The sequence below is a fragment of the Rhinolophus hipposideros genome (genome assembly GCF_964194185.1).
Source record: "Rhinolophus hipposideros genome assembly, chromosome: 2".
NCBI classification, from domain to species: Eukaryota; Metazoa; Chordata; class Mammalia; order Chiroptera; family Rhinolophidae; genus Rhinolophus; species Rhinolophus hipposideros.
This window is the reverse complement of record NC_138048.1, coordinates 94,445,154-94,708,229: the sequence shown is the minus strand read 5'-3', so window position 1 is coordinate 94,708,229 and position 263,076 is coordinate 94,445,154. Positions and strand designations below refer to the sequence as shown.

General features: G+C 37.1%; 1 protein-coding gene and 1 pseudogene across 7 annotated transcripts; both read left to right on the top strand.

The window, feature by feature from the left end:
* Positions 1-20,402: 20,402 nt before the first annotated feature.
* Positions 20,403-178,008, top strand: MRPL39 (mitochondrial ribosomal protein L39). Of its 6 annotated transcripts, none has more exons than XR_013994919.1 (10): positions 20,403-20,708; positions 21,444-21,650; positions 23,360-23,499; positions 25,496-25,595; positions 26,539-26,606; positions 28,666-28,778; positions 31,249-31,314; positions 32,225-32,378; positions 101,319-101,447; positions 177,724-178,008. XR_013994919.1 is itself a non-coding variant. In XM_081073114.1 (10 exons), the coding sequence occupies exons 1-10, from the start codon at positions 20,456-20,458 to the stop codon at positions 39,299-39,301; spliced, it is 1,197 nt and encodes a 398-aa protein (XP_080929240.1). In that variant the 5' UTR covers positions 20,403-20,455; the 3' UTR covers positions 39,302-39,357. The 6 variants fall into 6 exon arrangements, 4 of the variants coding, with proteins under 4 accessions (XP_080929240.1, XP_080929239.1, XP_080929242.1 ...); XR_013994920.1 differs by lacking the exons at positions 101,319-101,447; positions 177,724-178,008 and adding exons at positions 33,359-36,626; positions 39,254-39,357; XM_081073114.1 differs by lacking the exons at positions 101,319-101,447; positions 177,724-178,008 and adding exons at positions 36,579-36,626; positions 39,254-39,357.
* On the top strand, positions 129,219-135,275 carry LOC308506348 (large ribosomal subunit protein uL30-like; annotated as a pseudogene). Its single transcript has 2 exons — positions 129,219-129,260; positions 134,680-135,275. The product of its transcript is annotated as a large ribosomal subunit protein uL30-like (transcript).
* Positions 178,009-263,076: the final 85,068 nt, after the last annotated feature.

Here is a 263,076-nt window from a genome sequence, read left to right as displayed (position 1 = left end):
GATTAGGAGAGAGGGAGGGATGGACAGGCGGAACACAGAGGACTTTCAGGGCAGTGAAACCATTCTGTATGGTACTAACAATGACAGATAGATGTCATTATACATGTGTCCAAACCCACAGAATGTATCACACCAAGAGTGAACTCTAAGGTACCATATGGGCTCTGGGTGATGACGTGTCAAAGTAGGTTCAAAGAAACCTTTCTTTGACGTGTCAAAGAAAGTCTAATAACAACACTGAAACAAACAAAGCAGAAGACCTAGGGGGAAAACACAAGAGAGAGAAGTCAAAAAAGTATGACAGTCACCAGGAGAGAATCGGGAATCAAAAGGGGAGTGGAATGCTGAAAAGAGGATTTGAGAATTGTCTTCTGCGTTTAGTAGTGGTTAGGGCACTGGCCACTTGGACGATAGAGAAAGCAAGTCTCTGATCAACTTGCAGAGAAAACTTACAGACTTGTGTTCTGTACTTACCAAAGTATAAAACAAATGCATTTGATAAAAATAAATAATGAAATGATTAGAAACAGCAAGAGCAGATGGTGAAAGAATAACAGTAGTTATTGCTGCTTCATGATGAGTGGTTGGGAGTTGGTTTCACTGTTATTCTGCTTGTAAGAATCCCTACCTCAGGGAATAGGGGACAAGTTGTAGGGAGGAAATACCATGGGAAACCATCAAAACTCTGTTCTAGTTTTCCATCCATGATCATACTGTCCCTCCCCCACCCACTGTATGTCATAATCACGTTCACTGACACTGTAAGCAGTCTTGTCAGGTGAAAATAAATGGGAACTTGGTGTTTTAGGACCTCTTACCATTTTTCATTCTTTCCACCCACTCTAATTCTGAATTCTACGTAATGTTGAGGAGGTGTTGAGGCTCATTGCCTCAAACAAGCAACGCGGAGGAGGGCTGGGTTTAAATTGAATGACTTCTCACAACATCTCAGTTTTGGTATTTCTGTGTTGAATGGGTTATTTTTCCTCATGGGTGTGGAGAAGGTGCTGGAAATTGTGCCCACACTGCAATTTAAAGAAAAGAGAGGGGCACAAGTCTCTATTTTCAACACCATACAATTCTCGAGTGCCTCTCCTATAAATTTTAAACTCCTATGGGGAGAATGTAAGGTTTTTAAAGGGATCTTCCTTACATATTTACCCCTCATCATTATTTTCTCAGATTATTTTCTGGAATACTCCTCATTTGAACATTCCATTCTTATGTGCCCACAAGCACACTCATGCCTGTGCTCCAACCACAGCTCTTTCCAGCCAAATACACATATTCAGAGAAGCCCACGGTGTCTCCAGCATGTACATAGCCTTCATCACTCTCCCAAAGTGACATCTTTCTTCAGGTACATTATAACAAAACTGTGCTCCAAGAAGAAGAAGAGAAAAGTAGCCTCACCTGGTTCTAATTACTACAAGCAGGAACATTCCATCTTCCATGTTCTCTGCTCCTAAATTAAATAACATCACTAAAGTGATTCTATCTACCCATTAGGTGAAGTTCACCAGCAATCAATAAATTACTTATTATTGCTTGCTTTCTTTTTTTTTTAAAGCACATTTACCATCAACTTAATAGTTGGTCTCTTTGTTGAATGATAATTAGAAATTTCACAGGGAATTAGGTAATATGAAAATGATTTTTAAATGGAATTTACTTAGGGGAGGAGCTAGAATTGAACAAACACTTACCAGGGGCAAACAAAGGACGGACAGGAATTAGTTAGTCTACAAGCATGGAGTCCTAACAACTAAAAGATGGGGAGAACTTACAGATAATTTCTAACTCCAACCCTCCTTACATAGCCCTCATCCATCATTTCAGAGTTAAGGATGATAAGTCCCAAAATGGTGAAATGACTTACTCAAGACCACACAGCAAGAAAAGAGCCAGGCCTGGCACGAACCCGTTATGTCTTTCCTGTACAGTCCCCAAATCAGTATAGATCTCATCGTTTCCCAACCCCACCTAATTTTTCTCCAGTATTTTCCCTCCCTCCTTCTCTTCCACCCTTTCTATCTTCCATTATCCACTAGAACTAAGCAGCTACTATAGGCCAGCCACTGTGCTAATGGTTGGGGACACAATTATGTGCAACAACAGACAATGTCTCATCTCATGGAGATGTAGGTGGGGGAGATAGACATCAGTTAGGCAAAGCAAGCATGTTCACCAAGGGAGCTTTTCATAAGGGGCTTGCCTAGTTGGGAGGTCAGGGAAGGCTTCTCTGAGGGAGCAACACTTCAACTGGAATCTGAAGGAAGCAGGAGAAGACAGGTGGAAATAACAGTCTATGGAAAGGGAACATCATGTGTAGGACCCTGTGACAAGTACTAGAGAATGAGAATCGGCAGGTGGGGCTGCAGTACAAAGGTGGAGAGGGAGAATGATGGTGACCCTGGAGTGCCACTGCTTAAAACCTTCAGTGGCTTCCAGCAGCTTTTAGAATAAAAGCTGAATATACAGTTGGTGCCCCCTTATTCTCAGTTTTGCTTTCCACGGTTTCAGTTACCCTTGGTCAACTGTGGTTTAAAAATATTAAATGGAAAATTCCAGAAATAAACAATTTGTAAGTTTTGAATTGCATGCTGTTCTTAGTAGTGTGATGAAATCTCTCGCTGTCCCACTCCATCCCACCCAGGATGTGAGTCATCCCTTTGTCTAGTGTATCCAAACTGTGTGCCTTACCCACCCATTAGTCACTTAATAACCATCTGGGTTATCGGATCAACCATCTCAGCATTGCAGTGCTTGTGTTAAGGAACCCTTATTTTACTGATTAATGGCCCAGAGTACAAGGGTAGTGATGCTGGCAATTCAGATATACTAAAGAGAAGCTACAAAGTGCTTCCTTTAAATAAAAGGTGTGTATGTAAAGGAAAAAAAAAATATATATATACACACACTATATGTATATATACACACTATGTATATATACACACTATATATATATCTATATCTATCTATATCTATATATATATATATCTATACACACACACACACACACACACACACACTATACATATATGGTATGGTACTATCTGAGGTATCAGGCATCCATTGGGGCCTTGGAATGTATCCCCTATGGACAAGGGGGGAGTATTGTACAACAGGGTTTTATTCCTTTTTTCATCATGCTCCCACAGGATCTTTGCATATACCATTCCCTCTTTGTACTAGAATCTTCTTTCTTTTTTTTCTTTAGTACTATCTAGCATTTATTGAGTATTTGCTATACTGGATATTAGGTACTATGCTAAGCGTTTTTCACATTATCTAATTTAGTCCTCCTAACAATCATATTAAGTAAGGAAATCTTTTATTTCCATTTTATAGGTGAAGTCATTGGGACAGAGGGGTTGAGCGACATGCCCAGAATCTCAAGAGCTTGTGGGTGGTAGAGTGAGGTTTGGAATGGCACCTGGGTGACTCCAGACTTAATGTTCTTAACTGTTACATGCACTGTGCTCCTTCACCCCCTTCTCTTACAGTCAAAGCTGACTCACCCTTCTGTCTCTGTTCAACTGTCATTTCCTTAGACAATGTCCTTGCCCTTCCCAACTGGATCAAATCTTACTATTACCAGCTCTCATCACCTCCTTCCTCTCTGGTATCATAGCTGGGATTTCACACTCAATTAATCACAATCAGTCACTAGCAGTAGATTGTGGACTCCATGAAGGCAGGGTCCATCTAATTTTTGGCTCATTTTTATATTCTCTTTGCCTAACAAAGTGTTTATACATTAGTAAATGCTCAATAAATATTTGGCTACTGGATAAATGTATAGATCTGTATATCTTTGGCAAGAGTGTGATTGTTCTGTAAGTTTTTCTAATCTAATGTCTTAGTTTAGGATTCTATAGCTAAGTACCGTAGACTGGGTGATGTATAAACAACAAAGATTTATTTCTTAGAGTTCCGGAGATTAGAAGTTGAAGATCAGGGTGCCATCATGGTTGAGTTCCAGTGAGATCCCTCTTCCGGTGGCAGAGAGCTGACTTCTCATTGTAGCCTTACACGACAGAGAGAGAGCTAGCTAGCTCTCTAGCCTATTCTCATAAGGACACTAATCCCATTGATGAGGGCCTCACCCTCATGACCTAATCACCTTCCAAAAGCCCCACCTCCAAATACCATCACATTGGGATTAAGATTTAACATGTGAATTTTGAGGGAACACAAACATTCAGTCCATAATACCCAACAAAGCCTTTTTTAAAATCCGTAGTACTTTTAAGCTTCACTATCTATATAGGAATCTCATTGCAAAGCTCTATTTTCATTTTATCCTTTGCTTCTCCACATGAAAGAGCTGAGAGTTGGAGTGAGGTCCAATAGATTGCCCCAGGACACCCAGCTTGTCAATAGCAGGACAAGACTTGAGTCCAGGTCTGTTTATATCTAAAGCCTTTACAACAATGCCATGTTATTGCCACTGTTTCAACCATCTTTCCAAGTCAATCAATCAACTGCAACACCAGACCTGATGGCATCATTGTGTTTACTGTAGGGATATAATAACTTATTTAACACCTGAATATTTTATTTACTTTTAGGTTGTTTTGATTTTTTAACATTATAAAGAAAGTTGGGCTAAAGAAACCATCAACAAAACAAAAAAGCAATCAACAACATGGGAGAAGATATTTGTAAACAACACCTCCCATACGGGGCTAATATCCAAAATATATAAAGAACTCACACAACTCAACAACAACAACAAAAACCCTCAAACAATTCAATTAACAAATGGGCAGAGGACCTGAATAGACACTTTTCCAAGGAGGACATACAGATGGCCAACAGATATATGAAAAGATGCTCAACATCACTAATTATAAGGGAAATACAAATCAAAACCACAATGAGATATCACCTCACACCTGTTAAAATGGCTGTTATAAAGACAAGAAATAACAAGTGTTGGAGAGGACGCATAGACAAGGGAACCCTCATACAATGTTGGTAGGAATGTAAATTGGTGCAGCCGCTATGGAAAACAGTATGGAGGTTCCTCAAAGAATTAAGAATAAAATTACCATATGATCCAACAATCTCTCTTCTGGGTATCTACCCTCAAAATTTGAAAACACTTATTCATAAAGATATATACCCATATGTTCATTGCAGCAATATTCAAGGTGGCTGAGACATGAAAACAACCTAAGAGTACTTCGATGGGTGACTGGGTAAGGAATATGTGGTACATACATACAATGTAATACTTTAAAAATATGAAATATGGCCATTTTTGACAACATGGTTAGAGCTTGAGAGTATTATGCTAAGTGAAATAAGTCAGATGGAACAGGAGAACCATATGACTTCACTCATATGTGGGATATAAAACAGAAAGCAACAAATGGACAAATAAAATAGACAATAAAAACCAAACTCATAGATACAAAAGAATGGTGGTTACCAGAGGGGAAAGGGGATGGGGGGAAAATGAAGAGAGTAGAGGGAGTCAAATATATGGTGACGGAAGGAAACTAGACTGAGTGGTGAGCACCCAGTAGAGTATAACAGATGTTATATTAAAAGTTGTACACGTGAAATTTATATGTTATTAACCAATGTTATCCCAGAAAATTTAAACAAAAGAAAGCTGTGATACACATCCTGTATATTTGTACCCTTGTCTTGTTTTTACCTCAGAGTAATTGATGAGTAAAAATGTAAGGCAGTTTTTGACTCATATGGCCACATTTGCAATAGGAAATCTGAGTCTTAGTAATGGATTCTGTTACCTGCCTATTTACCAAGAGAGCAAGTATTTCTGCCATTGTGCCAACAACAAAAAACATAACTTAAAAAATATTTTTTGCATTTTGGTTAATTTGTCTTGGAGTACAGAAAGAAAGATTGACTCCCCTGTAGCCCTTTTTATTTGGGCCTAATCCTCAAGGCATTCTTTTGAAGTACAGAATTTAACGTGTACTCCAACTTAAGGCAGATAAATAGGAAAACATGTAACAAAACCAGGCTACTTTTAATTTGTTTTGTGTTTACTATGGATTCTGAACACATTTGTCTTCAGTGTATCTGCATAAACCTTCATTTTTGTTTTTGTTTTTTGCCAGTCATATTCTTAATGCTGATGAAATTCTTCAGCTGGAATGATTTCTTATCAGTATCTCAACTGTATTCTTTTATCTTTAAGATCTTTGGGAAGGGGTTAGAGAACATAAATAAACTGGATTTACCTTGCTACAGCAAAAATTTGATGGGATGGACAAGGAACAGAATGATGCGTTTCACTCCCAAATATTTAGGTAGGAATTCTACTTGGATCTGTGTTCTTGGATCTGTCCCCTTTAAACCAGGTGGATATTTTTAGACTTTCTAGAATGTTCTTTTTGGCCCTGATGAAAAGTAGCTGACTGGAAGAACAGTAGAAGATTAACATTTAGTTTCACAAGTGATAATGCAGTGACAACATTCTGTCCAGCACACAAGCCAAGATTTATGTTTCTCTGGAGAAGTTAAGAAAGGGCATATTTTCTCATATTAGACTTTAAAATCCTCTCACCATTTGTTTCACTGAATTTTAAGGCTTGCCTAGTGCATTACAGATGTGAGGACTCCTAGCAATGGGAAGAGTTTTCAAAAATATTTTTTGTATTGTGTGGAAGTGTAATATTATAAAGAAGGCCAGGCTGTGGTTCTCTGAAGTGCAGGGATCCTCACAGGCACAGAAGTTCAAATGCTTGTCTGCTGGCTTGGAGCCAGTAATCACAATGGCGGGAATGGTGGAGACTGAAATGCCTGGTGAGGTAGATTCTGTTTAATAGGCAGGATACGAGGCCAGAGCGCATGGCAGAAATGGCCATCCTTAATCATTCCTTCCTGGAATAGGAACTAAACATCCTGGAGTACTGAAAAATCAAAAGTGGGGATATATTGGTCATTCCACAAACACCACTTTTTTTTTTTGCCTAGAGATACTCTTAGATATGCTACTTAATACCTCTGGAAATTCAGTTCCTCATATAATAGAAAATGGGACTGAATATGTGATTTTAAAGGCATTTTCAATCATAAAACTAGGCTACTCTTATGTTTGAGTCTTCAAATTCAGAAACAAAAAATAAACAAGTCTTCTAATAACAATAGCGTATTGCATATTGCAACAATAGCATATTGCCAAGTTGTCAATATAATAAGTAACCTGTACTCAACTCCTACAGATTTTTTTCTCTTCTTGCCCCCAGCTATTTAAAACACACACACACACACACACACACTTTCTATCTCTTACAAATTGTTTAAGGTTTACTTAATTTTACCCTAGTAAGTTAAGCATGTTAGAATAGAAAGGGATTTAGGGAGCTAAAAGCAAAGAGCTGGCTTGATTGTGACATTTGAATTGGAGTTTATAAGACCAACTATTTCTTTTCTCATCTCTTCTGATCTTTCTTTTATCATCACTTTTTTCTACACTCCCTTTCCTTCTTTCTGCATTCAAAAGATTCAGTATGTTGACTGAGATTCTTAATTAAGAAAAAGCTACTGGTAGTTAGCCAAATCTTTCCACAGCATTTTTCAATGAGGCATGCTTTGGCTTTTGGCCTAACTTGACCTCCGTCTTCATCAATAGTTTAGCCTTAAAGAGAACTCTGTTCTCTTTAGAACCCCTCTGGAAACACCAAAAAATGAAGTCTCGGCTGGTACCAGGACCAAGTCTAACAGGTCCAAGTTTTTTTCCTCGTCTCCTGTTAGTAGGGCAAAAAGTGATGGGAATAATAATGGAAATTTTGTGGTACTGGAAATCTTTCCAGTTTTAACCTCAAAAGTTTTAGTTAAGTATAACTCATCTTTTATGCAAGAAAATGTCATTTGAAAAAAAGATACACAGAAAAATTAAGGGTGAAATATAATATCTGAATTTATATTCAAATACTTCAGAAAAATACTTAAGAGAAGAAGCGAAATGTAGCAAATTATTAACCCAGGTGGTGGATAAATAGCATATGGTATACCATTTTTCTTCTTTTCAGTACGGCTGAAATATTTCAAACCTTTCACACACATTTCAAAATTTCATATATGGAACAAAAAAGTTAATAAAAAATTAATCTCTTCATAGATAAAGAACCAAAGTGAGTTAAATTAATTTTGTATCCTCTCCCCCAAGCTAACTTGCTAGCTCTTCAAAATAGTAAAATAGACAAAAATCTCTTGGCTATATTACTGGCTCCAAAATAAATGATCACTATCAAAACAAGTTTAATTTTACAGAGGGCTTGACTAAGATTTGGAAGGTCAATTCACTAGGGGAGAAAAACAGAAACTTCTCTTCATTGTTTTTATGTTGCTCTCTCCAACTAATTCTAACACCGCTGCTTCTGTGGAGAAACAGAACAAAGAAAAGAAGGCAAAGGGGAGGTAAGGCAGCGGGACGCGACTTCGTGGGGATTTCACTTGCTTAGGAGAAGTAAATAAAATTAAACTTTCTCAAAAAACAAACAAACAAAACACACCCAGTTTTAAGTTTAAAAAACAATTTTAATGACTTTTAAGAAAGAAAGGGTGTGTTAGTCAGGACTTGAGAGTAAGCGGTGGGGGGACTTAAAAATTGTTTTGGGTGCCCACACTTATTTTTTCCATTCACACGTTATCCTAATGCTTCCCAATTAAGGAGAGGACTGTACACTGTACTGTAAAACGGTGCCTCTCAAACTCTAACAGGCATCAGATTCAACAAGGATCTTGTTAAAATGCAGGTGCTCATCCAGTGGGTCTCAGTTGGGGCTGAGCACCTGCATTTCTAACAAGCTCCCAGATGGCGGTGGTGCTGCTGATCAAAAGACCACAATAAAGAACAAGGCGATATTCCAATGTGATTGAATAGCTGCATCTTTTCCTGCTACTGAAAATAACAAGCTGCAGAATGAGTGGCATGTGAGGAAGATTGCTCATCCTACATTTTCTTACCATGGAAAAATCTGAATATTCTAGGTCATGAATTCTCAGTGGACACAATATTGCCCCTGGACAGGGCAGGAAGTGGGTAGGGGAATTAATTGTTGATGGCGAAAAAAGCTTAAACAGATCTACAGTATATCAATGGTATTAAAATGTCACGGGGGCCATTAGAAAAATGCCTAAAAAAGCTATCTGGGGAAGGTATAATGAGAAAATGTTTGAGAACCACTGCTCTAAACTGCTATAAAATCTTGTAAAACTGGGGCAAGTAAAAACCAGCCAGCCAACCTGCTTATAAATTAAATACTCAGTTATCAACATTTGGGATTTCTGTTGCGTTTCACTACCTATATTCCCAAATTCTCATTGACAAAAATGATGGAAAGTTTTATTTAAGTAAGATCACACTGGATTGAATTTTCTAGTTTTTCCAAGCATCTGAATATTGCAGATTGCAAAGAAAAGGGATGAGAATAAAATGCACAGTGATTATCAGAGATGATTTATACCAGCAGGAAAATTAGCCTAAGTTGAACACAAAACATTGAAATTATAAATACGTGAACAGTTTAAAACTGAGATTGCAAACACGCTTTTTTTTCAGTGTTTCAAATGCGCATTGCCCTCCAAATGCATTTCCTTATACTCCTAATCTATTTTACATGTAATTATTTTTCTAAGAATGGGGTAATATGAGCCCCTGTTGTTGTTACACACTTGATGCAGAATGTTTTAAAATCAAACAACACATAATTCCATTTCATTATGACGATGTACAAATTACTTCCGATGCCCAAAAGGCTGGGATGCCAATTGATGTATAGGGAAGAGGCCTAGTGCCTTCTGCTAAGTTAGGGAGCCCAGCAAAAGCATTGCTGCCATTGCCACATGAAGTAGAGTCAGAAATTGTCCAGATCTGGATTTGAGCTAGTCCCAGGAGGTTCCGAGGATGAAGAGGCCATGGCCAGTAACAATAGCTGACCTTACATAGTGCCTTCTATGGATTAACTGCTTTCATCATCCTTGCAGGCTACAAGGCAGGTATTATAATTATTCCAGTTTTTCATGTGATTAATTGCAAGCAGGAGGTGCAAATAAACTTTAATAAAAGTCAAGGACTAGAAATTGGAGAGGAAGAATTTGAATGTAGGCAGCTTGGCCCTGGAAACTGCGCTCTTACATGCTAGTTTGGGGTGGCTTTGACCCGGCAGGACTTACCTTGCGTCTTCCTCCCGGGCATGTCAAGGCTGATGGATGGTAAGAGACAGTCAAGTGTCCGACCAAGGGATGAGGAATCAGGCATCCTCGTGAAAGGCCAGCCAGACCGGTCAGGAATCTTTAAAAACAGTTTTATTAATATAATTCATATGCCACTCGATTCAGCCATTTAAAGTATCCATTCAATGGTGTTTAATATATTTACAGGGACGTGCAACTATCACACCTAGTTTTAGAACATTTTTGTCCCTCCTAAGAGAAACCCAGTACTTTATTTCTTTTATTGATAATATTCAATTGTATGGATAAACCACATTTTGTCTTCCATCCATCAGTTTATGAACAATTTGGTTTGTTTCCACTTTGGGGGTATAATGAATAATGCTGCTGTGAATATTCATGTACAATTTTTTCATGTGGATGTATTTTTTTTCAGTTCACTTGCTATATATCCTGGAGTCGAAATGCTAGGTTACGTGACAATTCTATGTTCAGCATTTTGAGGCACTGCCAGCCTGTTTCCCAAAGCAGCTATACCACTTCACATTCCCACCAGAATTGTGTGAAGGTTCCAGTATCTCCACATCCTCACCAGCACTTGTTAATGTCTGCCTTTTTAACTATAGCCATCCTGATAGGATTGAAGTAATATCTCATTGGCTTGGATGTGCATTTACCTGATGGTTAATGATGCTGAGCATTTTCCCATTGCATTTAATGCTTGTTGGTCATTGTTATATCTTCTTTGGAGAAATGGCTATTCAAATTCTTTGCCTGTTTTAAAATTGGATCATTTGTTTGGTTTTCTTTTATTATTGAGTTGTGTATTTTATGTATTATGGATACAAGTCCTTTGTTAGATACAATAATTGCAAGTTTTTTCTCGTTCTGTGGGTGTCTTTTCACTTTCTTGATGATTTGCAGCACAAAGTTGGTTTTTATTTTGATGTAGTCCAATTTATCTATTTTTTCTTTTGTGACTTGTGGTTTTGGTGTCTTATCTAAGAAACTACTGCCTAACTCAAAGTCAAAAAAAATGTACTCCTATGTTTTCTTCTGAGAGTTTTAGAGTTTTAGCTCTTACATTTAGGTGTATAATCCATTTTGAGTTAATTTTTATATATATTGTGAGGCAGAAATATAACTCTTGTGTATGTAGTCTGGTATGGGAATTATATCTCAGTAAACAACTCCATTCTTTATGTGGCTATCCAGGTGTCCCAGCACTATTTATTGGAAAAAAAAATTCTTTCACCATTGTGTCTTGGTACAGGTATCAAAAATCAATTGACCATAAACGTAAGGGTTTATTCCTGGACTCTCAATTTATTCCATTATTCTATATGTCTATCCTCATGGCAGTGCCTTATTATCTTGATTATTGTAGCTTTGTAGTAAGCTTTGAAATAAGGAAGGATGAGTCTTCCAGTTTCATTCTTCTTTTTCTAGATTGTTTATTCCTTGTAATTCTGTATGAATTTTAGAATAAGCTTGTCAATTTCTTGAAAAGCCAGCTGAGATTTTGATAGGAATGATATTGCATCTGTGAATCAATTTGGGGAGTACTGCGTCTTAACAATATTAATTAAGCCTTTTGATCCATGAACCTGGGATATCTTTCCATTTATTTAGATCTTTAATTTCTTTCAATGATGTTGTGTAGTTTTCAGTGTACAAGTCTTATACTTCTTTTGCTAAATTTATATCTAAGTGATTTATTATTTTTGATGCTATTATAAATGGAATTGTTTTCTTAATTTTATTTTCAGAATTTTCATTGCTACACTATAGAAATACAATTGATTTTTGTATATTGATCTTGTATCCTGAAATCTTTCTGTACTCTTTTATTCTAATGCTTTTTAAAGTGGATTCTTTAGGATTTCCAGATAGAAGATCATGTCATCTGCAAATAGAAATAGTTTTACTTCTTCCTTTTCAATCTACATGCGTTTATTTCTTTTTCTTGCCTAATTGCCCTGGATATAACCTCCAGTAAAATGTTAAATAGAAGTGGAAAGACTGGACACTCTTTTCTTGTTCCTGGTTTAAGGGAAAGTATTCAGTCTTTCACCATCATGTATAATGTTAGTTGTGGACTTTCATAAATGTCCTTTATCAGGTTAGGAATTTCCTAGTCCTAGTTTGTTGAGGTTTTTGGTTTTGTTTGCTTTTGTTTTTAAATCAATAAACATTATTGCATCTATTGAGATTGTCATGTGTTTTTTTTTTCTTTTTCCTTTTCATAGTGTATTACATTGATTGATATTCCTATGTTAAACTACCTTGCATTCCTGGGATAAATTCCATTTGGTCATAGTATATAATCTGTTATATATTGCAGATTCAGTTTGCAAGTATTTGTTGAGGATTTTCTCTACCAATATTCTTGTGATGTCTTTGTCTGGCTTTAGTATCAAGGTAATTCTGGCCTCATAAGAGTTGGAAAGTATGCCTGCCTCTCCTATCTTTCAGAAGAGTTTGTAAAGAACCAGTATTAATTCCCCTTCAACTGTCTGGCAGACTTCACCAGTAAAGTCATCTGGGTCTGGTCTTTTATTTGTGGGAAGTTTTAAATTATTAATTTGATCTCTTTACTTGTTATAGGCTTATTCTATTTGTTGCTGTTTCTTTCAAAGTCAGTTTTGATGGTTTGTTTCTTTCTGGAAATTTGCTCATTTCATCTAAGTTATCTAATTTGTTGGCATACAGTTGTTCATAGTTTTCCTTATAATCCTTTTAATTTCTATAACATTGGTAGTAATGTGCCCTCTTTCATTCCTGATTTTAGTAATTTGTGTTTTCTCTTTTTTGGGGGTGGTGGGAGTCAATGTAGCTAAAGGTTTGTCAATTTTGTTTATATTTTCAAGGAACCAACTTTGGGTTTCATTGAATTTTTTCTTTGTTTTTTCTTTTTGTTTTTTGTTTTTTTGTTTTGTTTTGTTTTCAATGTCATTGATCTCTGCTCCAATCTTTATTATTTCCTCCCTTCTGCTAGCTTTGGGTTTATTTTGCTCTTATCTAGTTCCTGAAGGTGAAAAGTTAGCTATTGATTTGAAATATTTTTTACTGTAGGCATTTACAGTTATAAATTTAGGAAGGAATGGGGGTTATTTGGGGGCTGAAGATTTAATAGTCTGATAGAAACCTACTGGTAAGATTGGATTATAAGTTTACTTGAATGCCTTTACTTAGCCTCTGATTCTATGACAGGGCAACATCCAACCTGCACAAGTTAAATTCATAAACTCCAGAAGAGCTTTTGTTTTAATAGTGACAATTATGAAAAGAGTTCATATAATTTTTAATTCTGAAGGATGATTTGTTTGATGACAATTGTGAAACATTCTCAAACCTGTCATGTCTAGTAATTCTGCAGTCTGAGAAATTGTTACTGGCATTTGCAAGCGTGGCAGAAATTTAATAAACTGTCGCCAAACCATTTGCTTGTTTGAATGCCAAGGTTTCCTTCCCCACATCACATGCAGTGTCCTGCTGCCAACAGTTATCAAAATACTCCCACAGTTGTCACAGAGAGAATTGTTCAGAGAGTTACTATTTCTTTGTTCTTGTTGTCCCTATATTTCACTGCCTTGTCACTTCTATGTAGGAGCTTTTTTTGAATAACTTGAATAATGTCAGTGTGGAGCAGGTATTAAATAATGGATTGAAAAATAAGACTATCTGAGATATAGCTATAAAGAGATATAGATATAGAATGCAGTAAGATTGGAAAGAATGACTTTCATGTTTTACTCTCTCTGTATTCCTAATGTCTGAATTTTTATAGGAAAACTATGTTGTTTGTGAAATGTAAAACAAACAAAAAAAGTGTAAAAACAAGAGAGAAAGAATCTAAAGGAAAACATTATGAAAAGTCTAGTTAGATCAACTCATTCTAATTGAATGTATGTGATTGTGTGGTACAAGTATTTATAATAGGATTTAGAGATAAAATCCAGCACTTTGAACCAAAGATTGGTAAGAAACTATTGTCTCTGAGTTTGTGTTTTCTGTGATGATGCCAACCGGTAAATTCCAGGACAGGTAAAAAAATTCTTACATATGAAACAGAAAAGTTATTTCTTGGGAAGAAGGTTCATCAATTTTATTTATCTTTTTTTTTAAGGTGGAAGACTAGAGGTTGTGACCTTGAACCTCAGTCACCAATTCAAAGATGCATGAAAGTGTAGCCTTTTAGCACTATAATATTTGCAACCATCTTCTCGAATGAGCATGCACATGCTTTGTCATGTATGTTAATGACTTTGATGGGTACACATATAACCTTGACTGAGCAATTCTACTACTAGGAACCTCTTGTGAAGAAATACTTACACCACTGCACAGATCAAAGAAAGTATGGTTAATTAATTATGGTCTAATTTGCCCAAGATTATAGACCTAAGAAGTACAGATGTGGGATCTAGGATAGGCTTTACTCCCTTTCTATACTGCATTTTGTGAGTTTGTGGGTGTAGGTGGCTTCTGGGTGATCAGGATTCAGCCTGTATGTTCTCCCCAGAGTAGGTTAAGATTGGATGGTGGGGAGAGCAGGGAGGACAGGCAAGTGTCATAGCCAAGAGTCAAGGAATAAGACAGGGGAAGTCAGGTGTTTAAAACAACAATAAAAAGTGGGGAAAAGAAGTTATTTACAATTAAGGAAGAGGGATTCTGGAGGAAAGTACTTGTTTCACCAAAAGGGCATTACCTTAGCCAACTCTCACCCATCCCCCAGAACCATGAACTCCAACTCTAGAAGACCCGAAGTGAGCTTGTATGTAGTCTAATAAGCTTTCTTGTTGTGAAATGGATGGGGAGGGGGCTGAAGGAGGAGCTTCACTTCTGAAGAATATATCTCCCCCTTCTCATCAAGGAACACCCATGTTAACATGTGTTTGAGGGATTAGTACATCTTTGAAACCCTAAGCAAATGGGCAGAGAATTCTTGCAGTGCTCACAAAACTATGAAATGAAGGATTTAGTGTGACGGCTGCAGCGTGGGATGATTCAGAGCATTTTAGGGAGTGAGTGCCAATTTCAGGAGTCCTGGCATTTTCCACATTCCCTGTTGTTTCTAGTTATCCCAGAGGCTACACTAGTATTCTGTATGACCTTGAGCCAAATACTAGCCTTTCTGTAACTTATCTTCTCTGTGCAGTAAACGAGGGGGTGGAATACATGAGTTTCACTATATCTGCAACTTGTGATTCAATTTTTTCAAGACTTACAGAATTAGTCTTATTTTAAATAAACATTGTTTGGCATTTATTAACAAGGGTGAGAAACATAAAAATTGACTTTATTAACACAATTTACACACACACTATTTTTTTTTTTTTTTTGTAAAATGAAACAGAAAATATTAACCGGAAGAAACTCTATACCTTGGTGATCTGTACCTTGGTCCTCTTTACTATTGAGGAAGAAATGATAAGATTTTCTTGTGGCATAAAAAGGAAAAAAGGGATTGTTTAAGGAAGAGTGGTAGTAGAAGTGGCCTATAAGTGCATCTTTATACTTGACTGTGTTTCATTTCACCAGAAACTTACACACACACACACACACACACACACACACACACACACACACACACACACACCACTGCCACCTCAGCCCATCAAGGAGCTGGTAAGGAATGATGTTGGAGTGAAGGTACCATTTAGCCACATATCGCACAGAAATAAAAAGAAAAGCCATGGGTTGCACCTGCTTTTTTCTCTCATGTCTCAGGATTAGCATGTCCTTCCTGTCAGGCCAGGTGGATGTGGAAAATGTGGAGTCCTGGTATAATTGATAAAAGTGTGTGTGTTGACCGAAAGCCCCAGTTGCAGAGGTCTGAAATCCATCACTATGTTTTCCCCCAGGCTGCTCTCAACTGAAGACTGAGAGTGGGGAGACGCTAAAGCAGGCCTGCTCCTAGGACACTGGGACACCTCTGATGATGAACTTTGGCTCAAGGGCACTCCCTTCCCCTTAAGAAACCTTCTTTGGGCTGCATAGGCACTCAAGAATGCCTCCATTGCATCTTCCTTTCCTCTCCACTTCACCTGGGGTCAGCCTTCCCTGGCTCCTTCTCTGTTATCCACAGGTATTTCCCCTAATAAAATCCTTACACATTTAACTCTATCTATTATTTGGGTTAGCTGAAAGAGACATCAAGAACGCTCACAGATACACAAGAAATTAATAACAGTAGTATCCAGTATGAGGTTTTGGTAAGAACTTGTGAATGAGGAAAAGAGCTGGGAGGGAGACTTTTCACTGGGTACCTTATAATACATTTTTGATTTTCCAAGCAAATATATGGATAATCATTTGAAAACATAAAATCAAATATTTGGATAAAAACACATGAATGTGAGGAAAAAGAAAATGTCTGGTTTGGAGATTGAGCTGAGTTTGAGTCCTAGCTCATCTTTGTGATCTTGGGACAACTACTGAGTGCAATTGGATTTTTTCTATCTAAATGGATATTCTTATAAAAAACTTTTTTTCAATTACAGCTGAAATTCAATATTATGTTAGTTTCAGGTTAGACATGTCTATAACTTACAAAGTGATCCCCGATAAGTCTAGTACCCAGCTGGTACCATACATAGTTATCATCTTAGTTATCATATTATTGACTGTACTTTACATCTCTATGGCTATTTTGTAATTCTTAATCCATACTTAATCATTTCACCTTTGTCACCCATCTCCCAACACCCCTCTCATCTGCAACCATCAGTTTGTTCTCTGTATCTATGAGTTTGTCTCTGTTTCGTTTGTTCATTTGTTTTGTTTTTTAGATTCCACACATACATGGGATCATATGGTATTTGTCTGCCTCAGTCTGACTTACTTCACTTAGTATAATACCCTCTAGGTCCATCCATGTTATCGTAAATGGTAAGATTTCATTCTTTTCCTATGGCCGATTGTATTCTTTATTTCCATGACTTACTTTCCTCCCTAAAGTAGAATTCTATAACCTCAGTCACTGGTCCCCTGCAGAAAGCTTACACCTGCCCAATGCCAATAGGCTTGGCTGTGGGACTTGCTGGCGACAGGGGACAGTGGGGTCAAGTGGTAGGTGAGTCTGGGCAGAAGCTTTAAAGAGCCAATGCACAGAGTATTCCTTGTTCTTCCTTTCTTCTGCCACAGAAGCACAAGTCCCAAGGAGGGGCTGCTTCCACAACTTGGATTCTGGAACAAAATTGGGAACTGCAGCTGGCCTGTAGCTGCCGCCATGTTATAACATGCAGTGTGAGCTACGCAAACTTTTGTGGTTGAAAACTACTGTGGTTATTCCATTAACTTTTTATTTTGAAAAATTTCTGACTAAAGTTGAAAGAGTAGTACAAACAACACCTCACTTAGCTTCACCAATTGTTAACATTTTGCTACATTTGCTTAATTTCTCTTACTCTGTCTCTCCACACAGAGCCCCTGGTTTTGCTGAGCCATTTGAGAGTTAGTTATAGGCATAATGATACTGGACCCCTAAATATTTCAACATTATATACTAAGAATAAGGACTTTCTCCAAATGACCACAACACTACCATGTCTGATAAATATAACACTGATACAGTATTATTTAGTATACTGCTCATGTTCAAATTTCTGTCACAATACTATCCTTTGTAAATTTTTTTTCCTTTCTGACCCAAGATCCAAGCCAGGGTCATACATAGCTATCAGTTGGTCTCTTTAGTCTCCTGTAATTTAGAACAGTTCCCTGACCTTTTTTGGGTCCATCTTTCATGAAAGTGATATGTTTGAAGAATTCAGACCAATTGTTTTGTAGAATGTATAATTTTCTGGATATATCTGACGTCTCTTCCTCATAATTCTTTAGACTCAGGTTAGACATTTATAGTATGAGTACTACATAGGTGATGTTGTTTATATCACAACCAGGAGACACAAATAACGTCAGATTGTGCCATTTTGAGTGATGATGTTGGACAACTTTGTTAAGGCGGTATCCATCAGATTTCTTCTTTGCAATTTCCTTTATCCCTTTGAGTTTCCTCAGGAATCTGTGGGGTGATAGATACTGGAGATTTTGATTTCCAACAAACTTTCAGTGTTGGTTTTAGCATCCATACATGAGCCCTTCCTTAATTGGTTATTGCATGAGTAGTTGCAGAATGGTGATTGTCCCCATTCTATTATTCCTACTGTGTATTGTCTGTCATTCCATTATAAAGAAAACTTCCTCTCCACACTCCACTCCCATTTATGTTGAGTACCACCATGGACTTAATGGATTTTTAACACGTATGTTATAACCTTTCATCATTATTCTTTTTGTTATTTCAATTGTCCTAAATCTGTACAATTGGAAGCTACTTTTAAGATGGCTCCTGTGTGCTTTTAATATGTGTCTGTCTTTGAGTATTTTCTTGCTTTCTGGCACAATAAAATATTCTAGGCTCATCTTAGATATTTACTTCCATAGACCTGATTCTTTTTATTTGAGAAAGAGATTTAAGAGAGTGAGATCAAGATTTCGGGAGAAGGTCGATAAGGAAGGAGTCAAGAAAGGAGATTTAGAGTAAGGAAATATTTGGGGAACTCCTGGTAAAGTTTTACCTTGGGTAGGTCTCTGAAGCCCTCCAAATCTGAATTTCCTCTCCTGGAGAATGGAGATTATTATACCTATTGTGTGAGTAGGTTGTGAGGGTTAATAAATATGATTGATTGGATACATTCAGCATGAATAGCATATGTTCAATGTTTGTTAGACATTATCATTATTAATGTCCTTTCAAGTTCATTTTTGTGACTTCCAATTACTGCTCCTAATGTGATTTATGATTAAACTTGCTTAAATTTATGTTCTGAGGCATTGTTTAAATACCGCTCAAAATGTTCTGATGGCAACTAGATGGGGATAGACCCCATTTAACCGTTTAACCCCTAAAAGACCGTTGAAACAGCTTTCAAGGAAATAACTATGCAAATTTAAGAAGGAAGCAAGAGATACACACCATACATACATATCACACGTCTATGTGTATGTACGTATATTTCCTGGTTTGAAATAGGATCTTAAATGAGAAAGGGGTCTAGTAAAATTTAGAGTAGGTATAAATCCAAGCTTGACCATTTACATTTCTCATTTTAAAAGTGAAGATAATGACACTTTCCCTGTCCAGGTGTTATGAACATAAAATTCAGGACAAGGAGGCAGATCTATCTAGGCACAGGGTCTTTTTAACTCCAGTTTTAAAATTAAAATACAACACTGTTTAGGCTGACGGTGTACAGCATCATGACTTGAGGTACATGCTGCAAAATGATTACTACAATAAGTTTATTGGCTGACATCCATCTCCTCATAGTTATAAAATTCTTCCTTGTGATGACGTTTAGGATTTACTCTCTTAGCACCTTTCAAATATACCATACAGCATTATTCATTATAGTCATCATGTTATACGTTACGTCTCTCGTATTTACCTTATAACTGGAAGTTTGTACCTTAGGACCACCTTCACCCAAGTCTCCCTTGGGGGAGTCTTCGCCTAGCATTTGTCCCTTAGCTAGTACTGCCTCCTGGTGGTGATGTATTCCCATTGAAAGTCAAAGAGCAGAGGCGGAAAAGGCCATGGGCTGAAATTGTCAACTTACTTGTCTTAAGTCACAGCATGAAACAACTTTGAATAAAAGCAGTTCCACCCTTCACCTATGGAATGCTCACTTCAACAGCAGTCACATCCTGGTATGACAAAGGAATCAGACACCGCTCTGCAACTTTTTGCAAGGGCATTCATTAGCTCATCCATCCATCCATCCATCCATCCATCCATCCATCCATCCATCCATCCATCCATCCATCCATCCATCCAATAAACCTCTAGTGAGCGTGTCACGGACTCTTCCCGGGAACTTTGGATATGTCAGTGAGCACGAGAGCTAAATAAATGGAGGACCCCGGCGCAGACCCGCTCCAGCCGACCTAAAAACTCATCCTTGCAAAACTGGGAGTTAAGCCGCGAGCTAGAAGATGTTTTGGGCGCGGCCAGGCGGGCTAACCACAAAAACGAGAGTAAATAGAAGCGGTCTTTCCCCAATTTTTCTCCCGGTAAGTATTCTTTGCGGGAAGCAAGGGATTCTTCGCCTACCCGGCTGGGTTCCAACGCGCGGACGGCGGAGGGTGGTGACCTGTGTCAGACACTGAAGGTCCCAAGGAGACGCTTGTTCCCTGCAGAGTGCTGGGTGGTGGAGAACCTGCCGCCCCGGGGTCCAGCACTTCTCGGTCACCTCTGCGCGCCTGGAACGTGCCCCGCCTCCAGATGCCAGACTTCCACAGGCTAATCCTCGGCGAGGCGCGAACGCGCCCCCTACTGGCGGCGCACAGCCCGCGCTCCGGATCCGGAACGGAACTGTCCTGCGGAACCCAGGATTCGTGCTCCGAGTTTCCGGGGGGCAGGAGGACCAAACAGGAGCTGAGCGCGGCGGTTCCTACGGCCGCGACCGAGGCCATGGCCGTGGGGGTCTGGGGGCTGCGGCTGTGGCGGGCCGCCCCCGGTGGCGGGGCTGGCTGGAGTGAGTGTCAGCGGCCGTGGGGACGGGGAGCGAGGCTTAGAGGATGGCGTCTGCCCAGACTGGGCGGGAAGCGGGTGCTGGGAAGTCCTGTGGGGCTGAGGACGGAGGGTGCAGATGTCGGGGGTGGGGGGTCGGGGACGGTAGGCGCGGGGCCGCTGCAGGAGCTCGGGGCGCCTTTGGGAAGGGGCCCTGTTCGGTGCATTTATGTCCTTCTTTTCCCTTTGGGATGCTCGTGCTGGCCTTACCGAACCTTCTGCCTTCGCGTTCGTGAAAGAAGGGCAGCCTTTCTCACCCGAACTGGTGATGATCTTGGCGAGGGCTCCCCAGGCTGCGGAGCTTTGCTGTCGTCCCCAAGATCGTGTCCCAGTGACAGCGTGGCCCACCGTCCCAAGGACTCCACTTCCTGGTTGCCTTTGGCCCCTTATTGTCGAGCACAGCGTGGAACACGACACGGGAGATTAGTGGGAAAGGCCGCCCCGGGGGCGAAAGCGCAGAGCTCCAGTCGCGGCGTGCACCTGGGCCGGCGGCGGTCGTCCTCCGTGGGCGTTTTAATGAGTAATATTTGGAAGCGGCTTAGCTGTACCCCTGAAGGCATTTGGACGAATGGCGTTTAAAATTCCGTTGCTTCCTGTCCTTTCCTTGTTGTAGGAGGGCGGTGATGCGGGAAGAGAACACTATTGGGATCAGCACTGTCAGTCTCTTATTTGCAGCGCTCTGATTGTCGTTTTTGCACAGGATTGACAGCGACATCGCCAGCTTCGCAGCTGTCACCCACCGAACTGAGAGACATGCAGAATGACCTCTTTGACAAAGAGAAAAACAGGCAGTCATCGCTAACCCCCCGGACTGAGAAGATTGAAGTCAAACACGTTGGGAAAACTGACCCTGGCACTGTGTTTGTGATGAATAAAAACGTTTCAACTCCTTATAGTTGTGCCATGCGTAAGTAAGGAATCAGGACACAGTTCTGACTCTTACACCTAAGCTGGGTGGGAGAACCGGTGCAGAGGAGACAAGATGCTGTGCTTGCTCGCTCTGTGTCCCGGAAGTTCCCCTTTTTCTGGCATCTTACTGTCTGTTCGCCGCCGCTTTAGCTGGTGAGGATACTATGGGTGTCGCAAGGTTGGTACTGTAATGCACAGATTGTGTTGGTATTTGATTGAATCTGGCTAAATTTAGGGTTCTGTCATTGTTTCTGGTAAAGAAGGCAGACCTGAAAGCATTGTCACTAGTAGCTTGTCCCTTTTAGACAGCACTCCGGTATAATGGGAGCACCCACCATGAGGGTCTCATTGTAGGATTTTGGGGTAAATGGACCACCTGGTCTCAGGTGACCAGCTGTTTTGGCCTTTTCCTTTCTGGTTTTTATAGCCTAACTTAAATCCGTTTATCTGCTTACCACTTGTCTCTTGGTGTGTTGTGTTTTTGTTTACGTTTACGTGTATATGGTAAATGTGGAAGTGGAAATGTGTATGGGGTGAACGACTGGAGTAAAAATGTTTGTTGTATTCATATCTTAAGGGAGATACTGTGTGTGGTGTGTGACTTGGTATAGAAATGAAGATGACAGGCCTCTATAATTTTATTGTTTATTTTTGATCAAAATGCGTGTATAGTGACTTTGATAAAACTGGTAATATTTAAATTATAAAGCACCTTTTCCTCCGAACAGATATACACCCATGTGCTCACTCATATAGATGACTGGTTGCCTTGTCCAAACTTTTGGAAAACTCAGTAATGATTCCATTTAAGTAACAACTTTAGTTATCAGCTTAAGTTGGCCTACAAAGTGTATATTCTCAATATTCATTTACTCTGGTATTTGAATTAGTATTTGATAATCGTTTGCTTTTTTAAATTTTTTGGCATACATTGACCCTCTGCTATATGATAGGTGTTAGGATTACAGAGGAGGATAAGAGAAAGCTCAGGCCCTTAATGAGTTATTCACATCACATGGAGAGATGGAGGAAGTCTATGAGTTACCAGCCCTGAGACTTGCTTGTTATTCAGTAAACTTACTGAGTACCTGGTATATTTCAGGCCTGGTGCTAGACTCTGGATGTACTGATGAGTCAGCAAGAATAGCTATGACCCTCCCTTTATAGAACTGATGTAGTGTCTGATAATTTAGCCCCTGTAGTTTGACTACTTTTGTGAGTAGCTGTGTACTCGAAAACCATCTAATTAGGGAAGTAAGAAATAGTTTGGGAATAAAACCCAAAACCCACCTAGAATAGATTTACTGTGGAAGTATAGTTATATATTTTCCCTTTTCCTCTAAGTTGTGTGTGCATATATCCAAATGTACCCATGATGCTGCTCTCTGAAATGTGAAGTGTAGCTCTTGGAAATAGTTTTATTAATTAATAATCGACAAATGAATTTCAAACTAGATTTAGCCTTAATGAGTTTTGTAAATGGTTTGGGTAATTTTGTTAATAATCACAATGCATTGGATGTGTTAGGTATTGTTTTTTTATTGGTTACAGAGGTAATATATAATACCTTTTCTCAAAAAAAAAAAAAAGACAACTTGCAGAATCTTGCCCTTCTATTGTTTTATTTCTTAATGTAGCACATAAGCATGGAGCTTTTCACTTTGAGTTTTGTTAGATTTTGACCTTCAATCCATTTTAAATTCCTAGATTTAAGTGAGTGGTACTGCAGGAAGTCCATTCTGGCTCTTGTGGACGGACAGCCGTGGGACATGTATAAGCCTTTGACCAAGTCCTGTGAAATTAAATTCCTTACTTTCAAAGATCGTGATCCAGGAGAAGTTAATAAGGTATTTGTCTCCACATTCTCCCCCTGGCCCCAGTTTTTTTTCCTTCTTCTCCTTTTTATTAAAATCTGTTTTCTGTGGAGTATGAAATGTGCAAATATAGCCATGATCAAATGTACTGCATTAGATTGTGTTTTCCTTGCGACATTAGGCATTTTCATAGTTCAGAAAATACCAGTGGCTCCAAGTATTTTGGTTGAGAAAACAACATGGCATTACTTTTACATTTATATCTTCGTTTAACTGACACTTATCGATCACCTCCGATATTGCGGGTGATTTCATTCTCACTGTTACTACTGCTGCTGGAATTCAGGCTTTGACCATCGTCTGGATTATTTCAAGAATTTTTAAATTCTCTGCTCTTCGCCCTTTTTAAATACTAAAGTCTTCCTCAATAGTCCTGTAAGAGTTTTATTAAGTGACAACCTTCTCCCTAAAGAACTTGCCTAGAGGACATCTGTTCATGGAATTTTCTATGCCTGTGTGATCTGACCCCAGCCTGCCTTTGCGCTTACCTCCTGCTGCGTCTTTCCACTTCCTCTTTGCTCCGGCCACACTAGAGGACGTGGTCACTAATGGTTTAGCCTGTGTTATCCTACTTGCTTTTGTTGATGCTCTTCCTTCAACTCTGAGCGTTTTCTTTCCTCTCTTAAAATCCTGTTTCTCTTTGATAGTTCAATTAAAATGCCATCTGCTCTGTGGAAGGTTCTTAGTTTCTTCTTGTCAGAATTATCCCTTTTTTCTCTAGGGCCTTACAATACTTGGCTAGTGTCTCAAGATGTAATATTTTAATTTAAATTCTAGACAATATGAAATTTAAATTTAATTTTTAATATTTTAAATTTAATTTGGTTCTGCAAATACATGGATCATGTCCCTTATTGGACCCAGTCCTTATACTACATATAGTAGATATTTAGTAATATTTGTTGAAATGTGGCACTTAAACAAGAAAATGGTAGACATAGTAATAGTAATATTATTGAGTACTTATTATGTATCAGGCACTGTCTTAGGTGATTTATAGGTATTAACTCATTTGTCACAAAAATCCCATAAAATAGGTGCTGTTATTCCCATTTTCCAGATAAATAAACTGATGTTCAGTAGCTTGACTGAGGTTACCAGTTTAGGAATTGGTGGAGCCTGGATATGAACCTAGGCGTTGAAGTTCAACAGACATTAAAAACATTTACGTAGGATATGTGAAGAAGTGCATTTTGCTACTTGCCTTCAAGGCCTGGGTTTGTACTTATTTTTAGTGTATGTTATATGGTTGTATAGAATACATTCTGGAGCAATCTGCCACACACAACCAGGTGAGCTCACTCTTGTAGTTCTCAGATGTGGAGAAGAGCGTATGAAAGTCAAGTGCCCAGTTATAGTAATGCCAGTATGGGGCATAAGATGGGCAGGTTTGTGCAGGACTCGTGTTTCTATTTATAACTCTGATAAGGTCATTGCATGGATATCTATATCATGCATGACTATGGATCAAAATGTGCTAGTAAAACAAAAGCCTGGTTATTAGTGAGATTGCTTTGCTGTATATATGATTAACTTGTGTGATGTATGTGATGTTACGTATAGGAGTCATGACTGATTCTTGGAAGTGGAGTTTTCCCTCCATACTTATATATGGTATAAACAGATATATATTAATATACTTATTTTACTTTAGTACAAGTTTGTTAACAAGTTAACTTTATCCTGGGTTAAATAAAAATAAAGTTACTACCAGAGAGTGAAACTATCTGTTGGTTGTTACCTTGCACAGAAACATTGTTAACAATACAAAGTTGGTGCTTCATTCTTTCATGGGTTTTACTTGGTATAGATAATGTCATGCATGGCCTGATGGTAACTGTTGCTACCTGGTGATGATGGACAGATATTTGAAAAGTACTTCCTAAATCAAAAGTCAATGTAAATTTAAATGTTGAATAATCTTTGTTGAATCTTAGTGTGTATGTTTGTGTCTATTTTATTAATCTAGGCTTATTGGCGTTCATGTGCCATGATGATGGGCTGTGTGATAGAGAGGGCATTCAAAGATGAATATATGGTCAGTTTGGTCAGAGCTCCAGAAATTCCTGGTAATGTACACATATAAATATAAATAATATTTGTAATTTTTGAATGTTTTTGGACCTGTTCTTCATGTTATGTAGAGTTAATTTCTAGTTTTATCTAATATAAATTACCATCATACGTATATTCTGTTTATTATGGGTAACAAAGTTCATCCTATTTAACTATTGGAGGTCAATAATGAGTGTAACAGAATTAGAAGAGACTGTTTCTCTTGAGTGTGAAGTTCATGTAATTGCATTGTCTCAGTGTTTATTTCTTACCACTTTAAGCATTTATTTTGAAATCAAATATGTGGAGGGTGAGGAAATGGGAGTATGAATAGACTTCTGAAGAAAGATATGCTTACGTAGTACCATGTTACCAGAAATGATCATGACATCAGAGGGGCACCATTTTGGGTAGATGGAAGAGTTTATAATTTTTATAATTTTGTTAAAACTAGGATTTTGTAATACTATGTGTAGTAGGATCACATTTGAATTTAAAAAAATGTAGAAAATATATACAACCAAATATATTTGAAAAGCCCAATGAATGATTCTAAGGAGAAAAAAACAATAAAAAGATATGTAGGGGATGCTAAAAGAGAAATTCAACATTTTATGTACATTTAGTCATTTATCTCCTTATTAAATATCTTGTTCTTTGGAGATTTTTATATCTAGTAATTATTTGAAATCTCTATGATAATATTTCTGAAGAAAACTTGAACATTTCAAAAATACTGGTATTTTTGGATTAATAATAGATGAGTTAATTTTTTGGTTAGGGGAAAGTTGGCAGAGCTCTGGCAAGTAGCTGGGATAATAGTAACAGTATTATAATTTATAGAGTTGGGGGAGATTGCTAACCCTACATGTATGGTCTAAATATTCAGTTGTTGCAAATTGGTAACTTTCTACCCTAACAGATTTGACTTGCTTTTTATTTTGTTTGGATTTACAGTAATTGCTGGAGCCTTCTGCTATGATGTAGTTTTGGATAAGAGACTTGATGAGTGGATGCCAACAAAAGTAAGTATACTCTTTGGAGTATTCATTTTAGAGACTACTTTTCTATATTAGAATGATTTCTATGTTAGTATTGTTGAATGGTACTGCATGTTAAGGTTATTTAAATGAATGAATCAATATACCTTCCTCTGTTCTATCTGTTTGTCTATCTTTGTTGCTTTTTCAGTGTATTTAAGGCAGAACTCTCATATGAATGAAGGTACGCACAACAGCGTGGTCAGTTGTATGGGAGCTTTATGTCCTGTCTGACTTTTCCTTGAAATGCTTTCTTCCTTATGTTCCTTAAGATAGGAGTTTTCAAGATGCTTAGAATATAAAATACAGAAGCTTAATTACTTGGTTGATGTGGTGGAGGTGGGCCTGGAGCCTTAAACTTGGATCCCCAGAGCACAGTTTGGAAATTTGTCCTAAACTCATTCGCCTGTTGCATATTGTGAGATCCCTTGTGTGCAAGGGCACAGTGAGAGCAGGTGTGAATTAAAGACTCAGAGTTGGACAAAGCTAACCCAATTAGCAACAGACTAAATAGCAACTCACTAGACACCCCGTAGTGGGTTGCCCTCGTAATGAGGGTGCTCCTTGTTGGTCTGGGCCTTGGGCAGCAACAGGGCCCACCTAACAAGGGCCGTCTAGATCAGGTGCTCTGCATGTGGGGTGCTGATGACTTACTTGCACAGGTCAAGCGCGAGACTGAGTTATGACTGGGGAGAACATGTCAATGGCCGATTCTTAACTGGGCAAAATTTTGTGACCTACCAATTGGAAGTCTAGAGATCAGAAAATGGGAGATGGTATAGCGTACCATTTTATCAGTTCCACTGTGTATTTCTTTTCCCACATTTTAATATCTCTGGAAACAAATATGTCTTACTCTAGTTGGCATCTTATTATTGTAATTGATAGTGTTTTTTCCTTAGTGGTACATCTTAGATTTAGTGAAAAACTATAGTTTCTAAAAGTAAGAGTTTTGGAGTCAGGGTTAAATTCTGGCTTTGGAAGTTATTTCTTTTATAAACCTACCCGTATTACGTAATATCAACAGGGAGAGAGGAGTGAAGCAGGGAGGAAGAAAGAAAGGGAGAGGAAAGAGGTGAAGAGAGAGACGGGGAGGAAGGCCAAGGAAGGAATTCGAACTGTTTTTTCATAATCTCTGGATTTTTGTCAGTGTAACTTCTGCCTTTCCAAGTTTGCCCCCAAATTTTCTTTATTGGAGGAATTAAGTAAAAACTCATGAGATCAAGATTCAACTCTCATTATCTGTAAAACATGCTGTCTCCTTTTCCTTTTTTTAAAGATTAAATTAAAAAAGAAAAAAGAAAAGAAATGCACTAGCTACCTGCAAGTTCCATGGGGTTGGGTGCATGGCTTAGAGATAGTAGGGGAGAGTTATATTCAGAGAGCTGTATTAACCATGAATGTGGATTTGTTGTACAGTAAATTATCCCTTCAAGAGTGGAGAAGAATCATTTCATGCTAAAAGAAGTCTAACAGGAAGTTTATGCAGAGAATTTTATTACACAAATTATTTGCATTATCGTGATCTCTGTATCAGAATGAAAATTCAATTATAGTTCTTATTAAAAATCTCAAATATTGGTAATATGTATTACTAATAAATTATTTTAGTTGTATAAAATTCACATTTTCATTAAACAGAAATTTATCATATTGGAAATATGCCATATTTTGTACAGGGCCAATGATGACATTCTGAATCATATAAACAATAACTTTTTCCCCATGCCTTTATATGGTTGTATGATTTGAATGAAATGTTTATTAAAATTTCTTTGTAGGATTATCTTTAATAATTACTAATACAAGCTGATAATTACAAGTAAATTGCAAGTTTTATGAAGTTGAGAAAAATTTCTAGCCCTACATTTTATGGTCCAAATATTTAATTGTTACAAACTCATAACTTTCTTTCCTAACATATTTGATTTACTTTTTGTTTTAGTTAGATTTAGAATATTAAGTATACAATTAATTTTGTCTGCTTTATGTAGAAATGCTTTTAAGTAAATTGTTACAAAAGGTTAATTCTTTCATTTTTAAGGAGAACCTACGTTCCTTCACAAAAGATGCTTGTGCTTTAATTTATAAAGATCTTCCATTTGAAACTCTGGAAGTTGATGCAAAAGTGGCATTAGAAATATTTCAACACAACAAGTAAGTGCTGACTTCCTTTACAATAGGAGTAAACCTCCCAAAGTTATATGCAATGAAGAAAATTCAGCCGGAAAATTCTTAAGAATTTTTATATTTGATATTTGTAGGACACTTTTATTTTTAGCTCTAAGATCTCTTTTTCTGCACCAGTTTATTTACTTTTGTTCATCTCATTGTTTATTTCACTGAGAAAAGGCCCCTTTCCCACTTTGTTTTACTTCTTTGTTCCTTTGGCCAGTTCTTCTCTTTTCATCAGCATAGCAGTGTGTTTCCCTTTTTCCTTCCATTGTGAAGTGATAACATATGTCACATAATTATTATTTAGTCCATTTGGCAGCCTTTCCATTCCATGCTTCCACTCTTTAAATGAAAGGGTAAGATAGAAAATGCCAGCCATTGGGAGGGAGCCAACAATTGAAGTAGAACATTTCCACAGCCAGCTCTTAGTCTTCTGCACAGGAATTATCCATTTGATGGATTTTCTTTATCAACATTTTAAATCCTACCTGGCTTCTCAGTTCCCTTTCTCACTTAGAAAACTTCCAGTTCACCCTCTTCTACTAGTTGTAAGAACACAAACTATTTTTTTTAAAGGCATTCAAAGGAATCATTCAGCACTGCCTGCATTTTTTTTTTTTAATTTTTTGTTGGGAAATATTGGGGAACAGTGTGTTTTTCCAGGGTCCATCAGTGTCAAGTCGTCCTTCAATCTAGGTGTGGAGGGCGCAGCTCAGCTCCAAGTCCAGTCACCCTTTTCAATCAGGGGCGCAGCTCACCATCCCATGCAGGAATTGAACTGGCAACCTTGTTAAGAGCTTGCCGCTCCAACCAACTGAGCCATCTGGCCTTCCCTCCGGCGGCTCAGTGGCAGCTCGTTGTCTTCAATCTAGTCGTGGAGGGCTCAGCACACTGGCCCATGTGGGAATCAAACCGGCAACCCTGTTCAGAGCTCGCATTCTAACCTACTGAGCCATCCGGCTGCCCCCGAACTAAATTTTTAATATTAATGTAATTGAAATTAGAACTAATTAGAAAGGGAGTCTGCATTGCAAAAAAACAACACAGGTACTAGATTCTGAAGCCAAAATATGCACCTGCATATTGTTAAAGGTCACAGATCAGAATTTCTGTACGTATTTAGTAATTGAGGCACACATTCTCATGGCGATACTTTTTTTTTTTTTAAGGAGGGCGCAGCTCACAGTGGCCATGTGGGGATTGAACTGGCAACCTTGGTGTTATGAGCTCTAACCAACTGAGTTAATCGGCCACCTTGGGGATATTTTATAATAGATATATTCTTAGATTAGTTTGTGAAAGTCTCCATGCCACGCCACGCCACGCCACGCCACGCCACGCCACGCCACATTGTATATTATAGTACATTATACCCAGTCTTAAAGTAATACGGAGTCTTATAGTAATGTTTGCTCCAAAAGATGCATTAGAGCTGATTGTCCGGCTAGGTCTTATATTTGGGGAAATAACGGTATCTTTGTCTCTGTCTCTGTCTCTGTCTCTGTCTCTCTCTTTCTCCCTCTCTCTCTCTCTCTCTCTCTCTCTGTCACACACACACACACACACACAATGTTTAGCATTCTGGGGTGAATAGACAAGGCTCTTGACAGTAAGTGGTAAAGTCATGATTTGAACCTGGGCTATAAGGTTCCATATCTGCTATTAGCTATGATGACAAAATGGGTAGATTTGAGACATTTAGGCAGAACCATCTTGACTTGGTAATGACATGGGGTGTGGTGAGAGAAGGACTCAAGGAAATCTCCCAAATTTTGGACACGTGGTGGTTGGCAGCGGCATTTACTAAGCTAGGAAAATAATAACTGAGCTATCTTTTTCTTAAGCTAGGAAATAAGAACAAGTTTGGTGGGTAAAGGGGATAATAGTTTGTTCAGTTTTGAGAATTTGGGAGTTTAAGGTGGTTGGGGAACACCCTAGTGATCTTGGATATACAGTTTAGGGTTCAGAAGAGATATGTGGGTTAGAAGCAGAGATGGAGAAGATCTAAATGCGTAACTGATAATTAAAGCTGTGCAGTCAAGGAGCTAGAGGAGCAAGGAAGCTTTGAGAATGAAAAGAGGGTCTAGGACAGAGCCCTGAAAAGGCGGAGAAAAAGAGTGGCCAGAGAGTTAAAATAAGAAGCATTTTGAGAAGTGGAGTTGAGCAGTGGTGTTCAGAAAATGAGGACCCAAAAGTGTCCATTAGGTTGGCACCAAGGTGGGTCCTGTGGCTTTGGTGACAACAGTTTGGTGGAGTCATGAGGCTGTGTGGCCAGAGTGAAGGAGGTGGGATGTGTACCGGGGATGAGGAGAGGAGGCTTCAGGTGGAAGCCATTCTTTCAAAGACTGTGGCTGAAGAGGAAAAAAAGGGAGGAGTCTTACAACACCTTTTTGTATATTTATAATTGAATTTTTTTTTTTTTTTTTTTTTTTTTTTTTTTGCTGCTCTTTAGGTATAAAATAGATTTCATAGAAGAGAAGGCATCTCAGAACCCTGAGAGAATTGTCACATTACACAGGTAAGTAAAAATAAAAAATTGGCTGCTAGGCTGATTTATAGTAAAGTTTAGATTTATTGTTACCTGAATGTAATGTACAGCTGAAAAAGATGAATTTGTATCTTGTTATTTTTATTATCTTATTATGTATTGCTTTGTTCATTGGTTTGAATATGGTGGTAACTGGAAGTTTTAAATTGTCTTCGGGAACAGTTGTGGTTTCTGTTCCTCATTGTTATTTTTATTTCTGCATTTCAAGAGTTGAAAACCATTGTTTAAAACTGTAATTTTTTAGAGATAATTTTGAAATGGAGCAAAATATTATTATGAATTGCACATGAGTGTTCATATGTATACAGAAATGTGAATTCTGACTAATTAGTTACTACTTATATTTACATGTAAGTAAAGTTAAACCAGAATGTGCTTTCTGACACAAGGATGAGAAAGGTATGACAGTGCCTTAACGCAAAATTGACTTCATGGTCTCTAACTATTTACTCAACCTCATGTATTCTTGATTTGGGCTTAACTTTTTTCCCTCCAGAAAGCTGCTCTTTCTGGACACAATCTGTTCTGCATACTGAATTCTAAACTCGGTTGCAATGAGTTCTTGTGAGTTTAGAAGTTATCAGTTTTAGACATTGGATCCGCTCCATAGCATGATGTGTTCAGTGGTCTTAAAAATCTTTCAAGTTATATCATGCTAATTAAGAAAAAGGTTCACTTAAGTTTAATTTTCAAAGTTTTAGCCTCTTTACTTGAGATTGTATGTCAAGAGCTATTAGAGACTGAAATGAGCGACATATTATAGAATGTTCTGGGTTAGGAACAAAGCAGCCAAGAGAATGAATTGATTTCCCCCCCCCCCCGTATGTTGTCAATTGCCAGATTTTGAGGTTTTATTTGTTTATTTTTAAAATCAAATCAGATTTGGTGACTTCATTGATGTGAGTGAGGGCCCTCTTATTCCAAGAACAAGTATTTGTTTCCAGTATGAAGTGTCAGCAGTTCACAATCTTCACGCCACCCAGACAAGTCTTGTACGGAGATTCCAAGGTCTTTCTTTACCTGTTCACTTACGAGTAAGTAAAGCTTCAAGTTTCAGGTCACGCAGTTTGGGAATGGGTGGGATTGTGGTCTTGATTTTTATACCAATTTGAAGGACGTTGTAATTTTCATTAAATAGTGTGACACGAGTATTTTGTTCAAGTCAACTTTGTGATTTAAAAACAGTTTTGCCCAGGATGTGAACAGATAATTCATAAAAGAAACATTAGTTGAAAAAATTAAATCAAATTGAGATAACATTTTTAATTTTTCAAATTAGTGTAGAGGAGGGTGCATTGATAAGCATTGCAGTGAACATTGATAAGGCCTCTGGAATGCCTTTTGGCCTTGCTTTTGGCAGCTCTTCTCCCTAATTTTGATGATCTATTCGTGACCCAAAGTTTCTCATTTTCTATAATGCTCTCATCCTTGCTAATCCTTTTTAAATTAAACTTGATTTGAGATAATTGTAGATTCAAATAATACAGAGAGGTCTAAAGTAACTTTCCCCAGTTTCCCCAATAGTAACATCTTGAAAAACCATAGAATGATGTTACAACCCTATGTGGACATTGATACAGTGAAGATACAGAGCAGGTCCTTCACAAGGATCCCTCATGTTGGCCTTTTATAGCCACACCCGCTCCCCTCTGCGCCGTCCATACTTCCTTACCACGGCAACTACTCATCTGTTCTCCATTTTGATAATTTTGTCATTTCAAGAATGTCATGAATGGGATCATATATAATCTTGTGGGATTGGCTTTCTTCACCCGGCATTATTCTCTGGAGATTCATCCAAGTTGTGTGTATCAGTATACCACTAGTTCATTCCAGTTTTATTGCTGAGTAGTTAGTATTCCTTGGTGTGGATGTACCACACTTTAACCATATGTCCCTTAAAGGATATTTGAATTGTGTCTAGCTTTTGGCTATTATGAATAAAGCTGATGTGAACATTTATATACTGGTTTTTGTGAATGTATTTTTTCATTGCTCTGGAATAAATTCCCAGGAGTGCAATTGCGGGTCAAATGGTAGACACACGCTCCGTTTATTAAGAAACTACCAAACTGAGTTCCAGGGTGGCCGTATTATTTTACACTCCCACCAGCATTGTGTGAGTAACCAGTTTTTCAAATCCTTGCCAGCATTTGATCACTATTTTTCATTTTAGCCATTCTGATGGGTTTGTAGTAATTTCTCATTGTAGTTTTAAATTGCATTTCTGTATTGGCTAATTGTGTTAAACATCTTTTCATGTGTTTATTTGTCATTTGTATATCAGTTTTGGTGAAATGTCTGTTTATGTCTTTTGCCCATGTTCTCATTGGATTGTTTTTGGTTTTTTTTTATTGTTGAGTTTTGAGAGTTTTAAAAAAATATATTCTAGATACCAGTCCTTTGTTAGATACGTAGTTTGCAAATATTTTCTCTCTTTTTGTAGTTTGGTAGTTTGGCCTTTCATCCTCTGAACAGGCTTTTGCATATCAACACTTTGGGTGTCAATTTTAAGAATTCTTTGCCTAGCCCTCGCTCCCAAAGATTTATTCCTGTTTTTTTTTTCTTTATTTTTTATTTTTTATTTTATTGGGGGAATGTTGGGGAACAGTGTGTTTCTCCAGGGCCCATCATTTCCAAGTCGTCCTTCAGTCTAGTTGTGGAGGGCGCAGCTCAGCTCCAAGTCCAGTCCAGTTGCTATTTTCAATCTTAGTTGCAGGGAGTGCAGTCCACTATCCCATGAGGGAATTGAACCGGCAACCTTGTTGTTGAGAGCTCGCACTCTAACCAACTGAGCCATCCAGCTGCCCCTCCACGGCTCAGCAGCAGCTCGTTGTCTTCAATCTAGTTGTGGAGGGCGCAGCACACTGGCCCATGTGGGAATCGAACCCGCAACCTGTTGTCCAGAGCTCACGCTTTAACCAACTGAGCTGTCCGGCTGCCCCCCGTCCTGTTCTTTCTCCTAAAAGTTTTATATTTAAACTTATGGTCCATTTTGAGTTAAATTTTGGCTAGCTTTTGGCTATTTAAATTTTGTATGTGAGATTTAGGTCGAGGTTCATTTTTTTCTTGCCTATGGATGTCAGATTTCTCCAGCACCATCTGTTGAACAGGCTGTCCTTTCTCCATGGAATTGTTTTTGACCCCTTGTTAAAAATCAGTTGGACATATTTATGTGGGTCTATTTCTGGGTTGTCTGTTCTGTTGAATTGATCTGTGTCTGTCCCTCTGCCAGTATCATGGATTTGATAACTGTAGCTATAAATAGGTCTTGAAATGAAGTAGAGTAATTGCTCCCATGTTATTCTTTATAAAAATTGTTTCAACTACTTTAGGTCCTTTGTCTTTCCATTCAATTTTATGGTAATCTTTTCTTTATAGACAGGTCTTACTGGAATTTCAATAGGAATTCGATAGGAATGTTAAACCTGTATATCAATTTGGGGAGAATCGACATCTTTACTATACTGAGTCTTCAGTCTAAGAACACAGTATATCTTTTTATTTATTTAAATTTTCTTTCATCTCTCTACTGTACATTTTGTAATTTTTAGCATACTTGTTCTTTACATGTTTGGTTTTTCTCTGCATACCTGCTTTTTCCCCCTAGCTTTCTCCTTTTTAGAAAATGGCATCATTATTTACCTAGTTGTTTGAAGTAACCCTTGATTCAGTTTCTCTCATAGCCATGCCCCCATCCCTTCCATCAGCAAATTCTTTCAACTCCTGATTCTAAAACCTACCGAGTCCATCCACTGTGTAGCATCTCATCTGCTTCTGCTTCCCTCCGCCACGTCCCTCCTGCTCTTCACTCCCCTTCCCTGTTTTCATTCTCCTCACAGCACATTCTCCACTTAGGAGACAAAATGACCTTTTAATACACAAATCAAATCTTGTAATGCTTCTGCCCCAAACTTTCCAGTGGCTTCTCATAATCAAATTCTAACCCTTACCCTGTCTTGTAAAGTCCTACATTCTCTGGCCCCTGCCTACCTCTCTGACTTCATCTCATACCTCTTTCTCCAGAACCCGCTATATTCTAGCCATGCCATAAGGTTTCTGCACCATCTGTTTCTTCTGTACAAATCAGGCATGGTTTTCCTTTTTTTCTTTTTTCTTTAAGTGTGTTTTTCCAGGACCCATCAGCTCCAAGTCAAGTAGTTGTTTCCATCTAGTTGTGGAGGGTGCAGCTCACAGTGGCCCATGTGGGGATCGAACCGGCAACCTTGTTGTTAAGAGCAGTGTGCTCTAACCAACTGAGCCATCCGGCTGACCCCATGGTTTTCCTTCTAAACATATGTATACCATGCTGCTCTTTTCTCCAGGAGTGTTTGCATGTACATATTTAGTAATTCTACCTTTTGTTATACTTTTTTTTCATTATTTTTTTAATTTATTGGGGTGACAATTGTTAGTAAAGTTACATAGATTTCAGGTGTACAATACTGTATTACATCATCTATAAATCCCATTGTGTGTTCACCACCCAGAGTCAGTTCTCCTTCCATCACCATATATTTGATCCTCCTTACCCTCGTCTCTCACCCCCCACCACCTTTTGTTATATATTTTACCAGCTGATTCAGTGTGAAATAGTCACTGATCGACCCACATCCCTGGGTATTTCCTTTGATAGACTTAATAAAATTGATGTGGTTGTTATGCGCTTTGCACAGTTTTCATTAATTCATTCTGATAATCCTCTGCTACATAAGATTGTTAAGGATTAACAATCCTTATTGGCTCTAAATTTTACTGTTGTCTTCATTAGATTTTACTTGTTCTTTGGGGTAATTTGCTAAATCCTTTTGGTCTGCCATTTCAGTGCGAGGATGTCACAGTTGGTTCTTAATGAACCTCTCCTGTGATTGATTATGATTTGAAGAATGACCTCTAGCATGTTGAAATTGGCTATTTCAGGAAAGAACCATAATCTACAAGAAAGTGGGGCAGGTTTTTGCTCCCATTATGAGGAATGCTTTCTATGATTGTGATGATTAAGGACAGAGGAAGAATAGCACATTCAGTGCCTAAGTCTTTTTTTCTTAAATGCCAAACAAAACAGCTGTTCTATATGGCACCTTTTGTTCCTACTCTAATCCACGTTTATAACCATTTAGCCTCATTAGTATTGCCTAACTTTTTATGTATTTGTTTTATTTGAAGTCTATATACTCAGCCCCTTTTATTTTTAACTCTACTTGTTTAATTCATAGTAAATTTTTTTTTTCAAGGCACATTTTACAATATGGGATAAACTATTGGAAAGGTCTCGAAAAATGGTAAGTGTTTTTGACAGTTAATGAGTACTTTCTACAAAGAAATTTTCATTGAAATTAAGCAACAACAACCAAAAAAAAAAAAAAAAAGGAAAAAAAAAAGAAAGACAAAGAATGAAAAAAAGTAATTGGTTGTCTCAATAGCTAAAGCAGTTTCATGGTTGTTGACTCCAGTAGTATTTTGGCAAGAGAAAAATTGTAACTTAGTAATTCTCTTTTGATTTTATTTGTAAATATTATGTAAATGGTACTGTAGAACTTGAAGAGATATAAGACTATTACAACATAGTAGTAATAGTTCTTAAAGGTTGTAATGGTGTTAATTAGGTCTTATGGTAATTTTTTTACATACTTAATGAACATTTTAAAGCTGCCTTGACTGTTGACATGTTAAATGTGTAAAGTCCTGAAAAGTCAAATTTAAATTCTTATGTTTTTGTAGCTTATTCTGTGTTATTAACATTTAGATTTCATAAGTAGGAATGATCATATTTCTCGACCACCACTATCTCTATTCACGCTTTCATAGGCTAAATGGTACTACTCTTTCACTTAAATTATCTGATAGCTGTCCTGTGTTATCCAGCCATGTGAACCCTTCCTTGTTACCCTAATTTTCCACTCTGATCAAGTTTGCAGGCACACTAATCAGCATGCATCAGACTTCTTCTCAAGTTTAGTTGTTTCTTCATGACAGTTCTTCCATCTGGACTGCATGTCCCCTTCTCCTCCTATTTGCACCCTACTTATCCTCGCCCAAGTCTCTCCATGGAACATTCTCAGAGTAATCTCTTACCAAATATCCGTTTGTACAATTTCTGCTTGATTACATACCTCCTCATACTGCTTTCTGATTGTTTTTGCTAGAAAATTACATTCAATCTGTTAACCCATTTAGGGTTTGTTGTGTATGTGTAACCCCAAATTTTGAATCCAACATTTGGCACACAGGGAGGGGGGTTAACCTAATAAATATTTATTGATTATTTTTTATGATTATGTTTAAACCTAGTCTGTATTAATAAATTTACAAGTAGAACTTATTGTTTAGGTACTACTTAGTCATAATACATAAAGTTTATGTAATTTTCTTTTTTTCATAAGAACAAAGTATATTTGAATGGATGGAATAACTTTGTCTCTTTGGTCACAATGATCATTTTAGATGAAAACTAGAAAAGAAATGAGTGTATAAGGAATGGTTTGGGGAAACTCAAGCAGCGATAATTACTGAATACTTTAAAGCAAGGAAAAATGCAGGAAAGTAGTAGAGACAGTAACCTAGAATATCTAGTAGAAATCAGTGAGTAGCTGTTTTTGAAACATTTATTCTGGTTCAGGTTTCTTCTTCCACTGTCTATTTTGCTTGCCTAAGGGGAGTAAGTAAAACATGGTTCCTTGATTCAACCAATACATTTATTGATAGTTTTGTGCCAGGAACAATAGGTACAAAGAACAAAATCTACTTGCTGTCCTCTAGGAAGTTGATTTAACGGCATACCTAGACATAAGCAAATAGTTTAGGTGTTCGTGTGGGGCTCTGGCATATGGAGGAGTAGGACCTAAACCAAGCTGGGGGGTTAGTTAGGGAAGGTCCCCAGGAATTGGTGTCTCTTAATCTGGTTGTAAAGGATGAATAAAAGTGGGCCAACAGATAATTTACTGGGGAGTGGGTTGGGGGTTCTTTCTCCATGCTTGTGTAGAGGCATGGAGGAGAGAATGGTGAATATGAGATGAATCTGAATGTATAGTCACATGTAGGGTGGGTGATGAGTCCAGAGGTTTGTTATAAATTGAATATTATGGGTTCATCGTCCATGAGATAGAATGTGCATTCCCCTCCTGAAAGTGATTGAGGCTAACTGGAGATTTTAGCAAGGAAATAACCTAGTAGGCAGCCATTCCTGTTTAAAAGCTCATTCTGAGGGCAACGTGGAAAATAGCTGCAGCTTAAGCCAGCATTCTTATTAGGGGGCTAGAAGATGATGGCATTCTGAAATTCAGGCATGGCAGTGAGAATGGCTGTGAGAGTCACTTAAGTTGAACTAGCAGGACTGTTGATTGAATATGCAGGTGAGAGAACTGTGGGTTCTCTAATGCCAGGTGTGGGCAGCTGGGTAGCTCTTACCCGAAATAACTAATGTGCGAGGTGGAGCAGGTTTGGGGGTGATGAGTACAGATTAGCCTTTTTTGTGTGATGTGTCTGAGTGACAGAGAGTACAAGTGTGCACATACAGAGATCTCTTTGTACTAACCCTATAATGTACTGTGTTCAAAATAGAATTATACTTTCCAACAGATTGATTTAAAATATCTTGTTGCACCGCTGCTTGTATTTTTCTCATACTAATGATTTGATTTTATAGATGAAAAATGAAATGACAAACTTGAGAAGCTAGATATATGCCTCAGATTATTTCTTTAATAGAATTGCTATTCTTTATTTGATAGTTTATATAGGGAACTTCGCCTTACGAATTTTCTTCTCTTTCTACTTTCTGTAATAATTACTCTTGAAGGAGAAAAACAGAGGTCATTATAGGAGAACGAATGTGGAATGATTTTGAATGGTGGGTGAAGGGTAAAACTAAATATTTATTAGAAAAGTAAAGCTATTCATGTTTTTACAGGTAACTGAAGATCAAACTAAACCTACAGAGGGAAGTGCATCTACCTAGTAACTTTCTAAACTTTAAACATGTATAGTAAATTAAAATAAAAGTTTTTAATTAATGTTTGTGTGTGCTTATAAAGAGTATCTTTTTCTTCCTATTATTTATACTGGTGTTTACTTTTTCTTTCTCTAAAGGAGAAAACAATTTAGATCGTTCACAATAATAGTTTCACACAGAAGTAACCCTGTCCCCTCCTACTCTCCAGATGTAACACTTTGGCATGTTTTCTCTTTTCAGTCCTTTTCTACATGTATAAACATACATATATATACAAATACAAATGTAATCTTTTAAAACCAAAAATAGGATCATACTAGTTGTTTCTGGTTTTTGCTATTTTAAAGTGGCGCAGTAAACATCCTTGGGCGAAACGGCAAGTGTCTTGTGGATGGATAGATAGATAGATAGATAGATAGATAGATAGATAGATAGATAGATAGATAGATAGATTAACTGAGTATTTACTAAGTTAACTGAGTATTTCCTATATACCGGCCATTGTGCTAAGCCTTTCACATTTAATCCTCACAACAGCCTATTGGGAAGGTGTTTCCAATTGGTAAACGGGGAAACAGCACAGAACTGGCAAGTACAAAAGCTGGAATCTGGATCCTGGTAATTGCACTCACATGCTCTTATGTACTCCTCTGCACTGCTCATGCATAAGTCATTTTGTAGGAATAGATTTCTGGTATGGGAATTACTGACAGATGCTACCTGATTCGAGCCTCTGAAAGGCTTTGCCAAATGACAGTCCCAACAACAGTGCCGAGAGTGTCAGTTTCCTCATGCCTTGGACGAGTCTTGATTATCAGTCTTTTAAAAATATTTTGCCAAAAAATTTCTTCCCATTCAGGTCTGAGCACTTGGCTTTCTGAGCTTTGTGCACACGTTTCACTTGAAGATCTTATGTTTTCACCCCTGGGTGAGATCTCCTTTTTCCTAGAGTCCATATTTTGCTGTTCCTCGATTAACTTTCTCATCTGCTGGAGTCCATACCGTGGTAGATTTCACCCTAAGAAAAAGTGTCCAAGAGCTGAACCCATGCATGTTTGAAGTGGCTTTGTTTTGCAATTTACATTTGATCAACTTTTTGGCTAGATTAGAATTTTCTATCAAGACGTTGAAAGAAGCTCAGTTATCTTCTGGCATCTGATGTTGTTGTTAGTAAGTCTGATACCTGTTTGATTTTGTTACTTTTTATATACCCTCTTCTCTGCCATCCTGACAGTCTGCCTACCTCCCATCCTGCCACACACACTTGTATACACTATGGACATTTTTAGGACTTTGTTATAAAATGCTAACATTTCATTATATGTGTCTAGATCTTTAGTCAGTTATTCTTCTTGATATTCTCAATTTTGACTCTTGAGCTCTAGGAAATTTTCTGTTTTTAAAAATTTTACTCCTTTTCTCTGTTTCTTTAACACTGTGAAGTTGGATTTTGGATCCCCTATATTGGTCCTCTCTGTATTTTTCTCCTCAACGCTCTTGCGTTTGTATTCTAGTCTTTTTAATTGAACCTCCTTTGTCAAGCATATTTTACTTTCTGAAAGCTCTTCTGCTTGTCCTGTTCATGTTTAACAGATACAGTATATCTTTGTGAATTTTCTGAAGATACTTAAATAATGACATTCATTTGTTCATTTTTTTACTGTAGTGACAGATTTTTTGCTTATCTCAGTCTTTCTTGTTTCAGGCAGGTTAGGATGAAGCAGGCTGTTATGATGGGGGTTTTCTAAATGCTAGAACGAAGAGATCTTCAGGTTTGGCAGTCAGTTTCCATACTGACTGCTCTCATTCTCCCCAGACAGTTCTTCCACTTAGATCCCTGAAATATTTTCCCTGGGAGCAAATACCTGGATTTAGGGCCTCCTGTAGTTGGAGTCCTGTAGGGTAGATGTTAAGGAAAATTTGCCTTCATTGATTAATGTGAGCTTTTGTCTGTTTGCTTTTTGTTCCCTCCCATGAGAGACTCCATGTGAGGTGATGGTTAGCTTTTTGGTTTGCTCTTTGTTCCCTCACATGAGAGACTGCATGTGTGGTGATGGTTAGCTTTTGACTGTTTCTTTTTTCCCTCACATGAGAGACCGCATGTGAGGTGATGGTTAAGTTTTGCCTGTTGACTCTTTGTTCTCTCATATAAAAGACTACATGTGATTACCAATGAATACAAATTTTGAGGGTGAATTGTAGGGTAGATGTTGAGGAAAATTTGTCTTCATTGGTTGATGCGAGCTTTTGTGTATTAGCTTTCATCTGTTTCTGCATGTGAGGTGATTTCTGTGCTGTGATCAAGGATTGAGTAAATTCCCTTTTCTGTCTCATTCTCCCGAGCAGGGGAGATAGGGGATGAGGTTGTTTTTCTGTCTCCCTTTGGTCTCATGCTCCCGAGCAGGGGAGACATGAGATGAGGTTGTTTTTCTGTTTGGTCTCATTCTCTGGAGTAGAAGATATGAGATGATGTTTGTTGTTCTGTCTCTGTGTTGTGAGGTGATGGTTAGCTTTTTGGTTTGCTTTTTGTTCCCTCACGAGAGACTGCATGTGAGGTGATGGTTAAATTTTGTCTGTTGACTCTTTGTTCTCTCACATAAGACACTACATGTGATTACCAATGAATACAAATTTTGAGACCGAATTGTAAAGTAGATGTTGAGGAAAATTTGCCTTTATTGGTTATATGAGCTTTTGTCTATTAGCTTTTGTCTGTTCCTGTATGTGGGGTGATTTCTGTGCTATGATCAGGGGTTGAGTAAATGCCCCTTTTAGTCTCATTCTCCCCAGCAGGGAAACATGAGATGAGGTTGCTTTTCTGTCTGTGCTGTGAGGTGATGGTTAGCTTAGGGTTAAAGGAATTCTTGATCAGGGGTTGAGAGAATTCCCTTTTTGTTCTGTCTGTTTTGCCCACATCAACAGATAAAGTGAAGAAGTAGCTAAGTTATATCAGGACGACGTGACAGGCATGTTGCAGGCTTTGGAAGACCTTGGGCTGATGGTCCCAAGCAAAAACAGTAGATATTGCTTGTCCGGATAAACTAGCCCTTCAGCCAGATAAGTAATATATTTTCTTTTTTATTATTGACTGCTGGACCCTCCCGAAACTGGCTATATCTTGAGAGGGGAGGCAGGAACACAAAACTTGGCTCTGGGGTGCATCTAAAGAGATATATAAGACAGACCTCAGGTGGATTGATATTGATTGATTGCTGTTTCAAGAGATTGCTATTCAGAAGATATGCTGTTTCAGCACTGCTTTTCAAGATTGGATTATTTCAGAGGAAGAGGTCGGAACTTGCCTCAATGGACAGTAGAGACTTATTTTGTTGGTGAATTGTCATCATTCTAGCATCTTTGGGAACTTGTATGCAGTTTGCAGCCTGCAGTATCAGAAGACGTCCTAACTCCCAACAACAACGCCAACGGTTCTGTGGGAGACGCCTGAGTTTCTCTCAGCTACAGACCTGGCAAGGTTTTGCTTTATGACTTTTCCAGTGCCGTTTCCCCACCCCGGTTTGGTGAGCTTGTGGCATCTACTCTAATAGTTACTATCCTATAAAGCTCATTACTGCTTTTGGATACTCCTTACTGATGTTATTTGTGTAGTTAGCCAAGTGATTTTTGGTCAATAGTAAACATATGATGGGATCTCTTAAACTTACATGTATGTGTACTCCTTTGACATGCCATTGTTATCAACGTATATAGTTTAGTCTTAACAGCCTTTATTTTCTGTCATTTGCACATTCTAGCCATTGTTATCAACGTATATAGTTTAGTCTTAACAGCCTTTATTTTCTGTCATTTGCACATTCTATTAATTGCCTTTATCATTTGCTATTACATATTGCCAAATAAATTGATTAGATATTGCTAAATAAATCAATTAGCCCCACTCTAGCACGTGTCCCTCCTCCTCCTCCTTTTCCCCGCTCGTCATTACAAGTTTCTTTCTAGCCCCTCTTCTGTCTCCTGTCTCCGCTGACCTCCTCTAGGCCCAGCTGGGCAGGTCGGCTCCTTTCTCTGATGGACTCCACTGTACTCTAGCTGGTGACATCCTCTACTGTCGCATTAGTCACTTCACTTTCCATCTTTTAGAAATAAATCAAAATTTCTTGTCTGCTGCTACTTTTCTATTCCCTTTGTTGTTTGTAGATTTAGACTTTGAATTCTTTTCTTGAAAAGTTATGAAATATTTTGAGCATACCAATAAGTACAGAAAATACTTTAAAGCCCTATTTGAGTGGACATTTTTCATGCTTTTTGGCACCTTGCACTGTTTGAACATCCACTGTTTGGTGACTTCTCACTTTATGAATCTTAATCTCACTAAGTAGAAGACTGGAAGTTCATTTCCTAACTTTCCTTGCAGTTAGGGCTCAGACAGGTGTCAGAGGCTCACCCATTAGACCTACCTGTGTGACATTTGGAAGTGATGCTGTGAAGACAGAGTGGCACATGGGATCCATTTTGTTGAGAGCAGCGGCGACGTGAAGCTTTCAAGGTAGCAGTGGCCGAGGTTGCATGGCGCCCTGCGTGTTGTCAGGCTCTGCTCCACAGCTTTTTCCCCCAGCAGTGGCTCTGGTGTAATGGCGTTTTTTTCAGGCCTGTGTAACCTGATCTCCGAGCCTGAGATTGTGAAGCATTCCTTTAGCTTAAACTTGCTAGAGAAGATCTGGTTGTTTGCAACCAAGAATGTTGACATCTAGCCACTACCCAAATGTAAGCATTGTTAACCTTTTCCCTTCAGATCCTTGTTTGTAAGTAAAGAAAACTCTTACCTATCCATTAGAAGTCTTCCTCATGTCATTTCCTTCCAAGAAGAATCACTGTTCTGTTAGGGCATGTCTTTACACTTCATGATTTACAGTGGATAGTATTTTCTGTGTTTTAAAACTAAATATAATTGATTTCATGATACATGTCCTTTTGCAATTTGCTTTTGTTGCTCAGCATTGTGTTTTCCCATTTAGCATGTTGATACGTGTGGTACACATGCAGAGATGGTTGATACATGTAGACAGTATTCCATTTACTGTATACTGTGTGATTAATCCCACAATTAATTCATTCTTTTCTTGATGACCATCGAGGATGGTCTTGACGTTGTAGTATTCCAGTGAGTACTTCCGGAAACATTTTTATGTATGTTTCTTTGTGTGTATCCATTTGACGTTATCTCTAGGTATGTGCCTAGAAGCAGAACATGCTTGTTCAACTTGACTAAGCATTATTGGTTGTCACACAGTTGTACCAACTTACTCCTTGTCAGTGTGATCGTTCCTGTTCCCCACTCCCGCCATTTACTGTTGGCCACACTTTCAAATATTAGGTCTGTGGATATATGTGATCCGAACTCATTTAATTTAATTTGTTTAATACTGAGTACATAGTGATGATGAGCATCTTTTCATTTGTTTATCATCCAATCAGGTTTCTTCTGTGAGTTACCAGTGTGTTCTATAGCCTTTGCCCAGTTTTTTTTGTTTTTTTGTTTTTTCAGATCTGTGGCCCCTTTATCTGAAAAGAAGTTCTTTATATATTCAGAAAGTTAAACATTTGTCACTATCAATATCTTCTCTGGTTTGGCTTACCGTTTAGCTTTGTGCTGTCTTTAATTTTAACGTAGACAAAATTATTCATCTACTTTTATGATTTATATGTGTGTGTTCAAGACATTTAAGGAAGTCTTCCCTAACTTGAAGCTGTAAGGCATATTTCTGTATTTTGTCTTATTTTAAAGTCTTGCTTTTCATATTTAATTGTATAATTTGTTTGAAGTTTAATTTTGCACACAGAGTGAGTTAGAAGATCTAATTTTGAGTCCTCACTTCCCCACGTGGATAGTTATTCTGTAGCATTTCTCCCTACTCTTTGTGGTTGTGCCATACAATCATATCAGATTTTAAGTGCCTGGGTCTGCTTATTGGTCCATTTGTCTATCTCTGTACCACTGTCATACAGTTTTAATTATTATAGCTTTATGATACGTTTGGATTTCTGATAAGCTGAGTCTCTTTTTCAAAATTGTCGTCGTTATTGTAGGATCAGCTTGTCGACTTCTGTGGGCTGGTCTTAAAATCTGTTTTTCTGATACTGATATTTCTACATGAAGTTTCTTTAGATTAGTGGTAAATATTTCCTTTCAAATTTTATGTCATTATGTTTTAGATTTTCTGTTTAAAAAAGATGTGGGAATCTCCCCCTCCCCCTTAAATCCATTCTCCTACAACAATTATGGATTTGACAATTTCTCTTTTAATTATTTCTCCAAATATTAGATCAAGATTCGCTTATTATATTTGGAGACTATTTTTGTTAGCACTACATATTCTGGTTTGGGATTTTTATAACTTGCTGACAAGTTGTTTTGTTTTTTTTATCATTAAATAAGGATCCTCTGTATACCTAATAATGATTTTTGTCCCCTAATCTGGTTTCCTTGATCTCTTTTTTAAAAAAAATCTGGTTCTATTATTACATTAGACTTCTATTATTACATTAGATTTTAAAAAAACAGGTTTTTAAAATCTGATTCTATAATTACATTAGGCTGGTATATGTTTTTTTTTATCCCTTTACTTTCAACTTTTAAAAAATGTCATGTTTTAAATTTGTCTTTTTTCTTTTTGTATAATAGCATAAAACTGTTATTTTCTGTTTAAATCCAGTCTTGGAATTGCTATCTTTTAAGAGATAAATTTTAATTCATATACACTTTACTGTACCAATGCTTTGCATTCTTTTTTCTCCTTTCTTGCCACATACTGGATTGATTTGATTTTCTTTATTTTTCTCTTACTTTTTCCTTTCTATTTTAGAAGTTACATGTTCTGTTTCGACTCTTTCAGTATAACATTCCATTTATAGGTGTACCATTATTTCATTAATCCCTATTGATGGCTGATTTTTCATTTTTTGCTATTAAAATAATGCTTCACTTAGTAAGCTTTTACTTATATGATTCTACATATGTGCTAGTAGATCTGTAATATAAATTATAGGTGATAATTATAGGTGATCCTTTAGATCAAAGATGTATGTGTATTTTAAGATGATACATACATATAATAAATACAGATAATATCCTTTTAAAGATAAGTTTATTCAATGAGGAGATTTTAGATTTCATACATGGTTAAATTTATTGACAGAAAGGGAAAGTTTTTAGTTTTAGGGGATGCTACTACTGCAGTGTTATTTCTAAGGGATCTAGAAGTTGGGTGTTATTATGGCGATCCTGCCTGTAGAGATAAAAAGGACAGTTTTATATTTATATTTTTAATCATGGATTTTCTTTTTTTTTCTTTTTTTTCTTTTTCATAATATATTTACTATCTTGAAATATTTCTTTTTTTATTTTTATTTTTATTTTTTTTAATCATGGATTTTCTTAAAGTGAATATGGAGACTGCCTTCTTGATGTGCAGAATTGAGGAAAGCCAAATCGATGCTTGAGCCGACTGTAATGAGTCCATACAAGCCAAGTTGAAAAACAGTCCTCAAGTTGGGACATACATGTAAGCCAGTACAGAGAGTCTCTAGGGTCAGAACAGCTGTGTTTCCAAAGTCAGTGGAGACTTGGATACATTTTCTCATTCCATTTAAGCAAGTGTGAGTAAGACCCTGAGCTGAGTGAAATACAGAAAAGTTTAAAATGATAATTCTTTCTTACAGATGCTCATGAGATAGAAGAGAGGACAACATGTACAAAATAACACATGTGGGTTCAGTGTGAAACACTTTTATAGGAAAGCTAGACACTGTATTTTGGGAGAACTGAGAAAAATCACTTCTGGCTTGGACCCTTTTCTGAGTTCATTTCCTGGGTGTGTGGCATGGGCTAGGGGTCAAAAAGTGGTGAGCTGTGAGCATTTGGCAAAGGGTAGGATTTTCCTAAGTGGAGTATAATGATTGGTGAGGCCTTGGCAGCACAGGAACGAGAGGGTGAGATAGAATGGTGGTGGTATTTCATGATTGTTTTATTAGTCAACCCACTGTTTGCGAGGTAAGAACTGGCACCCAATCCCTTCTCATTGACCTTCCCTAACTGTTGCTCTAAGCAGCAGCTGGTGGCTTGGACCTTGATAGTACAAGGTCATTGACTGGTTGCAGCTGGTGGTAGAACACAGGGTAACTAGTTTCAGTGGGGGACTTTCAAGTCGGGGGGATTTTATTGAGATGGTTAGGATATTTTTAGTGGGGAGGGATAAGGGGACCTGAAATGTAATTGCTGCTATCCTCCAAAGAGGTCAATGACAGGGCATCTCGTCACATGTTGCAGAACCTCTCATTACACAGTGGATGATATGGAAACAGACATTCCATCTAGACGTTGAAGGGGTCTGCTGAGCACCATTCCTAGTTGCCACATCAACAGTAGCTCTGGGTATAAACCAGTGTCTCCACTTACATCTGGATCACGTGGGTAACCTGGTAAAGGTAGATCCCTGAGCTCCATTACAGAATCCGAACCATTGTGGGTAGGAGCCTGGGAACCTGCGCCTTGACAAGTTCTCGAAGTGAGAACGACTGCTCTAGCTCTCCAATCATGCGTAGAACTTTGCCGTCTTTGTTTGCTATAATGAACTTTTCTTTACCAAAAACCACGTCTTTGATCCTATTGGTATAAAGTGAAATGTTCACTGTATTTAAACTCATTTCTCTTTTTCCAGTTGGACTTGGAATAATAATGGTGTATGAAGGGAGTAAACATTGGCGTCGGATCAGAATGTGCACAATGGTGGCTTGGTCCTTGGGTGTCACATCCTCTAGTACAGTCATTCACGCACCCAAACAAATTGTGATACAGTACACTAAATGCTAGTGAACTGGGAAATTACAGAGCAAGGAAGGATGGAAGAGAGATGGAAGATAGAGAAGACATCACTGGGGTGATACCTGAGCAACCCACCTCTGAAAAATCCATTTCTTAGGTGGTTAGAATACATGTGTTAGCCAGGTAAAGACTAATACTGGAACACTTAGCTTTGCTAAAACACAACAGTAACAGGAAAGAAAAATCCCCTTTATATGAACATTATTTCCTATTATTACTATGAGAGAATCTGAAGTCCAAATTGGGAAGCTGAACTCCTATGTACAAGTTTGGTTTCACAGTTTTCTGGTCATGATGGGTTGAGAACCATATAATGGGTCAGCTTTTTTTTTTTTTTTTCTTTTTTGAGTGCCTCCCATTTATGGACTTTATTTCCTCAAGCTTTTTTCTCTTCAAGTTCTCCCACTTTATTTGAGGTACTGGTCATTTTCTATTTTTAAAAAAATTCTAATATTCCAATCCCCCTACTTCACTTTTTCTCCTCCTCCTATATTTTTCCTTTTTTTTTTTTTTTTTTTTTTTTAGCTACTGAGTCTGTCTGGCTGCTGACAGTGACTAGGAAAGGCCTGATCTCTAATTCAGCAAGTTTCTGGGGAAGTGGGTCGGATTTGTGACAACCCTCTTGACCTGTGATTCTTTTTGTAAAGAAACCATGTCTTGCATAATTGAGTGCCTCCCTCAATTCAGTTCTGTGTACAAAACTGGGTTCTTTTTACTTTTTCTATCTACCACAGAACCTACTTTTACTTCACTACCCTTAGTTTGTCTGACACACACACACACACGCTCTCACACTCTTCCTTGCTACTTAACCTTTCCTCCCACGCAAACACACACCCAGTGTTACTCATGGGTTTTTGGAATGACTGAGTATAATGGTCAGGAGGACCCCATCTAAGACCAGGAAATCAGGAACTAGAAGCCCAGGAGAGCTGGGCATCAGAGAAGACCCTGTCATTATCTAGGTTCCCTGGGTTGTCATGGGATTATGGACAAGGTGTCCTTGGGGAGATCTGCTATGGTGGCTCATTTGATTTAGGTGACTGAAATAGTTATAATGAACAAAGTTTTAAAGCGAATATTTATTTCAACAATGCATAATAGGTGCTGAGCTCTCTACATGCACTATTTCATTTAAGCCTACCATCCTTATGAACTATATTCATCATTTTACTGATGAGAAATTGAGGCTGAGAGATTAAGTAACTCACCTTTCATGCAGTGTAGTCTAGTCCTCTTCAAATAAGACATTTCACAGCACACTTTTTCTTAAACTGCCTGTTTGATGGTCATAGCTTTTCACTAGAACAGCAGAAAGGCAACACTAGCTTAGTCTATTGCAGACCTAACACTCTGGGACATTGTGGCTTTATGTAGCAAGTGCAGTTCTGAAGAATTGGGACTCAAAACAAGGACTCCTCTAGTAGATCAACAGTGCAGATAAAATGAATAGTCCAAAGAAACACCTACATGTGACACATGTACATGGGGGCTCCATGGGGCCAAATGTTCATTCCTGGGGTTAAGAGGAGAATGTATCTCAGCAGCACACACAACTTGAACAGAAATGGGGGTGAGGCCAAGGGGGTACCCTCAGTGAGGAGACGGTGTCTGTCCTAGGTGTCAAGAATGGCTTCCTCAGGGTTCTCATTTTTTTCCATTTTTTTTTCTTTTTTTTCTTTTGTGTGTAGGTGTGCGCGTACGTGTGTGTAAATAACTTCTGAAATTAGATTATATCTTGCAAAAGAAAAAGGCCATAAGAAAAAAATATTTTAAATAAAGACTCAAGAGATTTATTTGGTTAAAGTGCATAACTGTTGGACAAAATGTTGAGAAGAGTTGCTAATACAAGTATACATTCACTATACTAACAATTACAGTTAGCTATTTATTTGTAAGTGATAGAGTTAATTATGGAGAAAAACTGCAGAGAGATCTAAACCTTATCTAAACCTTAAAGATTCTGTCAATCAAATCGTTACCTTTTTCTCTAACAGTAGGAGGAATAGTTCTTGGATTATTTTTACTATAACATTAATGTACCACTTTACATTTCACAGAATAGTTCTCACTCTTACGTAAGCCTCACACCAGCCTTGTAAAGGATGAGCTCCATTCTGTGGAGGAAGAAACAGGCTTAGAGAGGAAAAGTGGATCCTCTGACTCCATGGCATAACTATGTTGCTAAGCTGTTGAACCTAGGTTTGGGACTTAATTTCAAATATGAAAATTTTCAATTAAATCTTTTATTTTGTAGGAAAAGACAGGAAGTTAGTGCTCAGACATAATTTACCATGCTAATTGTTAAAAATATTTCATTTTTAAAATATAAATTCAGTGTGATAGCCTTTCAATTCCCCCTTAAGATTCAAATAAAAGCACTGATTAAAACAATTTTTTTTCAATGATAGCTGACATACAACATCAAGTTAGTTTCAGGTGTACAACATAGTGATTGGACATTTATATACCTTATGAAGTGATCACCACAGTAAATCTAGTACCCACCTGGCATCATACACAGTTATTATCATATTATTGACTATATTCCCTGTGCTGTACTTTATATCCCTGTGACTGTTTTTGTAGCTTTCAATTTGTATAAAAATTAATTTCAAACTGAAGTTGTCTAAACAGAAAATTGTTACATGGGCGAAATACTAATTTCTAAATCTTTTTAAAAATGTTGCTAGATAGACAATCCATCATATCCCTGGAAGATAGCAGTCGTAATATCTAACGACAGAGATATTCTAGAAATTTGTTTCGGAATGTCTTTAGTCCGTATGTCTTCCAGTGGAATCACTAAAAGTGCTTATACACATTTATAATGAACAAATCATAACTTAGAATTGAAAAATGGCATGAATGCATTTTTCTTTAAAAGTAAAAACAAAGATGTGGGCTTGAAGATTAAAGTAAAAATGTTCGCACTCAGAACACTGATAAGTGTTTTACATGACCCGACTCTGAGAACTTCATTTAAGGTGGGAACATCCCAGGGACCAGCTTATGATTAACACATTAAAAAGTAATAAAGCCTGAAGTCTAAGTTTATCCAGCAGGGTGACTCATGCTTCTTTGTCATCCTCCCACGGCAGCGATTTGTTCCATGCGAATGCTAGTAACAGGCATCATACCCTGTTAATGCTAACATGTAGGAGTCAGTCGGAGGTAAAAACCCCTATCACGATTAGCATTAACAGCATACAGCCTCCAGCATTCGGAGGGCGAGGCATCAAGAATTGAAACCACAGATTTCCCCTTCCTGGTCTGCGCCACCTGCAAGAGAGAGAAATGACTGTATGTAAGCACTTACGGTTACAAAGCTGGATAGACTGTGAATCTGAAAGCAGACGTAGTCTTTAAAGGAAAGAACTCATTAAATCCTAGGAAGTAATTTGTTGAAAAGGGTAGAGAAATTGGCACTTAGATGACATTTTTACCTTTTAGTGTATTTGAAGATTTTTTAAAAATTTGTTTTAGATTCTGTAGTTCTGAATTATTTATGAGTATGTATCATCTTGAAAACAAAAACAAAACCACTCTTCAAAGTCCCCAAATGCTAACATGCAAAGGAGGGGGAGGGTCTTAGTACTGAGTTCTGACACAGGACTCTTTTCTGATTTATATCTCACCTGAGACAATTTAAGTAAAAGGCCAAAATATTCAAAATAGTACTTTATGATTTATGAAAATTAAAACTGAATTAACCTGTTTTACAAAGGTAGATTTTGGGCTAGATTTTCATTGTGTAATAAATAGTTGAGGTTTTACCTTTTTTTTTTTTTAAGGAGATATGATACAGGCAATGAAGGCCTTGCCTATAAATATATCCATCATAAAATGTCCCCACCTGCTATTTAGAGATTCCTGTGGGGAAAGCAGTACCCAGTGGCTTTGGTTCTGATCTACGTAAAGGAAGTATGACTTTAAAGAGTACTGTGTCTCAAAATACTTGTCTTCAGCAAAGAGTGGATTAAAAAAAGAAAAAGATGAATTTGCTGCTTCCTGTTCCAGTATGATTTTACTCTCTCAGATAAAGTGACATCTCCTACAGCTTCTGGTTTCGGTGTTACTCTAGCAGAACCTAGAAATTAGAGTATCATTCAAGCATGTGGTCTCTTTCAGTACAAGAGGGGAATCACCTTCTCTTTTATTTAATCACGAAACCAGCTAGATGTAAAATTGTGATTAAGTTCAAAAGAAATGTATAAAGTTAAAAATTCCCCAGTGAATATATTTTGACAGGGCAGAATATCGTGGTTTGGAAATTTCCAAACCAGGGAAACATATCATTCTTACTGATAGTAATTTTTTTTTTTTAACTTTCTGTTTTCTGAGATGAATTAGTTTAATGATGAAGAGCTTTGAATTAAATGACGTCAAGTCAGGATTTTAGCTCATCTTACTGATTTTCAGCCAATAAAGACTGTAAAAATAAGGACTCCTCCCCCCCCCACAGTACTTTGGATACAATAAATAATAAATATATATTAATATCCTGTTAATTCCTCCCCAAAACCAATATAATTCCACCTTTTCTTAAAGAGATATGTCTGAATTGTATTTAAGGTAAATTGCTTGTATATTATTCTACCCATAAATTTTTCTCCAGTTCTTTAAAGGTGATATCTGAGCACAGGTATTAAAATAAATACATTTAGTATGATAACTGGATTTTTTTCTCTTTTATCTTTTTTCACTATACATAATGAATTGCCCAGTCAGTACTCAGAAAAGTGACAAGTGTTTTTTTGCAATGTGCTATATTATGTTAAAAACTCTTAACAGCTTTTATTTGTTTACTGGTTCAAACTAAAGGTTTGCAGAAATAAAAAGCCTTACACAGGTCACCCCCTTCTCAGTGCTCAAACAAAAACTGTGTTATCTAGAGTGCTCAGGCATGATGAATTCCTAAAAATGAGCCGTGGGTCTAAATATGCTATACAATCTTATATCTCATTTAAAACATAATGATAGATGACAAACATTAATCCCAATAAACAGAATAAAAGAGGAAATAGCCCAGAATAGTTTTTTAAAAAGTATCTTCAATTGACTTTTAGACATTAGGATGACAAGAGACCATTTACCATCAATGTTGAAGATGTACTCAGTTTCGGTGGGGGCTTGCAGGGACTCAAGCTAACCGACAACATAACTGCTGTGTCTCTAAGTGGAAATTCAGTGATCACAGACAACAAAAGCTGGTGTGTTAGCCAAGCCATTGGGCAGATGATGATATCATGAGCTAGTAAGAAATGAAGTGGCTCTTTCTGGAATCAGTTTAGCCACCCAGGTGGTAGAGTGGCGGAAGAATGATATACAATTTAGATGCAGCAGTCAAAAGTGTCAGCTGCTAACCATTGGATAAGAATGTGACAAGCATGAGTTACAATGTATAGCAATAGAAAAGAAATTTATATGGGTTCTACCATATAAATTAGAGTGGGGGTCTTGACGAGGGTAATTCTAAAGACATATTTCAAACCCTCATACTCCAGAATACCTTTAGGCCGAGAATATCCAATATCCATTTTCAACATAAACTTTACTATAGCACAATTCTTTTCAGTAGCTGAGGATAGGTACCAAGTTAAATATAGTACTTGAAAGAATTCACTACTCAGTAATTGAATGTCAAAACCATTCCTTCTCACCTTGAATAAAAATCTACAAAGATGAAGTACTAGATATATACTAAATAAATAATTATGCCAAATACCCTTAATTATATGGCAGATCTTCTCTCTTTGGTCATGAGAATGAAACTGAAGGCAGCACTTTATACATTTCTGAAGGCTGGCTTTTTTTTTTTTTTTGTAGGAGGGACATATGATTTCAATATATCTTTTTATTCTTACCTTATTGATTAGCCAGGAAAGATATTATCAGCTATATATTTATAGCAGAATATGTACCAAGTTTGTCAGTAAGGATCTCTTTTCATATATGAATCATAAGTTACATCCTTCTGCAATTTTATAAATTTCTATATTTTCTTATTTTGCTGGTTATTTTCAGCACCAACCACTTAATATTTGCATACCAAAAGAACTGCATACCATAAAGTTTTTTTGGAAAAAAAGTCATAATAGTTGAATCTCTTAACCAAGCCACCATGAGACACCCCTGATTTTATTCACCTTGAAATGTACAAATATTTGGAAACTATCAATTTGTTGTTACAAAGTGTTCATGCCCATCTACTGAAAGGCATGATCCTATAATATTGCTGTAGCCATACAAATTCTATCTCCAAAGCCATTCTAATTAGTGAAAAGTACTGTAATTATGCTTTTGAAAAGTTATTGTTTAGATAATTTCCTTTAAATATTTCCCATTTTTATTTAATTTTCCTACATACCAGTTAAAAAAAATCATCAAAATGGAATTCAATGTTGATTCCTAATTGGATCTATTCAGTAAAAGCAACTTACAACATAATTGTATAAAAAAAAAATCTATTTCCCACCAGAGCTTAACTCTGATTCCCTATATTCTCAAATTGCTATTTGGTTTAGGTCCTGAAAGTAAGCAGTGAAGATTAATGCAGGTATGTAAAAATTAAGATCTTGAGAAAATTAGGACTTGTCATAGTTAATCTTTGGAATGACAATTTCTTGATTACCTTTTGACCTAGGGTCAAAAGATGAAGGTGACTGCAAACATGTTGCCCAAGAACCTGTCCCTCTGAATTCTACATCTGTCATACTGCTTCCCTTCCTTTCTGCTTAGTCTGAATTTCTTACCATTAGAACCATCTCCTTTGGGTGGGAGAACCAAGGTGCAGGTAAGCTTTCAGGTAAGATGTTCTTGAAACACAAATAAGTTATTTGGAGAAGGAGAAAAGGGTGGGATTGAAGCCCCTCCCATTGACACATCAACTTACACTTGTTTATTAGGTTAGCTAGTCATCTTTGAAAGAGGTCAAGGACGGAGGTGAGAGGACCCAGGGTAAGTTTTAATGGAGATAAAGAGTGCTTTAGAGGAAAGATGAAGATAGACCCCACATAGTTTGAGAGCTCATCCTTTTCACTCCCAGCCTAAAATAGCCACAAATTAAGTATGTAAAACAGTATCACCTAAGTTTTAGTTCAGTCCTCTGTGTTTCAGTCTCGCTACATGCTATAAAACCTTATATAAAGTATTTAATTTCTTTATAAAGGGCTTCAATATTCTTTGACCAAAGAAATATGCAGATGACTGGTTTTTGGAGTGTGTTTATTTCTATAGAATACGATTATTCTGTTATATCTCAGTAACTGATTTTAAGGTTGATTCAACTTCTGTGTTAGAGAATGTGGCAGAGTATTATGTTTCCTCTTGAATTCACATGACCGCCATCATTAAAGAGGCGTTGATGGGATGGCCTGCTACTGAATGAGATGGTAATTAACTGGGGCCATGTCCATCTTCTAAAAAGAAGTAAAGTGGATTATTCTACAGGAATAACCCCTATCCAGACCTCTTGGGGAATGATATGATGATTTTACATTTAAGAAAAATTCCCTGTATAAGCCATTGCTGGGGGAAGAAAATTACAAACTCACTATATTATGATATTTTCTTTCCACAAAAATCTAACAACCCTTTTCTTGGTAGTTCTAATTAAGAATTCTTTAACAAAAATACCTACTATTCCAAAACAAGAGTTCCTTATTGAAAAGATTGGTTTGCCCATGAAATAGTTCTAACACAACATACCTTTCTATATTTTAAAATTCAGAAAATGAGTGTTTTTTAAGATACATACTAGTGATAATATTACCTAAAACTAAGTGTGACATATTTTTGAACTGTCTCAGAAGAAAGCTGATGTGGATATCATAGGATCACTATGCAAACATTATATTGAGTGACTGTTTAATTATGAATGCACAATTAAGTAAGAATATTTACCTTAGAGGATTAGTCTGCTTTTCCCAATTTTAAAACCAGAAAGTTTTTATTCAAACAACTTGTGGGACTTATTTACAAATTAGTAATCTGCCCAATAGTTTTAATATAGTCAATGATTAATAACTTCACTTTTCAGATAAGAATATGGAAAACACAGGTTAGAAATATTTCCCCCCAGAGCCATTCTGTGCAGTAAGCAGGAGAAGGCCGAGAGCCCAGCTTCCCCTCCCAACCAGTGTAACAGAGTGGGGGTCATTACTCAACACCCTGACCTAACACTGGCTCAGATTCGGGTTCAAAACTTTGGGAAATTGTTATCAAAGGTGGATGAAAACAAGGGACAGGAAGGGGAGAGCCCGGGAAGAGATGCAGTCTATTGCTTCAAATCGTGGCCATTCATTCCCAGTTCATATTTACACTGAAGACTTTCCATGTGTCTAACAACTGAAACGTTTTAATATCGTACTTCCATTGGAGGATTTTAATAATAATGTTGTCTTTTTCATTTATAATTTATTTTCAATATTCTTTCTCTCCCTCCCCCTGGGAAAAAGGAAATGTGATAGCAATTATAAACTCTGGAGTGTTTGTCATCCTTTAAGAGTCACCTTTTCTAGGACATCTCTTCTGTGTCCTTGAATTCATAGTATTTATTCTTAATACTGACTTTCCATAAAATGCCTCCTTTGGAACTTAGTATGTGTAACCTGTTTGTTAGTTATATCTACAGGATCCCATATGTCTGGCATCATAGGAAAAAAATCCCCTTTTCTATTTCTACAAGCCACAGTTCATATTATATTTCTACACACCCAAATGACCCTTAGCAAGGAAGAATTTGTGCACTGAGAACTATTTTAGACAAACTGAGCAAGTTCTGGGCACAAAAGGTTTGGTTTTGCTTGTTTAAAAGTTAGTTTTCTTGTGATGCTACCGTGTATAGGGTACCCTGTGTTACAAGGCAAACTTGGTACGGTTGACTTTCCATACCCCCATCTCAGTGTACTCAAGGCTTCCCATACCAAGTGAGGGTTATGTCTGGTCCTCAGGAAGTCCTCTCTAGACGTAACTTCATGCATGCCCTTGGCCACTAGTGTACCTACTTCAGCCTGCCCCTCACCCATGGACCTGCCCACGTTGCCTTATTTCTCTCTCTCTTGTAGACAGCCAGCTCCTGGAGGCTGCGTTCCCTTCAGCTCCCAGTATAAGCCTCCCTCTCTTCCTCCCCCAAGGGGCTTAGTCTTCTCCATCTTCCATCAGAGCACTCGTCACACTGCACTGCAGTGTTTCAGTAAGATTTTACCTCCTCTTCAGATTCTTGGAGAATCAGTGCTAAGTAGAAGCTTATAAATGTGGAAATACATGAATGCGGTTTTCTTGGTATTCCAGATTGATAATGGACTATTTACATTTAGAGGATTCCAGGCATAGATCTTTATAAAGAATTACTGAGAAGTATAATCATTAGAGGATAAACATGGAGAATACTACCAGCAATAATCATCTGAAGTTGTGGGTAAAGATTAGCTTCCATTCCTGTTTTTTAAAACCACATTTGGGTGACCCATCCTTTGTTTTTACTGTGCAGGAGCAGGTCCTTATTTTTAGGAGATGTGTGTCAAAGCATTTAGAGGTGAGACGCCAGGTCTGCATATCTCCATGGACATAGGGAGACAGAGAGATAGGTGGGTAGGGATAGAGAGAAATAAAGCAAGTGTGGCAGATGTCAACAATTACTGAGTCTGAATGAAAGGTCTAGCAGTATTATTGTTGTTTTCAACTTGCCTGGGTTCTATTCTTGAACCCAGCAGTGCTACGAGCTTGTGATATTTGGTGAGTTAATTAACCTCTTTAAGTCTTAGTTGCTTCTCTAAAAATGGGCATAATGATAGAACCTACCCAAAAGGTCACCGGGAAGATGCAGTGACACAGTGAATGGAAAGTACTCAGTTGGGCGCTGGTCTCATACGCCGGGCTTCATGGGTGTCAGCCAGGGCACTGCTGACACCAGTTACGAACATTTGCTGAGTGCCTGCATCTATACATCGATCACGTTTTGCACTTACTGTTTTAAAAGTACAGCTCTAGATACATTTACTACTGTACAACTGAAACATTGTGTAAATTAGAGGTTATCAAAAAGCACATACCAGCCAAATCAAAATCATTTTTTGGTGTCATAATCTCTAAGTCATAAGTAACTGCTAAAAGGTACATCAAAATGTTTCCTTGGAAGTAATTTTCTAAAGTGTTTTATTAGTGTTTCTTTGAGTTAAGAGGAAAACGCTTTCTGAAACTGTTAAGAAACTCTTTAAAACCAAACAACTTTTTACCTTGTAAAGAATTTTTAGAGACCCCTTTGTACACACACACTTTACTTTCCAAGACTGCTTTGGTTCCCACTTTCCAAACTGGTTTCTTGACATACACAAGCTCATAAATGGACCTGGTAACTGCAAACCCTTACACAGGGTACCTACCCTCTGGGCCAGCTCTAGTTTGACTGCTTGACGTACACGCACGTGTTTGTTCCTCCTCTGACGATCTTAGGAATGAGTAGGTATTACCGTCCTCTCCATGTACACCTGGGGGCACCGAGACTCAGATAACAAGTTAAACAGTGGTCTGGAAGAGCGCTGCTGGGTTACGCGCCTGAGCCCCTAGCTGGTGCTGTAGGACGAGCTGCAGGGAGGAGCACAGTCTTGGTGAACCCAGCCAGGAAGCCACACTGTGGGGAAAACGTCCTCACTTACAGGTCAACGGCACAGATGTCCCTGTGTTGGTTCACCTTATCCAAACATAGCGGCATGATGTCATTACATCAGCTGTCTGCTATTCGTTACTAGTCATTTGTCCTTCTGCTACTGCCTTAACCTCATGTGCCCACATGCGGCCACTGTGGTTCAGAATTGGCACAGGTGTTCACCATCTGCCAAAAAACCATGCCACTTGTCCAAAGTTAAACCTCCTTTTCTGGCCAGTGTGTCACTGTGTGTCAAGGTGGGAACTGCACCCTTTGGTTCAAAGAGTTCTTTCATGCTGCTGAGCATCTTGGAGTTGTTAGTGAGGATGCTGAACTGCTCAGACATGTGATGTGTTGACTGAAGGATAAATCTGCTTTTGGGGTGGTTTTGCTCGAGGCCCTGAATATTGTAAGCCCAAAGGCCAGACCGATGGAAAGAGCTTGCTTAAGTGTTACGTGGCAGGTGAGAATTGCACAGCAGTGATCAAATGAAAAGTGTTGCATTTCCTTAAGAGTCTTAGATAAAAGGAATATATGTAAGAAAGATAGAGTCAGTGAAAAGGTGGGATAAAGAGAGGCTTTTAAAATTTTAAGATTTTTCTTTGAGAAAAAGGTGTTTCGGGGTTTTCTTATTCTATCCAGTTTCAGCAAACGTGTGACAGTTTTGAAGCCAATCAGATCAGTGGAAGACAGACATACATTCTCCAGTGAATGATACTGGTTCTTACTAACTCTGACTCTCTTTGAACATAAAGGCTATGAGTTCACACAGCCCAGCTGTGTCTTAGGAAATATATGAAAGTGAAATGAAGTGGCAGTCATACTGGAATCATAGAATTTCATCAGTTTAAGGGACTTTAGAAATGACTCAGTACTTGCCACCCATGTTAGAGATGTGAAAAATGAGGCCCAGGAATTGGCACAGGGTTGGGACTAGAAACCTACCCTCGTTCTCAGGGTGGTGCTCTTCCCACAGCACCAGGCTTCTGCTCTATGGGCTGGAGGCCTCACGTTAAAGCCAGAGAGCTGTTCAAGTCAATAGGTTCAGCTAAGCAGTAGCCAGTGACTCACAAAAATGTAGGCCTGCCAACGAGTCAGGGACAGAGGTGCTCAGTCTAGGTGCTAGGGAAAGTGCCCACACACCGTTCATGCTACTGAGTCCTCTTAGGTTTACCAAAGGGATAATGAAACTCTACCCCCACGAGGGTCATGGCTGAGATTCAAGAAAGCCTGGAGCCCACTGACATGAATGCAAAATTGTGTGTGAGGATGCACTTACAGAAAAAAACAGTTCTGGGAAAAGCATAGATAACCGCCATTAGGTTTGAGGTAGGGGAAAAGGAGTTAAGAACTGTTACTCAAAAATGAAAAATCTCCTTTAAATTGAATGGTAGATCTTAGTCAGGACATAAAATTGCTGATGAAAAAACTTCTCAAAAGTTAAAACCTAGGACTTTTTTGGATGGATTTTTGAGTCACAGAAGACTGATTGGATGAGCTATGAGGAAAGATGAAGGTTATTCATTTTCCATGTGTGCCATTGGAAAGTAAAGAATGGCAAAATTCACAGTACATTCTAATTTAAGTATTTGTTACTGCATTTAAAACAATTTCAAATTACGTAGCCATGTCCTGTTAGTCTCTCCTCTAACTTTTAGGTTCATGAGGGTAGGGCTCACTCACTTCTGTCTTCTCTCCAGCATCTAGAAGTGTCTGGCACAGACAGGTATGATAATGACCTTTCCACAAAGGGAATGTGGCACTTAGGGATTTTTTTTTTAAAGACCAGTAAGTCATACTTCTAAGAACTGATCAGTCAGGTAAAAACAAGTGTAGAAGTTTGTGCACTGTTCTGCCTTGAAACAGTATAGGTCTCAGCCAGTGCTCATGTTTCTCTTTCTTAATGTGTGTGGTTAGGCAGCTCGGTCCTGTGGCCAGGGGGGAGCTGACCTACCGTGTGAGGGAACTTGGTTATTACTGGCCACTAGGGAATAGTCCATGCAGCAGAAGTAATTACTAAATGTGCTTTGGTCCTCTGAAAGAAATCAGGGAGGCAGCAAAATATAATGGAAATGAGTCTGCACTGAGACAAAAGGACCTGGGTTCACACCTCCCCTCCCCCATATCCCACACCCCATATCTGCACCTAAAAGCAGCCTTTACACCAAGGACCTAGTGACCTTACTAGAGAAAACACAAATTTCCTGAGCCACAAGCCCTCATGGGCAAAACGGGGATAACACCACCTCCCCTGCCCATTTCCTATCGTAGGGCTCTCAACTTAGACAGACAATAGGCACGGAATTGCTGTGTCAACTTTTTAGTTTATAATACTGTTTACATAGATAAGTAATTAAATCTTTATACATATTCATTTGTAAAAGATCAGTCCTGTGATTTATTAAAACTTCAGCTGCCCTAGTTCATTTAGGTTGCACGTTATGTTAAAGCCACATAAGAAGCACTACAGGGTAATGAATGGAGATAATAAGGAGTAACTTTGACTTTGAAATAGTTACATCATGTCATGTAAAAAGTATACCTCCACTTGCCCTTACCTATTTGACACAAAATAGAAACTAACTTTGGGCCTCCTTAGATACCCATGGCCTCTTCAAATCACGGGATCCTGGATCTGCTGTGTGATGTTGGAGAAGTAACTTTACCAACCTGGGCCTCAGGTTCCTCGTTTTCAAGGATTGGATTCTCGCTTCTATCTTTGTCAGCTGTCAACTTCAGTAATTCCAGGTTAAATTTTATTCATAATCCCATTATGCCTGCTTTAGATGATAAAAAATTCAAAAGCCCTGGCTCACCCTTGGGAGCTGTAAAACGTGTAGGATAGACAATCGCCAGGGTGGTTTTGTGAGAATAAAGGTAACCAATGTGCTCTGAAAACGCACAGTGGGAGCAAATACATACAGAAGCTCACTGAACTTGTGCTCAGTCCTCACGTCTATTAAACGAAGACACTAATTTTTAACATGTTACGATTCTATAACTTGTATAAAATTAAGGTATATTATCAATTAATGTAAAAAAGAAAATAGGAAAGACACGTGTTTGGAAGCCGGTCCCATTTGATCCACCCTGCCCCTAAGTGTGCTCTGCACGTTTGTCCGGCCGCTCAGTAGCTAAGCTGGGCCAGCGCCAGACCGTGGGCGCCTCCCCTCCTAACGGAGGAAACCGCGGAGCAGCCGAGGCCAGGTCTTTAGCACCCTCCCTTCCCTTCTCTCCTCGTCCCCCCAGGAATACTTCCTGAGCGACCTGACCTTTTGTCCCGGGAGAGGTCCCGCCGACAGCGCCCCTCGGGTCGGGAGGGCTCGCAGGCGCGCGGGCCACGTGCACCGCGGCCCCCGCCCCCGTCCTCCGGCGCCAGGACCGGGCCCCGCGGCGTCCTGGCCGCTGCGAGCCGAGCGGGGCGGGCGGAGGCCCCGGGCACACTGCGTACCTGCCGGGCCGGGCGGCCTCCTTCTCCGCCGGTGCGGGGGTGCCGGGCGCTCGGCCGCCTCTGCTCGTCTCCGGACCGGAGGCGCCCGACGTGGCGGCTCGCCTTGCGCCCCGGCTCGGCTGCGCACAGGAAGCCCGCGCCTGCGAACGTGCGACCCTTTTATAAACCCGCTCGTGACTCATAACCGACCAGGCGCCTTTTCTGTAAAACCCCCCGCCTCACCCCCCTCCTGCCTGTTCTTGGAACCTACAGCTTGAAAAACTTTTTTTCTTTTTAAAGGAAAAGTCGAAAAAGCCCAGTGCCCGGAGGATTGGTGTTTTCCCCCTTTCCTTTTCTCGTGGGTCATTCTCTCTGTTTTTTTTTTCTCTTGACACACGCTGTGTACTTTCCTGTCTCCCCGTTGCAAGGCTTGGAGTCCAACCTTTGTTCTTAATGAAAAGGAAACGCATTTAAATGCGCGTTCAGTCGGGCGGAGGGGAAGTTGCTACTTTTTGCAACTGGGTGTCTGGGTCTTTACACAAACCTTACAGATGAGAAAGAAGAGGGAGCCAAAGAGAATCAAGTGGGAGACTTTTCGTCCCCAACGGAATCAGCTGGAGGCACGCGCGTCCCTAACAGAGGAAGAAACGGTCAAGTGACTCCTCCATGCACTCCCTCCCCTCTTTACCCTTCAAGAGTCAGCGTTTGGTTTAGGATGTGCACGTGGGGTTTGAGTACATTCATGCTTTGCCTGTTACCCACATTTATACTTGGGGATGTTAGGGTATAGGGCTGCAATCTTCGTTAAGTGTGGCCCCACCAACATTCCTTCCCCGCCCCCGTTCCCACTCCTTAGGACATATTTCTGGAGCACATAGAACTTCAGTCATTTTTAATTTGGGTTTCATTGCCTCCCTCTTTACCCTCCCCCATCCTACCAAAAAGAGGGGGGCATTTTTCTGGAGCAGGTCATTTGATACATTGGATAGAAGTGGCTAAAATAGATCTAAAACATGGTAGGTTTGCACTGCAAGCCTAGTTGAGTAACTCATTCTTGAGCCTCAGTTCAATAATCTTTTAGACCTTGAAGAAAAAGAAGAATATAAGGAGGAGGAAGGAGTTGGGGAGGAGGAGGGGACATCAGGACCTAGCCTCATTATCATGTGACTCATGCCTTTTTTGTAGATAAGACAGGGCCACTGCTGGATTCCAGTGCGTCTCCTATAGTTGGAGCTCTATCCTTAAGGCAGAAGATGGTTTAGAATAGTTTGTATTAAGCTGATGTCAGAAAATTAGTTTCTAGAACCCCTAAACGCATGTCAGAGCACATAGTACTTAACTTACAAATGGCCCAGGTGGGTGAAGGAACTTGGGAGTATTTAAAACCCTCTCTTCTGAAAGCTTCTATTTTTGCACTTCCTTATGATTCCAAAAAGAATTGTCATAACGATGACAAAACATTTATAAAGCATTTACCGAGTGCCAGGCCGGGTTCTCAAACTCCTCACAGGTCTGAACTCTTTCAGTCCTCACTATGGATCATATGAGGGAGGGACTCTGAGAGATTAAACTCTTTGCTTTAGGGCACAGTCCCAAGTGGAGCCGAGTGAGATGCAAACCCAGCTCGGCCTGAGGTGTCTGGCTCCACAGAGTACAGGCCTCCTGCCTCCTCCCCCCGGATTGCCTCCAGGAGCTGGGGAAGCGGCAGTCGGCTATGGGGAAAGGAGTCACACCTGCCAACTCTTTCCAAATTTCCTGTTTCTCATGTTAGGCCCTCATTTGGGACACCTAGTGATGGTGGAACAGATAGTTTTTTTTTGGAGTTCAACCAACTTTCATTTTATACTCGTTCTAGCTGTGGGACCTGGGAGTTAATCTCTCTGTGTCTCATTTTCCTCATCTGTAAAATGAGGATAATAATAGCTTCCATTGGGGATTGCTATGGAGTAAAATGTGGCTTTAGCCCCCAATTCCTATGTCGAAGCCCTAATACAGTGGGACTGTATTAGGATGTAGGGCCTGTGAGGAGGAGGTAATAAAGGTTAAATGAAGTCATAAGGGTGGGGCCCTAATATGATTGGGCTGGGGGGTTTATCAGAAAAGGTAGGGACCCCAAAGCTCTTTCTCCACATTTGTACAAAGAGATCATTTGAGTATGCGATGGGATGATGGACAGGCCAAGAAGAGAGTTCTGACCAAAAACCAAATCCTGCTTGACCTTGATCTTGGATTTTCCAACCTCTAGAACTGTGAGAAAACTAGTGTTTGTTGTTTAAGTCACCCATCTATGTCATTTTGTTATGGCAGCCTTAGCAGACCAAGACAGGGATATAATGATTAAATATAATAAGATGATGGATACAGAAGGCCTGCTCCAAATACAACCTTGAGAAAGTAAGGGCCAGTGTTGTCCCATAGATCTTGTTATGGGTTGAATTGTGTCTCCCCAAATTTATATGTTGAAGTCCTAACCCCCAGTGCCTTAGATTGTGACCTTATTTAGGAGTAGGGTCCTTGCAGATGTAATTAGTTATGATGAGGTCTTAGAATGGCCTCCTAATCCAATAGGACTGGTGTCCTTAAAAAAAAAAAAAAGCGCCATGTGTAGAGAAAGACACATAGAGGGGAGGTGATGTGAAGAGACACAGAGAATGATGGCCAACTATAAGCCAAGAGCAGAGGACTGGACCACATCCTTCCCTTAAAACGCTCAGAAAGAACAAACCCAGCCAATTCCCTGATTTTGGACGTCTAGCCTCCAGAACTGCAGACAATAACTGTTGTTTAAGACACACAGTGTGTGCAACTTTGTTATGGCAGCCCTAGCAAACTCATCCAGATGTGTGCCCAGGGCTGATGTCGCTGGGGTCCTTATCTCCCCTCATGACTCCTCGTGTCCACCAGAAGCTGAGCAGGTCAGACCAAGGACCTCCCAAATAAGAGCGGTACTTGTCATATTACTTATAAATAGTGATAAATAGATGGTGGCAGCTGGCACAATTACATACAAATGAAGAAGTCTTGTTAAAAACACTCTGAGTTAATGAAATTCTGCAGACACCACAGTAATCCCAGGGAATGGTTAGGAAGCAGCCTACAATCTCTCTCCTTAAAAAATTAGTCATGGAAAAATAAAAAAAATTCCCAGGGGCTTCGTACTAAACACATTTTGAAGCTCAGCCCTTTGGAAAAATATAAGAAAGAGACGTTTCTCAGAGTGGATAATGCTTTTTAGATGGTGGTTGAAAAAACAGATGGACATTTCAGGATGGACCAGCTTATTTAATGTAGCACTAGGTTTCAGTTTACTCTTTACTCTGTTGGACAGTAAAATGGAGATAATTCATTACTCTGTGAACTGGTGGATGGATGTTCTGTGTCCCTGGGGATGAAGCGGGTTGAATCGGCTTCCTCTAGACCCCCTCTCTGGACCAGTGCTGCAACCATAATTAATGCCTGAGGCTAAAAAATGTTGCCTCAGAGATGTTCAGACTTAATAAATAGTATTTGTTTTTGTTTTTCAATCAAAGGCATCAGAAGTTGTTTTTTTGGTATCCATTTAATTTGTATTCCTTTCACTGTTTATGACATTTTGGAGGCTCAAATCTGAAGCCTGTTTTTCTCACCCACATTTCTTCTGTAAACGGGTTACTTGTTTAAGGGGGGTTCCTGTGACACTCTTTGGTAGTGGGATGCCTTTGCCTTCCAAGGCTAAAGTAGTGGCCTTTTAAAAAAATCTCTTTTCATCAAAGAGATGAAGTTTACAAATTACAGAGAATTAACCTTGCAACTGTATCTTTCCCACTTACCTCCACCTCCAAAGCACAGTGTAATGAAGTCCAAGTTTGAATAGGAGAGTAATTGCAATGAGTTGCAGGCTCTGATTAGCTGTGTCCTAATTGTCTAATTATTTGCATGCACCAATTGTCTCATGAGAATCCTTTGGTCTGCATATATGCTGCCTTCTGTTGATAACTGCTTTCATAACCTTAATGGTTAAACTCTTTGGTAATGAAGATTGTCTTTGCTTTAGGCCCATTTCTTCTTTTTTTTAATGCTTTGGAAAGCCAGGGTGTCATCGTTTGTTGGAAAATTTCATGTGGTGGAATGAATTTAGGACTGAACTGAGATTCTGAAAATATCTTGGTTCATGAACAACATTGTCAGGGAACCGTTCAGCTTCCCTGTCTACCATTGTCACATATAGAGAAAATTCCCTCTCTCCCCCCTCGCTTCACTCAGTATCTGACCTCAGCCTTGCTCTTATCTCTACTGGCCTGGCCCAGTGTTCTTAGCTTCAGTTGGTGAATTGATGAGTCATTCGTAGTAAATCACTCTCCACTGTCTTTTTTCTTTTTTTTTTTTCTTTCCCTGAAATGACCAGGGAGACTATAAGCACTAGCACTGTCACACGTCACTGTCCCATTTCTGCCTGAAGACCAGGGTGTATACACCAGGCACCTGGAACCATCCTGCAAACTCAGTGCTACTCTGATGTCCACTGTCTTAGTCAGCTTGGGCTGCCGTAACACAGCACCATAGCTCGAGGGGTTTAAACAACAGACCTTTCTTTTTCACAGTTCTGAAGGCTGGGAAGTCCAAGATAAAGTGTCAGACAATTTGGTTCCTGGTAAAGCCTCTCTTCTTGGCTCACAGATGGTCGGTCACCTTCCTGCCCTGTCCTCACCTGGCATGCACTGGGAGAAAGATCTCTTACTCTCTCTTATTATAAGGCCACTAATCCTATTCGATTAGGATCCCACTCTTATGATCTCACTTAACCTTAATTATGTCCTAAGGGTCCCATCTCCAAATACAGTCAGTCACCGTGGGGGCTAAGTCTTCAACATATGAATTTTGGGGGGACAGAATTGAGTTCATAGCATTCATTGACTATGGTAATAGCTTTTGGTTTTCTCCTTGTATTTTTTTTTTTTTCTAAATTTTTATTGGGGAACAGTGTGTACTTCCAGGACGTTTTTCCAAGTCAAGTTGTTGTCCTTTTGATCTTAGTTGTGGAAGGTGCCATTCTACTTCAAGTTGTTGTCCTTTCAGTCTTAGTTGTGGAGGGCGCAGCTCAGCTCCAGGTCCAGTTGCCGTTGCTAGTTGCAGGGGGCGCAGCCCACCATCCCTTGCGGGAGTCCAAACCGGCAACCTTGTGGTTGAGAGCCCACTGGCCCATGTGGGAATCGAGCCGGCAGACTTTGGAGTTAGGAGCATGGAGCTCTAACCGCCTGAGCCACCGGGCCGGCCCCTCTCCTTGTATTCTTATACATAAATAAAATAATCCCAGTTTTTTCTTTACAGAGATTTATTGATAAATTAGAAATAATCCCAGTGGCTCTTTTGCACCCTCTTCGGCATCTCCAGGCCCGTTTTAAGAACAGAACTCTAATGTTCATTCTGTTGAGTATAATTTGAGAATGACCTCAGTGCTGGGCTTAGGATGTGGAGAACAGTGAATCCAAGGGAGAAGCATGAAGAATGATAGAAAGCTGGGGAAACCAGGGCAAGTCCTGAGTTGCAAGGTTATCACTGGTAGAGACAAATGAGTAATGGAAATAGTGTAGAAATACCCAAAAGTTGATTTAGTGTTAGTATATGTACTTAACAGGAAGCATACACGATTCAGTATGTTCCAAGCTCAATGATCTCTGAAGCAGCAACAAAATCCTTTCAGGTGATTACCATTACTAGATAAACGACCTTAGTTTTCATCATGCTATAGTCACTGAAGCCTCAAAGGACTGTGTAGCTAAAATGCTCCCTTTTGAACAAGTGACCAGTATCTTTGCTACGTATTAGTGAACAGAGTTTTAGACATGCTGATTTCTACCTTACCTTTTGAACACAACAATTTGTTGGCGTTCCATGTATTTATTCTTCCAAAAAGTTCTTTGCTGATTTCTCCAGCCTCCACAGTCTAAACTTTTCATCCCAACTCTTATGGCACTGATGGTCAGATTTCTCTATTATTAATGTTTATATTTAATACTGTATCACTTGATTTCATTATTTAGCTGCAGTATCAGTGTTTGTTTTCGCCTTGCCAATGAAAATGTAACATCTTCATGTTTTAGTTACTAAATTACTGTTCCTTATGATACTTAGCACAGTACTTATTATTAAACACAAAGTAGTTAATAAGTCCTGAATTAAATTTACTTTCCTAGGAGACAGGGGTCCAACTAAAGGGTAGCAAGTGTACATATTCAAAGGTAACCTGAAGAGGTATACAATGTTAAGTCAACCAACTGAGAGTCTGTGGATGCTAAGAAAGCATTTAGAACACACTATTTGGTATATATTTATATATCTGTATTAATAAAATTGCATTGACTCATGAATGCCCTTACTTGAAGAATAACAGAAATTAATTTTCAAGTTCAAAAGTTCAGCGCTCTTGATTTTTGTGGCCAAATTTATTCCTCTCTAGTCTTGCCCATGTTAATAATTGGTGCCACCATCCACTTTTTTGCTCAAGCACCCGATTTTTTATTTTCTCTTACCCCGCACATTCCTTTGTTAGAAACGCTATAGACTCTCTTCTTTTTGCTGCACTTGCAAAAGGAATTGGTATTTTTATTTCTTTTTCTGAGATTTCATTGTTAGTATATAGGAATACAATGGACTTTTGTACGTTGATTTTGTAGCCGGCAACTTTAATGTATTCGTTGATTGTTTCTAATAGGTTTTGGTGGAGTCTTTAGGGTTTCTCATATATAGCATTATGTCATCTGCAAAGAGTGACAATTTAACTTCTTCATTCCCAATTTGGATGCCTTTTATTTCTTTCTCTTGCCTGATTGCTCTGGCGAGGACTTCCAACACTATGTTGAAAAGCAGAGGTGATAGGGGACAGCCCTGTCGTGTTCCTGAACAAAGAACAAAGGGCTTCAGTTTTTCAGTGTTAATTATGAGATTAGCTGAGGGTTTGTAATATATGGCCTTTATTATGTTAAGGTATTTTCCTTCTATACCTATTTTATTAAGTGTGTTAATCATAAACGGATGTTGTATCTTGTCAAATACTTTTTCTGCATCAATTGATACAATCATATGATTTTTGTCCTTTGTTTTTTTTATGTGATGTATCACATTGATTGATTTGTGGATGTTGAACCATCCTTGTGCCCCTGGGATAAACCCCACTTGGTCGTGATGAATAATCTTTTTAATGCATTGTTGCATTCGATTTGCTAGAATTTTGTTTAGGATTTTTGTACCTAGGAATAAACTTAACCAAGGATGTGAAAGACCTACATGCTGAAAACTATAAGACATTTTTAAAAGAAATTGAAGAAGACACAAAGAAATGGAAAGACATTCCATGCTCATAGATTGGAAGAATCAAAATAGTTAAAATGGCCATAGTACCCAAAGCATTATACAGATTTAATGCAATCCCATAAAAATCCCAATGGCATGTTTGTAAAGAAACAGAACAAAAAAATCATCAGATTTGTTTGGAACCCAAAACATCCTGAATAGCCAAAGTAATCTTAAGAAAAAAGAACAATGCTGGAGGTATCACACTCCCTGACTTTAGCTTGTACTACAGGGAAACAATAATCAAAACAGCAATGGTACTGGCAGAAAGACACGTAGACCAATGGAATAGAATTGAAAACTCAGAAATAAAACCACATAAATATGGACAGATAATTTTTGACAAAGAAGCAAAAAACATACAATGGAGAAAAGACAGCCTCTTTAATAAATGGTGCTGGCAGAATTGGAAAGCCACGTGCAAAAGAATGAAACTAGACTACTATCTGTCATCATGTACCAAAATTAATTCAAAATGGATCAAAAACTTAAGCATAAGACCAGAAACAATAAACTGCATAGAAGAAGACATAGATACTAAACTTATGGACCTTGGGTTCAAAGAGCACTTTATGAATTTGACTCCAAAGGCAAGGGAAGTAAAAGCTAAAATAAATGAATGGGACTATATGAAACTTAAAAGCTTCTGCACAGCAAAAGATACCATCAACAAAATAAAGAGGCAACCAACTGAATGGGAGAAGATTTTTGCAAACCTTGCCTCTGATAAGGGGCTAATATCCAAAATATACAAGGAACTCATGCAACTCAACGACAACAAAAAAAACAAACAACCCAATTGAAAAATGGGCAGAGGACCTGAAAAGACATTTCTCCAAAGAGGACATACAAATGGCAAATAGACATATGAAAACATGCTCAACATCACTAATCATCAGAGAAATGCAAATGAAAACCACAATGAGATATCACCTCACCCCAGTCAGAATGGCTTTCATCAACAAGACAAATAGTAACAAGTGTTGGAGAGGCTGTGGAGAAAAAGGCACTCTCATACACTGTTGGTGGGAATGCAGACTGGTGCAGCCGCTATGGAAGGCAGTGTGGAGGTTCCTCAAGAAATTACGAATAGAATTACCATAAGACCCAGCAATCGCTCTCCTGGGTATCTACCCAAAAAATCTGAAAGCATTTCTCTATAGAGACACGTGTACTCCAATGTTCATTGCAGCTTTGTTTACGGTGGCCAAGACATGGAAACAACCAAAATGTCCTTCCATAGATGAATGGATAAAGAAGTTGTATATATACACAGTGGAATACTATTTGCCAGTAAGAAAAGATGATATAGGAACATTTGTGACAACATGGATGGATCTTGAGAGTATGATGCTAAGTGAAATAAGTCAGACAGAAAAAGCAGAGAACCATATGATTTCACTGATATGTGGTATATAAACCAAAAACAACAAAAGAACAAGACAAACTAATGAGAAACAAAAACTCATAGACACAGACAATAGTTTAGTGGTTACCAGAGGGTCAGGGGGGAGTGGGGGTGGGAGATGAGGGTAAAGGGGATCAAATATATGGTGATGGAAGGAGAACTGACTCTGGGTGGTGAACACACAATGGGATTTGTAGATGATGTAATACAGAATTGTACACCTGAAATCTACGTAACTTCACTAACAAATGTCACCGCAATAAACGTGAATTAAAACAACAAAACAAACCCTATAGACTCCCTGCCTACCGCACTTAGCCTGGCCCCACCCACTTCTGTCCTTCTCTGCTGCTACCACCCTAGTCCAAGACAACATGACAACATCCTTTTTTGCTTAGTTGGTTGTAGTGCTTCTCCTTTCCCTCCTGCAATGCATATAATAAATATAATATAATAGAGCATAGCATAGCATAGCATAGCATAACATAACATAACATAATATAAATAATATAATATAAATAATATATAAGACCAGGTCTTATATTAATTTTTGCTTCAAAAATGCATTAGAGCTGATTGTCCAGCTCGGTCTCATTTTGGGGAAAATATGGTAGCCAGGCTGATCTTTTAAAAATCCAACTCAGACCTTACATTTTTACCCAAAACTCTGCAAAAGTTAGCCATTGCACTCAGAAGAAATTGCAAACTTCCAACCTGGTTTTCAAAGTCCTGTAGCATCTGGGTCCCACCTACCCATTGGACGTCCTCTCCGATGCATTTCCCATTCTTACTGTATTTGAGCTGCAGTGGCCTTATTTTTATTCCTGGAATTCATTGAGCCTGCCTCTATTTTAAGAATATACACTACAGTGACCACGGTTCTCCTTCTGACTTTATGTTCTCTAAAAGTAAGAGGGAAATTTCAGCGAAGATAAGGAAACAAAACCACGGGATGCACACTTTTGCTAACGCTGGTCCTTTAGGGGGAGAAACTCCACGTTACCAGTAGAATGGAACTGCTACCAGGGATTAAGCCAGTCAAGAAATCCACATGATGTCTCTCAGAGGGTAATGCAAACACTTTAGGGTATCTTTACAAATAATTTGGCTTCTTTCTGAGGAACGTTGACCCAAAGGAGGTCAAGGATAAGTAAGAGAGAACTGAGGAATACAGCCTGATAAAGATCTGAGTCTTGTTTGATGGCAAATGCCTTCTGCCTCAAAGCAGAGTGGACAGATGTCCCTGGTGCTGGGTAGGCAGGTCCTAGGGTCCAGCTCACCGCTGTGCCCACTAATGATCCTCCATCTTAAGAATCAGTGCATTTCACACAGAGTTTGTCTGAAACGCCACCAAAACCTTGATGCTCAGAGACGTAAAATGTCTTTTGACTTAAGCGAAACTGGTTTTCATGAAGTGACCATTTCCTCAGAGTTTCATGCCTAAAATGTTCAAGGTTTTGTGTACTTATCTCCGAGGTATTGGCAAGATAATAGATCTAATGCTAACATTCTCTCAATGCAAATTTAAGCGGTGTATTAGGGTTCTCCAGAGGAACAGAACCGACAGGATGTTTATGTATATTTATATACATGTACAGTTTGCACAATTAAGTTCACGAACTTGTTGCAACGGTGTTGCTAACCTTTTTTGATTTCAGAAGGGTCATTCATTATGAATTTGTACCAACTGAACAGTTAACCAAGTTTACTATTTGGAGGTGCTGAAAAGGCTGCATGAAAAATTTAGATGACCTGAAGTTTTCACCCACAATTCATGATGCTTGAATCACAACAATGCACCAGCTCACACAGCACTGTCTGTGAGGGAGTTGTTAGCCAGTAAACAAATAACTGTATTGGAACACCCTCCCTACTCATCTGATCTGGCCCTCAATAACTTCTTTCTTTACCCGAAGATAAAGGAAATATTGAAAGGAAGACGTTTTGATGACATTCAGGATATCGAGGGTAATAGGACGACAGCTCTGATGGCCATTCCAGAAAACGAGTTCCAGAATTGCTTTGAAGGGTGGACTAGGCACTGGTGTCAGGGCGTGGCTTCCCAAAGGGAATACTTCAAAGGTGACCATAGTGATATTCAGCAATGAGTTATGTAACACTTTTCTAGGATGAGTTCACAAACTTAATTGGAAGACCTCATATACCATATAGAGAGGGTGCCAAAAAAACGTACATATTTTAAGAAAGGAAAACTGTATTAAAATTATAATAATACATACCAATAACAAAAGATGAATACAAGTCACATTTGACTTCTGCAATTGCAAGAGGTGCTCAAAGTGGTTACCATCAGCATCCAGACACTTCTGATTACGGAAAACTACTGTTTGAGCAACGTTGACCAAAGTGTCCACTTGTATATATATTTTTGGCACCCCCAGTATATATGAGATATATTTATTTTAAGCAATTGGCTCATGTGATTGCAGAGCTGGCAAGTCCAGAGTTTTCAGGTTGGAGACCCAGGGAAGAGCTGATGTTACGTTTTGAGTGCCAAGGCACAGTGCTGGCAGAATTCCCATTTCCTCCATGGGGTCCGTAAGACCTTCAACTGGTTAGATGAAGCCCTCCTACATTACGCATGGTAATCTGCTTTACTCAACGTCTACTGATTTAAATGCTGATTTAATCCAAAAATATACCTTTGCAAAACATTTAGAATAATCTTCGACCAAAGCATTGGGTCCTGTGGCCTAGACAAGTTGACACATAAAATTAATCATCACAGGTGGTTTGGGTTTAGACCACAGATATTCCTTTTCACCTCCCAATTCAAACACAGGTTCCCAAGGTGGTCATGGGAAATTCCTGTTTGTTTGTGGTCACATGGAGGGTTACAGATGCTGGTAGGGCAGGTCTCTGATGTTCTCCACACCACATACCAACAACAGCCCGCTAGAATGTCTAGAAGGCAATGTCACAAAAAAGTCTAGACGGAGGTAAATCTCGAGCAGGTGGCCATCCAGAGAGGCACTGCTTCCTATAAGCTGTCCATCTCTGTGATGTCACACTATTCTAATGTCTCGAAGGTGATGATGTCACCTTGTGATGACAGTTTAATACCATGTTTCCCTGAAATTAAGACCTAGCTGGACCATCAGCTCTAATGCGTCTTTTGGAGCAAAAATTAATATAAGACCCAACCGGGTATTATAATATAATATAATATAATATAATATAATATAATATAATATAATATAATATAATATAATATAATATAATATAATATAATATAATAATATAATATAATATATACCAGGTCTTATATTAATTTTTGCTCTAAAAGATGCATTAGAGCTGATGGTCCAGCTAGGTCTTATTTTCGGGGAAGCATGGTAGCAAGACCTCTACCCTGACCAGGTACCTGGGAGGCCTCGGGAAGCACTCTGTCCATGGTGGTGCCCCACAGAAGTCTACCCCGTCCCACTCCTACCTGTGGTATCTTGTTGTCGTACTTACAGTTTTTAAAGCAAAAGTTTATTTAAAAGTTATTTCATAGTATACTATTCTGTCTATATATAAAATGTATATAATATATAACATACACACAAATTCTATATTGACAATAAAAGAGAAACTTAAGTATAATAGAAAAGAAAGGACTAATAACTACAAAATGATCTTAATCTGCTCTCCACATGAAGAAATAATTATTCATTGTCTTTTGTATATTCTACTCAGATAGCAAAAGTTTCATTCTGCCTCATCTTATGAATTCTTTCAATTCTTGAGCACCTGTCAACTTTGTGCTTTTATGCTGTTTCTCTTCATTCTCTTGGCTTGTTTTAAGTTAAAGAACAAGGACAGGACTCCTTATTTCAGGAAATACTAAAATTCTTCATGCTTATAATTTATTGTCTGCTCTGTTTATTTTGAAATACCGCATGGTCACTTTTCTTAATGAAATAGCTAAGGCTATATTTATCTTTTGTTAGTAGGACCAGTCTTCTCTAACAAGAATTTTTGATGTTGCCTTCGCCAGATCAGATGCTAAATTCAGAGAAATAACAGTGTCAGGTGTCTTTGACACTCAATTCATCCTTGATGCTTCCCAGATAATTTCTAGGGAGTATTAATGGTTTAATCCCTCACCTCACAAAAGGAGGATGCTATAAATATTGAAACATATTTGGTATGCTCCATATTTTATAATTAGCTCATCAATATTATAAGTGCTAGTCTATAGTTAGAGACAAACATTGAAAATCAGTGACTTATAAAAGGTACATCGAAAGTATACATAAAAATATGTTTCAGTGTATATCTGTTTTTTTTAAGGATGGGTAGAAATATACTGCTACTCCTGTGTAAGAACTGACATAATTACCCAACAGAGTTATATGAAAATTTCATTTCTAGATTAAAATGTCCTTATCCATTAGTGACTTTTGTGGCTTGTACGTTAGGGGTGAAATTGAAAAGTCCGAAAGATTTGTCAATGGGTTTACAAAACATTTTCTAATATGTAATTATGCTTTATCATCATCTGAATCCTTAAAAAAATAATATAGGCCCCCATATTTATGTATTACCCCTACAGACGACTTCTCTCGTTTCCATTCTATATTTTTCTGTATTCAGTTAACTGATCACTTACTCCAATCAGTTAATTCAGGCCGTTCAGTGATGTGGCTCCTACTTTCTTCTTCACGCTGCTAGAAAGCCTCTGCTGTAAGCTACAGGCTAATGATGGAGTCTTCTGAAACAGACATCCAAGAAAGGCCACCTGAGAACCACAGAGGAAAGGGCTGCATCAAGGCTCTGAGTCTCAGACTTTAAAAATATTTCAGTCCATGAGCAAAAGCCTTCCTAATAGTAAGGAGACTGCTAACCCGACATCCACAGAACAAACAGATGACTTCTAGAAGAAGACGACCAACCTCTGATCATTGGAAAAACAACGATTAACGTGAGATAAATGAAATTGATGAGAAAAATCCACCTGTCTACTTTTTAAGTTTCGGCCACTCTTCTTGGTAATCTAAATTTGATAGTCTTAAATCTTAAAGTCCTATGTTGCTTTCTTCTTATTACTTTTCTAACTGTTAAATGAACACTTCTGTATGTATGTATGTGCTGTCTTTACCACCATCCTTGGAAATTATATTTATAAGTTACCATACTTGGGAGATGATATAAAAGTATTCAAAAAGTTCTACTTCCATTGGGTCAATCTGTAGAAGACAGGAGATCCATACGATACACTTTGTTTTGTAAATTTGAGGTTCAGGTCATGCAAATGACTTATGAAAATACATAAAACAAAAATAACTCAAAATAAACAAGCAATACGTAAAAGTTGAAAGCAAATTAAACAAGTGAACTTAATTGTGTATTAAGTTAGGAGCAAATGGAAAAATTATTTCAAGAGACTCTAAACAAAAGAATTGGACTACACGTTCCTTGTAGGATGTGTATATCATATGGAGAAAAGGTGTATATACGTTAGTCTATAAAAAACTTTGGCCTCCAGGGAGGAATAAATTGTGTATAAACACTAATTTACTCTTTGAGGGAGTTAATATCTGGGGACAATGCGTCTACTAGGCAAGTGTCTAAGGATGAACAAGAAAATCCAGAACAAGTTGCATATTCTTTTTTGTTTTTAAAGACTTTATTTTTTAGTACAGTTTTAGGGTCACAGCAAAATTGAGAGGAACATAAAGAAATTTTCCATATACCCCGTTGCCTCTACTCATGCACAGCCTCCCCCATTATTATCCCCCACCAGAGTGGTGCCTTGGTTACAGTCGATGAACCTACACTGACATATCATAGTCACCCCCAAATCCATAGTTTACTTTAGAGTTCACTCTTAGCATTGTACATTCTATCGGTTTAGGAAAATACATAACGACACGTATTTGCCATTATAGTATCATTCAGAGTATTTTCATTGCCCTAAAAATCCTCTGTGCTTTGCCTATTATTTCCTGCCCCCTCTCCCCCACACTCCAACCCCTGGCCACCACTGATCTTTTTACCGTTCCTGTAGTTTCAGCTTTTCCAGAATGTCATATATTTGGTATCATACAGTACATAGCCTTTTCAGCTGGGCTTCTTTCACCTACTGATATACATCTAAGGTTCCTCAATGTCTTTTCATGGCTTGATAGTTCATTTCTTTTAAGCACTGAATAATATTCCATTGTCTGGATGTGCTACTGTTTATCCATTCAACTACTGGAGGACATCTTGGTTGCTTCCAAGTTTTAGAAAGTATGAGTAAAGCTGCTATAAATATCTGTGTGCAGGTTTTTGTGGGTACATAAATTTTCAGCTCTTTTGGATAAATATCAAGAAGCATGATTGCTGACTGGTGAGAGTATATTTAGTTTTATAGGAAGCCACCAAATGGTCTTCACAAGTGGCTGTTCCTTTTTGCATTCTCACCAGCAATGATTAGAGTTCCTGTTGCTCCACATCCTCAGCAGCATTTGGTGGTGTCAGTGTTCTGGATTTTGACCATTCTAATAGGTGTGTAGTGGTATCTCATTGTTGTTTTATAATTTGCATTTCCCTGATGATAAAGCATCTTTTCTTGTGCTTGCTTGCCAATTGTATATCTCCTGTGGTGAGGTGTCTGTTAAGGTCTTTAACCCATTTTTTAATCAGGTTTTTTTTCTTATTGTTGAGCTTTAATAGTTCTCTGTATATTTTAAATATCAGCCTTATATCAGATATGTCTTTTACAAACATTTTATCCCAGTCTGTGGCTTGTCTTCTCATTCTCTTGACATTGTCTTTCACAGTGCAGGAATTTTGAATTTTAATGAAGTTCAGCTTATCATTTCTTTCTTTCATGGATTGTGCCTTTGGGTTGTATCTAAAAAGTCATCACAATACCCAAGGTCATCTAAGTTTTCTTCTATGTTATCTTCTAGGATTTTTATAGTTTTGTATTATATTTAGTGGTCTATGATTCATTTTGGTCTACGATCAAATGGTCTATGATCCATTTTGAGTTAATTTTTGTGCATGTTGCATATTCTTAAATTAAAAAAAAATCTTTTATGCAACAGGCAAATTTAGCTCAAGAAATAGCTACCTGTGTAACTATGAAACTTCTGGGGATAGAAGAAGCCCACTGCCATGAGGATAGTGAAGTCATTTTTGTCTCATCCCAGGGAGAGAAGCTGCAGGTGTACTCTTCTTGCTGCAGTTATTTAGCCATCCAGTGTTACTGCTTCTGTCTCTCTAGGTTGTGTAAATATGGGATCTAGATGGGTTATTCTGTCATTGTTTTTATTTTCTACTTCATTACTGCATGACTATCCTCTGTAACAAAACTCTTGCTTTAATTTGCTGGAGTGTTAAGTGCCTTCATTTGCTCTCTGTGAACCCACTCTGATCACAAGGGTCATTTAAATGTAGAAGGGAGAAGCAGAGAAGTTAATGTCAGAGTAATACAATGTGAGAAAAACAGGACTGGCTGTTATTAGCTTTGGAAAGGGGCCATGAGCCAAGGAATGTGGGCAGCTTCTAGAAGATGGAAAAGGCAAGAAAATAGATTCTCCTGTACAGTCTCCAGAAAGAAGATACCTCTGCTGACCCATTTTAGAATTCTGACTCCCAAAACTGTAAAATAATAAATAAATCTGTGTTGTTTTAAATCATTATGTTTCTGGGAGTGTGTTATAGCAGCGTAGGAACTAATACAGATGGAGTTTCTGAGGTCTAAACTTCACACTTGACCAGGATTGATTGGCTTGAGTGGCTGGATGTAGCCAGTTGTCACAGAGCTTGTGGAGCCCATCTCCTTCCCCCTTGGACAAGTTAACCCTTATCATTAAGTCTTATCTCTCACTAATATTCCTACTTCAAACTTAGATATACACAGTAATACTTAACTTTTATACAAAGGGGTGGACATGGTTGGGACAAATGATAAAAAGCCACAGCTTTGCAAGCTCGACAATGTGGTCCTGATTGGGGTAAATAGTAGATCAACCAGAAGTTTAATGGGGAAACCCTAGAGATGAGAGGTCCATAGAAAGGCTGAGATAATCTCTCCATACATTCTTGGCTGACTATAAAATTATACATACATGGAGGGGACCTGAGAGAGCCTGATGAAAAATGAAAGCCAAGGGACACTTGGCAACTGGCAGTAACTTTGAATACAGGGTGCAAGCAACACAAAAATCAATTGACAGAAGAGGAAGCCCTGTGGGAATGAGGCATTTGAGCTCAACCTCTGCCCAAATTGTTGATTTAGCACTGAGCTATTCACATAAAAGGGAAAACTTTAGGAAAATACTATGAAAAACAAAAATAAGAATTAAAAACTAAGCAGAGACATAAGTGTTTCCAGTTTAAATCCAGATAAGTTACTACAAAATGTTATTAAAACTTCACAACCCTAGGAAAGATAAAACAGAATCAAGAATTGCTTCTGTTTTTTTTACATAAATATTTATGTAAATATTTTACAAAAATGTTTAGATAAATATTAACAATGTTTATCTAAAAAGTTAATTTTTGAAACAAAATTTACTAGATATATAAGAAATAAGAAAATATACGAAGTCTGACAATTAAGTTTGTGAACTCATTCTAGAAAATGTGCTGCATACCTCCTTGCTGACTATCACTATGGTTACCTTTGAAGTATTCCCTTTGGGAAGCCATGCCCTGACACCAGTGCCTAGTCCACCCTTCAAAGCAATTCTGGAACTCGTTTTCTGGAATGGCCATCAGAGCTGTCGTCGTATTATCCTCAATGTCCTGAATGTCATAAAAATGTCTTCCTTTCAATATTTCCTTTATCTTTGGGTAAAGAAAAGTCATTGGATGCCAGATCAGGTGAGTAGGGAGGGTGTTCCTATATAGTTCTTTGTTTACTGGCTAAAAGCTCCCTCATAGACAATGCTGTGTGGTCTGGTGCATTGTCATGATGCAAGAGCCATGAATTGTTGGTGAGAAGTTCAGGTCATCTAACTTCTTCATGCAGCCTTATCAGCACTTCAAAATAGTGAACTTGATTAACTGTCCAATTGGTACAAAGTCATAATGAATAGTCCCTCTGATATCAAAAAGGGTTAGCAACATAGTTTTGACTCTTGATTTGGACTGACGGAACTTTTTTGGTTATGGAGAATTGCCTGACTTCTACTGTGCAGTTTGAAGCTTTGTATTAGTACACCCATTTTTATCACCAGTGATAGCACCGCCCAAAACATTTTCTTGTCTCTCCAAAAGGTCTTGGCAAACTTGCATTCTCCTTTGCTTTTGTTCATCATTGAGTTCCTTCAGGACCATAATTGCACACACCTTTCTCATGCCAAGATTTTCAGTTAAGATTTTCCTGTTTCTCTATCGATGTTTACTTGGTCTGCTATGCTTCTCACAGTCAGCCGATGATTTTCAAGCACAATTCGATGAATTTTTGCAATGTTTTCATCAGTTCTGCTTATTACTAGCCTCCCTGACCTCTCTTCATCAGTCACGTATAATCTCCCCTCTGAAAAATGTTTAATCTATTTGTACGCTGCCATTTTCTTCATGGCATTATCTATAAACGTGATCTAACATGTCCCTGATTTCACTTCCACTCTTGCCAAGTTTAACAAGAAATTTAATATTTGTTTGTTGTTCTAATACAAGCTCAGACGTTCTCACGACGGCACACAAAAACACTCAATAACAATGAATGCTAGTCACCAGCACACATTAACACGAACACAGTTGTGAGACACTGATATACCAAGGTTATGAAACCTTACCGAGCTGTTTGTACAGTATTGCCAATGTAAGCACACTGTGGCAAGTTCACGAACTTAATTGTCATATCTTGTATATTTGATAATAATAGTACAGCAGGAAGTAATGAAGCGGTATTGGAGCAAATTTGCTTTATTTACCCCAGAGGCAATTGTAGCAGCTAGCTTCCATGAAGATGGCAGTGTTGAATCTATTCTCTACGCAGTCCATTTCATTTCATTTCATTTCACTTCATTTAAATTTCATTTTATTACGTGGAGGTTAGTAACAACTTTGATACTTATTTAAAATAAACATTATCTAAGTCCATCATTAAAAAAAATCCAATATAAAGAGACTTATGCTTTAAAACATCAGTTCTGCCCCATCCCTCCAATTCCCACTTGTGCATTCCAAAGAGCCATTTTAAACACTTTTATCTGTTTTCCAATGATTTCAAGCACATTTCCATATTACATATTTATATCATCGTCACTTTATCAGATTTAGATGTTTTAGCTCACTTATCCTCTTTCCAGGGAGTATGGTTCTATCTTCACTTCTCAATATGGTTCTGTCATCACTTCTGTGTTCATTAGTATTGTATCCCTTTATTGTTATGTCAGAGTCATACTTCACTTTGTTAAATGAAGATTTTATTATTTAAAAAAATTAAATTATTTTGTTTTCAATTGCCGTTGACATTCAGTATTATATTAGTTTCAGGTGTACAGCATAGTGGTTAGACATTTATATAATTTATGAAGTAATCCCCCAATAAGTCTAGTACCCGTAGGCAACATACATAGTTATTACAATATTATTGGCTATGTTCCCTATGCTGTACTTTACATCCCCATGACTATTTTGTGACTACCAATTTGTACTTCTTAATCCTTTCACCTTTTTCCTCCCACCACACATCCCCCTCCCATCTGGCAACTATCAATTTGTTCTCTGTATTAGATGAACATTTTAAAAGAGAGAGAGAGAGAGAGCTTTCCTTTAAGTTTCTTCCCCCCTTAACTCTCTTCAACTTTGATCTGTATTTCTACTTTTACACTGTAATGATGTAATGACGGATGCCATTTATTTTCTGTTTTGCAACAGTGATTAAATCTTGGTTTGCTTACAGGTTGATGCTACACATATTGAAACTCAGTAGTCAGTATTTATAGTATTAGTGAACATGATTAGAGAGAATACACCAGGCCCTCCATATATGCGGCTTTCTTATGTGGATTCAACCAAGTTCAGATTGAAAATATTTGGAAAAATAATCCAGTTCCAAAAGGCATAACTTGGATTTGCTAAGCAGCAAACACTATGCTGAATAATGCCATGATGAGTCGGAGTACCCTGCTATAGCCGACATGTAAATATAGGTTTTGTGCCAATACTACTTCATGTTATATAAGGGACTTGAGCATCCTCAGATTTGGTATCGGACGAGGGTCCTGGACCCAATCCCTAGCGGATACTGAGGGACGACTGGATATTCTCTCCTTGAACAGTATGCCTTTACCATAGCCTCATTTCTCCCTTTCCCCAGTCTCTCCACCATATTGTCTATTCTGTTTGTCAAGTTCTGTTTCCTAGAGACCTTGCCTCTCTCTTCCCAATACAATGTGGGCTAAGTGCCCCTGGCTCACTGCACAGTTGTCATCCTGACAGCTTTTCCACAATTCTCCTAGGTTAGGGGCATCATTTGCTGGATCACATGTACTTTCCTTTCCTGTGTTATGTCCCCACTTTGTATATTCCATTCTCTAATAAATTCTGACAGTGTATGATAGATTCATTTGTACATGTTTCTTACCCTAAGCTTACATGATCATTTGAGAGGTTGTAGGAATCTAGGACTGAGAACCATTCTCCTTTAGAGCAGCGATCAGCACACTTCTGCAAAGGACCGGATAGTAAATATTTTAGGCCATGTGGTGTCTGTGCCACCACTCATCTATGCCTTTATAGAATAAAGGAAGCTATAGACAAGAGGTAAATGAATGAACCTGGCCGTGTTCCAGTAAAGCTTCATTTTCAAAAGAGGCAACAGGCTAGATGTGGCCCCTGGATTGTAGTTTGTCAATCCCTGCTTTAGAATTTTGAAAACATGTTTTATTGTATTCTAGCATCTCATGTTGCTAATGAGAAGTCTGGTGCTGAACTAATCCTTGTTTCTTTGTATGTACACCGGCCCCAACCCCCCAACTGAGCACGTTTAGAATCTTCTCTTTAATTTTTGCATTGTAAAATTTTACAGTAATATATACAGATGTGGGTCTTTACTTATCAATTTCTGGGTATATGGAGGGATATTTTAATCTGAAAATTTGAGACCTTCTTCACCTCAGGGAAATTATTCTCCGCTATAGTTATTTCTGTTCTATTCAGTTGGTACAAAAGTAATTGCGATTTTTAAAAAAATTGCCCAAACCGCAATTGCTTTTGCACCGATCTAATGTCTCTAATCTTATTTTCTGGAACCTCTTTTGGTCTGCTGATGGGTCACTTGGATTAACTCTCTTTGTGTCTAATCTTTTCTTTCTTTGGGGGGGTTCTTCTGTCTTATTTTTTTGAGAGGTTTCTTCAACTCTATCTTCAACTCTGTCTACTAAAATGTTTATTGATGTTTAGTTTTGGTCAATAACATTTAAAAATACCTCTTTCTTGTCCTCTAACCTTCTCCCCCTTCTTTTGCCAGAGTACCATGAAGCTGCTGACCAAACTCTTGACTTCTGGAAGTTGCTGGGAGTTGTAGAGTGTTCTGAGTGAGAATGTAAAGCTAGGTTACAATCAGGAAGCATTCCTATGGAAACTTTTCTGGCTAAGTAGATCTCAAAAGAAAGGGATTGGAATCTCTAAGATTCTGTCATTTAAGTTGTGACATATTTTTTTCATATAGCAATATTTATTCATTTTGGAACCTGATTGTATATTTCTAATTTTGTATTTTTAAAAAAAACCCGGTATTAATTAAACTTTAGATTACACAAAACCTAGATTTTTCAGCTTATTTTATTTTCTCTGAGGGTACTAATTAGCATTTTTCTAAGTCTTTTTGGAATGATCATATTTATGTTTTAGGGAAATAATTCTGTGAGGAATCTAATGAATGATTGGAGTGAAGTAAGAATGGAGACAAAGGAAGACCTTGACAATGATCCAATCTGTAAATTATGAGAATCTGAATTAAGTCAGTAGCAAGGAGTCAGAGAAGGTGTCCATTTGCTAGGTAGAAATAATAGTAATTGATGCCTGATCATATGGGTCAGGGAGAAGGATGAGTCATGGATGATTCTTAGGGTTCTGGTTTGGGAGAAGAGGAAAACACAGGAACTATATGAAGAGAGTATTAGGAGAAAGATGATCACATGGAACTAAGGTGCATATTGGATATTCAAGTGGAAATATAAGTGTACAGTTAGATATAACGGACTGAAGCTCAGAGCATTGACTTTGGTTTCAGATATATGATTTGCAGTCACTGGCATAGAGTGTTAGTTGATGCCATGGAGATTATATAATACAAGTTAGGAAAAGTATTAGTGTGAAAAGAGAAGCGAGACTTGTTCAAAAGTCTGAGAACCTCAATACTTAAGAGATTGAAGGAAGAGGAAAAAGTAGAGGGGCAAGAAAATTAGGAGAAAAACCATGAAAGAGCCTTAAAAGCCAACTGAGGAGAGAATTTTGTGGCATGAGGAGATGTTTTACAGAGTTAAGTGTGGTAGGGAAGTCAACTAACATAAAAATTAGAACTTTATCTTTGAATCTGGCAACAATAAGGTCTTTGACGAGAGAGCAGTATCAGGAGAGAGGTGGGGATAGAAATTGGCTTATAGCAGTGGTTTGAAAAGCAGATGGGTGTTTACAAATTGGGGACATAAGAGTGTAGACAACTTTTTCAAGTAGGAAATAGTTTGGCTATGAAGAGAATGGTGTAGGGTTGTAGTTATAAGGAAAAAGAGAATGAAGGAGCAAGACTTTTTAAGTAGAAACAAGTGATAAGAATATTTATGTGCTGAAGAAAAAGAGCTAGAAAGAGTGGAAAAGCTAGAGATACAGTCAAGAAGGAATAATTAATATAGTAATATTCCTAAAGACACAGAGGAAGAATTAGATACAGAGCTCAGGGAAAAATACTTAACCAGAATTTTCCAGGAAAAATTATAACTAAAGAATAGGGAGATAATGGCTTAACAGTTCAAGGTATGAACACCAATGTAGTTGAAATGAAGATACATTTAAGTTATTTTGTTAAAAATCTGAGAAAAAATGTCAACATTTTCTCCTGAAAGTGGAAATATAGAATGCAAAAATGTTAAACTAATAGCAAATATCTAAATATGAAACATATTAATAACAACTGAGCAGTATGTAGTGATGGTGGGGGTGAGGATGAAACGTATTCTAAGTTAAATAAGATGGCTGAAAAGGGTTTGACTAACTCCCACTCAATCTGAAGGCCTGAGCTTAGATGTCGCTTCCTCCATAAAATGTTCTCTGAACATCTTAGTCAAGATCTGGTCTCTTCTATGTACTTCTGTAGCATCTTTTGCTTCCCCATAATTGCCCTTAATATACTGGAATGTAAACATCTGTACAATTTCAACCAGATGTTAAGTGACACATGGACAAGGACTAGGTTTATCTTTTTTGCCCTGTGACTTTCAAATCCCATCACAGTGGTTGGCATATAGTAAGAGTTCCATGTCTATTTGTTGACTGAGTATATGAATTTCACTCTTGATTCTGAAATTTTGATTTATAGATTTAAAATTATATACAAGCATAAACAACTATAAATAGAATTTTTTAAAAACAGGACATTTTCCCTTATATTTTAGGGACTAGCATAGATAGCTGAATCATATGGTAAAGAATAAACAAGAAATGATTACCAAAAGAGCAATAAAGGTTAGATTAATATGACATATATAAATTATAACTATTTATGGAGGAGTTAAGTGCTTCTTTTAAAAGAACAATGATTTCATGTAGGATTTTAAAATGTCAACAAGATAATGTTGGAAAAAAAGATACCATTCAAGCCCAATCACCTAAAAAGTTAAAAGTTAACGAATGAGCAAAGGTCAATGCAAGCAAAAAGAAGCTGGCATCTAAAGGAAAACCATTACCAATTTATATTGATAAAGGGTGAAATGCACATTTTGCCATCCTTTTTTTATCTATCTTTACCCCTTTATGTATGTGTGTATTTAGTTAGTGAGTTATTGCTGTTGTGTTTTAAAGTATATTCCAGACATCTTATTCTTTCACTAATAACCACTTAAATAATGTAGATATTAGCAATTTTTGTATCATTTAAGCTGAGTATATTCATATAATGTTAGAACATGGTCACATAGTATAACACATAAACTCTATGTGTTATAAAAAAAGCAGAACATTTATAAGACATAATTCCTGAACACATGGAGGAAAACAGAAATTATCAATATAAGTTTGACTTAAAGACCCAATCACTTGGAAAATTATCCTAAGTAACTTCAAGGTCTAGAGGAAAGTAAAATTGCAATTATATGGTATTTAGAATAGAATGACAATCAGAATAGTAAGATTATACTCAAGGATTTTAAATGTTATTTAATAAATAAGAAAAAATGAAGAATAAACAGGCTGTTTATTATAAGAAGTTAAAAGAGGACACTATAAGCAATCTAAGAACATTAGGAGGATAGAGCAAAAGGATTAAAGCATGAAATTATGAATTTAAAAACAAATTCTAGTGTATACCTTCAAAACACACTTCAGAGGGATCAATTACTAGACAAACTTCAAGCAAAACAACAAAAACAATAACAGCAATAGCAGAGAGGTGGGGGGCAGAGAGAGAGAGAGAGACAGAGAGAGACAGAGAGAGACAGAGACAGAGAGGGACAGATTATAAATTTATAAATGACAATGGTTATAACCACTAATGTATGAAGTTTCATTATTGCAGAGGTAATAATTCTTCCCAAAATTACTTATAAATATAATGAATTTCAATTAAAGTTGTAAATTTTTTTCAGGGACAGATTTGACAAAATGATTTTAAAGTCATTTATAAAACTAATGTTTTAAAACATTGAAAAAAAACAAGTAAAATAAACAGTATTTGATTAAACATGTCGATATATAAAAATTGTTTTAGAAAGTAAGAAAACAATAAACACAAAATTGAGGGTAGTGGTTGTCTCCAGGTAGATGCGTTGGAAGGAGAAACAGGAAAACAGGATGAGAAGGACATAGGTAGGTGTAAGTTAATGTTAACATTCTTGTTCTTGGGCCAGGTGATGGATTAATGAATATCCATATCATTATTCAACAATAATGAATAAATGCATACTTACACACATACGTGAAGTAACATAGGTCTATTGCAATAGCTATGACTGACCAAGAATTTTGATTAACCCAATTTCATGCACCTCTAGAGCTCATTATGAAAATTTAATGAGAGAGAATAGCTAAGAAAATTTTACATAAAAAAATTGTGTGTGTGTGGGAGGCAGGGGAGAGGGGTTATTTAGGACTAGGACTTAAATTTCTTGGTATTAAAATATACCAGAAAGCTACAGTAATAAAAACAGTGTATTTCTGATCCAGGAATACACAGTTAATCTAAAGAAAGAGAATACAAAGTCCAGAAATAGATGTGTGGGTGTTTGTGTGTATTATGATCAGTGATGTATTAAAGAGAATTTAGCATAGTGAAACTCATAGTTCTAAATAGATATTTTTATTATCTTTGTTAAGGTGTAATTTTACTTTAATGTAAGACAGAATAAATCATTTAAAAATTATCTTGAAACACTTGCTAAAAATTCAGAAAAAGATTAAATTTCATCCTGTGCTTCCATAAGAACTAAGGCAAATTCCAGTTGGATTAACTGTTTAAATAGAAAAGGAAAACAGACATATTAAAAAAAACAATAGGAACAAACAGTTAAATAATCATAAAGATTGTGAAAGGCTTTCTAAGTACAATGTCCAAGAAGTAAACAAAAAAGTCTTAATTTTTGTCGTTTCTGTTAAATAAAATCGCTCCCAGGATTTGGTGAATAATTGCCTTCAGAATATCTTGGCCTGATATCTATGCCCTCTTCAAAGAGATTTGCTTTTTCAGTGGCGATATATAACTTTTTTATTTCTTTATTCTTGAAGTTTAATCAATTAAAAAAGATAGTTATGCGTGAGCTCTAGTCTGCACCAAGTGTACCTGAAACACATATACTCTTTTACTTGGCCTAGTCACATTCTTTCTTCATTTTAGAAAGATTTTTCTCTGGATTATGTCTTCGACTATTTTTAATACAAATTATTTTGTTGTATTTAGGGGGACAATGAATATCACCCATTTCTTTTCCTCCTAAATTTGAAAGCAGGAAAGAACTAAGACCCAGGAGACAGATTAATGAAGTTTAATATGTTATCTTTATTATTGTAAATTGGAAAATATGACTTGACAGCTGAGGCCAAATGGATTGATTATATTCTTCCTGAATTAGACAGATTTACTCTCCTTGTCTCATGCCTTGCAGACAGCATTCCAGCTTGCGGCGAGATGGAGAGCGGGCGGTACCTCTCCACAAACAGGCAGATCGGAGGCAAGGGCCAAAAGGCACTGATCCACCTGTTTCCACATCTTTAATCCAAATTTACCCATCAGATAAATCACTCTGTCAACGGAGTAAATGGAATTAGAGGAGAGAGTAAAGGTAAAATTATTCCTTATTTTTTCCTCTTACAGAATTGAGTAGTGCTTCTCTCCTGTCAATAGAAAGACAAGGCAAAGGGCAAAGATTCTTTACTTGACCAAACTTTAGTCAGGCTCTCGAACCTTCTCCTAAGCCCATCTGTGCCCTTCCTTGTAAAATCCAGTTTAAGTCAGTTAAACCAGAACCCACCCAACCCTGGATATCTGATCAGATCCCTCATGATTCCCCACCTCCCAGGTGGTGTTCCATCACCCTGGCCTGTCTTCAGCAAAGAATCCTATCAGGTTGGTTTAGTCAGAGTCCCCTGTACTCTGAGATTTCCTTTTAGTAATTTTCCATGCGCTGACCCCTGCCCTGCTCCTTAGTTGTAAAATCCCCTGTGCCTGTGCTGTTTTCGGTGTTGAGCCCAATCTCTTTTCCCCACTGAAAAATTCCACTGTGGTTGTCCCTATGCCTGAATAAAGTCTGCCTTACCATCTCTCACAAGTGCTATTGAGTATTTTTTTCACTAACAGGATCATCTCAACATTATTAGGAGGGATTTCTGCTTCAGACATCTATTATGCCAGACTATCTTTACCTAGATTCCATCATTTTTAGTTTCACTCTGGTTGCTTTAATTTCTCTCATTTTCATCTGTCTTCAACATGACTATTTCTATCTTTCCTCCATGTCAATGACTCAGTCTGTAGCCATATGTATTATGTTTTCTGCTTTTAAAAATTTATCCATTGGGTCTTTAATAATATTGTTTAGGTCCTCAAATTGTTTCATTAAACCTGCAATCTTCTTATATCATTTTTGGTTGTTGTTTTAAATCTATGTTTGAGCATTGTTAATGTTCTAAATGGTTGGAAGCACTGTGGGTAATTTTTTTCCCTTAGGCCACACACACACACACACACACACACACACACACACACACGTAGAAATAAAGAAAAAAAATACTTCTTGTTTTCTACATGCTAGTTTCTTCCCTTTCTCCCTAAATCCTTCTTTCCTTTCTTTTCTTCCCTCCTTTCCTTCCTTGCTTTCCTTCTTCCATTCTCTGTGTAGCTTGCATGCTTGCCATGACGTTCCTTTTTCTAGCTTAATCATGATTGGGTGGCTCTGTCCACCCAAATTTTACTTGCTCTGATAGAATGTGGGAGGATTCTTACCTCCCTTCCCACCCTTTGACTATTTACTTCCTCTGCTGTTCTACAGTTTGAATGCTGGACTCTTTTTTTCTTTTTTTGTATGTGATCCATCTACTTTTTTTAAAAAAAGATTTTTATTAAAATATAGCTAACATACAATATTATATTAGTTTCAGGTATATACCATAGTTATTCAACATTTACATACCTAAAGAAGTGATCACCATGATAAGTCCAAGTAACCATCTGATACCATACTATGCTATCACAGTTATTGACTATATTCCCCATGACTTATTTATTTTACACCTGGAAATTTGAACCTCTTATTCCCCTTCATTTCCCCCTGTCCCCCTGCTTTTAAAATTGTTCAATTTACATTGATATTCAATATTATTTTATATTAATTTCAGGTGTACAGCATAGTGATTAGACATTTATATAATTTAAGAAATGATCCCCCTGACTAGTCTAGTAACCACCTGGCACTGTACATAGTTATTACCATATCATTAACTATATTCCCTATGCTTTACTTTACATCCCCATGACTAGTTTGTAACAATCAATTTGTACTTCTTAATCCCTTACTGTTTCTCACCCATCCCCCACCCCTCCTATCTAACAACCATCAAAATATTGTCTCTATGAGTTAGTTTCTGTTTTGTTTGTTTGTTTATTGTGTTCTTTAGATTCCACATAAAAATAAATCACATTGCATCTGTCTTTCTTTGTCTGATATACTCCACTCAACACAATACCCTCCAGGTCCATTCATGCCACCCCAGATGACAAGAACCGATTCCTCTCCATTGCTGAGCAGTATTCCACTGTATATATGTACCACCTCTTCTTTATCTATTCTTCAATCTACAGACACCCAGGCCGCCTCCACATCTTGGCCATTGTAAACAATGCTCTAATGAACATATGGATGCACATGTCCCCTCAAAGTTGCATTTTGACTTTCTTTGGATAAATACCCAGAAGTGGGATTACTGGGTCCTTTTTTGTCTCTTGTTATAGCCTTTGTGTTAAAATCTATTTTGTCTGGTATAAAACTGCTACCCCAGTTTTTCCTTTTTTCATTTCCATTTTAATGAAATATCTTTTTCCATCTCTTTACTTTCTGTCTATGTGTTTCTCAATCTGAAGTGAGTCTCTTATAGGCAGCATATGTAAGAGTCTTGTTTCCTTACCCATTCATCCTATCTTTTGGTTGGAGCATTTAATACATTTACATTTGAAGTAATTGTTGATAGATATGTAGTTGTTGCCATTTTATTATTCATATTTTTGATTTTTGATTTTTTTGGTCTTAAAGAAGTCCCTCTAAGATTCCTTGTAATACTGGTTTGGTGGTGATGAACTCCTTTAGATTTTTTTTTTTATCTGGGAAGTACTTTATCTGTCCTTTGATTCTAAATGATAGCTTTGCTAGGTAGAGTAATCTTGGTTGTAGGTCCTAGCTTTTCATCACAGTGAATATTTTCTGCCAATCCCGTCTAACCTGCAAAGTTTCTGTTGAGAAATCAGCTGATAGTCTTATGGGATCTCCCTAGTAGGTAACTAACTGCTTTTCTCTTGCTGCTTTTAATATTCTTTCTCTTTAAACTTTGGCATTTTAATTAGGATGTGTCTTTGTATGGACCTCTTTGGGTCCATCTTATTTGGGACTCTCTGTGCTACCTGGGCTTTTATGTCTATTTCCTTCACAGGGTTAGGGAAGTTTTCTGTCATTATTTCTTCAAATAGGTTTTCAATTTTTTGCTCTCTCTCTTCTCCTTCTTGTGCCCCTCTGATGCTAATGTTGGTATACTTGATGTTGCCTCAGAGGCCCCTTAAACTATCCTCATATTTTTTGATTCTTTTTTCTTTTTGCTATCATGATTGGGTATTTTTTGCTACCTTATCTTCTAAATTGCTGATTTGATCCTCTGCTTTATCTGATCTGTTGATTCTCTCTAATGTATTCTTTATTTCTGACTTTCTTTTTTATGTTTTCTATCTCATTTTTATTTTTCCTAATCTCCTTGTTGAAGTTCTCCCTGAAATCATTGAGCATCCTTATAATTAGCATTTTGAACTCTGCATCTGGTAGATTGCTTGTCTCCATTTTGTTTAGTTCTTTTTTTGGAGCTTTGTTCTATTCTTTTATTTGGGACATCTTTCTATGTCTCCCCATTTGGGCTTCTTCCCTGTGTTTGTTCCTACTGTGTTTCCCCGAAAATAAGATCTAACTGGAAAATAAGCCCTAGCATGATTTTTCAGGATAACACCCCCTGAACATAAGCCCTAATGCGTCTTTTGGAGCAAAAATTAATATGAGACCCGGTCTTACTTCTAGGAAACACTGTATGTAGGGCTGCTGTGCGTCCCAGTCTTAGTAGAGTGGCCTTATGTAGTAGGTGTCCTGTGGGGACCAATGGCACAGTCTCCCTGGTCACCTGAGCCAGGTTCTCCAGGTGTGTCCCTTGTATGGGTTGTGTGTGCCTTCCTCCCATAGTTGAGCCTTGGTTGCTATTTGCATGTCAATGTGAGGGATTGACACTTGGGCTTTTTGGCTGTGAAGACTGGTGGCTACTACTGTGGAGGAACTGTTGTATAGGGGCTGACCCTACAGAGCAGGAATTGCTTTAGTAGGGATCTGGTGCCTGCCCAGTCTGCCCTTTCGGTGTGTTTTCCTTGGAGGAGGCCAGGTGACACTCTGGCTCAGTCCAAAGCTGGCCACCGGGTACTAGCCCTGGGCCCTGGGAGGGCCCTTGTTGTAGGCCAAGTTCAGCCATATGTAGCTCCGTTTAGATGTGAGGTGTGGTTGGCAGAATGTCCCTTCTCTCCCCAAAAATGTCTATGCCATAATCCCTGAAACCTGTGAATATGTTATATTACGTGGAAAATGGGACTTTGCAGATGTAATTAAAGTTACTGACTATGAAATAGGGAGATTATCTTGGATTATCCAAGAGTATTCAATCTAATAACATAAACCCTTAAAAGCAGAGAACTTTCTGTAGCTGGAGGAAGAAGAGATGCGTCAGAAGGAGAAGTCAGAGAGATTCAAAGCAGGAGGAGGACCCGAGGGGAATTTTCTGGTTTGAAGATGGAGCGGGCAACACGATAAGGAGCTCAGGTAGATTTAAGGAGCTGAGAGAGGCTCCTGGCTGATAGCCAGCAGGGAAACAGGACCTCAGCCTGCAGCCCAAATAACTGAATTCTGTCAGCAGCCTGAATGAGCTCGAGAGAGACTCTCCCTCAGAGCCTCTAGGTAAGAGTCCAGCTCGCCAACTACTTGATCTCAGGCTGGGAAACCCATGTCAGAGAAACCAGCTGAACTCAGCAGACTCTTGACCTATAGAGCTGTGAGGTAATAAATGTGTATTGTTTTCAGCTGCTGAACCTGTGGTAATTGTTATGGTAATGAGAGAAAACTAACACATGGAGTATTAGTTAGAAATGTCATGATTTTCATGACTGACTAGTCTGTGATCAGGATGTGAAGGAGCAGGGGTAGGACTTGCTGTGCTGCCTGATTCTGCTTCAGTTCTTTTTCTTAGCTACCTTTTTTTTGTTGTTGAGAAATTGATATATTTAGATGCTGTCTTTCCTTCTTTCTTTCTTTCTTTCTTTCTTTCTTTCTTTCTTTCTTTCTTTCTTTCTTTCTTTCTTTCTTTCTTTCTTTCTTTCTTTCTTTCTTCTCTCTCTCTCTCTCTCTCTCTCTCTCTCTCTCTCTCTCTCTCTCTCTCTCTCTCTCTCTCTCTCTCCCTCCCTCTCTCTGTCCCTCCCTCCCTCCCTCCCTTCTTTCCTTTCCTTTCCTTTTCTCTCTCTGTCTTTCTTTCTTTGAATTCACTACTGGTGAACTTATGTTGTTATTTTTTAGTTATGTGTGCTTTAATTCCTGTGGTATTGGAAGAGAAAGGGAATCAGTAGTGTAGCTTCTTTCAGCTGTCGGAATCCCAGGGTCTTTTGCTCATTGAGTCTTCAGAAATGAGAGTGAGGGAGCATTCCCTGAGTTTAGAATAAAACAAAATTAGTGAAAATTAGGGCTGTTTGTTTAAGATGTACATGTAGTGATTTTATATATGTATATATTGCAAAATGGTTACTACAATAAGATTAGTTAATACATCCAGTATCTCACATAGTTACAATTTTTTTGGTGGTGAAACTTTTAAGATATATTCTCTTAACAACTTTCAAAATGTACAGTACAGTATTGTTAATTATAGTCACCATGCTGTACATTACATCCCTGCAACGTCTTCATTTAATAACTGGAAGTTTGTACCCTTTGACCACCTTCACCCATTTCCCCTACTTCTCCTCTCGCCGTCTCACTCTGGTAACCACCAACTTGTTCTCCATATTTATGAGTTAGTTTTTTTTTTTAAGATTCCACATATAGTATTTGTCTTTCTCTGTTTGACTTATTTTACTTAGCTCTCAAGTTTCATTCATGTTCATTCATTACCAATAGAAGAATTTCCTTTGTTTTTATGGCTGGATAATATTCCATTTTCTATCTATCTATCTCTCTATCTATCTATCTATCTATCTATCTATCTATCTATCTATCTATCTACCTACCTACCTAGGTGTCTATCTATGTTTCACATCTTCCTTATCTATTCATTTTCAATGGATACTTAGGTTGTTTCCATGTGTTGGTTGTTATAAATAATGCTACAATGAATTTGAGGGTAAAGATACCTCTTCGAGATAGATATTTCATTTCCTTTGGATAGATACCCAGGAGTATGGTTGCTGGATCATATAGTAGTCATATTTTCAATTTTTTAGGAGCTTCCATACTGTTTTCCATAGTGGCTACACCAATTTACACTCCAGCAGTCTATGAGGGTTCCTCTTTCTCCACAGCCTCACCAACACTTATTTCTTATCTTTTGATTGTAGCCATTCTAACAGGTACAAGGTACTATCTCATTGTGGTTTTGATTTGCATTTCCCTGATGATTAGTGATATTGAGCACCTTTTCATGGACCTGATTAAGTCTGATTTTGAACCCATAATCTTCACTAGACACATTGTGCACATACTTAACAGAATGGGAAAGTTCAGGGCAAATGCCTGCTCAGATGAGTCTCTGGATCACTTGCTCATCATATTGTGTGGCTGGTGATGACTCTTATTTTTGATAGACCCCAGAACATGGCTCTGACTACCCTGTGTTCCTTTATCCACCTAGGTTTTCCTTTTTTTTTTTAAACAAACAAACAAACAAACAAACAAACAAACAAATATTTATTGAATACGCTGTTGGATCCCTTTAGTTTGCTTTCAATTCTTGGGTACTGATCCATGTTAGTTTTCTATCACCACCCGAGAAATTGCTAGTGGCTTAAAACAACACAAATTTATTATCCCTCAGTTCTGTAGGTCAGAAGTCTGACACTGATCTCACTGGGCTAAAATCAAGGTATTGGCCGGGCTGCCTTTTTTCCTCCGGGTTCTGGGGGAGAATCTGGTTTCTTGTTTTTTCCAGCTTTTAGAGACTGCCCACATTCCTTGACTGGGGGTGGGGAGTAGGAGTGGGGGAAGGCTTCCTCCATCTTCAAAACCAACAACAATATGTGCTTTCCTTGTCACATCTCTTTCTCTGATTTCCTTCTTCTACTTTTAAGGACCCTTGTGATGATGTTGGGCCTATCCAGATAATCCAGGGGAAATCTCTCTATTTTAAGGTCAGCTGAATAGCAACCTTAGTTCCCTTTGCTGTGTAACATCACATATTCACAGGTTCCAGGGACTGGAACGTGGACATCTTTAGGGAGAGCATTATTCTGTCTATCATATGATCCCTTACGGTATGCTTCTTGTCTTTTATTATTGGGTGACATAAAAGTCTGATTTCTTGTTTTTTTCCTCTAGACACTCCTCTCTCTATAGGAGTTGGTGTCTTCCATGTCACCCAACCCCACCCACCCCTGATCCCATCCCTTCTGCACCTAATGCGCCTCCATACCCATTAGCCCAGGTGACTCTCAGGCCTGACGTTTTCTGGTCTGCCTTCTCTTTCATCTATTATCAACCACAATTTTTGAATTCTAGACACATCATTTGTCCTTGGGCAAGCCATCCCATTAATCATAGTGAGTAATTGCAATGAGCGCATGTATGGTTTCCGTCAGTGAAAAAGGACACATACTGTCCTGTTTGGTGTTATGCAGTAATAGCCACTGTTCTTAAAATTTTAATGCTAGTTCATTTATCGCTTTATTTTTCAATTAGCTTTACCACAGTTAAGAACAATGTTAGAGATGGATTATGAAAGAGTTACAGAGTCAGAGAGTGTGAGAGGCAGTGCACATTATTGTTTAAAATTTTTATAAGGTGCAAAGTACTTATAATAAGGATTATTTCTGTTTGGACTTAGAAGGAAGTTTAGTAGAGAAAAAAAAATATTTTAAGAGAAAATGCCAGTCACGTAGGCCGTTAATCATGTAGGCCGTTAATCATTTCTTTACTGTTTAGTAAAGAAACTTTTAGCTTACACTTACACACATGAAATATTAGGTGACAATTTCACAACAAATAACAAAAACCTGTTGGGTTTGTAGGTGAAGAAGTTTTCAGTGGTTTGGGAATATTTTGCTATACAATTTAAGTATTTTATTCAATTCTATTAGAAATCTGGATTTACAATAAATGGCAAAAATGACCTAAACGCACACTGATGATATCAACTTTCTGAAATGACAACCTGGAAAATTTGATTATATCTACTATTTTAATTACACATAATACCCACTTTCTTTTAGTTTTCATTTAACAGGCAAAGCAATGCTCATTCCTATAAATAAAGTTTTTACACCTTAAATTTGTTGTTGACAACAATTAAACCTACCTAGAAATGTTTAAATTTTCTCACTACAATAACCCAGTTTCAAGGTCCTCTGAAATATACAATAACATTTTGATGAAAAGTAATAAATGAGGAAAAATGATAAAATAATATGTACTTTCATGGTTTTAATTTTTCCCCCCATTTTAATAAAACATGTTAGGATATCAGCAGGAACAATATACATACCATAATAAGTACTAGATAAAAAAATAAAAGTAGACCTGGTTTTCTTTCTTTAATTATTCTCAGGTTGCATTATCTACCTTTAACACCAAGGAGACAAACAAATGAAGTGGAACGATAGAAAGTTTTAATGGACTTTCAGTTCTTTTTGCCAATAAACAGCAATTCAGAAAAGAGTTAAGTTAAACCTTGAAAATGTAAAGAAATGTCTCAAGATACCCTCTCAGAAACTTACCCACTTACCCTGTCCCTCCAATAAATGGATTCTATTTGGTGGTGGGTGTTTGATGTTAGTGAAAGTTTGAAATCCTGGGGGTACTAGAGAATAGTTGGAGCAGTCTGTATAATAATTTTGTTTTTTTCTTTTAAGGATTAAAACTGAACTACAGGTTTATGATGAGCTCTCTGAGGCATTCAGGTGAATTTGTTTTTGCTTGCCTGGTTCAGTTTAGTAGATGGAATTGGTAATACAATAAGATTTAAAGGCATCTGAGTAAAGCTGTCCCCTCAGCAACTCTTAGTACTCTCGAAGTTCCATTTACAAATTAGCCATCTGTAAAGTAAATTGCGTGTAACATTGGTAGCAAATTTGATCAGTAAAATATTTACTTATCTGACAGATCTAATGTTTTTCTTTACAAGTGTAATATATTAGGAAGAGGAAGACTTTTTATTCAGAACCTTCTCTACCCGATGTGAAACATGTTCAAACTTTCTGAGCCTTGGTTTGAAAATGCTTAGGGTGGTCACTGAATGTATCACCTAGACTCATCTCCTAGGCCCTACAGGTGTCAGAAATCTGGAAACAGAGAACAAATAAGCCATGATATGAAATATAAAAATATACGAATGGAAAAAGCAATCTTTTATTTCTTAAAATATTGATGTAATCTACTTACATAATCAGCTCTTTAGCTGATATTTAAGAAGGAACATAAGCAGTATGGAGAGGGGATTTTTTATGTGTGTCTCTGTATGTGTGTGTCATGTTGCAGTAACGAGAAGAATCTAAATCACACTTCCTGTAATGTCCCAAGATTGAATGTTATATATTTGACTTTTAAAAAAGCACATGTTGAGAAAAAGAAACCAACAATTTTTCTATACTAAGGAATGGGAGGGTTGGAACTTCAGAGAACAATGTGGGTGGGGAATTTTTAGAATGAATTATCCACTTGCAACGTATTCAGAAAATTTTGATCAAGACAGTCCTTTGATTTTAGTAACACATGGGATTTCACACTTTCTCTGAGCAATTCAAGTTTCCTTCTCAGAATCTTTTAATTACTTAGCTTGAATTATATCATGTCATGAACTGAAAATTTTATGGGCTCAAATATAAAATAACTCTTAAAAATAAAGTAGAAAAATGATTTTAATAATAGAAATTTTTGATAAGATTTGAAAATTCTTACTCAATGTAATACTACTCAATATCTAGAAAAGACTTTCTAGGTAGATAAACTGGATTCCAGTGCATTACTCTTCCATCCATACTTGGTTGGGATTGTGAATTAAAGACCTGATATAGTAGAAGAGGTATAATCAGAGATTAAATTTTAAAATTAATTGATCAAAAATGCCTCCTATTTATGTAAGTAAAAATTCAAGTATATGTTTATGATTTTTTGTTTCTTTACGCATAATGCAATATATAAATGATGTATTATAGAATTGTACACTTGAAATCTATGTAGTTTTGTTGACCATTGTCATCCCAATAAATTTTAATAAAAAAATTCAAGTATAGCAAATTGTATTCACTTTAGTAGGTATTTCGAGAAGAACACAGGACACAAAAATAATCACCGGTGCAGCATGAATTTTTTTATGTGAATACAAAAATTAAAATCATAGAATTAATGAACCTTATTTTGGGAAACCTATCATTGCTTGTCAACTTAAAGAATGTAAAGCATAGGAGTCGGTTCTCTTCCAGTTAACATTTTTAAATGTGCTTAGTATAAACTGGAGCTTTATTAGATACAAACCTAGGTTAGTATAGAAAACATTATAGTTTAACTGAGGTAATTGGACATTTTGAATAATTTTGTTTCTGTGTACCTCTCCCTAAAATTCCACTGAAAGGAAATAGTTCTGTGAGTAGTAGGCAATTATATTCTTAACTTAAATATTTACTTTAGGAAAGATGATTTGAATTTTACGCATAAGTGAGTTTTGAAAGTGCTTGCTCTTATAATTGGGCATGAGTCAGCGTGGATTTTTCACAAATAAATCCTGTCAAATGAATTGACTTTTTTTTTCTTTTTTGAATTCTCGTGTTTTATTCAAACAATAATGGAAGCAATATATTTTCCCATCTTGTTTTAGTTTCAGCATTTTCAAAACTTTTCCAGCAAAATGGGTCTTTCTCTAGATTTAAGTGTTCATGGATCCTTGAATGGATTTCAAGGAATCAGTGAAGCGGATGAGATATATGTCATATTTGAGCTTCTTCCAAATAAGTTGAAAATTGACTCCGTGGGAAAAAAATAGTTTTTGTCAAATGTTGTTTTTAAAGAATTATTTCAGAATGCACAAGTGTAGAGTTGCATTGGATGTTACTATACTTTGTTGGGTAGCAAATAGTCATCATTGTCAAAGTCCTTTCCTCTTGATATATATATTTTACCATGTTTCCCCCAAAATAAGACCCAGCTGGACCTTCAGACCCATCAGATCCAACTTATCTCCTGGAGCAAAAATTAATATAAGACCCGGTCCTACATCATATTATACAAGACCGGGTATTCTATTCTATTCTATTCTACCCGGTCTTATATTGTATTAAAATAAGACCAGGTCTTACATTAATCCCCGCTCCAAAAGACGCACCAGACCTGATGGTCCGGCTAGGTCCCACCCTTGGGGAAATGTAAGCTTCCATTATGATTATGAGCATCAATCCATAGTATATGGCCTGGCTTAGGTTGGAGAACATCAAAGAAAATAAAGTAGAAGAAAGTGTGTTTCCTTGGGGTCATCCCAAATGTGATGGACACCAAAAGCATAGTCCCTCTTGTGCAGCAAGTTTCTTGCTCAGTGGAACCATAAAGTCAGCAAAATCAAAGGAATAACTGGCATCTGTCTATTGTGGGAATACCTAGTACAGAATGGACCATTTTCATGAGAAGATAGGTCAACTTGAAAAAAACTAGAGAAATTTATACCAACAGCCTGGACCTAGAGCATCCTGCAACATTGCTTATTTCATAGCCAAGCAAAAGAAACCTTGTGACTGGCAGACCTTGGAGCCATCCGCCCTAAAGCAGTCAAGGAATCTGTAGTCTGAGAAGAGGAAGAAAAAGTGAAGTGGCACCTCTGTCAAGAAGTGTTACCCTATCCAGAGTCACCAGCTTTTCTTCTGTTTGAAGAAGGTTTTAAGGGAATCTGAGATGAGTTCCCTTCAGCATGCAATTGAATAAATGCATGGATAGTTCTCAGTATATCCAATTCCTGGTTTCTCTGTTACATACATGCAGATGCCCACTTGAGAGCCCCCTTTGGAAGCATCAGATGCTTAGGCCAGTTTTGACATAATGGAAAAAGTCTTTGCCAAGCAAAATCTTGGAAGAAAAATGTCTGTACTGTGGGTACAGATGGAGCACAATGCTGTTCCACAAAGCCTCCAGCTTTACCATGTTGTTGAAAAAGAAACTCCACACATCAGATTGACTTCTTGTTTTCTAAAGCCACGTAATATATAGACAGTAATTCTAAGAAGTCATGTCCACTTTAACTTAGAGTCAGGACCTTGAATCATGCTTTATCAATAGGATTTGTCAAGAAATAAATGCTGAAGTTCACTGGCTTTCTACAGTACAAGTTTTGAAGCAATTGATTAACTTCAGGAAGAAAGCTTTACCTTTCTTAAGTGACTAGCAAAGCCCATTCTTGGATAGATTTGACAAAGAAGAATTCATTCATGACTAGAGTGACTTGATTGACATCTTTGGCCATCTGAGTTAGCCATAACTCTTGACTCAAGATCCAGCAGATCCCATTATGGGTGCTCCAGGACTACCTGGTAAAGAGCATCTTCCCCTTGGTACCTGGCTGCAGTACCTGTTTCTAGTTAGTTTACTCCACTCAGATGGTAAACAAGCCTTGGTAGGTCACAAAGCAGTCCTTTCAGAGTCTTGCCAGAAACCTGGGCTCCAGTGGAGGGCAGTTGCTCGGGGGATGTCAAAGACATGTGAGGGGCACACTGAGTTATGTAGCTCCAGGACAGGGGCCAGAGGACAGTCAGCATTTTCCTTGTAGGGGGAGCCCTCTGCCCATGCAGCCGGCAGACTGGCGCCATCTTTCCTGTGTTGATGAATTGACTTTTTAAAAACTGATATAATTATGATCATAGATGCACCCTCACCCCAATAAACACACACACACACACACACACACACACACATGCACACACACAACCCTGTCTAGACACAGTTGCTTATATAGTTACTGTTTGATTTTAGAATTCCTGGAATATGGTATTATAATAACACCTACTATTTGCTGGGTAACTAGTTTATGCCAGGCACTTTTCTAGGAACTTTTCATGGTTTCTCATTAAATTCTCAAAAAAAAAAAATCATGGGGCAATTATCTTCATATTATAGATAAAGAAAATGGAGCCTCAGAAGTTAAATGACTTGTCCCCAATTTTACTGTAAATGGCAGAGTCAGAGTTGGAACACAAGTGTTGTCTTTTTCTGAACCTCTCTTCTTTGCCTCAACCTTCAGTTGCCTCGCTCAAGATTGAAGACAACACTGGATCTAGGATGACCAACTGTTTGATTTTTCCAGGAAAGGGAGATTCCTAGAACGTGGAGCTTTCAGTGCTAAGGTTGAGAACATCTTGAACAAACCCAGGTGAGTTGGTCACTTGATTTGTAGGCGTGTTCCTACAGCTACTGGACAGTCTGCAAGGCCATACTGCTCTATCGAAGCTTCCTCTTCCTGCCAAATTATCTGCACTGGTGGGGTGTTCTCTGATAAAAACGCTTTCCTTGTTAACACAGTGTGACACTTACCAGTCCTTTACTCTTCTGTTCAATCTAATCACCTTGTGAGTTTTCTTAACATCTTTTTTCATCTGAATTTTTTTTTTTCTCAGTAGAAAGAGTATGCGTTTCTTGATGGTAGACTACATGTGTTTATAATAGGTCAGCATAACAGGTAAGATCACAGACTCTGGGGACAGACTGCTAATTTATAGCTGTTAACCATGAGCAAGATCCTGTGGTAGAACCAAGAGTATAGTGATTCTTATCAGAATTCAGAGAGTTAGCCATCTTGAATTTGAGGCTAGAATGTTCTTCCTTCTGTATAAGCTAAGGAAAATCTCTATGGTCATTCTTGTTGCTCACTTTTTTCCCCCATGTAAATTACAAATAATTCAGAAATGTTGAAACAGTTCTATTAAAGAGAAAATGCTTCCTGGTATACTTAAAATATACCATCATCATTTATGTGTACCGTTTTAATCTAGTGGACTAGGGTCTTTAAAACAGTATGATATTGCCAAGCAATGAGGCTTGGCAGTGACCTGAAAAGATTTACTTACTAGCACATAAAAGTGCTTCCATTAGAATGTAAATTTTGAGTGAGGGAAGCTACTATACCTTTGTAGTTTGGTTGTCCAAAGATTGATACACTTTAGGACATAAACGTGCCTTTTAAATACAGTATGATTTTTAAACGTGTTTCCATGTCTATTACATTATGTTTGTGATTCAGAATACTTATTGACACAGTGAGTCATTCTCCTCTTGGTTAATCAAGTGAAGTGGCAGTTGATTTAAGGAGGAATGCCATGGTAGTACATACAGAGAGCAGCTGTTTTTTGGTAGCAATGAAATGCATGGATATAAAAGTAATAAAAAGAGGTATAGATTTGAAGAGGTATGGATTCTGACCGCATGGCTTCCTTCCTGTTTACTTTTTAACTCAAAGTTATAACATAACGTTATTATTATGTAACATAACAATATTAACAATTATTTATTCAATTTTAATAAATATCAAACATTATACTAAGTAGATTAATAATAATTGTTTGAATTCAAAGGTTGTGATCAAGATTATGAAAGTATGACTGGAAATGTGAAATAATGACAGAAATTCTGAAAGGTATTTATTTTGTTTGAATGTTTATTTATATGTTCCATTACCAATAGAACAACACTTCTAGGAAACACCAGGCAATTCTATGTGAAGGTGTTATAATGGGAAAGATCAACATATACTTACTGAAATTAGAACATCACCTTTCTAAGAGGCTTCTGATCTTCTAAGCTAATTTTCAATTATCTCCTAGGACATTATACTAAAAGTGATGCAGTGATCTTAGCAAATGTAGAAAGTCTTTCTGGGGTGCTAACCTTAGAATATTTCAGGTCACTATTGCTGAACTATCTGTCCCTGGCATCTAAGCATTGGGGGTGTACCTAAATATGACTGAGATGTCTGGTAAGGGCATCACAAGCCAGAAGCTGATTCAGTGACAGAGGTCCCCTTCCTTCCTCGCTTGTCTTATATTCCTCTCTTTTTGGATACTGCTTTTCATGCTGAATATTCTTTCATTCCTTGAATGACAGGGAGCAACTGCCCAGAGAGATGATTATAAGGTCGTTAAATAGCCGGGGGTGTATATTGGAAATTTGGTGCCAGTTAACTCTGCTTTCTACAAACCACACACTAAATAATTATTAACATGTAATAACTGGTAACATATGAGGTGTGATCAAAAGATGTGGTGAATGTTTAAGTAAAAAAATTATTACAGTAAAAGACACATTACCATTAATCCACCTCAAAATACTCCCCTTCACTTCCAATACACTTATCCCATTGTTCTTGCTACTTTCTGAAGCAGTTCTGGAAGTCCTCTTTTGTGAGTGTCTTTAGTTGCACTGTCATGGCTGCCTTGATGTCCTGAATCGATTCAAAACATTTACCTTTCATGGTCACTTTGACTGGGGAAGAGCCAGAAGTTGCAAGGTGCCAGATCCAGTGAATAAGGTGGATGAGGACACACTGTAATGTTTTATTTGACAGAAATTGCCATACCATAAGTGATGTGTGACACAGAACATTGTTATGATGGAGGATGAAATGGTTTTCCCATTTCTCAGGCCATTTTCTATACACATCGTTTCTTAAATGCTCGTTAAAGATACTCATGAAAGAGGACTTCCAGAACTGCTTCAGAAAGTGGCAACAATGATGGGACAAGTGTGTTCAAAGTGAGGTAGAGTATTTTGAGGTGGATTAATGGCAATGTGTCTTTTACTGTAATAATTAAAACAAATTTAAACATTCATCATATTTTTTTGTCATACCTTGTATAAATTTGTACCTCTTCCCAGGAACTAGGATATGGCATCTCCTGTTCAATAAAGCCTATTCAGAACATAGATGTGATGCTTGAGGTTGAGGTAGACATTTTGTGACCATTGTATTAGACATTTTGAGAAAAAAAATTATATATATGATCTTTGTTTAGAATTTTGGTGCTGTGCAAATGAAAATTATACAGTATAACTACAGGTAGTGTCACCAGCTCTAAGACCAGCTAATTGATAGTGGCCCAAAGCTGGCAGTTGTCAGCAGCTCAAGTTCTGAAGTGAAATATGATGGTTTACGCATTATTCATGTATGAGTGTTTCCAGGCTTTCATCTCCCTCTTCCTGTCTAGGGCATTCTGGTGTCTTTGGTCCATTACATCACTCTCTGCACCCTTTGAGGGGGGCTAACTTGACAGAAGGATTATTTTGGGCTCTTATGATATGTAATCAGAAGGTAAGGTTGATGACAGAACGGACAATAGTGGATCAGGAGGAAAAGTTTCTTTTTTTCCTTTTTTAGGGATTGTGTATAAAAGAGATATGAGAGTGGCTGTGGCATGTGAAGAAAGTGGATATGAGGTTTAAGAACCAGTTTACCAGGACTGAACTATAGTGGTTTACTTTATTTTTTAAATATGAAATAATTTCATCTATTTCTCAATAGATTTTCTCATTGGAATAATACAAATAATATAAATAAAAGTTGTATATGATTTTTGAGAAGGTAAAATGAGTATCTCCATATTCTTGTTAAAAAATGTTGAACAAATATTTAAATAACATTGATCTGAAGGAGAACGAAATTACTAGTCTCCCTTGTTCCGATGCTGGGTCTAAGGTTCTAGCTAATTCCTACTTTATGGACTGAGATGTTTCCAACATCTGAAGAGAGTTTGGGCTTGTGGTTGCTGGTGCTTTCCTGGAGTTCCTCAGAGTTTGACTGAGGAAGCAGAAGGCGGCAACTCTAGTTTACATCATACAGAACTGCTAGGCTCAGGGGTTCTGGTCGTTCTGCTCATAGAGAAGAGAGACTGTTTTCAACGATACCACCAAGAAGTTTATCTGTGGGTGGGCAGATGCATTGAATCAGTCATGAGCTCATAATTCCTACTTGCAAGCAGACATGGCTAAGTGCTTATCTGGCTCTGCTATGACTAATGTTAAATATCTTTAAACATGTAGGTGTGGCAGTCCAGGATGCAAATAAAACAAAGATCTGAATCGCATAGAGAAAATAACAAATCCACTGACCAAACTTGGCAGCATTGCACACTGTTATTAAAAAGCAGTGATTCATAGCAGCTGTGGTCATTTCCAAGTGGCCAAAAGAATTGGATGGAGGGACAAGAATCCCAGTGTGTGATAGTCACCTAAATCGGAATGAATGGCGCTTTAAACCTCTCTCAACTAGACTGTCCTGGGGTCCTTTGAGAAATCGAGGCTCAGCAGTTCATCGAGACCCTTCGGCTGAAGAGCCCAGGATTGTTAACAGACAGTGATAGTCACACGGATCTAGGTGCTGAGAACTGGTGTTCTGTTAAGGACAGTAGACCACTTGGAAGTCCTTCATTTCTGCATCCTGTACAGTGAGATGGATGGTCAGTAGTATTCTTTGGAGAGGAATATAGAGATAACCGTGGAATTTGGACTATCTGTATTTACTACAAATTTTAAGTATCATTGGAGATTTTTTCCAAGTTGTTTTTCTTTTCTGTCTTGTATTTTTTTTTTTTTGAGTTGCTAGCATGAAAATCCAGTATCTTTTGCATGGGTATGAAAAAACATGACTTTTGTATTACTTATTCAGAACTTCTGGTTGGTGTTATGTGTTTAAGGCATGTATGTTTTACTGCTCCATCTCAACACGAAGCTGACATCTAGAAATAACTGAAAAATAAGTTAATTGTTTTTAGGTACAATCTCTTGAGAATACAGAGAAAATATATCCATAATGTCCATTTAAGTGTACTAAAAATCGTCTTTCCCCCATATTTTGGTTATCTATTTTTGTGTAACAAACCACCTCCAAATTTACTGGCTTAACATCAGTAATGGGGTTGATGAGATCAGCTGGGCGGTAGTTCTGTTGGCGGGTGCTACAGTCATTTGGAAGCTGATTTGGGCTGCAACACCCAAAATGGCTCATTGACATGACTGACAGTTGGTCCACTGAGAACTCAAATGAGATGGTCAGTCAGAATGTCTCAGTGCTCCTCACTTTGGCTACTCTGTGAGATCTGAGCTTCTCACATCATGGCAGCTGGTTTCTAACAGGAATTGTTCCAAATCACTTGAGGCTCAGCCTTGAGTGATCACTTCTGTCACATTCTATTGGCTAAAGCAAGTCACAGATTTGAAGGAATTGAAGAAGACTCTTTAATAAGTAGTGAAAATATCAAGAAGTAATGGCAATGTTTGTGGCCATCTTTAGTCCACTACAGCTTATCTTTCTTCATGTCTCATGCACGTGGTAGCTGCTCCCGAATCTTTCTCCTCTCTCACTTCCAACTCTGCCCAGACTTGCCCCCTACCAATTCTGTCTCTCAGATTGTTTCTCTCACACCCACCTGCTTCCTTTCCAATCTATGCATTTCATCCCTCTACTAAATCTCTGCCCTTTCCAGTATAAACTCAGCTAGCCTTTTTAGTTTATTCAGTATTTCTTTCTTACTTACTACCTTGATTTTCATAATAAATTATTAAGTTTTTAGGATCATTAATAACATAATACTTTTTAATGGGAGCAAGTGAGATGTGATTTTTAATATTATTCCCATTATATCTATTTAGGTGAATACAGCACAATGGGATTTACTTTGGTTTTAACTGTAAATGACACCGATTGATTTTTAGAATGTGACACAAGAGAAGGGCTAGCAGAAAAGGTGGTGGATTCAGGACTGAGTCCTGGAGATTGCCTGAGACACATTAGGATGAGATCAACAGGAATAGTGCTTATCAGGTGCCACATTATTTTGAAGAGAAATGTTACTGGTCCTAGGGAAATTTCAGAGTTTAATTGTGACTTGAGACTTCTTAGGAGTAGGTCCCTTGCAGAAGTTAGTTTCTAAAGATAGTGAACTTTAAGCAAATACACCTTTTAGTAGATCTGTCTCTAATATAGTCTCTAAAACAAGAGGGCAAACTGAGGTCCAAAAACCACATGCATAAATATTAAAAACAATTATGACTCAAGTGAACATTCTGTTAGATAAAATTTGTTCTGTCCTCTCCCTTTGACAAATACACCTTTCTGTTGACCTGGGAGGTCAGGTGAGAATTTATAATTCTCTTACTTCTCAGAGTTCTATGCTAAAATGGTGGCATCTTGACACTTTGGGAGCTGCCCCAAGCCCCTGCTTGCTCTTCTCTCCATAGCACTAACACCTTCTTGTGCTGAGAGAGTCCTCACCCCCTGTGGGAACACTTCAAACTGTGTCCGTAGTCCCTAAATACAGCAGTCTCTTAGCCACTCTGTCCTGGGAGGAGAAAATGGCTGGTGTCACCTGCTTTTAGGAGGTACATCTGGTGAAGAGTTTCATTTTGGCCTTGGAAACTGGCTTCCTGATGTCTGGGTGTGATAAATCCAGGGTCCCAGATACCCAGAGTCTAGTCTATCAGAAGAGGCACAGATTCCATAGGAGCAAGTTTGTTTCCACAGCTTCTTGACTTAGGAGGAGTGTGGCTGAAGGGGCCAGCGTGAGCCCTCGGAAGCACAGGGCACAGGGCAGGGACCTCATCCAGGTCAAGAGAAACACTGCTTTGAGCCATGGGTGTGCAAAAATTCTACCGATTTTTGCCCACAGGTACAGCAGCCAGAGTCCTGCCCTGCATTTTCTTCACATTGCAGAGGTCCATGGAGGAGTGAGACTGTTGGGGGTTGGATCAGAGTTTGAATGGATGGAAAGCACAGAAGTTAGTGGGAGAATGAATGGGGCCCATGGGGCTGGCTGTGGACTTTTGCCAGCAGGTAATTAGGGGGCGGAGTCAGTGTGGAGGCACTGGAGCGGGCCACGTGACACTGACCGCAAATGGCCCTTGTCCAGTGAGTCCACCTTAGGGTAGATGACCACACTGGGACGTTAAAGATTCAGATTTTTGGAACAGCCTAGTGGTTATATAACACCCATGTGTAAGATGTACACGTGAAATCCAGAATATTGAAAGGCTGTAAAACGCATTTTTCAGCAGTCCTTTCTTCCCAGAGATTGAAGGAAGGAGAAAGTTCTGTACTGGATGTCCCGAACCGTCATTCAGCCTTGTCCCTGTTCAGCTTCTTGGGAAGTGCTTCTGTGCACGGCTGATGGCTTATACCTGGGACTTCCGGAGTCACTGTTTAGTGCACGTTGTATCATCAGATACAACTTTGAAACCAATGTTCAGGGTGTTTTCTGGTCATTTTTTGTGACTATATTATGATGAAAATTTACATTCTTTCTCTGCCCCATGATTGGTGTCTGTGCTCTAGGAAAAGTTGGTGTTGGCGCGATCCTTTTTTTTTTTTTTAATACGTAATTAAAAAGGAATTGCTTACTTTTTACAAATGTTCAATTACAGTTGACATTCAATATTATTTGGTGTTGGTTCTATCTTGTATTGATGCTGGCTCTTTGGAGAGTATCCCTAGTGCCAGGAAATGTCTGGAGCCCCCTGACCCATATAGGGATTTCAGACCCTGAGGGATTCATGTGACCAATGCCTGGCAGGCCCGATGCCTGTGGGGGAAGAGGAGGGTCAGGGGTTTGGACCTCTGCGGTTAACCGCCACTCAATCATTTCCTAAAGTTGGAGACTCTCTTATTCCTACTGATAACAGTCTCAATGCCTTTTTGGACTAAAGTACAACTGCAGATTAAGTGAGCCATTCTGAAGATTGCAACACATGTCACATGGGCGGCTGGTCTTCTGAACTGAGCTTAGGTTATCACTTTATTTACTTCTTGATACCTAAGCATTGTGTGTTCAATAAAACCCGAGATTCTGCAACTTAGGCTTGTCTCTATTTTTAATTAAATTCTTTTGTGATTCCAGGGTTATCACTGAGGTCCAGGTTGTGCATGTTGGGTCGTCAGAATTCGGTTTTTTGTTTTGTTTTTTTTCCCTTGGGGAAATATACGCAGGGCTGGAACGGGTATCATGATGCAGCCCTGTGTGTCTGTGGGTTCATGTGCGTGTGCACGCTTGCGTACGTCCTTGTGTGCCATGTGGGGGCTCCTGGAATCAATCAGGGAAATTCAGGGTGGGATTCTGGACGGGACTATCTCCTAGGTTTTCGGAGTATTGGGAAATACAGAATTTTTCAACTTGGGAGATAATGGGTTGCACATAGCAGCTTTCTGGCCATTCCCCGGGGAAAGTAAAACTTAGCAGAAGAATTAGAACATATTCCTTCTCTTAGTTCTCCACGTTCCCCCTTTATTTAGATATGAAAGGGTAGAAAAGAGAAAATTACTTTAAAATTTAAAAGAGAAAATTACTTTTAAAATTACTTAAAAATTAATTTAGCAATTTATAGCTCCTAAATAGAGTATCATAGGTAGACATATATTTGTTGTGATCTAGAAGGACAAAATTTTTATGATTGAAAATGTCTCCCAATTGGCAAGAAACGGTGCTGGAAGTTTGTGCCATTCCTGTTATTTTAGGTTATAAAGCAGATTTCAGAAAGCTTTATTAAAATCAGAAATGTTTTCTGAGAAAAATTCACCCATTATTATCTATTAGAAAGGATTACATTTTTTTTTTCCAGATTGAGTAGAATGAAACAGCACAATTAAATTTTATAAAGATTACAAGGAGGAGGCAGGTCTGGGTGGAATATTTCTCATGGAGGGCTTTGTGCAAAATTTTGACTTCATAATTTTGCCCAGAGTAAACCTTGAATATTTAATTTGTGTATTGTCTTTCATAAACAGTTATTAGTGTTTTCTATTTCCCAACTATTCCAAGTTATTTACTAATAATAACTGCTTTAAACCTCAAACTATGAAGTGGGTATTATTAATAGTATCTTTTTCATACAGGTGAGGAAAATGAGGAAGGGAGAAGTTATTTGCCCAGATGATAATATAGTAGCCGTGACTTAAATCTGAGTGCTCTGTCTCTGAGTCACCAGTCTTACCCCTCACTATACATGCTGCCTGCCATGCCTATCCAATACAAAGTTGTAATGAACTTCAGGATTTAGAGAAAAACACAGTTGTTCTTACTCCTTACCTTAATTTTTCTTTTAAAAAATATGATGATTATGTATCTTGATAGTTTTAAGTTTCTCTGCTCCCATTCTTACCATTATCTCGTCACCATCTTCACATACTAGGATTTCCTTCCTTCCTTCCTTCCTCTCTTTCTCCCTTCCTTCCTCCCTCCCTCCCTCCCTCCCTCCCTCCCTCCCTCCCTCCCTCCCTTCCTTCTTTCCTTCCTTCCTTCTTTCCATTCATTTATTCCTGTGCAGAGCATGACATGCTGCTCTCTTATTTAGTTTCTAATATGAAAAGGCTTGTGGACTATCTCACAATGCTTCAATTCATAAGATGTGAGCATTTCTAGGCAAGATAAACCAGAAACTATAATTTAGTGAAGATTTATTGAGCCCTTACTTCATGTTAGGCATTATGGTAAGTACATTACAAGGATTTGCTAATTTAATACTTAGCACAAATCTATGAAGTAACTATTATCATTATCTTTATTTTACAAATAAAAAAACTGAGGATTAAGGAAATAAAAACAATAGATGAAAAAGCAGCAACCCCCTTACTCCCCAAAAAATACTTAGAAATTAGCAGAATCTAGATTTAAATCAGCACTCAGATTGTCTGCTTCGAATCCTGGATTTGGCTCCATTACTGCAGATAAAGAGCGCATAAAAATGACATAGATAAATATCAACTGACACAAAAGCAAGTACTTAATAAATGGTATCAATTAGTTGTTTTCAGTTTTATGTATTATGTATCTTTTTGTTCAGTTTATTAAACTTTTTAAATTAAACTCTAAAATATATACAAAAAGCGCATGTATCATAGAATGCAGAACTCACTGAGTTTTTACCAAGGGAACATTCCCATGTACTTGGCACTCAGATCAAAACAGATATAGCCCGTACCCAGAGATCCCTTTTGCCCCCATCTAGGCATTACCCCACTAGCCCCAGAGGTAACCAACAGGATGAGTAATTTTACACAAGAGTGATGGGTAAGGAGTATGTGACTATGGTTCCAAATAATCATAGTTGGATAGAGTCAGCATGTATGTCACATGCAAACAAACAACATAAGAAGGAAGAGGCAATGTGTTTCTGGTGATTTTTAAAGTATGGGTTGGAAAAGTAAGTATCAATATTTAATTAGGTTAAAATTAAAAATTAATTAATATTTAATTAGACTATTAATAGGTTCTTCCTGTTGAAAGTTATAACTGTTAAAGAAGAGAAAGAGGCTATGGATATATGTATATAAGATCTGTCTGTCTAAGTAGTTAGAGAGACAGATATTACAAAATATAGGATTTGATTTTTACAGTCATCAACTTCTGGCAAGAGACAGAGTTGAACTGGTAAATATTGGGGAAAATATGTAGGTCAGACTTGTTGACCTGATAAAATTAGCTTTGCATTCATTTTAAGAGGTATGGGTAAATATTCAGCTACAATAGTCAAACTAAATAATAGTGTGCCTTCCACTAACTATTCACAGAAATAAATACCAGCATGAAGGAGGTGCCCCCATCTTTCATAAGGGAATGACAGAGATGTGGGGTAATTTTGCCAAAATCAAAGCATTGAATGTGGATGTGTCATCTTTGAGAAGGCAGACGAGGCAATGAGAGTGTCAGAGAAATTTAGGGTTGAAAGACATCTTAGAAATTGTCCAACCTGCACATTTTATAGATGAGTAAAATGGAAACTTGTCGAGGCTGAGTCAGTCTCTCGAGTTAGGCTGTCTGGGTCCACACTGCAGCTATCAGACTTACTCTTTCTCATTTTTGAAACGGGTTGATAATTCTGTCTATCTCAGAATTGTTTTGAAGATTAATGACATAATCTATATAGTGCTTAATGAGTTCCTGACATAGAGTAAGAGTTAGCTATTGGTTTTGGGTGACTGACCTGAAGTTTCACTGCTAGCTAGAAGTAGAGTTACCCCAAGATCCCATGTCTAGTGAGGCCTTGAACTTCTTTCTATTTTAGTGTTGTCCACCCACATCACACTGTATCTTGCTGGTATTTCTGAAACCCTTTTTTCTTGCTCTTAATTCAGTCACATACTCCTTACTAGTTTTGGAGTAGACATGAGAGTCAGCAAATGAGTCCAAAATAATCAAATTTTTTACTCAGAAAGTGTGGATTGTTGGTTATGACTTAGATATATGATAACAATGGGATTTTTGTTCGATTCACTTGCCCTCACCCTGCTTGCCCCAATTTAAACTTTGGTGGAGCCACACCCAAAGGAAAGTTTATCAGCAACTAAGGCTGCTTGCTGTCTTGCTGGGTTTGGGGAAGGAGCACGAGAGATGGGCCCAAAGATCCCAAATCCCTCTTGTGTAGAAGTTTTGAAGTATTATCTCTACTTAGTCGATAAATACAGAAAAATGACTGTCACCCACCAACCTCATGATGTATCCTGACTTCAGAAGTTGATTACTCAGCAGGTCTCTTTGAGAGATGATCAAGAGTTGGTCAGAAAGACAAGGGGAGAAAGGCCATGCTGGGCAAGGGGACAGTGTGTGAATCAGCCATTCTTGAAGATCAAAACGACTATGTGAGTACAGACTTTGGGAAGACGGATGCCAGGATAAGTGCGTCACCTTTCTTCTCCAACTTTTTTGAATATTGAAACAGCAATTCAAGGTTCCCTTCTTACAGAAATGAAGGGAACATAATTTATCATTCATTCAACATATATGGAACAATTGAGTTTTTAAATGTGAGCTACACTGTATCACTACTTAAAAAACCCTCCAGTGGCTCGCAGTTGCAGTAGAATAAAATCCAAACTCTTTCCCAGGACTTTCAAGACCTTCCCTGCTCTGTCCTCTCCCTGCCTCTCTCTCTCCTACCTGCTGTGATACACACATTTAGGCCTCTTTCTGTTCCTTGGACACACCAAGCTTGTTCCTGCTATAAGGCCTGGCGTTTCTGTGTCCATATATTCTTCTTTTTAAAAATTTATTTCAGAATCTCCCCCTCCCAGCTTTGTTGAGGCATTATTGACATAAAACATAAGTAAGTTTAAGGTATACAATGTGATGATTTGATGCACATATATACTGTAAAATGATGAGCACAATAAGGTTAGTTAGCATGTCTGTCCTCTCACATAATTGCCATTGTGTGTGTGCGTGTGTGTGTGTGTGTGTGCATGTTGATAACATTTAAGATCGACTCTCTTAACACCTTGAAGGTATATACTACAGTACTGTTAATTATTGTCACCATGCTGTGCGTTCCTTCCCCAGAAAATATTCATCTTTTAGCTGGAAGTTTGTACCCTTTGACCACCATCTCACATTTCCCCACCCCTCAGGTCCTGGTAACTACTATTTTGATCTGTGTTTCTTTAAGTTTGCTTTTTTCGATTCCTCATATAAGTGAGGACATGGAGTATTTGTTTATCTTTCTGACTTATTTTACTTAGCATCATGACCTCAAAGTCTATGCATGTTATTGCAAAAAACAGAATTTCCTTTTCTATGGTTGAATTATATTCCATATTTTATACATATATATACACACAGACATATATGTGTGTGTGAGAGAGATATATCTCACACACACACATTTTCTTTATGCGTTCATTTGTTAATAGGTACTTAAGTTGTTTCCATATGTTTGCTATTGAATAATGCAGCAATGAACATAGGGGTGTAGATACCTCTTTGACATACTGATTTCATTTCTTTGGTATATGTATCCAGAAGTGGAATTGCTGGGTCATATGGTAGTTCTAGTTTTAATTTTTTTGAGGAAGCTCCATACCATTTTCCATAGTGGCCGCACCAATTTACATTCCCACCAACAGTGCACAAGGGCTCCCTTTTCTCCACATTCTTGCCAACACTTGTCTCTTTTTTTTTTTTTTTTTGACAACATCCATCCTAACAGGTGATATTTTCTCGTGGTTTTGATTTGCATTTCCCGGATTAGATATTCTTAATGCTGTTTTTGCCTGTCATTTAGACTGTAGCTGAAACATTACCCACCTCACCACCCTATCTATAGTGCCCTTCCCCTCACACTGTTGCTGGCCTGTTTTACGTATTTTGTTGATAGCAATTAACAGTTATCCTGCTTATTTATTTGTCTACTTGCTCATCATCAGGCTTCATCCTACTAAAATAAAAGCTTCCAAAGAATAGAGATCTTGTTTGTGTTATTCACTGCTGACTTTGGAGCCCCTAAGACTGCTGACATATGGTAAGCTCTTGAAAAATATTTATGTGAATGATTAAATGAGTAAATAAATGGATGAAGGAAATATAATGTGTAAGCACTGGGGACTTCAAGGTCAATAGCCTTTCCTTCAAGAGCTCACATTCTAGGTAATTCATTTTAGTGAAATGTGTAAGTGTTACTAGAAGCACGTGTAATATGTTGAAGACCAGAGATGGAGGACTAGGAGGCTTCAGAGAAAAAGTGATTACTAAGTAGGTCTCCACAGGGGATGACAGAGAGTTGGCCAGAAAAAGAAGGGGAGGAAGGACATTCAGAGCAGAGTACAGAGTACAGAGCAGTGTACGCAAAGCCCTGTTTTGAAAATCAAAACAATGAAGGGAGTGTAAATCCAGGCACTCAGAAATGTCATTCTGGCCTTTTGTGAAACTAATTTCAAATACAGCTAAGATGAAAAAGTGATGTAATTCCCTATCAGGGATCCTAGTGCATATATAACGTGGCTCAAGAGGGACTAGAAGACTCTTTCTCAACAACAACCATAAATCCCTAACAAGAATGAAGGGGCATCTAAAAGGCTTTCAGATGTATTTAAATTTTAACAGAAAAACAAGCAGAATACAGACAGAGGGGGACCATGCTCTTGGAGAAGTGTAAAGAGTGAGATGAACCTTAAGAATTGTGTGAGGCCAGAAGAAGCTGTGGCTGAAAGAAAAATTCTAACAACTGAAAAGGACTTTCAGACCACCAACCGGAAGAAGAAATTTACACCAACAAGGAAGAGGCAATCTCCCACTTATGGAAGTTAGCATTAATATTATAGTTGACAGAAAGAAGCTACACCTTTCAGACTGGAAATATAAGCAGCAACAAATGCAGGGAATAAAGTTCAAGATACATGAATGTCATTTTATATGAGTTTATGCTTCCAGACTAAACTATATTTAAATTCGTGAACCAATTGAAAGTTTTGATAATGGAGAGATTTGCTATTTTCTCTGAAATGTGGAGAATGAGAGGAGGAAGTATCAGAAGAAATAATGGCAAGTGCAGAAGGAAAAGACTGTTGTCCTATTCAGTAATGACCTATGTGGAATATTGTAGTGAATTCTGGTTTAAGAACACAAAGAAATTGCTTTTACTTCCCTTCCAAATACTCCTTTGGGTTATAGTAACTTTGTCTAAATCCAGATGTTTTCTGGCTTGGCTTAGTTGAGAAGATATGGACTTAGTTAATTTTTAAATGTATATATATTTTCCTTTGAATTTCCCTAGATGTCAGATATTGCTCCAAAAGGTGCCCTTTGGCTGAACCATGCAATATAGGAAATCTCTCAGAACCATGATTCTTTGGTTTGGACATTGATTTCTTAATGAGTATTATGGAGTTATTGGGTTTAAGGGACTTGTCCTCAACTATATGGGGAAGCTATCATTTAGCTCACAAAGGCCTGCTCTTCCACTCTTACTTAGCAGGAAACATACATTCTGAATGGCTCTGGTACACATATGACACATAACTGGTTTTTTTGAGGTCTTTGAAGGGCAAAAGGAAGAAATGATTAAAGCATCCCTGGGGAAATATAAAGAATTCTTTGAGTCACAAAATTACCCCCAAATAGAACGTGTTCAAAGGGACTTTTTGTCTGCAGAGTGAATAAAATTATTTTTTTCATGACAACTACATATACTTTTGTGACTTACAATTTAGCAACTCATCTAAACCACTGAACGTTAGGAAGTATTCCTGCCCAGTTTCTTAGAACTTTCACTGTTCCCTTTTCTTCTGAAGGCTGTTGTTATGAACATATATGTCAAAAATGATTTATGTGCTTTAGGATAAGTCTTGGTTCATGTTGTTATTCAAAATCTTCCTGTGCTGATTCAACACCATATTGAATAGAAATTTATGAGTTGATGTGGTTGAGCTGTAAAAACTGACATTAAAGTTTTAGATTGTTTCAAATAAATTGCCTCACTGAGTTCCAAACCTCTTTCTGTTCAAATGGTTTTAAGTTTTAATTATATGTTGCATGACATTGCATATATATATGACATTTATCACTGGCATTTACTAAATTTAAAATTACAGACAAGGAAGACTTTTTTTTTTTGCCCTCAAGACAACAGATAATAATTTAGCAATACTAATTATATTTATGATGATTGATATAACTTGTGTCTCAAAGAAGAATTTTTTTCAATCAGTAGCTTTTTAAGTTGTATTTTCTAAATACATTTTCATGCCATAAGAAACCCCCAGCGATATTGAAAGCTATGTTTTTCTGTTAAATCCAAGAATTACTAAAGAAGAACCTATATATATTCGCAGAATTTGTGAACACTCTTTAGCCTTTTTCTGTTAACCTTACTGTGGGAAGAGAAGACCTTTTAAGAGAGTATCTGAGAGGCCCATCATATATGGAAGTGACTCTGGAAATACCATCAATAAATATGACCAAGCATTTTGAAATGTTCAAAGAAGTAAAGATTATCTAAGGGAAAATATGAAATAAAAAGGGCAAATGTACTGAGGTTGGTTAAATCAATATCCATATAAGACCTGGATATGAAAAATATATTTATACACCTTTATAATGGTTATCTAAGATCAATCCCTTGATGTAGGTAAAAGATTTCTCGCAATATAGAACGAAGGCAAAATAATGCTTCATTCCCTCCTTTCCCTTTTTCTCTCTTCCTCTCTTCCGTCCCTCCTCTCCTTTGAATGACTTACTGCGCGCTTCCACTGTGATAAGTACTGATGATATGATTAGCAAGACAGGGAGATTCCCTGCTTTTATGGAGACTGTCATGTACAGATATACAAGAGGGGGATAGAGGAGAGCATTCCTGAATTCTGTGTCAGCATATGGCTGATTTCCTCTCTTGGCTGTTTCTTTAAATATTCTCTTCCTGTTGCAGCTTCTCTATTAGTATGATTATAAATATGTTCAAGACTTGAAAATAGTAAAAAAAAAAAAAAATCCATCCTAAAATTTTGATTCCCTTTCCTTTTTTCTTTCATTCCTTTTTTTTACCTTTCACTTTTTTTTAAAGGTAAAGAGGTGTGACAGAGTCTAGACAAACAGGTGGGCTCAGTCTTTAAGCCCTACGTGAATTGACAAAAGCCATTTTGAACTCAGAGCAGCTCAGGGATGGAGCTATGGCTGGAATCCCTTGGCAGTGGAGGGAAGATAATGAGGAGACCATGAAAATAGGATGACAGGTCTGATGTGCTCATTTTGTCCTTATCATATAGCCCAGTCCACTACCATCAGGGCCTGTTTGCTCCAAATCCTGTCAGCTGTACCAATTGTTGTGGGTAGAAGCCCACAGACTCAACTTTTACTTAAAAATCTGCACACAAAGAAATGCAGAGAACTGACCACCAGCCAGAAGCCAAGGACTATTATACTTCAGTTCTATTTTTATATATGAATACAACTCAAGACTCCCCTGGTCTTTCTGGGCTTTGTGTTTGAACCCAAAAGTGATGGAGGCCCTTGTAGTCACAGATAAATAAATTGAATATATACATTTGAAAATAGATTCAGGTACAGATTTTGAAAAAAGGGTAGAGCTCACGTAATGGAGGTCACACGTATACATGAAGGGATTCAAAATTACATTTTGAAAACAAGGGGGAGTAATAGTAAACAATGCAAAATATGCCTGTGAAAAGATATTCTGGTTGACTTAAAAAACAAAACAAGTCACCTTATTTGTTCCTGAGAACAAAAGGAATTGCAACATTCAGGGCATGAAACATATAGGATCGTGTCTGTAGATTGAGCTAACTTTTGAATACATGAAATCAGTTTCTGTTGATTGTGATGGAGGGGCTGATTTTCCTCATCAGAGAAAGTGTTGTAAGCATGGGTCATGAAGGACACAGCAAGCTTGATCATAGTGTTATAAATAAACCATTTCTACCCGGAGTGCAAAGAAGAGAGGGTCAGGAGGTACTTCATGGAAAAGGAGGTACTTCGTGTGTGTGTGTGTGTGTGTGTGTGTGTGTGTGTGTGTGTGTGTGTGTCTACCTTGAGGAAGAAGCAAAACTGCTAAGGTGGGGGCTGAGGGAGGACAATAACCTGGGATGATGCTGGCCGCCCTGAGGGAAGGGGCACACATAGTTTGCGAACCTGTTGCAACGATGTTGCTAATCTTTTTTGATATCAGAGGGATTATTCACTATGAATTTGTACCAACTGGACAAACAGTTAACCAAATTTACTATTTGGAAGTGCTGAAAAGGCTGCATGTAAAAGTTAGATGAAAATGACCTGAGTTTTTCTCCAAAATTTATGGCTCTTTCATCACGACAATGCACCAGCTCACACGGCACTGTCTGTGAGGGAGTTTTTAGCCAGTAAACAAATAACTGTATTGGAACACCCTCTCTACTCACCTGATCTGGCCCCCAATGACTTCTTTCTTTACCTCAAGATAAAGGAAATATTGAAAGGAAGGCATTTTGATGACATTCAGGACATCAATGGTAATACGACGACAGCTCTGATGGTCATTCCAGAAAAAAGAGTTCCAAAATTGCTTTGAAGGGTGGGCTAGGCGCTGACGTCGATGCATAGCCTCCCAAGGGGAGTACTTTGAAGGTGACCCTAGTGATATTCAGCAGTGAGGTATGTAGCACTTTCTAGGATGAGTTCGCGAACTTAATTGTCCAACCTTGTAGTCATTTGTTCACTCAACAAATCTTTATTGAGTCTCTACTGTGTATCAGGCAATGTGCTTGGTTTAATGAGAGCATTGTGTGACTGGAGCTTAGGAAGAGTTTAAGGAGATAAGGGGAGATCGGTTGGCAAAAGTAGGTTGAGATTTGATGACATATTATTGGCTTTAATGTTTAGACAATTTTCTATAACTTTGACCAATACTTTTGGATCTTCTTTAAAATAAGAAAAGTCATAACAGCAGTGGTTGAGAGTTGAGGGGTTGATCCCATAGCTTGCTAGCTTGCTTTCCTGCTGCATATATTTTATAGCTCCTGTTGGCCATAGATTCTAACCTCTAGGAAAACTCAGCTGCTCTAGAAGGGAACACTTCTGTCATCCTCCATCCATCTCCAGGGAGAAAGATAAGTGGTACAGGCCATGAGACAAGACCACTAATTGGACTTGGGTGATAAGGAAGGAAGCAGCAAAGAGGAATTAATGTTTACCTTCAGCATGGAATTATTGGGATTATTTCCCTTTTCGTTTTGCTTTGCCTCTTTTGGAGATTTTCCATTTTGGGGTAAGATGTCTGGCTTTGGACCCCCTTCTACTTCAGAGAAAACAGTGTGGAGTCCAGGGTAAAGGAATGAAGGAGCAGGTAAATCTTTATTACCCGTGGCTCACAGGATATCCACATTAGGTGGTTGTTTAGGGGGTGCTAAGCAACATTTGGAGCTCAAAGCCCCAGCCAGTAATACACAGTGTACCTATGCCTCTCCTGTTTTCTGTGATATACAGAAGTGTCCTGGAAGATCTATCTATGCCGGGAGCAGATACCTTCAACAATACAGAATTCAGGGACTTAACTATCTTTGGATCAAAACTGGGCTAATTTCTCCTCTTATTCTGTTGGTTTAGGAACCTTAGAGCAAATGAACATGACTGTATGGCGTGTTCTAGCTATTACATGCTTGTGCCTTTACATGTTTAGAAATCCCTATCTCCCACATTCCCACGATCTTCATATGATAAGTTATTGTGTTTCACTTTTTAAAGTATAATAAACTGATGAGTGTGCTGGGGGGGGGCAGGGAGGTGTTGGGAAGGTTTTCTTAAAGCAATGTTAAAATTGTGTGAGTGCCTAGGTCCATACTTCTCAAATGTTAATGTGCATATGAATTGTGAAGGGACCCTGTTAAAATACAAAGTCTGAGTCAGTAAGTAGGTAGCATCTGAGATTCTGCATTTCTAATAATTGTCACCTGATGCTGTTGTTGCTTCTGCTGTGTGGATGACTTTGAATAGCAAGAATCTCAAATGCCATTACCAATAAGTGATCCTAATATCCTAAGTACAAATTTACACTGATTTTTTATATCTCACTTAAAATGTAGTGGCAATACCTGCTATGTTTACTGCATCATTCTCACACGTGTAATCATAACATCACAAAGTGAAATGAGCTGGAGGGATAGGTGTATCTAGTGAAACAAGGGCATTTCCAAAACTAACTGCAAATCACTAGGGGTCAATTTCAAAGCAAAAGGATCAACAGCTTGTGGTCTGACGTTAATGAAAAAAAACGCCTAAGTACCTCTTTATAATATAGTTCTTTTACAGTCTCAGTGTGCAAGTCCTTTTGGGATTTTATAATAGAGTTCTTGGATGTGGTGTTTTCACTGCTCTTCTGCTATGGGAATATTGAACTCTGCTTTGCTGTGAATGAGCAGCTGAAGTCACTTCCACTTTTATGATTGCTGGCTAGTTATTTGAGTACTGCTGTCGCTCTTCTAGAAATAGTGGTCATTTCAAGAGAAAGCAGAGGCCAGTGACTGCCAGAAACATTAGACACGTAGGAAGAAAGTGGTGCCTGAGGAATTCCAGAATTCTTCCCAGTTCTCATTCAGGTCCTTTGATATTTCCCTGCTTTCCCTCACATGAATTCTACATCCTAGCTGTCTTAACTGCTTGCCATTTTCTGCACACGAACGATCCATTCCCACCTCTGTACATTATCTCACACTATTTCCTTGGTGTCCTAGTCTACTTGAGCTGCTCTAATAAAATACCATGGACTAGTGGCTGAAACAACAGAAATGTATTTCTCACAGTTCTGGAGGATGGAAGTCCAAGATCAAGGTGCTGGTAGATTCAGTGTCCGGTGAGGACCTGCTTCATGGCTTGTGGACATCTTCCTGAAATGTAATGACTGCTCTGTGCTCACCTGGCCTTTCCTTGGTGCCTGTTAGTGGAGGAGAACAGAGGGGAAGAAGAAGAGAGAGCTCTGACATCTCTCCCTATTATTGTCTGGGCATCACAAGGACACCCCCTTCATGATCTCATCTAACTCTAGTTCCCTCGTGAAGGCCCTACCTCCAAATACCATCAGATGGGGATTTAAGGTCTTAACATATGAGTTTTTGGGGAAAACAAACATTCAGTCTGTAATACTTGGCATACTCTCACCCACTAGTTTTCCCCAGTAGTAATCACTTTCACCCAGTGCAGGGCACTTACTCTGTCAGGCTCCTGATTACATGCATTACTCCATTTAATTCTTAAAACAGGCTTACAAGGTAGGTATTCTCATCACCCAGGCCATGACCTTTACAAATGGTAAAACCACGTCTTGAGAGGTTGAGATTTTCTGAAGACCAGCTAGCCTGTTGGGAAGCAAGGTTCCATCCAGGTGTGTAAAGCACCAGAGCAGGAGCTTAAATCCTGCTCAAATTGTGGCTCAAATTGTGGTCTTCGGACCAGAGTACAAGCATCACCTGGGAATTCAAATGCTTGAGTACCCCCCCAGACCTGTTAAAGCAGAGGCATTGGGTGGAGCTCAGCAATTTGGGTTCCAACAAGTGTTCCAGAAGATTCTGATGCAAACTCAAGTGGAGAATCACTGCTCTCAATAAGTGTGAGAAAGGAAATTATGAGAATTGGCTACTTATTAGTGGAATAGGTTGTTTCTGTATTAATATTGGGTACATGTGGATATGAACGATATTCACCAAATGTGTTATAATTTTAAAACACGCATCTGTGGCTCAAAACTGCTGTATGGATAACCTCCCCACCCCACAAGGTCCAGTCCATTCCACTTGTATCATCATGTATATGATATAACATATTCATATTATCTATTCATCTTCTTCAGGATTGGGACTATCTTCCATCATCTTGATTCAGCACAGCAACAAGCAGTGTCTTGTACATACCCTTTGCTCAGTAAACACTTGTCGTATTCACAATAGGTTTCTATTTACAGAAAAACTACTTGTGGTCTTATGCTCAAAATTCTGTACCCGAATAGTTTCTGATTATTAAAAAAAAAAAAACCCAAACCAAAAACAACCCTTTACTCCTTTTTACTCTAGTATATACCAGGAGTGTCAAATAAAATGTATATGACTGGACACTTTGGTCAATGTTGCTCAAGCAGTGGTTCGTCATAATCAGAAGTGTCTGGATGCTGATGGGAACCACTCTGAGCACCTCTTGTAAGTGCAGAAGTCAAACGTGACTTGTATTCATCTTTTGTTATTGGTATATATTGAGTATTGCAATTTTAATAGTTTTTTCCTTTCTTAAAATGTATATGCATTTTTTTGGCACCCTCTGTATTTAGTTTGAACTATTGTTAGTTCCCAATAGAGAGGAGAGTCTCATTTATAATAAAATCTATAGATAATTTCTAAATGTGACATTACATTGAAGGGTAATACATAACAGTTTGAAATATCAACCATTAAGGAATAGGAGGGATAAAGAAGGAAATTGGGAAATCTAAGAAATATATAATCATTTTTGGAATATTGAGTATTGGCCACATGCTGAAATGACTTAAGATCAACTAAATAAAGACATCTCTAACAATGCTCTTGCTTATTATTTGCCTACAATTTACTCTCTTTCCATTTCATCCAGCTTTTCGGGGTATTTAATAAGATAATACTAAGAATTTGGTCTCATTAGTGATAGAGATGGAAAGACTGTGGTGTATCCATATAACATTTTTGTCGGTACTAGTCCTGAAATGCACTCCCAGAGACGTGTTCTGCATCACTGGTTTTTGTTATGTGCCGTGCACCCATGTGATGTATCTTTATATCCTACGCAGGTTCCATGTAGGATAAATGAAGTACTAGCCAAGGAGTATTTGCTTTGCAGCTTCCCTGGGGCTACAAATTCGATAGGGTGCAGTGGGTGTTGCTGACATCTGATGATTCTCAGCTGACCAAGGCTATGGCAGAGACTGAAAGCCCAGGGTCCAAGTGATGACATGAACTGTGAAGCTTGTGGAGCTACTTCAGGCCTTACCATTGGGTTGGGAGGGACTGAAGCCATGTGGCACCTGAACGGGATCTCCAAGAAGAAAAGAAAGAAAGTCCTGATTTGTAGCCTTTGCTAATTTCAAGCCATCAACTTGAAAATGTGTACAATCAACTCTCCAGCATACTACTGTGCTAAATGGCAATGGATTTTGTTTTAAGAATCAACCCCAATTTTTGCTTCCTAGGCTTTAATAGCAATTAGGGACTTAGCACCAAGAAACTCCAGCACACCTTTCAAATATAATTTTTTGATTTTAGGTGAAACATCACCCTATGGCAGTCAATACAAGAACTGAAGGTTGAAATTGAGAAAAATCTCTTGAAATATGTATTTCAGATTTGTCTCAGATAAGTACTTATCTCCAAGAACTAATTTTTCACTTCCTGTCTCCCTTGAAGCCAGATTTTACCACAACCTTTGATATGTTCAGAAGTAATAGAATCACGTTTTGTTTTATAGCCAGTGTTTGGACACAGAACTATCATAGTGTCTGTGGTCGTGCAGGAAGAGATGGAGACTGAATGCAGAAGAGCATTTCTTATTTTAGTTTAAGTTCAATGAAAGCTCTTAAGCTGTGCAATATTTACGATCAAATGAGTCTGACCAATGAAATTCGGTGCATCATTTAAACAAAATGAAAAGATGTAATGATGGTAGAGGGGTAGTAGATATATTGTTGATGTGATAAAACTAGAGATAATTTTTCTTATACAATAGCTGCAAACATCTCAGGAATAGGAGGATATTCTTTGTCCTATTTTTTCACTCCAAATAAAGAAGAAATATTTTGTCATTTGTCCTGAAATGTATACAATTATTTTTGTCCTAATTGAGTAAATAAGTTTCTGGAAATTTATGTAAAAGCACAGAAATGTAAACTTCATTAAAAATAAAATTTCTTTTGTTAGTTTGTTGTTAAATCCATGATCACAAAAGAAAAATCGAAAGATGCAGACCAGCAGAGAGGACCTAAACTTGGTGAAATTTTGGTACCTATACTTTTAGACACTGTTGTAATGCTTTTTGTGGTACGTGATTTTGTTTCCCTTAAAATACTCTTACATGTCAAGTACATATCTACCACAGGATTTTAATTGGCTTTACAGTATTTCATTACATGGGTGTACCCTAACTTAACCAATTCTTTTTGGTGGATGTTTTGTATGTTACCAATTTTGCTATTGCATGCTGTGCTATGATGACGATCTAATTTTTGTTCACATTTTAATATTTATTTTCATATAGAATACATCTAAAATTGTCCTAATATATAGATGAGGAATTACTGGATCAAAGTTAAGAAATACCACTGGAATTATTTCCTTTAAAAAATAAATGTGGAATTTTAGGTCAAAGCTCAAACATGTCATCCTGACTTCTTATACATATCACCAATTATTCTCCCAAAACTTTGGACCAGTTTATATGCCCATCAGGAGCTCATCACATGATGTGATGCATTTCTCTACCACAATTTCTATTAGATATTTTTTCCAATATAACAAGTAAAACATTAAATTGTAATTATTGCTCATTGTCTTACTTTTCAGTTTAGGAATAAGCCTTTTAAAAATGTTGTTCAGCTATTGTCCTTTTTACGTTAAGTAGGATATATTTGTGATCTATTGCCACCTTAAAATTATCATAACGTGACCACTTAAAAGAAGACAAATTATTTATTATCTCACAATTCTGTATGTCTGGTGAGCTCAGCTGGTTCCTCTGGTCCAGATTTCCCAGCCAGAGATCAAGTTGTTTGCGAGCTGGACTCTTACCTAGAGGCTCTGAGGGAGAGTCTCTCTCGAGCTCATTCAGGCTGCTGACAGAATTCAGTTATTTGGGCTGCAGGCTGAGGTCCCTGATTCCCTGCTGGCTATCAGCCAGGAGCCTCTCTCAGCTCCTTAAATCTACCTGAGCTCCTCATCATGTTGCCCCCTCCATCTTCAAACCAACAGCTTCTCCTTGAGTCCTCCTCCTGCTCTGAATCTCTCTGATTTGTCTTTCAGCAGCATCTCTTGTGCTTCTAGCTACAGAGAGTCCCGTCTTTGGAGCTCATGTAAATAGGTTGGACCCACCTAGATGGGAAAATCCAGACTAGTCTTCCTGTTTTAGGGTTGTAACCTTAAGCACATCTACAAAGTTCCTTTGCCATGTAAGACGTATTTATTTCTTTATAAAATAGATTTAAAATACATATTTATTTATTATGAGAACTGGCTCATGCAATTATATGATTATGGAGACTGAGAAGTCCCATGGTCTGCTGTCTGTAAGCTGGAGATCCAGGAAAGCTTGTGGTGTAATTCCAATTCAAACCGCAAAGCCCAAGAACCAATGAAGCTGATGGTATAAACCCCAGTCCTATGGTAGGTGAAGACAAAATGAAATATTCAAGCTCAATCAATGAGGCAGAAAAAAGAAGGAAATTCCTCTTTCCTTTGTCTTTTTTTAAAATGCAGATCCTCAGTTGATTTGATGGTGGCCACCCACCTTGGGGAGGGTCATTTATTTTACTGAGTCTGTCCACTAAAACGCTAATCTCACCCAGAAACACCCTCACAGACACACCCTCACAGACACACCCAGAAATAATCCAGGCATCCCATGGCCAGTCGAGGTGACACATACAATTAATAGCCATCACATAAGGTAATATAGTTATTGGTTCCAGGGGTTAGGATATGGATATCTTTTGGGGACCATTCTGCCTCCACTATTTGGTTTGTCAACCACATCCCTCAATTCTAGAGCAGGAATATGAGGTTTTTGTCTCTTGGAACTGAGGGAAAGTGTTCACAAACATCAGTAATAAAAAAGTATTTACTTACAAGGGAACATCTTCAAGTGTACTCAGAAGTAGAGTGAAGAGTACAAAGAAGTACATGTACACATCACCCGACCTCAGCAGTTATGAGTCTTATGCCAATCTTGACATATGTGTTTGTTCCCACCCTACTTTGTTGTTCCGATGGTATCTTTTGATGGAAGAAAATATCTTTATTTGTGAAGTCTAATTTAGCTTCTTATTTTATTGGGAATTGTGGTAGTTTCATATAACACAAATTAAAGAACAAAAGGATAATAATTTAACAAAGCAAAAAAAAATAAATACCAATGCTTTCCTCTCATTGACTGGGTGGAAAATAACATTTGGGATATTGAAATCTTGCCCAATTTACAAAATTGCCATTATGATTCATTAACATTTTATATTAATTGTCTCATGATACAGGATCCTCTCATTTTTGTGCTGATATATAAAAGAAAGCTGAATGAAAAGGAATGGGAGAAGTAATCAGCTTTTCTCAGAGAATTTAAGAAATGAAACCCCAAATTGCACAATATTTCCGCTTATTTTCCTATTTTCTCATGATGCCAAACCTTGGGTATTTGCAGGGTATATTGCAATAGAACTTACTTAAAAGATATTTTACTATACTAACATGATCTCTTGCCATCACTGGGCAGCATGGAGGTAAAAATCGACCCAAATCCACGGATAATCCAAAAATAACATTTCTGTATTTGTGATGTGTTTTCATATCATATTTAACTGAGCATGTGCTGATATTCTGGGAATTTAGTTTGAACAGAATAATAAAATACACCATAAAAATCTGGCTTAGGTCTATGAACACCTGGCATTGAGACTGGAGAAAGGATTCTTCTTTCCAGTCATTCCTACCAATACGAAAGTCATGTTTAACTCTTTCATTTAAAAGTCTCTTTTTTATGTGAACATTCTTTTCAGATTAAATTACATATAAAATATGTAGTGTAGAGAATCCTCAAATTTGGAATTTATTACCATATTGCATTATTTCTTATTCTCCCCCTCCCCCCCAGTATTAGAGAATAATACCTTCCTCTTCTACAAAATTGAACTTTTGTGCTTTTTAATTAAAACTTTTGCATCTCCTCTGGAACCATGCTCCATTAAGTATCACTTCTTTTGCCTCTATCCACCTTTCTTACATTTTCAATTTACTTTCATTTAATTTCACAATCACTTACAAATATACACAATTTCTGAGAAACACAATTCTTCCATTTATTTTTTCCCTTTACCAATTAACTTCTTACATACTCACTTCCAGCACTTACGTGTTTAAAAATCTAGTCTAATTAATTTCTGTCCTCATCCTGTTGACACTGCATTCTTCACAAACCCCAGCAACTTAGTATTCAACTGAATCCAATAACCATTTTCTCAGTTGCATATTCTTTAACCACTTGTGCCAGTTGACATTAACCAACCAACCCACCCCCCATTTCTTTGTCCAAATCTCTCTTTGTGTCTCTTTAGACACTTTTGCATCTTCTTGTGCTTTATGCTACTTTTCCAACTACTCTTTTTGCTTCCTTCATATATGACATCCACGTAGAGGTAGGTATCCCAGGAGCATCAGTCCCTGGCTGCTTCCTTTTCTCTCTATGTTGAGCTGTTCTCCTGGGCAATCTAAGCCCCATGAGTTCAACTCTACATTCCATGTAAATGGCTTCTAAATCTGTTTATACTCCTGAATCGTCCTCTATCGTTCAGTCTCATTTTTTCAAGTTCTGGCTTAACATTTCTGTCTGGATATCCTTCTAACACATTTTATTTAGCAATTCCAAGAATTGAACTTCTCATCTTCCCTTTTGAATCTGCTTCGATCATTATTTCCCATATTGGTTACAACTACTACCTTGTCACTTAGGCTTAACAGATCAAAGTCATCTTTGAGTCCTATTTTTCTTGTTTCCTGTCAAAACAACAAATGTTGATAAGCCTGTTTGATTCTATACCCGTAATGAATATCTCCTACCATAAGTAAATATAATTTAATCTCTCATTTCCAATTCCATGACCTCTTCCACATTTCAGAACCCTATTATCTTTGTCTAGAAATATTGCAAAAGTATGTTAACTTTGCTCTCTCACCTCCTCTACCCAGTTAACATATGAAGTCTTGCCAGTTTTATCTTTCTTGATCTTAGTTTTTATAATGGCATCCTGTACTTCAACTCTTCAATGACTCTCTTTTGTTAAAACAGGAATTCTCAACTGGGGTGATTTTGCCTTCCAGGGATCATTTGCCAATATCTGCAGACATATTTGATCATCAGAACTCAGGCAGGGGATGCCAGGATGCTGTTAAACATCCTACAATGCACAGGACACTTCCCTAAAAAATATCTGGCCCAAAATGTCAATAGTACTGAGGTTGAAAAACCCTGCTCTAAAGAATAATCTACAAATAATTAATTTGGCATTCTCATCCTCATTTACCCTCCACTTACAACCTCCTGGGATTTTTATAATTGTTCCTCTTCACCATTTCACACCTGTAGGTCTTTGCTTATGCATTTCCCTATTCACTGGTATTTTCTTTCTTTACCTTGTCCTCTCATTAAAAAACAACAAAAGAGGACAGTTAGGAGGTGATTGCAGGTGATACAGGCAAAAGTAATTGTCTTGGACAGGGTTCATGTGTAAGTGATAGCCAAATTCTAGACAATTCTGAAGACAGAGGAAACAGAATTTGGTGACAATTTTTGTGTATAGTGTAGAGAGGGAAAGACATCAAGGATGATGCCTTTGGTTGATAACTGAAAGGAGCGAGTTGCCATTATATGTGATGGGGAGATGAGAAGGGCACATAGGTAGTTATCAGTTTTAGTTATCTTGTTGGAAATGCATTTCAAGTGGATTTGTTGAGCAGGAATTTGAAATTTAGAGGAGAGGTTCAGATTGGAGATGTAAATTTAGGAGCCATTATTGTGTGCCTAGTACTTATCGCCTTGAGACTGGATGAGATCAGCTTGAGGAAGTGTGCAGATAAAAGAGAAGCAGCCTAGGGGCTGAGCTCTGAGCTCTGGAACATTCCTGAATCTAGAGGTCAGGAGATATGGAAGAACCAGTAAAGGAGGCAGGAAAGGAGAAAAGGCAGGTGAGTATGGACTCTTATCTGCTCATTAGATTGTAAGTTATATGAGGACAGGAATCTGGTGCTTATTCAGTGTTGTATCCTTCTCTAGTATCTCATTCGCAGGAAGCAATAATAGGTACTAACTGAATGAATATAACAATATAGGACAGTATATTGTGTTTTGCATATGAAGCAGAGAGTTCCTCTTTTCCATGCCACCAAATTCTTGATCTTCTTGAAAGTTCTTTTTCTCAGGCGTAATGATAGAAGATGTACAAATTCTTTCTTTTTGGATTCATGTGTCTCTTCCCAATGCCCTCCTATCATTCTCACACTGGTGGCTGTAGAGCACCAGTGTGCCAGTATGTAGAGCAGCAATGAGTTATTCTTTTACCTTTCTGATCATGCAGGATGAGGTATTGTCATGTGGACCAGCTTCCTTTACTTCCCTTAAGACTTAGGGATGATAATCAGCCTCCATGTGCTTCCTCAGAGAAGAAGAGGGGCCTTATGTAGGACTTTACTCCAGTGCTTTCCATATTTTCTTTTCTTTCCATCAAACACATTCTCCTATTTGATGCTTTTGTGTTTTGGAAGAGAGTCACTCATGACCTCTCAAAGAGACCCTCACAATTGCACCAGTCTTCTGAGTTCTCAATTTAGCTCCACTAGCTGCAGCACTGAGCCCTCCAACCAAGGACCCAAAGAGTCATTTAGTCCTCTTACTCTGGTAATGTTCGAATATGAGTATAACAGAGTTGTTTCCTTGGTGGTGCCTAGAAACAGTGTATGTTGACCTCATTACAAACGTTCTCTACATGGTGCAATACTACACAGCATGGAAAATCTATTTGAACATATATTGTAGAATGAAATAATATAATAAAGAATAAAACTCAGAATTTTGCTTTCAAAGTTTTTGCCATAGGGAAAAGTAACATTCAACTCATGAGGCTCATAATTAACAATAAAAAGCAGAGAAAGTATAGGAGAAACTATAAGAAACATTTCAGTTTCAAGTTTCAACAATTCATGGATTTTTATGACAATTCTTAAAGTTGTTGGAAAGGTGATGATGACAGATATGTCAGAATGCCCTAGAAATGACCACTATCTTCAGGCCAGGAACTGAAGGAGGTAAATCCAAATTTTGCAGAAAAAAATAAATGAAAAGAAAATAAAAAGTCTTTACCTTCAGAAGCACCAAATCACTGTCCTACTTAGGTTGCTCACATTGTTGAGAAAATGTCAAGCATCCTTGTGCTTAGAACATGCTTCTATTTATTGCTTTAAGCGTTGGTAAACTTGAGAAAGTAGCTTAGATCTGGATTTCAAAATTGACACTAGTGCATTCATTTCAGGCATCATAATGGTAAATGTGTAAAGCATGTGTCACATTTATCAGTTAGTTAATCCCTGTACTCCATAAAAGCAACTTTCATTCAAGGAATCCATTGTAAGTGTGAAGTGGCAAACTATTATCAGGCTGACTTTGGTTTGAAATTTCAGATGACAAACTTTATGTAAAAATATGTCACATCTTAAGACAAGTATGAGAAGCAAATGATCTTTCTTTTTTTGTGTGTGTGGGATTCTATGCTTCATAAGGAACATTTGGCTTCCTTTTTCCAATGTGGAAAATGCACTGGGGCTATCCAGTAGTCTCCCTTTATCCTCGGGGAATATATTCCAAGACCCCCAGTAATTGACTGAAACCATGGATGGTGCTGAACCCTATATACATATATATATATATATATATATATATATATATATATATATATATATATATATACTATTTTTTCTATATATTCACACATATAATAAAGTTTATAAATTAAGCACAATAAGAGATTAACAATATTACTAATAACACAATAGAACACATAACAATATAGTATAATAAAAGTTGTTTGGATGTCTCTGTCTCTGTCTCTCTCTTTCAAAATATCTGATAACTGATCTGATAGCCTAGTTGGCTAAGTGACAAGTGAGCCGGGAACATATACGGCATGGATGTGCTGGGCAAAGGGATGATGCAAGTCCCAGGTGGGATGAAGCAGGTGGCTCAAGAGTTCATCACGCTACTCAGAACAGTGTGAAATTTAAACTTATACATTAGTTATTTCTGGAATTTTACATTTAATATTTTCATAAAGCAGCTGATTGCAGGTAACTGAAACCAAGGAAATTAAAACTGCGGATAAAGGCGGACTACTGTACCGTAAGCCCTCATTTAATGACTTCAATAGGTCCTGCATTTCTAAGTGAAATGATGTAAAATGAAACTAATTTTGCCATAAGCTAATTGCTATAAACAATAATTAGTTTCCTATGGCATCTCATCAACTTCATAACAAAACTATGTTGAACTAAACAACCTTATTTGAAGACTTGCTATAGTTTAAAAGTAACACTTATGCAACCTGCTACCAACTCTTAGATGAAATCTAAGAGAATGGGGCATTTACATTAGGTTGAAATGGTTCTCAAAACTTTATTAAATTTAATCAAACTTAATCAAAGAGTCTTTTCTCAAAGGAGATAGAGGCTAAATAAAAGTTTCCACATTGATCAAATTTTTGTGTGTTAAAAGTCATTTACACCTTATATTTTAATTTCCCCCCCTCTTTTCTACTTTGTTGCATCGTATTCTCAAGCTTTACGTTGCTTTTAATTTCATACACATCAAATATTGTACTAAAATTTATTCTTGGATCATCATTATGACTTAAAAAGTCATTTTTTCTTTGGTTTAGCTGATTGTTATGAAACCAATGAAAAGCAACAGAAATTGTACTGGGTTATTGATTGTTTTAGTCTGCTTTGGTTGCCATAACAAACTACGATAGATTGGTGGCTTAAATAGCACAAATTTATTTTTTCACAGCTTGGAGATTGGAAGTTCAAGATCAAGGTGCCAAACAATTCCATTCCTGCTGAGAGGGCTCTTTTCCTGGCTTGTAGATAGCTGCTTCTCCTTGTGTGCTCATGTAGCTTTTTTTAAAAAAAAATTATTGGGGAATATTGGGGAACAGTGTGTTTTTCTAGGACCCATCAGCTCCAAGTCAAGTCGTTCTTTTCAGTCTAGTTGTGGAGGGCGCAGCTCACTGGCCCATTTGGGAATCGAACCGGCAACCTGGGTGTTATGAACACTGCGCTCTAACCAACTGAGCCAACCAGTCCACCCGCATATAGCTTTCTTTGGTAGTCCATGTAGAGAGAGATTTCTCTCTCTTCCTCTTCTTATAAGGTCATCAATCCAATTGAATCAAGACTCCACTCTTATGACACCATTTAACCTTAATTACTTCTGAAGAGCAGCATCTCCAAATAAAATCACAGTGGGGGTTAATGCTTCAACATATGACTTTTGGGTGGGAACATAACTCAGTCCATAGCCCTGATGTATCAACAGATATAACTACATCAATATTTCCAGGGGTTTAGCATCCTGCACAGTTTTTCCATTTCTACAGTCAACATTCACGGAGCATGTTCTCTGCACCTGACACTGTGCTAGATTTGGGGCATTATAAAAATGAATAAAAGAGTCTCCTGCCTGTAAGCTTATATAGTCCAACAGGTGAGATTGATGTGTATATCCCCGAACATTATAATACCATGTGAGCAGCAAATAGAAATATGCACATGCTACTCTATCAAGAATGTGTCTCTACACAGCATTTTCCATCGATATCTATTCATTAGTGATTTTTTTCTTTTTTACAGAGTAGTCCACTATTTCTACTCCGATCTCTGACAATAGGTTCTATCCAGTGAGCCACCAAAAACTATGTTATGTTTTAGACAGAACACTTTATTTCTCAGCTGCCTTAAGATCTTCTGTCAGAATTTCTGCTTCTTTCAGTGACTGTGGAAAAGGCTGTCCTTGTGCCCTTATTTCTCTTCAGTCTTTTCTCTCCCTCAATATGTGATCGAAATGATTTGGAATCTTTAAATGTCTTTCACATCCTCTAAATGTCAATATATTTCCCCTATCAACCACTAGGACTGTTTTTAATTGGAGGTGAATCACTTTCCGCTTATGAAGAACATTTTCTCACAGACTTTGACTTAAAATTAAGCAGCATAAAAATTTTACAATTGCATCAATTTCTATTTCGATGTACAATGAAGTTAGGTATGTCCATACATTAGTGTGTTTTTCTAATTTATGCTTGGTCACCCTTTCATTCGTCATGAAGAGTTCTGAAATTTTTGGTATCAAGTGGGTCAAAAAGTAGGACCACAGTTTATACACTTTTAAAACGCTCTTTAATATCATTGTCACTATCAGATCTTTTCAAGGCTGTTCTATGGTTAATTTCCAAAATTAGGCTGTAAAAGTTCATGAGACACCATGAGTTTATAAGCACTGAGCTGGGCTTTGTTTGAGCAGCTTCCTTGGTACTATTATAACCGTTAGGTTTTAAAACTGTTTCTATGAGTTTTGCCCTTTTATTTATTTTAGCCAGTAGACACACCTTTTCCTTTTTAAACTGGTGAGTTGATGGCCTTTCCTTCTAATAACAGTTGACATAATTCTGTTGAGCTGAAAGGAAACACCATTAAGGAAACACTGGTTGTTTCCAACTTTCTCAGAGCTCTGTAAGGAGGAATGTAGATCTCAAACCAGGGTCAGGTGGAGAAAGACATACCAGGTTATGCAACTAAGAATTTCAGATTCTCAGGCATTCTTCTCTTTGCTTGGAATTTACATCTTTGCCCTTGCCCTAGGATGCTGAATTGGAAAAATAATGAAATGCCATTTTTTTTCACCTGTTAAATTGTCAAATGTTTTAAATAAGTGATACCAACCATTGCTGGCAAATACTCAGGGATATAAACACTCCCTCACTTTGGTGGGAGGAGTGTGAATTCCTCAACTTTTTAGCCAATAATTGTGGCAGCAATTATTTGAATTAAAACTACTATATATCATGCAGCACTTTTGGTTCTAGAATTCTAACTTACATTTTAAAATATCACATTTGATAAAGAACATATATATACAGAAGAATGCTATTTGTAGCATTGTTTTTCAAGTCAAAAAATGATAAGCAATCTCACTGCCCATGAATAGGAAGTTGATTAAATTGTGGCATGTGTGTGTGTACGCACACACACACACAAACATACACAATGGAAAATGACATATTGGGATATTTAAATGTTCCAAATGTGAGAGGTGTTCACAATATACAGTGAGATGTATAAAAGCAAATTCAGAGTAAGGTGAATAATATCAACCTGTTAAAAAAAGTCAAAACCGAAAAACAGGTTATATGCTCTTTTTCTGCTGGAACTATGGAGGGTATAAAAAAGAAGAAAAAGACGTTCTTGCTGTGCCTGAAACCCTTAAGAAAAAGTGAAGGAATTTTGCAGAGATGAAGATAGGTTTCCGAGAAAGAAGTTTGCTCAGAGAATGTTTTAGAAGGCAAGGGAAAAGCTGATCTATGAAGAAGGTAGATACTATCACAAGAATACAGGCAGATGTACAGAACTGAGAAAAGAATGGTTAGCATGGCAGGAAGAGCTGGCAGCTTCTGCGTCTCTGCAGAACTCAAACTGGCATATGTCATCAAGATCAGTCGTAAAGGTATGACCCCAAAAGTCAGACAGGTGCTGCAGCTTCTTTACCTCTGCCAGACCTTCAGTTGTACTTTTGTTAAGCTCAACAAGGCTTTAATTAACATGCTAAGGATTGGGAAGCCATCTGAGTATATTGCATCGAGGTACCTGGACCTGACATCAGCAAATGAATTAATCTACAAGCATGGTTATGACAAAATCAATAAGAAGCTGCGTTAGCAGATAACACAATGATTGCTGGATCTTTTGGTAAATATGGCACTATCTGCACAGAAGATCTCATTCTTGAGATCTATACTGTTGGAAAGCACTTCAAAGAAGCAAACTACTTCAGCTGGCCCTTTAGGTGGAATGAAGAAAAAGACCATGAATTTTGTAGAAGGTGGAGATGTTGGCAATAGGAAATACCAAATCAATTGGCTTATTAGAAAGATGAACTAAGGTGTCTACCATAATTATTTTTGGAATCTGGCCACTTAATGAACAATGACTGCCTTCACATTGAAATGTAAAGCAAAAAACCAAGAACAACCTGTCCCAAAAGAAAACAGGTTATGTGATTAACCAAAGAGAAAACGGAACAAGTACACACCCAGTTCTTCATATTTGTTACTTGAGGGAGGTATGGGGGCCTACTTACTTTTTATTCATTTATGTATTCATTTGTTATACAAGGAAAGACACAGAGATTGATGCAGAATGAGAGGAGAGCTGAACACCAATATGGCAGCCAGCCTCATTATCTCCTCCTTAAATGGGAGGAGCAGGGGGCTGCCTCTGACTTTTTGAGCACAGGGATTTGGAGCAGGATATTGACTGATGAGGAAGAGAATGGCTGGACCACTCAAGTTGTCTGCAGTTACTGACAGCCACTCTCCCATATTCAGTGGACATTAGGTTGCCTGGGGCCACTCTCCTCCCTGTTCTGTGCAACTGTGCAATAATATCCTGCTTCAGAAGAAGTTCTGCTCTTACCTATGCCAAGCTCAACTTCCTAGGGTGGGAAGAATGAGAACAGCAGAAGGTTATTTGTGGATGAAGGTGCATCTACTACAGCTATTAGCAGATGAGTCAAGAAATTCAGCAGATATTCATGCTTCTCTCCTCACCCCTCCCACAGAGGTAGGCACCAGTCTGCATGTGGCTGTGACTGTCCAAAGATTTGCTAGGAGAAGAATGTGGTCGGATATTATTTGAAGTTATTAATCTATACTTTTTCTTCTCCCTACATATATTTTCCCTCTCTTTTCCTCTACAAACAGATAGTTGGCCTTGAGGAAGTGTGAGATGTCACACTTTATCAGACTTTATCAGACTTTATCCAGTGAGATAATGTTTCTGGCTATGAATGACCAGTAACTCAAATCTGAAAGAAAAGTCAGGCAAGATTACCAGGAAAGGCAAAAAGAAGGAGGATATGTGGGCATCAACCAAGTACCTGGGCCAGAAACATGTTGGGAGATGAATTTTCCAAGCTGGAAAGAGGCTCCCATGGGAATAGGGGAGTGTAGGAAAGAAGAGAATGAAGCAAAAGATAGGGTCAGTGCCTGATTTTCAACTACGTAAAGAAGAGAGTGGTAAAACCCAATAGAGGAAACCCATACTTGGCATTGATACAAATGAAACTAAAAGTTTCCGTTTCCCCAATGGCAGACATATTGGGATTATAAAAAATGGTGCCATGAATATTCTTGTGCAAGAGTTTTTCTGGGATTAATACTTTAGAAGTGGACTTGCTTGGTCCTAAGCTTCGAACTTTGCTAGATATTTCCAAAATGCTTTCCAAATTATACCAATTTGCTCTCTCAACCTCTTATATTTTTCTTCTCAAATGTAAACTTCATTCCCTGTAGTAAAACTTCAGTGTTCATTAATCACTAGTAATTAACGTTAAGAACTTGAAAGTTCCTGTTTCCCCTAGCTTCCCACCACACTTATCATTGTCAGGCTTTTGAATTTTTTCCAGTCTTATGGATATAAAAGGGTATCTTGTTTTAAGTTTCATGTTTCTGTTACTAGCAAGTTATAGCTTTTCTGTTTTCATATTCTTATTGGTTATATAGAGCTTCTCTTCTGAGAACTGAAGGTTTATATTCATTTCTTTACTGGAATTTTTGTCTTTTTCTTATAGGATATTTTTATATATTCTAGATTGTAATTATTTCTCAAATGTCTTGTAAATATTTTATTTGTCTCCAGCTTGCCTTTCAACTGTGTTTATGGTGTCTAGTATATAGAAATCTAGAGTGTTAATGTCATCAAATGTATTCATCTCTTAGTTAGTACTTAAGTTTTTTTTCTTAATAGATTTCATTTTTAGAGTGGTTTCAGGTTCATAGCAAACGGAGAGGAAGGCACACCAATTTCCCATATATCCTCTACTTACACATATGCATAGCCTCTTCCATTATCAACATCTCCAACAAAGTGGTACATTTGTTACAAATGAGAATCTTTTTATATTTTAAGTGATCTTTCTTACTTTAATGTAATGAGATAATCTCCTACATTTTCTTCTAAAACTTTTAAGTGTTGTTTTGAATCTTTATGTCTTTAATCATGTGGAATTCCTATCTGTGTATAGAATGAGGAAGAATTTAACTTTCTGATACATTTAAAAGTTCATTCCTCAATCACCTGGGGTCAGAGCATTCTATTGGCAGGTTCCCCTGCATTCCCACTGAACGATCCAGGACAGCACAGCAGTTACAGCAGGTTTTAGGATTAGACATTGTGGGTAAACCACTGGGCTCATGATAAGTCCCAGAAACCAAAGAGCAAACTAGTGGTGTTAACGGAAATAGTGAGTGGGATGACCTCTGTGGAGTTCCTCATGTTGGGGACATTGGCTAATAGGAAATTAGGGACATTCACTGATTAAAAAAAGGTCAACTGGCCCGGCCCCTCAACTGGTTATTAGGATCTAGGTCAAACAATCAACCAACTAGCAAATGTAGTAGCAACTTTGGCAGAACTAACACAGCTGAAGTATTTTCCAAGCAAATGCGGACAACCCAGAGGAAAGTATTGTCTAAATAATGTTTAATCTGTGTAATATCACAAATTTATTTAACATATACTATAACCTTTTTTAAGTTCTTAAAACCCTGAACATAGTGGAGAGAAGGGAAAAATCCTCCTTTAATTGTTTAATTGAAAAAAAAAGATTTATATTTATTTCTCTCCCCCAGAAAAAAATAAAATAACATTAATTTTAATAATTTGAGCAGAGATTATTTTTTCCTACAAAATTGATTTCCTATAAAATTAATTTAAGTAAATTAACTACACAGAATTTCATGGAAATCTTCATACTTATACAGCTTTCTAAAGAAAATAAAAAAAACCTTGAGTTATATAAACCATTTATATTTGTATTGTGCTTTCTAAAGTAAAATCTCACTGTACATCATCTCAGTTACTAGAATTTAAAAGTATAAGTCAGAATCCAGTGTGTAATTTCTAAGATGAGTACCAAATTAAGTATTTGAAATATAGATTGGTCTTTGTAATTATAAAAAAAAAATAATTACCTGGGGCTATCCCACATGTATTCTGAATCCCCCATTTGGCTCCGTAATTTTTCTAATTCTTCTACAACACATGGGATTCTTTCTATGAATGACATCAGTTTGGAAATACCCCATGGTTTTTCTGAGTTATAAATGGATATCTCACTATGAATGCCTGATTATATTATGATTCATACTTTCACTTCAGGTTTTTTATACTATCATTTTGAAAAAGTGAAAATGAAACAGTTTCATTGGCCAACAAACAGTTCACAAGGGAGAGGAAAAAGTAAGGTGGACTATAATGATTCACAAAATATTCCAGGATTATATTTCAAATATTTCTGAAAATATTGTGAAAACCATTTTTTAAGGAAAAACAATGTAGATGTGACAAAAAATATTTCTCTGGGAGAGTTAATTTGAGACTTAACAATGATTGTCAGAGTTCTGCTTTACACACGAATATTTCTTCTAGCGTCTCTATCTACCTATCTCTCTCTCTCAACTCTTTTTCTGTGTATAACCTAGTCTTCTACCTAGAATTTGTTCCCTTAAGTATTACACTATGATTGAAAGATGATGATAGCTAGAGAGCTAGAATGAAAGAAAGGGAGAATGAAGGAAGGAAGGGAAGAAAGGAAGGAAGGAAGGAAGGAAGGAAGGAAGGAAGGAAGGAAGGAAGGAAGGAAGGAAGGAAGGAAGGAAAGAAAGAAGGAAAGAAGAAAGGAAGGAAAACATAAAAAGTTCTAACATGACTCCAGGTTTGAGAGCCTTTATTCATACTTTAAGTTCCCTTAGGGCTGGAGTCACACCTCCTCATTTCTGTGTCCCCTGCACTTTTGTCAGTTCCTGGCACATAGCAACATTCAACAAATGTTTGTTGAGTAAATGAACACAGTAGCTGAAAAACAATTCCTGTATCTTATGGTTTTCTGTGGAAAACCACAAGAAAAAAATGTCTTTTGAGGTCTCAGCATTCTAGTAACCATGAAGTATCAGGAATCTAATGAATTTCTCTTATGAGATCCTTAAAACACTAATGCTAATTATCATGAGCTATGATATCTAAGGGAAGATGCCCTACTGCCTTGCAATTCTTTACTTAACATTACTTATTAGAACGGGGATTTTGCCAGAGATTATAAACCCTTTATGAAGATTAATGTGATTTGAAAATCTTTCGATTAAGTATAAATTTACTTTCCTGGTGGTTCCAACCAAAGAATTATGTCTTGTGGGCTAACATGTGTTTTCCTATAAATGAATTAATTTCTCACCTTCAAATCTCCCCTTCGCAGTCCAAAATTTTTTTTCTATCTATAGTACTTTGATGCTTGTATTTCAAATTTAGCAACCCCGTTAGCTTAAGGCATTGGAGAGGACATCATCTTCTGTTTTTTACCATCATTAACTTCTTAAGATGGAATAGTCTAACTGATTAGTTAGCTAGTCACTCTGCAGATTTCTAAAAGGTTGAACACAGAAGCAATATGATTGTATAAGTGGTAAGGAGTAAGAATTGCCTAAAGGACAGCACATTTGTGAAGACTGTTTAGTAGGAAATATAAAAGTCACTCCTCCCCCAAGTTGTCAGGAGCCCCAAAACACCATTTAAAAATATTAGAACACCTGAATGTCAGTTATACCAATAATCTGAGCTGAAAATAACATTGAGAATGTGCTGAGACTAGTACTGAAATCGTTCTTGTTTGAATGATTTGTGATAATCAGGAATAGATTATCAGAATTGCTATAGATTACCAGAATCACTATAAAGATTGTATGTATATTAATGAAAAGAAAGTCAAACAGTGAGATTCTCTTTGAAAACTTAAGGTAATTAATAGCGGAAATATGGAAATCATCTTACTGAAACAGAATAGCTTATAAACCAATAAGACTTGACTTGCAACCTGTTAAATATTTTTAAAAGAAATAATGTTTTAAACAGAAAGGGAGTTGGTCAGCCTCTCATGTGAAATAAGAAAACAAAGAATCCATGAAGTACACTTTGGCAGAGAATGCTAGAGAAATTTGTTCCCAAGATTTGTTCTTCCTGGTGTTGATGGTTGAAACTGTAGCATTAATTATTCTTTGTTTGATGCCACTGAACATCTTGTTTAAATGATCCCCCACTTACTCTGAATTCATATTCACTAAGCAATATTTTGATTATAATTTGATTTCTGATATAACTTTACAAGGAAGGAATGCTTTGGCTAGAGGACCCCTTGGCAGTTGCATGTCTCGTTACAATTAATGAATTTTTCCCTTGGTTTTGTACAGAATTCCTCTCAATCTAGTTTGTATAAGTTATAATTCCCAAGTTTGACCACGTCTGGGTCACTGACAAGATTGAGTTTTCATATGGACAGGGCTGAGTGACAGAGTTTGGGTTGCAATGGTTGCTCCGAGGCTTTTGCCACTTTCATAAGTCCTCCTGGCTTTCCCACTTCTTGTGGAGACAGTCTGAAAGATTACCTGACAGAGTGGTGGGCCACAGATGTTAGCTTCCATTCCAAAGTGTTTCTTCCAACAGCTTGTATAAGGAAGAGGGAAAGAAAGAGTATACTGAGAAGAAGCAGAGCGCGGAGAAAAAGGAGAGCAAAAGAGTTGGCTTGAAGAAATGCTTTATTGACAGAAATCTCTCTTGTGATGGCAGACTGTACCTTGTCAGGTATGATGGTTAATTTTATGTGTCAACTTAGCTGGGCTATGGGGTGCCCAGACATTTGGTCGAACATTGTTCTGAGTGTTTCTAACAGCTGAATCTGTAGACTGAGTAAAGCAGAGTTCCCTCGCCCACGTGGGGGCCTCATCCAGTCAGCTGAATATCTAGGCCTGATATTGCTGGTGGCAAAATGTTGATCCACCAGCACAAGAGGGGACTCTTGTCTGCCGACTTTTGAGCTGAGGTATCAGTATTTTCTTGCTTTCAGACTAACTGAACCATCAGCTCTTTCTGGGTCTCAAGCCTGCCAGTATTCAGATTGGAATGACACGATCAGCTCCCCTGGGTCTCCAGCTTGCCAATTGAAAATCCTGATACTTGTCAGGCTTCATAATCACGGGAGCCATTTCCTTACGGTAAATCTTTCTCTCCATCTATATACATCCTATTGATTCTGTTTCTCTTGATGGACTCTGACTAAGAAATACCTCAGGTGTCTTCATGAAATGGCATGTTGCCGGAAAATTTTACTTTTGCAAATGAATTAGCTCTTTCATGTGCTTATTGGCAGGGGAAAATATTTTCATCTCAACTAGATTTCTGTGACTCAGAGTGAATGTGTTTCCTATTTTTTTTCTTTAATGAGGATACATCCCATCTCATGAACACTTGTCAAATTTATCCCCAGTAATGGAAAATTATACACAGTAATGAACTTAAAAATTTGGTGTACTCTTATGTCAGCGATGTCTGTGGTCCATATTGCCTGGTTGGTTTTATTTGTGATGCTGCCACATTTCCTTTAGCTTAATAGGCTTTTCCCTCAAACCCCCAAATTCAAACCTGACTCATCTCTTCACTGAACCGTCCACTACAAAGTCAACAACTCTATGACTTGCAAGTCCTGCCAAAGTGTTTTTAAGTATGATTTATCAAAGGAAACTATAAATCAACAAGTGGTTACACTCCTTCACAGTAGCATAAGACTGTTCATTAATTCCACAAGCATTTATTGAGCACCTACCAATGCACCAGACTGGAGAAACAGAGATGAAACAAATACAGGCCTTTTTCTTAAAGACAGAAGATAGGAGAACAGAAGATAGGAAAAAGAAGAGGGGAAGGAAAGTTTATTGAGCATCTGTGCTTTACCAGGCACTCTGTTGGGGGCTTTGCAATGGATCCTCACAACAGCTCTCCAAGTAGGTACTATTATTCCTCATTTATGAAGACACCTAGGCTTGGAGAGATCTCGTTAGGAGAGCAGAAATTAGCTAGTATTCCCTGAACCTCAGTGACAGCCTAGAGTTGAAAGCCGGGTCAATGGCTTCATACCTATTCCTCTTTGCACTTCACCTTGTTGCTTTGTTCTAAGCCTACACTGTGTGACATGATAGCCACCAGCTACACGTGCCTACTTGAAATGTGACCAGTCCAAATTGAGATGTGCTATAAGTGTGAAATCTCAAACCAGATCACAGAGACTTAGTATGAAAAGAATGTAAAATATCTCGCTAATATTTTTTATATCGATTACATGTAGAAATTATAACATTTTGGATATACTGATGTATTAGCCATGGTTTTACAGAGAAACAGAACCCATGGTATTTATTTGCCTGTCTGTCTGTCTATATCTATGTATTTGTGTATCTATCTATCATCTATCTACAGAGAGAGATACAGAGACAGAGAGAGACAGAGATATAGAGAGAAACAGAGACAGAGACAGAGAGACAGGAGAGAGAGAAGGGGGACATATTTTAAGGAGATTGCTCATGCTCATAGGGCTAGTAAGTCTAAATCTGCAGAGCAGGCTGGCAGGCTGGAGATTCAGGTAGCAGTATTTGATATTGCAGTCTAGAGTCTGAAATATTGTTGATATTGCAGTCTAGAGTCTGAAATCTGCATGATAAACCGGGCAGGCTGAAAACTCAGGCAGTGTAATGGACTGAATTGTTCCCTCTGCCCCCTCCTTCTGACCAATTTATATGTTGAGCTCTAATCCTCAATATGTCTATTTTTGAAGCTTTGACCTTAAAGAGTTAATTAAGTTTAAATGATGTCATAAGGGTGGGGCCCTATTCTAATATGACTGGTATTCCTATAAGAAGAGGAAGAGACACAAAAGGTACCTGAGAAACAACCACGTAAAGACACGGAGAGAAGGTGGCCCTCTGCAAGCCAAGGAGAGAGGTCGCAGAAGAAACGAAACTGCCAAACTTGCTCTTGGACTTCTAGTCTCCAGAACTGTGAAAAACTAAATTTTTCTTGTTTCAGCCACTCAGTCTGTGATATTTTCTTATGACATCCCCAGGAAACTAATACAGGGTTTCTATGTTGCTGTCTTGAGTCCCAAATTCCTATTTTGGGAAACCTCAGCCTTCAACAGAGTGGACGAGGCCCACCCACATTATAGAAGGTAATCTGATTTACTTAAAATCTACTGATTTAAATGTGACTCATGTCTAAAAATATTTTCACAGCGACATCTGGATTGGTGTTTGACCAAGCAAGTGGGCATTATAGCCTATTCACAATGACACAGAAAATTAACCATCACACCTGGACTCAATAAAACATACTATTAACATTTTCCACCTGTTCCTTTTTAAAATGTGGTTACAAGAAAATTTTAAATTATACAGTTATTTTAAATATATTATTTTAAATTATATATGTGGCTGACTTTTGTCACTCACAGATTTCTATTGGACAACACTGCTCTAGACATTGATGAGAATAGATGGCAAGTTTCATAAAAGATGTATGTACCAGGTGTCATGGAGCATGGGAGGAAAACACTGACTCTGCTTGGGGCTATTAAGAAGGACTTTGCAGAGATGGTGAGATGATTGAAGTACAAACTCTGGAGCCGGAATGCCTGGGTTTGAATCTCTGCCCTGCCACTTCACTACATGAGTGACCAAGAGCAAGACATTGACCCTCTCTGAGCCTTATTTTCTTCATCTGTAAAGTGGGGTAGTAATTAAGCCTTGTGCGTGGGGTTGTTGTGACGGTTAAATAATTTTGTACAATGAAGCAGTTATAACAGTGCCTGAGACAGTGGAGCTCAGTAAATATTTGTTTAAAAGGTCATGCTTGGGCAGAATGTGGAAAGATGAAGAACTGGGCAGATCTCCAAGGGCTTATTGAAAGGGATGGATTTCCAGTGAAGGGAATATCAAACCCTCCTCTTTGGGATTCACTTTCTGTCTTACCACAGGAAAATAAGCAGCAGGGTCCAATGAGCGTATTCTGTGGCTGAGAGTTTAGCCACCGTGACTTTTTGCATCATGGGATGAATGCCAAGTGTGCACTTAACATGGTGCTTGGCACCGCTTGTGGTCCTCATCCTACCTAATGTCAACTGCATATCCGTGCTGACCATGCTCTTATTTTAGAAACACTGGGATTTTGGCATGATTGCTTCCTGGTTTTCTCCCACCTCCCTAAGTGCTGCACCTTCGGCCCCGTTGTACAATCAGTCCTCTTCTAGGTGAAGCTCAATCCCTGTTTCTCTCTTCCATTCATTATATGCTGTCCCTTAGAACATCCCATGAACACTCGATCAAGGCCTTCATTACCTCAGATACAGCACATGACTCATAAATTTGTGTCTACAGTCCAAACTCCTCTCCAGAGTTTCATATCTGAATAATCAAATACCTACTTGATTACCTCTGATGTCTCAGAGACATTTCCTATTCAACATGTCCTAAATGTATTCATTCGTTCCCCCTTCACATACACCTTGTTCTCTTTTAGTGTTCCCAACTTGTATCTTAACAAAGCCAGAAACATGGGAGTTATCCCTTATCCCTCTCTTTTAGTTTTCAAATCCATGCCAATATCAAGACTTACCAGTTCGACTTCACTTAATCCAAGGCTGCCATCACTTTTCACCTAGGTCATTGGAATAGACCCCTGCATCCTTTTTGTCCCCATTCTAATTTCCTTGTCACACAATGGTCAGGCTGGTATTTTGAATTTCAAACCTCATCACATCATTACTCTTCTCAAAATATTCCATGGTTTCTCACTGGATAAAATTAAAAAATCACTGTCTTAGAAAATCAAAGACAAGGTTGTAATCTCCAGCCCCATTTCACATCAGGCTTCTCTTCATTTAGGCACACAGATCTTCTGTCATCTCCTTGTTCCAGTCACATGCCTTTTGGCCATAGGACCTGTTCCCTCTGCCCCTCCCCATATTCTCAGAACATTATTCCATTTCAGAGAATTTACCATAATTGACATTTATTCACTTGATCATTTGATTATTGTCTGTTTTCCCCACTAGTTCATAAGGTCCAAGAAGCCTGAAAGGGACTATGTCTTTTCCCTCCTATTGTATCTCTGTCCTAGCACAGTGCTGGTACACAACAGGGGCTTGACAAACAAATGCATTGTCTCAGTCAACACTCCATCAACTCGGCCTCAGAGGTGCTTCCATTCCTCAATTTACATGTGCAGCCAGCGAGGTTCAGTTGGTCTGTCGATGTACCCACGATTGCAAAGCTATTAGGTAGGACTTGGAATTTTGAAAACAGGTCATGCTTTTTGTACTCTTCCACATTATATTTTGTGTTTCTTAAACTTTGGGGAATAACAAGAACCCTGAGACTATGCCCATCTGCCCCCCTTTTTGTGCTACTGGATTACACTGGACATTTGGATTCTCAGTGATTGTACTTATTTCTGAACATGCATTTACTGACTAGTTTTTAATGAAATGTGATCAAGACAAAATAACCTTTGATGGTCCCATAATCAGGAACTCTGGATATTTTTGATTAAGTGGAAGAAAAATGTAGATTCAGAAAACTGAGAAAATATTTCATTGATGAATAAAAAATTGTTCCAAATGTGTGGCAAAAGAAACAAATATAGTGAGGTGAAAAACAGGATGGTTTAATTCAAATGCATAAAAAAACACATTGACAAATTTTTACCATCTCTATTAGTAATAATCAGGATGACTTGTATGGTTATATACTCTTTTTATAAAGTTTGTCCCCCTAAAATTGCTGATATTTGACCATTTTTGATTTCAAAACAGCATTTTCTTATGGTTTAATTCTCTCTCATAAAGAGACATTCCCTTATCTTTCCTGTGTCTCAGGAAACATTTCATTTTTCATCAGGCTTTTGAAAAGAGGCCAATTTTGATTGACTTTGCTGAACAGAATGTTGATTCTCCTTTCTCCGCCAACTCTATATGTTCATCCATCTTCCATTTGGAAACTGTGGACTAGTTAGAGGTAATCTGCTCTTTGATCAAGGGTAATGAGGCTTCATGTAGTAAAAAGAATGGAAGAGCTCATGAAGCTTCAAGGACTTAGCATATTTTTAACTCCTCTTTTAGAGAAAATGGCCTGAAACAGTATCTTCTTGAAAACTTTGATGTGACTCATGGCAATTACTCATGTTGAGTGAAAGCAGTGGACACAATGGATTTGATCAGGGATCAGGAGGTAAAGTCTATTGAAGGAAGGAGATGAGGAATCATGTTGACTAAAAGATATGACCTTGGTTTCTGAATTTCCAGTTCCTCTTCTCTATATAAGAGGCCTTACCGTACCTTATTTCTCATCGATGAATATCCATGAAACTTTCCTTTTGTAGCTTTCTAATAAAACTCTATTTGTGCTTGTTAGGGAAAACTTTTTTCCTCCCCACAAAATAATCCATGACCAAGACAAGAATTAAATAGGATGATATATGTGAGTTTTTTGTTTGTTTTTTCTTTTCTTCTTTTGTAAATTATAAAGACAAATCTGAGATGCGGCTATTTAAAAAAGAGGAATGTTCTTTCTCATGTGAAACTTGGCTTTCAGAATAGAAATTCATTTCATGTTGGCCAATAGATTGTGAAAAACCAATAGTCAAGGAGAAGGTGTTGCTTCAATGACATATGAAATGCATGTTATTAGGTTGGTTTTCTCTTAGACCATCAACACAAATACACAAGCAAATATCATTCATTTACAACACAGAGGCTTTTAGAAGTTGTTCAGTTGGAGTTCACCTTTTCCCTTCAGAAGGGATTAATCTGAGCTCTTACTGTTTATGGACAACCAAAGAGGTCACCTCTGGCCACATTTTAAAAATTAGTTGTACAGCTGTAAAATCAATTGAGCTAGACCTGAAGTATTATTTTTTATGAAAAGGATTCATCCCTGTAGCAGTATGAACACGGGGTTTTAGAAAATTGTTTTGCTAAGACATAGAGAACACATTGGAAAATATTACAAATGCTTTTATTTGTATTGAATCCTTTTCATTGACTTTCCGAGGGGGTTATTTGAGCAAAGATTGAACTGAACTTAAAGGGTAAAGATCTGAAATCAGAAGAATCATCTTTCTTTATTTCTGAACAGCAATTATTCAAAGCTCCCTATTATCTTACTTTTCCCTATCTATGGATAAGGAGATCTGGGCTTGATCTACATTTCTTTTAGTAATGTTTATTCCATTGTAGAGCAGATATCTTCATCTTTTTTATGTGTTATCCTTGGTACCAGATGTTAGTAGGGTATAGAGCTATTTGGGAACTTTTCCAAAGCTAAATGATGAGTGTAGGGATCACATGTAAAAAGACAATGTCTCTGGTTTAGAACCCCAAAGACAATATCTCTTATTGTAGCAAAGATTGTATTTTAGGGATTATTTTTCTTATTCCTGGCAAGTAAAATGTTACATACAAGAGGATGTAAATATTTTTGAGGATTAGAGAGGGACTAAGCAAGAAGGAGCTGTTAATTATGGGATAAAAGCACAAACCTTCGTAATTGTGTATCCCCTGAAGCTGAACACAAGACTTTGCATAGCTTCTCACCAATGCCTGCAGTCATTCAGACATTCTAGAATCAATAGTGTATTAATATTCTGAAGGCTCCACTGGTTGCTGTCTGCTTATCATTGCTTCAAGACTACATTATGCTCTAGGGGCACTAGTAGTAAATGCCTATACCCTTTAAGTATCTATTTTGTACCAGTTACCAGTTGGGCAAAATGGGTAAAATGATGTTATTTTATCATATTTTAGAGATGATGTAAAAGCCTTGCCATGTACTATTTTATTTAATTTTTTAAAACCTCTCAAAAGAAGGTATTACTGAATGTATTTTACGATACAGAGGCTTAAAGAGCTTAAAGAGATGTACCTGACTGCCTCCTCCACACACACACCATTATTAAGTAAGTGGAAGTTTCAGGATTTAAATCTAAGTTAATTTCATTCCTAAATGGGTGCTCCTGACTAATACAGTAAACTGCTTCTAAGCACCTTTTTTAAAATTTTTTTTTGGACTTCAAGGGACTGAAATTCTAGTCATACTGGTAAATTTGTTAGTTAAAATTAGTGGTTTAAATTAGGTTTGAAATGACCAGTCAGTCAAGAAGGTCAGGTTGGAGGAAAGCATAGACACTAAGAGAACATGGGAGAGGCATCTAAACTTGACTGATGGATGGCAAGTCTAAACTTGACTGATGGAGGCATCTAAACTTGACTCATGGCATCCTAGAGAAGGTGACTATATTGGAAGAATAAGAGTCAGTCAACAGTGATGGAAGAAAACCATATTTCAAGCATTGGGGAGGGCATGTGCCGCACAGTGGAGATGATATTATTTTGTGAAGGTGGGACAAGTGTGGAAATTGAGGCATGATCCTGAGTGGAAGTAGATAGGTTGGTAAGGATCTTGTACAGAGACCTTAACAGATTTTATCCATAAAACAATAGAAGACTTTGAGAATTTCATAACTAAGAGTAATGTGATCAGATTTCAATGTTAAAAATATCACTTAGGTGGTTGTGTGAAAATTAGGTTTGAAATGACCAAGATTGGATGCAGGGAAAACAATTCTGCTGTTAAAAGGTAATTTATGCAAGTGGAGATGAGTTCTCAAATAGGATAGTGATATTATGGATAAAGAAGAAGAGAAGATTTGAGGGATATTTGGTAATACAATTTACTGAATTTGGTGATTGGATCGAATGTACAGAGGAGATTAAAAAAAGATCTCAAAGATAATTGCTAGTTTTCTGTCCTGCCTGACTGTTTTAGAGAAAGAGTGGCTATCTGGGAGGAGCAAGTTACTGGGAAAACAATGGGGTATATCTACAGGACACACAGATGGGATGGCTGAGAGTTTACAAATGGATTTGGAGCTGAGCAGAGATGTCCAAGCTAAAGATGTGCTTCTGGAACTCATTAGCATAAAGGTGGTAATTGAAATCATTAGACAGGATGAAATCTTTTAGGGATAGTGGGAATAAAGAGGAAGAAAAGGATGAGTAGAGGACACTCCAACATTTAACAGATGGGTAGAGGAAGAGGAGCCTATGAAAAATAAAAGGAAGACAAAACCAGATAGGTAGAAAGGAATCCAGGGCTGACTACAGTCAATTAAACAAAGAGAGATAAGAACTTCCAAAAGGGGAATACCAGGGAACAGCTTTAAATTCTACAGAGAAAAGACTGAAAAACATCCTTTAAATTTAGCAACAGGGTGATGGTTGACATACATTTCTCTTCAGTTTAATGACAGCTTTTGTTCCTCACTCTCCTCACTGGGATTAGGCTTAGTGTGGTTAGAGATGGTGGTGGGGAGGGAGACGTGGGGGGAGGTAGGGGAGACATGTTAGCTTGGGGTTTGCACACCACTCCAATATCCACAAAGAGGTAGCATAGTAGAAAAGGGTTTCCCTCAGCTTTTTGAAGTAAAAGTACTGAAACCAACCTTATAATTAAATGATTTCTAAACCGTTTCTCTGTTTGTACACCTCGCCCATGGAAATCAAGTGATTGCTCCTTAGAAGGAGACTGGAATAAGGTTTTATCCTTTTCCACCTCATTCTCTCTGAGTATCTCTATGCAGCAAACATTGGGTGAAGAATCTATAGTTTTAGTATCAGCAGTTGTGTGTTTATAAGGTGGTTTTGTATACTCGTAGTGTTAAGAATATAATTTCTACCAATCACACTGAGTGAGAATTGTGCTTTTATGCTTTGTGACACTGGGCAATTAGTCAGAAATAAACACTTTCAATGGTTGAGCTTGAAGTCAGATAAGTGTTTGGACACTGCCTCATACTTCCTGGGTGATCTTGGGCAAGTTAACTAATTTATTTTTGTTCTAATGTCCTCATAGGTGAAGTGGAAATGATGCTATTTACCTTGTGAGGTATTTATAAGTATTTAAGGAGATAATGTACATTAAGCATTTAGAACAGTTCTTTGCACATAACCATTGCTTAATAAATGTGAATCACTATTATTTTATTTCTAATCTTTAAAGTTAACCTTTCTTCTCTGCTTTGGGGACCTTCCCTGATTGAAGATTTTCAGGCATTTCTTCTTCCACACGTCACCACACTACCCTGTTTAGGGTTGTCATTCAATCTTCCTCCCTTCCGCCTTTCCTCCCTCCCTCCCTCCTTCCCTTCCTTCCTTCAAATCTTTATTCCTGTTAATCAAGCCTAGAGTTCAATTACTTTGAACAAATCAACTTTTTTTTCTGTGAATCCTGGTGCCTCTTTAATGAACTTCAAATTTATTTTCTTCTTTTCATGATCAAGTCTTTCAATTCATAGTCTACACTCATTATGTGATTTGTTTTGTTTGTAAACTTAGAAATGGAAACTTAGCCTCCTGAAACTGCTTATGGCAAGGGTATGAGTGACCTATTTCTAGAGAAAAGGGCCTTTTAAAATCCTCCACCTCTTGGGTTATTCAGCTGCATGTGATTTTGTTGAGAACCCTTTTCTTGAAAAATCTCTTAACCTTCTTTTCTGTGTCACCACAACATCCTCAGTCTTTTCTTCACTGGTTCTTATTTTCCCTCCCACATCCTAGTCATTGGAGTTTCTCAAGGATTAGGCTTTAGCTTTCTCTTCTCTTTCATACACTAATTTCTTCACAGAGTTTTGTCTACTTAGAGATTTTATCATAAAATTGATAAGAAGTATTACATCTACAAATTTGCTCTGAGTTTTTGACTTATAGTCAACTTCCATATTTCCAAACAACTAGAACCCCTGCTATCTTCTCATTCTTCAGCAGATAAACTCAACTTTTATCCTTTCTTGGACTTTACTATTTTCTAATCAGTAAGGACTTTTCCCTTTTCTATATTTCTCTTAGATTACACAATTTGGTTAGTATCTGGCTTTCTTTTTAGTGTATAATTCAATTTTTATTGCATTTAATAAATATATACCAAAATATAGTTTTCTTCATTTGCTTTTTAAAAGATTTTTATAAAAAAATAGCATACAATATTATATTAGTTTCAGGTGTACACAATAGTTATTCAACATTTATAAACCTAAAGAAGTGATCACCATGATAAGTCCAACAAACATCTGACACCGTATCACACTATCACAATATTATTGACTATATTTCCTGTGCTGTACATTATATCCCCATGACTTATTTGTTTTATACCTGGAAATTTGGACCACTTATTGCCCTTCACTTTTGCCCCCCATTTTTAATTTTTCAGTTACAGTTGACATTCAATATTATTTTATATCAATTTCAGGTGTAGAGCATATGTCTAGATATTTATATAATTTAAGAAATGATCCCCCTGACTAGTCTAGTACCCACCTGGCACTGTACATAGTTATTACCGTATTATTGACTATATTCCCTGTGCTTTACTTTACATCCCCATGATTATTTTATAACTATTAATTTGTACTTCTTAACCTCTTCATCTTTTTCACCCTGCCCATGATCCCCTTCCCAACTATCACCCCAATAAATCTAATTCCCCTTTTGACACCATATGTAGTTATTACAATATTATTGACAATATCCCTCATGCATCCCCATGACTACTGTGTAACAACCAATTTGTACTTCTTAATCCCTTCCCTCTTTTCACCCACCACCCCAATGCTCTTTGCATTTGGCAACCATCAAAATGTTCTCCATCTGTAAGTCTGTTTCTGTTTTGTTTGTTTATTTTGTTCTTTAGATTCCACATATAAGCGAAATCACATTGCATCTGTCTTTTACTGTCTGACATACTCCACTCAGCACGATACCCTTCAGGTCTATCTGTGCTGCTGCAGATGGCAAGAACCCATTCCGTTCTATGGCCAAGCAATATTCCATTGAGTATATGTACCACCTCTTCTTTATCCATTCTTCAATCTACAGACACCCAGGCTGCCTCCACATCTTGGCCATTGTAAACAATGCTGCAATGGACATATGGATGCACTCACTCCCTCAAAGTAGCATTTTGGGTTTCTTCAGATAAATACCAGGAAGTGGGATTACAAGGTCTTTCTTTGTTTCTTGTTATAGCCTTTGTTTTAAAGTCTATTTTGTCTAGTATAAGTATTGCTACCTCAGCTTCTTTTGTTTCCATTTTCGTGAAATAACTTTTTCCATCCTTTTACTTATAGTCTGTGTGTCTTTCAGTCTGGAGTCTCTTGTATGCAGCATATGTAAGGGTCTTGTTTTCTTATCCATTTGGTGACTCTGTATTTTTGATTGGAACATTTAATCCACTTACATTGAAAACAATTGTTGATAAATGTGTAGTTATTGCTTTTATATTATTCATATTTAAATTTTTCCCCCCACTTAAAGAAGTCCCTCTAATATTCCTTGTAATACTGGTTTGTTGGTGAGGAGCTCCTTTAGATTTTTCTTGTCTGGGAAGCTCTTTATCTGTCCTTTGATTTTAAATGATAGCCTTTCTGGGTAGAGTACCCTTGGTTGTGGGTCCTTGTTTGTCATCACTTTTGAATATTTTGTGCCAATCCCTTCTAGCCTGCAAAGTTTCTGTTGAGAAATCAGCTGGGAGTTCCCTTGTAGGTAATGAACTGCTTTTCTCTTAATGCTTTCAGGTATCTGTCTTTGTCTTTAACCTTTTCCACTTTTATTATAATGTGTCTTAGTGTGGGTCCGTTTGGGTTTGTCTTTTTTGGGACTCTCTGTGTTTACTGAGCTTGTACGTCTATTTCCTTCAGCAGGTTAGGAAAGTTTTCAGTCATTATTTCTTCAAATAGATTCACAATTCCTTGCTTTCTCTCTTTACTTTCTGGTACCCTGTGTTGCGAATGTTATTACACTTGATGTTGTCCCAGAGGTCTCTTAAACTATTCTGATCTTTTGGATTCTTTTTTCTTTCTTCTGTTCTGATTGGGTGTGTTCTGCTACCTCTTCCAAATCACTGATTCAAACCTCTGTTTCATGTAGTCTGCTGGTGATTCCTTCTAGTGCATTTTTCATTTCATTTTTTGTATTCTTCACTACTGACTGGTTCTTTTATATGGTTTCCATGTCCTAGTTTATACTTGCTAACTCTCTGTTGAAGTTCTCACTAAGTTCCTTGAGCATCCTTATAACCATTGTTTTGAACTTTGTTTCTGGTAGGTTGCTTGCCTTCATTTTGTTTAGTTCTTTTACTGGAGTTTTCTCCTGTTCTTTCATTTGGGGCGTATTTTTGTTTGTTTGTTTGTTTTTTCACTTTGGCTGCCTCTCTGTGTTTATTTCTATGTATTAGGTAGATCTTCTATGTGTCCTAGTCTTGCTGGGTGGCCTTATGTAGGAGATGTCTTGTGGGGCCCAGTGGCACAGTCTCCATGGCCACCTGAGCTGTATGCTCCAGAAGTGTCTCTTCTGTGGGTTGTGTGTTCGTCCTTTTATAATTGATTCTTGATTGCTGTTGGCATGTCAGTGGGTGGTATTGACCCTCAGGCTGACTGGCTATTGCATTTGGCTATGTCCACAGTTTATGGGCTACTGTGCCAGGGGCTTACCCCATTAGGTGGCATTCACCCCAGTGGGCTCTGGTGCCATTTGAGTCCACCCTTTGTGTGTGTCACTTGTAAGGCTAAGTGGGTGGTGCTTTGCTGTGGTCTGAAGCCAGCCTCCAACTATGTTTGTTAGTTCTGGGACATTTTGGGAGGGACTCTGGTGCAGGCCCAGGTCACCTTTTGCCTGTGACTGGCTGGGGAGTACCTGGCAGGGGCTACAAAGTGATCCATGGTTGGTCACTGCCTGTGCTGTACATGGAGGTGCATGGGAGAAGCTGTGCTGTGAACCGAGGACAGCTGCCACCAGTGCTGGTTTTGCAGTAGCTCCACAAAAAGCCAGGACATTCTGAGGCCTGCTGCCACCTACCGGCTTCCATTAGGCTCAGTCAATAATAAAACCTTGGATGAGGCAGGATCTCAGTGAGTCAACAGGGTGGAGCAGTGGAGCTCACCAAGTCAAACAGATTCAGATTTGGCCTGTGGGGGCAGGCTCAACACAAGAAAGATGGCGCCTACCTGTCGGCTGCATGGGAGAAGGGCCCCTCACAGGGAAAATGGAGACTCTTTCCAGTCCTTGCTCCACAGCCAGGCAACTCAGTCTACCCCACCCCATATGTCTCTGACACGACCAGAGTCACCATCCTTCCGCTGGAGCCCAAGGTAAGTGCCTGCACAGGCCTTTAAGAGAACCTCTGGGTTTTCCACAGCCTGGATGGTTGGAATCCCCACTGTTTTTCACAGCCAGATATTGTGGGGCTCCTCTTCCTGGCACCAGTACTCCAGGCTGGGGAGCCTGGTGTAGGGGGTTGGAGTCCCTTGCTCCTTCATAGGGAACCTCTATGTCCACCACACATGGGTGTGGGACCAGCCCATGTCGCATCTCTGCCCCTCCTACCACTTGCAACTTGACTTCCTCTTTATATCCTTAGTTATAAAACTTCTGTTCAGCTAGACTTCAGGTGGTTTTCCAGGTTGATTATTCTATAATTTAGTTGTAATTTTGATGTGTTCATGGGATGAAGCACATATTGCATTTATCTACTCTGCCATCTTGGATCTCCTGATCCATTAGTATCTATCTTAAACTGTGTGAAAACATGATTCTCCACTAGCTTGTATGTAATTTGAAGACAGTACTCAGATTGGTACTTCTTGAGTAAAACTGAAGTATTTGATAATTAATCACTGTGTCCACTTTTTAAAAATGTCAGTGTTGTATTAATAGATGAAGATTGGAAAACAGGTAAACAACAGAATAGAAATATCACATTCCAAAGTGGTGTAATACTTATTTGGGAATTTGTGTTTATTATCAAGCTAAATTTATTTAATAATATTAAGAGATAATTAGAAGATGAGGTTTAAGTGGATTAAATATTAAGGGTCATATAAAACAAACATACTAAATTTTTTTTCCTCTTTTTGTTAATTATTTGACAGTGGAACTTAATCTCATTAGTATGTTTCTCCTTAACCGTGGTTAAGAAATGAGCAGAATTTTTTCTGGAACATTAAAATGGGATATTTAGCAAACAAGTTATGACTCACAATTTGGAGAATGCAATTAATTCTGAACATAATTACTTTCATTAAAATTCACTACAATCTGATTTGTGCAATTAATTAGAAAAAAAATCTATGGGTGGAAAATTCTATGTTGAAGAAATGCTTTGTTTTGCATGGCTTTGAATAAACCTTTCCTAAACTTTCATGTTTTGGATTTGAAAAGATTCAAACTAAATCGCAAATCAATTGTGGATACAGTAAAAAAAAAAAAAATGTTAACCAAACAACCTTCTTGATACAAACCCAGACACACAAAAAGCAATTTTTATTTGATTTGAACAAAAGGACGATTTCCCTATTCCTACTTAGTATACCAGGTTAAATTAATCTCAGAAAGTACATAGACTTATTCATGTATTGTCTGGTTGAGAAATGACTAAGATTATCTTGTGGACAGGGTCACTTGGAAAGCCACTTAAGAGAGGCCAAATAATAATTATGATACTATTTGGAGCTATATGTAGGAATACTGAAAGCTCAGTTTGAAATCTTTTCAGTAGCTGAGTAACTGCAGTACCCCAGCAAATGTCTTTTATTTTTGCACCTCAATTTTTCTATGGCCAGTCAAAGAAGAATTTTGATCAGAAAACATTATACATGATTTAATAATGAGAAAAAATTGAAGGCACAAAAAGAGAGAAAAATAAAACTAATAAAGTTTTGCAGAAATTTTGCCAGTTGAGAGATGAGGTCTGAATTTGGGTGAATTACAACTGAGAAAATTGGACATCACTGATATTTTATTTTAGTCTGCCCAAAAGAATATGTCTCCAAGATGGCACATTTCTGCCCTGGGTATTATCTTTATTTGATATTTTGCTACTATGATTTCATTTATTCACTTCTTTATCAAACAGATGCATGTTAAATATCAACTATGTGATAAAGTTCTAATGATCGGTGACTCCAGTAAAGCTCTACTCTTATGGCCCTATTCTTGCTAGGTTCTTCTCATTTATTCTCACCCAGGACTTATTTTAAGATGAGAGCCATTTGCAGGAATCACAAGATGTGAGTTTTATACTTTAGGGACAGTGGGATCCATGGAGGTTGCAGTATTGGGAAAATGTGTGCCTGGCTTTTGAACCCATCATATTTTCTTTGTTGCCTCCACTCAAGGAATTTGAGACTAAGAGGGAGAACTTGGAAAGTCTGAAACCTATTTTAAATAGCTCAAGTTCTGGAGGAGGGGAAGATGCCACTGTGTGTTCCACTTGTGTGGGTATGGGATCTGCTGCTAAGACTATGCTTAATGATTTTGTGATGTATGTTACTTGGTAGCTGAGATTTCGAATATGGGAGCCTCAAAAGAAAGTAGACATAACTCTGTTTTAATATTTTTCCCTACTCTAATGTCACCTGGGTTTGTCCTTTTTAATTCACGGGATTATCTTTAAGTAACTACAGTAGAAATGGCTTTATAGATATGAGGTGTGATCAAAAGATAGGGTAAATGTTTAAGTAAAAAAAAATTATTCACTAAAAGACATATTGCTATTAATCCCCCCTCAAAGTTCTCCCTCTTGCTTCGAACACACTTATCCCTTTGTTCTTGTCACTTTCTGAAGTAGTTCTAGAAGTCCTCTTTTGTGAGTGTCTTTACTTCATCCTCCATCACGACAATACTGCATGTCACACATCTCTTCTGGTATGGCAATTTCTGTCAAATAAAAACATTATGCTTTGTACACATGAAACTAATAATAAAACAAAACAAAATTAAATTAAATTAAAAAAAATATGGTGTGTCCTTATCCACCTTGTGATTTCTGGATCTGGCACTGTGTGACTTCTGGCTCATACCCAAAATCAAAATGACCATGAAAAGTAAACGTTTTGAATCGATTCAGGACATTGAGGCAGCTGTGACAGCCCAACTAAAGACACTCATGAAAGAGGACTTCCAGAACTGCTTCAGAAAGTGGCAAGAACAATGGGATAAATGTGTTTGAAGTGAGGGAGAATATTTTGAGGGGGATTAATAGCAATATGTGTTTTACTGTATTTTTTTTTAAATTTAAACATTCACCATATTTTTGATCACACCTCATAGGTCCATTCTTTTCAAGAAGAGAATTTTATTCCAGTTATACTTTTCTCCATATTTTGTCTCCTTTCTTTCTTTCTCCCTCTTTTTATTGTTATTCTGTATACTTTCAAGGATCTGTTCATTTTCTTTATAAAAATGTAAAAACTTTGGAGGTTTACAAATAAACACAAAAATAAGCAACAGTATGGTGTCTCCTTTTGTAGTTAGGTTTATGAAAATATAGAGGACAATGACTTGATTGAACATAGATCAATTCTATGGAGTTATGGATAGAAAGGGCAGAATGAAAAAATATTGCATGGCATTTTCATATGACACATAAAATCCAAATTATTCCCGTAGGGACTTGTCAATCCTAAAGGATATTTTCTATATAGGAAGGAAACTTACTGCTGTATAACTGATAACCTCTTAGGGTGTGTCCCCAGGTCATAGGTATTCTACTAGGATTTTCTGACCCCATGTAAGTTACAATCAGAGGGGAATTTCCTTATTTGAAGTCTTGTCACTTTGGTGACTTTCTAAATAGAAATGGGAGAACACAGAAAAATTTTGAAAAGAAAATTCAGTTCTTCCTGGCAATTACGTGTCCCCCCCCTCCCATGTTATTTGGATGTAAAGAACTCTTATTACCTTAGGAACAAATATGAAACAGTTCTCTGGAAAAATGAGTTTGATTTTGGGTCAATAACTGGAGAATTCTTCTTTTTTCCCCCTCTGGTAGCTCCACAATAAAATGCATGTTCAATATAACTGAGAAAGACTAAAAAGACTAAAAAGAAAGACTAAAAATGTTGCTTTTTTATTCATGTGTGTGCCTTTGTATAAGTATAATGAAGGTAAAATTTGAGTATAAGTATAATGAAGATAAAATTTGAGTAATTGAGAGTATAAGATTGATATATGCTTCAATTTTCTTAATACTTAAAAAAAGTGTATACTATAGACAGCCATCTAGAAAGTTACTTAAAATTTCCACTGACTCTTATGTAGAAATAGATACCATCATATTTCTTTTCTAAAAACTGAAAAAGGGAAGTGACAAAAAACAAATCTTTCATGGGTCATTGATTGTTGGACTTTAGAAGATGTGTGTAGCGTGTGTAGCTGTGTAAGAATGAAGGAGGGAACGAGGGAGGGAGAGAGAGAGAGAGATAGAAGAGAAAAAGGAGGCATTTGAGGGAAGAGAAAACAGAGTGGTAAAAAAAGTGCATATCTATACTTAAAACATAAACTTCAGCTTGAAATAATGCAAAGTGGAAAAAACAGCTATAAGGGAATGTTAAGGAGAAAAGGATTGGTAGGATAGGGTATTTTCCACTAACTGAAAAATTTAGCTATGTTTTTATTTCCTAAGATACATGAATGGGTTCTGTTAACTTTTATTTAGATTTAATTTTTGTGTTTTCCTTCATGTAGTTGTCAAGATGAGTGCATTGTTGCTCAAAATGATTTGGTAACATCATTGATCATAATATTAGATCAATGAATTAGACCAGAATCATCCTCCAAGAAGTTTTAAAGTAGTGTAAATTAAATGTATTCAAATATCTTGTCATAAAATAATGAAAAACAGAGTGGCCAAAGGAACAGTGCTGAAACTGCCAAAATAGACACATGTAAAATTTAAAACCTTTTCTTCATAATGAAATATTTATTAGTACTATTATTTTCATATAGGAAAATCAATTTCCCAAAATAAATATTATGACTTTGTTTCTGATGCCCACAGATAAGTAACATATTAATAAAGTCAGGCATCACTTTTCTTCCTTCTTGGTTCAACTCTTGAGAAAAATAATTTGTTTCATACCGACTGAGCACTTATTGAACCCAGCATATTTATAGAGCTAGTCTGAGTTTTCAAGTTTTGAAATATTTTCCAATGTCACTTAATATAAGTAGGAAGTTTAATTTTGAGTTCCTTGATGTTTGGGATTAACTTGTATTCTAGACGGATTGGTTAGTTTTCATTTGCTCCATCAAAATAGATTGCATTCCTAAACTTACGTGCAATTTTGCAACTTTTTGCTATTAAGTCATAACCAAATCCAGGCCTCTTAAGTACCTGAACTAATCCATCACCAGTTCTACAAAAATGATTTAAAAGTTGTTCAAGGATTATTCCTTTAGATAAATATATCATGTATTAGTTGGTATTCAAACTAAATAGTAATCTATGCATAAAAATGAAACTTTATCAAAGTATACAAATTTAAAAGTGAACATAAAACACCTAACCTTACCACACATGATTGTTGTTGGATTGGGAACATAGACAAACTACTGTATTGTCAACATTCTTGCCAAGGTCAGGTTCAATGAATAGCCAACTCCATGAGCAGTACACTTAGAGTGCTGATTGGATGGACATACCCAGCCCCCAACCCCACAAAACACCTGTAGGTTCTAGGGGCCCCAGACATGTGTTAGAGAAGAGGCTAATAACTTAGAGAAGAACAACTAAACTCCCATATTTTGCCCTATTTCTATATAGAGACAAAATTTGCGATGAATAAAGTCTTAGTATTCATAAATATTCAAATAATTCCAGTAAATCATTTAAAACTTACATTTTTTAGGTTACGAAAATATCTTTTCCTGGAACATAAATTACCTACTGTCTCAGGGAAAGTAAATAATCAAATGTCTTAGAGATGCAGCGTTAGAACTCTAGGGTTCTTTGATGGCCCTTAGTTGAAGAGTCTATGTCTTGTCTGCTATGGAATACTAGTAATCTTCTTATAGGTTATAGAATTTAAAGAGATTTTAACTATAACTTTTCACTAAATTTTTAAGTCATTCACCAAATATCGAGTCTCAGTATGTACTGGGGATAGAGAAGTTAAAAAGACAGAAATAGCCTGTCTTCATGGGATGAACAGGAACAAGTTTTTATACCTAAGAAGTTGTTATGAAGGAAAAGCTTAAGGCACGGTCATCAGCTGTATAAATTGAAGGAACAAACAAGGAATACAGAAGTACACAGCATGCTGGTATTTCTTGTGTCCTTTTTCAAAGCTCTTTCTTTCATGCACCTAGAATGCCCCCTTCAGGGCACGTCGCTGACCACAATCCACTCCCCAGGCTGGGCTGAGGCCCCATCTTTGCGCACATCTAGGATTCTGTCTGTACTTCTTTCATGGTCTTCACCATGTTATTAGAAATGATCTCTTCATGTTTGTTTATATCAGTGAATCATACTTTTCATAAGGGCAGTGACAGTTATTATTCATTTTGCAAACCCAATCACTAACAATTTGATTAAATAAGTAGGTTCATTGTTTTTGCTGAAAATTGAATTTTTGGGAAGAGGCAAGATGGAGAGGAAAAGCTTCACTTTTGCAGGGACAGAAAGACTGAATTCGACTCTTAGGCTACCACTAACAAGTTTGTTGTGGGAACTGAAAAGGACATGATAAGAATTTGAGTGGCTGCTTTGGGCACTGAATTGTGGCAGATGCTTTTGGTACCCTGCATCTCTTCCTCTTAGCCCACCTCTATTTTCAGTAACAACTTTGGTAGACATTGCCTGGAAATTCAGACTCATCTTCTTTTGCCACAATGAAAGCCTCTGCTCCCATCTGGGCCTCCTCTGATGCCACTCTGGAAGAAGGGTTATGGTACCTCATTATAGCCCAGCAAGGGTGCAAGTCTAGATACCCCACTTGGCCTTTGACGGTGAAAGTAGAGTTGGGAGGGGGGCACAGTTTTGTTCTGTGATATTTAGCTAGACTAGAATGGTTATTTTCTAAGTTTTCTGTCTCGCTGGGATGCTCCTTTTGGATAATGGGAACAGGCTTTACCTTGAGCTTTTTCTTGGAGAGAAAGGGTGCACTGGTGTTTCTAAGCTGATGGCTTCTCCAGAAAACAGTCTGAAATATCTGAGGTAAAGAAAACTTAAAACCCCAAACCCAAAAACCTAGAGAACTCACTGCTGAGTCTTTCCATGGGTCCCAAGGTCCCTAATCAGTCTTCTTTTTTTCTCTTCACATTTTAGAGTCTACTTATGTTTGGTTTATATATAATGTCCCAGTTTTTTTTCCTGTAGTTATCAGGAGGAATAGGAAATAGTATGTATACTCCATTTTTCCATAAGTGGAAATCTCTCTGATGTCTTTTAAGATAGAGTTCCTTCGAGGCCTTGCCCAGAACCCCCCTATCCAGCCAACCTTTGGGATTATAGCGACTAAGTGGGCTCTCACCAGACTCTCTCACTGTCTATAGCTGGCCTGCTTTAGCCTTAATACTGAACCACTCAGAGGAGTGTCTGGCTGCATAAGAGGTGTGCCTCCTCCTGCCCAGTCTGTCACCGCGTTCCAAAACCATTTCCCCACTCTATCCTTTTGTCATCCTGTGCGTATCTTTTCTTCTACTTCTTTTAGGTCTTCTCCAGTGTCTAGCCTATCTCTGAACTGTTGAAAAATTGAATAAAATTTTGTGTAGTCTTGGGAATGAGTACCAAAAGAGATAAAAATAATCTCAAGTATGCTATAATTTGACATGTTCTAATATTTGTTCAAGTCAAACTTAGATGGATCATGTAGTGATTTCATTTTTAAATGGGTTTATTTGAATTTTACCAAACAACTATTTTCTCAAAAGAAAAAGGTTTGATTCTCTGTAAGAAAACCATGGTGTGCATGCAATATTGCTGAATAGTAGAGAAAGACTAGTGTTGTAATAGTAGAGAAAGACTAAATAATAGAATAAACGAAAAAAATCTCAGCTTAAATACTGTCTGTGTTTTGTCAGAAAACTGTTTTAATTTAATTTTTAATTCCAATGCCTCAATATTCACCATCATTACTTTTTTTTCATTTTTTTATTTTATTTATTTGAGCCTTGAGAGTCAAGAACGGCCAGACAGAAAGAATGTGAAATATAATGGTTACTAATGAAAGTGTGTTTAACTCCAGGACCCTAATATCAATTCAACTAATATTATGGCTTCATGATTTTCTGAATCCCTCTGAACTGTCTGACAAGCTACTTCTTGCTACTAGGCATGTCTCAAGGGATGTGTGCTGACTGGAAATTTTGAGCATTTATAAAAGCGTTTATTGAATTTTTGAAAAATTAGATTAAACACCAACAATAAGCAATCATCATTTTCATGTTTGTTGAGCAATTGCTCCTCCTTGAACCGCAAACTTGGACTACAAATTCAGAAGAAAGAGTAAAAGTGCAGTAAGTTGTTTGCATGGATAACACATTTGTAGATACTAAAAAACCAATCAACCAGTCAACCAAACAAACCTCAGTGAAAAACAAATTGAATATGAAAATAACATTAGAAGAAGTTCAATATACCTGGAGGGGAAAAAATCATAACAGTATGTGTTAAACAGTTCTTTTTTGTCTTTCAAAAAGGAACTTTTTTATGTCGCTTCTTTGTATACTTTTCCCCTTTAAACTTAAGATGGCTCAAAGGGAAGAGGAATGGTGTATCAGTTTTCTTTACTTACGAAGCCAACCTGAGCATGTGGAAAGATCTTCAGGGTTCATATCCTCCCATTGCCTGTCCAGTGACCCTTCTCAAGATCATGTCTGTCTACACTAGAGCAGGACCAGAGAACATGTTCCTACTTTGACGCATGCCACTTTTTTTGCTAGCTTCAATTGTTGGGAAGTCTTTCCTCAAACTGAGCTGAATTCTTCCTCCACGTTCTAGTTTGGTCATAGGGAGCAATTGTAGGTCTCTACCATATGGTGGACTTTAAATGCTTTCTTCTGTAGGTTAAGTATTTCCAGGTTCTTTTCAGGTCCATTTTGACAACTCTTCTAGACATTTACCATCAGAATAACCCCTTTCCTTTAAGGCTTCCGATGTTACAAAATGCACTTACTAAAATGTGATGCAGAATTTGATTTAAGAAAATTTCAATTCAGGGATTAGTTATCAAGCACTTATAATGTGCGGGACATTGTTGCAAGATGGGGCAATGTCAGTGAATATGATCTTCTGTCCTCCTAAATATCACAGTTTTGTAAAGGCTGAAATTCAATGAATAATTATAACTGTGATGAGTGTTATGGAAGAGGTTGTAAAGTTGTCTAGAGCAGAGGGAATTTAATTAATCCTGGAGAATGATAGAAGGCCACTATGATGAAGAGATGTTTAAGTGAAGGCTTAAAACATGAGTAGAAATTAGCCAGGATAATAGAGGTCCAGGCAATGGAAGTGGTACATGGGGAAGAATTGGGGTTGAGAGGTGTCCCAAAGTCCAAAGGAAGAGAGTGTTTTAGGAGAGGATTCCAAGTGGAGAGGGTCCTGGGTTGCTGCCACCATTAGGTAATGAGGAGCTCAGCTGTTCAGAAAGGAGCAGTCCCTTGCCTCGCTTCTTTCTGATCTTGCCACTTAGCTTAGCTTTCACATTGTTTCCTCTACTTATTTACATCATAGTTTTAATAACTGTCCTGTTATGTGAACATATTATCTGAAAAATAAATGCTTTGAAAGTTTCACTTTTGGAAAATGTGCTCAAGCAATCTCTTTTCTTTCTAGATAACTATATTTTTGTGCCACACTGGAAAATTTGATAAAGAACAAAAAGCGTTCAATGAATTTGGCAAGAAGGAATTCACTGGTGACATTGCAAAGAGCCCTTTGTGGCTTAGTGGAAGAGGAAGCCTGATTGCAGTGGTTTGGGGAATAAATAATAGGTGAGCTAGTGAATACAGAAACTGCAGATACTCTAAAGGGTCTTAGCTATAGAGGAAAGAAGAGAGATAGAGTAAGTGTCTATAGGAAAAGAGGAATAAAGGAATGCCAGTTTTATTTTTGAGAGGTGAGACAGTGGCAAGATTAAATATTGCTGGAAGGACTCTACTATTTAGGGAAAAGTAGGAAATATAGGAAAAATACTTTCCTCAAAAGTTTGCCTCATCTGTGATCTTTGTTTCCAATTTTGTTTGGAAGGCAAATTTAACACACAAATAATGACTAGAATAAGATGTCTGATAATAAGGAATCTAATTGTATGGTGAAAAAGAAAAAAGACAATTAAGTAGTATATTGAGGTGACAATACATTTAAAAGGTGGTAGCAAGCCGAGAGTTCAACTTGGGCTGGAGAGTTAGAAATAGAAAAGATTTTGAAGCTTGCTTCCTTTACTTTCAAGCAATATGACTTTGAGCAGATAACATAGCCTTTCTAAACCTCTGCTTTTTGTCTGGAAAGGAGGACCATGATGCTGAACTGAAGCTTTTGTGTGTGCTTGTGAAGAAGAGGAAGTCCTTGTAAAACTTCTACTACATATGGTTAATGCACAATAAATGATAGTTCCTACCAAAAACTTAATAGAACATTGGACTTGAATGGCGAAGAGAATATTACTCCATCATGCTTCACACAGAGTAGGTATTCACTAGAAAAACTGGGGAGAAGGAAGAAAGGAGGCATGAAATGCACATTAGGTGCAAATATATGAAGTACTAAGAACACATGTGAGGGCAGATGATGACAAATCAGTTAGGTCGACAGGCCATGCAGCAGAGTTTCTTGTCTTCATGATATTAGGGAAATCTGAAGATCAGGTACTTAAGAGCTAAGTCATAAATGATAATTCATGATATGTTCATTATATTATCTGTTACAACAGGTACAAATCTCAGCCCAAAATAAGCCAGAAGTGTAAGCAACATAACTTTATTCTACATATCAACTCGGAATTGTTAATCTCCTGTATTCCCCAGGACATCAGGCACTAAAACTGTTTTTCCTTTTTTCTGGGCCCGTGTCTAAATTTCAGGGAGATATATGTAATTTTAAGATTTTGTATAACTCATATTGTCATTGAGTCATCTGTCCACACAGATATTTGCTGAGCTTACGGTTCTATGTGGTCCTTGCTCACTGATCCATGCAGCAAATGTCCATTCTTGTCCACCTAGGACTTCCGGCCCCATGGGTCTCTGCTACTTTCATGCCATACTTGAGAACTGGGGCACCATTCCATTGCTTCTGTGCTGTTCTCCGGCAGGGGACCTACCCTGGTGCATCTCTATGTCTTTATTGCCTTGATTCCTAATCTGTGACTTTATCATTCTATAGCACTTCTATCACGATCTAAGAAGAAGGGCAAATATCCACATTTGTTCTCTGTCTCCTAAACCACGTCAGGGTCTTGTTGTCTCACCAAAGTTCTAATATGGAAAGCAGAGTCAATGCTATTTCTCTAAACCACCATACTTTGTCTTTCATCTGCTCTTCCTCAGCCTAACAGATGATTTCCCTAGTCTCTAGGGGAAATCCCTCCTTGTATAAATCTTGATGGTTTCCCCCAGCTGCATTTTTGCCTTGAAAACAATCCTTTTATGGGTTTAGGATTTTGGAAAATATAAACCAGAGACTTATAGGAAGTTTCTGTTTTCCACCCCACCCTGTCACCCAAAAGTCCAGGAAATAACTCAGAATACACTATTTGCCTGAATTGGGTGAGCAGGTGGGAAAGGGAAAGTGGGAACACTAGGGAAAAATTTATTTATATTTCAACATCTTGTGATAAGGACAACACATTACATTACCTTACAATTTGCTATACAAATTGGAAAATGATGAAGACTCTACATTGGTTATTTCAGTGTGGCCAGTCTCCTTCAGCAATGTACTTCAGCACATTTTTATTCATCTGTATTCTTCATCCACATTATTTGAAAGAAAAGAAATTCTGTGCAAATTCCTTTAGCTCAACCGATGAAAATTCAGATAGTTGGCAGAAATATTAGTGTCTGGCAATCACAATTCTGAGCTCATAGTGGCAACGTTTTAAGATGGTTATGTGGGTCTTAAGCTCATTTTTACAAAGGAGGTTACCACAATCCAGACTTTCTTCTCTTGGAAGAGTCCTGAAAAGTCAATATTGATTTTTGTCCAAGGTTTCTTGGTCACTTCCCAAGGGCATCATTTTACATTTGGCATTTTTGTGCTAAGTAGTATAGCATATCCTATTTTACTTAAAATTTTATTCAATATAAAAATCAATGAACAAGCTGGTAGATTTTCACTTTTAGTCAGTGCCTTCATGGAAATAAATCCCTGAACTGTGCTAGGAAGAACTGACAAAATTTCAGGATGAGTTCCATTTAAGAGCAGATTTTCTAATCTAAGAAGTGTTATGTGGCTTTGTGATTGCTTTTATTTCCTAGGCAGTTTCTCTGCTAGATATCTTCTCCACACCAAGCCTCAGATAGTGTAATAGCCCCAAGAGATGTAAGATTTGATGTTCTAGCATCAACATTTTCAAAGACACACACAATGTAATTGGGGATTGGCAAGGTGATGACTCGTGGCATGAATATTCAATATTGCTTCTCTAAATGTCTAAATAAATATTTGCTTCTAGGCTTTGGACATAAACCTCCAGTGCTACAGAGAGGAATTCATAGTCAAGAGGAGCACAACCCTTTGGGAAAGCTTCTTAAAGAAGCGTGTGGTCGTAAAAGCACAAGTCTGAAGGCAGCTATAGGACTTCTTGTCACCCAGGATAGCAGCAGAGACGTTGTTAAAATATACTTTTACTCACAGTGTGTATGATGTTATTCTTGAACAATTGATGTCTTGGGGCCATCTGGCATTTTGTGGCTAGGCATTGAACCAGCACCATATGGTTAAGTGCCAGGGGCAGGAAACTGTGGTTTATTTCATTGTGCTTAGCTAACAAAGACTCAGAAGTCAGTAACTGTTTGACATTCCTGAAAGTGTCCTCAAATTGGACAGCCCACAGTTAGACGATGAAATACGTAGTGGCAGCGTTGGGCAATGAATGTGTGTGTGTGCGTGTGTGTATGTGTGTATGTGTGTGTATGTGTGTGCTCACATAGGCACACAATGTGTGCAGTCACCCCAGGGATATGTGAAGGTCTGATTTTGTTTCTGGAGCAAATACATTATAGAGTGGTGTGACAGCCAGCACACCACTGTTTGAACTGAATCAAGTAATTCAAGCAAAGACTCTAAAAGTTTAGGATTTCATTCTTCTGTTTTCTTCCTGGCTCAGACACATGATGTATAAAAATGAGGACAGTCTCTTGAATTCTGCCGCTAGTGTGTCCGATACTAGTGCTGCAGTTAGGATACATTCACCTAGGATAACTTACTAGGAATACCAGATGTCAGCGCTTTCACTGGAAGTGTTAGAAAATTCCAGGAGGCACAGACTTTCCAAATGGCTTAACCAATAATGTCTGTCAGCAGGTGTTAGTTGATTAAGTGTCTGCAGTAGCATCTGTAATGACTAAAATTATTATTACATTTGGGCCAGAACTTCACAGAGTGTGTGGTTATTACCAGACAATTATATTTAAAGTCAGAATGATAGAGCTGAAATTTCAAGACTCAAAGAGACTAGAATGAATTTGGATCCTGACACCCAGTAAGTGTGAATGGGGGCAAATCACTAACCCTACTTGAATATCAGTTTCATAATGAAAATAATAACTTTCTTAAAGTTGAGTTGAAGAAAAGCATACGAAATCACCTGGCATCGATCTAGGGCTCAGTATCTTTTAGGTGAATCTTGTAAGGTAATTTTTCAATTATTTAAAAATATTCCCATTTCTAATATCCTGGAACCGAATATCCAATATAGATTCTTACTAGAATTTAGAGTAAAAGGGATATGTCTTTCTACCTAATTTTTAATTTTATTTTTCAAACATTCAATGCCATTTTCCCCAGGTTTCTAGGATGACAGACAGGATCCATTTTCAGATTTGTGCATGTGTTTTCCATTTCTTGTTTCTCCCTCTTAGATTTTAAGAGATGGGTGTCTGCTATAGGAGAGGAGAGATTGCATGAGAACTGTAGTGAGTCAGCTCTGTTCTCAGCAAAGTGGAGAGTGTGAATTGTCTAATGAAGGGCAGGCTTTGAATAATGTTGCTCTTGAGACTCGTTCATTTGTGGGAAAACATTGGCCGCACTTACTTGGCACTGATAATCTGGAGAATAGTCTGCACTGGTCAGTTTTCAACTGGATATTTAATCCACATGGGCACAGCCAGCCTTCCATTTCCAGAAAGCTCTCTGGGTCATTTGGCATTGCTTTACTTTGTACAGGAAAGCAGCTAGCCATCTGAGCACTTGCTTTTGAAAAGATCTCAGTTTTGACTGAAGAATCACACATTTTTATTCTTAGAGACCACTTTATCATTGTAATATTCAGTCATTCATTTATTTGTAAATTCAAGTTTATTTATTCATGCATTCATATATTCATGCATTCAACAAATAGGTTAGATGCTAGTACAGGTAAGACACCGGCCTACCTCACCTGCTCTGGGCAGTTCATGTGGGCAAATGCTCCACATGCCCATCAAAACTGTGGGAATTCTAGCTCGTGTTAGGGTTCTCCAGAGAAACAGAAGCAATATGTTTCTTTGCTTAGTATAAAGAATTGGCTCATGCAATTATGGAGGCCGAGAAGTCACACAGTCTACTTTTGCCAGGCTCATGACCCAAGAATAGCTGATACCTCAGTTGGAGTCTGAAGGCAGGAAAAGCCCAATGTCTTAGCTCAAGATAGTCAGGCAGGAGGAGTTCTCTTTTACCTGTGGGAGTGCCAGCCTTTGTGTTCTATTCAGGCCTTCACCTGATTGGATGAGGCCCACCCACATTAGGGAGAACAATCTGCTTTACTTAGTTTACCGAATCAAATGTTAATCTCATCCAGAAACACCCTCACAGATCCACCCAGGGTAATGTTTGACCAAATATCTGCGCACCCTGTGGCCCAGTCAAGTTGAGACATAAAACTAACCCCTATACTATTTTTATTGTTGAAATAATAAAACATTGACCTCAATGAAAAAATCATATTATAAATTAAAATTTGTCTCTAGAACTTTTGTTTTCCAGAGTTTGATAATTCCTGTTTGGAGAGCCTGCCATTTCCTCACAACTCTGGGATTTATTTTACATTTTCCTCAAAATTCCAAGTACTCCTAAAAGTTATTGACCAGCATTCTGTTTTAGAATCCTTCTAAAGTTTGTCTATTTGACTGATATTAAAATATTTAAAGGTAAATGAAGTCTTAGGAAAGAACAATTGGTATTTCAATTTTCTGGAATTTATGAATGTTTTTTTGAGGACAATGCTATGCAGGAAATCATTTGTCTCACATTACATATGTGTTTGATACATGTTTCCCACTTATCCATGTGCATAATGTTCACTGGAGTGGTCTGTATTCAGTTGTCATAAAGCAACTTCCATACCAAGAAAATTGCCTTGGATTTTAATATATTTTTAAGCAGGTTCAAAAAAAAGAGGTCCTTTGCCCTTTTGTAGAGACCAAAGAGCAATAAAAATATTTAATATCATATCCAGAAATGTGAATGTAAAGTGAAATTCATGCATCCTGATTCTAATAGCATATCCTTTTCACTTTTTTATGGTTACATCACATGTAATTAGATTTAATCAGAGGTTATCTTTAAAAGCAAACCCTTGGCCAAACCTGCTTGTTCTCTTCAACTCTCTGACTCCTGTCTTCAGGTCCCTGTGTCTTCTGTTCTCACTGCTCAATTCAAGGTCCCCATGAGGGCTCTTGCTTCAAGTCAGGGACCTGTGGCTCTAGAGTTTGGCATCATTCATCGTTAGAATACACTTCAAGATTAGATGAAATCACTGTGACTTTAACTGAACTGTGCCTTACATGAGACTGTTTGTTAACCCTTATAGTCTTTCATTTATGCTCTGAATGGCCTCCACCCAATTAACAGGGACACATTTATATGAGGGGAAAAACAACTGTTAAAAATTAAATTTGTTTTATGTTTAGCTAGGCAATGAACTATACCCAAGTGAATAACTCATTTTTTAATCCTTTGCTCCAAGGCTGGCCCTAAATACAGCTAGAATAGTTAACTACCATGTGTGTGGCATCACTTATGTGATGTAAAACCCATGTGCTGCCTAATACATTCTTCCTATGTTCTGACTTGTGAATAAACACTCATGTGGTAATTACCATGTGTCATGCATGGTTCTCCACCCCTCCTCTACCAGGAAACTCTGAAACAGTGCCACATGCACCACCCACACCCTGCGTTCTCCAGGTGGAAGTGTTTTCATTATCCTTTCTCCAATGAACTCTTTTCCCTGATACAACAACTACCCTTCAAAATCCCCCCAGAAGACATAAATTCTATTCTGGAAAACCATAAATTCTAGAGCAAGTCTTCCTAAATCTCATTCAACACTTCCTTCCCCTTATGTCTTAGTCTAGTTACCATGTTAATTAATGAATTTTTCATTTCAATTATTAGAAATTTAATGCCCTTGTTCTACATCTCTAGCACTTGACCACTAGGCTTCCTTCATAAATAAATTCCATCCCCTACAAGGCAGGCGTCTAATGGCTTATAGACAGTTGAATTTTATTCTGAGGGCTAATTACAAACAGATCATTCTTTCTGAACTTAGCTAAGACTCAATTTGTATAGGATAAAACATTAATTCCATGCAATGCAATATTTGATTAAAATGCTTTTTAGAATATTTTATGTAATTATAAGATGGTTAAACTTAAATTCAGAAACTGAAAGTTGTTTTTTAAATGGAACACTTAAATCTAAGTAAGACTACTAAGTAAGATATATTGCACAATCAAAAATTTCAAATATAAGTAATGGTATAGAGTGGAAGTTTTTCCAGCGGAGATATTTAGACAATAATTTTCTGAAATAGGTATATATGATAACAATGCCTTCAGAGTATTTCCAATATATTGTTTGTTGAGGAAACAAAGCATATGGCCCATCTTTGAGAAGCCTGTATGTCAGAGTGATTTTAAAAGTTCTGCTTCCTCTCCCTTCCTGTCATACGCTTTGATCCCTAGTAAACATCTCACACCCACACTTCCTCTCCAAGTCTATTTCTACACATCCCTACCTGTGACACTCAAAAGAAATGAAAAACCTTTTGTCTCATTTTGATTTTTCTTCCAATTCCCTGCAAATACAAATTTTACAGTAAGCGATGGTAACTAGTATTTTTTAAGTCCTTTTATGTACTTCTTACTAGGTTTATTTTCGTTTTCACAGACGCTCTGTCTCAGGAGGAATATTTAAAAACACAGACAATGATTATTTGTCACATAATGAGGAGTACTTGAGTACCCGCTAAGGAAAAGGCACATATCAGACACATTTTCTGTTGTTGTTAAAAAATAAGACGAAATAAATCAATGGATTGTACTTATGTTATATTAGCAAACAGATGAAAAACTTGAGGCCCTCCTCTGGACTACAGGGTTTAATTCAGAATTTAGAGAACCTCATAATTGCATCATAGAGCACACCTGGAATAAGATGAGGGGAAACAAACATCCCGACTTCTCACAGTGTTTTGGGAGAATCACAGATTTGATGAATTTTAAAATTTGATCCTTTAGTTAGGAAACTTTTATTTAACTTTCCAAATAGCTCTGTATTTTCCCTACATTTATTAACAAAAATGTACAGGAAGAATGATTTTAGTAGCTTTTCACTAGCCATAATCAATGCAGACAAAATCACTTAGTATTTGGATTACACAGGGAAAGTCACAAGTTATGATTAATTGATCCAATTTTTATGTGATTAATAATGTATTCTATTTATTACTACTAACATACGATTAGAGATGTGATTTACTTTTCTTCCCTTCTCTTCCTACTTTCTTCTCTCCCTCCTTTCCTCTTTCTCTTCCCAGCTCCCTCTTTTTCTCACTTTTTCCCTCTAGCCTCTATTTTGTTTTATAGACTTTTAAATAGGATCTTCACGGTATAATAGTGACGTGTGCTATAAAAGAGCTTTTATTATATTATTGACATATTACATATTGAATTAACATTTCATCCATTATATTTATCCCAGATTTAAAAGAATGTGATGCTTTATTTTAAATACATTTGTTTTAAAATAAATATGTCCCTGTCTAATCATAGAATACTATTTTAAGATGAATTTACTAAAGATTTTGTGTAGAAATCAGCAATCTCTCATTCAAGCTTCCTGCGTTGTTATTATTGAACCAGAGGTCCTGTGAAGTGGTTTATTGAGAAGGCCTAAATTCTGGCAGCTATGGAATATTTTCTCTTTGAGAGGGTGTAAAGACTGAGCACTGTTTCTCCCAGCACTGAGCTTCTTTTTTCCAGGTAGGTGTTTTGATATTTAACACTAACTACCTTTAGTATTCTCTCAGGTTTGATTCTGGCTACACCAGTGAGTAGATATAAAGACAATAATGATATGACAACAATTTGGACTCTGATTAGCGAGCGGTGTGAGGGAGAAATAAATGGTTTTTATTTCATGGTTTTAGTTGCTGTACTGGTATAGAACAGACAGGATTTTAAAGCGAGCAGCCGAAGGGTTTGATCTCAGTGTCACCAGCCCTTGCTTGAGTGACACACACGTCTTTGCCTTGTGAAACACTGTTTTCCAAGCAGCTTAGATTTTTGTAGAATTGAGAAGATGGCAGGATGTTAATATCAGAATTTGTATCAGGGCCAAAATACTGTCTAGAGGACAATTTGGTCTCTTTTGTAGCAATCTGGGGGCATTTTCCAGTTTCAGTGTCTGATATAAGCAGTGGTGACTTGTCACTCACCTGCTCAGGTGTGCATGGAGGGGATAGGAACTCTGAGGAAGGCTGTCATAAATGAGCTTGGGAACGTGAGTCAGGAATCCTATGGTCTGAGAAGTTCGGACAACTGACATCCTTTAAATTATTCACGGCCAGTCTGTTTCCTTCATAGTATGTATTGATCCTCCTACACAGCATATCAGGGTGCAGTGACTCTTACCTAATGCCACTGATTGTTGCAGCTTTGAAATTGTCCCTTTGAAAATATGTGGTAAATGACTAGCAGAAGGATCCCAAGCTTTGATATCCTTCTTCTGGCGTGTCACCTCTGGGTAGAGAAATATGGAAGATAGGATCCAAAGGTATTCTTGAGGGCAGATGCCAGAGACATCTTTAATTCAAGGCTGTAATATAATATCTCACTTCTAAAATATTGATTATATGTTGAAACCATCGTATTTTGGATATATTGGGTTAAATAAAATATATTATTGAAATTAACTTCATCTGAATGAAGTTAATTCTTTTTAAATGTGGCTACTTGAACATTTAATGCTACAAATGTGATTCATATCTGTGGCTTTCATTATATATTTCTACTGGACAGCCCTGCTCTAGATAATGTTTATGGGTAATTATCAGTGACAGCTTGGGAAAAATTAAAATTACTGTGGGGAGGATACAGAAAGGGCAGTGTAGAGGGTTGAGGACATAACTGTAGATAATGTCCACATTTAGAGCTCTAGAAAGAGGAGGAGGCTGGAAAGGAGCTAGAGAGTAAACAGGAAAAGTTAGGAAGAAAGTGCCGTCACAGGAAGAGAAGAGGAAGCTTGAAGGAGGAGGGTCTAGTGAATAGGATCGTACTAAGAAATTTGGTATCATCCTACTGTGGTTGGAGAGCATACGGAGGATTTTTACCCCAGAAAGTGAAATGATCAAATTTAAATTTTAAGAACATGATTTTGGCAGCAAAATAAAGCAAATATTGGATTGAGGAAGAAGCTGAGTCCAGGTGGCCAGTTAGAAAATCACAGAAGAACTCCAAAGCCCTTAAGCATCTATAAAGCTGAACAGAAAAGAATCGTTTTCACTTTGAGAAAGAACTTTCTATTTATTTTATTGGAGTGAAAAATGAGGTGAGATTTTGGTAATTTAAAGCATGTGTCTTCTGTTTATAGAATCCAGGAAAATGGGTTGCAATGAAAATCAATGTCACAGATGATTAAAGATGCTTTCTGTAGGAAAAATAGAAAGACATAAAGAAACTAAGGACACACAAAAATAAAGGATTTCTAAGAAACATGTGTTGTCTTTTTGTATAATTGTCCCATGTAGGAAAAAAATAGAAAAGAACATTATTCCCCATCCTTGAAAACATGACAGTAGAAAAAAATGGTTTCTAAAAAGAATTTTCCTTGAGGCTCTGGCTCCATAACTTATGACCACTTCAGGTCCCTCTAAGTGTTTACAAATCGAACATATACATCCTAGAATGTGCTTTAAAGCAGAGATTTTGGCCCACAAAATGATTTATTGGGAGCGTGGTTTAAGGCACAGAACATATTGAAATCTCTGAAAGTACAAAATTCAGGGTAGGAAGTAAAGATGAGGTGAAGGTTCTGACGGTATTTGGATCCTGTTTAAATTTGTTATACATTTTTTGCTAGTTTAAAAGAAAACAGGAAAAATGGTGGTTAAAAGAAAATCAATTGAAGTGGTCCTATGAGGGGACTAAACAACAGGAAATGGCTGACCAATTAAAGACATTTGGAAAATAAGTCTAGATGGAGCACCATATGAATGAGACATTAGGGTAAAAATCATGTCTGCTGCAATAATGATAATGATAATGATAATAATAATAATAAAAGCAGCAGCAGTAGCTAATATTTATTAAGCATATATTATGTATCAGAGAGTGTTTATGTATAAGTTTTCACTCATTTATCACAATAACTTAATTAAATAGGTATTATCTCAATAATGTTATAAACGAGGCACAGTCAGATTAGGTCATTTGCCCAAGGTCACACAGCTAGCCCACTATATCATACTGGCTCCTCAAATGTTAGGAAGATGCAAGTTGTATCAGGCAGGGTTGGCTGGGTTATGCTGTGGAACAAATGACTCCAAAAGTCTTAGTGACATCTAACAATAAGGTTTGTTTTTTTTTGTTTTGTTTTGTTTTTTAATGGCTCCATCATGGGATACTTTGCTTCATTCCTGGATGCAGCCCTTGTCTAGGACATTATTAGTCTGTTGGCAGAGGAAATATAAAGCAGTGGAAGAACCATCTGATGGCTCTTACAGCTTCTTTTGGAAGTACTTTCTCTCACATTTCTCTGGCCAGAGTAAATCATGTGGCAAGCCTGTCAATGGTGTGAGATGTGAAATGCTTCTGCAGGGAGGACCTTTGGAGTAAGTGGACTCACAAGGAGGGATTTTTGTTTGTTTATTTTTTATTTTTTCATCATATGAATCTTTTGCTTCACACGGATGAGAATCAAAGAATGGCTGACTTGACTTTGTTTCACACCAAAGAGTTAATGACCCTCCCCCAAGTTAATTCTTGGGCTGTCAGTATTGAATGGGGAGTGACAGTCATGCAAATGATGGACTATGACATTGACAGTAGCTGGGCTACAGCTGAAATCCTTGTTGAGCAAGGCACCTGGGAGGAAGGATGAATTTCAACAATATATCAGGTCACATGAGACAGAAGGAAAGGACTAACTTGGGTTGAGAGCTGGTAAGGACGATAACCTCAGGCTCTGGTGAAGGCTGAAGGTTAGTTCAGTTATCAAGGGAGAAAAGAAAATCTAATTTTTGAGGGGTGGTCCCATGGCCCTGAATTTCTTTGTTTGAAAAACCCTCCCCTCCATGAATTCCTGGGGAGTGTGCCATGAACTGATGGACATTAATGTATATAAAAGAGGGAAAATTAGAGACAGTCCTATTTGTTAAAATGGGACAAGATGGTGCACACAATTATATCTATAGAGACCAAGAAATTAGAATGAGGACCCACGCAGGAAATTAGGTAGAACAGACACGTTGGAAAATGGAAAGAATTCTTTAATTCTTGAATTAATGTGAAATTCAGTCTGAACTTATTAAATAAATTGTTCATTTTCACATGAATAAATTTGATTTAAAAGATTCTAACTAAAGATATTCCGCAAAGATGTAAATTGTTCTTCATGAGTACAATAAAAGCAAGTAGTGATCACTTTTTAGAACGTAGAATAAATTCACATCAGGTGAGGGTAAAGTATTTAGAAATATGTAAGACAATTTATTTTCTTTTCCAACATCAAAAGGCTATGAAAACTATAGCAATAACATTGGAACGTTTGGGAAATGAAGACCAACCAACCAAGCAACCAACAAACACACAAACGAAAATACTCACTTAATCTCATTATCCATGTATATAACAATTTTTCTAATTTTTGTGCATTCCTTATCGTCTTTCCCTTCATACATATAAAAGCTGTGTAATAGAGATTGTAAACTTTTATCTTAATATATATAACATTTTTCATAAATAATTTTTCAGGTAATAACACACTCATTAAGATTAAAATGGCTGCAAAATAGTCCACTGCATAGAATGAACATAGTTTTCTTATTTTCTTATTATTATTTAGTTTCTTTGAGTTCTTCATAATTATTAATAATGCCGCAGTAGATGGCTATGTAGAATGTGTGTATTTAAAATATTGCAGGACCTGAAACAATCCCAGGTTCTTCCCGATATACAAGACCAAGATGTCAAAGGGTGGGTCCCATGAATATGCTTTATGGGTGACTGTATCAGGCATACAGATTTGGAAGCCACTTAATGAGTAATCTAACTTTTGGAAACAAAAACATATCAAAATATATTTTTAAAAAATCTTGAATAATTTAAAGTAGCTCTGGCTATAACATAGAAAAACCACCAGGTGGCAGAAAAACTCCATTCCTGTAAGCCTCTTGGTTGCTTCCTTATTTCACCTTCCCTACTCCTCCGTAACATTTTTCTTTTTTTTTGTTCTAGTTTGTTGGCTTGAAATATACAGGGATTAAGTTCCTTAAAAGGACTTATGTTAATATTCTATATAGATTTCAATGTTAAAAATTGTATATAAAAAAATATACCTATTGTATCATGTTAGTGAACTATTCAGAATTAATGCCATTAAACATAAATCGTTTTGTTTTACATTGAAACAAAATGCGTTAACTGAACAAGACTAAATATTAGGAAGTAACCATAAGATCCTTATTTTAGTGTCTAATAAGCAAGTTTCGAGGCACAAATTTTATAGACATATTAATATATATTGTATATGCCTAATTTATTTTAAGAAAAAATTAAATTTTTATTTTCATAAAGTTACAAATTCTAATGGTAATTTTATACACTGACTTCCAATGAGAACTGTGTCCTGTACTTTGAAGAATCAAAGGCTTGTGGATTCAAACAGCTCTTATATGAATACAGGTTCTGAAACCTCTATAGAGACTGATGTTGAGCAAATCTCTTAGCCCCTCTCAGTTTCTGCTATAAAAAGGGGTAATAATGCCTATTCCATAAGGCTGCTGTGAAGAGTCAGTGATGTCACACAAGTACTTTATGCATACCAAATTAGGAAAATAAAGCCAATGAAAAAAATTCCTTCCTCTCTTCCAAATTTTTTTCTAAATGGCAATTGTTGCTTATGTTTTTAATACAAGACAGAAAGAAGGCTGAAGTACGCATTAAGCTGGCAGAATCCGGACCTAGTTCAGATGTTCAAAAGCAGCGTGCTGTTAAAATATTGCAGAGTGGAAAACCTGTGTTCACTGCACTGAAACCTCTCTCCCCTCCCTGTCTGGAAACATGATATTCTTTGAGGTGTGTTTTTTTGCTATCTGTGTTGTAATTATACATTTGTTATATAAAGTATATAATGACTTATGCTCTGTGGTGTTATTTAATAGAATGCAGAAAAAGGAGAATAAAGAGTGGGTTTTATCAGCAGTCAAGGATCGTCCTCTTCATCCTTTATCCTCTTTATCCTTGCGTGTAATTTACTAAAGAGCTGACAAAGTCACAGCACAGGCGGCATGCATGTCACCATGTTACTCCGCAGACAGCAAAAAGACCGACTCTGAGACTGTGCTTTCTACTTGGGTTCATGTAAGAAATCTGACTAAGATCTATAGGTGCTTTCATTTATACTATGAAAGAATTAGGTAGCCTGGACCAGGCTGCTGGTAAAGGTGCAATGAGGATGCTGGGCAACCCGGTAGATGAATACTGAAAGGGCTTTGGACTCATCTTTCATTTGGCTGCAAGAAAGACAGACATTGAAGCATAGATTAAAGAACAGGTCTGAAACAAATGATGCACTGGGGAAAACATAGGGAGTTTCTGTTGCTGATGAAAGAGTTAATTATATAAAATACATGCTAGTAATATATTTATATATATAATTTAATTGTAACTGTATTTTGTAATAAATATCTTTAATTCTAAGGATTGAAAACCTTAAGATTTCCAATTTATAGTTAATTTTGTTCCAATAGCTTGATGACTTGGAAATTGCCTTTCTTTAGTCCACTTGATAAACTTGAAGAGCAGAGGGAAATACTTTCAGGAGAACCTGAATGGGAGTAGGGGAAACCCTGAATTTCATTTGGGTACCTCTTTTTACCTAAATGTCAAATATTTCCTGTAGTGGCTGGCTTCTTTTTTTTAATTTGCATTTTTTTGCCAGTTAGCAATCATAAAAATGGAAATTACCTTAGCAGCTTATTCAGAGTATGTTCTAAATATCATTGAATAGAGATTTCAATATTCCAAAGGCAGAAGAGCCAATGTCTGCTCTTGCATTTGGAAAGCCTGGAATAATCTCTCCAACTTCCATTGTGGAAATTCTTTCTGTCCTCAAGGTTTCTATAATGAGAGTCCTCCGTGATGTTTTCCTGACTCCCTGAGTTAAAATACTTCTGTTTCTGGCACCCACATAGCCATTAGTTTATCAAGTGGTATATCCAACACAGCTGCTGGGCTGGATATGGGCCTCACAACTCCTCACGTTGGTATACGGTTATTGGTCTGGCATTTTTTTCAATTCCAAGCAGCAAAGAAAATCAAAAGCAGTTTTGTTGTTTTTTTCTATTTAGGGAAATATACTTAATGTAAAATGTACCATTTTAACCATTTTAAATGTACAATTCAGTGGCATTAAATACATTTACCTTGTTGTGCAACCATTACCACTCTATAGTTTTTGTGGCATGTTTAAGGTTTTCTTCATATAAGATCATGTCATCTATGAACAGAGATAACATTGTTTCTTTCCAATTTGGATGTCTTTTATTTCTTTGTCTGCCTAATTGCTCTGGCTAGAACTTCCAGTACTATGTTGAACAGAAGCTAGAAGCAAAAGTATAAATATTGTATGATTCCACTTATATGAGAACCTAGAATAGTCAAAATCAGAGATAGAAAGGAGAAGGGTGTCTACCAGTGGCTCTGGGGAGGGAAAGTAAGGAATTACTGTTTAATGGGTATAGAGTTTCAGTTTGGGATAATGAAAAATTTTCAGAATAGAAAGTCTATTTCTCGTGCACATTATACATCTGGGGGGACAAAGGAAGGGTTCCACTGAATGAAGCTATACTATCCCTTATCACTTTGGATCCCTATGTCAGAGGGCTACCAGGCAAAGACAGGAGCCACTCTACTGGTGGAAGAACCGAGTCTGATTGTCACAAGGAGGTAGGACTGTTGCTACATAATGGGATCAGGGAAGAGTGGCTCTGGAATTTGGGAATTCACTGGGGTGTCTTTTGGTGCTTCCATTTTCAATGACAGCTGTGAACAACGTGTTGAGCAACCTTGGCTCAATCAGGCTTAGATTTCTAAAGAATAAAAGTCTAGGTCATCCAACCAGAAAAGCAACCTAGAGCTGCCAAAATGCTGCCCAAGGCTGAGGGAAATTGTAAACCGATGATGAAAGAGATTGATGGTGGATATTAGTTATGACCTCAGGCTGACTGCAGTGATGGAGATTGTTCTATTGATCCATTGTATTAGGGCCTTGGGGACACTGGGGCTGGTCATAGCTTGAAGGGCACTCTGCAACGTTTTGGAATTAAGGAAAGCATGCCAGGAATGTGTAATGCTAGAGGAAGACATACAGTCATACTAACATCTTTTACTCCATTTATTTCTGTAACCACCAGTTCTATGCAGGACTCCACTAGCTCTGCACATATGCCACCTGACAGAGTTTTCAACTTGTATCTTCACTACTTTTGTCTAACTTTCTGTCAAGGGCTTTTCTGATGCCTTTGCATTGGCTGTCCCAGGGAACCTGCTATGCTCTCACATGTGTTTAACCTGTGAGATGTGTTGGGGAAAATAATGCCCTAGGAGTCGCTCTTGCCCAATGGGGGATGAAAGCCAATTAGCAAATCCCGTCTGCTTTCTTTCCCCAAGCAGAGAGGTCTAAGACATATTGCATAAGAGTCCTTAGAAGATCCTGGGACATCAAGCACCAACTACTAACTTGATAGAGCATTCTTTTCTTGAATTTCCTTCCTTCCTTATTTTACTTCCATCCTCCTTGCTCCCTGTACCCTAGGAACATCACTTCCCAAATAAACATCACTGTACCCAAGATGTTGTCTCAGGATCTCCTTGTGTTCCCAGCAACACAAGCTAAGATACAGCTGAAACATCCAGTGAGATCATTTTGGTGGTGGGTGGGGGAGGAAGAAAACCACCACTGAAGACAGGGTAAGGCAGTGGTAATACCCATCATAGTAGGTTTAATTTAATTAACCAAAATATTGAAATTACAAAGCTGTTCTCAGGACATAGAGTAATTTACTTTCAATATTCTCCCAACAAACTCCCGTCACACATTTAGTTTCCTTTATTTTGGGGTTTCGTCATTAGCAGTTGGAGCAGTAATTGATTAATTGAGTAGAATTAAGTATAGTAATCATGTTGAAGATTAGAGGTGTGGTGTGTATTTTGAAGGTATTAATTGACATCTTAAGAATGAGTGGATAAAAGTCTGCCATTTAGAACTTCTTGCTGGATGCCTGCTGAGGGAAATGGCAAACCCAAGGATTAAGCCATCCGAGAAGTAGAGTGCCATTTTATTAATAGTGAAGTGTCAATGTATTAATCTCTCCAATACAGGCTCATTTGTTCCACCAAAGGAAAGATTCCTCCTTTTTCCTGCATCTAATATTATTCAAAATGTATGCTCAGAGGAAGAAAGAGGAGAAAGATACATGTACATATATCACTTAAGGCACCTTATATTTTATATATTACCTGTAAAATGATACCTACCTGTCATGTGGCGTGGCCTGCGGGGTCTCTGCTCCCGCTCCCCACATAAGAACGCAGGACATGGTGAGGCCAAAAAGGAACACCCACGGAGCCATAGATAGGGGAGTCATATCACTATATTCTCACTGGCAGCTGGGTTGGAGACACAGAGAGCAGGAGCCACATGATCCACAACCTGCTGTATGCTTCTCTCTGCCAATCAACCAACCCCACTTGTTAGCTGCAATCCACACTTGCCAGCTCAGCCACCATCTTCTTGCTAGCCCCCCATTTCCTGCTAGCGTAGCCACGACAGTTATATTAGTGGCCAATGGCTCACTGGTTACAGCTAACAGCCAACTAGCCACAACTGATGGCCATCCAATCACAGTTGATGGCCATTTTCTACCTGAGTCAGCACCTTTCCACGTGAGTTATATACCTTATATAAACTGCACTCCTGGCTCTGTCCCCACAATGCCATTTTAGTACAATGTGCCCATAAACACCTCCATTTCTAATGATTTGTTACTCTTGTGGAAGAGTTAATAAGGGGTGGGTCAAGGAGCAAAGGGGGTGTTGAGAGAGATTGAAAGTGAGAGGACCAAATTCCTGCTTCATTTGGGGCGTAGGTGGTGGTGGTGTGAGGAAAGGAGCAGGAAATGATTCCCTAGCCCCTAAGATTAGCATGAGCTGCATTTCCCACGTGTCTGGGAGGGTTTTGTCTTGATCTCCTGCTGAAACTCAAATTATCTGGAGTGTTTAGCAAGTTCCTAAGCCTGGAAGATATATCTATTGCAGTTAATCAAACGTTCAGTAAGGGGTTTTCAGCTGAGGGCAGAGAAGTCTCTAGTTCATTTATATAAGGGCCTTGCTCGACCACAATAAAACAAGGTAAATGAGACGCTCTGAGATTTACTGGAGAATGCAGAGCACCTGAACACCTTCCCACGTTAGTCAAAGAAGTGCACTTTACATGAACTATAAGATAAAATTAAATAAATTTTATCCAGTCATCTATTGATGGGCATTTCAGTTGCTTCCATATCTTGGCTATTATGCATGATGCTGAACGGAACATAGGGGTGCATATACAATGGAATATTACTCAGCCATAAAAAAGAATGAAATCTTACTGTTTGTGAAAACATGGGTGGACCTAGGGTGTATTATGCTGAGTGAAACAAGTCAGACAGAGAAAGACAAACACCCATATGATTTCACTTATATGTGAAATCTAAAAAAAACAGAACAAACAAAACGGGAACAAATTCACAGACACGGAAAACTAATTGATGGTTACCAGATGGGAGGGGGTCGGGAGGATGGGTGAAAAAGGTGAAAGGGAATAAGAAGTTCAAATTTCCAGTTGTAAAAATAATCACAGGGATGGAAAATACAGCACAGAGAATAGAGTCAATAATATTGTAATAACTATTAGTAAGTGTGGTGTCAAATGGGTGCTAGACCTACTGGGGTGATCATTTTATAAGGTATATAAACGTCCAATCACTATGTTGTACACCTGACACTAATATAATATTGTATGTCCACTGTAATTGAAGAATAAAATAAAAATTAAAAAATTGAATCTATTTCAGCCTTTTTGGGGAGAGGGGGTGGTTTATGTTTGTGGACATTTTATCTGCAGAATTCTTCGAACTGGAGATTACTCAAAATTTACTTAGAACAAATGCCATTACGTGCTAAGTAAAATCTCAATTGTGTGCAACAACTCTGTGAAAAATGATTACTGCAACCGAATCAAGTTCAAGACATTCAGGTTCGAGGGAATTCAACCAAGTAGGACTAAAGAATGTTGGGATCGGCCCATGATCCCATAGCACTGTTGGTCTTGGCAACTGTCAGATGTCTGTAGCTGAATTAAAGCAAGCAAGCAACGGCGTTCATTTGAAAAAGTGAATCTCCTGTGGTTGGCGACTGACAATAAATTAATAAGGTTACACTCACAGAATGCATTTAGGCAGAGCACAACGAAGAAAGTTGATTTGAATCAGATTATGCAAATAGACTCTGGGAAAAGGCATTTTCCTTGGACATGTCTCCCTTTCTCCCCTAGTAAGGACTCTGCTAACCTTAGAGTCACATCTGAATATGGAGAAATATTGTCCTTTTGGAAGGAAGCTGAGGTTTGGAGTTAGAAAAATGCTAAGATATGAATGTCTGTGTCACCCCCAAATTCATATGTTGAAATCCTCATGCCCAATGTGTTGGGATTAGATGGTGGGGCTGGAAGGGCTGAGATTATAACAGTGGAGTCCTCAGAAATGAGATGAATGCCCTTATAAGAGTCTCAGGAAGCTAGCTCCTCTCTTTTACCATGTGAGGACACAACAAGAAGGTGCCAGCCATGGGCCAAGAAGAGAGCCCTCACCAGAATGCCACCTTGTTGGTGCCTTGATCTTGGATTTTCAATCCTTCAGAACTGTGAGAAATAAATTTCATTTGTGTATAAGCTATCCAGTCCGTGGGATTTTGTTACAGCAGCCCGAATGGCCTAAGAAGAAAACCATGACTTCCAGTCCCTGCCATGCAGCTTGCCAACTTGCGACTTTGGGCAATTTACATAATCCTCATCTTTAAAATAAGAATTATAATAATACCTATGCCATAGTATAGAATATCAAATGACGTGTGTGGAATTATTTATAAATAGGAAAGTGTCATCCACCTCCAAGTCACACGGTTTCTTCTTTTGCTGGGGAAAGCCTGGGGATCTCCACAGAATGAGATAGATGTCAGAGATTGGAAAATTTACCTTTTGCTATACCTGTCCTTTTGTCTGTATGATTTTTCTTCATCCCATTTGGAGGGCATGATGCCATCCAACTGTGCATGTTTCTACACCTCAATAACAACTCCACAGAAACTTAATTTAATGTATGCTGCAACACGTGTCTGAAACTAAATGGGCTGTAAGAAGAGAAATGCCAGTTCTGCCCCGTTCCCAGTGAAATCAAGATGAGACAGCTGTGCCTATAAATGAAGCCATTTGAAGAGTTAATATGGAAGACAGCCCCACGTAATTGTGAACTTCTGTGGAGCCACTCACAGACCATACTCTGGAAATTAATAAAAGTCCTGAAGAAGATGGGAAGGGTATACAAAACGAAAGCCGAATGAATTAGTTTTCTTGTTAGGTTCAATGGCACTGAATTCAAAGACTGCTATGCTCTGCTGGTCCATAATTTAAGTGGTATTTTGAATGATTTACACTAAGGCTATGTGGGAAATCAAAGCAAAGCAGGATGAAAACAAGAAATGATCACACTGTGTTCCTACTGGGTGAAAAAAGAAATAAATTGGTAATTTAAACAAAAGAATTCCTTATGTTTGTCACTACCTTAAAAGCTAACACATCAAGTTTGTCAACATTTTCAGCATTCACTTAATTTCAAAAGAGTTTCTCATCTACCCAAATGTTTGTTTGTTCACACATCTATTCTTTCAAAACAATTACAGTTTCTTCTATGTACCAGAAACTGTGCTCAGGGCTTGCATATGCTCCTCATTTAATTCTCATAACAATCATTTTCCACAAATATTATTGTTATCATTATTATTATTATTCCAAGTTTTTAGTCAAGGAAATTGAGTTGCTGAGCTGTTAGTAACATGTTGATATGATAAATTTAACCAGAAATGGAACTGGAATTTGAATCCAGTATTTTTCCAGCATTATTTCCACCTTACTACCTGTTTTATGTACTCAAATGGTATGTTAAGTTGAGATAAAATCTTTTGAATTAAAAAATGTAAAGTGTTTTTAGCAATTTTTTAAAGCCTCTGAAAATTGGAGGCAACATAATCAGGCACTAACATTTGCCTATAATGTAGCCAGCATGAGAGAGGGTAGTAAAATTCAACTTTCCTGTTTGTGCCACTAAGTCATGTTTTATTGGAATATATATATATCGATATATATATATATATATCAATGTATATCAATATCTATCTATCTATCTATCTATCTATCTATCTATCTATCTATCTATCTGTCTATCATGGTTTATTCGGCCAGATAGAAACAATTTCTTTATCTTGTTTATTTCATAATTACCACCTAGACCATGCTTTCTCATCAGAAGCCTACATCAGAATTACCTGATAAGTTTTAAAAATGCAGACATCTGGGTTCCATTCCTACTTTATTGAATCAGAATTTCTAGGGTTGGGCCAGGGAAGTCGCATTTTTAACAAGCAGACCAATTCATTCTGACACACGCTCAAGTGTGAGAACCACGGTCTACCCGGAGCATACACACTGTGGTCGGTGGCAGCACAGCTAACCCTCTCAGAGTCTGATTCAACTTATAACTTCTGACCCACCGCTTCTGGGCCCACTACTGAGCCAGATCCTTCCACCCACACTACATCACCTGAAATTGCATCATGTCAAAGCCCATCTATCCTTTTGTTGCCCATCACACGAAAGCCTGCATTCCATGATGACTCCATCCCTCCTCAGTTCTGAGTCAGCCTCCACGGACACGGGAAGCTCTGGCACATTGCCTATCATTAACTCGGTCAGGGCTGTGGCTTCTGCTTCCTACCTTCAAAATCCAGTCCTGTGCTGTGACCCTGGGTTCTTTCCTGGTCAGCATAGATTTCAATTCTACCAAAGAAATCTCTCACCACGAAGGAAATGAAATAATTTTTTTCTGGTTGATTTACATATTGAAATTAAAGATGTAAAAATATTTATTTACTCAGTTAATGATGAATTAGTGCCTTGCAGTAATCATGCTCCACCTGGAAACCAGTGCCAAAATGACTCTGCTAATAGAATCCATCAACTGCTGAAATAAGTGATTGCACTGAAGGGCGCTTTATTGTAAGTTTCTTAATTTTATGATCTAGCTGCATAGTGATATTCCCTAATAGAAATTGTTTGGATTTCTCTCTGAAGCATTTAGGGTGAGTCTCGAGGAGATAATTTGCATTAGCTAAACACCGAATCATGAAACTATTTCCATTATTCTGGCAAGGCAAAACATCTTTTATTCTATGAGATTTAAGCAATCCTTTAAAATGAGCATTTCAGAACAACAAATGTAATAATTTTTAAAAGTATGAGGACTATAACATTGTATTAAAAGAACACTCAGTTATTAACCAAAATATTTCTTTGCTGCCATTCATATATGAGTAAGTCAATATTTAGTATGAGCAATGGCACAGCTGAGCTTAGGTGTAACCTTCTAAAGGTCTTCACTACCAGTGATTTTCAAACTCATAAAATAGTTTTGCTGCCAATTCAACTAGCCATCAGGGGAGCTTCCGCAGTCGAAAACGACCTTTACTACTCTCTGTGTTGTTGTTGTCTGTTGTCTTCTTGAACTTTACTTTGCTGCTAATGGGAACAACAGAACAAAAAGAGCATGCCTTGGAGAATCAGAGTGGTGAAGGTTGGCTCTAGACACATCTGTGAAGGATGGAGAGGCAATTTTACATCTTTCTACTACCATTTTCAGTCCTGAAGTTTTATGGACATGGACTAAATAAATGATCTTTGGCATCAAGGCTGAGTCTGATTTCTGGCTCCACTTTTTATAAGGAACTGGGGTGTTAAATGTTGGGTTCTCCTCTCATTTGCACATGGACTGCCTCTGCTTACATGACCTTGGCCACATTTTTTCATCTGGCTCATCTCAGGTGAAATGTGTCTTAGGCTGCAGGAGTCAGTTTAGATAGTAATTCCTCTTGGAAACCTACTCTCCAGTCTTAAGACAGACAGGTGACCCTTTTTTCTACACCTCATAGTACTTACTCATCATATTCTATTTCAGTTGCCTATCTACATATCTATAGTTTTGAAGGCAGGTAACTTCATGGTACAGTATATGTCATTCAAGAAGTTATGAATAAATATTTGTGGAAAATTTGATCTATAAAATTTGGATAGCAATATCTATTTTAAAAAAGTGGTCCAAAAGATTGAATGATAATAATATTCATAAAGTTTCTGGCATATAATAGGCATTTGATAAACTCTAGTTTGCATTCTCTTTCTGTTCCTGGCAATAAAAGTGATACTATGACCTGTCCTTTTTTCCTTGCCTACACCAAAAGTTTTATGAGCCAACGCTGCACGGTATTTTCTCAGCTTTACATTATTGTCATAAATTCCACGTGACACATCAGTTTCTATAGTAGACTGGGTTCCCTTGGAAGCAAAAGCTGAGATAGAGTTTGGAGAACAAAAGGTTTATTAAGAGAAATGATGTGAACAAAAAGGCAGAAAGCAGAATTGAGCCGACCTGACAAATCTCTGCAGTGTGATGTGCAACCTCAAAACAAAGATTTCCCATTAGAGGAGTCCTGCCTCGAGTGGAAATAATGAAGTTCTCTGTAGCCCTGCTTTGCCCGATCATTGGCTGGGAGTGTCTTTAAGAAAAGCATGACCCTGGCTACCATCACCTTGATGAGTGCCTACCACCACTACATCCTCCGGAGAGTGTTACCTGGTCTCAAATGGTCAGGCAGATTGTGAAACAACCAACAAGTGGAGATGGCTGGTCTCCAGCTCCTCACATCTGGGTAGCAAGTCCTTTCTTGATAGGGATACACCTCCGAGCTTGCCTATGTGACAATTAGGATTTATAGCTTAGCCTAATGATCTAGGAATGCTCCATGTTTATAGCATTCTCTTAAAGAGAAAGAAGATTTATGAGCCACAAGAATGGTCTTCATGGCATTGAGACACAGGCAAATGTTTGAACTGGGAACCTTTATGCACCTTTCGAGAGTTCACCTAACCTACCTGTTGCCAAGGTTGTAATAATGAGTGTAGCTGTACTGTCTGTGTGTTATTCCCTTATTGATTTACCCTCTGCAGTCATGCCTGTTGTGACAACAGAGTGTGGGGGTTTAGTTGACTCATGTGGTCTAAATCTTTCCTGTGCAAGGAAGAAGGACATGTACAAGGTTGGACACTTATGTTCCCAAACTCATCCTAGAAAAAGTACTATATACCTCATTGCTGAATATCACTATGGTCTCCTTTGAAGTATTGCCTTTGGGAAGCTACACACAAGTTTCAGCACTCAGTCCACCCTTCAAAGCAATTTTGGAACTTTTTCTGGAATGGCCATCAGAGATGTCATTGTATTACCCTTGATTTGCTGAATGTCATCCTTTCAATATTTCCTTTCTCTTCAGGTAGAGAAAGAAGTCACTGGGGGCCAGATCAGGTGAGTAGGGAGGGTGTCCCAATACAGTGATTTGTTTCCTGGCTAAAAACGCCCTCACAGACAGTGCTGTGTGAGCTGGTGCATTGTTGTGATGCAGGAGCCATGAATTGTTGGTGAAAAGTTTAGGTCATCTAACTTTTTCAGGTAGCCTTTTCAGCACTTCCAAATAGCAAACTTGGTTAACTGTTTTTCCAGTTGGTACAAATTCACAGTGAATAATCCCTCTGATATCAAAAAAAGTTAAAAACATCATTGCAACAAGTTTGCAAACTTAACTGTCAGACCTCGTAGTCAAGTAGGTTTGTGGTTTCAGAGACCTTTGTCCCCAGCATTGAGGGCAACAAAATGCCATCAGTATAATGAAGGACAGTAGTATTTTAATTTATACATAAGATGGATATGAGTAGGTATTTAATATACACAAAATGATGGGTATGAGTAGATGCTGTTCTCATGTTATTTTATCATTAAAACAGAGATTGAGCGCATTTTTATATCAGAAGATCAGTATCTAGAACATTTTTGTATGTAAAATTACAAAACATATGACAGACAGTGGGGATACTGGAGTCAGACCATAGAACTGGTTATTTATTTCCAGGGCTAGGTTCAGTGTAGACAGAGCAACAAGCAGGGTACTTGGGGACCGTTGGGATTGGTCTGGCTGGTTGTGGTCACTCTAGCTCTTGCTTCTAGTTAGTCACTATTCAGATGTCGTAAGAGTATGTAATGTTCTTATAAAATAATTTGGTTAAGAGAGAATTCCCCTACATATTTTAAAAGGCAATGAATTTTCAGAAGATAAAAATACAGTAAAAGACATATAACACATGAGTTGTACAGAATAAATTTTTGTTTAAGATTTGGAAATTCATTAAAATTTGTGTGGTATTCCACAGTTGTGTAGTTGAGGCAGATAGGACTATTTTGAAGACACTGGTGGACAAGACAACAGAAATTGGAGACTACAGTTCAGTCTAGACTCAGGGTCTAGGATTAACTATGGAATGACTGACAGACAGCCTTTGAGAGGGAAGACATAACAGAGTCCTATGAAAGGATGGTACAGCATATAAAACCAAGATGTGAGTTGTTTCCAAGTGTGCAGCTTTTTACCAGGGCAGCCCTCCTAAGTCTACTCATGGTATAAAAGGCCTGCTGGGACTCCAGCCTTGAGCTCTCATTTTGGGAGTGCAGTGACCTCCACTCATGGTATCTGCTGACTGGGGCAATTAGTCAAACCACATCCTCAAGTTCAACTTGGATCTTCCCTGGGGAGGTGAGAGGGACAGGCTCACTGGTTTCTGTGTTACTGGATTATATACTCACTTTTGATGCTTTTGATGGTAGAGGTTTAGGGGCAGAGATTTCATGTCTCACAGACAACCTCAATTAGCAATTTTAAGAGCAAGAAAAGAATGGTAGGAATAACGATAATAAAACACTTTTTTTTATTTCACATTTTGTCAAATTAGTCATTGTGTGGTCATGAAAAATACAGACTAAGACCCGCGTAGAATAGAGTTATCTTTTATTTGTATGTATAGTGCACAAAACACCTTTTTCTTTTGGTTTATAATATGCAAAGGATGGTTCCTAAAAATAAAAGCATAAAATGAAATACAAGGGTGTGTGAGAAGAAGCTTGTTAAAAAGATAATTTTCATTTTTTGATGAATATGATTTGCACCTTAAGCTTCTGTTTTTTTAAAAAAGTGCTACATGTTTTAAATTATTAGTATAAATACAATATCTGAAGTACCCTTAGACTCCATTCCTAATTTATTCCTTTCCCCCCTTTTTATAGGACATCTTTATCATAAATTTAACATATGTCCTTCTAGTCTATTTTTTATTTTTTCACAAATATAGTATTCATGAGCAGTATAAAATATTATTTCAGTATGACTTAAAAATTTACACAAATTATTGCATATTTTAATATATTCTGAAACATGCTTTCTCCATAATTTTTATTCTGGGGCTAAATCATTTTGATATAGACCTTTTAATTTTTAAATTGCCCTAAAAACCTATCATATGATATGCCACATTTTATTGATCCATTTTCCCACTAAAAGGACATTTAAAAAATTATGTCATTTAATTACATTGATCAATCTAACATTTATTTGAAAAGAATATTACGAATTAGTACTGTTTGGGGTGTTACCATAAACTGTTTGGGTTAATGAAGAGCTTCTACCTATGTTATATAAAGAATTGCCAATTTTTAGAGTACTTAAATACAATAAAAGACATAACTTGAAAAGTTTCCTGAATGTGTTTTTTTTTTATTATGCTTCAAATGATCCTTAAAGATATATTTAAGTTTTATGTACACATGTTGTGTACTAGAGGAGGGTGTTGGGTTTGGGGGGATTACTTTCTACTAATTGACTAATGCTTCCCCTTTCCTATGATTCTCGCTTACTAGAACAGTAGACACAAGGATGACATGGTGAGGAAGCATAGTATTAACTATTTTTAAATGTCAAAATACAAGGTGTTTTTTAAACATGTTAGAGAACATGCCATGGTCCTCAGGCCAAAATGAAGCCTTCTACTACTCTCCCACTGGCTCTTCACACCCACATCCAGCAAATAATTAGAGTTATGGAGACGTCGAACTTCTTTTCTTGCTCTAGTTCAGAATTTTCACTTACAGAAGGTATTCAAGGTTAAATCTGAAGTGCTATGGCTTACGAAAATGGCTCCATGGAACACATTCTGTACTTAGTCCAGATGTGTCAGCAAACTCATACAGAACAGGATACATGATTATTTTAAGTCAAAATATTGCAGGTATACATATTTTGTGAACATGGATGAGACATTTTATTTAGTGATATATTTTATCACCATGCCTTCCTGATCTCTAAATCATAAACACACACACACACACACACACACACACACACACACGAGGTCGGACAGTTAAGTTTGCAAACTCATCCTAGAAAAATTGCTACATGCCTCATTGCTGAGTATCACTACAGTCACCTTCGAAGTACTTCCCTTGGGAAGCTATGCACTGACGCCAGTGCCTAGTCCACCTTTTAAAGCAATTTTGGAACTCTTTTTCCGGAATGGCCAGAGCTGTTGTTGTATTACCCTTGATGTCCTGAATGTCATCAAAATGTCTTCCTTTCAATATTTCCTTTCTCTTCAGGTAAAGAAAGAAGTTATTGTGGGCCAGATCAGGTGAGTAGGGAGGGTGTTCCAATACAGTTATTTGTTTACCGGCTAAAAACTCCCTCATAGACAGTGCCTGTGAGCTGGTGCATTGTCGTGATGCAAGAGCCATGAATTGTTGGCGAAAAGTTCAGTTTTCGTCTAAATTTTTCATGCAGCCTTTTCAGCACTTTCAAATAGTAAACATGGTTAACTATTTGTCCAGTTGGTACAAATTCATAATGAATAATCCCTCTGATATCAAAAAGGGTTAGCAACATTGTTGCAACAAGTTCTTGAAGTTAATTGTCTGAATGAATATATATATGTGTATATATATATATATACTGGAGGTACCAAAAAATGTATACAAATGGACACTTTGGTAAATGATGCTCAAGCAGTAGTTCACCAAAATCAGAAGTGTCTGGACACTGATGGTAACCACTATGAGAATCTCTTGTAATTGCAGAAGCCAAACGTGACTTATATTCATCTTTTGTTATTGGTATATATTGAGTATTACAATTTTAAAAAGTTTTCCTTTCTTAAAATGTGTGTACACTTTTTGACACACACACACACACACATATGTAAGCTCAATGAATAATTATGTGAATCAAAATGCCTAGTATCTTAACAATGCAAAATGCAATAGATATTATCTCACCAAATCTATAATTTTATAAAATCCTACACAATTATGAGTAGAGAGCCAGTTTGAGTAATTATTTTAGTGCTTTAGAAGTGTTTCCATTAGGATCTTACATAAAATAAAATGTTAATATTATTTTAGAACTTAACGCATTTGCACAGTGTGGCACCATTTTCCATTATCCGTATACACAGGAGACCTAGGTAATGACATTATATAGATAATTTTACCTCAACAGAAATGATAGAACCATACCCTGTGAAAAGAAAGGCTAGAGAGTTACTTTAGCTGATTAGCATGAACAATGGTGGCATATCTTAAACTTCCTGTGTCCATTCTGATTTGTATGACTCTAATGATACCACTTTTAACAATTTTGTAGGAAAAGTTTTTGAATTTTTAATTGAGATATTTCTTATTTTACCCAAGGTAATTGCTGGAAATCACATGATAGAAATTAGATGTAATACCATGTTTAGATAGATGTTAGGTGGCTGGCTCTGAGCATTTTGTTTTCTATTCTAAACATTAGTCCTGCTCTCATATTATCAAACCACAAGAAGATAACATAACTAATTGACTGGGAGATCCTTTGTGGATGCAATTATAGTTCCCTGGTCGGTGTTGAAGAGATAGGAATATACTGCTCATGTGTGCACAACTCAATAAGAGCCACCTGTGGTTGCAAGTGAAAGCAGATTTGGTTTCTATACAAATATTTTAGCTGATAGTTTCATGGAAAGTCCCTAATGCTTGCTCCCTTTCTTTTTTTTTTTTTCTTTTAACTTTTAATTTTGAAATAATTATAAATTTACAAGAAGTTGCAAAGATAGTACGAGGAGGTTCCATGTACCTTTTAGCCAGCTTCTTCACTGGCTACATCTTCTGTAACTACAGTACAATATCAAACCCAAAAATTAGACATTGGTACAACATGTGTGTATGGTGTGATGCCATTTTATCACATATATAGATTCACATAAAAAGCATCACAATGAAGATACAGGACTATTCCATCACCACAAAGATCTTTTTGTGTGATCCCTTTATAGTACTCATACTTTTCCTACCATCTGTAACCCCTAAGAACCACTAATTTGTTTTCCATCACTATAATTTTGTCATATTGAGAATATCATATAAATGGAATCATATACTATGTGACCACCTTCATCTGACAGTTTCATGGAAAGTCCCTAGTTTCTGCTCCCCCCTTTTTAAACTCCCTCTGGTTTTCTTCTATATCTCACCCATGTACAATTATTTTTAGATTTGACATTTTATAATATTAGTCAAAGAATCAAGTGCAAAAATGTAAAGTGACTTAGTCACTTTGCTAATTGCCATGGAAATTTGGAGGTTTTTTTTTTTTTTTAAGAAAGTGCATTATAACTGTATATGTTTCTGCAGGATTTCATTCATATGAAGGGATGGAATATATATAATTACGACCGTATGACTAGCATCCAGTATAATGTTTGACATGTAGCAGGTTTTTAATCCATTTTGCAGGGAGGATGAATGAATAAAGACCTTTTTATTTCAAAGAGGAGGTAAGGTTGACAGCTTGTGAGGTTCTGTGTATGTATGAGTAGACAACCTGCACTAAATGACCATCAGGAGGAAAATCAGATGATGAAAATGGTACTGCCGACTATCACCTGTTTACTTTGTGATTGCTTCCTCCCCATGTTGCAGGTGCATGCAAGGGTCTCCCAGCCCAGGTAAATGCATACTCTCTCCCATTTGTGGCTGAGGGGTCCCTACCTGGTGGAGCATGGGCTCCTTCCCCTGGTTTTGGTGTTCAGGTGAGGACTCACAACACTCTCCTGAGTGCATCATACTGAGGTACTCTCCACTCGGTGAGGCATGGGGTTTCTCCTTTAGCCTCTGACATCAGAAGGTGCTGGTACTTACTGGTCATTGAGGTTAGTTCAACTTGGTTGCCAAATACAAAATATAACCCCAATTGTCTTAGCATAATACGCTTTACAGGCGCTTTTCTTAGGTTATATAATAAACATATACTACATGTGGTAGGGATAAAGAACTCTCACACAAAGTATTTTGTTTTCTACTCTCTGATGTCTTTCACCAGATCTTCTGAAAATCTTTCCAGGTCCAACTCACTGGGAATGAAGCCAGCACAAGATGAGCAAAAACCATAAAAACAGAGATATATTTATTAAGAAAATGACCAGTTGTGAAATGAGTTTCCTCGAGTCCCTCCCCACTTAGCATTAATGATTATTCCCACCCATTCCATCAACAAGTTTGTCAGTCTTGAAACGCAAGTGAAGGGGGCTATGTTGTAGGGACCCGAACTGTTAGACTGAGGGATTTTTTTAACTCATTTTTTTAGGTCATGGAGCATCACTGAGAGCTTTTCATTGGTGAATGATATGACCAGCTTAGTGCTCGAGTGAAATCTAATCAATTGGTGAGAAACTAGGAGGGAGGCTGCAGGTGGGCAGGCAAGTGGTAACAAGAGTTTGAAATAGCTAGTGCATCAAAATGCAAGTTGTCCCAATACAAGTGAAATTTTCTTTTTTTTTTTTTTAAAGATTTTTAATAAAAATGTAGCTAACATATAATATTATGTTAGTTTCAGGGATATATCATAGTTATTCAACATTTATATACCTAAAGAAGTGATCACCATGACGCGTCCAGCAACCATCTGACACGGTACCACGCTATCACAACATAATTGACTATATTCCCCATGCTCTACATTACATCCTCATGACTTATTTATTTTATATCTGGAAATTTGAACCTCTTATTCCCTTTCTCTTTACCCCCCTACTTTTTAAATTTATTAATTACAGTTGACACTCAATATTATTTTATATTAATTTCAGATGTATAGCATTGTGATTAGACATTTATATAATTTAAGAAGTGATCCCCCTGACTAGTCCAGAACCCATCTGGCACTATACATAGTTATTATCACATTATTGACTATGTTCCCTATGCTTTACATTATATCCCCATGACTATTCTCTAACGACCAATTTGTACTTCTTAATCCCTTCCCCTTTTTTCACCCAAATCATCCAAGCCTCCTCCCATCTGACAACCATCAAAATGTTTTCTGTATCTATGAGTTTGTTTCTGTTTTGTTTGTTACCTTTGTTCTTAGATTTCACATATAAGCAAAATCACATTGCATCCGTCTTTCTCTGTCTGACATACTCCAGTCAGCACAGTACCCTCCAGGTCCATCCATGCTGCTGCAGATGGCAAGAACCCATTCCCTTCCACGGCCAAGCAATAATCCATTGTATATATGTACCGCCTTCTCTTTACCCATTCTTCCACCAATGGACACACAGGCTGCCTCCACATCTTGGCCATTGTAAACACTGCTGCAATGAACATATGGATGCTCATGTCCCTTTGTCATAGCTTTTGGGTTTCTTCGGATAAATACCCTGAAGTGGGATTACTAGTTCCTTCTTTGTCTCTTGTCATAGCCTTTGTTGTAATGTCTATGTTGTCTGGTATATGTATTGCTACCCCAGCTTTCTTAGTTTTTTTCATCTCTATTTTCATGAAATATCTTTTTCCATCCCTTTACTTTTTGTCTGTATGTGTCTTTCAACCTGAAGTGAATCTCTTGTAGGCAGCATATGTAAATGTTTTCTTATCCATTCATCCCTCCTATGTCTTTTGATTGGAGCATTTAATCTATTTACATTGGAAGTAATTGTTGATAAATATATAGCTATTGCCATTTTATTATTCATAATTTTGATTTTTTTCTGTCTTAAAGAAGCCCATCTAACATTCCCAGTAATATTAGTTTGGTGGTGATGAACTCCTTTAGCTTTTTTCTTGTCTGGGAAGCTCTTTACCTGTTCTTAGATTTTAAATGATAGACTTGCTGGGTAGAGTAGTCTTAGTTTTAAGTCCTTGCTTTTCATCACTTTGAATATTTTGTGCTAATTCTTTCTGGCCTGCAAAGTTTTGTGTTGACAAATCAGCCAACAGTCTTATGAGAGTTCCCTTATAAGTTACTAGTTGCCTTTCTCTTGCTGCTTTTAGGATTCTCTCTCTTTTTTAATCTTTAACCTTTTCCATTTCAACTATGATGTGTCTTGGTGTTGGCCTGTTTGTGTTCATTTTGTTTGGGAAGTGTGCAGACACTTCCTGGACTTGTATGTCTATTTCCTTCACCAGGTTAGGAAAGTTTCTAGTCATTATTTCTTCAAACATGTTCTCAATCCCTTGATAAATCTCTTCTCCTGGTACCCCTCTGATGCAAATGTTGTTATGCTTCATGTTTTCCAGAGGTCTCTTAAACTATTCTAATTTGGGGTGATTCTTTTTTTTTTTTTTTTCCTGTTCCAATTATTTTCTTCTACCTTGTCTTCCAAATGGCCGATTCGATCCTCAGCTTCATCTAGCCTGCTGGTGATTTCTTCTAGTGCATTCTTCATTCCAGTTATTGTATTCTTCACTTTCGACTGGTTCTTTTTTATAGTTTCTATGTCCTTTTTTATGCTTGTTATCTCTTTGTTGAGGTTCTCACTAAGTTCCTTTAGCATCCTTAAAAACAGTGTTTTGAACTGTTTCTGGTAGATTTCTTACCTCCATTTCATTTAGTTCTTTTTCTGGAGTTTTCTCCTGTTCTTTCATTTTGGACATATTTCTTTGTTTCCTCATTTTGGTTGCCTCTCTATTTGTATGTATTAGGTAGATATGCTATGTCTCCCAGTCTTGACTTGGTGGCCTTATGTAGTAGGTGTCCTGTGGGGCCCAGAGGCACAGTCTCTATGGGCACCTGAGCCGGGTGCTCCACAAGTGTCCTTTGTGAGGGTTGTGTGTGACCTTATGTTTTAATTGAGCCTTAATTGCTATTGGCACATCAGTGGGTGGGCTTGACTCTTACTCAGGCTGACTGGCTGTGGGGTTTGGCCATGTCCCTAGCTTATGGGCTGAGTGCGGGGGACTTACCCCACTGAGTGGGATTTGCCCCAGCAGGCTCTGGTGCCTGTTGAAACCACCCTTTATGTGTGCTGCTTGTGGAGGTAATTGGACAGTGCACTGCTGTGGTCTGAAGTTAACCTCCAAGTATGTTGGTTCTGGGACAACTTGGGAGGGTCTCTGGTGCAGACACAAGTCACCCATTGCTTGTGATTGGCCAGGGACTACATGGTAAAAGCTACAAAGTTGTTTGCTGCCTGTGCTAAACCTGGAGGCATGTGAAAAAGACCTCGCTGTGAACTAAGGTAGGCTGCCACCAGTACCAGGCCTGGGGTAATTCTGAGAAAAGCCAGAACACCTGGAGGCCTGCTGCCACTTGCTGGCTCCCTTAAGGTTCAGCTGCTGATAGAGCCTCATGCTATATGCAAGTTAGGTGAGATAGGGTCTCAGGTAGTCAGTAGAGTGGGAAGAATTGCGGTTACCAGGTTAATGTAAATTTTGGTTTGGTGCTAATGCTGAGCCTGGAGTGACTCAGCAAAAGCCTCAGAGCAAACTGAGGCCACTTGCTGCCCACCTGGGGCCTGTGGACACTGATAGTTTTCAAAGAAAGAGTGCGACGTGGGCAGGGCTTGCAGCTTGCAAGAAAACGCCTCCAGTGTTTCTGCGTTGGGTGGGGTGGGGTCCCAGTGAATCAGCAGGATAGAGCAGCAGAGCTCACCAGGTCAATCAGATTCAGATTTGGTTGGAAACATAGGGGGCAGGCTCAACAGATGAAAGATGGAGCTCCCTCCTGCCGGCTGCACGGAGAGGACCACACACAGAGAAAATGCCAAATGTCCATGTGGGGACAAAGCCTCAAAAAGCAGTTTCCAGGCTCTCAGCCTCACGTAGAAAGGTGCTGGCTTGGGTAGTAAATGGCCATCAACTGTGATCAGATGGCCAGCAGCTGTGCCTAGTTGGCCGTCAGCTATAACCCGTAAGCCATTGGCCACTAATATAACTGCTGTGGCTATGCTAGCAGAAAAAGAAATGGGGGCTAGCAAGAAGATGGTGGCTGGCAAGCGCGGACTGCTGTTAGGCAGATTATGTAGATCCTGCTTCCTGTGTCTCTAGCCCAGCCACCAGCGAGAGTATATTGGTTTGACTCCCCTATCTATGGCTCCGTGGGTGTTCCTTTTTGGCCTCACAATGTCCTGCGTTCTTATGTTGGGAGCGGGACCAGAGACCCCGCCGGACGTCCCACACGACAAATGGTACAGCGAGCGGGGTCCCCCGCACGACAGTCCACCAGTCTTCCCCTGAAGCCATACAACTCAGTCTGTCCCCCGTATGTCTCCGAGGCCCTCTGAGTGACCATCCTTCCTCTGGAACCCAAGGTGAATGACTGTAAGTGTGCTGTGCGCGGCCCATTTAAGAGGATGCCTAGGTTTACCACAGCCTTCCGTCCTACCCTGTCAGTCAAATCCCCACTGTTTTTCACAGCCAGATGTTGTGGAGGCTCCTCTTCCCAGCACCAGTACTCTGGCTGGGGAGCCTGGTGTGGGGAGCTGGGGTCCTTCACTCCTTCAGTGGGATCCTGTGTGGCCGAGATATCCCTCCTGATTCTCATCCATCACATGCAGGTGTGGGGCCTGTTCTGTGTCTCTGCCCCTCCTACCAGTCTCGATGTGGTCTCTTTATATCCTTAGTTATAAAACTTCTGTTTAGCCAGACTCTTGTCCAGGTCGTTTGTTCTATAATTTAGTTGCAATTTTAATGTGTTCAAAGAAGGACACAGGCACAGTGTTTATCTACTGTGCCATCTTGGATCTCCATAAGTGAAAATTTCTATTTGTGTCCTGGTTTTACTGTATCAAATACTATTGTATTAATACCTTAAGTATTCATAATGACTCAGTCAGGGCATGTTTTAAAATTGGGAAATCAAGGGATAAGAGGGCATGTGATTTACTCAAAGCCACACATCTCTAAGAATAGGGATAGAGTATAAGTGGTAGCTAATCCTCATGGATTAGTTTTATTTATGTAATTAAAGCATGATCAGTGAACTAACTGGTAAAGGGTGCATTGTATAGGTTAGGGCAGGAGTGGGACACAGTGTCTTGGGCAGGGGATATATAGAATTAGAATGTTCCTAAAAGGAAGAATAGAGGCCTTTTATTCATGGATATTTTTGACCCAAAAGGCATAGAGAACATTTCAGGTATTCAGGTAAAATAATATCAGATAGTATTGAACAACTTACCACAAACTTGTTCCTATGTCGTATCATACACTGAGCCAGATAAACAGACATGATCCTTAATATTGTGAAAATTGGCAGATGGCTCTATAGATACATGATAAGGTATATTTTGAAAACTCAGCTGTCTTCTACACAGATTTGTCCACTGAAAATCTACTCAGAGTATGTAACGCATTAAAAGCTCATTTCAATTTGTGCCCTATCTCTGTTAATAACAGTATCTACTAAAACCCTCTTATGAAAGGCTATAATGTTAATTTAACAAAATGATTCCAATTGACCCATATGAGACATTTTTCTGTTACATGAATGCTGGCACCATAATAGATATCTTAATTTAATGAGCATATTATACTAATTGAAATAAAGAGCTAGGGTGTAGAAGTAGCAGAGTAAAACTTGCTAGTCATCACCAAAATATTAAATCCCTGACATGGAAGGTCACCTTAACTATTACAGAATTAAAGGCAAGATGTTTATTCAGAAAGGAAAAATAGCAATTTATGAGAGATTGATGACAAACAAATGGAAGGAATTGTTTAAAGAGTAATTTGACAATCATGCAGAAATAAAAACAAAACTTAAAAAAATCAAACACCGCTGAAACAAAAATAAAAACAAAAAGTTAAATAAAGGTGGACAAGTAAATTAATTTTAGAGAGAATAATGTAGACCTGAAAGCCTAAGACGTTCAATAAGTACAAGAAACAATGTTAATATAAGCCCATATCTTAGAATCACTCCTTTAGAGGAATGGGGGACTTTGGATGTCATCTATCCTCTCTTGACAAATATCCATTTAAAAAATCTTTCTTGAGCACCAACTCTGTGCCAGGAACTCTAAACACTGGGGATATAATAATCAGAAAATAGGCATTGCCCCCACTGTCATGGAGCTTAGAGTTTAGCAAATCTTAATAACATTGTCATATAATAACAAATATAAAATATTTAATAAATATAAAATTTCAAAATATGAAAAAGAAAGCACGTGATGAGGAACCTGGCCTGACTCGGGAAGACTTCCAGAAGGAACACTATTTAGGCAAAGACCTGAAGGGTGAGGAGCGTCAACTATGGAAGGTGAGAGGAGAATGCTGAGAGGATCCCAGGCAGAGAGAAACAGATCTGTGGCAAGAGGAGCTTGGTGTTCTTAAGGACCTGAAAGAAATCCACTGTACTGGAATTTAGGGAATGAAGACGCATTCTGCACACATGAACTTGAGCACCAGGAGGGGACCAGAAAATGTAGACCCTCCCAGCAGACATTGTCTAGAAGGACACCCAGCCATGCAGCAATGGGTACACACTACACACCACAGGGTTTCAAACATTGTTAGACTTGTTTTGAAAAAATTATGCTGTGGGATGAAAAATAGGTAAGAAAAGGGGCAAGAATGGATGTCTGCAGAGCAGTTAAGAGACTTTCCCGAATCTGGGAATGACGATAGTCACTTGCATCAGGGAGGCGTGGAGGAGCTACGAAGAAGGGGACCGATCTGGAAAATCAAAAGATCCTGATAACTGGATGTTATGGGATGTAGGAAAGGGAAATAGTAACTTGATATTTAGGGCTCTGGCTTGTGCGAAATTGGGTGAACACTGGTGAAGAATAGTGAGACAGGGACCATAAATAGAGGAATAGATTTCAGGGTAGCTGGGACATTGGGGAGAGAGTGAGATCTTGATTTGGTTTTAAATTGTGGCTTTTGCCAAGGCCATCATATCATGTAATTCCTGAAGGTGTCATTCACGTAGAATTCGATACAAACACTGTCCCATGGAATGGTCATTGCAATGCTGCTGTTTCAAGCATTCCAGTGGAAATGGTGAGTAGATTATATGGGTCTAGTGTTTTAAGGAAGGATCAGGGCTGAAAATACTTTGTTTCATTGAATCTAAGAAGCCACCAATTAAAAACTGTAACATTTTATGTGCTGCCAAAAAAGAAAAAATTACAGCCATTACTATAGCATGCCATCAACTGCAAGACTCAGTTGCAGTCAAAGATGTTAAAATGTAGAAAAGTAAGCATCTTTTAATTGATAAAGTATGGTATACGTTTAGGTGACATAGGCCTATGGTGGGTGATTTTAATTGTATGCATGGATGAAATGCCTAGGGAGAGAGTGTTGAGGGAGAAGAAAAGATTGCCTACTAAGTTTGAAGGACATACATTTATTGCCAGAATAGAGGAGGAGAGTCAAAAAAGTCAAAGAAGAAAGATCACTGGGAAGTTATAGAAGACACAGAGGAAGATCACCAGGAAGAGAATAAGATATTTAATAAGAAGGTAAATAGAATTTACTGCTACTAAAAATAATTTACTGCTACCAAAAATACCCAGGGAATTTATCAAAATGGAAACATTGGTAACTCAGGAGAGTGCCATTTGATTGTGTAGCAGGGATGGAAGTTATATTGGAGTGGGTGGAGAATGAGAGATAGGTGAGAAAATGAAATCAGTGGGTGAAGACAAGATTTCAAGAAGTTTGGCTATGAAATGTAGGAGACAGACACAGGAATAGCTGGGGAAAGAGAGTATGAGAGAAACTTTCTCCCTAAGATGAAAGAGATGTGGGCATGTTTAAAAGTCAATGGGAAAAGTTGAATACACAAGAGGGGTTATATATATATTAGTATATTCAAGAGGGGTGAATATACTAATAGTATAAATTAATAAGAAGATGGGAAAACACAGGTGGATGGATCAGCTTTGACACACTCCTGTAGTTAACATAGGCACAAAGGAAAAAAGCAGGGGAGATCCATCAGAACTGGGTTTTGCTCACTGGGTGTAAGAAAAGACAGAGAAAGGACTTTATGGTACAGGAAAGAATGTTACTAAAATTAATGCTCATGTACTCTATGGTGAAGATAGAAATGATGAAAGGGCAGGTCAGGTGGGCTGAGAGGGATTGATGGAGAAGACTTACTCTGTCAACTGTTATCTTTCTTCTCTTGTACATAATTCAGCCTGCTTTAAGCAAGTGGATCTTTCTCGCTGTCATTGAAACGTACACAAATCTATCCCATCTTAAAATGAACTTGTAGATAAACAATGAGTCTAGAATAAGACATCATTGTGGTAAAAAAGCAGGGTCCTTGATTTACTGATTTCACAAAGAGTATGACCATCATTGTAGGTGAGTTAAGTGGAAGAAAGAAAAAGTCTTTAGAAAAAGGAGAAAGTCTCCAGAGACACAAGAGATTAAAGGGTTTGGGTGAAACAGATCCCTGCATGTGTGTGTTGATGCCACCAAGGATAACATAACTTGGCACAACTGGGATGGCTGTGGACAGGAAACTGGACAGTTGGCACAGCTAAATAGGAGCAAAGGAGTGAGTTTTATTTTTATTTGAAGAAAATCATTTCAGTTTCAGGGTCTACCATTTTAGACATATGGTGTGCGTGTGAAATAAATGACATAGGAAAGGAAAGATGGGAGAAAAGACAGGAAGGAAATATAGGGGAATCTAAACCTAGTACGTTTTACTCAGAAAGGGACAATTACCTCTCCCTTTCTTGCCTCATTTAACATCAGAGCTTCTACTGTGGCCAAAGGATAGAAGCAGATTTGTCTTGTCGCTTGAAAACAGAGCCAGGTCAAGGATGCTTGATCATTATTGATGCACAAAAGGGCCCTTTTGGAGTCGGTGCTTTAGCACTGAAGCCCTAATTGAGTGGCCCAGCCCCTCCTGTGAGCTTTGAGAATGCCTTTGCCCTCCACTGCTAAGCCTTCTCTTGAATTTGCAAGGAAGTAACACTGTTCTTGAACCGTCCTGGGTCCCTCAGCCTTCCAGCGACACTGAGGAAAAAAAGAAAGAAGTGAAGGAAGTGAATTTTGACTCTTATTTGGTCTTCACACCCTTCTATGACAGACCCATTACGAGCCCTTGACAGTTGTATTTTACCCTTAATACAGACTCAGTATTTTGTATTGTGTATGGACGGGGAGATGGTAGAGACCTAAATGGGAGTGCACAGCCTTGAACTCCCCTGGAGAGGTAGAAGTTTACCAAAAAGAATTTGCCAGTTGGTCATAGTTACGATGATTATTTGGAGAAACTGAGATTTTACAAGAATCATTACTGTTGATTCCTTAAGATAAGACACAAAATTATTTGGCTTAGATTTACGTTCAGTGAACTATTTAGTTAATTCTAGCTTCAACAGCATAGCACTGAGTACACAGTGGCCTCTTTTCTTCCCCTCTCTGCAAAATAATGTATCCCACATATCATAAGGGCACATGGACATTGACAGACCAAATTTAATGTGAAAGTCATAGATCTCTCCTTGAGATAATATTTGTAGTTCATTCTGACTTCGTTCCTTATTAGGACAAAAACAATTTGATGTTTATGCCATCACAGCAGAAATTCAAGTATGACTGTCATTTTATAATATAAGTAGGTGATTTCATATGTTATTGTTTTATGTTTTATCCTAGTTCAAACAAGTGTATTTTTTTGGTTTTCAATGTCAGGTCTTTTGAGTTTGTGTATGTATGTATGCATGAATGGTGAGGAGGAGGGGGCTGGAATGTGCAGCTGACCTGCCCCCATGCCTCTACTTTTGCAGTGTAGTTGAACAGAACTGCAGTGGTGTGATTGCTATAGGAAATGCATCCTGATGCTCTTTTGGTCATGGACCAAATACATCCAGTATTGCTTTATAAGTGAAAGAGCATGGGCTCTTCACTGATATACTTTGTCTGCAACTTACTAGCTTTCTGACATTGACACGATTGTTTAATTCTTCTGAACATCGTCTATATTCTCCATAAAGTGGAAACTATTCTAACTTCATCCTACTGTTTTTGAAAGTATTATGTGAGATAAGTACCTGAAACATTTGCACAGCATCCAACACATATTGGATGCACAACAGATGTTCTTTCTTTTTCCCATGATGAAATAATACATTTAAAAAGCTACAACAGATCACTTTTTACTTTTACAATACACTGGAAAGAGAAAATACCTGTAACTCTTTATCAATATTATAATAGGGAGAGGACTGCCTTAGTATTAACCCAATCATTCTATTCACTTTTGTTCTTCAAATTTGACATGATTTATTTCAGCAAGGATTTTTTTTTTATCATCCTTTATTATGATTTAACAATGGGAGCTCTTCAGTGCTGCTCACATTTACTCAGAAAATAAAGCCAAGAATTTCTTACTAACATCAAAAATGAGGGTATGAGGAAGTAGTTTTATATAAACTACTTGTTTAAAAATATATTTTTTTTGCAAGAAAAAAAAGCATGCATATGTGCATGTGTTTGTATATGCTCCATACATTTAAACAGGCCTCAGGGCTCAATCTTTTACCAAAAGTTCTTTTGAAAATGGCACACATATTTAGTTATTTTAGAAAGAGGTTTTTTTGTTTTGGGCTGGTTTTCTCTCCCGTAATAGAAGCTAAAATGATCTATTTGGGGTTTTATTGAAAAGTCTGTGTCTTATAAAATCTTAATAATAAAAATATCTTAAAATATATTGGCATTAAGAAATTTGGGATTACAGAGTCATACAGGCATTCAGTTGATTACATGCTTAGATTTAAATTATTTATATATAACATGTATATACATGAATTTTTTACATTATGGAGGTTAGAAGTTTTCATTGTATTTCAAGACTTACATACACACATTTTTATTCCAGTCTCCCTTCTCTATACACTCTTTTAAAATAAAATTCCCTGCTGTTAATTTTCTTTTTCTTTTTCTAATGCTCCTGAGGAAACACGAGGAGTTCCTTTGACAAGGCTAGCTATTTTTTAGCGAGCACACTAAATTCAGAGTGAGTAGCCAGTACTTTGAGAATACATATAAAAACAGGCTTACTTGGAATTTCTGTTTTGCTTTTTATTATTCATGCAATATTTGGAAATTAGTCTGTTTCCCCTCTCCATCACAATGTCTAATCCCAATTTATAGGAAACCATTTTAGAGTGCTTCCGAGGCAGTTAAGAAATTACTCCGTGGCTTGAGCTTAGGAGGAAGCAATGGCAAGTTCTCTAAATATATCGTCATGCAGAGGATTGCTAAGGACAGTTAACATTAGGTATCACTGACCCCATTATCTTGTATAATCCTTATAGCACCGCTGTCAGGATCGGAATTATTATCATCACTGTATTGATAAAAACAAGAAAGCAAGTATGATACGACCAAAGTGACTATAAACTCTTTTATAAGTCTGGCTTTGCATTCCCTATTGCTAATGAATTTATGTACCCTACCATCTTAAGCAACTTTAGACAGCATGTGAAATCTTGCCTCTGGTCAGAACATTGTATAAAACATGTCCAAAAGTCTAGGAAGTGGTAGAATGGTACTACATTTCAAGAAAATATCAGTTAAGGGAAAAGTATTGGTTATTTCTTTTCCTGTTCTTGGTTATCTCTCTCTCCATTTTTTAGGTTTATGTAAACAGGTCTCAGACTATGGATTTGTTCACTATAGGCCTGCCCAATATATTTGTTATTTGTAATTAGCCCTGTAAAGCAGTTATATTCTAAGTTTTTGCAACTTACTATGACTTCTATGGACCAACAGCACAGGCAGCACCTGGGAATTTGTTATAAATTCAATCCTGCCCGGGCATTGAATTTCTTCAATTAGAGATTGCGTTTTAAAAAGATCCCCAAGGAATTTGAAGGCACTGTCCTCAGCCAGTATCTCAAAGTGAGGGTGAACATAACCAATGTGGTGCCAAATAACCCTTTGTGTTGCTTTAAGTTTTAATTATTTTTATTTAAAACATGTAAGAAAGGAATTAAGCCTATGAATATGTGCGCTATGGACTGACTCTTGCGCCCCCACGTGGTCCTATAGCAGATAGGCAGGACATTCAAGGGGTCTGAAAGAGCCACGGCCTCGGCAGCTCAGATTCCACAGTTAGTTCCACGTTGTTCATTTGTTTCAGTGCATTCCAATAAAGTGTAATTTTTCGGTGCCTCTTTAAATGGAAATATCTAGTTTTAACTTAATGAATTCTCCCCAAATGGACAAACTTTAAGAGATTCTCCCAAAAGAACTGTCGACCAACGGTCACGCTAAAAAGTCAGTAGAGTGAATAATGTGTTTAGGGCTATAGGCTTCAATTAGTCCAAGTAGAATCTCTTTGTAAGCCTAATTATGACATTAAGAAATTAGTACAAAACAAATAAACCCCCACGGTGCTCCAATCAGATCTTACAGTAAATTGATAAAAGTTAGGAATTATCATGATTATTGAAATATGGATTTACATCCATTACCATCATCAATGAACTGTCCTTAAGTACATATTTGCATCCTGGAGATTTATGAAATACCTTTTGCAATTTCGACATACATTAAAACCACTGTAAAGATGAACTTAACTAAGAATACCCTTAAGTAACCTCAAAGGGTTAATGCAAGCAAAACCAACCACATTGCTCTCAGTAAAATATTATTGAATCAATATAAATTTTTTTCTTATATAATAAATTATTAAATATTTTAAATAATTTTAGTAAGAACAAAAAGTTTCTATACGCTTAAAAATAAAATTTATTTAAAACAGTTTTCATTTTCATGTTATTTGAATTTATAGGTTTTAAGCTTCATAATTACACGATATATTAATTCAACAACAATGTATATAAATTATATACATATCACACACTTAACATACATGTAAACATGTTATAAGTTTAAAAACTTTTTATTAATACAGGTACAGTGCAAAAAAACTTAACGTTTCTGCTTTAACACCTGGTATAAAATTAACACGTCATTTCTCTTCAAAGGACCTATAAAATATTAAAATAAACAAGACAAGTAACAAAATACTTGTTTTCCATTAGTAACCTTAAGAAAGAGTAAATGGAGATATTCATCACAAAGTAAGTTATTATCAATTTTTTTGTTAAATTAAAAAATAATAATTTAAACATTGAATTAATAAACCATACGATTTGCTCTCAGAATTAAAAAAAAAACCCGAGTACAAGAAAAAAATTGGTATTTTGAAAATGCCTTTTGTGCATGGTATATAGCTGTATAACATTTCAAAATACTTTCCCATTTTATCTCATTTTAAGTGTGTTTATCACAGAAAAACCTAAGAATAGCTGTTAGGTGGACATCTGGTCAGTACGTCTTTAAAGAGGAGAAATAGGACGAGGAGGTCACCACTTAATCTCACCTTTTTAATAAAGGGACTTACATTCAGGTCTTAAAAAAATTACTTCATTTATATATAAAATTTTATGCTCTTCTTTATTTCTCTGAACTATTTTAATTCCCATTGATGCCATGATTGGGTGATGTTGCCTCAAGGCCATAGAATTAAGTATTCTGAAATTTGTTACCACTTGTGTTCTCCAACTAATGGCTTATTTTCATGAGATAGCAAATGATTCATTGTGGTTAATTAATTAATCATAAATAACCTAACTTCCTTTTATCGTGTTAAAATATTTTTCCAAAATTAAATTTGTTAGAATGGTATTATTGACATGAATTTTTAGGTGTGAGATGAATATCGTATACACTCTTTCATTTCTGTAATTGTTGGGCCACAGACTTCCTTCTCCTCTCTCTTGGGCACTCAGCAAGTATGGTTTCCAGCATCCCCTGAAGTCAGTGGGGTCCTTTAAGTTCTTAATGGAATGAGAGTGGAAAGACTGGAATGAAAGTAGAAAGTACCTCCGGGCTGGAGTCTTTATCCAAGCAGATTTTCCTCCTCCATGCTCTTTTCTCCCTTCTGCCACTTAACCCTGGATGTGACAGAGCTGCCTATCAGATGTGGACAATGATGACAGGGTCCTTGATGCAAGGAGCCTGGAGCTCTGCATCCCCACCTGCAGACAATCTTCCTGCCCTCCAGGAATGCCTACCTGGGCTATCCTGGGAGGAAGAAATATAGACCCTATTTGGGTTACTTGTTGTAGCAGTTTATCCTATTTTAACAATGTGCTTTAGTACAGTATGCTTAATGCGGTATGTTTTATTTTGAATTACTTTAAGCAAATTTTTTTTCAAATTTTACAATCCAGTGTGTGTATCTCTGTTGACCTAGTTGGTGATATTATTTTTTCTGTTTCTGGGCCATGATTTTTGTTTGGTTCATACACTGGTGGGCAAACCGATATTTAAATCTTATTTCCCATCACATTTGATAGCGAAGCTTCTTGCAGCTTTTCTGGCTGCTTGCTTAAGGTTTTCTGCTAGGTTTGCTTAATGTACTGATTTGCATAGTGGGATAAGCTAGAAACATGTTTTAAATCTGAAAGCTTATATTCGGCTGAACATAGCAAATATTGTGAAAACTATCTAAAATGGGCAAAGTCTGTCAATCCTCCACACCTTTATTGTAAAGTCTCCTGTTTCAAACTCAAAACTGGCAGAATGAAGAGCGTGTCTATGAAAAGTCATCTTCCTATGTAACACACGTAATATATTTGACGCTTCTGCTGGAAGAAATTATATCCTGAACATTAGCCATTTTAGGAATGCTCAGGAACATACACACCTGACCACATTCATAACTATTTTATACTCTGCTTTGCAAGTCTCTGGTTCTTACAGAGCCTTGAGAGCCTCCATAAGAGTTCGGTAACTGTACAAGAGTGGTAAATTCTGGGACTGTACTGCTGACTTCCTCAGCTCCCAGGGAGATAATTCAGAGCCCATTTCCAAGGATCAGAGACTTTTTCCTTCATGAATCATAGAATTATTAGGAAATCCTCAAGAGATGATCTATTCTCATTTCTGCGGTTACATACATCACAGTCTATGGAGCAAAGTAAATTCCTCAGAATCACCTGGGTGAATCATTTCCCCACTTAAAATCATCCTTACACAACTTACTTGAGGATGTAGGTAACAGATGAGCAGAAATGAGACTGTGAGAGAGGAAAAACATAGCCCTAACTCAAATGTTTCAAACACAAGGATGTCGGGTATAGAAGCCACTTACCCGGAATAGGAATAAATCTGATGATATTAAAAACTTCTTACATTTTGTTGTATTCGACACTGAAAACAAAGCTAGTATATTCCAGTAATTTGAAGCTAAGAGAAATTTTGTAGCTTACCTTGAGAGAACAAAATGGGGATATATGGGGCTAAAATTCAGGTTTTCTTTATTCTCTTTAGTGGCACTTCCTCTTTGCGACACATGAACCATATGATTTCTTCCTCACAATACGTATGGTCTTCTCCTTTTCCAGTTTTCCATAATTAAGGGAATCAGAGCACAGCAGGGGCAATCTCTGCCAGGGGTAATTAGTATTCAGTTGGGAATTTTAGAGATTTTGCAAAATCAACTATCTTGGGAAAAATTATTAGATGGGTGGGAGGTTTCCAATTCCTGGATGAATGAGTCAGAGAAATACAAAGTCTGGTAAAGTAGTTTTCTTTACATTTCATGGCCAAGTATGAGTGTGCCAGGCTTAGAGAAAGTAATCTGAAAAATCATGCCTAAAATTAGTTTCTTGATGCTGAGGAATGTGGTTTTTGATCCAGTGAAAACCAAAAGCAGCATCCTGTTTAACATTCACGCAAACACATACCGTAATTTTGACGACTAAAATTTTTGCAAGATAGAGGAAGATACAAAACCACTTTATTTCTTTTCTCCCTTCAATTCATAAATCACATTAAGCTTTTCACGTTTACTCTTGGCTTTCTAAGACTGACTTGAGCTATGTTTATCCTTACTCAATTTTATTATTTAAAAGTAGTCTCACAATGAAAGAGTGGATCATTTTCCAGGTTTTGCCATCCATAAAGAGAATGGATGTACATATTACTAAGGGTCTTGGGAGTCTCGATGACGTTCCCAGGTTAGATGGCTAGGAAATTGTCTATCTGACACTTGAAGCCTAAGCAAATTTTAGATCATGACCTAAGAGAATAAGAGCACGTTGCTTTACCCATTGGGCGACCAGGCTGAAGAAAGCGGTGTTGATTGGAGCCAACATAATCAAGAGTTTCTGAATACCTTTAACAGGGAGTAAAAGGAGTTTGCAATAATTAGGATGCTTTCAGGAACAATTAGAAGAAAACTCATTTCAAAGTGGCTTAAACGTTGAAAAAGTTTATTGGCTCATATAACCGAAAGTCCAGAACAGTGGTGATCCAGTGGCTCCACTTCCCCTTCTCATCTTTCTCTTGGCTCTGTTTACCTACTGATGCCATAACTGAAAGGAATTTTGCAGTCTGTGGACATTGCATGACAATATTTAGAGGAAGATATTGAGCATTCTGTACCATTGTTCCAAGCAAGAGTCCTCAGCCTATTCCACATCTGACCATTTAAGAATATTAACTGTGGCCCGGGGGAATGGCGTGAAATGTTTGAACTAAATGTTTGAACCAAAGTTTAAGTGAAATGCTTAAACTAAAGGGATCCATTTCTGGAGCTGGGCTAGGTGCAGGTGATTCACTTCTTCCAAAACGCAGGTGTTTTGTGGAATACAGGAATGAATGTTGAGTGGGCATCAATATTAACCATGGGAGATTTATTGAGGATTACTAAACCAACACTATGGAATAAATATGTTTATTGTTTTAGACTGCATACTTAATCATAGCATAAGGAAAGAGTTTACAAATAACTACAAGAATAACTATAATGTGGTTGTGGGATGAATTTACCAAGCCTTGCTTCCCAAAGTGTTTATTTCTGAAGATTCTGCCTGCACTTTTCCAGAAAAGCAGTTTTATTTGATCTCCAATGACCATATACCTCCTCCACATTCTTAAATATTGTTTAATTTTTTTCCTATTTTACAATGATTTACATATTCTATTTTTATATTACCATAAAAATGAACTAGAACCTACTTTTAAAACTAATTAATCATAGACTGAAAGCTCTCCTGTTTAATATGATAGAATAAGTATTCTTTCTTTCCTACGTTTCTTTTTCGTTCTTTCCTCTCTTTTTTCTTTCTCTCTTTCTTTATAGTTTTTCTTTCCCCTTTTGCTTCACACTCTTTTGTTTGTGGTGAATCATACGTATTTAGATAATTACATGTTGAGACTGTTCTATGACTATCGTGATTATTCAGACAATAATTCTAATAATTGCAGATTGTATTCCTCACCCCCAAATCCTTTTATTTTGATTTATTTCAGACTTTGTTCTAATATCTCATTTGAAAAAATAATACATGTGGGGGACATTTTCTAAGTTCTTGAATATGAGAATGTCTTTGTTGCTTCCAAACATGAATGACTGCTTGGCTGGACATAGATTTGAGTACAAATCAATAGTAATCTTAACTTTATAGATATTGAACAATTTGCTTTTGAGATATAGAATTGTAAAAAAGAATTATGACATTGAGATGTCATAATTTTCGTGTGTGTGTGTATGTGTGTCTGGGTTGCCTGGTTTTCTGCCTGGATGGTGTTCGTTTTTTTCTTTTTAAAAAAATTCTTATAATTATCAAGGCCTGCCTGTTTTTGTCTTTTATTTCTCATTAAATTTGCCTAGTATCCTGGTAACCGTTTTTGATTTAAAGTGTCACCTCTCTTTAGCTCAGTAAACTGAGCTTCATTTTTATTTGTTACTTCTCCTTCCATCTTCTGTAGAGAGCTTTTCTCCATCTAATCGTTGCTTTTGGAATTATTATGAACAGAGGGGAACTGCTGGATCAATCTTCCATCTTCCTATTATCTTTTCACTTATCATATTGATTCCTTTGCTATTTTCTTCTGTTCTGGGTAGTCTGTTCACTGCCTCCACTGATTAATATTTGGAAACATAATTTCCATCTGGAATTAACTTCTCCTTATCTCAGACTATTCTGTTTTATAGATGTACTGCCCTTTCAAATTTCATGGATGATAAAAATAAGAGGTTTTCAAAGTTTTCTTCTGTTCCTATCAGAAAGGCTGTTTTGCAAATGAAAATTAGCTCTGATACTTCAGATGGGTCTGCATGCTTATAAGAAAATTTAAATATGTTTTATTTTTCTTTCAGTTCATCCTTTCCAAAGATATAGGTTTATCCACTATTGAGAAGTGAAATAGTTCTAGCCAAGATTATATGGAATTCCATTGAAAACTTTTGGATTCAGAGACAGAGAAAATATAAATGTATGCTTAGTTTAATTTTTCTTTTTCCATATCAGGATTGAAGTTGTCTGTAAAGAGATGAGCAATGCTACCGCCAGAAGCATTTGCAAGGTAGAGAGTTTCATTCCTATGGGATTTTCAGGTGTTGGCAGGGTTGTCCACAGTTAACTACAACAATATCAAACTACTTTATTCTCACCGTGCTGTGGCATTTCCATGTCCTATGTGGAAGGCCATCTCCCTACACCAAATATAGGTGTGAAAGGATTGCTGCTAACACACTGTTTTGTGTGCCAACATTTATTATATTTTCCAAAGTCTCTTTTGAGGTTGTAATTTTTTACTCAATGCCTGACCCATCATTCTGAATTAGGGTTCTACTTGGGGTCCCACCCATTTACTCCCCAGGCTGGCTTTTCTTTTGCATTCATTACCCCTCAGGTTGGCCCTTCTCTTCATATAGTCTTGACAAAAGCTTGTACAGTGGAGCTTCCTGAAGCTTCTGGCTTTTGTATACCACCTTTCTTGTTTTTTAAAAGTCTTGTGATGATATAGATCTGTCCCCATTTCCTTTTGTTTTTTGGTGATTCCATTGACAATTTGAGAAGAGGAAGACTTATGAAATTGGGGAGCTTATTCTGTCATCTCTGTCTCTGTCCTAAACTTCTTTTTTGGTTATGTTTGGGTATGAGTCTTTTTGTTCCTGTTACAAAATATATATTTCTGAACCGCATCCTGGGTGGGTCATTTCCTGAGATTGAAGCCAGATTTGATTCTCTGTTTTTTGGTATGTTATTGTTCGAAGTTGTCATTAAAATGAATTCTTTCTTCTTTAACTACACAGAATCCATCAGTTGTATATCCAGAACTTCCGATCTTACTATTTCTGTGCCTATTGCTATTGCACAAATTTGTACAGAGAAGATTCAATAAGATTTCTTCGTGTCGTTCTCTTTGAATTCGCTGAAGTAACTTCTGCCTTTGGTAATGGCTGGATTATATAACTCTTCTTGCTTCCAGGAAAGAAAGAGGGGAAAAAATATTCTGGATGAATATTGTCTTAAAAACTCTCTTGTACATTATTTTCCCTTCTGCTCATTACACAAAGTGCCACTTCAAAGAAGCTTCTGCTATTGGTGGTGTGATTAGCCCAATAGGCAGAATTGTAGTGTTGCTATTTAATTGTTTTAAGCCCATTACCTACGAGGAGGATATAATCATTAGGAAAAACATCTCAACGATTTCTTAAGTAAAATAATTCAATAACATTGCTTACAAAACAAACTTTCTCCATAAGAGTAAGAGGTCCTCAAAGAGGTCCTCTCCAACAAAGGAGAGTTTTCATTTATTCTAGCATGTTTGCTTAATTCTTTTACTTATCTTACAACTAGCATTAACTAACATCTACTTTCTGGGATCAAGTATTTTATGCTTTTAAATCACTCTCCTGAGATAGTTTTTCCTTCTTTGTAGGGTAAGGCTTCTGATGGTGATAAAAGGTGATAATATGAATATTTGCAATTAGTTTTGTTTCATTGAAGGTCAAATCACAATGTTATCTAGATTGTATCATTGGGTTTTCCTCTACTCAAGAACCAAAACAAATCAAAGTTAGAATTTTGTCACTTGAATATTTACTCTTTTATTCCTATAGAGGATTTAATGTAATCAGCGCTTGCAGTGAAAATAGGTATGGCATGGCTTCTCAGTCTGTTGCTCCTTCAGGGCCATGAAATAACCTTCAACAAAGCATTAGCACATATTCTGGAGCAGAGTTAGTGGTGCTGATGATGACAGTGGTGATGGTGATGGTGCTGGTGATAATGATCATGACATCATACTAGAGCCACATCGTCTTCCAGGTGTCCAGCCTCCTATTTGACAAGCATCTGAACATGGTAGAAGTATTTCAGGAAACAGGATGGTCTTAGTTCTGCACTTATTTATGAAGATACATTGCAAAAATATCTTTTACCTGCAAATCTTCCCTTCCTTCAGAGTCCACTTTGTTGTAATTGTTCTTCACCTATGTGTCTCATGAGAGAGGTAGTTTCATTTAAATACCTAAGTACATTCAATGGAGTAGAGTTTTGTGTAGCAAAATTTTGCAAACTATCATGGTTTTCTGCATTTTCCCCAGGATGGTGCTGTAGACACTGGCTGTGCAGCGCCATTATTTGGATGACTTTCTGAAAGAAATTTGAAAATCTAACAGCAGAAAGGGGGAGAGATTTCTCTACTTGTCTATGTTTTCATTGTAATTTAGGCCCCTGGAAAGTATCGATATTTTGTATTTGTATTCTTTTTTCTAAACAATAGAATTTCAAGCTTAAACTGCTACTTTGAGATTTTATTCTTGTAAATGGCAATCTACCGACTGTGAGTGACTCTGCTTTTTTTTTTATCTCTGAAGCTCTGCACTATTCTATCACTCCTGTCAATTCTAATTGTGGGTGTTTCCTAAAATGAGAACTTGGAATTTTTCCTTGTTTTTATCTCTTCATTTCTTGCTCAGAGAACTCATTTATTTTCACGGACTGAGTGCTCATCACAATACTTTCTGTGCTTCTTTCTTATTGTCCATACTCACTTATTGTTACCACAATATAAGAATTATTGTGAGGTTTGGCTACTACCTATAAAACTACTTTCATAATATCCTCTTCCAAATCAGCAATCTCTTCCAAATTCTTTAAGTTAATGGCAAATATGTTTATCTTGTCCTTTTCAAAGAAGGTTTGTTTTCTGAGATCAAAAGCCTATCCTCATGTTATTTTCATTTCCTCTAGATCCTTGATATTTGAAGTGTAGTCCATGGACCAATAGCATTTATGTCACCCAGAAGTTTGTTAGAAATGCAGAATCTTGGGCTTTATTCCAGACTTTCTAACTCAGAATCTGCCTTTTAACAAGATCCCCAGGTAAAAGCATCATGTCTGAAACTTGAATGTGAAAACACATTGCCTCATATCTTGTTTTAATAACTTTAACAAGATTTTAGTATACACTCACGTAAGGCTGATGTTACTGAAGTTTGGATCACACTTTGTGTAGCAAGACTCGGGGCAGGCCTATCCAATGGGAAAGCCTGTGACGATGGCAGCATTCTATATCTGCTGCCCAATAAAGTAGCCACTGATCACAGGTGGCTATTGGGCACTTTAATTTAAATTTAAGTTTAAATGGCTACATGTGGCTGGTAGCTACCCTTTTGGACATTACAGCGAAATCCTGAGCAATTAGTGGGAATTTAATAAATACTAGGAGAATGAAATCAAAAGACGTAATACCATTAAAATAAAAATTCATTTCAGACTGTCTGGTACATCTATGTAAAAAATATATAAAGGAAACTAGATTGCAATATGTGTAGAGTTTCTAATAGCCATACTTTGTGCCTGACAACAAATTGCCTTCAACTGTAATCAGTACAGTGTGCTATGTTCAAATCACTTGTGCTCTTGGTTTATTCTTTTGCACCAAGAAGCTGATATGATTTTTCGAAGCCCTGATTTGTTCAGCGTTGGGCATTATTGGAAGGAGCATAATGCTCCTGTACAAGGGCACTGGTGCCTTCTGTTTCAGCTTCCTGGGCTTTTGATTTCCATAGCTTCCTGGGCTTTTTTTCTATTTCAGTATTCCTGCTTATCTATTTTGTACTTAAATTTATTTCAGTTGCCCCAGAAAACCCAAGGTATTCTTAAAGGAGCTGGTAAAGTGTGTTTCTCTCTCTTTCTTTCTTTCTTTTTTTTTTTTTAAAGTTTGGAATGGTACACAAAACAGTAAGAAATTTCAAACAACACAGTTTAGAGCCTCATGATGTTTTGGTTTGAATATGACTCAATTATTTTAAATATGACAATTTAATATGATTTTCAAAATAAAACGATTTTTAAAATATTGATTTGTTAAAATGTTAATTAAATTTATTTAAAAAGCGCACTTGAATTTGTTAACTGTTATATATCCTTTAACGTAAATAGTGTGATTATGTGTTTTCCAGTGGGAATGTTTCCCAGTACCTAAAACATAGTCACTTAGCAGATATTAATCTGTTTGGAAACACGATGAAAATAACGGAGGCAATGACCAAAGGCAGGACTGCACGCGCTGGGCACCAACGTGAGATGGAAAACGCTTCTAAAAGAGGGCAGGTGGCTGTGTCCCAAGGCGCCCTCTGCTGGCCAGAGCTAGAACTAGGCCAGAAGACTACCTGCTCTTTTATTCTCCCCAACAGCCATCTCCTGGTGTCTGTATCTGGAATGGAGATTTGAATGCTTTCCTATTTCTCTTTCCTGATACTCAATCTCGGATTTAGAATGGGGCCCAGAATTGCTATTTAAAACCATTGCTAATGTCACATCTCTTCTTTATCTTCTTTTGATTAATCACTCCTTAATTTACAATCTCAGGGACATCACTGTCTCCAAAGCTTATTTCGTTTTATCAAAAGGAATAGTGGAAGATATGAGTACCAGACCTTGAGCAGATTAAAGCACAGTTGTTAAATCCGCATGCCTGCGAGATCTGTGGGTATAAGGATACCCTGGAGCCGGATGGGAACTTCCTTTAGAAGTATCATTGCTTTTGTACTTCGAGAATTTTTTTGTGAGTTTTCTTTTGAGCTTTCCATTTAGAAAGTGGGTCATTAAGGATTGCCATTTGCTGAAAAATTAACCCTAAGTGCTATAAGTGTCTTGAAAGGAAATGAAGTAGATTGTTAAAAGTTAAAGAATGAAAGTCCTACTTAGAAAGTATTTAGAGAAGCATGAAAAGTATTCCCATTTAGCACATTTTAGAAAAGACATGATATACACTTATCTGCTGCAAGCAATGCATATAGACTACTGCCCTTGCTCAGAAAAAATGCCCTTGTCAAATGCCTTTTGTATAAATGAAGCCTCTCTCCCTGCAGTGCTGTTGCTGTGATTGATTCAACCTTCTGGGTAAGATGAATTTTACCATAGGTCACACCTGACATTAATATCACGGCATTCTCTGTTCTTTTTGTTTTTAATAGTTTTCTTTACACTTAGTATAAGTACCAGGTTAAATAAAAATATAACATATGTGATGCTTTATTTTTTTTAATCTTTTCAGCAGATCCTGATGTAACTATAAAATAATGGCTTTGTTGTTTAGCTTGTGAATATTAAATTAGTACCTAATAGTTAGAGGTTATTAATGCTCTTGATGGCAAGAATCATGTCTGCTTAATAAATTAGCATATCCTTTTGTTTACAATTATTTCTCGTACTTAGTAGACATTCTATTTATTTCTTCTGTTGCACAAATGAATTCATAAAGAAAGAAAGTTACAAGAGTAAGAGTAAAGATCAATCAGTCGTTAGGCTAGAGAAGGAAGTCTTATGAACAGGGGTTAGTTGAACAGATTCTGATAGAAATGAGAAGAAATTGTCTTTAATTTTCCATAACTTTAATCAGCATCCATTATAGCACAATAAAAGCAAACTGATTTATTGGAAAGATTGTGTCTTAATATCCTTCCACTTCCTGCTGGACAATATCATTTAAAGCTTATCTCTTCTTCTAACACCACTTAAACCAGCTACACTTCTTCCCCTGGAAGGTCTCTTTTGATGCTTAGCATTTCATAAGATTCTGATGACCTTGTTCTCTGGCTTCACTGAATTCATTGCCAAAAGGAACTTTATTTTACAAACAGAAATATTTTTCCTTTACAGTAAGTCGAAAGGATGACCAGGCTTGAATTTGGAGTTTTTGTACAAAATGGTACACAGTTCAATTCTACCACATAATTTAAAAATTTACACTTGCACCCTATTTATTTCGGACTAAATAATCCAATTGGGTTAGCATTATTAAAGTTTTCCAATTGATGGCCAATTCCAAAGAAGATTGGTAAACTTCATTTTCATCAGTTGATGACTAGTGTAAGCATCAGCAAAATAACTACAATTTAGGGACCAAAACTCCTATGGGATGAAGAGTGAGACTCAAGAAAAGGATCTAGTACTGACTGTTACAATTGATCAAAATCACCAGATATTTTCTCAAACCTTTGCTGCGGTTTGCCTGTGTAAACATAAAATGTATAATCATCTCACATTTTTTAACATGGAATGACACCTTTTCTTAACCTGTTCAGAGCCATATGTCACTCATATATTTGTGATACATCATTCTGCATTTTCATGTGAGGAGGATGAAGCAGGGAGCCAAGCATTTCATTTGAACGTATTCAAATTGTGCTGTGTCATGGTCACAAATCCACCTCTTGCCCTGGCCACTGTTGGACACTGGGAAAAAGAGAGGCTGATTCAGTGCAACTCTGATAATCTCCACGCAGTATTCAAATGTGCTGATGAGTCAGTCATTTTTCCTAACCAGGATAATCACAATAAAGGATGCAGATATACAAAGTGCTTATCGTGTACTCTGTGAGTCATTTTACATATGTTATGTCCTTTAGAATTACAACCCTAATCCTTGCCCCATGTTACATATCAGTCAGCATCCTGATAAGAAAGAGATGGCACATTCATTCTGGGTAATTTGAGGAAATTTTAGTAAAGGCTCTATGCGAGGGTAGCCAGGGTTTAGGGAAAACAATTGGTATTGTACCTCACAGTACACAACCCTGGGGCTAGCAAAGGAGGTATGTCGTTCTCACCCCAAGGGGAGAGAGCAGTTCACAGGAATCTGGAGAAGGGTGGGCAGGGAGTTTGGAGAGGAGATGGAAGGCGACCCGACTAGTCTCTATGACCCAGGCCTAGCTCACATCCAGCCCAGTCTATACTGCCCAGGATTAGCTCACATCCTGCTCAGTCTATACTGCCTATGCCTACCCAGTTCCTGATCACCTCACCTACTATTTGTTGTTTCATCACTTACTTTGCTCTGGGCTGTGTTTTTTTTTTTTTCTAAAATTCAAGCTCCCACAAGCCTTAGGGCCTTTGTACCTTCTGATGTGCCTGCTTAGAAGGCTCTTTTCTGCATTGAGACTTGACTGTCCTCCTCAATCCATTTGTGTCAGGTCTCAAACATCACCGCCTTTTAGAGTCCCTCTCTGATTATGCTACATTTTCTCCCTTATGAGTCACTCTTTTACACATCATTCTCTTTATTTTACTTATGATACATATCATGTGATGAAAATTCTCCTGTTTACTTCCTTGTTTATTAGAATTACGTTTATAAGGCAAGGACTGTGTATCTTTTTTATCACTGTATTTTCTAGTGGTTAAAACAGTTCCTGGCATATAGAAGCAATTCACTAATTTTTAAAAAAATCTATATATAATTAGGTCCTTATACCAATCTTCTTCATTTTACAGATGAAGACCTGAGGGTTAGGTGTCTCTGAGACTTTATAGCTAGCATATGATAGGACGAAATGCAAACACAGATATCCTTAACACCTAACACCACTGTAGGAGATCTGCACTAGTAAGTTATGCTGCCTCTTAAGAGGTTGACAGGGAAAACTATGTCTTTGTTCATGGCCTGGCAGAGGTAATGAAGCTTTAAAGGATGACTAACTTGTAAACAAGGGAATAGGTTAGTGATGTAGATTCTGAGTCAATGTTCATAGCAGAATAGAGAGGAGAATTTAGAATTCTTAACTGCAAGTTAAGTAAATCTATATAACAGTAGTTACAGAGTATGCCTTTGGACTGTAAACATTTTCCAATCTACCATATTTCATACAGAAAGCAACTTCTGTTCTGCATTGATTTTCATGATGGTTGGGCAAAACAGCAATAACATATTTGCTAAAATACTAGCTCTTTTGATTAAAAATAATATAAAAAATATGCGTATTTAGCTCTTGTTGAAAAGAAAAGGTACAATTTATATCCTCTCCTCATTTTATATTTCAATTAAGCTCATTTCTCCCCCTTCTCTTGCCTTTTGAATCAGACCCAGTTGGAATGTGGAGAGGAATGTCACCTCTGGTCAAAAATGGGGATTTTTGCATTTCAGTAGTTGTTTTCACTATTCTTCCCTGCTTTTGTTACACAAAATGAAAACAAAAGCTGATAAAGATGTTGGCATGAGAGGTGGAAGTGGGAGGCAGTAGGAATGGGAAGAGGAGAATATGAAAGAAAAATATGTTTTAAGCATTCGCAATGTTATTGTTTCCACAATTTCTTTATGTATAACTCCTCTGAGAGCAACATTTCTGCTTGGTACCCTTTCTTCCTACACCATGCACATTTCTCACTCCCATCCATGGATCCTTGCTTTATGAAAAGCTTTGTGGGGAGGGGGAGATAATACACTACCTTAACTCTTGGAATTTCTTACCTTGACTATTCTCTCTCCTAGTTTATAAATTTGTTTTTGGTCGGCAGTGGAAATTAAAGCATTTTATCTCTATAATTATTCCATTTTATTCATTTTTGCTTCCTAAGTTTCCAAACCAACCCTACTTACCAGGGTTGTGTTTTGTGCAAAAGATTTTCAAGTTACTTAGGTTTCTGGTCAATAGATGTTTACGTACTCAGTTGTAAATATAAAGTTGCCCAAACCTGCCCTAACCCCTCATCGTGTTCAGTGCTCCCAACTGTGCTTGGACCACATCACTCTTCCCCAGTAGCTCTTCATTTTTATACTTACGTGATCCTCATCCAAGATTTCAGCAACTCTTTATTTGTTTCTTGGTGACATTAAACATTGGATAATTGATTGTCATGATATATTTATTATTTTCAAACATCATAGTTATGTTGCAAAGAATATTGGACCAAAATATAGGATAGCTTGAAATAAACCATTGGGGTTTTTAGATGCAAATAAGTAAAACCTTTTCTGGGAAAGGAACATGCAGAGAAGATGCTCTCTGCTCCACTAGAGCATCACTCATTAGCATAACTATAATTTTCAGAAGGTTACATGACCTTTTTTTTCAGCTCATATGATAAGTATGACAGGGAGGTCTCTAAGAAGGTGGCTTTTGCATTTGTTTATCTCTTTAACTTAAAACATTTTTTCTTTTTGTAGCATGACTCTTTTTCTGCTCAGAGTAGTCATTTGGCCAGAAGGCCTTATTTTAGTGGTTCGTATTTCTCTGACTGTGATTCATGGAAAGCGCAGTGTTCTACTCATGGTTCCAGACCCTTCTAACTCACTTGCTGGATGGCAATGCCTGAGAAGACGGGCCTTTGTGGTGAACGTGTGATTGGATCTACTATTCGGAGTGTATGGAAATGTTCTGACCTCAGAATAGGAACCTAAGAACTGTACTTAACTTTTACATTAGAATAACCCATGGCATTTCTTATATACATTTTTCTTTTTTTTTCTGTTTCTGTCTTCATTGTTCTCCTCTTTGTTTTTCTCAGTCAACTTCTTGACACATGGGTTTTCTCTTCAAAACTTTTAACCCCAGTTTCCTACCCAGACATACTGATATTCATACTCTGGCCTTTGACTATTGTTATAATAATGACTATGTTAATTAATAATGATCATGATGGCTAACATTTATTGAACACTTACTATATGCCAAATATTTTCTTCAGCATCTCATATTTTCATTTAGCTCTTAAACAATGCTTTGAATTAGGTACCCTTATTATCCTCATTTTGCAAATTAAGAAACTGAGTGCAAGGGAGTTTAATGTACTTACCACAAATCTCATAGTTAATATTTGATAGAAAGGACGCCCAAATTTGTCTGAATTCAGAGCCTATATTCACTTAAAAATTTTTTATTATTTATTTATTTTCAATTATACAATGCAGTGTTATTAACTGTACTCTCCACGCTAGCATTAGATTCTCAGAATTTCTTGAACTTACAACCGAAAATGTGTACCCTTTCTCAACCTCTCTATTTCTCCCACCACCTCATACCCTGGGAATCACTTTTTCTGCTCTCAGATCCTGCATTCTTAATGATGACATGGTATTGTCACTCCCACTAATGCAATATTTACTACCATACCCTAGTTACCCTCCCAAGCTTAGTGGAAAGTAAGTGAAAAGTACAAACTTTTTATTCTCTTTTAAATTTATTATATTTTTATATGATGAATACAAAAATATCTGTTCTGACAGAGATGAGCTCAAAAAGTGGGAGACAAGCATCTTCACACTACGGCTTCAGCCTCACCAAGGTGAGACTAGAAAGAGACGGGGCGGGGACCAGGAGCTAACGAAACACCTGGGCAGCCACGCCTATGGGGATGAGTCAGAGTCACCACTGGGGCTTAGAATATGGCTGGTTGCTCTGAAGTCTTCAGACAAGCACGTAGGCCAGTGTGTGACGTGATGCCTACTCAAAACTCTTCATTTCTTCAGGAAGAAAATGCAACTGAATTGATTCTTGGTTGAACTAACATTTGAGACCCTACTGAATAAAATGATGTTTGAGGTAAAGGTTTTGTGTTGTAAGTCCTGGTTGGAAAAGCCAACCAAATTGAGTACATAATTCACCCATAGCCCTTCAAGTTCCCAGAAGTCCTTTCCCAACAATTATCATGTTATTATACAATGAGAAAGATAAACTATTCAATGACCAGGATGTCATGAGATTAAAGTTGTAGTCAGTTAGTATGTGATTTAATCATATTTCTACTGGTTATCTTTCAACTCTACATTAATTATAGCCAATTATATTTTGGGGGAGATGATACAGCCTTTGTGATTTTGTTTTCTAGTTCTTTGATTTCTGTGGTAAGTCCTCTGCTTTGGTGCATTCTTGAAACAATTCTAATAAAATAATGTGTTTTATCCCCTGTTGAATAATATAAAACAAGCAGGATGTCCTACTTTCAGAGATTTTTGATTAAGTATCCTTTCTCAGCAAGCTGAGAGAAAAGGCAGTGGATTTTTTTTTTCATTTTATGAGCTCTAGGATGCAAAATCCCTAAGTATAATACACTGTTTTTTATGCGACTTTCTCACAAACATCCTGTTTTCTCTCTTTTAGTTCTTTTGAATAATTCTCACAGTTCTTGGTGAGCTGTAAAATCTGGGGTGGAATAAAGTACATTAGTTGTGCAAGGAGATGAGCTTTTCTAAATAATACTGCATGACTATTTAACAGCCTTTTTTAGTAAGAACTGAGATTTAATAAAATTCTTCATAAACTTTATTTATTAGAATAATAATAAATTATTATTATTATAGCTTTTCTTTGTTTTCTTAAGTTAATATATTAATACTAATTAACATAAATTAATATATATTACACACTGAAATTATATGTGCATGAGCAGGTTTTACTTTTAAGCCTTTTAACATAGGTGAGTTACTGTTGAAAATAGCTTACTCTGAACTAGGCAAGCACTATCTGGGCAGCATATTGCAAGATTTTATAATAGCAAATCATGAGTAAATGACAGTCAGAAGCATACTGTCTTCACTTATGTGGTTTCTGTAATTATCTATAGCATTTTGAGGCTATGCTTATATCCATTTACATTTGGATCATAATTTACTTATATCATAATTTACTTCCATTATATTGATTGTGGTTTAGCTGCTATGGGTTTAGAAGGTATTACAAATCAAATAGTAAATAGTTTTGAAATTATTTATAGTTTAAAAAAAACAAAAACCCAAGGGAGCTATTACATAGACCTCAAACTCTGTCAGTGTAAGTGAAGCTGAGCCTCCACCGTCAATACCACTATTTCCCAGATGGCAATTTATCTATCTATCTATCTATCTATCTATCTATCTATCTATCTATCTATCTATCTATCTATCATCTATCTTTATGTGTATATTTCAGTTTATGTGTTGTTTTTTAAAAATTTAGAAACCTACCTACTGAACAAATTATAAAACTTTTTTACTTTGTTGTCCATTATGTGGGTGAGGGTTTTGTGAACTTCTAAGCTCCACTGTTATTCCTTAGATCTCTTTGAATAGAAGTTTTTAAACTTTGGTTTGCATAGGCATCATCTGAGGATATGAGTAAAATTACAGATTACTTGTACCCATTCCCAGAGATTTTGATTTAGAAGAACTGGGACAAATTCCGTGACTCTGTATTTTTAATAAGTCCCCAGATAATTCTAGTACTAGTAGTCTGTATTCACATTTCAAGAAACACTGTCCTATGCCAGGGTGATTAACAAAATATGGAAAATTTATGGCCTTGTGTAGTTCATAAATTGTGATGGGGTAATGCTCCATATCATTGGTAAACATTTTTTCAGTATGAACACTAATATTTTATAAAATAAGCAGTCAATATCTGGCTTTGAAATTTTGTTAAACAAGTTTTTTTCAAACACAAAACAAGTATTTATAGAGTTTATCTTTTTTATCTGCTTCGAAAGAAATTTTAAGAGGCTTTATTGACCAAAAAAATGGAACATATTTTATTATTCATTTTACCCCTGATGTTGAAGTTGAATATTTTTCTTTCTCTTATGAAAATGGAGATATTATATGTCTCATGAAATTAAGCAACATAACATTAAAGTATAGCTGTCACTGTATAATTATCGAAAACAAAAGGTAAATTTACTTTGCATTTCAGTAAATAAATGAATTTTGATTTGGAAAGTACAGATGAATCCATATTTTTCTTTGGAGGGTTCATTATGATAAGAAACCATTAGAAAAAAAAAAGTTGTCAAAATTTATCTTAAGATTTTCCTCATTAGTTTCAATGGGGAAAAACTGTACCTAAAATATTGGCAGTCTACTCTAAATGTTGTCAGTTTGGAAAAACAGGGAAAACATTCAAAGATTCTGGGTAAATTATTTAAAAACTGGACTGTGGTTGATTGAAAGACAATTTCCTCCCCCAAAAAGAAAACAACAAGAAACAAAGCACCTTCAAACTTCATTTCTATGAGGATGTAGGTGGTCTTGACTTGTATCATCTTTTTAGGCCATTTTGCTGGCTGTAGATAATTTTTTTTTTTTAATTTGGTGTCTAAAAAAATATCACAACTTAAATGACATTTTAAAGCAGACAGTATCAAGAAGAAAAAAATACACACACACACACACACACACACACACACACTCACACACACACACACCCTTCTGACCCATCTAGAGAGAACTCTCTTTGACCAAAATCAATATTCTTTGTCATCTTGGGGAAGGAAATAAGAAACATTTGGGTACAATGGAGGGGAAATTGAATGAGTTTCAGAAAACTAGCAAATTGAAAACTCTATTGAGGCATATTTATTTCCAGGCAAAGACTCCAGAACCATAGGTTCAACTTTGGTGTAAGATTTGAACTTTTCAGATCTGATCTCAGTAGCTTTGCAGGATAAAGCTTCAGTGACTTCAATGGTTTCAAAGGACTCCCTGTGATCCCCTTAAGTTGGATTCATCTGTACTTTCCAAATCAAAATTCATTTATTTACTGAAATGCAAAGTAAATTTGCCTTTTGTTTTTGATAATTACACAGTGACAGCTATATTTTAATATTATCTAACTTAACTTTGTGAGACATGTAATATTATCTCCATTTTTGGAAGAGAAAGTGAAGGATCATGGGAGATGAAGTAAAACATCCAAGGCCATGTAACTAGGAAAAAGCAAAGCTGGGTTATTTAAGTCTATTTGACATTAGAAGCCACATTCTTTTTTCAAAATTAATTAAAATATTTATTTAAATAGTTTTTAAATTTTCATATATATTTATTTCTTTTTCTGTTTTCTTTTTTTTAAATTAAAGCTTATTGGGGTGACAATTGTTAGTAAAGTTACATAGGTTTCAGGTATACAAATATACAAATCTGTAATGCATCATCTATATATCACATTATGTGTTCACCACCCAGAGAACGTTCTCTTTCCATCACCATATATGTGATCCCTTTTACCCTCACCTACCATCCCCCCTCTCCCCTTAACCTCTGGTAACCACTAAACTATTGTCTGTGTCTAGGAGTTATTGTTTCTTCATTTGTTTGTCTTGTTCTTTTGTTGTTTTCTATTACAGTTGACATACAATATTATATTAGTTTCAAATATACTACATAGTGATTAGACATTTGTATAACTTACAAAGTGACCACCCCGATAAATCCAGTACCCATCTGATACCATATGTAGTTATTATAATACTACTGACTATATTCCCCATGCTATACTCTACACCCTCATAACTATTTTGTAACTACCAATTTGTATCTCTTAATCTCCTCCTCACTTCACTCATCCCTCAAACCTCACCCCCAATCTGGCAACAATCAAAATGCTTTCTACGGGCTTGTTTCTATGAGCTTGTTTCTGTTTTTTTCATTTATCCTGTTCTCTAGATTCCACATATAAGTGAAATCATATGACATTTATCTTTCTCTGTCTAACTTACTCCACTCAGCAAAATACCCTCTAGGTCCATCCATGTTGTTGCAGATGGCAAGATTTCATTCTTTTTTATGGCTGAGTAATAATATTCCATATATATATATATATATATATATATATATATATATATATATATCCAAAAAAAGTATACATATTTTAAGAAAGGAAAAAAACTGTATTAAAATTACGCTGATGGTAACCACTTTGAGCACCTCTTGTATTTGCAGAAGTCAAACGTGACTTGTATTCATCTTTTGTTGTTGGTATATATTGAGTATTAAATATATATGTAAATACAGATTTAAATATATATGTATCCTTCTAACTTTTAACAGTTTACTTACAGTTAATTATACTTTACGTAGCAATGAATCAGAATAAGTCCATGTCCTTCCAGCTTTTATGCTATAGTTGTTATATATATTGGAGGCTCACGTATTATAAATATTACAAGACAGAGCTGTAATGTTTGGCTTAAACAACTATATGTATTATAAACAAATTAAGAAAAAAAGCAAAACAATTTTTTATTAATCCAGGTATTTACCATTTCCCATGGTCTTCAGTTTTTCTCAGCATTTGAATTTCCGTGTGGTATAATTTCTTTTCAGCCTGAAAAATTTCCTTTATCCTTTCTTGTGTTACACATCTGCTGGTGATAATCTTTTATTTTTATACGAAAATGTTTAATTTGCTTTATTCTTGGAGTATATTTCTACTGACTGTAGAATTCTTGTTGGCAGGGTTTTGTTTTTGTTTTTGTTTTTCTTTCAGCCCTTTAAAGATTTCATTCTACTGGCTTCAGGCTAAATTCTGTTAGTCTCTTTTGCCCTTTGGATATATCTTCTATTCCCCACATAATTTTGTAACTCCATGCATTGGTCATTTGGAAAATATTAGTTCCAGAATTATGCAGATCTTCTGAATTTTGATACATATTATTATACAATATAAAAATCATGTTTATTAATATCACAACCAATCTTATCAGCATTGTGAAGCTTCTAAGCTCATTGCCATCTGGATGCAAGATTTTCAAAATTGTAATTTTTGATTAAAAATGGAACTTTATCATAGGTAATAAATACTGTGAATTGTTTTTCTTGAAGTGACAGGGTTGTTTAATTCATTTTCAAGAAAGTCTCTGCCAAATACCCCAGTTTTGAATAAATGTACTTTGTCAGTCATTCTTTGTAGGAAAAACAGTGTTCTATTCAAAAGGCACTTGTACCTCAAACAATGGCCACCTGTTTTCACTGGTGACACCACTCTTTGGTAGTTTCAGGGGTGCTTTTTGTATATTTCTCTTTTCATCACACAAATATCCAAAAGGACCTCAACTCAAGGTTGAGAATTAAAACTAGTAGTTTTAAAATTTCCTCATCAATAATATTCTGAAACTGTTTTTTTTAAATAACACTTTAATTACATCAATTATTATTATTATTTTTTACTTTAACACATGCAATCACTAATACTACACTCAGTACTACCTCTTGGATTCATGCTAAGGATGCAGCAATTTTATCCACCATTGCTTTTGCAGCATCAGTAGACCTGTCAATACAGGAAAAAAGGCAAATAATACCTTAGTATTATTGGGAAAATAGTTTTATTTCACAGATCCATGAAAAGGAGCTCAGGATCACCCAGGGATCCATGGAATATAATTTGGAAACTACTGTTCTAAACCATGTAAACAACTACTATTAATAATATAAAGTCGAAACTTTCTTTTGTTTTGCATATAGGCAGGGATAAACTAGATGCTTGATGGGATTCTCTGATCTGTATTATTGTCCACATGACAATAATAATAAGAACCAGGGTTTCTTTGATGAATCAGGGTTTCTTTAATTTCCCAACAATGTAATTTGTATCTAGTGAAACAGGATCATAAAATCTGGAAAATAACATTATACATTAAGTAATTATAATAGCATAGTCCTATATTGCCTTTGATTCTTGTAAAATTCCATCCATAAGAGCTCAAATTTAAATACTCTCTGAAACACAATATTGGAATAAAATACATGTAAGGAAAATAGAAATAAATGACAAATGATTTAAAAAGCTAGATCAGTTATACAAAACATTTCCTTACAAATTTCATCTGCTGAAATTATCCTGAAATACATAATGAATGTATCCTGAAATATATGAGTTTTCTGACAACTGGAGAATCACGAAACCTCAAGGTTAGAAGTAGCTGTCAAGGTTAGTTATCTTGTGGAAACAATGCTAAGTTGCTTGAGTCCTACTATGTTATCCCTTCCAAATGGTATTTCCTGTTCAAGTTTTGACACCCTTTGTGATGATGACCTCACCATCACACTTAAGGTGTTTGACTACATCTCTGAGATCTATTTCCCAGTAGCAGATATTTTTATTTCATTGTTTATTTTCACAGTGAATGCATCATAGTGCTGCTTTCACTATGCTTGTCTTACAAACGGAAGCATCTTGGACTAGGATCTTCTGGAGGAGGTGGTGTTCTAAATCAGATTTTTAAGTCAATTACAAGAAGCTATCTGCCTTCTGAATGCTCTTTAAGTGCCTTCATTGGCTCAACTAGTTTGGAATCCTAAGACATTTTTGAGTATATGACTGTCCCAGTAAAACTTATTTTGATTGGATTTACTTGAATAATAACATTTCTTGCATAAATGAGAGCATGTAATATTGTTTTTCCATTAAGTCAAAGGGAATTTCACAGCAAGCATTGATGGGGTTTTATGAAGCCACCTTTAAATTCATGACATTTTGGCCAGTGGAACAATATGATGGTCAGTGTTCTAGAAATATATATGAAGATGAATGTCACCAGACCACCAATACCCCCTTAAATGAGAACCTTTCTTAATATTCTGTGTGAGACTGTAGTTGTCATTTTCATCTTTCAGTTAAAAGGTTTCACTCTTACTGAACCAAGTTACGTATTTTCAAAGTTAAAAAAAAAAGACCTCATAAAATATTTGCTGATAATGTGCAGCAATGGCAGTCTGAATTCCGATAAATAAATTATATTTGTCTTTAATAATGAATTATTCTCACAGGAAACAAAAGCAACAAAAAGAATGTTTCCATATCTAGTGTCCAGGAAAATCTAATATGCTAAGAGGCTAAAATCCCCACAAGAATTTAACCCACTATAGTATTTCTGAATTCTTCTTGTGAAACACTGCTTTCTCCAAAATAATAATTATCAGAACTGTTTGTTATTAGGAAATATAATTTAAAATGAGAGCCATAGATACAATTAATACTTCTATTTTGATATATTAAAGATGGCATTATATGGAACTTGTTGGTTTCTGAGCTTATTTAATGATACTTAATAACCCTCCTTTTCTGTCTTCAATGATGTCTTTCTTATATTCCCATATTTATCCATTATGAAGGCATTAAGTCTGTGATTCAGTGGCATTGATGAGAGAAGAAATGAGACAGTGAAGGAATTAACCATGCCATCCTGCCCCCTTGTATGTTCATCTAGGTCTAGGTTATCTCTGCAATTTCCTATCCCACCCAGGATAGGCCATAGGATTGAAAACGTCTACAGACATGGTCGAGGGGAGCCTCATAGCATTTTTGTTTATTCAACTTATTTTTAAAATGCATTAAATTATTATTTATTTCAGAAAATGTGTGGAGACTAGGGTTCTGGGTTGAGCCTTTTTCCTTAGCAAAGAACAATGTTCTCATGAGAACACAGAAGGGATTCAGGTTTTTTGGAAGATTGTGGGCTAGGGTTGCCAGATAAAATACAAACTAATTTTTATTTCAGTATGACATATAGTTACGTTTTTATTTCAGATAAATATATTTTCAGTATGAAATATAATTACATTTGCATTTCAGATAAATAGTGAATACTTTTTTTTGTATGAATATGTCCCAAATATTGCATGGGACATCTTTATGCCAAACGTGATTTGCTGTTCACTGCAATGCAAATTTCACTAGGTGTCCTTCCTCTCCCCCCCTTAAATATGGCTAACCCATTCTGGTGTGAGGGTGTCCTAGCGCTGGACTGGATCTTGGCACCAGAATAGACTATCTGGGGAGAGTAATACGATCTAGAGAGCATAGACACTGCTTTAGTGTGATGTATGGATGTGGAACAAATACTACATTAAAACACTGGAGGATGACTATTGTCCATTAGCATTAAGCTTGATATTTGCTGAAAATTAAATTTGGGTTTTGTATAGAAAAATTACCTAAACCTTCACTCACTGTTGTTTGTTATTAAAAATAGAATGACATACTATAACAAGTATTTATTTGAAAACAAGTTTTATCTTACCCTATATAACAACTTTGGCCGAAGAGCTTGAGATTTTTGTGGCTATGTTGGGGCTTTGGGGGAGAAACGTGATGTGTACAGTCAGTGAAAGGTTTTGAAACAAAAAAGGAAGTCAAGCTCCTTACCATCTCCGAGTCTTGACATTCACATCCATAAAATGAGGATAATGTAAGCCTAATTGATAGAGAAATGGGGGATATTAAATGAGATAATGCAGATGGAAAACTTGTATGGTTACTTCTTCCCCTTAGTAATGGGAACATTGATGTCAGGTACCAAAACCCTATTGAAGCAAATCAATTTCTCAGCCAAAGAGAAAATTGGACCACTAAGTTACTTCTTTCTTGTATCTTCTCTTGCACCACTTCAGCCTGATTGATTTCATGATATCTTTTATCTTCAACACCTTTGTAATATTATTAAAGTCTGACCTGACCTCTTTATTGGAGGGGACTTCTTGGGTTTATATCATGGCTCAGAAATTGTGTGGGAGTTGATGGTTTGGAAAAATGACTCTTTGACGCCCAGGAACGTCAATGAACCTATCTAATGATGTGAAATAACTGGAATTCTTTTTTTTCTTTAATGAGAAAGGTCTATCCTGCTTATAAAAAATGCGTTGTGCTTCACTGACCCCATACTTCAGCATTTCTATGATTAAGACATACTTATTTCATATCGATTTTATCTTGTCATTAAAGTGTGATGGAAAGAGACTATAAGCACTTGCTATGGGTTAGTAGAATATTTTAATTATTATTTAAATATTTAATTACTATTTAGGTGTAGTAAGGCCAACAGATCAGCAGACAACTGTGTTTGAAAAGGTAGTTCGTGATACTTAACAAATGCTAGGAGCAGGGAGCATGGCAGGCCATGGCGAGTGGGGCACTTAGGGAATCACTGGGGTTAATCAGTGACAGAGAGGGGAAAGTGTGGGTAAGAGTCTTTCTTGTGGTTTCCAAGGGACAGATGGACATGGCAGAGCAGCACGGTGAGGATTGGATAGTTTAAATGATTTCAACAGGCTCTGGGGCATAGTTGCTGTCTGTCCCTAGTTGTCTGGCACCTGGACCTGGGTGATTAGGGGAGGTGGATAGTGGCCCAGACAGTGTGAGTTCCAAAAGGAAGTGGTTGGAGGCATGGGCTCTGGATTGGTTGATTTGCATTTGAAAGGTGACTTTTTGACCATCTCTAAGAACTGGCTAACCCTGCAAAGAGCAGTCCTTCCAGATGATAATAAAGACATGGTTAAAACAGGGAGAGAGCCTAGATGTTGACACTGTAGTTAAATCTCTTTGTTCTGGTAGATTTTAATAATGTTTTTAAAAAGATATCTTATCTTAGAGAGAAATACTGAAATATTTACAGATGTCTATGATTTGCTTTGAAATAATCTGCAGTGGAGCAGGGATTAAGTGTAGAAAATGTATTTATACTTCACTTAATTCTAAAACTAAACTAAGATGATTATCTTTCCTTAAATGGTTAAACAATTTTTTAGTAAAGTTACATTAGCTTTATAAATCTTTTTCCTCACCTTTCAGATGGGAATAGTAATATTTCTCTCACAGATAATATACAAGACTAAAATATGGAATAAATTAATATGATTAATAATGAGCGGTTTCTGGCAACGTGTTGTGTCATAATGTTGATGTGCCTATGTCTGGTTATGAACTAAGAATGTAAAAAATCTGTTCAACAAGTATCTAAGTCAGAAATGGTATTATGGTTTTGGTCACTGATAATTTCATTATGTATTTTCACTTTTGTCAAGATTTTCTTCCCTAAGTGATGGTGACTTGACATTTCTTTTTAACTAACAAGTTCAAGTAGTTCATTTATGATATCAGGTAATAATTTAAAATTCTCTTCCCTCTATATTTGAACACTTGTGAACATGCATTTTTGATTAATCACTTTTTTCTATGAGAAGCCATAGATACTAACGTATGCCAGCACTGTTGAGATGCAGTCATCCATACGAAAAATTCTCTATTTTCTAAAAGAAATACCATAACAGAAAAATACCTATCTAGAAGAAAAACAGGAACCACAGGAAATGAATGTAAAACATTTTTTGAGGATCAGCAGGGGGCACTAAGATTCCACAGGAAAAATATATCCCTGTAGCATTCATAAATTATTTTTCTTTTGCTTCAGCTTCAAACTGCTAACACCATAAACTCTGCTTTTTTTTATCTCCACTATAGCTGATAGCGTATCTTTTCTTTTTAACCCTCAAAGTGTAGGTACACTTAACAAATTCTTGATCTGCCAATTAAAACAAAACAAAACAAAACTAACTTCTGATTTCTTCATGTGCATTCTGGTTTGTCCATCACTCAGCATTCAAATGCAATGCTATTTTCCTCCCTTTGACAAACATAGAGTAATTAGGATTTTTCACAGACAAGTGATTACTTAATAAATGACCTTCTGCTGGCAGCTCTATTAAAATGGAGCAAAAGGGATGTTTACTACAAGCGGTAGCCAGGAAGGAAAGTGCAGGGACAAGACAGACACTGAATAACCAACAGCTTCTTCAGCTCCCCATATAATGAAGGCACTTACTGGACCAGCAGATCTGCACTGAAATAATTATAAGCCTGATGAGACACTCAACTATAAATACGAATGATGATTGGCTATTGCAACAGTTCATTAATTCCATGGAAATCTAAGGGTAAGGTAATAATGCTTATATTCACATGGGACATGGGCAAGTGAGAAAAAAAAATCAAAATATATAAACTAAAGAAGGATGAAAAGAATATGATTGATTTTCATATGTCTTCTGTGATTCTAGTGCATAGAAAGGATGAGAAAAAGAACTCTAAGTGGAATATTTTTGAAGTATAGTTTTGTGAAGATGTGATTTTTTTATGAAACAAGTTGCTGCAGGGTTCTTGAATGGAATATTGGATATGGTCATATATTTTTACCTATATCTTATTTGTGTTTGGAAACTACTTAAAAAAAATATAATGGAAGTGTAGGCTTTGCTTAGAGTTATACTGGCCATGGCTTTCCATAACCTGTAGATTCCTGGTGAATGACCTTAAACTATAGAACTTGAGAGCTGAGAGGAGCTTTGTCAGTGATTACAGCCAGTCCTTTAATTTTATGAATGAGAAATCTGTAGGTTGAGAAAGGTCACTCTGAAAGCTTTATGAAAGGACATAAACTATGAGTCATGGTAACTCAATTGGCAGATAAGTTCCAGGTCTCCCGACTCTAATCTGGTCTTTGCCATGCAGCCTTTCTGTATGAAGTATAACCTTTTTGCTTACAGTTTACACACACACACACACACACACATACACACACACATACATAGTTTATATACTTATATATGTTATATATAACAGTTATCTATATTTATGTATTAGTTATGTATATGTAAGTTATAATATATAGCAGTTATATATAATATATTTTTATATAACAGTGATATAACAGATATTATATAACAATTTTATGTCATATATAAATTATATGTGTATATGCAAACATTGTTATATTACATATATAATCTATAGATATTATATATGTATATACACACATTATATATGTAATATATACATAAATATGCATTATTTTATTTTTAACAATTTTGATAACAATGTGATTCTTAAGGAAAGCGGGTCAGACTTACTCCATGTACATTTTTAAGTGGAGGATGCTTTAGATTAATTCACAAAGATGAATATCCAGAACATTAAGGAGTGACCCAAAGGAATAAGCATGTCATATTGCTTTTCCTGTTGGTATAACTGAGATTCTATTCCAGAGAAATCATATGAAAAATGGATAAGATATCCAGCAAGGGGGAGCCGCTTTTCAGTAACTGCATTGCGATGGGTCATGACACCCGAGAGTGGCAGAGTCAGAAATGAGTGTCTCAGCTCCACACTTATAGCGCGTCACTTCTCTACCAGCAGCACAATTTGGCGTTGGGCATCTTCTTTGCATTTGCCTGGCTCAGTCCATCCCCTTCCCCTTCTTTTCAATATAATTTAATCAATTTCATTATGTTGAGACTGATGACTCAGTGTGGCTACTTTAGCTGCCAGTGAAAATGGTTTGTGAACTACATTTCATCCTGGTTCTCTTTCTAGTAACAAAAATGGAATTTTCAGGCTTCATTACAAGATTAAACTCTTGATAGAATTAAAGATTGTTGATCCTCTCTACGCAATTTCCCTCCTGGGGACCACCACCTGAAAACCAGTGCTCTAAACCCCAGTTTCTCCAGGGATACATTTTCCTCTGCCTACAGAGGAAAAGCATCACAGTGTTATCACTAAACTTGGCAAAAGAGGTAGACGATGTACAAATGAATTCTTTGAAATAAATGAAAGAATCTTACAGAATCAAAGTATACAACCACCTCAAAATACCCATGAGCGACACAATATTAACGCTGACTCCAGGGACATGGAGAGTTGAGATTTCCCTGAAATGGTAAAAGATGCCTTCCAACTTTGTGGAGCAATGATTTGTTTTGTCTTTTAGGTAGTGAAGATTCAAGCAAACTTTCTTTTAAGTGGCCTAGGGATTGGTTTCCTTCTCCCTTGTAACCAAAAGATATTTCAGAAACACTAAAATCATTGTTGGTTTCTTGCTTTCTTTCTTTTTCCCATGTGTTTTTACTGAAATCTAATTGTCAGTAGATTTTTGTTATGGCTAATCGAGAGACTCAGGAGTCCATGGCTAACAGATACAGACCCTAATGAAAGCAGAAGTACAAACTATTCATTTATCAGGCAGATTTGATTACAGTACTATATTTGTTTTGACATATTCTTCTTTATAGTGGATTAAAAAAGGCAGTTAAATCCAAGAAAATGCTTCAACTGAAAACGTGTTTGGAGAAGGTATAGTATTTAATGCAACTTGTTAAATGTGAGGTTGATAATCTCAATGGAAAATGTTATTTTTTTAAAATTTCATTTTAATGAATTGAGTTATATTTTTTCTAGGAGCTTAAATGTGGGTCTAAGAATATTTGTTAGATTGAATAGCTCTGGGCTGAATCTCCCCTGGTTTCTCCTTGCCTCCTTTACCTTATTTTGACCTAATACATTAGAAAAAGAAAAATCTGATGGATACCTGGTATGTATATTAACTTTGCCTACAATACCACATTAAGTTCTCACAATGAGTCTACAAGGTCAGAAAATTAAGTTTGCGAACTCATCCTGGAAAAAGTGCTACATACCTCATTGCTGAATATCACTAAGGTCACCTTCAAAGTACTCCCCTTGGGAAGCTATGCACCCACACCAGCCCCTAGTCCACGCTTCAAAGCAGTTTTGGAACTCTTTTTCTGGAATGGCTATTTGAGCTGTTGTTCTATTACCCTTGATGTCCTAAATGTCATCAAAATGTTTTCCTTTCAATATTTTCTTTATCTTTGGGTAAAGAAAGAAGTCATTGGGGGCCAGATCAGATGAGTAGGGAGGGAGTTCCAATACAGTTATGTACTAGCTGAAAACTCCCTCACAGACAGTGCTGCGTGAGCTGGTACAATGTTGTGATGCAAGAGCCATGAAATGTTGGTGAAAAGTTCAGGTCCTTTTCATCTAACTTTTTCACCCAGCTTTTTCAGCACTTCCAAATAGTAAACTTGGTTAACTGTTTGTCCAGTTGGTACAAATTCATAATAAATAATCCCTCTCATATCAAAAAAAGGTTAGCAAAATCATTGCAACAAGTTCGCACACTTAATTGTCCCACCTGTATAAGGTAGGTGAGAAGTGAGGTTGACTTGCCCAATCAATTCAGCCAAAGTCACAAGGTAGTAAGTTGCATAAGTGAACATTGAATTTAGGTCTATCAGATGTCAAAATCCATGCTATATTTTCCCCTCTATATTACACCTCCTTTTATGTTCAATTCAATGGGCCAATGAATCTTTTAAAAAATGTAAGGATTTTACAAAATAAAGATTGCCCATTTAAAAACATGTATGTATTATTTTTCTAAAAACTTTCTTAGGCCCAGTTCATATCCAGACAATCACCAATATATGGACTCTCTTCAAAGCTTGTAGGTTGGAGAGGGCTTTATTTTGACTTTTTTGATATTATAGACACACATATAATAAACTGACAGTATAACAACCTTTTTCCCACTTTTTGGCTTTATTCCTTGATTTTGGTTTCTAGCGTGGCTCTTTCTCTGTCTTTTGTAAGTTAGTCAACAAGGCCCATTTAGTTTTATAGGGGTAAGGACATTGAAAAAAAGTTGTAATTGTGTTTGGAATAATGGTAGAGAGATGTGATTGCAAAATTCTCCCTAATTCTTCACTTACTGTATTGGATGCTTTGTAATACGACATTGCAGCTCCTTCCATCAAGAAGTGGAATCTAGTTTCCTTTTTCTTAAATCTAAGGTAGCTTTGTGACTTGCTTTGGGCAAAAATATGTGGCAGAATTGAACTGGGCCAGTTCTAGGCTTAAACTTCAGGAGATTTTGCAAGCTTCTGCTTGCTCCCTACACAGCTGCTATGCAGGAAAGACCAGACTAGCTTACTGATTATGAGAGAAACATGACCCATAAGGGAGAAAAAGGCAGTGGGCCGTTCTCTGGGAAACATAATGCGAAAGCAGGAAGTAGAGACAGAAAAGTTAGGACGGGAAATTAAGGATAAGGTAAACTGTAAATATAGTTTAATTAGTATGCGTGAAGATGAAGATTGTTAAAAATAAGTATGCATATTTAAAGTGGTAAACAAAAAGTATTATCTACGATTCACTAAATAGAGTCAACAGATATTAGTATTAGACAAAAATGTTTGAATTTCTTTCTGATTGAAAAAAAATAAATCACTCCTTGCATGTTATTGGAATTTAAGTGTCCTGGCCTTAAGTTTCCTGCTATTTCTTGCCATCAGTTGTTTGAAATGGCTGAGTAAAGTAAATCATTTTGATCTGGAATATGAGCTTTATGTTACTATTCTCTTTGTAGCTGAAATGAGCAGTGGAAAATAGCCTTTCTGCAAAGTTGGTCTTTTAAAATATGCACCACTGTTCCAAACAGAAAGCTAATTTTCGAGTTCATCAGATGTGTATTTATATGGTGAATATATCTGTCACATAAACATTTTGTCAATCACCGCCTTCCTTCTGTTCTGACACAGTATGCTAGAGCTCCATCAAAATGTGATGAATGTTGTGCTTATTCCAAGTGAGAATTAATTATGACAATGACAAAGCCACCCATACTCGACGACAATAATTCATTAACGGAAGCAATCATTGAACTTTCGAATAAAAAAAAACTGCAATGAATTTAGCTAACCCTTTTGTTTCGCTCTTAAATTAGTTTATCTTTTGAATAAAATTTTTGCCTACATCAACTCTTAACATAAGTACTTGTCATGGGTCTAAGGTCTGAAACTGATCAGAATGAGGGAAATGGTCATAAATTCAGTAAGAAAATAATTTATTCTGCTTTTCCTCTGTACCTTTTGAGACTGATTTTTTAAAAAAATTATGATATAAAAATAGGTTAAGAATATGGGAGTAATTCAAAAGGAAGTTGAAAAGGATTTTGCCTGTAGATTTGATCCATGCAAATCTGAGCAGAAATAATGATAAACTAGAATATTTGATATATGTGCAGTATGGTATTTCAGAATAGCTAATATATCTAGATCTCTACACTTCCTTTGCACTCATTTTCTTAAGAACTTATATGGTCCTCAGGGATGTTATTATAAAGAGGAAAGCATTAGTTTGTGAACATGACTGGATATAAATATAAGAGAACGAGTAGCCTGAAGATGATGAATACAAAAACCTGTCAATTTAAAGATGAGTTTAGAATAACAGAAGGTTGTTAAATTATATCTCCAGAGGTCTCAATATAAAATGGCTATTCCAGCATTGCACACACACATTTGAGCAGAATATCTGACATACTGCATCAGACTCCTTCTTATAGATGACACTGAATTGATTTAAATAATAATGATAATATTAATAATAATAATAGCATGTAAAAAAGCCCTATGTGTCAAGCATTTGGCCTAGTTTTGTCTCACAAAATTCTTCAGTATCTTTACCAAATACACATAAAAATTATCAATAAATCATGTTCAATTGCCATTATTTACCATATTTATTTTTAAAAAGTGACAATTTTATATAGTTCAATCTAATAGAAGTGTAGGCAAGCAAATAAGAAGGTGAACAGAATCCTCTACTTCTCCCAGACAAAAAGTAATTGGATGTCTAAAAAATGCTCGGTCTACTAGGTTAAAAGGAAGAGAAGCAAATCAAATGAAAAAAAGATAACAAGCCAGAGCCAGTGAAAGAGTGCAATGGGGACCCTCTGGAAGAGAATGGCTACAGAATTAATGACCAGACAGATGACATTGGTGAAATACAGATAAAAGTGACCAAATACACTTAAGTGTGAATCAATAACCTACAAATAAGACAGTGTGATGGATAGTATGGAGGCAGAAAAACCCTGCATGATGCCCTCTAAAAAACATTTACAAATAAGTTACAAATATGTCTCATTGACTTATATAACAGACTAGTTACAACGGCTTTGTTTTCGTACTGTGAATTTTAATTTAATTTAATTTTAGTGGAAGAGAAATATATATTTTATCATTAATTCTTTGAATACTATGCAACATCTGAAAAGTTGTTCATTTAACCATTTGGAAATTAAGTGCCATGTGAATAATTAATAAGAAATATATTCACATATCCAATACTTTTTTTATTAGTTTCATGAGTACAAAACAATGTAATAGTTAGACATTTACACCCCTCCCAAAGTGATAACTTCCCCCAATCTGTTACCCCTCTGACATCGCATATAGCTGTTACAATACCATTGTCTATATTCCCTATGCTGTACTGCACATCCCGTGATTATATATATGCATATTTAATTATAGTTGACATTCAATATTATTTAAGTTCAGCTTCAGGTGTATAGAGCAGTTGTCAGGTATCTAGACAGTCTATGAAGTAATCTCTCTGATAAGTCCAGTGTCCATCTGGCACCCTACATAATCTTTACAACATTATTGATTATATTCCCCATACTCTATTTCATATCCCTACGCCAAAATTATGACTACTAATTTGTGCTTCCTAATCGCTTTACCTTCTCCCTCATGCCCACCCCCTCCCATCTAGTAACCATCATTTTTCCCTGTATATCTTTGAGTCTATTTCTATTTTGTTTGTTTGTTTATCTTGTTCTTTAGATTCCTCATATAAGTGAGATCATATGGTATTTGTCTTTCTCCGTCTGACTTATTTCACTTAGCATAATATTGTCTGGGTCCATCCATGTTATTGCAAATGGTAAGATTTCATTCTTCTTTATGGGCAAATCATACTCCATTGTATAAACGTACCACAATTTATTTATCCAGTCATGTATCGATGGGCATTTCGGTTGTTTCCATGTCTTGGCTATTGTGAATAGTGCTGCAATAAACACATGGTTGCATATATGGTTTTGGATTAGTATTTTGGATTTCTTTGGATAGATACCCAGGAATGGAATCGCTGGGTCATAAGGTAGTTCCATTTTCAATTTTTGAGGTACATCCATACTGTTTTCCATAGTGGCTGCAACAATTTGCTTTCCCACCAACAGAGCACGAGGGTTCCCTTTTCTCCACATCCTCACTAACTCTTGTTATTTGTTGATTTATTGATGATAGTTATTCTGGCGGGAGTGAGGTGGTATCTCATTGTGGTTTTCATTTGTATTTCTCTAATGATTAGTGACATTGAGCATTTTTTCATATGTCTGTTGGCCATCTGTATGTCTTCTTTAGAGAAATATCTCTTTATGTCCTCTGCCCATTTTTTAATTGGGTTGTTTGTATTTTTTGGTGTTGAGTTTGAGATTTTTTATAAATTTTGGATATTAACCCTTTATCAGATGTATCATTGGCAAATATCTTCTCCCATTCAGTAAGATGTCTTTTGTTTTATTGATGATTTCCTTTGCTGTGAAAAAACTTTTTAGTATGATGTAATCCCACGCATTTCTTTTTTCTTTTTCTTCCCTTGCGTGAGGGGATATAGCAGTAAAAATATTACTAACGGTACTGTCTGCTACTTTACTTTCTACATTTTCTTCTAGGAGTTTTATGGTTATGGGTTTTATATTTAAGTCTTTAATCAATTTTGAATTTATTTTTGTATATGGTGTAAGAGGGTAGGCCAGCTTCATTTTTTTGCATGTGTCTGTCTGGTTTTCCCAGCACAATTTATTAAATAACTGTCTACCCAATGTAAATTCTTGCTTCCATTGTCATAGATAAAATGACCATATAGGCATGGATTTATTTTTGGGCTCTCTGTTCTGTTCCATTGATCTGTATGTCATCTGTTTTTATGCTAATACCATGTTGTTTTGATTACTATAGCCCTGTAGTATGATTTGATGTCAGGTAGCATGATATCTCTTAATTTGTTCTTATTTCTCAAGATTGCTGATGGCTATTCAGGGTCTTTTATAGTTCCATATAAATTTTAGGATTATATGTTCTAGTTCTGTGAAAAATGTCATTGGTAATTTGATAGAAATTGTGTTGAATCTATATATTGCCTTAGGTAGTATTGACAACTTAACTATATTAATTCTTACTACCCATGAGCATGGTATATGTTTCCATTTATTTGTATCTTCTTTAATTTCTCTCTTCAATTTTCTGAGTACAGGTCTTTTACTTCTTCAGTTAAATATATTCCTAAGTATTTTATTGTTTTTGAAGCACTTATAAATGAGATTTTTTTCTTAATTTCTCCTTCTGATAGTTTGTTATTGGTGTATACAAATGCAACTGATTTCTGAATATTAATTCTGTATCTTGCTACTTTATTAACTTCATTTATTAGTTATAATAGTTTTTTTGTGTGGAGTCTTTGGGGTTTTCTCTATATAGCATCATGTCATCTGCATATAATGACAATTTTAATTCCTTCTTTCCAATTTGCGTACCTTTCATTTTTATTTTTCTTATCTGAATGCTGTGGCTAGAACTTCCAGAACTGTGTTGAATAAAAGTGGTGAAAGTTCACCAATACTTTTTAATAATAGGAAAATGAAGGGAGTAAAAAGACAGCAATAAAGTATTCCTCAAACTTGACACTATGTTTATTGTCTCTGAGTGAATTAAGAAAAATCAACTTACATGAGGGAGTGCTATTGCTGGAGACCCTAGAAAATTCTCCTGAGTGGGCCTGGAGATTTCCTGAAATCACCATTTCCTGGGAAATAAGTGTGATAGTAATGATTATTTATTTTTCCTAAGCAAGATGCATCAAGACCTTTGTGTTCTTTTTAAAAACAGGCTGCATTACTACAACAGGGGAGGAGAAGATATACTGTCTGATGACCACTGTTAAAATTATCTCTGTTTAGAAATCACGTCTGCTTGCTTTCTATTTTTATGTAGAATAGGATGAAACCTGCCCTCCCTGCTTCTTAGAGTCTCAAGATTGGTGAATTCTTATGACCCATAAATTCTGCTTGGAATTAAACAAGAAGAGGATTAAGACCAGATTTTTCCTTTGCTGGAAATTGCAGATAAAACTCTGTGTTGCTCACTAATTTCCATCCTCAACATGAGGAAAACCATCTCCACAGCTTAGGCCAAATATCATCTCTGACTGTATCAGCCTTCAGGTGACATCCAGGAGTTGACTCAGCACTGTGTTTGGTAAATTATGTAATATCCAATTTTATGTTTGCCTTTTTTTGTCCCAAAATTTTATCTCAATCTCAAAATTAAAAGTATAAGTATGACCTGGTTTGGACAGGTAAGACAGTCCAAATTTGACAGATCTGTAGTTCATGAATTAACATTAGGGTCCCTGTAAAGCGCTTTAAGAATGTGCAACATTTTGTGCATATGTACTATATTTTTAGGAAAAGGTCTGTACTGTTATTATATCTTTAAGGGCATCCAAGATATAAATAAATAAGAACAAAATAACTCAACAACCACTGACATAATGACAAAGGTAGGCCATCTACAGAATGAGCCCAACATCATTACCAAAAAGAGATATAGAGGTACAGCAAGAATGTATGTGATTGGAAAGTACCTGTAAAAATCAAACAAAACTAAACCAAACCACAGAAATAATTTTTAAAAACCCCAAATGTAATTGATTGTGCATTCTCTATCTGAAGGAAGATTGAGAAACTTCCTTTGAGAAAAGTGAAATGTAATCATAAGTTTTCAGTGTATCTCTAATATTTCTGTTAGAAAGACTGATTCAATAACTCAAGAATCTGTATTAAAATGTTGCAGAAGGTGGTCATCGTTTGATGATACCAACATAAATATCATCCAACTTATTCTTCCTTCTCTGTGTCCCTACTCACCAGGAACACATCACAAGCAGTCTTCTGATAACAATTTGTCTTTCAGTGTTGATAAATATGTCCACAGAAAGACAGAATACTACTTAGTGGATATGAGTTTTTGCTCTCCTTGGTAGTTGAACTTCTCAATGTAAATTAATAAATTGGCATCTGGCTTATATCTACTTCTATGAATTGGTTGGTATCAGTCCGTTCTAAAGGTGTTTTCTTATGTTAGCCCACACTACCTGAAACACAAGTAGAGTGTTCAGGGTCTACTAATTTGTGTTGTTAATACCTAAACACTTTTCCTGTTTTCCAAAAAATGATGTGGTCATGAAATAATTGTTCTAAAGAAAGTCTTGTTAATAGCTTCTTTACAGTTTAAGCCATGTATAGAATTCATAATTATTATTCATCACCTCAGATTTTGAGATACCCTCAGAAATGTTAGGTGTTTTGTAGATCAACTCATGGATTAAGATTTGGAAACCATTCTTTATGCAGAGTGCATATTCTTGTAATTCAACAGAAAATATTGAAGGTGATTAGTCAGAGTTATCTAAAGCTGTACAAAACCCTGAATATATAGAAAATATTACCTAGTTCAGACAAATGCTCTGATATTCCAGGAAGTGCCCTTTATCTGAAAATAAAGTTTTCTAGGTTATTGGACGTTAATGAGTAATGTGCATCTACGTAAAACAATATGTGAAGTGGCAGGAAAGATTAGGCACAGGGTAAGTTAAGCCTGACATGGGAGCAGGCAGCCAGGCATTGCGATGCCCTCACCGCAGAGGCCACATTACAGAGTCTTAGCATCTGACCTGTGTCGATAGTGGTCAACATACCATTTAAAAAATACTTTCTTGCATTCGAAGAGGAGATACTACTCTCCTCTTCAAATGAGATAAAATATGTTATTTTGAGATAAAAACGAGTAGTAATTTATGTAAATAAGTTCAAATGAGATAAATATAAAGTTCAAATGAGATAAAAATAGAGTAGTAATTTATGGTTAATTAACAAAATTTATTATTCAGCATGTGTGCATGTTTTTACACCATGGTTTAATTCTTTGTATATGTCATCAATCATTTATATTAACATGCAGAAAAAATGTTCTAAGACTAACAACTTGATAACACTATAGTCGAAATGAATCATAAAAGTATTGCCATTTTTTTTAAAATAGAGAGATTTATGGAAAATTTGAGTAGCCTTCCCAATATTTTAAAACTTGTACTTAAGTCTTATAATGCCTGACAGAAAATAGGTTACTTGAACATTGGAGATAATTATTTTGTCTATGTGAATTCCATCTAAGATAAGAAAAAAAACTGTAACATCTTGGCTGAAGAACACGTGTAAAGTTTCTGTACATAAATGGTCTGTCAGTTTCTGAGTGGCATCAAGGGAGAGAGATTTTTTGCTATATATATATATATATATATATATACATATACATATACATATACATATACATATACATATATATATATATATATATATATATATATATATATGGCAGTGTGACTGTACTGAAGTGGGAAAGGTAATGTTTTCTATGCTTATGACTGGTAATTTCCTGATTGTCTGCTTTATTCTGAAATTGTGCCCCATGTCACGCTTTAGAGCTGGTGACATCAAAGGCATCATGGGTGGTCATAGAATGATTGTTTCCTGAAATGAAATAGGGAAAGTGAATATAACAAGTATTGGGGAAATCATGGGCCATGAAATTAGTGTCTCCTGGAGTAAAGTGAAAAACAATGGATTATTTATATATAATGAGAAAGAGGAGATGATTGATTAATCATTCATTTATTTATTAATATTTGGATATTGCATGAATATTGACTTGATAGCCGGACTTTTGTTCTATACACTAGTCCAGAATATTCACACAATTACTCTACAAATAAATATTAAGTTTTTACTATGTGATGTGGTTGCATACCTTGGATTGTAAACTTCTAGAAGGCAGAGACTAAGGAAATCCTCATAATGTAACATCAGCACATGTAGTGTATGTTTTAAGATGATGATTCTGATGATAGGAAATAATTAAAAATCTCCTTAAAACACACTGTTGAAAATGACAAAAAAGAGAAAGTGAAAAACAAAGAGCTGCACACTTAATTTTATATTATTTAGCAGGAAAAGAAATGACTCCTACTGAGGTAAGATCATGAAGAAGTATAAAAATACTTGGTATCATGTTTAAAAACTTGCAGAATAATTTTAAATGTTGTGTAATTCATTATATGGCTGTGCCATAATTTACTCAGTCATTTCCTCAGTGATCATTATACAACTTATATTTTGGTATGTAAATATTTACCAGTTTAAGCTTTAACTCAGCATAGATTCTCAGAAGTAGAATTTTGACATAAAGGGCATGGTTAATTTTATGGCCCTTTGGGTAGACCATCAAACTGATTTCTAGAAATTTACAGCACTTGATACTCAAACCAGCAGTGTATGGTGAAGGTTAACATAGACTTGAGTGACTAAGAAGAGAAAAGAAAAGTTACACCTCGTATATACCTACTGCTCCAGGCACAATGCTTTTCACACATGTTGCATTATTTAAATATCACAGCTACTCTGTGGAAAGTTTTGTGGTTGAAAACTTGAAAAAGAGCTCGAATGATGCATCAATTTGGAAAAGGTAAAACGAATGAGGAAGTGCCTTCCAGATGGCAGAAACTCCTGGAACATGAAGTAGTGACCAAATATAGTTCTGTGGTCTTTGACATGACGCTGAAATAACATTTCTGCTCCCTATAGGCATTCTAAACCAAATGAAAAATAAGACAGTAGTAAGAGAGAGGGGAACAAAAATGCCCCTTCTGTGGGCAAGGGTTTTCTAAAACAAAAATCCCCAAATTAATTAGCAAAGACAGACCTTCCCACTCTACCTTAGTTCATTTCACTACCTCTCCACTCTGGGGCAGGACCCTTTAAAATTTAAGACATGGATTAAAAGACCAACACGTGTTATTTCTTACATGTAGGCTCACTCACAAGAGAGGGGAAAGGAGCCAGACTGTGGGTGCCTAATTTCTCCTTCCAATCTCAGCAATGAGTAAATTATTCTTCACTGAGGGAAAGGAGAGAGCGAGAGGGTGAAAAAAGGCAAGATTTTCTAAAGTGAGAAGAGACATGTGGAAGACAAAATCAGGAGGAGAGAATAAGTAGTTTACTTCCTACCATGGGCAGCTTGAGGAACAGTGCAAAGACTGGCTCTGTTATGGTGGATGATGGGAATTCCTATAGGGTGAACCATGGGCCATCTGAAGTGTCACAGGGAGGAATCAGCTTTTGCCTTTGGGGACCTCTAGGGATTCCTGAGTAGTAGAAGCATAGCATCACTTTTCTATTTCTTTAGTATTGTAATTGTCTCTTTTGTTCAACTTGTTGAATTCCACACTGATGGAGAAGATGCAAGGTTTTAAGTAACCATTCAAGTTTACCTTGGCTTGGGTCCTTACTCCAGGTGGCATTCTGTCCTCCACTATGTTCTTCCACTGTGGGCCAAAATCAACAAAACAAAAACAGACAGTGAAATAAACTCCATTATGGAAATCATTCTAACATTATGGCTCAATATTATGAATAGTCACTTGCCACAGACAGGGTAATAATACCACTAATTTAATCTTTAGCACGAGGTGGCAGGGTGCTTCTTGTGCCAAATCATTACTATTTTGCTCATCACCAACCTTCCTTTCTGAGAGGAGATAACTCTGTGGATAATTAAATGTGCCTGTCATATACAGCTCATCTGGAGCACAGATGATGCCTTCAGATGGTGCCTCCAGAAATGAAAGAAAAGTGATGGATGCTGTGAGGTTTTAGTCAAAGTATAAAGCTACAGTCAACAGCAGACAATGGTTTCACATACATGTGCTTTACAGAGTTAGATGTCGGTTCTGTTCCAATTTATGACAGAAATAGCTGTAAGATGTCATGACATAGTCTTTTTTGCCATGGGTGATTACCTGTGTTTTAGGGCTCAGCTGCATCTGAAACATCGCCCCCAGGACTGGCATTCTTTAGGGTCCAGACAGCTCAGATCAGGGAACAGAAGATTTTTTTTCCCTCATCGATTTTAAAACGTTGTTGAGTACATTTGAGCATGGTATTTCCCCTAAGAGATTGAAAAATGTTCTTAATTGTTGGGGATTTATTAAAGTGGGCAATGAAAGGCAAGGCACTATTGTGTGGAGCTGTTCCTCATAATGCCTGTTACCCGGTGGCGGTGGCGTAGACGCAGATGGCTCTGTGGCACCGGGGCTGGAGTGTCCCCTCAGCATGGTCCCAGGAAAGAGAAGCGGCTGTGGGAGTGTATTGCTGCCTCCCTGAGCTCAAATGATGTTCTCCCTGAGTGTTCCTCAGGAGACGATAAGCTTGTCTACCTTTGGCCCTTTCACAGTGTCATGTGCATTCTCCCCACAGTAGTAACTCTCATTCTGCTGTTTTCCTGCACTTTCCAGAGCCCACCCTTGGGCTTCAGCTGATATTCCCTGGGATCCCTGAGCAACAACTGCTCTCTGTCAAAGAACAGAAAATGGTTTGTGGTTTGCAAATAAAATGTTCATCGTTTGCTACAGAATGCAGCGATTTTCTCTTCTTCCCCTTCCTTCTCTTCCTCCTCCTGTTCCTGCTGAAAGAAACAACAAAGCCACATTTCTTTTAATCTCAGTAGATGGATAGAGATAATTTTTGCACTACGTAGGGAAGTGGCAGAGTTTGGGTGCACCATTTTAATATGAGAAGGGGAAGGTATTACTTAGATAATATAAATTTTGTCAACAAGAGCTCTTATAATATTTTTTTCTATATTTGTGAAAAGACATGTTACAGAAGACATGTTACATAGTTACAGAAACTATGACTGCATGATAAAGAAACCCAGTATATACCTTTAACCTGCTTTAGGACAGCCAAAAGTCCAAAATGTTTTCAATGGTGTTTCACAGAATGGGAGGGAGAGAATGCCAACACCTGATATTCACACGCCATCACACAAGAGAATTTGAAGGCCATTGAGCACCGAAATTTCCCATTGTACCGCAATTACAGGAACACCTGTGCTACCTAGCTGTGCACTGAGCCCCATGAAATGCAGTGTTCCAGAGCTGTCAAAATGTCTCATTTCCTGCCTTTAATTCAGGGCCCTAATTGTGGTTGATCTGGCTATTATGTTATACTATGCTTCATTTATAAGCATACAGCAGAAGGCTAATAATTTTAGATTAAATCCAGAGGGCTCTTGTAAACATTTACCTCGGTCCGTGTACCTTTCTTTAAATAGGACTTAGGCTGTATTTGCAAAAGCAAAATAGGGTTTTCTGTAATATAAAAATAATCCTTAAATCATGAGGATGCTTGAGCAGAACACGCTAATCTGGATGCAATGCATGTTCTTTGATATATCTCAGCTCTCAGGTTTAAGTAGTTTAAACTCTGTCCGTACGCAAGTGGCATGGAAAGTTCACTTTGTTCACTGGCTTATATTGTGTAGTTGGAATATTTGAACCAATTTACAGTGACTTTAAAAAAAATCAAACTCAGATCAAATGATCTGGAAAGCATATTGTCTGATGGATGACATGATTTATATGACCATGATTTATATTTTAGGCAGTATAGACATTTTAGATCATATATTTAATAAATTAACTTTATTGAAATGAATACAACTGCTAAGAATCAACACTCTACCAGAAACTCCCTTAGAAACAGGATGTGTCATTTCCACATTTAATAGCTCTCAAGAAGACGGATAAAATTGTATTAATTGGTAAATATGGCAATGAAATTGGGTTCCCAAAAGAGAAATGTTCTTGGTACAGTGTTTACTAGGTAAAAGATGGAGCTCTTGTTAAGATTTTCTAACACTGACTGCCTTTCCACATATTCTTTTGTTTAATATAAACTTTTGCTGGTCTAGGAGCTCTCTGAGGTTGGGTCTGTTTTGGGTCTCTATTCTCAGCACTCAGCAGATCATATGGCACTCAGTAGGCCTTCAAATATGAATTGAATGGAAACAAGACTCACCTTTGCTTATTGAATATTTTTAGTTAATCTTGATATCTTTGACTTTCTCTGACACCTGACCTTTAGTATTTCATGGGTACTCAACAGAATTCTTAGGTTTGCACTGGGTGAAAATTGAGATTGTGTACATAAGTTATCCGTGCACATTGCCTCATGCTCCCTGATTGCAAAGTCACATTGTTCTGTAACTGTGTTTATGTGTCTGTCACTTTGACTCCCTAATGGCAGATGCTGGGTCTTTTTCATTTTTTGTATTTCCTGCCTGGGCGCTTTTGAGCTTAATTAATTAATGTGTAAAATTTTGGTAATGGTAGGTACAGTGACTGGAATAAAATGTTTTTTCTATTCACTGATAGAGATGTAAAAGAAAATTTATGCTTAGAAGATTAATCATAGCAATGCATTTTTCAGATTTTAATATATTTCAACCTTTTTTTGTGTATGGTTTGTCAATATTCTAGAAATACTTTCGGAGACTTAGGAATGTTATTCTATAAATTTAGTAAATTGTTTTGCAAAATCACCATCATATCAAAAAAAGAAAAAAAGAAAAGAGTTAGATTCTGTTGCTTAGCCTTATTCGATCATGTGTTGTTTGGTCTCTATTTTTAGATCTAGCTTCAAACCCACTTAGAAGTGTGTCAGTTAAAACAAAGTCATCAACGTCCTGTAATTTACACAATGGGTTTTTCCTGTTGCTCTACCACCAAAGGGAGAGTTGATACTTCACTAGAAATAGAGAGTAGGGGGTGGGAGATGAGGGTAAGGGGGATCAAATATATGATGATGGAAGGAGAACTGACTCTGGGTGGTGAACACACAATGGGATTTATAGATGATATAATACAGAATTGTACACCTGAAATCTATGTAATTTCACTAACAATTGTCACCCCAATAAATTTAAAAAAAAGAAATAGAGGTTAAATTAAGGCATCTATTTTCTGCAGTGTTGTTTATTTCTTTTCAGAAGCTATGGTGCAAGATAAGAATTTAAAAAAAAAAAATCACTAAAACTAATTGATTCACATGGCGATGGAATCTGTGATAGTAGCCTTATTTGTGCCATTTATTGATCAACAAATTCAACTCTTTAAATGAATAGATTAAACAAAATTGAATAAACAGAAATAATTTTTGAGAAATCGTGTGTTTACCTCAGATTTCCTAATGCTGTGACAAATTTCAGCTGCATGCTTGGTACAAAGATCAATTTTGAAAGGAACACCTATAACACAACCATGTTGTCATGCTGATGTGGGAGTAGAGGCTTTAAGGCTGTAATGAAAAAGGTATCCCAAATATCCTCTAATTAAAGATATGATTTGGCCAGAAATAAAGTTAAATCCATGGAATGGAGAGATGATAGCAATGTTTATACAAACATTTTATATAATTAAATAAAATACTTACAAAATAGTTCTAAGTTCAAATAAAATGACTCTTACTATGTCTATGGAATTAATAATATATTATGTTGAACAATACTTCCCATTAAACTTGCCATCTTCCTTCTTCTCATAAAGCAAATGTCAGTCATGCAACTTTTAATTTTCAAGTGTATAGTAAGAAGCAAGATGATTCTAGAGTCATTCCTGAAGCCCTGGTTGGGTGCAAACCAAGAGCTATTAGGTCTGTGAAGTGGGTGTTTAAGTTCAAAGACAAATGAAACTAAGTCACTGTCATTTTATACCTTTGGGAGGATCCCCACTAGATGAGTTTGAAGCCCTTTAAATGAGCTTGAAGCATTGTGGTGAACTCTTTCATGCCCTTAACTTCTGTCCATCTCTTCTGTCTCTTGGGCTTCAGCCAGACTGACCTGTTTTCCAGTTACCCAAATACTCCCCATTCTCTATTGTCCCTAGGCATTTGTACATGCTTGCCTTGTCTGGAGTGCTTCTGCCTTATTTTTTCTGGTTGATTCCTCATCTTTGAGGTTTCAGCCTAGAAGACACCTGTTCCAAGAGTCTCCTCTCATCCCCCAAATCATGGGTATTCCCGTGGTGGACCCTCATAGGTACACAGTGCTTCCACTACAGTGCTTACCACTCAGTAGAAAGTGATCAACTTTTTCCTTCTCTGACTTTCTCACTTGATTTCACTCTCCATGAGAGCAGAAACTATGTCTTCTTTAATTCTGTTGCACCTCCAGGAACAAGCACACTCTGTGCCTGGCACCTACAGGACTCTCAGTAAATGTTTCTTAAGTGAATGAATGATTGAATGCCTCACACCTATTATAGGTATCTATGTTTTCTTATGAAAGGTTTCTGTTATAGCTACAAGTGCAACACGTTTAGCTTGATAAGGTATTTAATAAATGCTATAATTATGCTTATTTTCAAAGGTTAAAACCAAGGTTACTTATCTTCTATGTAGACTTTAGTTTTCTTTTAATGGCTCACTAATGTTGTTTTTTGAAGTTACAAAGAAAAAAAAAAGCCACAAATGAACTCTGCCACTTGCATAAGATTAGTACAATATTTAATGAGTAAAATGTGGCCGCGCCTCACCACAATTTGCTCGCTTTTGTAGTTTAACATTAAGGGTCTGGTTATCTAAATGTACCTAAAGGATGTCATTACACAAAGCAGTCCCTCACACAGATGACCTTCCACCTTTAGCTCCCCAAGCACTGTGATGGAGCAAAGCCTTACTACAGTCAATTGTGGAGCTTACAATAGATGAATGAAGTGCATTTAAAAAGAGACTGCTATTATAATGTTCATTATATGAATTTCTTTTGTGATAAAGAGAATGGACATTTTTATGTAGATTTTAAGAGACATTTCAGAAGCCTACTACTATACCCTGGTACAGTAGAAAAGGGTGTTAAAGACCACTTGGGTACCCATAACATAATTTTGCATTTAATGGAGTTCTTTGGATATGACTTTCTTCATGTTAATTTCTTCTCATATTAAAAAAAAGTTTCCTAAATACTTTGATTTTATGGAAAAGAGACTGAAAATTCCTAATCTTCTCTTCCCCTTATCTTTTACACAGGAACAAAGGTGTAAAAATAATTTACCTAGGTAAAAATTATTTTGAGTTTTTTTTATTTTGGCCGATGGAAACTTATCCTCTGGAGGCAGCGTTATTAACTTAGCACCCCAGGGCCTCTGTCCATTTCCATCTGCTCTGTATTGCCTGGCTTTAGTGTCGTAGGCACATACTGGGACAACCTCACCTCTCCCAGGGTCTCTGCCCATGGTTACGTCCTCCACTCTACAGCATAATATTCTTGGCTTCTACTGGGATTAAACTGCCTTTCAAGTGTACTTGGTCTCAATGGAACACCCACGGAATTTTGGTCACACGTAGGAGGGTCAGACTGAATTTCTGCATTCCCTCTAGTTTTACTTTAAAATCTGTCATCTTTATCTTGCATGATGATACCTTATGATAGAGCATGGTTAATGGGAACAAGTAGTATAAGAATAAGTTAAGTGAGCTTTTTCATGGCTACTGTTTTTCACAATATGTAACAAAACTATGTTATAAAATTACTATAACTATGAGATTTTAATTTTGTTGATCTTAATTTTGTCTTCTATTAAAGTATAAACATATATTCTTATAGAAAGGGGTTATTTTAATGATCAAGAAAGCAATGGGTATTGCCAAAAAACCAATAACTGAAATTTTATGTCTCATTGAAGGAAAGGACTGCCCAATAAAAACTAGAATATTCTTGGTTTCAATAAAACTCTTTATTGGCAATCACAGAGTGGTTATAACTGTACTGAGTGGTTAGTAAAATGTTGCTATTATTAGATAATTGGCATTTTGATATAATATTCCACAGTGCCCCTTATCTGTGGTTTTGTTTTCCATGGTTTCAATTACCCGCAGCCAACCATGGTCCTAAAATAGTAAATAGAAAATTCCAGAAATAAACAATTCATAAGTTTTAAATTACATGCTGTTTTGAGTAGCATGATGAAATCTCACACTGTCCTGCTCTGTCTTGTGGATGTGAATCATCTCTTTGTCCAGTGTATCCAGTGTATGCACTAACCACCTGTTAGTCACTTAGTAATTGGCTGGGTTATCAGATTGACTGTCACAGTATCACAGTGCTTATGTTAAAGTAACTCTTATAGCCTAAGCTATGTCACAATGCCCACATCATTCAACTCACTTCATCTTATCATGTAGTCATTGTATCATCTCACATCATCACAAGAAGTGTGAATACCGTATAATAAAGATATTTTGAGAGAGAAAGACCATAGTCACCTAACTTTTACTACAGTATAATTATAATTGTTCTATTTTATTATTAGTTATTGTTGTTACAATCACTTATTGTGCCTAATTTATCAATTAAATGATCATAGGTGTGTATGTATAGGAAAAAACAGTATATAAAGGATTTGGTACTATCCACCATTTTAGGCATCCCCTGGGAGTCTTGGAACATATACCCGTGGATAAGGGAAGAATACTATATACTTTTTAAAGGACCCAGGATACTGGTTTTTTACAGTGTTGTATTAAATAAATGAGCATTTTTTGAGCTATGCTTCAAGGAACATTAGTGTCCTGAGAACTATTAATAGGTGTTTCGGGAAAAAAGGATTCCGTGGCCAAATTAGATTGTTAAATGTTGCAAGCTAAAGTACCATCCTAACTATTCACAGTATGCTCTAGCATTTGAAAGCCTCTAAGAACTCCCAAAGTAAAGAAACCTATTTAACCATGTTCAGCCTAGTATTTCTCAAGCAACTTTTAAAATTTTTAATCTCAATGGTCAAATATTATATAAATTCAGAAAATCACATACAAATACAGCTTAACGAATTATAGAAAGTACACTCTTGTAACCACAATCAGGTCAGGAGATAGAACATTTCCTACCATCTCACACACTTTTCACGTGCTCTTCCCATCCCCTAATCAAACCTCACACTACTACCCCCCACCAAAATGAACCACTACCCAGCTTCTTTGGTAATATATTTCTTACATGTTTTTCCCCAGAAAAATGCCACGATAATTTAGTTTTGTCTTTTTATGTATGTCTTTAAGCATTTAAAAATAGCTTTCTCTCTCCTTGCATGTCAACTGTAACTGAAAAAAAGAATAATTAAAAAATAAAATAAAAATAGCTCTCTCTCCATATAAATATATATGTAATATGTGTATATTCATTAATATAAATTTAAAAATATACATACGAGTATTTTAATTTTTTCCCTCTATTGTAGTTTTACATGTGCCTTTGTCCTCTGGTTTTCCTATTTATTGATAGATTGATCTAGAAGTTTAATAAGATTCAGGTTCAGTTACTTGGAAAGCCTACTTTGTACACAAGTGGCAATATTTTCTTCCATCAGGACAAGCTTAATGATTGGTTGTCTCTCTTTTTATGATGTTGATAGCCACTGATACTTAATAACTAGATCCATTAATTCATGAGGGGTTAAAAGATTATTCTCAAAATTTTAAATTTCACCGTTTATCAGCTAGAATACTTCTATAAAGAAAATATTCACTCTATTGGTTCTTTTGTTATCCAAAGTCATGCAATTAAAATATAAAATGCAGAATAAATGCTAGATAATTTCCCCTTAACAGTTTTTAAATAAAAAACTGATACCTTAGCATTTTCCACGGGTGACTTTTTTTAAACATATTTGGTGTGTTTTGATCTGTTGAAGGCATAATCTTTGTTGATGTTCAAATTGTCCCATCTTTGGTCAGTAGAAGCTCTTCAAGTTGGTTCTCTGTCTTATTGACTCAACCTCAACAAGCCTTTTACAGTTTTCTTGCTATCTGACATGAAGAGATGTTTCAAGTTTATCTTCCACAGTCTTGGAATCAGCCTTTTCTCTAAGAAACCCTGGAATCTTTATTGGAAAGTAGTATTTTAAGATCATGATCTAGGGATTAGTGATGCTCACTGCAACTGAGTTAGTCATTATTCTGAGCATTTCCCATTTTTAAATATAAAATATCTTATGAATTCATAATATTGTCTCAAATCCTTTCACTGATGGATAATTTACTTGATTTAAAGTTTTTAGTATTTGTTCTGTCTTCTTGCTTGTTCTTTTCTCCCACTGGTTACCCCTGTTAAATGGTTGGTACTTTTTTATTTGGTTTTTATTTGTCTCTTTTTCTCATACCATTGCATTTCTTTCTTCATTTGTTTTTGACTTAAATTTTCTTTCCACTTAATATTTTATTTTTCTTAAGTCATTGTCTCATGCATATTTGCTCTTGTGTTTCTTTCTGTCTTTTGCATTGTTTTTATTTGCAAAATATTTTTTTTCTTTTATTTCAAATTCTCTTTAGAGATTTGTCACGTCACTTCTGAGTTTTTCTATTCTGTTGTTCTTTTGCATCTTGTTTTATTTCTTAATGTTCCTATTGTCTTTTGCTCATTTGAAAATGTCTACTTACATTTACTTCTTTCGTGGCTTTTCTGTTGGTGTGCTTTCACTTTGTATAGAGATATTATCCAGCTCACACGGCTCTTTTTTCTTATAAGAATTTAATATGGGATTTATCTCAATCCTTTCTATATTACTCATTTTTATATGAAATTTGTTTGCTGAATTTTAAAATGAGAGTGTGGCACAGAGATGCTTTCCTTATTTCATTGCCTTAAAGCTCCCTCTTCTGATGTGTTTATAAAGTATTTAGAATAATCATTGTCCTTTATGAGAATGTCTGAATTTGTCTCTTCCTCTAATTTCATCTGGACTTTTGTCCTTTGTGTGTATTATTCTTATTCTGCTCTGTTTATATTTCATTTCTAGGTTTGGTCCTCAGTATAGGTTTTGTCTTGGGGGCACTTTCATTGGTTAATTTTGAGAGTTAATAGGGCCCAGACTGCTTCCATCCTTTCGAATTTTACCTTGGATTCATAGTTCCCGTCTATGACAAGTATTTTGTAAGCTGAACAGAACTAAACAAATGTGACAGAGTGCTTATTATTGTTGTCTTTTCTGTTTTCTGTTTAAATTATTAGCTGTTGGAGGACAAAAGGTAAACCTGGTTTAAATTTTGTGCATTAATAGTGTAAGGGAGGGAAAATAATTTTCCCTGTATCTTTTTTTGGCTGAGACCTCCTATAATAAAAGACAGAGTAACAGAAGAACAAATAGAAATTTAATAGCATGTATACCTCCTATGTATATGGGAGATAACCAGGAAAACTGAGTTACTTTCTGAAATGGACCCTGCCATTTACCTTAAATACCGTCTATAGCTGAAGATAAAGAAGACATTGGGGCTGGGTGAGGCGCAAGGCCCCTTAATGGGAGGTTACAAGAAAAAGGACAGGGGTGGGGTGGGAGATGAGGGTAAGGGGGATCAAATATATGATGATGGAAGGAGAACTGACTCTGGGTGGTGAACACACAATGTGATTTATAGATGATGTAATACAGAATTGTACACCTGAAATCTATGTAAATTTACTAACAGTTGTCACCTCTATAAATTTAATAAACAACAACAACAACAACAAAAGCATATTCTAATCTAAAAAAAAAAAAGGACAGGAACAAGCAACAAGTTTAAGGTTGTTATGCTGATCTAAGCCCTTACCCTCTCCATTGATAAGAATTTCTTGTGATTTAGAGCCATCCTTCTCTTGGTACAAAGAGAGAAACATCTTTACAGATGGAGGTTTCTCTTATAAATGTAAATGTATTTTACAAAAGGGCAACTTCTATTGTGTTTTCAGAGATTCTCCTGTGTCTGCTGCCTTTCAGAATAATCACCCCAAATAATTGCTCTGTTAAAGAGGCATATCATGGGGTAGCAAATCTGTTCCTCTTCAGTAGCTCCAAAGACAGTGTCACTGTTCCCCTCAGCTTGACTAAACTTTAGTCAGACTTCTTCACTCTAGGCTCCTGACTTCTTTTTTTCTTAGAGCTTTTGCTTTAGAAAACTGGTACCTGTAAATTTTTCCTATGCCCCTTTGAGATGTAAATCTTTAAAAAAGCCTATTAGTTTTACAACCTCAGAACTATCTTCCAACAGGTGTCATGCCTTTGAAATGTAATTGTCAGGGAAGAGAGTGGCCCCATTTCCCAGTCTTTGTCAGAAGGTCATCGCTTAATTGAGGTAAGTACCTTCGTCCAAGTTATGAAACTACCTCTTGACATAGAGGAGAAAGTTTATTTTTCCTTCAGGTATAGAAAACTAACCAATGAGAGATGGCTTTTACTCTCTCCAACATCATTCCTAAAAGCTCTGCAACACTGTTTCAGCAGAGCTGAGGGTCAGGATGGGGCTCATTCTCCTGTTACTAACCTTAGTGCTGGAATAAAACCTATTCCCTTCGCTCATCTTGTTCAGTGCAATTTTTCTTTAACAATAGTATTTGATAATTATGGTGAACAATGCTAATGCAGTTGGTAGTGCTAAAAATTAGCACATAGAAAAATCCAGTTGAACATGTGTCTAAAATTTCAATTTCAGAATCTTCATCTCTACTCTTAGTGAACATGGTGGGATTCTGTTCGCCCATATAATGGAATACAATTATGGAAAATAATTCTTTGATCAAATGGTATATTTGCACCTAAATGAAAGTAAAGTATTTCTGATGTTAGGGTTGAAAAATGAAAGGCCCTCAATTCAAACTCATGGACAAACAACACTAGTTTAAAAAACAATAAGGAAACAAATTTATTATTACTTGTAGGACATTATTTTACCTGAATTCTTCAGACAGTTCAAGTAATAGTTCAGTTTCACTTTTCATTTGGGAATTTCACAGTGCTCTGAACCAGTAAGGATTATTACTGTTGTTAAACAACTTTCACTGGTGAAAGTTTTTCTGAAAAAAAGGATTTATTGGGCCAAATGCTAACCAGAAAAGGACCAGGTCCTGGGAAATTCAGTCCAAACCACCAGCCATAGGGCTAGATGGAGAAAGCAACACATCCACTGTCCTGGAGTTGATAGGCTCTCTTAGGCAAACAGTTTGAGGAAGAAAGAGGTAATTTGTTTTGAAAGAATTTATACTGGCTATAGATAAAGCGGGTGGGAAAAGGTGAAGTGCGGCTAATTCTGGGATAGGTGCATAGTCCCTAAGGAAGAAATGTTTACTCCTTTAGACTGGTTATAGACAACAGTCCAGAAAGTTCATGCATAAGCGAGAAGTGGAGACACCTGGTGGTTGGTAGTGCCTGGCTAGTCACTTTAGGTAATTGTGGAAATAGTCAAAATTTCAACATACATTAAGGAATGTAAGCAGTCATTTGTTGGTTTTGCCCTGCAGTTGTCAACTGATTAACCTCTCTCCTCTATTCTTTTTACCCTGTGGCCTGCTGTAATTTAATTTATGACATCTCAAAATTTTCTCCTTGTCACAACCATCTGTCAGGTGAGGAAAGCAAACACTTAAATAAACCTTCCAAGTTTATTTCAATTAATGGTAGTCTTGTGTTATCTTCCATCATTTGTAAACTTAATGACAAAGCTCAGTTTGAAAACAATACTTCGAAGTAATGGCTTAGGGAAAATCATTTGAACAATTAAGGAAATAGGTTATTAATCAAAAGTGTAGGCACAATCAGTGATAAAGACTTCAAATATGTATGAAAAAACAAACCAGAAATGCCTATCCTTGATTTTTATAAATCAGTTTTCTGGCTTAATCTTTCTCATTTTTAAATTGCTTTTCTTGATTATTGTTTCCTTTTTTCCCCCTCCTAGCAACTCTCTTATATACTGATTACTTAATGGATGTTTATCTTTGTGTACACAACTTGAGAATGTTTGTATTGTTGAATGGTGCTTCTGTAATTTTGCTTTTAATTGAACTGCAGATGTTACTCTCATGAAAGTAATAATAATCTCATTGAATTCCGTGAATGCATTTGCAATGTAAAAACCTCAGAATTGAGGATGTAAGGTTTTTTTTTGTAATAGAAATGAGATATTATTTGTAGAAACAAATAAACAGATATTCAGGCATTTCATAATAACTAAAAAGTTTTGTGAGAGGCAATGTTGTTGAGATGTTAAATTTGAAGTTTCTTTACAACTTTATTTGATTTTATATTCTAGGAAAATTTATTCTTTTTGAGGTTTATTTTGTTTCAGAATGTGAGTCTTTCATGGTCATATGTATTTTGAATTAGTTGAAAAGGATTTAAAAATTCTTTAAAAAATGGGGTTATTGGTTACACTGCCTTTATTCAAGATGTTTAAAAAAGTGTTCTTTTATTTTTATGAACATTATTAGCTCTGCAATATATTCTGTTTCTTCTTCAACTTACATGGTAGTTGAGATAACTATTATTTATAGTATAGGTAACCTATTTTTTTCCAAAGTAGTTCCATAGGATGATCTCTGAAAAATGACATCCAGCATTTTATCAGAAGTCTCTGTGCACCATTTCAAATCCTTCCAACTTCACCTCTTACCCAGAAGTCGCTGCAGCTACCAGTTGTGAGCAGGTTCTCTGAATAACTTAAGTCAGGTGAAACCAGATACCACCTTTCCTCAAGTTCTACCCACACACTTCTTATATTCCCTGTGCCCCTCTGACACTGCACAGCAGACTCTTTTAGAAAACTCACTCTGAACTCACACAGGCAAATTCTGGAAATATGGGGGAAATTGATACCTGTGAGTCCACTCCAGAACAATGGGTTCTGGAGTGAAGTGTGGAAGATCTGTGATTGCCCCTTGAATCTCCCAGCTGTGGAGTTTTAAACTCTTTTCATAAACCATCTCAGAGAAACCTAGCACTAGTTACCCATAACAATGACAAATTTGTAATGAAACTTTTGATTAGTTTTCCTCTTCTGGTCTCTCATACATACTCCCTGAGATTAAAGCTCTACTTTGGGGTGGATGCAGGATAAGTTGTGCATGTAGATATGCTGGCAGATGATATCATATCTTCCTCAATTTATTCATAAAGTGTATTTATCATATTGGAAGCTCTGAGAAATCCTGCAGTAAACAAACCTGTTTAGCTTTATGAATCTCAGAATTTCTCAAAGTTAGTGCACCACAAACTTCCATGTTCACCACCTGACATCTGTTTCAATCTTAACACTGAGAATTGTTGACCTAAAGATGAGTAATGGAATTCTATGTTAAAATAATGGATATTGAGATGTCATCAAAATGGTGGCATGAGGTGAGCCTCTGTAAATCTCCCCTTGAATTTACAACTAATCAAACAACTATAACACTGCAAAGGACTCCCTGCACAGCACACAGGCAGGATGAAGAGGCCCACCACTGAATTCACCTAAAGGTGGGAGAATCATGCGAGCAGGGGAGGAGGGAAGGGAGAAGTGCGGAGACGGAGCCTCGCGGGCACAGGATGCGGACCTAGCTCAGGGCTCCGAGCTCGCTGCATCCCAGAACTACCGCAGCTGCGGGAGAGGGAAGAACTTGGACTGCTAGGGCTCCGCTTACTGCCCACAGGGCTGAGGGGGCAGCATGTAAAAAGGCTGAACCAAATGCTCACGGCAGAGACCTCGGAGAAAAGACTGAGGGAAGAAGGCTGAAAACAGTGGTTTAAGCCCTCACTGCTGAGCAGAGAAGGAAGCCCTAGGCACTGAGACTAGCCGCCTCCTCCCTACCCTCCCAGAGCTCGCCCCGTCCCCACCTGTCCGGTGCTAGAAGCAGGACAGTAGCAGTGTCAGATCAAAAGAACAGAATATTTGCTGTTCTGAGAACTGTGGACCGCAGACACAGATTCGCAGACCAACTAGTTCCAGCAAAGGGGAGGGAGCTGTGGAAGCGGACCGGCTGTGGTGGTGGTCGCCGCCATTGCTCTGGGCCACCTCTCACAACTCACCCCGCCCCTGGCCCACCTATCTGGGTGGATCCCTGCAGGAGTAAACAGAACTGCTGAAACACACAGGCTTTGAATCTGGTGGAGGAAGAGCTTTGGATCTCCAAAAGCTCTCTGCATCCCCACAGGGATGCAGTGCCCTATGACTCAGGTGAACTATTAACAGAGGAGAAGCCCATCTCCCAGAGAATCCCCCCATTGTGTGAGAAGCTGGAATAGTGCAGAGAAAACATAGCACTACGTGTGAGAGAGAAAAAAAGGCTGCAGTCGGAGAGAAAATAAAACATTCTACCAACAAGTACTGGAAAACAAAAGAAAGACCTCTTCCTATCAATCTGTTGCAGAAGCCACTCCTGTAGATATATAGGAAGAGAAATAATAAATCAGTTATTGCCATGAATAACCAAGGCAATAAGACAGCTCAGAAAGAAAGTGAAAAGTTTCCAGAAAAGGAACTTAAAAATATGGAAATATGTGATTTAAATGACAGAGAATTCAAAATTGCAGTTCTGAAAAAACTCAACGAGATGCAAGAAAACACATAAAGGCAGTTTAATGAACTCAGAAATGCAATCAAATAACAACATGAGCATTTTACAAAAGAGATTGAAATTTTAAAAAAGAACCAAACAGAATTTCTGGAGATAAAGAACTCAATAGAAGAAATTAAGAATGAAATATCCAGCTTAGGTAGTAGAGTTGACCAGATGGAGGAAAGAATCAGTGACATCAAAGATAGAAACCTGGAAATGACATGAATGGAAGAAGAAAGAGACCTGAGACTTAAAAGAAATGAAAGAACTCTACAAGAACTTTCTGATTCCATCAGAAAGAGCAATATAAGAATAATGGGCATACCAGAAGGAGAAAAAAGAGAGAAGGGAACAGAGAATATATTCAAACAAATTGTAGATGAGAACTTCCCAAACTTGTGGACAGAACTGGATCCTCGAATTCAAGAAGCAAATAGAACACCTAATTACCTCAATCCCAACCGGCCTTCTTCAAGGCACATTGTATTGAAGCTGTCTAAAATTAACGACAAAGAAAGAATCCTCAAGGCAGCCAGGGAAAAGAAGATGGTAACCGACAAAGGAAAGCCCATTAGATTATCATCAGATTTTTCAGCAGAAACTCTACAAGTCAGGAGGGAATGGTACCAAATATTCCAACTACTGAAAGAGAGAAATTATGAGCCAAGAATAATATATCCAGCAAAGATATCCTTTAAATATGAAGGAGGAATAATGACCTTTCCAGACAAATAGAAGCTGAGGGAATTTTCTAATACACAACCTGCACTACAAGAAATAGTAAGGAGGCTATTCGACCACCATCAACAGGGACAATTTGTGGCAACCAAAACATAAAAAGGGGGAGAGTAAAGGCCTGAAGCGGAATATGGGAATGGAGAAAGTAAGCATGCTGAAGACAATGGAATACTCTAAATATCAAACTTTCTATTACATAAACTGAAGGGTAACCACTCAAAAAAAAAAAATCCAGAACTGAAATATATGCTGTAATAAAAGAAGAAACAGAGGGAAACATGATAGAATACCACCACACAGAATTAATAGACAACAACAAAAAAGCAAAGAAACAATGGAGACACAGACTTACCAGAAAACTAAAGATAGA

Coding starts and splice junctions, on each gene's coding strand:
- MRPL39 (XM_081073113.1), top strand. CDS start 20,456: ATGCCAGACTTCCACAGGCTAATCCTCGGCGAGGCGCGAACGCGCCCC. Junction 20,709..21,443: donor CGGTGGCGGGGCTGGCTGGA/GTGAGTGTCAGC, acceptor GTTTTTGCACAG/GATTGACAGCGACATCGCCA. Junction 23,500..25,495: donor ATCCAGGAGAAGTTAATAAG/GTATTTGTCTCC, acceptor TTATTAATCTAG/GCTTATTGGCGTTCATGTGC.